This window comes from Haemorhous mexicanus, chromosome Z, assembly GCF_027477595.1.
Source record: "Haemorhous mexicanus isolate bHaeMex1 chromosome Z, bHaeMex1.pri, whole genome shotgun sequence".
In the NCBI taxonomy this organism is placed as follows: Eukaryota; Metazoa; Chordata; class Aves; order Passeriformes; family Fringillidae; genus Haemorhous; species Haemorhous mexicanus.
The window spans coordinates 19,800,130-20,040,659 of NC_082381.1; the positions used below are offsets into that span (position 1 = coordinate 19,800,130).

Consider the following 240,530-nt stretch of genomic DNA (forward strand, 5'->3'; position numbering starts at 1 on the left):
TTCGCGGGACGCGTCATCGGAGGTGGGCTCACCTCGCGCCCCGCTGCCGCCTCCGCGGCGGAGCCCCCCGCAACCGGACCTGGTGCTTTGCGAGGGCAAAGGGGATAACGAAATGAAGACTAAAAGGGGATACAAAAATGAAGAATAAAAGGAAAAAAAAACAAAACCAAAAAATCGCGCAGTCGCGGCTGCGTGGAGTGTTAGCGGCAGAGTTCTCGGCATCGCGCCCGTGCGCGGCGTGCGGAGCGGGGCCGCGGGTGACAGCGCGGGGGTCGCGGGTGACAGCGCGGGGGCCGCGGGTGACAGCGCGGGGCCGGCGGAGCGGGGCGGGGGCGGGACGGGCGCGGGGCCGCTTTCGGCGGCGCACGGCGGGGCGGGGCGGGGCGGCGGAAGCTGGCGGGCGCTTCCTGCGGGAGGGCGGGCGGATGCGGACACGGACACGGACGGGGACACGTGCGTAGCGATGGCGCGGGAGGGCGCGGGGCTCTTCGCCGCGTTCCGGGTGCTCGGTCGCTTCAGCGGGCACGTCCCGCATGTCCTGCGCTATCACGGCCGGCACCGCGAATTCTACCTGGCCGTCGCCGTCGGGCGCAGCGTCCACACCTACAATGTGAGTACGCGGCGTCCCGGTCGCCGCTCCTTCTTCCCGGCCTCCTTCCCGCTCCCACCGGCCGTGGGCCGTGCAGGGAGATCCGCCTCTTCCTCCCCTCCTCGTCCACCCTCGCCGCCGTGGTGCGGGTGCGTGTGTGGGGCTGCGGCGCCCTGGCGCCGCTCCTCTGCAGCCGGCGGTGACCGGGAAGGAGGGAGGGAAAGAGGGGGGCTGCCGGCTGAACAGGACGGGAATGAGCTCGTTCAGCCATGTGGGCAGCGCTAGCCGATGCGGCTCGTCCCATTCTTCGGGAGCGCCCAGGTACTGAAGCTTCTCCTGCATCACAAGATAAATCAAAGCCCACCCGCTCTGGTTTAGCGTTTGAGGGTTACGTTTTAGGGGCGGAGTGCAGTCAGATCCTATTAAAACTCCTGTATGGAAACGGATCACCATAGTTGACTTCAGCGAGATGAAAGCCTGTGATACGGACTCGGCTTTTTGCGGTGTAGAATTCTAAACCCCTTAAGGTTGGAAGGGACCTCTGGAGATCACCCAGACCAACCCGCCTGCCAAGGATGGGTCACCTAGAGCAGGTTACAGAGGAACATGTCTAGGTGGGTTTGGAATGGCTCAAAAGAGGGAGACTCCGTGACTTCCTGGGCTCAGTCAAAGCATTTTCACTGTACAAGAAACACTACACAGAACTGAGCTGAGTACAGTGAACACCGGAGTGCAGAGATCAGGGATCTTCCTGTGCTTCTGTGGCAACTTTTAGCGTTCACTCCTGTCAGTCTTCTTCACAGCCTTTGAAGTAGAGTAGTGATCATCACTGGGCAAAGATGGCTAGGTGTTTACAAATGAATCAAAATCTCTGTGAACAGAGATAAAATTAGAATACAGGGTGGTTGTAGTGAAAATAAGGTAGAAACAGAGATGATGTGGAAACAAAGGTACCCAAGCTCCTCAAGGTGTCTTAACATGTCCCTAAGTTTCCTGTGCATTAGGGTAAAATACATCAGGAAGCACAACATGCTGTTGGTAAGTAGTTGTCTTTTGGCAAATGTGTTGTCCTATTCCTTTTGACCTGCTGTTCTGTGTGTTTTTCAATAAACTGCTCTAAACAGACAATGTTCTAAACTGTGACGAGTAATCTTCCTGGTTTGTGAAGTATCAAATTCATTGTCTGATCTAAGTAATTTCCTAGAATCTTTAATTTGTTTATACCAAAATAATTGCAACAAATCTCTAAAAATGCCTTTTTAATGTTTTCATTCCAGGTGAAGAAGCTTGGTATTGTTGCTGTGAGTAAGTATTCATAAATTGTTAATTCCTCTTATTTTGTTGGAGTTTTTTTTAAACATGTCTGACATCTGCACTTCATTTTCAACTGAAAAAACAAGAAAATAAATAGTACTTACTAGTATTTACACAGAAGTATATTGAAAGGAGTCTCAGAAATCTAAAATACTAGTTTGGAAATAAGATTGCTGTTGAAACTGCAATTTAGTTTTCTTAGAGACATACTTTTTGAACCTTCTGTTCTTACCATCTTGTTCTTTCCGAAACACCTCTAAGATGTAAGGATTACACAGTGAATAAAGCTCAGTTATTAATTTATTGAATTAATTTCAGATCCCTTTTTTGTTGTTTTTGTAATTATTAGAAGACTCTCATAGGAGGGAAATAATTACATGAAGAAAACAGATGTGGATGCCTTCAGGAAGTGTTAGGAGTTGGTTGTACTGGTGGGTACAAAGGATATGAATTGATGGCTTGACATTCACTTGGCCTTTGGTGGCAGAGCACTCTGGGTGTCAGCAGCAGGGCCCACGTTCTTCAACACCATCCCCAGCAGCCAGGGTGATGAGGCAGCATGCACCCCTAGGATAAGCTTGCAGAGGATGCTGTTTTAGGAGGAGTAGCTGACATTCAGAATGGCAAAGTTTTGGTCCAGGGAGCTGCTGCAAAACATGAATCCTGGGCCAGCAGGAGCTTTGCCAAGTCCGGCGAGGACGAGTGCAGAATCCTGCTGCAGCTGGGACAGAGCAAGCTGGCACTGACTGGCTCACAGCATCCTGCTGGGGAGAAGCTGGAGCTGTGCTGTGCCAGGCTGAATGTGGACCAAAACCATGGTAACTGTGAGTAAGGCAGGCTGGGTATCAAACCTCATTAGGAGTGCATCCAGCAGATCAGGCAAAGCTGTTCTCCCCCCGCACCTCATGCTGGTGGGGCCGTGCCTGGACTGCAGCACCCTGTTAGTGTGTGTGGTTCTGTCCCTTCCACAGCTCCCCTTTCTCCTGCAGGAGACATGCTGAGGAGCAGGAGACGTCAGGGCCTACAGCAAGCAGTATGAAAAGAGACATTGGAGTAACTTAGTGCTGAGAAGGGCAAGATTCGGGGTGACCCAGGGGGTGCCTGAAGGGCAGGGGGATGGGGCTGGGTTTGTGCTGATGGTGGTAGTGGTAGACAGAGCAGAAAGGGGCAACACCCACAGATTGCAGCCCAAGAGGGTCACAGTGGAGGGTAGGAAAAATGTCCTGAAGAGGTAACTGTGGTACAGTGTAGACCTTGAGTGTTCAAGACTCAGCTGGGCACAGCTGTAGCTAACCCAGTCTAGTACTGGTGATAAACTTTGTGAGAAGCTGGTGGCATGTTGAACCAGTTGAATTCCAAAGCTCCTTTTCACTTGACACTTACACGATTCAGAGGGATGCACTCTGTCTTGAAAAGTAGGGGCTTTACTTCTGTGTACCACAAAGTTTTTACAGAGATGTTATATATGAAAAATACTTTCTAGTAATAGAGGATCTGTAGATTTGAGAATAAATATCACACAAACAGGACTAGATTTAGATCATCAGCCATACGTTTTTAAAGCTGTAAACACATTAACTTTGTTTTCATCTTGCAAAATCATAAAAATCTCACATATTCTGTTCTACAGTGGGCTACATCTTCTTACATATGTAATCATTAAGCTTTTTGAGAAATTAAGATGTTGACATACAAAATTGTGATTGAAAAAAGTGAATGCTGTGCCTCTGTTTTTATGGTGCTGTTGGTTTGTTGATGTGATGTTGTTGATGCTCTGAACTTTGTAACTTGGGTCTGCCTAAAAATGTCTTAGCCTAAGCAGCCTTGCATACAGCTCCTGGGGAGTGCCAGGTGTCTGTACCCTGCTTTGTACCTCTTTGTACCTCTATTTGTACCTGCTAACAATTCACAGTACAAAGCACCTTTGTGGGAAGGGCTGTGTGACCACGCTAGTTTGTATCATAGGTGCACTCCCACAGTGGTTTTTGACTTGGTGTTTCTCTGCAGAAGTGTAAAGTGCTTCAGTAATTTACATTTTTATATTTCCTTGGATTGAGAGTATAATTTTTTTTTTCCTTTTTCTACTATTTGGGACCACATCAGCAGTTTCTCAGTGTGGTCTGGAACTTTGATTCTTTTACCTTTTGGGCTAGTAAAGTAAATATCCCGATATTAGATGCTCTTTCTGAACCATTCATGAGGTAGGGGATCAGATGTATTCTTAGAGCATTAAATTTTCAGTGGGATCAGGAGATAGTGACCCACTCTTGCACCTAACTCCCAGACCTGCAGAATAACTTAACCTAATAGGTGTTGCTAATGTTGAGACTTTGATTTATCATCTGTTTTTTCAGCTCTCACAAAGCTAATGTGTACCTTTACTTACAGAGATAGTTCACCGATTTATTTTTAAGTGTTTTTCAAAATAACAACCTTAAGTTCTTCCAATCTTATCTTACTTATGATGTTGTTACTGGTGTAATGTTTTGTAGTAATATTTGCAAATTCAATATGAAGTTTGAACAGAGGGCTCTCTTTTTGGGTCACCACGCCAAAAAAATACACTGTCAAGCTTTCTCTCTTGCTAGGAACCTGAAACTTGTTTAAGTTTTCTTTTGTTTGGTCAACAGGTAACACTTTGCCAGAGGACATCACATGTTTGGCAGCAGATCGCATGCTGATATTTGCTTCATATGACAATATTCTCCATGCTTTTGCCAGGAACAAAGAGGTTTCTATTAATTTACTTATTACTCAGTCGTACAAAACAGTTGTGTAGTGTCTGTGGTATCAAGGCAGTTAATTTTCTATGAATGCCTATTTCTGTAGCTGTTTGGTACCTTCAGTTTTGGGGAAACAAGCTGTAAAATGAGGAGTTAAAAGCTTAAACTTGGAAGATTGTAAGAGTAAATTCTATAATGTTCAACTGTGTTTTGCATATTAATTAGAATAATTGAGTAGCTATTTAAAGATTTTAAAAATCATCAATTCACATAAGCTCAAATAATTGAAAATAAATGATTAAAAATACTTAGGTAGCATATTTTTTGCAAACTGTTTTAAATATCAGATACAATTATCTCTCTTGAATTACAAGTTGTGTGGCCTTTCTGTGAGTTTTATTTGAACTTGTTGCTGACATCTTTTAACTGTCCTCAGGTATTATGTTAACGTGATATTCTACCTTAACAGCTTATTAGAAGCATTTCTATTTTGAAATTATAGGTGGTTCATACCTATGAAGGCCACAAAGCAAGGATACACCTTCTACAGCCTTTTGGTGATCATGTCATCTCTGTGGATGTTGATAACGTTCTTATTGTTTGGAATATACAGTCAGAAGGTGAGATTTTATTTTTCTTGCTGCTTTGTAAAATAGCACTGTTAGACATTCTGTAATTTAAGAAGAAGTTTGTTTTTTTTTAAATGCACACATTCAGAAGCAATTTATTCTTAAAAAAAAGAAAATTCTTTAAAGATCATGCTACTTAGTTTGTGATCTGAAGTCCTAATCCTGCAGTAATGTTTCATGAATGGATACTCTACCATATGCAGAGGCTCAGTAAGATTCTGGGTAGATGTAAAAGAATGATTATGTGAAAACTACATTTTAGTGTTCCATTTTCTCGTAAAGGCTGTGATAGAGCAGCTTTGGCATTATTTCTAGTTCTTGTAATTTCTTGATACCTACCAGACTGGGTATGATTAAATTCTAATGAATATTCTTTTTGTGTGTGTCAGCATCTTCTCATGCTGTTGTTAAGTGCTTTGTGAAATTGTGCTTCAGTGCCCCAGACATGTTTCTTTAGAAAGAATCATTCTTTAGAAAGGTCATAGGTGTGACCAGTGTTACTCTCTGCGTGCTGGTTGTCCAAAGTGTCTGTAACCAGGCTTTAGAGATTTGGAGTTGCTATAACAAGCAAAAGGCATGCTAATCAGATGAGGTGTTTTGCTCAGGCAGGAACAGGAATCCCTCAGAAAGATATAAATCAGATAAAGATATGGTATTGCCAGTATTGTTGTACTGGGTAGACTTACAGGGAAAAAGTATACCTTCGAGCCAACAGATGTTTACATTGTAAAGAAGTTTAGCCTCTTCTGTTACACATTAGGTAATCCTTTAATGTAAGAAAAAACAGTTGCAGGATTTGAAGAGTCAAACATCTATCCTGATTTTTCATTTGCCAAGGGATGACACTTACACTTTTTCTTGCTGTTTTTGCAGAAGAGTATCTTCAGATAGATTTTGATAAAGCCACTTTTGCAGTTTCTGCACTTCTGCATCCCAGCACCTATCTGAATAAAATTCTTCTTGGGAGTGAACAAGGAACCTTGCAGCTATGGAACATAAGATCCAAGTAAGATTCTTGATACTTTGGCTGTGCTTCATGCTCCAAGTAGTTTGATAGACAACAAAAGATACTGTTAAGTGTGGAATCTTTTACTGACTCCTGGCACAGGTTTTCAATTGGTATGTTTCCAGGGACGAGGAATGCTGCTGCTCCCTGATTGCTGATGCCTTTCAGGTTGTGTGTTGTAAGAGTTATCTCCTTGCAAAATGTCAGGGGTTGTTCAGGAATTTTTTTTTTTTTTTAATTTCTTGGAATCATATAGCTTTAACATGAAAGCTTTTGAAATAATAGTAAAAACATGTTCAGGCCTCCTGCATCCCATCTTCCAAGCTTGACTTTTTTGGTTGTTGTGGGTCCAAGGAAGTGCTGGCAGGTAGAGTAGAGGTAGTTACTCGCATTTGAGCCTTAGATTCAGGTAAGAGATGCATAGGCATGCAGTTGTCTCTGAGCATGTCCCAGTAGATCATCATCCATAATGTCAGTATTTCATTCCTACCATGAGCAGCTGCTTTTCTAAATCATGAAAGTTGCAGCTACCTTGAGCTTCATTGCCTGTTAATGTTCACACTGCAAACACATGTTAAGTTAACTTGCATAAATCAGTGTTTCGTTCTCCTAACTCAGCTTGCCATGATATCACAGGTATTTCTTTTTTTCATACATTCATGGCATGTAGTTATGTCACTGTTGTGGTATTAATACACAACACTGCCTTTTCAATAAAATTTAGCCATAAGTTTCATTTTTAACTTACTTCTTAGTATCCTAGGCTTTTTTTTTTTTTTTGCCTTTTATCTGACTTATAAGAACAGAAAGCTGATGTACTTTTCTGTATAAGTACATATAAAGCAGCCGTTGTGTCATGGAAAATCACCAAGGGTTAATTGATTTATGGGTTTTTTATGTTTTCTTTACAGCAAACTCTTGTACTCGTTTCCAGGATGGGGCTTAGCAGTCACAACTCTTGAACAAGTTAGTATTTTTTGTTATCTTTTATTTTCATATGTAACTGGTGAACAGCTGGCAAAATATTGTTGTTTAAAATAACATCAGTAAAGGTGGTGTGTATTCTCCCAGGTAATTGTAGTAACCCTCTCTTGACTGAAGGTTTATTATCTGCTCTTCCTCTTTTCCTAGTTCTGTTGCATTTGGCATCTTATCTGTTTTGTGTTCTTCATATCTATAGTCTTCACTGAATGATGTCATGAAGTCACAGAGTTTTCAAGATGCTTGTGTATCATGAAGCTTCATGACGCTGGTAGTTTTTTTGCCAAATTTGTTTTGCTTCTCAGTTCGATGAAATATAGATTTTGTTGATTCAGTAAAAGATTTTGTAATGTATTTGCTATAATATTTTTAGATATAAAAGTAAGTTAAAACTTATCAGTAGCATTGATGACAGCTGGTGGGAATGGTCAGAGCTGTCCAGGATTAAACTCACGAAAGCTCTGTCTTTCACAGTAGTCCCAGCTTCTGGAAACAGAATTTTTTCATTTCTTGCAGGCTCCAGCAGTGGATGTTGTTGCTGTCGGCCTTGTATCTGGTCATATCATTGTACATAATATTAAGTTTGATGAAACTCTGATGAAATTTCAACAGGACTGGGGTCCCATCACAGCAATATCTTTTCGTACAGGTAAGTCCTAGTGTTTTTAGTGAAAATTTGTATGAAGGCACTAACTAATGAAATGGAGGAAAACAGTTTATGATAAAACATTTCAGAATCAAATTTGTGCTGAGAGTTTCAGTTTTCAAAGGCTGAAGGTATCAATAAGTGAGATCATGCATTTTCATCATGCTAGCTGTTTTACAGCATTTTCTTATGTTTCTATTGCATAGAAAGTGATATACAATATACTTGAAAATAAAAGTTTGTTGCCAGTGTGCCAAGAGCTAACACAGTACACAATTGTCAGAGGTATTGTAATCAGAACATCCTGCTTTAGTGTCCATACCTGCTGCTCAGCAGTGTCTTTTCCCCCCCCAGTGTTAGAATGTTAATAGTTGGGTGAATACTGAATGGATGTTTCTGGGAAATCTTGACTTGTATTCACAGCTTTTTGTTGCCTAACAAACATGTCCTAATTGTTAAAGCTAGTTGCTTTAATGTTGAGCCTGCCTACAGAGCTGTTGATACCGTATCTAATCTCTATTTGAATAATCCTGCAAATTTTAATAGAATATAGATAGAGTGCAGCAGACCCTGTTGAGGAGGAATGGTACTGGGGAAAATTGTGGAAAGACTTGTGAGAAGTAGAAAGAGAGCCTTTTGTGTCAGTACCTATTGTGTTTTCAAGCAAAATCTCTAGCTCTGATTGCTGGATTTAGAGATTTTATTAACTTTTCTGATATGAAAAAGTCGTATTTTTTTTAATCAGTGAGGTTTTTTTCTTTTCTGATAGGCATACTACAATATTTCTGTTAAAAACTATATTATTTCTAGCATCACCTTGAGATTTCTTTTTCCTTGTGGTTATAGACTTGTATAGCATCAGTTTTAAGATGGGCAAGACAGTAGGGATGAGCTGAATGTCAATAAGCCATCCTTTCAAACTTTTTTTTCTTTTTTTGAGCAGATGGACACCCAGTAATGGCAGCTGGTAGCCCAGTTGGACACATTGCTTTGTGGGATCTAGAGGAGAAGAAACTGATGTGTCAGATGCAAGATGCCCATTCCACAGCAATAGCTGGCATGACATTTGTCCCTGGAGAGCCACTTCTTATTACTAATGGTGCTGATAATGCTCTGCGGGTGAGTTACAATCTCTGCTGCTCTCTGAAACCAGTACAACAAAACTCAAGTTGCTGGTCTGAGTTGGACTGTAGTGGACTGTGTTTTAAAGATTTGCTGCTATGTTGTCATTGCTTAATTTACTGCTTTGTAGTACCCTTGAAGAACAAAGCTATGGACCCACATTTCCAGACCATACTTTATATCATAGTATTCTCTTAAATCTTGATCCATTTTGATAATGTTTTGGATCATAAGCAGTTGCTGCTGATAAAAGTCCCTTATGCTGCATGTCCTCTGGTGCCACTAGGCTTTGGTGGAGGGGCAGAATGAGCAGCAAAAACAAATAAGGTGATGTGATGGAAGCCTCAAAGTTTGAGGGTTAAGGCTGAAAGCCAGTGTGTGAAGTTGGCTGCACCAGCTCCCGGATAAACGCGTTCTGCTGGCAAGAGGTGCAATTATTGGCAAGGCATTGTTTATCAGCTGGGTTTTTTCTGCTTGCTTTGGGGTGCAGGTTTGGATTTTTGATGGGCCTGGTGGTACAGGTCGTGTACTGAGAAGCCGAATGGGACACAGTGCCCCACCAACAAAAATCAGATACCACGGGCAAAACGGAGAGCAAATTCTTAGTGCAGGTATGAATCTCCTTTCTTCTTCAGTCTGGTTGCTTGCTGTGATGGGGAAAACGTGCAGAGCTAAGTACCTTTGTTTTACTAATACACTAGATTATGTTTCAAGTGTTGTACAATGTGTTTATGAAACATAGTAAGTAGCTAACATAAGCAGCATAATTTATTACTGTAACAAAGTGTTTCACTAGGGTTTTCCTACTCTAGGAGGGAACTAGTGTTTCCCTAGAGTAACACATCAGCAAGCTGAAGAGTACTTGAAAGCAGAATAGCAAAGGAGCTACTCTTATCATCCATATTTATGTATTTGATGAATAAAAATGGTTTATATTTGATGAATAGAAATGGTTTTGTTATCTTCTGAGCAAGTATTAGCTGGTCAGAATGGAACCTGTAACGACTTGAAAAGTTTGTTTGTGGCAGGGGAAAAATAAGCAGCATAATGCATTTAGTAGCTAATTTTTAATAACTACTTTTTCCACTAGTTTGATCAAGCTTTGTGGCTTGCAGTGTCTTTGTAATATATTGTAGCGTACTTGTATCTGTAATATATATTTTCAAGGTTGTTTTTTACTGAGATATTAATCTAAAAGTGTAAAAATGCATAAGTGACTACCCTTCCCTATAAACCAGCATATTTAAAAAGTCCCCTTAGGAGAGGGAAGTGCTAGAACAGACCATGTTTCACCCCAGACCACTTAGGTGATAGGATGATAGAGACTTGCCACTTAGTCTCTAATTACTCTTAAGTAATTTTATGGGCTACTTTTGAAAGCCTTACACTACCTGTACTAAAATCTCCTGCTGGTCATCCAACTAGGGACTTGGATTCATTTAATGAGTTATTGTCTGTATTTCAGCTCACACCAGACAAACCACAACCTCAATCAAGTGTTGCTAAACAAATCTTCACATTTGCTTTTTTCAGTGGTGAGGGCACAAACACAACCTTTACAATGAAAAGGGACTTAAACTTTGAGATCTGATGTGTCTGTAGTGCAGAGAGGCTAGTGCTCTGCCCTCCTTTCTGAAACAGTGGCCAAACTTTGTGCAGCAGAAGTGAATTAGGGTTGCCTTTCATAGGCTACTGGTTTCCTTAGAAGAGGCATCTCCTCAAATTAACTTCGTAAGATTTCATTAATGTCATGAACATTACGGAGTCAGAGGAATTGAACATAGAAAAGATGTCTGTGAAGAGGGGTCATTCTCATAATGTGCAGGGCAGAGTTGTAGGAATGGGGTGTAGGCCACAGAAAATTAGGCTCCATTAGTTCTGCCACTTAGAGTGTATCTTCTATTTATTCTTGGACCAGAATTTTTAGTAAATACCTTATTACAGTGTTTGATGTTGCTGATTGCTTACCTTTTACTTTTCTTGCTCAAATAACTTATGAGAAAAGTTGATTTTTGCCTTTCACTGCTCTGTGCTAATACTTTCTTAGGTCAAGATGGAACATTGCAATCTTTTTCAACTGTGCATGAAAAATTCAATAAAAGTTTAGGACGTGGTAAGTATCTCAGTCAAAGTACAAACATGGGTGAAAAGAAGGCCAGAAAAGCATTTATGTAAACACTAGTCAGGCCTTATATTTGCTTCAACTGTTCTATAAAACCTAATCACCTCACCTTATTCTGCAAACTCAGTCCTTCCTGCAATAAGTGCACTCTCATATTTGGTTATACTTTAGAAGAGATTTCTGATCCTGGCAGTGTATGTTACTTCACTGTGCAAAATACTGTGCATGATTTTTTTATTAAAAATGTATAAAACAGTAGCTGACATTTCAGCCTATGTAATTGCAGCTTTTTACCCTGTTTCCATTCTGCTCAACTGACTAAATTATTGGCCAATTCATATTTCTTGGCTTGAGTTCTTTTGATTCAGTGTAGAGTTTGACTTAAACACAACTTGCACACCATGCCATTTTTAAGGAACACTTTCATTTGGGAGAGCAAGGATCAGAAAGATTAAAATAATTCTTTGTTTTAACTATTTGTCCATGTTGTGATATGTGTATATGACCTGTTTAAAAAGATGCTTAAAAATGAATTTGGGCATAAATTTGAAATTCAAGATTCTTTGGTTACTGAAAGGTCTGGGTGCTGTTTATTGCTTTATATAGTCATGTCTATAGGACCATGTTTTCAGCTGTGATGGGGGAACCTTTGCCTCAGGATTTCAGCACAAGATCCTGCAACAGATAGATTGAGTAGTGAATTCACAGCTGTGAATGTAAAGCGCTGGTGATTTGCTCAGCATTGTGTGAATTATAACAGAAACTATTAGTATTCTTAGCTCTGCAAACCTAGGGAACAGGGGTTTGTTAATTTAGGCCAAATGTTTCTCAATTTAAAAGGTGCTTTGCATTTTGTTAACAGTCCCTTTTAAACCATTATTCTTAGTTCTGGCTATGTGATTGAGACCCTTAATGTCTATTTTTAAGGTTCAATTAATAAAAAGAAATCAAAAAAGAAAGGCCTTAAGCTGGATACGATGGCACTTCCTCCAATTACAGCCTTTGCTTCAGGTGAGTGGTCTTTGACATAGGTTACAAATTAAATGGGATTATATTATCTTCATGAATTAATTTCAGTTTTTAACCCTCAAAACACTATTGTTTTGGAAACCCATGCCATATCTAGATTATTCTGTGTCCTTTCATGAGCTACTGAGTGACAGTTAAAAATTGCATTTGACTTGGTAGGGTGTTCCAGTATCTTAAAAAGAGCATTTTATGGCAGAACCAGCAGCTAGGTGGAGGATGATCTTTGTCAGCTGAGAAAGTCTTAGTCTTAGTTACACTTAGTTGATTTTGAGTCCTCAGTACACTTAATTTGAGTCATTTTTTAAAGCTGAATTTCAAGTAATCCGTTCATTTGTAATTCAGTATGCAAATAATGAATCTAACTTCTTTAGACAGAATTAAAACAATTATCTTTGCTTCATCAAAATGTGCTTCTTTGAATTAATGACCTCTTTTTCAGACTTGAAATCTCTTTTGTCAGAAGTGTAGGTATTTTCTCTTCTGAGGATGTTTTATTGTTTCCTATGTTGAAAGATCTTGATTTACAATTTTGTGGAGCCATTTAACTTCTGTGGTATAGACTGTCTCATTGCAAGTATGCGTGCGTATATTTTTAAGATTTATATTTATAATTAATTAATTTTAAAATTAATATTAGACCTGCCTGTATTTGAAGACTTAAAACCTTCACTTATTTAAGTAAATTTTAGAGTTGTTTCTTTGTTCTCTTTGTTCAGTTTAGTGAACCAGGTTGTATCTTGTTTTAATCTTTGAAGTTCTAGAAATACCTAGTTTCAAGCTCTCAATTTTTTAAAATTTCCAGGGAAAAAGAAGAAAATCAAACTTACTCATTATTTAGATCTCCATATATCATATCTGACTACAAAGTTTGGATAGTGAGCTTTTGATAAACAATTTTCCTGGAAACACAAAAGTAGTATTTTGCAATGTGAAGCAGATGTAGCTCTTAAACCAGACATTATCTGGTGGCTTCTGCTGCTTCAACAGCTGAAGAAAAAGTTAAGGACACTCAGCTGGAAATGTGTACAGATTGAGCAGTCTAAACCATTTAAACCAGTTTAAAACATTTACACTGAAATGTGCATTTCAAACTGCAGAGGTTAAAATGTGCAAGGACACAAAGCGTAACATACAAAACAAGGCTTGAGGTTTTGTTTTAACATTTTATTTACACTACACATGTACAGCTGTTTGCCCAGTGCTATCCCTGAGTAGTAGCCCTTTGAGTGTGCAACGAGAACACTAAATATGAACTGTTCTGTCTAAAGGTACTTCAAAATATCAAGGGAGCTGAAGTTTGACTTTAGAATTCCTGTTTCTGAAAGGACTCTGTGTTACCTTGCAGAGGTGGCCCATCAGAGTGACTGGGATGGTATTGTTGCCTGCCATCAGGGGTATATAACCTGTACAACCTGGAACTATCAGAAAACCTCCATGGGAGCTCACAAACTGAGGCCAGAAGAATTTAGCAAACACAAACCTATTGACATCTATGCAACAGTAAGTTTATCTAGGATAAGATTTCTTTAGATTCACACTGTGTGCTGTTTTGATTCCTGTTGGTACAGAAATAATGCTTAGAATGAAAAAGCATGGTCTAGATGTGTTTGAGTTGCTTGCAGAATGCTTTCTGCCAGCTCACTGTGTCCAGTGAGCTGGTTTGTAATGCTTATGGTCTTAGAAAACCCTTTTTCCTAAACATTCAGGTTAAATGCACTGCCTTTCTGGCTCAGAGAGGTGGTTGGTGTTTTTACCTTTAGTCTGTCACAGCAATGTAGAGTTGTCTCTATGCCTGTGCTGATTTACTTACTCTGAGAATGCAGATTGCTGAAGATTCTGGGCTCTTTTGGCATTACAGGGACGTGTATTTCCAGATTGTTTTACAACTTGAGCTGGACACAATTGTGTCAAACACACAGTGAAGGGGATACAAATGTTTGCTGAGGTTTACCAGGTTTTATAGGAGGAATTGCTGTGGCACACCTCATTTATTAGGGGCTCATGCAACTCCAGTGTCTTGTGATACACAGTTTTTTGACATTTTGTGTAGTAGTTAGGTGTTAGATAAATTAAATTGTAAATATCCAGTTTCCTTTTGACTGCTGGATTCTTTGCACTGTATCTTTCCAAAGACATCTAGACCATTGTTTCTTGGTTTCTTCCTATTTATACTCTCTGTGGCTCAGCCTAATTTGGGTGGGTATTGGTAACATGGGCATTGAAAGAGGCACAGTTGCCATGCTTACCTTTTGTCTTAGGGACAGAATTTGTGGCAATCCTTGTTACTTAATTTACAGTGCTGATACCTGTGGCTTCTGATTTCATTATCTTTCACAAACATGCATTACCATATTTATTACATGTGAGCTATTTGTTCATTTTAAGAGCTTGTCCCTCTGCTTTCTTGAGATGTAATTTGTTTGTTTTGTGCAGGTTTCCTCAAAAAAGGTGTTCGTCTTTTGTATTCCCAATGTGCTGTGTACTTCTAACAACTTAATTGACTAAAGAATGGTTTTCATACGTCCTTTGTGTTGTTGATTGATTTTTTTTTTTTTTATTCCCTTGAAAGGCAGTTGACATTACCTCGTGTGGTAACTTTGCTGTAATTGGGATGTCAGCTGGACAGGTAGATGTGTATAACATGCAGTCTGGCATTCACAGAGGGCATTATGGCAAAGAAACAGGTAAGAGCTCCTGAACTTCTAAAACACTGGCACTTAACAGAACAGCAGTCACCTCATGTTCTGTCGTCACTAAAATTCAGTGTAGGTTCTGAGCTGAATTTGGGATGCATTTCAGTTTTTCTAATTATGCTGCCCTGTCCTATCTTGCAGGACTTGAAGGACAGGATCCTTGATAATTTTAACAGCTCTGATGTTAACATATCCTTGGTTTTATTTGAAACAAAATTGTCGGTTCCCACAATGATTAGCACTTAAATGAGATGCTCTGGCCTCCACTCCTTTTGAGACAGTCACATTTCCAGTATTTGGCTTCTTGTTTTATAGGGTTCCATCTCCTACATAAATTTTCCCATCTGTTTTGTGCCCCCTGCTTAGAAGTGGAAGGAAAATTGAAGTCCTAAGCAAGTCCAGCTCTTTGCATATGGACATATGCATATTTTTAGTTACCCATCTGCAAATTTAGGACATAATGTGACTGTGCCCTGACATTTCCTTTTAGAGTTGCATAGATATATATTTCATACATATATATTTTATGTATATTCCATATATTCTCATACATGTTTTTTTGGCACTCATGGTCTGATTTTTTTTTGGTTTGTTTTTTTTTTTGGTTTTTTTTTTTTGTTTTAGAAGCAAGAAAAGAGTCCTGCTGAGCCCTTAAGATTACTGGATTTCTAAAAGCCATCTAGCTTAGCAAAAATGACGTGGTCTCTTTGTAAAATAGTTGGTTGAGAGTGGGATGAATTTTCTACTTTTGCTTACTGGCTAGTAGCCCTAGGTATAGATGAAGAAATAAAATTGATCCAAAACTAGAGGAGCTATGTCTTGTCTTTACACTGCAGTGTGAAGTAGCTTTGGAAAACTCCCAGACTTTGTGCCTGAACTGAAGCTGTAAATTTTGTCTGGAGTGGTAGTTCATCTTGAAGGCATCCCTTAAGTGATTCAAAAATCTCTGAAATCTCACAATCACAAAAAGTTCCCCAAACTGAAAGGAGAAATAAGAGCTAACACTCATCTTGAATTGCACTTCTTACTTGTATTCTAAGTGTTTACTTGAAGTCCTTGTGGCTTCTGTAGAGATAAAAAAACTTAGAATGCTGGAGCATCTTGTTAAGTGCCTTTCAAATTGTCATATGCTTGCTGATCATTCATTGTAGTCAGGCAAAGATGATCAAAATAGTGTTTGGCATTCAGCTGATTTCTGTGCTAGGTTTAAATTCTGAAATAATACTCTTTTTTCTCTCGATTTGCAGCACATGAAGGGGCCATTAGAGGGGTAGCTGTTGATGGATTGAACCAGCTTTTAATCACAGCTGGTAGTGAAGGATTAATTAAATTTTGGAAATTCAAAATGAAAGATCTCGTTTATTCCACTGAACTTTCTTCTTCTCCCAGTGGAATTCTGCTTCACAGAGACAGGTAAGAAACTGAAGTTATTTCATGTGTACAGTGTTGGGTGAACATGCTTATCTAGAATGACAACCAGTATTGTCATTAGAATATATTAGAATTTGTACTTCTAATGTACTTTGAAATACAACTGACTAGTAGACAGAGGATGACAGAACATTTTATTAGGCTGAAGGAATGTATGACTTGTTATTTTTATGATAAAAGATACCTGGAGCGATGTTAGGATGTTTTTATTTTTTTGTCTCTTGAGTATTCCCTCTCACGTGTGTTGATGTTTCTTGGCAGTGGTATTCTGGGAATTGCCCTTGATGACTTCACTATTAGTGTTTTGGATTTAGAAACCAGGAAGATTGTCAGGACATTCTCAGGACACCATGGACGGATTAATGACATGGTAATTGTTAACTCTTTTCTCCTGTAGCAGGTGCCATACACAGATACCTGACAGATTTTACAGCTGCTGGATTTCTCTGCATGTATTAAATAATTATGTTGCTCTGTGAACAGTAAAGCTGTAGTTCAGTTCCACAGCACTTTTAGCCACATTAGTTTGGAAATGTAAAGTGGTCAAATTGCCATCTATTTTTTAATGTGATTTGTGATTTAACTATAACTTTTAGCTATAACAACAAGCTGATTTGGAGGTCAAACAAAACAAAGCACAGGGAATAAGGAAAACTGCATTGAGGAGCAAAACTCAGCTGAAATACAAAGAAATTATATCAGCTGTAAAAATAAATGAGCATACTGAAAACATGTATTAGATGAGATTATGCAGCACATTGATAATTCCTTATTTACATCTTATGTAATAATTCATTGTAGTGTTCACTGGAATAGGTTTTAGTTTCAAATTTATTTATAAATGCTAATGAAATAGTATTTACTTGACTTACTCAACTTTATGGTTAGAAATAGGTTTCCACCATGAACATAAAAGTGAGGACTGAAGTGCTGTGACTGACAGTGAGATACATCATGTGTTTTACGTTTGAGCCTGTTCTTAAAAAGCTTCTGTTTTTGTTCTTTCTTCACTTCCAGTAGTGTTATTGTCAGTTTTGGCTTATGGCCATAGAATTTCACCTGGATTTAAGGGGCAGTTTGATCTGGGCAGAGCCTCCTGTGGGGACTGGCTTACTGGTTGTGCCATTAAATTGATTATTTTATTGTAGACTTTCAGTCCTGATGGTCGTTGGCTGATAACTTCATCAATGGACTGTTCCATTAAGACTTGGGACCTTCCCTCTGGATGGTAAGTCAATTTTAAAACATACAGCAGAAGAAATAATCCCCTTTCTAAAAAATGGCAGAAAGCTTTCTGGCTTGATTATCTGTCACCAGATGTGACGGTCAAAGTTGGGCATGATAAAACAATTCTGCCCACTATTTTAGTTGTGTTCAGTGGTAGCAATGCATGTCTTTTTCTGGGTCTGCAGAATAACACTGTCCTGAAGATCAGTTGATGACACCTGGAGTTTCCATGTACTGGGAATGAGTGCGAATTTGTTCTTTGTCTGGAAGCAGCACTGTAATCTAAAGGGCAAGAGATTGCTTAAGGTGAATTGCACTGTGATATGCTGAAGTGTCCACAGGGTCAAAGAATGGTTGGAGTTGGAAGCAAAGATCCAGTCCAACTATCTTGTTGTGGAAAGGAGCTTTTCTCACTAGATCAGGTTACTCAGAGCTCCAGCTTAGCCTTGAACACTTCCAGGACTGGGCCATGCACTGCTTGTTTATGCAATCTGTTCCAGTGCCTCAACCAGCCTCATAATAAGAAAATTCTGCCCTACATCAGATCTAAACCCATGGCCTTTCAGTTCAAAGCTGCTGCCCTTTGTTCTGTCACCACAGGTCCTGTTAAAAAGTCTCTCTGAGTCTTCCTTGTAAGCTCCTTTTAAGTATTGAAAGGCCACAAGGTTGTCTTCCCCTGAGCCTTCTGTTCTCCAGGGTGAAGAACACCACAGCTCTCTCATTTTCGTCATAGGAAATGTGTTCCAGGCCTTGAGTCATTTTCCTGGAGCTGCTCTAACTTCATGTGTCTTGTGCTGGGGGCCCCAGAGTTGGATGCAGTACTCCAGTTGGTTTTGTAAAGAGAAGCCTGTTTTCACTTACATTCATTTTAACAACACAACATGGCTTTACATCAGTTACACTTTTCATTTGTTTGTACTTGCAACTGCCAAAAATACTCTTTTGTGATCCGCCATGAGTAGACTTCTCCCAGAATAGAGTTTGGCTGAGAAGTAGGCAAGTACACACAAGAAGTTCAGGAGCCCAGGGAGAAAACAGGCTGAGAAGTAACTTCGCGTTCTGCCAGTGCATTCTTTCAGCAGCATATCAGATAGACTTTTTTTTTTTTCTCTTTTTTTAAATTTAAGGTAGTGCTGTGCAGTGTGCAGCTCTGGTGGTTGTGCCTGGAACTGAAAGGTTTCAGTTTGGTTGATTATTTTTGTTGACATGGTTTGGTAAATAATTTTGTGTGCTAATAATTTTGTGAAAGTTACCATTTTACTAAACCAGAAGTGCCTTGCATCTGACCAAACAATTGGCCTGTTCTTGCATGATAGAGGCACTAGTCTGAAATAGGACAGGATGGATATTACATGTCTTCTTTCCAATATAGATGGGAAGAAAATTAGCACTCTGGTCTTCATCTTTCTAACACTCTTTCCCTTGCAAAGTAATATGCCTACAGAAAATGGCAGCATTAACTAATATCAGTTTCTTCTGGTTTTCATTTCTTCAATAACCTAATACTTTATAATAAGAATATAATGTTTTTAAAAGCAGTCTGACAGTAGTTCTCTTTTACATGTAAAAAAAAATTAAATATTTTGTCTCTTGTCTCTGAAATTCAGGTCAAGCTGAAATCTAGGCAGGTAAATGGCAAACCCTGGTTTCAAATATAATTAGGTTAAATTATTTTTCCAGTGTATAAAGGCAAGGTTTTCCCATAACTATAGGCAGAGAAGTGTATTGCAATGGAGGAACAACTTTTAATAAGTGGCTTGATGCTTGCTTTACCTCTGTGGCTCATAAGTAGAGAAAACATTTAATGGACTGTGTGTTCTAAAGCCTCAGCTTTGATATTGTTCTTACAAAACTATGGGGAACATGTTTCTAGAATCCAACATTACAGAAATTACCAACTGACTTTAATGAATGGTCTGACATCTATTAACTGGACATCTGTTTTTGCTTGGAGTGGTGCTTAACTGTCCATACATCATGCCATGCAGGTCCTCCTAGTGAGTGTTTTTAACATAGGGCTCTTTTAAAAGCGGGAGAAAATGATGACTTTGTGTGCAGATAACTACAAGCAGGAGCCCAGGCATTATGCCTATATTTCTTTCTGCTGTGCAGTTTGCAGAGACAAATTGAGGAATCAGGGGTATGAGCTGACTGTTCATGGCTGAAGCAGTTGAGGAAAGTCAGCATAGGGGACCTGTTAAACGTGAGCTCATCATTCTGCTTTCCATTGCTGCAGTTTTGCAGTGGAGGCAGGAAGCATAAAGGCCTTCAGCCCCAAGGCAGGATTCATTTAGCTTTTTGTGTAAAAAAAACCAAGTGTGTCTTATTTCCTATAGTATATTGATCCCTCCTTCCCCCAAGCCAGTAATTTTAACCATGATTTAAATTCAGTAAGTAGAAAAACTTAATTTCTTGTTAAATTTGTTTTGGAGCTCTTTGTGGTTGATTTATTGAACAGAATTTCTCAGTTACAGGTAAGGATTGTCATAAAAAGATGGATTTGAAACTAAGAGAAAGTATCTAGGGTAAATTTTTCTTGCTATTGTGCACTGTGTACAAAATGTATCTGATAAAAGTTTGGGATTTATGGGTTTAGTGTTTATATATTTTATAGTGAGTGTGATGAATGATTTTTCTCTTACCTGAGATTTGCAGCATCTAAGAACATGCATAGGGAATAAAACACTTCAGGGGAAAAAGGCTTTTGTTTTTGACATGCTCTCTCAAACTAGCACAGGAGAGCTCAGTAGCTAAGAAAATACATGCCCACAAGATTTTCTGTTTTAAACTTCTGTGTTATGTCAATATTTTTTCTATGGCTAGTGAACAGCACAGGGCTGTAAAGCTGTAAACAAGAACAAAGTATTCACACTTTGTTCTTTTTGTTTCTCTTGGTGAACTGGTTGTCAAATAAAGTTTAAACTTAAAATTTAAAGTAACTGAAATTTGTACTTCAGCAAGAGACAAGCAATGCTGTCAACCTGGGCTTGAGTGGAAGTCTGCTAGAGAGTGCATCATCCAGAACTTAAATGTCTCATTGTTAAAATAGTCACATAATAACATGTTACTATGATGTTATTATAGTTGTATTTTAACTTTGTTTTTACATGGTATTTTTTCAATTTTCTGAAATCATGAAAAAAATTAACAAGGAGGGGTTAATCAGGCTGAAGATATGGTAATGCTAAAATTGTTGCAGATAATCAAACTTCACATTGTACAGTTCATATTTTATTTTAGAAGCATTATGTGCTAGTATTAACCAGGTGTACATGAAGTGTGCTGGGAGTGGGAATTGTCAGTCTGAGCAGCTGGAGCTAAATGGAAATTCAGAATTTATGGCCAGTAGAAGTTTTGTGTTAGGCATAAGGACTTGACTACTTCATCACATGTTCTCCAGGTGTAGATGTCCAAGGGGGCATCAGCTTTATCTGATTTTAGTGCATTTTGTAGAGAGAAGGGGTTTGAGCAGCACAGTGCTGTTCACTTGCTTCATTTATATAATATATTTGGATTTTTCTGCTACCCTGGTTTGTGTCCATACTTCTTGTGGCCTGCATGCATTCAGCTGTAATTCAGATGTGTGCAGATAAACAAGTTTATCTTGCTGATAATTTCTGTTTGTTGTTTTTTTTTTCCTCCATAGTCTCATAGATTGTTTTTTGGTAGACTCTGCAGCTGTGAGCCTTACTATGTCCCCTACAGGAGATTTTCTGGCTTCAGCACATGTGGATGATCTTGGAATTTATTTGTGGTGAGTATGTAATGTTTCTACTTAGAATTTAGGATGGGACAGAGTTCTTTTAATCACCTTTTTTGCAAATGGAGAATTACCCTGGGAAGTATCATCTCCAGTGTTTTGTGTTCTCTGGTTCTGATTAGGACAGGTGATCTGTATTGCTCTGATTCCTAAGTCAAGAAATTTCCCCAGTTACATTACTTATTCAGACAGTTTAAACTATCTCTTTTTTCTGAATGTTTCTTACTCTTAAGAGTTCCTGTTATGCCATTCGTAAAACTTTTCCTAGACTCCATTTCTCCCACTGCTTTGAAATGTCTTTGTTCAAATAGTGCTTCTTTCTGAAGTGCTTTTCTTGTCCTGCTGTACAGTGTTGTCTCAGACTTCTGGGCAGTATATGAAATTTGTGATTATTTCTCTTTATTAGTGACAAATAAGCACAGAAGTAAAGTGTGATTTTGTTCAGTTTCCTCCTGATACAGCTTTAAAGAAAATGACTGTTCAGGTTCAGTACTGAAATAACACGCTGTTAAAATGGCTTGGGTCTTTCTTCCGTTTAGTTGACAAATTATTTCAGGCTATATGTGTTGGCTGTAGTTTTGTCTCAAGAGTGTTCAGTTGTTAGGCCTTCCTTGTGAATAGCAACAGATGTTTTTACCTAGCCCTATTTTATATTGACAAAAAAAGCAATTTGCCATAATTATTTCTGTGCATGTTTCAAACCTGAAGAAAATTTGCTGAGAGTATTTCCCTAAAATCCTGTGAAAGCAGGATGAATCATTTGTATTTGCATAATGTGTTCAGCCTGGAGAAGGCTCTGGGAAGACTTTACAGCCCCTTCCAGTGCCTAAGGGGGCTCCAGGAGAGCTGGGGAGGGGCTTTGGACATGGGCCTAGAGTGACAGGAAAAGGGGGAATGCCTTCAAACTTAAGAAGCTAGATATACATTACAGATTGGAAAGAAATGCTGGATTGTGAGGGTGGTTGGAACACTGGCATGGGTAATTATTCTTTTTGGCCATCAGGACTAGGGCAGTCATTGCCCCTCTCCTGGGCACTGGTGAGGTCACACTTCTGTGTTTAGTTCTGGGCCCTCACTTCAAGGAGAACATTGAGGTCCTGCAGCCTATTATTATGTTCTTGGCAGTAATACTTGAACATTTATATTTCAGATATTCAGATGAGTCTATTGCCACACTTCATTTCCTGCTTATCTGGTAGATGAGGCGAGCTAATCTTGAATAGAGCCTGGTGAATTGCCATGCTGCAGCAGTACTAGACTGCAGTATAAATTATGTCTGGAGTACTTGTTCCCTTTCATCTGGAGATGGGTTTTACCATGCCTGTCTTATTTTTTCAGGTCAAACCGTTCTTTGTATTCCCTTGTGTCATTACGGCCCCTTCCTGCAGATTATGAGCCATCTTTGGTGACACTCCCCAGCACCTGCCCCATGCAAGGTAACCCTCAGGTGAAAGTGTATTTTGTTTTTCCCTTGCAGTTTGCTCCCCTGCTTGTATGCCGCAGATTCATTGTGAATATCTTGTTGGCAAGAGAATTGGGTTCAGCTGACCTGGCATGTGCCTCTGCCCAGTGAAAGAAGGGCCTAAGTGGAATTTTTTGCTAAATTAGTAGAAGTGATGGTGCATCAGAAGTCCTCTAGATGGAGATCTCGTCTGCCCAAGTTTGGCGTGCCTGCATTTGCATCTCCATCTGGAGGAGAAGCACACCTAGCTATTGGCCACTAGAACGTGCCTCATGGTGATGGCTGCTTTAGCAAGCACATGCTTGCTCTGCATACCTAAATGGGGGAGAAGGGAATTCATCCCAGAGCTTTGAATGTTTTTGTCCTGATTCCAGCTGAAAGCTTTAATCCACTTTGTGTCTTCAGCAAGTGTAAAGTTCCCGTTTAGATGCTGAGGGCTCTTAATGGGTTACATTCCTTTGGTGTTCAGGCCTGTCTATTAGATTCATTGCTTTAGCCAAGTAATATTTTACAAAAAAAAAAAAAAAAAAAAAAAAAGGGAAACTGGACATGTTTGGTCGAGATCAGACAGGAAATAAGGAGAAAATCAAGTGACTGATATTATAACTTTTCTTGCGGGATGTTGTGCTTTAATGTTGAGATTTTCTTCATCTTTATGTCCCACTCCAGTCATACCTATGAAGAGGTAGTGAATATGGAGCAAGGATCTAAATACAAGAATTTCACAGCTTTATAATGTAGAACTGAAATTACTGTGTATATATTTATTCAGAAAGAGCAACAGATTACTGTCAAAATTTTGTTTTCTTTAATAAATCTGTAAACTGCTTTTATATAACTTCAGTCAAAGTGCACAAATCTTATCAGTCATTAAAAATTTGTTTATTAAATTCTACATCTTAGCTATAATCTTTTAAAATTATTTAATACTTCATAAGGCTAATATAGATTGTCTCTGTAGCTTTTTAACTCAATGTTATGTTACCACCTATGTCTATAACTATTATGCATTTGTTATTCAAAAATTGCAAAAAAAAATGTGTTGGGATTGATTTTTTAAAAAAATGAATGTGGAGTATGAATGTTCATAAAAGATGTCTGTTTCTGCAAGATGTGGATGTGTCAGGAGATGAAGAGCCATGTGATGAAATGATAGAATATGTCTCACCTGAGCAATTGGGAGAGCAGCTGGTGACCCTTTCCTTGTTACCGGAATCAAGGTGGAAAAATCTCCTCAATCTTGATATTATCAAGGTACTGAAACTGCAAAAAATAGCATACATCCATATATTTGTCCTATTTATACAAAATGCATTACCTACTTTTGAAACCTGATCCTGCTTTTCAAGTGGTTTTCAAGATTTTGCATTAGAAGTCTATGTGGTGCTTTTCCCAGTTGCCGGGATTTGGGACAGGGGCTGTTTTTCTGCTGAATAGTAGCTTCATAATTAGTGGAAAAGGGTTTTACTTGTATATTTACTTTTCAGTTAGTCTTTAGGGTTTTCACAGTATTTTAAAAAGGAAACTCTTGACAAACAAATGTTCCCACATGGTCTTACTATGATGATAATGATTTTAATTCAAATATCTAATTAACAGAAAAAAAATAAACCAAGAGAGCCACCAAAGGTTCCAAAGTCAGCACCTTTCTTCATCCCAACACTTCCTGGTCTTATACCCCGATACATTCCACCAGAGGAGGAAAATGATACGCAGGTAAAAACAAGAATCAATGTAATTGTGTTCAGGTAGTGTATTTCAAAAGAAATCTCAAATGTTGGGTTAAATCGCTAGACTTTAAAGAATCAGTTTTAACTCACTGTATTATTGCTTTATTTATCAAAGTCTTATTTTCTCAATAGAAAAATAATGTAATTGAGTTGTCATAATGTGTTTGCATATTCATGGACACACTGCTGTGCTTTTGTGTTCTAGTCAAAGGTGGTAAACCTTGGAATACTGGCGCAGAAATCTGATTTCTACATTCATCTTGAAGAAGCCCTGAGCACCAATGAATGTAAGTTAATGAAATATTTCACTAAAAATGTTGATGCTGCTTTTATTTTGATACATATGTGATTTCTAGAGTCAGAATTGTTACAGATGTGAGAAAAAAAATACTCATAGTACAGTGTAACACCTAATACACAGATAACCACACTAGAACAAAGATCCATTGGTACTGCAGCTTGTCTGCAGCATGGAACCCAAATCTGGCTAAAACCCTTATGGAGAAAGAGGTTTGGGTTCCTAAGATCGTTCACCTGTTTTGAAAGCTGATGATATCACCCAGGAAAGGTGCTATGCATCATTTCTGGGGAAAGGAAGGAAAGAAGGAAGAGATTGATTTGGAATAGTCCTATTTGAAAGGAATAGTCTGGTGATTCACTGAAACATGAAAAGCATAATGTGCCTAGCAAGTTCTCCTTTCAAGGGTTACTTCATGTTAAGTGAGCTTAACGTGTCAATCCATTGCCCTATAATTTAAAGCTTAGGAAGAAATAAATGATACAAAAATAAGGTGTTGAATTTCTTTCAATATTCAGTTTATTTTGAAATTTAATCACCTAAACAACCTGCGGAATGCACCAGCTGTTTTTCACGTTTGTCTTGTGATGCTACAGAATCATTGAAACTCAGATTTTTTTTAAATGATGCTAATATAGCCGACTTGGAAATGTAAATGGACAGTAAACTACAAAGCAGTTTTGTGGGGAATTCTTCTACCCCTGCTTAAACTCTTTTAAAATGACCAGCTTACTCAAGCACAGTTAAAACGTTTTGTCTGCAGAACTTTATTATCTGTCACAAACAAGGTGTGTTCTTCTGCCTCACTTTTAGTATTTCGATTGACAGTGTTCTACTGAAGTGCCTCAGAGCCACTCAGAAGAGGTGAATGTTTAAAAACCTTGTGGAGCTGGTGCTGCCAGGGAGCAGGTGCACTCTGATGTACTTGGACATGTGGACCTGCCTCAGGCCACCTCTGCTGTATGGCAGGTGTGCCCCAGGGTCTGTGCCACAGCCACGATCCCAGAGCCTGGTGATCCTGGCTGCTGGTGGGGGGCATGGCTCTTGGCTGGCTAGATTACAGCCATCGTTCCTAAAAGTGACTGGACTGTGCAAATTGAAAGAATCCTGCTGGAAGCCATCCTGGCTTACTGTTGGGGTAGAAGCAGGGCTTCACACCTCAGGTTCGGTGGAAGATTGAGAGCACAGATTGAGCTGCAGCCTTCTCCATGTTGTACGTGTATCAACCTCACAACATGTTCCATGCTTCGTTTGTATAATGTCATTAAAAAAACTATTTAATGCGTCTGTTTAGTACTGGTAAAATCAGTTATATTCAAATTTAGTACTGGTAAAATCAGTTATATTCAAAACTGACTAATTGTCACTTGTGTATTGGCGTCGGGGCAGGAACAGGAGAGAGGCAGGATTGTAGAAAGGCAAAGAAAGCTTTATTCAGAAGAACTGCACAGTTTTTACAGAGTGGTACCACAGGTTCTTTTCTATTGGCTAACTAACAGAAACATCTTTCTCACGCACTGTCCTTGAGAGGAACAGAAAAATAAAGTAGAAAAACACCACCTGCAAATTGTTTATAGTCAACAGGTTATCACATCTTTCCAGCTCCCTAAAATTTCTCACAAGCCTCTGCGAGAAACGCTTGCTGTTTCTCTCTCTGTCCCATGGCAACCGGAACTAATGATTTTTTTAGGAATCAAATATTGATTTATACCACCTGAGGAATATTAACCTATGCCTAATACCATTAGTTACCATGAAGTTGGTCTTCTTAGCAACTTCTTAGCAAAAGAAACATCAATCCACATATGATTTAAAAGTGCTATAACTATCAGTTGCATTTTTACAACCAAACATGTTTTTGCTGCTTCCTTTTTAAAGCAAATAGATGGAATCCTCATAGGTCATCAGATAGGATGGTAGAAGTCCTGAGAAGGAACAACTATGAAGAGGAATAAAGTTTACAAATTGCATGTATTTCTGCTGTGAAAAAGATTTTCCCCTAGCACCCTCCATGCATTCACTTAAAAAATTTTGTTAGATGCACCAGAAGGTGTCTAGTTTTGCTTAAATGTCAGCTAGAGTAAAGATGCCTAGTAAAAGTAGTGATCTCCATCTTTCAGAGTATATTCACAGCTAACAGCTCAACATCTCAAGTATATACATTCTTTCTGTGAAATGACAATGTTATGTGGTTAATTAGAAATTTTGTTTAACTTAGAAGACATAAGTGGGGAAAAATTGAAACAAATACGAAGATGTTACTTGTATTTTTCAATTACAAAAAAAGTGAATCTGTACTTTTAGTATGTGGTGGGACAGTAAATTAAAGACAGGGAGACATTTTATTGAAAGCAAAAAAGTAAGAAAACAGTAAAAACTTGAAATTCATAGTGACTGCTTAAGAATTTCAGAATAAGCCTGTCTTGTGAAGGATCTGTTTTGCAGATTTTGCTGATAATGTGTCCCCCAATGTTCTAAAACAGATAAAGCTGCACTTGACTTACTGAAAAGCTTGGGACCATCTAATATTGAGGTGGAACTGCGGGGTTTGGCCCCTGAAGGTGGGGGCTCAATGGAGGTGATGCTGAGCTTTCTCAGAATGATTGGGATGATGCTGAACAAGAAGTACAACTTCGAACTCGCTCAGGCATACCTGGCACTATTTTTAAAGGTAACAGTTTTCTTATAAAATTTATGTTAGTCCTGTCTGAAATAACGGTTATGCTGTAAAAAGGTATAAATTGCCTGCTCGAATTATCTGAAGTGATTTTGGTTGAGAATGGTTTTAAAATGTCTAACTGAATAAATTGTATGATTTGGCAACTCATTTGGTGACAATCAAGAAAAACTTGCAAGAGAAAGGATGTTGTGAAGAGGGCCCTGCCAGACAGGTTTTGTTCTTGTATTCCTTACATAGAATTGGTTGTTTGGGGTTTTTTTTGTAACATTCCTAACTTCTTAGTGGTTGTTAGTTGTTAAGCTAAGGTATGCTATGTCTTAAATAAGCAAAGAATTTAATACACAATGGTTGGGAAATAAGTTAGACATCTTGTTGGATTTATCGCTAGGCTTTGCAAGCCTGACCTACTTTCCCTGTCAGTGGGCTGCCTTTCTTGTGTTACCTGTTGAGTATCACAGAGCTAATGAAACTATCCCAGAGTGTGTGTTAGTTAAAGTTACTCTGCTGAGGCACAGTAACAGTTGCTCCTAGAGACAGGGGTGCTGCAGAAGATTGAAACACTTCTGCTGCACAAGTGTTTTCAATACTCTGATATATTAAATAATGGGAAAGCAGTTAATAACAGTTGACTTGGAAAACGTGGTTATAGACATTCAGACACATGTAATACCAGGGCATCCACAGCTTCTCTGGGTAACATGTTCCAGTGCCTCACCACATTCACAGTAAAGAATTTTGTCTAGTATCCAGACTGAACCTGCTGTCTTTCAGACTAAAGCTCAGTATCAAGGCTCCTAGATATGTAAATTGTAGCTTGGAAAATAAATTTTCCATCCATTAAGTAGTTATAATTGCTGCAAGTTCAGAAGGTTTCTCTTATTTCTGTTTTAGCAAGGTTGCTGTTTGTTGCATAAGGAGACCTCATCATCTCTGCCACTATAGTGTGTGCTGGCATCATTCTTCTTGGTGTGTGCAACATGGATAATTAAAATAATCATCCTCATTGACCTTAGCACATCTGTCTAGCCTTTCTAGCCTAAAGAGGAATTTGTGATGCAGGTCAGAAAGTGGAGAAAGTTACCCTCTTGGGAAGTGTGTGATGAGAATAGATTCAGCAGCCTTGTCAGAAGATGATCTGGTAAAAATATAGCATATTTAAGACACTTTGCTGCCTTATCCCATCTAGAAAATGAAAAATGCCTTGTAAAGACTAGCAAAAGGGGAGCAGTATTAAATAGAGGAAATTAGTTGAAAGAAAAGAGTCCTTTCCCTATTTGGGACATTTCCTGAAAGCGAAGTATTGGAATTGGATGAGGAAAACAGTCTTTTAATTTTTTAATCTGTATTTGTTTCGCTAACTGCTTGTTTTCATTTTCAGTTACATCTTAAGATTCTCTCATTGGAGCCAAAACTCTTGGAAGAATTATCCATATTGTCAATGCAACTTGAGGAAACTTGGATTCACTTGCGGGCTCTCTTCAATCAGAGTCTGTGTGTTTTAACATACATGAAAAGTGCTTTGCTGTAAAATACTTCAGGGTTTTGTCTGCATAAGATTTCCCTCAGAGGAATAGTACAATTTATTACCAAAAATACTGGATTCCAAAAATCATACTGGGTCTTGGAATTGTAGAATCATGAAGGTTGGAAAAGACCTCCAAGACCATCCAGGTCCAGCATTCTGCTGGATTACCACCCTGTTCACTAAGCCATATCACTAAGTGCCAGACTACTCATTTTTTGGAATACTTCCAGGGATGGTGATTCCACCATCCTGTTCCAGTGCTTCTTCTGGTGCTGTATTTTATACATCTACATATGGCACAGTATTTTAGAACATGCATAGCTGCCTATTTTTGTTCACTTCAGTTGAAGAAAAAAATTGCTGTGTGCAGCTAAAGTATTTGTTGTGTTGGTCTGTGCTGCCAGTGGACAGACATTTGGGTTCAAGGCCCTGAGCAGCCTGGCCTTGTGGAAGCTGCCCCTGCCCATGGCACGGGGTTGAAAGTAGATGATCTCTCAAGTTCCTTCCAGCCCAAGCCATTCAGTGATTCTCTGATTCCATGGCTACATAAAACGTAGTTCACCATGAAGAAATGATTTGCGGGGGAAAGAAATAGAAGTGAGAATGTAACTTCCGTGCAGGAGGCCAAAAACTATATTGTTCTTAATAAAGTCATTGTTGATGCAAAAATAGAAGAAAAAGTCTGAATTGTTAACACTTTATAAGCAATAGTTTAAAGTAAATTAGTCTAAAAATTGTGTTCCTCTGCAATTATAGCACCTTTCTTATGATGGTTGTAAAAATCAGTTGTCTTCTCACTTTTGCAGACATTTATTTCTGAAGGCAAAGATTTCCAGCTATACTAGCAGTGATTGAACTTCAAAAAAAACCCTAAAAACCCAAGTACCAAACTGAACAAAAAACCCCAGATTTTTGGGAGGCCCAGTTTCATTTGAAAATTATTTCTTTTCTTGAGGAAAACAGAAAAGATTACTAGAAAAAAAAGCTTTGTTTTGAGGAATTTTTAATTAAATCAGATGGGTTTTTTTACAAATTGATATTTAGGTTTCAAACCATAATGTTTGGGCATTGTTTGGGACCCCATGAGTGAATTATCTTGAACTTTGTTGCTTGAGAGTACGTACTTCCAGCAGAAGAATTTCCTGAACAAGGCCTTTGCTTTTTTGTATTTCTCATGCTTAAGCCATGTACTCCTACCAACAGAGTAACTAATACAAATATCTGCCATTTTAATGAGTAAACTCAAAAGGAGGTTCATTGCATTTGATAGAAGACTGAAGCAATAGTGTGGATCAGCTGTACTGCATAGCTGGGGTTTTTTTTGGGTTTTTTTGGTTTTGTTTTTTTGGCGTTTTTTTTGGGTTTTTTTTTGTTTGTTTTTTTTTTTAATACCATCACATTAAACCCCTTTTGGTCATGTGTACTGGAACAAATTATCTGCAAACATAGAATCATACAAAAATAGAAAGGCTTGGGTTGCAAGGGACCTTAAAGATCATCAAATTCCAACCCCCTGCCATGGGCAGGAACACCTTTCACTAGGCCAAGTTGCTCAGAGCCCCTTCCAGCCTGAGTGGACACTTCCAGGGATGGGGCAACTACAGCTTCTCTTGGTCATGGTGTCTCACCATTGTCACGGGGAAAAATTTCCTGTTCATGTCCAATTTGAACCTACTGTCCTTGAGTCTAAAGCCATCATGTACACACGAGTTTTCTATGAAGTTTGCTACTGAGATTTAAGAAAATCCTTTGTACCACAGAATTATTAGTTTCTGGTGATTTGGTTCTTGGCAACCCATTGCTCCCAATTTTATTGGATTGATCTGAAGTTGTCCAAAATACCTTAAATGTCAGTGTAATATATAATGAACCTCTCAGCTTGCAGGTGTTACTGTAACTCCTTTAGAAGATCTTACAGAGTAATTTTCTGAATAAAGACACAATGTTCAAAGGTTGATAAGGCAGTATTTGCGGACCTGTCTCTGTGGAAGAAGGAAGAGTGGATGAAGAACTTTTATGTTGGATCAGAGGAAGGGTCTGTCAAGCCCACTGTTCTGTCTCCAGCTGGAGGAAGGAAGATTTGTAGTATATCAGTCTGGATGTGTATGAAGTGATTGTTTCTCAAGCATATCAGAGCACCTTTCAGCAGACAGCAATTAGATCTCTGTGACCCAGCTGTAGCCTGACAGTTGTGTTTAATGTTCTGTGACAGACCTTTTGTTCTCTGTGAGTTCATCTAATCTCTTTTAGAACCCATTTATCCTTCACAACATCCTGTAGTAATGGGGCCTACAATTTAATTAACGGGAGTAATGTATTTCTGTTTATATACTCCAGACCTTATATACTCCAATCTTCTAACATTGTATGCCTCTCCTTGAATGTGAGAAATATCAGTTGTGCTCTAGTCTTCATGCTTCACAGACTTAGCCTCAGAGCAGTGTTAAAAGTGTTTCTACTCATGGAAGACATACTTTATTTTGCTGTGTGCACATGTCTGCTTTTTCACTGACATCCAAGAACCCTTTCTGGGCACAGATGTTTAAATCTGTATGTACAAGATTTTTCTACAAAACCTGTAAGGATTGTAGGGTAGGGGGGCTTTTTTCCCCCTTCCATTTTCATGGTCTGCTTGATGTAGTCATAAGAAAAAACTCTGCCAAACAGGCTGTATTCTTAAAACAGAAACATCAGGATGATTTTTGTGGCAATGTATGTATAACACAGTTGGCATGATGTTTGCAGTCCTGTATGACCTCATTAAATGTGTTTAATGCAGCTTCTTATGCATATATGTGTTTGAAGCCCACCTGGAGCACTTCAATAACTTCCTTCAGAATATATAGTATTTAGATGTGAGTGATAGCTCACTTTCTTTATTCGTGTCTTTTTCTCAACAATTCTACTCATCACTGCTATTTCAGGGGTGTTTTACTATTACTAGAGCTGTAGAGTCTTCCACCAGTAGTTCTGATTGCTTCATGTTCTTGGTCTTTTATTTTGTCCTTTTTACCTCACATCGAAATTATGAACAACTTGCTGTTAATAAAAAGCTTCTTCAGAAATAAAAAGTAATTTCCTCCTGTTAGTGGATGAAAGTAGATATTTCACCTGCTATTTCCTGCATTATTCCTTTGCCTGAGACACAAAAGGACAGTATTTTGTGATATTAGTAAAAAATTGTTGATTACAAGTGGTAATACTCATGGAAACTGAATTTGATAGTTTGGGCTTTGTAGCCCATGAGAGCTCGCGTTAGCATGGTGCTTTTGTAATGGCATATGAAATAGGATGTGGAGAAGTGCTAGATGGATGAAGGGATAGTCATGTTAACTCTAGGTTTTCTTCCAAGCACAGCAGTTGCTGGGGATTTTACCACTCTTACACAATGCCAAGCCCATCCTAAGCTAGCTCTGAGTAGCAGCTAGCTGTTAAAGTTCTCTGTGTTACTGTGTGTGACACAGCACTCCTTCCAGCTTCCTCTCAAGCCTGTCCCCACCTCTGTTCCTGTGCTTCCTTTTCACCATGATTTTGCCAGCTCTTGGTTCCTGAGTGCAGCTGCTGCTCTTAGCAACTCTGTCACATAGCAGTCCTGTCAAGTTAGGTTCTCTGTACTTCCACTGTTTTCTTTTGACTGTTATTTTTTCCAGACATATTTGGTAGTCCTGGTTGTTTTAACTGGTAGTTGGACCTTGCTACCTGAATTTGCTACTGGGTGGATTCAGATGCTGCACAGTGAACGTTGCTCTTCTCTAAACCATAAGAAGCCTTCAATTTTAGTAGTCCTTGCTTTCCTTTCTCATTCAAGTAAAAACAGAGATATTATGAGGCATGCAAACATGAAGACAGAGTAGAAGGGTAGCAATGTTTACGTTGACTACATTGTTCAGAAGCCAACCTATACCTCTGACTTGAAGCCCTCCAACGTTTTGTACATTTCAAATTTAACTCTTACTTCTTCAAGAAAAATATAAGGAAGATCTATCTGTGCAAGTTGTCATACTGCAAGTGTAGTCCTAGAGTAAGGACACTGGAAGGTACTCATTTGCATTCTGTGAATTAGAAAAGGCAGGGTGTTTGTTGGCATATTTGAACTCTGTTAATGTGCTCTGTTTTAAACTCCTGTGAAGGAGTTTAGCATTGTTCAAGGATCACTATTATATAAGTACTCTACTGTGTTGTCTGATGTTTCCCTAGTATCGTATGTTAATCTTCTCACCACATCACCATTTGTATCTTAAGAGCTATTTGTTTTATGAAAAATAATCTTTTAATAAAAGAAAATACTGCCTCCCTGACTACCCAGTGTGTTAAAAGATGTGCTGGCTCTATGACTGTTGGATTATGAGTGTTTTAAAGGTCCTCACCCTGAAGGATCAGATCACCTTGGTGTTTTGCAGTTACCTGAAATCACCTATAGAATAAGGTGGAATAAAATACTTACAGAATCCTCACTCAGTTGCTATTTTTGTAGACACTGGAAATAAAAAGAAAACTCACCTACTTTACTTAGTCCAGAGGGTTTCTTCACCCTTTTCTATGTGCCTGTAGCCAAGCTGAGAGTTGCCTTACAGCTACACAGCTGAAGATCCATCACTTACTGTTTCTGAAGTTGCCCAATATTGATCTCAGAATAAGACATGAATTTTGCAACTCATCCATTAGCACTGCAAACACTTTTTGGGGGTTGTTCAGATTCACATGCCTCAAAAGGATTTTGTAAGTATAGCTCACTGAGAAACATAGCCATGACATTCTTTTCTTACAACCAGTGATGTTCCTGCTCCTCTGGAACTGTTCCATCTGTTTGGCACGGCTGGAACTGAAAAGTCACCAGCCTGTTGTAATGCAACATGTCCCTTCCTGTCCTGTGAAGGAAAGGTTAAAGCCCAGGTAAAAGATGTGTTTTCAGAGTGTGTCAGGTTACATATTTTGTTGAACATCAGGTTTTTTCACACAGGGCTGTGTTGTTCTTCACGTTTGTGATTAACCTTTATGTTTGCCCATTGGTTTGGGTTAAAGAAAAGGTGAGGGATGACTGCCCCGTTCTCTTTGAAGAATTACATTTCAACAGAATCAAGACAAATGTAAGCTATTTCAGCAGTGCTTACATCAGTGCTTAATTGAGATGGTTTATTCATGGTGCTAGAGTAAACAGCACCATCTGTACAGAAATCCCTGCAGCTCCCTTTGTGTTGGTGGGTGAGGATGACAACCCACTGATGCATATGGAAAGGGCAGAAATACTTGATACTTTTTTTTCCTTCAGTCTCCACAGGCAAAGCCTGCTTCCGTTTTCAGTGTGTACCAGCATCCTCTCTGAGGGAATTGCCAGCAATTGAGTTTGAAACTTTGGAGTGCAGAGCTCTGAAGTCACCTCATAACCAAGGGAGTGCACAGGACTTGGGCACACCTGCTGTCCCATGTGACAGCATTGGCATTGTGGAGGTCCCTGACAAGTGGGTTGAGGCTGTTGTGCCCATTTTTAACCGAGGTGAAGTGGAGGATGGGGGGAACTGTTGGTTCATCAAACTTCTCTCGTTCTCCAAAAGAATCATGGAGCATGTGCTTCATGTGCCCTTGGAATCCATCTCTAGTGCACAGAAGGAAAGATTAAGAGAGTCACAAGGGCAATTCCTGCTTGCCCAAGGTGTTTGCCGTATGGGATGAAATGGCTGGTTGGGTGCACAAAGGAAGAGCCACGAATTTAATGATCAAATTTAGTGCAATTACAGCAGTCTGTGATTACATTATCATAGTCTATTATGAAACACTGTAAATTGCTACTCTGAAAGTCAACAGGCACACTTTCAGTTAATATTTTGCAAATTATGGTGCTTGTTCATGGCAGTCTGTGCACCGTGTACCTTTTACACTGCGAGCTGACTTAAGCATCCTATTGGTTCTGCAGCACCAAGGTGTGAATTACTTTTGCAGTTATCCGTTATAATCAGCATTACAGAAATTAATTCAGTCACGTTCTAATTATGTCTAATGCATGATTATTTTGTTTAATATCCCATAGCAAAGAAGCTCAATAAATTAGATGCAGAATGTTGAATAATGCTAATGGTATTCAAGAGATCTGCACTGAGGCGTAGAAGAATTAGGCTGCTAAACGAGTTGAAAGTATTTCAAGTGAATGGCTGATAAAAATTTATTCTAGAGTTGGTATGTGCCACAACACAGTTGGCTGTTTTATAAGTTCTTGCCTTTTATCCACTGAGGTTTCAATTTTGTGTATCACCACAATATTGGGTCTCCTGCTGCAGCTATAGATCTTTCTTCTTTTTTGTCTTTCTTCTTCTTTTTTACAATAGCTTCTTTAGCCTATTTCATAACCATTTGGTAACACAATTTGTGTTTGAGCAAAGACTCTTCCTGGGGTACAAGATGCTTGCTCTGGGAATGGTGAAAGGTCCAAGAAACACTATTAAAAGAGACTGCAAAACCACACAGCCAGCTGAGGAAGAGACACAAAGTGCAGTTTTCTTAGTGTGAAGGTGGTACCTAGAAATGTATTTCTGGAACGAGACTCTGCTGCTTAGGCTTGGAGACAGCAAATTGTGCAAGAAACAGACTGTGATGTATCCTCAGGAGCTGAGTGCTTACTGCAATTAAATCTCGTTTCTCAGTCAGGAAAATGCATGATGCGATTTAAAGAATGTGTGCAATCAGAAGTAGGAAAGGTTGTCTGTCCTCAGGAAGAGAATGGGCCCCAGTACAATGGTACTTGACCCAGGAGAGAATGTCCTCTCTAGAGATGCTGTCCCCATTGCAGCATCTCTCAGAAATTAATGAAAAATTGCCTGAATATCACAGGAGTTACAACAACAACAACAACAAAACTGATTGGAGGAGAAAAGCACAGAGCATCATTTACACAAGAGGGCTTGTAGGTAATGAAGTAATACCAGTGTTCCTGCAGGGAAGCAAGGGGCTGATTGCTGAAAGCCAATAATGAGCAAAGACAAACATTCACATTTCTCCTCTTCCCTGCTTAGCTGTGGGAGCATTGAGGCTGTGCTGTAGAAGGTCTCTTTGCCCTTACAGTGCAAGATCTTACCTTTATGCCTCAGATGGTCCTAAAGCCCTTCTGCCTAGGCAGGGTCACAGGGTCCAAAAGTGCCCCAGCTGGCTAATGTTAAACTTTGAAGATATTTTCAATCCTGTGCAAGTTTCAATCCTGGCCTTCTTTGCAGGACCAAACAGAATGATGTCTTCACAAGCAGAAAGCCCAAACCTGGAATTCTGCCTTTCTGAAAACTGACTTGGTTTCTATATAAACTGGGATTCAAGTCTGTCTATTGTGATTGACAGTGTTGAGATCTTAAAGGGCAAGAGAAAGAAATGTAGTGGAAAAATACAAAGATATTGCCAAAGTACTAACTTGATAAAACTACGTGAAAAATGTACAGAATTTTTTCTCAAAAGAACCTAATTAGTGAGATGCACTGAATGTTTCTAGGGGTTGTCAAGACCTGAACAGATTTGTCTTTCTAAACAGAAGGTTAAGGTACAAATTATTTTTTCATAAAAATATCAGTTTCTGTGAGCTTGGCCAAATTTTAGACCTAATTTATAACTATTTAATAATCTCCTTTGTAAAGAAAGAAAGTACTGAAATTGTCAAAATTAAAGGAAAAAAATCGGTGAAATATCAGGAGAGAAATAATGACATAAATTTTAATCCTAAGGGATAATGATACTGAAAACATTATGTGCTTATGAAGGCTTACCATGTTAGATTCTCTGCTTCATGCTCATGAGAATGTTTTTTAACTGAGCCTAGTACCTGGTGTTTAAAGAATAGCTCTGGATTATATCATCCATATGTAAATGGACTGTTTTGACATAAGTGAGGAGGGGCTGTTCTTCATTTAATGCCTTTTCCTCTCATGCTCTAAGGAAAAGCTTTGAAAAGATGGACATTTTTTTCAAGCAGAACCATAGCACAGCTTAGATACTCATTCCTCAGCTTATTTATCATTTTGATATGTTGTAGATGGAAATCCCGGAGCCACAGATCACTACAGATGATAGCTTTAATCTTGACATAACCCATCCTTGTGACCCCAACTCCACTTAAGTCTCTGGACTAAGACAGATGGAACTCTGGGATCAGCAGGAGTTGGCCCTGTGACTTGTTACTCAACTTCAGCATGGATCATGAGCTCCTTGATAGGCCTGGACAGCCTAAACAGAGACAGAATGTACTGACTGAGGCATTAGATTAAGATGTTCCAAGAATAAGGTGAATTTAAACCCATTTTAATTGATCTATCAAGTGCTGTGGGCTCGTGCCCAGGAGTGGAGTGTCAGTGTTAAACTCAAAGATGAGGCTGGAGAAGGAACCAAAGCTGAACCAAGATGGTAGAATATTCTTGCCATCTCAGTGTGTTCCATCAGTAAAAGAATGGTTACAGCAGCCTCTCTGAAGTTCAGCTATATACACTGCTCCAGATTTGTATGTTACTCTGATTTAAACGCTTTTTAAAATGCTGGTTACACTTCTAAGAGAGAAGCTGTGGACTAGGTAACTATTAAGCTGTTTTAGCTGTCTGCTTTTAATAACTGTCAGTCCTAAGTGAACTGTCAATTAAAATGACAGATTCCTGTTAATTAGAGATATCTACAGTGAATCTCTAGTCAGTGACAAGAAACAGGCTTCTATGCTACAAGACAGCCTGCTGTAATACCAGGAAAACTATTTTTTATAATATGCCATAAATTAATTTTCTACTGTCTTTCCAAAATAAAATAGCATGTTGTTTTGGAAAGAGATTGGGATAAAAGCTTTAAACAAGACTTTTGTAAAACTTACAAAGACAAGATTGCTAATAAGTTCTTGAATTTTTCTTAATCATGATTGAGAATTACGTTCAGAAAATCTGAGTAACTGTTTGTATGTGCATTGGAGAACATTAAATGAAATAATTCACTGTCTTTAAATAGAAAAGGACAACTGGCAGTTTCAAATGATGTTCTAGCCTCTGTTGTTCTGTTGTAATTAGTCTACATTACCACAGACTTCACCTCCCACAAATACTAACCTCACTAGATATTGGAAACACATATTTGGAAAAGCGACAGACAAACGAAAACCATTTAAATTTGTTTTAAGTCAAATGAAATAAAAAGTTTCATGATTAAGAGAATTATGTAATTTTCCTCCTTTTCCAATCAGTCAAAAGACACTCATCAGATTTCCTCTTAGCTATGACTATTATTCCCCCCAAAACCAGAAAAGCATTTACTTGCATTAACTGATTAAGTTTCCAACTATGTTTGTCAATACTCTCTCAGTTTATATGAAATTATTCTTGCAGTATTCACCCCACTCCTGCCATATATCATCTACAGAAATTTGAAGAGCTGCATCAAATTCTGCAGACACATCTGGTCAATTCAGCATTTTCTTGTCTGTATTCCGCAGTTCCAAACAAGATTCTTTCTTTGCATTGTTTAGTTATGCTTTTCTCCTTTGACTAAAAGGGATGATGTCTTACTAAAAGAACAGGATTGTTACTCAGATTGTACAGAAATAAAGGAAAAATCTTATTTGTTCCTTTAATCTTTGTAATTTCCACTCTAGGATTCAAACTGTAACAATTATCCTTTGTTACAGACTGCTTCCATTCCTATTAGAGGCTGACTTGAATGGCAGGTCCTTCTTTTTCCATTATTATTTTGTTAGCAACCACTTTCTGAGGAGCTAACTCTCAGTCTAAGCCGCATCCACTCATTTTATGATGTCTGTAATAATTTCCACTTCCTCAATGGGAGGTTCAAAGACTAAAAGTGCTGGACTTGGATAAATTTAACTTGACAGCAATAGGCGTAAGTGTTGTTAGAACTGTGTGACTTGTAGGAAAACGGACCATCTGGAAAAAATGGGCCATCTACTGCCATGTAGAAATATCTGTATATTGTCATTTAGGAGTGTTACCCAAGGATTCAGCTCCCAGCTGTGGTTTCCAGTCCTAAAAAGCTTGGTGCTAGCTTGTTAGCTCTTGCTTTTCTCATGGTGCAGTCTTGATACACCTGTTGTTGCTAAATGTCCTTTAAGAAGTCAGCAGAATGACCAGAAACAGTACAGAGGATTTCCAACTCTTAGCTCCAGCTCTTGTCCTACCACTCAGTATTAGTCCTGTCGTGAGAAAACTGGAATGTAAGAAGAAAAGCAATGAAAGAAACGATATCTGCATTCATGGTAAGCTGGATTAGAGAGAAAACTATATTTTAGTTTCCATGGTGTGACCAACTGTATTTTTGTGGAGATTGCTGCTCAAGCCTTTTACCCAGGAATTGCTAATGGCTCAACCTCTCTTCTCCATCTCCAGCAAAATCCTTTGCTCATCTGCATTAGCTCCAAACAGCTCCAAACTTCTAGATTTGCAGGGAAAATAGAGTGATTTATTACCATTACACAGATAAGTTATCCACACAATCAAATGCTTAAACATTACTCTAACTCAACCCGAAACAATTTCTTCCTAGCAAAATAAAAGAACATTAAATGGTCAAGTCTGGCTCCTAATAAGACTGGATCATGTAATAGTGTTCATATTCATAATGAAGAGATAGAAATCACTGGTTTTTATTCTATCCAGAAATCCAATAAGAAATTGTTCTGTGAACCCAAAATACTTCACTCATGTGAGTCACTGTATTGTCATGTGAGTACTGATAAATCTAATTATAGTCTTATTGAAAATTTTATCTTGCTCCTTTCTCTCTACAAAGGTGAGTACCTGGATAGTCACAGTGACAGAGAAGAATGTGTTGTTGACCTTAGGCCATCTCATTCTTTCTACACTTGAACAATTCCAGAGATTCCCTGGGCAACTTATTTCAATGCCTGACCATTCTGCCAGTGCAAATTTTTTTCTGATATCAAGTCTGAACTTCCCCATGCACAACTTATGGCCATTTCTTCCAAGAAAATCTCCTGCTGTGTGTGTACTGCTGAAGGCTGGTGGGTTTGACTCACAGTAAGGCATTTGCACCATTCATTAGTTAATTACTGCATTGTTTGTGTATACATTTTGTAGCCCAAAAGTTCGGAACTCCGTGTGGTGACTGGCCATGGCCTAAGAGTTGCAAAGGGACTGAAGTTTGACATGGGGTTTGGAGGCCATCCAGTACATGTAGGATTGAAGTTAAATGCAGAAACTCAGGTGAAATGTTAAACCTTTCTGATACTGCCTTACACTACTGGATCCACAGAGAGTGAAGGTCAGGAAAACCAAGTACACCAAAAAGCCAGGCTGATGACAATGGCCTGCCTTCTTGCCTTCTTGTTGCTCTGTCCTGTACATCTCCAACCCTTCACTATACGAACATCAGGGCTATGATTCATGGGCTCTAAAGCAAACCAGGATCCCACAGCACAGGAAGGGAAGTCACTCTCTTACAACTCCATAAAAATACCTGAAAGGTGCTTGTGGGAGTTGGTCTCTTCTACCAAAAGTCCCCACAGATCATGAGATTTTCTTGAAAGAAAGTTTTCTGTGTTGATGAACTGAAAGGTTATTTAGAAAAATAACCTATAGGAAAAATCTCTTTAGTAAGATCATATTTTTATCTGACCTGCTGTTTTAAATTTTGCTTCATGCTGAAGTAAAAAATGTGAAACTTCTTTGTAACAACAAATGCAGCTTTGTTAGATCTGACCAAAGTGGCCAAAAAAGACAAGGAAAAGTGAAACACAGCAAGAATGTCTACTTTTGCTGAAACACTTTCTCAGTCTTTACCAAGTTGAAGTTAATGGACTACAGGAGGCAAACATGGTTTCTAGCTGTTTTGGGATTCAAACAACGGATTTGTCTTTCTAATTAATGAATCTGCCTGGCTTATTTTGAATCCATCTACATTTTTGGCATCAGCAGTACCCCATGGCAAATACTTTCAGAACTTAGAGCTGCTTCCTCTTGCTTATTTGAGGCAGGCTTCTACTCTATTTCCCTTAGTTCTGTCACTGAAAAATAGCACCAAAATGAATCCTTATCCAACCTGGGTTCCCTCCTCCCTTGCCCCCTCCTCCTGATTTTCTAGTTCTTCAGTATGGGTAAAATTAAAACAGAAGCAGTTGAAAATATGACCTCATATAAGGAAGGAATAATTTCTACCTATTCAGAGTAGGTATGGGTATGTATAAACACTGAACAGCTTAGGTACTCTTTTTCATGAAATTAAAAATATTTACAAGTACTTTATGTTTTGAATGCTTTCATGAAGAACCATGAAGACTGAGTATTTCTTGAGTTGTGTGCATCTTGGGATAACTGCAAACATCAGAGAGTAAGTTCTGCATCATCCTCTTAGTTAGCAAGCTAACTATTGACCTGGGAAGAAAACATAGGCAAACCTCCTGGAAACCTATTTTTTAAGAATATCTTTAAAAAACCAAGAGCAAAACAAAACCCACAAACAAACAAAAAAACATTAAAAATTCACACAGTAGCAAAGTGAAGGTAACTAACTTAAATTGTTGTTTTCAGGTACTTCATGAACTAACAATCACCACTTCTGGATTAAAAACTAAAGCTTATTCAGAGTGTATCAGCCTTTTATCAATAATATGCACTTGCTCGTCAAACTCCAAAATCTCAATTCCATTTCATTGCAGGGAAGCTGTTTCAAAACAACATTTTTTCCTTTTGAAATTTTATATTAAACAGAACTTTGGATGAGATCTGGGCACAGGAGGACAGGTCTTCAAGTTGTGCTGACCCTTTGAAATGCAGAGACTGTGCTTTTGCAGGTTCTTTTCAATATATGGAGCCATTAGCAGTAAATGAACAACCTCATTTGTGATGTCAGGACCAAAGCACTCTTTCTCTCCCTCATCTTACAGGGTGAACTGGCAGCTGGTGAAGTGTGTTTGGCTTTGGATTACCATTGTGAAGCATCTCTGTTGCAAAAGCATGACCTGGTGTTAAACACTTAAACAGGAAGAAAAAATGTTGAGAATATGAGTTGTTTATTGTGTTCTCTGATTTGCACGCACATTTAAATATCCATATAATTTAATGGGATCTCTTACATTGTTTGCAGACTCTGTAACTTCTCTGAGGTTCTGTACAAACTTTTAAAAGCATATTCAATGTTAATGTTCAAGTACTGTAAAGCGAATGCAGGGGACTGATAAATTATATGTGACATTTATTATGCTACATTCTGTGCTGACCCAGAGTTAATGGAAATTACAGAGTATTGTTTGCCTGTATTTGTTCCCATTAAGAGTACTTGTTCTCAGTGGCTCTTTGGGCTGCTCATCTTATCTATTTATCTGTTCAGTGGCCTGAGCTGCCTGAAGTCTTTCTAACTCCCATGATCAGTTCCACTTCTGTAAGGACACATACACAACAGGAATCACAGTGCAGGGAAAGATGTGTGCTCATGTCTTCACAAATAATGGGATGGGTGAAGGTATGGATGTTGAACGACTTGCATTTGGGTCTTAACATCTGTACTGACTTTGGGCAGCAGGTTTGCTCCAGAGCTCAGACAGTTTGCCTCCCGAGACAGACAAGTGGGTCTGCACAAGCCTGAACTTGGGGACTTTGGGGCAGAACAGGAGGTTCAAGGGGGGATATGGAGTAGGTGATTCGGGAAGGCTGTACCCCAGCCAAAGGGGAAAGGCAGAGGGCAACATGAGGCCGGGAGTTTGGGATGAAAGGAGGCTGCACCCTCTGAAACCCTGAGAGAGAAAACCCCGCGGCCGTGTGCCCCGGTGGACTCTCTCCCTTTATTCCAATTAAGGTGAAGGACTCCTCTGTCTCCTTTTTGGATATAAACCCTGGCGTTTGTGGATTTTCCTGACAAAATGAAGGAATAAAGCTGAAAAAAGGTAAAAGCTTGCAGTTAAGACAGGGGTTGCAGAAAAGCTGAGTTTTCTTTTGTTCCATGCAAAACAAGAACGGAAAGATGTCAGTTCTTTCCTCAGATCTGTCACCATCTCCCAATGCCTTAAATAAAACTGTAATGTATTCCTGAGTTACTTCATCAATAAACCAGTGCTCAGTGTGTCACTGTTACCAGGAATTCAAAGGTTTTTTTTTTTTTAATGAGTGAAACAAATATCTTTTTCAATATGCAAGTAATACTTAGGCACATAGAGGTTGTGGCGTCCTCTGTGCCCGAGTGTCATGTTGTGCTTATACGTGTCCTGTTAGAAGTTACATTTAGCTCTTGCAAAACCTTTCCAGCAGTTGGACTTCCATAACTGCCAGAATGATTGACTAGTTTGGATGCCTTCCAAGGCTCATCCTTCTCCCAGTAACCTAGATTGTTTAAGATCAAGTGTGTCAGAGACAAAAATATTTCCTAGCAGTGCCTGTTACACAAACTGGTGGAAAGAGCACTGGACATGACTCAAACCAGAGAAGAATATGGTTTGTTGCAAATTTGTATTGGCACTCTTGAACATGAGTGCCAAGTTTAGTCATATTAAGCCTGAACAATTTTCATGTCTGGCCTTCTGAATTATGGACAGGGAAATAATCTCCTGATGGCAGATGGTTAAAAGACTGCCATCTATCCCATGCATGTGGGAAGAGCATAAAAGAATGTTGAAATTCTACAAAGATTCTTCAACAAGGGAGTGTTGGTAGTCAACCCCTTCTATTGAATGGGGCATTTTTTATCCTTGTGGTGAGTGAGGTGTGTGAGGAGTGTGGTCCTGGACTCTGGATGGACTCAAAGGCAGAAATGAGTATTTTCGATGTTTGATGATGACTTGAAAAAACAAGTTCTTGAATATTTGCTCACAGCACTCTGTCCCTGGGCAGTGTCCTCACCTTTAGTACCTCCAGCCCAGAAGAGCCTCGGGGGAAAAATTCTTATATTTTGGTGGAGCCTGTTTAGGAGCAATTACTTAGTCCTGAAAATGTCCAGACATTCTTCCTCTGTGGTAAGCATCATCATGTTTTAATAATGATATTTTTATTACACTTTCTGGCTACGTGGAGGAATTGGATTTCTTCATAAAAGCAAATTACTTCACCATTGCTGAGATACTGTCTGAGAAGGGAAAGGGAAATCTGATGTAGACTTTAGTGGACCTGGACAACAGGCTTCATCTGTGATACTGAATGCATTCACTACAAAAGGAGATAACAGAGGGAGGAGAGGTGAGCACACTTCAGCAAGTGAAGGCACTTCAGGTTTATAAAACAAATGTTGAATATTTTTTTCTTAATTTTTGCAATCAAGATACTAATTTTTCCTTTTTTTTTTAAGACACAAATGATCTATATGCTGTCTGCATTATATTAGCTGATTAAAATCTGTCCAGTATATTTTTTAAACTGTAAGATTTTACTTTGTATCTTCAAATGAAGAGACTTCACCAGCTGCAAGGCAGCAAAGATATGTGGCCATGTTGCAGCCTCACTGTCCTCTGCCTTTATCTTTTTTAGGCTAGGAGACATTTTCAGCAACTCTGCTATCTCATGGTCTTAATTTTTTTTTTTTTTAAATTTCACATGGTAAATTATTTGATGCCTGCTGGGAATAAAAATCCACGCTAGCTAATGCTGTTACAGAAGCAGCATGTGTTATATTGGTAATAGCAATGATGTGAGCACTAACTGTGAGCACAACAGCTTTTCAGGAAGTTAAGAAGGCTTGAGATGCAAAAATGTAAATTCACTGAAAATTTACATATTTTAATGATAAAACATATGTGATAATTTAATCAGGAGATTCTGGGTGGAGGAATGGGGGGTGGGGGAAGCACATGTTGATAGCATCTCACTGGTGATACTCTCCTTATGCTGCCAGAAGGCAACAGATAATTTTGACCTACCATTTAATGAGAAAATGAGATGCCACTAGAGAATAATTTTGTAACTCACATGTATTCCTTATTATCCTTCTGCTTTCATCTGCCAGTTTGCATTCTGGTTATAAAATTTTTGGATATATTGTAAGGAATTTGAGAGCAAGTGAGTGCTGGCAAGTGGAACATACTCTTAGCCATTGGAAGTTGTCTGGAGCCACTGATGCCCAACAAGTTTAAATTTGGTCTGTCATAGTGTTTGTTTGGTTTCACAAATGAGGCCCCTGGTTAATATTTCCCTCCTACCCTATAGGTCATCACAGTAGTCTCAGCACCTGTGTCCACACACAACGTCTCCATCCTCCACCAAAAAAGTTGTCCTTCCCTCTGCCAGTGTTAATTGTTTTCTGTCACTTTCATTGGTCTGTTTCTCATGCCTCCTCAGTCAATTCCCAATTTGTACCTATTTATTCTGCAGAACAGTAGCCTCCTAAATTAAAATGTGGCCCAAATATTCTGCGTACACCACACTAAATTAGGCATTGTTGCACAGGGATCCTTATTTTCAATAGTAAAGTGTAGATGATTCACCCTTAGATGCAGCTCTTCTTTTGTCACCTGGTTATTCTTTTCATGGAAAAATCAAACCTCCCTGTACTTCCAAGTGTGTGAACTATGCTGATAGTTCATAGACGTATTTTAACACATTAGACTACTCTGAAATAATTAATTCTTGTCATGGGGAACATCTCACTAACAAACATACCATAAGGTGCAGACCCAGTCCCTGGAGTCTTTCTTCTTTGAAATTTGTATGAGCTCTTGCTGCTGCAATCCTGTTTAAATGTTGACAGTGCTTTCAGTTTAAAATCACAATTTTTAAAGAATTCAGTCTGCAAACACGTTTGTGGCAGAAAATTGTAGCACCTACAGATAACTTCTCATTTTCTTGGCTCTGGGGCTTAAAAAAAAATATGTATACACATATATGAACCTTTGCTGTTTCTTTCAGCTTAAGAAAACATGATAGAGACTGCTGGTTGGGAATGATGCTTTCTGTGGCCTATGAGAAAAGTTTGCAGTTTGTGTAGCTGCAATTTTAAACAACCTGCATTTTTCAGGAAGCTGGCAGGGAAGTTTAGATGGTCCAGTGGCATGGAACTAACACTGTTTCGTCAAAATTTAATTTTTTTTTGCTAATGGGGGCCACAACCTAAGCTTGTATTCCCCAATCCACTTAGACTTTTACTTGGTTCAGCAAGTTGTACACGTGGGCTTAATTTCCAGTAAAATCTATGACATGAATTGAAGCCCCTTTTTTACACCTCACTCAATAAAGAGGTTAGATGTAGAATAAGAGGCTCTTCCAGCGTGAGAATGCAGTGGGAGCTGGTGCTGAAAGGAGGAGAACCTGCCCTACTCTTGGTGTGGCACCTGCTGATTAGACAGCTGTAGTCAGCCAGGAGGAAGTGAAGCACCTGATTGCTTGCTCCTGCACTAAGGACTTTAAAAGACACATTTCTGGGATTAAGAGTTCATGACAAAGTTACCTGTGACCTCAGGGGAGGGGATCTGAGAGCCCAGAGTGCACTCCCAGAGCCCCGTGTATCGGGTCATGGTCCAAATTCACCAGAAACCAACTCTTGTTGTTTGGGCAGATCAGCACAGCCTCCTGTGCTGCCCTGGCCAGGCTGAAAGCAGATAAGCTTGTTTACAAGAGCTGGTCACATGTGTTGATGAGTCTAAACTTGACTTATGTGTACACAATCTACACATGTCACTTCGGTGTTAAGTCCATGGCAACCAATCCCACTGATGTGAGTGGGACCAGGCATTCAGCCTCCTGCTTGCCTGCCTTTAATTTGTCACAGGAACACGTTGAATATAGGATGTTTTAAAAGTTTAAAGTTGTTTAAAGCTCTTGGTCTCTGTTCTGTGATGCTCGTCTGGCTGTCATACCTTCATTCTGCTTTTCTCATTCGTAGCCTTTGGCAGAGTCTATTTCTAGATGCATCATTTTAGTAGAAAATTTATGCTGTTGCTGTGGGAGTGATTCTCTGGTTCAGTGGGAGAAAAAGAGAAGGGTTTTTCTCTGAAAATCTATCACTAGTTTAGTATCAGTGGTATAACCTGAATCCTTGAAAATAATATGCTGTGGTGAGTTGGTTTCTAGAGGAAAAGCACTCCCTTAGGTGATCTTAATTCAAGGGCTGGCCATGGTGTTTGGTGTCTTTTTAATTGACAGCAAAGTTTGGGCTGAAATTATTTGGGTTTATCAAGATCTAATAAAAATATTAGAATTCTGCAGAAGTCATTGTAGGAGTGTAAACCAGCATGTTTCTCTACAGAAATGTTGTGTTCTTGATCAAGTCACTGAGGATCCACCAATCCAAATTGAAACAGCAGGAAGATTAGATTCTGTAAAGGAAGCTGACATTAAATGCAACAATGCATTTAAAAACTTAATCTGAAAATTGCTTATTGACATGGTCAAGTTATGTACAGAATAAAGACAATACAGGTCTCAGTGACCTGCTTTTCACCAAGCCCGGCTTCATTGTTTGGTTTAAACATTTCATACACATCACAGGGCCTCTCTTATAAAAGTTCTGGGTTTGGTAGCTTAGGCAGAACTTTTAGGTTTGAGAAAAGCATCCTGTATAGAATTGAGTGACTAGCTGTAAAGTCAAGGTACCCTGAATTTCAATACTCTATTGGTCTAGTTTTTCTCCTCTAACAACAGGGTGAGGATGATTCATGTGGCCTCCGAGTTAATTTTATTGTTTTTCTAGAACCCCTATTCCATGCCTACAGGGTACTGTAGAAATTATTTTTGATGAAAAAAAAGTACACAATACATAAGGATACAGGCAGAAGTTATTTGGAATAGTTATGCCAGCAGTTACTGTGCCTGAAAAAGGTAAATATGGCTTGGCCAAATGTTGAACTTCTGTCTTCCTTTTATCTGCAAGTTTTTTTAACCAGGAAACTGTTTTCCCTGAGGCAGAGCAAAGGTGAGACTGCGGAAGATTTGTACAAGGAGAAATATACAAGTGAAATGTATAGAATGTGTAGAAGTGGCTCTCACTGATGTCAGAGGAACTCAGGCCTGTCTCTAATAGTTTCAAAGTTTGGCTCAAAAATATTGTACAGTTTTATGGACAGAGTAACAGAACAGAGACATAGATGACCCATGTAGTTTCCAAAGTATTTTATCAGTCTCCTACTTAATACCTGTAAGTCTATTGAGAAAAAAAATATTTGGGGATGTGGTATTTATGGTGATGCTGCAGCATCCACTTCACTCAGCTTTTCTCATGACTATTCTGTGGTTTTGTGACAAGGTGCTAAATTTGCTGCTCTACCCTTAAACTGTAGATGTCATCACTTCTGGAAAATCTTCACACCTTCAGAGCACTTACCCTCGTGCTTTTTATTACTTCCACTCATTTGAACTCATTTGAACATGACAGTGGTTGATGCAGGCTTTCTTGGTCTTTCTTGTCGTGACCTGCTAAATGAAATTTTTCTGGCTGATATCCCATCAGGAAAGAATTACCCAAGAAATGGCTGCAAGTTTTACCCAGAAGCATGGTGTGTTTTGCCATGTTAAGCTGCATGACTATGAAAAAATGTGAAGAGCTACAGCCAAGATAAATGTACCAAACAGATGGTTTGGTCACTTTCCTGACTTTTAGACTTTACATTGTTAGCAACTGAGGAGTTTGGGATTTTGGTTTTGTTTGGGTTTTTTCCTGTTTGTTTAGGTGGCCATTTTTTTTGTTTGTTGTTGTTGTCTGTGCTTCTCTGCCATAGAACTGGGGACTACCTTCTCCAAAGGAAAAAAAAAGAAGCTCAATAGGAATCCAGTGTACTCAGAGCTAGACTCGGCAAATAATTCCCCAAAAGTGAAGAAGAAATTAATTCATTTCGTTTGGAAGAAATAAAACGTTTTCTAAAGGCACTTTTGAAGTTAAATATTCCGCTTAAAAACTGATTTTTGTTGCTTTAAAAGTTCTATTGAAAAAGTTAACCCAATGTGAGTCTAATGAAGGATTTTGTTTACTTGAAATAAGTCGTTTGCCTTTTACTGTAAGACACAAAAATACTGATCGTAAGTTGTCTTCAATAGTTAGTGTGGGACTTAGCCAACCAACCAGAGAGTCTCCTGCAGATGAAACACACAAAGAAGTCTTCACTCTGGTGAGGAGCAAAGGGACTCTTGTTTCACTCATTTCAGATTGAACATAGGTCTTTCCAAATCAGTCAGAGAAACATAACGAGCTCTGCTAGTCCTCTTTTCACTCTGATAGCTCACATTTCCTTCCTCCTGTGAGTTAAGATGCTTATCTATGTAACTGCTGACATTTTGTACCAGTACCTGCTAAAAATCCTAGGGAAATATGAAAGTGGCAAGTAAAATGGAAGCAGTCTTGTGTGATTATTTTCTGGAAATGTTTTGTAGAAAAAGATCAGCTGGTAAACAGACAGACTTAGCATTATCAGTGCACTTTCATCTGGTGCTGTAAAAACTCCATCCTTTTCCAGATCGAGGTCAAACTATTGACCCTGAAGGTGGACTGGTGACAAACTTTCTCCAACATGTCTGACCAGATATTTCTTTCACTTTCAGTTGCTAATAGGCTTAGAGATTATTGGCATTGCATAAGTATAAACCAGTGTTTGTTTCTGATCTGTTATTAAAATCATACAAATAATTGTTCAGCCTTTAACTGGATTAAAAATAAAAAGGGTTCAAAAGCCCCTGTCCATTTGAACACTATTCTGATTGATGATCATTGCATTTGATTTGGTGAAGAATTTTTCACTAAAATCAATGTTCAATATTTCACTGACTGCATTTCAGTTCAGATTTTTTAAAAAATAAATCTATAATACTACTTAAGGAAATTAGGAGGTCCTTAAATATGTGTAAAATTTTACTGGCAACAAGAGGAATTTATGAGTCTTTTCAAAGTGATTTATTTGAGTCAGATGTTGCCAAGGCTTTTAGGTACACTTCATAAATCAGGCTTCTAAACAATGGTAAGAGTATTTACAGTACCAAACTACTGTGTGAAAAAATAAACAAGAGAAACTGTTTACATAAGTAATTAAACTCTTCTATATTTCGCTTTGCTTCAGATTTACTGAATTGGAGATTGCAAGGTGGGGTTTTGATGGAGAGGAAAGGGATGGAATCAATTCCAGCCTGTCCAAAGGCAGAGTTGCTGCTGGCTGAGTGAGAGCACCTCTGGGGTAGCATTGCTAAGAACAGGGGAAAAAACCCTGCACAACTGAGAAACTGAGACAGGAGTCCAAGGAGAGGAGGGAGGCTTTGTGAGACAAACAGCCCTACAAGCACCAAGGTCAGGGGAGAAGGAGGGCAGGAGCTGCTGCAGGCAGAAGCAGATTCCTGGGCAGCCCGTGGTGCAGCCCATGAGAGGCAGCTGTGCCCCTGCAGCCCTGGGAGATCCGTGGTGGAACCTGCTGCCCATTGAGACCTCACATTGGAGCAAGGGGATGTGCCCAAAAGAGGCTGTGATTCCATGGGAAGCCAGAGCTGGAGCAAGCTCCTGACAGGATTTCATGACAGCCTGGGGGCCCTGCACTGGGGCAGCGAGTTTCTGAAGGGTTGCACCCCAAGGAAGGGACTCAGAATGGAGCAGTTTGTGAAGAACTGCAGTCCATGGAAAGGACTTGTGCTGGAGAAGTTCATGAAGGGCTCTCTCACATGGGAAGGGACCCTATGCTGGAGCAGGGAAAGAGTGTGGGCAGTCCTGCCCCTGAGGAGGGAGGAGTGGCAGAGGCATGACATTACCTGACCACAGCCCCCACTTCTCATCCTCCTGCAGCACCTGTGGGGAGGAGATAGAGAAAAAATGGGCCAGAATTAAGAAGGGAGGAGCTGGAGGGAAGGTGCTTTAAATTGAATCTATTTTACCTCTGATGGCAACTGCTGAGTGACCTCTCCCTGCCTTTATCTTACCCCAAAAGCTTTTGCTTGTATTTTCTTTCCCTTGCCCCAACGAGGAAGGTGGCAATAGAGCAGCTTGGGCAGGCACCAGCCAGGGCCAGCCCACCACACTGGCTGAGGTCATAATGGAGCACACAGGTGGAGACTCTTCAATACCATCTCCACACATGGAATCCAACTCATCTTACTAGGAATTCTACCTGGATGCCTTGTATTCTACATTTAATCTTGTTCAGTTTTAGTTGAAATGCAGTAATTGAAGGGATGAGTATAGTAATAAAATAATACATTTGTTCAGTTTTCAAATGTGATCATCATTGTTAATTCCCACTATGGTAATTAATGAGGGGTACAAGATTTTAAAATTTTAGCCAAGCAAGAATTTAAACGAAGTGAAGTGCAGTTGATTTTCTTAAAGTGCAAATAAAACTCATATCTTGTGCTTGGAAATGCACAATTTTATTGGTGTAACCTGTTTGAATATATATGTGTAAAAAATAAAAAGCAGAAAAGAAATTGCAATGCTGTGATTTTAAATACTGACTTCTGTTTTGCCTGAATCCCCTTTGAGAGATTCGGATTTTTCTGTTTTACAAGATGTGGCATATCTTGTATGAAAGTATAATCTCATATGATCTTGAGTCATGAGTGAATTCATTAGGTATTTTCAATGTTTCCAAGTTTTTTATGAAAACTGCAGAAATTTTCTATGCTCTATGTACATATGCCTGCACTTCTATCAGTGTGTTTAATGATACTGAGTTGCTGAATAATTGGTAGGACCTTGCATTTCACCAGCAGCTTAGTGTTAGGTATGCCTGTGTACACCCCTTCATTACAGTAACTACTTTTGAACTGTCATAAATACCGAGTAAAAATCTTTATGTGGGTGCTATCAGAGAGCAGAGCTGCTGACAGTCTTCCTTTTACCGAATAGTATACTCCTCTTGTCCTTGAAAGTTAAATTAATTGCAGTGAATTTTCAGGAATCAAAATGGAAAACTCCAGGAATTATATGGAGAAAGTTGAGCACAGTGAGAAAAGTTTTATCCTGGAGCCCCAGGGCTTTTATATAAGAACTGTTGAAATGTGAAGCAGTTATTAGAGAGATTTTTGTCCGAGTGGAGGCAACCTCATGCAGGCCTGAAATAGGCACCACATTTAGTGGAGGCAAAGTGGGTTAAAATTTGTGTTTTCCTCCTCCTTTCTTCTACATTTCTCCACAGATAAGCTCATGAACATTACTTCCTGGGGCACAGATGCCCTACTCCCGTGCCTCTGGACAAACTGTGTCAGTGAAATATTGTTACAGGCAGAGGGCCCCATAAAAGAACAAAACCCCCAAAACACAGATATTCAGTCTAGAGGGGAATAAATCGAGTAATTATTCTCTGCAATACTCACACTCAGACATTTTCACTCCTTTGGAATTTCTGCATAAACATTTCCCGCATTTCCTGCAGTCTCATTTTGAGATCCCTCAACAAAAGCATCAGGTCTGTCTCTTGAAATTATTGCCTTCAAGGAGATCAAAGGCACAGTCTAGTGCTGGACCTAAACACAAAACTAAATAGTTAACCTTTACTTTTGAATTGGATGTTGTTCTGATACCTGGATATTTTTTCCAGAGTTAGATCTTTTCTAGAACCTCTTTAGCTAACACAGCAAGCCTGTTATCATCAATATCAGGCAGGGCACTCCAACAGATTAGATTGCAATTATGCATCCATATCTGGATGCTTAATCAGAAGGATGTACAAAACAATATCAACAAACTACAGCCATTTCCTGTCTCATAAAAGCTTCAGTTTTCCTGAATTTGCAGTACTGGAAGCAATCCAATCAGAAATCACTGAAGTAAATTAGAATAGCTATTTTTTTTCTCTTCTGTACCATGCCCTGGGTACAAACTGTTTGTGTTTCCCACTGTTGTCACTGGCACTCAAGCCACAAGAAAACCAGTCACAACCACACTACAGTTAACAGCCCTCTCAATTTATAGCCACTCAAATATGAGGCAAATGAGTGAAACAAAGAAGGTCTGTTCCATAATGGATTGCAGCAGACAGAATTGATAGCCTTAATTGTTTTTCGCAACACAGCAGGGTTTTATTTATTTTGTTTGGGGTAAGGGGAGGTCACAGAATCAGACAACTGGAAAGGAAAGATTACTAGCTGGTCTAGCTAGTAACTTAGCTGCCTTTTGGAACAGCAGTAGGGATACACCTTGAATCCTCTTTGATTTTAATGGTGGCTATCAAGTTCTTGAAAATGGATCAGCTAATGAACTCACTTTACTACTAGATAAGGTGTTGAGGTGCTGGCAATTGAGAGTTTGCTTTAGACCTGTAGTAAGAAACCTTGCCTTGCTGAATCTGCATGTATTTATATGGGAAAACCAAGCAGACAGCTTAGTCTGCCTCTTTCTGCTGGGCAATGTAACACAGAAGCACCTGCTGAATTTTTGACTGGGTTTTGCTCACAAATCAGCAAAAGGACATGCACAAGCACAGACTAACTTTTAAAACTGAGTGGCAGCTGTTCCCCTTCAAATTATTCCTTCATGTCTTCTTCAGCGCTGGGAAAAGCACACATCTTAGGAAACGGAAAAAAGGTGGTTTAAGTATGGGGTTTTTTTTATTTCCTCAATTCATTGCAAATCCACACAAGGTGCTAATGCTTAAATCTCCTTCTAACCTTCCTCCAAAATGACTGGTTTACCACTGAGTTGAGGGTGAACTCCAGCCTACCCTTTATATATAAATTCTCTTTCTATAAACCACCATTTCTTAGAAACTGCTAACTTTGCCTTCCTCTTACAGTCCTCATAAAATTTCCTGTATGCAGATTTCTTTTTCCAAATACCAAAACATGGATGGATTTTTCTTTCCTTTCTTGAGAGTGAAAGAAACAATATTAACATTGTCAGCTTTGATTTTAAGAGTGCTTGCCTGTGACTAGGACTCTTTTATATTTGTTTTCCTAATACGTTTTTCCAGCCTTCTGTAGAAAGGGTTGAAAATCTGTCATCTCCTTAAACCTGGCATAAATTTTGTATTCTTACTTGTACATTTTAGAGTTCACTGCATGATTTGCTTTTTTTGGGGGTGCAGGGGGTGGTGAGAGGAAGGTGTTCTTTTTCCCTGTGATGGAGGGAGTTTAAACTACATATTTAAACTCCTTAATTGCATTTGACAGGGAAGAGAAAATTTTGCCTTAGAAACAAGGAACACTATATCCTGGAGAAATTTCTCTAGCTGCTAATAATGGCAGAGGACTTCCAGCTGGATTTTGTTTGAGCAGGGATTAGAGAGGCAGCAACAGCTAAGTGAGAGCTGTGTGTAACTTCTGTGGGTCCTACCAGGTGACTTCTGGTTTATGAAGCTTGTCCTCAAGGGGTGGTTTATTTAGGTTTAATGACTCATAGACTTGTGGACCAGCTTTATTTTCTTTTGTGAACCAAGGCTGTTTGATCCTGCAAAATGAAAGGGAATGCTTCAAGTATCCTCCTACATTCTAGAAATCAAATGATTTATTGAATCACTTAAAGAGGGACAGGAAAGATAAGTGACTATGGTGCAAAGATAACTGTTCTGTGTGCCTTCCCACAATGACTATAAAATGACCCTATTGATACCCTCAGCCCACATGATGTGGTTCAGAGATGGGTGAATCACACTGTTTTCTAACAGTTTATCATCAGGCAATCACTTCTTTTATCCCCATTTACATGTCTGCTTTTCCCAGTCACTGGCAAAAAAAATCATCTTGACTTCAAAACCTGTGAGTAGGGTTTGAGGTAAAGGGCACGTTGTTACTCTCCTTCATCTCTAATGTCTCTCTGCAAAGGGTCAGTCTGTTCCTTCTCTTTGTTTTCTTGCATAAGGACACCTCCTCTCTAACATCACTGTTCTGCTGGCCTCTCCCAGAGCTGCACTCCTTCTCACCTGATTTAAACTCTTCATGTACACAGCTGATGAAAGAGTCCATCTTTACCCAGCAGCTCTCTAAGTCTTTAAGTAGACTTAGATGTACACATAAAATAGCCTGAAAGATGATAATAAATTAAGAGTCTGCGATGAACTTGTTCAAGACAAGTAATAAGTCTTCCTATACATAAATAAAAACAAGGAAATTGGCAGAAGTTTTTAGCATTCCCAGCTGACAGGCATCCATGGAAGCTTACATAGTGACTCAGAGGTACTGGAAGTTGAGTGGGAGATGAAAGATGTTACAGAAAATACAACCTAATGCAAGGCTTTGTATTCAGCAGGGAAAATCAATGACAGGGAAGGGAAGTGAAAGCTTTGGGGATTTGCCTTGATCTCAATTTCTTTGACTTGTATGTGACATGATTTGAGCTGAAGACTCATCTGCATTACAATTATAGCAGATAAGCATCTGGTCTAGCACAGGTGGAAATGCAGAATCCATACTGGATCATCTTTGTAAAGAAGGAAGTTCTAGTACATGAAAACCACTTTGAGAGAAATATTCCTTAATGGGGGCTATATCTGACAATTTGCTTTTCATAGATAACCTTTTCTGCAATAGCTGTGGACACCTGTGCCTTCAGCAAGAAGCTGCTGCAGGTTGGCCAGGGAGAAATACTGACCTAAGTTTCAGGGGACTAACATGGTGCTCTTTCAAATGATGCCCACAAACTGGAAGCTACTTATTCAAAACTCAGGACAGAATTTGGGTTTTTTGAGTTCCTACACAAAGCCTCACTGCTAGAATTGTATGAAAATTTCAGAAGTCAAGTTTAAAAAGTTCCTATCCAACATTTACCTTTTAATTTAGCCCTCTAAGGTATGTTCTGCTTATACCTCATGCAGTGATGTCTGTACAAAAGACAGGAGCATTCACAAAACAGGTCTACAGCAAGCAGGAGGGCAGAAAGATTACTGATCCCATACCTCCACCAAGACACCAGATAACATTCCTGCTTTGGGACTTAGATTTATGGGTGACATGCAAGAGGCAGAAAACTGGACATTTCTTGCATATATGCTTTGTTCATATAAACTGCTTCCTCCTTGACCTGTCGTTTTTGTTTGAGTTTGTAACCTGGCTTTGTTGCCTGGAAAATGATGGTCTTTGTCTCTCCATAATAAAATTTTGTACATAGTGTGTCACAAATTGGTAAATGAAGGTTTGTTAGTGTTTTAGTTTCATGTCCAATAAAATTGGTGCAAATCTTCACATGGTTAACATAGAGCTGAGTTGGTGATTGGAGCACTGCACATTTGAAATGCTGTCTTTGGTTTCCATGAGACTGAGAGGCATTTTTTTCCTGGTTAGGAACAGAGTGCAACCTGAAGACTTTCTTTAATTCCACATGGACATATTTGGATATCATGAAGGATGTGGACCTTCTGAAGAACAAGGTCCAGTCAGTTTTTGAGGACAAGATTGCTGGGCAATGCAGCTCACTTTTGACTCAGAGTTTCAAAGAAAGTAAAATGCCTTTTCTAGATATACCCCAGTAAAAAAAAAAAAAAAAAAAAAAAAAAAATCCACTGGTGCTATGTCATTTACCAAGGAGTAGCTGAAGGCTCATGGTAACTATATCCAGATCATTAGAGAAATGAACCTGATTGCAGGTACCTGGATAAATATAATGATACTAAAATAATTTCTTCAAAAACCCCACCAGAACAGAATTATTTGTGCCCTTTGGCTTGCAGAATACATTAGAAATTTGACTGAAAATACAATGTGGAAAAATATTGTCTTCTAAGTGTGCTGATTTGCCATTTTGTGTGTGTGTGTGATTGTCTTCATCAGTGACCATTTCTTCTCCCAGGAGATGCTGTTAACAAATAAGATGAAAAAGTGTCACCTATCAGCCAAAGATTTCTGAAGAAAAGCTCTGCATGCACCAGCAGAGGCAGAGCAAGCTGGGGGGTTGAAAGAGGACAGGAGCAGCAGTGAAAAGGCTGCCTGGTGCCCTGGTGCTGATATCAGTCCTGTGACTGGGTGCTCTGGGCGCGACTATCATCTCAAGGGAAATTTGGAGTTGCTGTCAAAACGTATTTGATGAAACTTGGTTTTCTAATCAGGACTTTGGGTTACTTTTTCCTGACTTCCAAATATAAATTTGAAAATGATAAAATCTCAGATTACAGTGGGATCTGCATTTTAATTTTATAATGGCAATAACTTGAGGCAAAAAGGTTGTATCTCTTTCCTATCTATTTCATTTATCTCTGATCCTTTCCCACTACTAACAAAGACTAGTTTAGGATATACTTCTTCTATTATCTGGTTACTCAGAGAGAGGCATTTCTTTCTTAAGATCGTTGAGAAATTAAGAAGTTCAGAATTAAGATTAATTGCCCCATCTGGTTACAGTAAGGAATTTATGGAACGGTAAGAGACAGACTGGTTTATGAGGGGAAACAAATCATTTTGGAAAACATCAATGCACCTGAATCAGCAAAACACTGAACAGGACACTGTGCTTTATTTGAGGAAGAAATATGGTGTTTTAAAAACAGGCCAGTGAATTGTGGTTGAAAATTAGAGGACAATACTTGGTCCCTTCTGCTGTGCAGGGTCGCACATGGTCCATTTTACCTCCTGCCTGTGCTGGCATGGCAGTGTGAGTGGGTGTAACGGCACAGAGAGGATGTGAGTGGGATTGATCTGGCACACTATGCATGCGAGGCACACACAACTGCTGCTGTTTTATTTTGCCACCACACCAACAGAAACGACCCTTCTATAGATGTTTCTGGCTAAGGATTCTGCAGTCAGGGATGTAGCATGCTTTAGTATAATTCACATGCATTTCATAACCTGCAGATTTCATAACCTGTTAGAGAGTGGCATTGCAGCAAAGCAATTTTCTTTCTCTATGGCTTCTTTTAGTTCTCTGGTGGGAAGAGAAGATGTGTTTGGGGATTTTTATATTATGTTCGAGAATTTGTCAGTCTCTTTCTTTCCCACTGCTGTTTGCCTTGCTCAGTCTCAGCCCCCACACCCTCCTCGCCAAATTCACGGCAGAATTCCTGAACTCCCGCTCGGAAACTGGCAAAACGCTGCGGCATGGCGGGCCGGCGCCCACCGCGCTACGGGCTGCGCATCCCGCCCGGCCCCGCCGCACACCGCCCGCCGATCGGGATGCGATTTCTCCTCCCGTGCGCTGTCCCCTCGCGGGGCCGTGTCCCGCTCCCGGTGCCGGTGGACTCGCGGCGCTCCCTCCGCCCGGGCCGGCCCCGAGGTCTCTCGCTGCAGGCGCGGATCCGCCGCTGGGCTCGGCGGGGCCGATGGAGCGAGGCGTGGGGGCGATGGAGGCGCATCCCCCCGCCCCAGCCCCGCCCCGGCTCCGCCGGGCTGGGCGCCCGCCGCCGCCTCTCCAGGGCGGCGCGGGGGGAAGGAGGAGGAGGGGAGAGGGAGGAGAGAGCGAGGGAGGGAAGGAAATAAGTAAGGAAGGAGAGAAAGAGGGAGGGAGGCGAGGTGTAGCCGCCGCCTTGTCGCTGTGCGTTCTGCAGCCGGCGCGGAGGAGAGGACAGCCCCCGGCAGGCGTCCCGGCATGCTGAAAGTCACCATGCCCTCCTCCTCCTCCTCATCATCCTCCTCGTCCTCCTCATCCTCCTCCTCTGGTTCCTCGGCCGCCAGCCGCCCCGGCTCCGCCGCGCCTGACTACTGGATCGATGGCTCCAATAAGGACACCCTGGCTCACTACTTCGAGCTGGAGTCCGAGCTGGGACGGTGAGGCGGGCCGGGCCGGGCCGGGCCGGGCCGGGCGGGCGGGGGGCGGCCGGGGCTGGGTGTCCCTGCCCGTGTCGCTATGGCCAGAGCGGCAAAACTTTGGCGTGCGTGAGCGGCAGCGGAAGACCGTGCGGCTTTCACCAGGGGCAGGCTTTCGAAGGAAAAATCCCAGCTCCCCGGGAGCCAAGCCGAGAAACCCCCGGGTGAAGGGAATGATTTTTGGGAGGAGGCATCCCCCTGCTCGGCGGACGCTGGCCCAAGCGGGCTGATTTTAGGCAGGGTACCCCTGTGCTGTCGGCTGAAGTGTGGGCATCACTTCGGGAGCGCCGAAACGCCGCCTCATTCGCGGCATCCCTTCACACCAGACCTTCCGCCGTTCTCTCCATTAGCGGAACCGTGTGCTGACAAAACTCCCACCCGAGACAGGATTCCCTGAACAGGCCTCTGCAAGCAGGGTCCTTCCCATCGGGGTGCAGTGTAGGCGAGGGAGCTGCTGCATCTTCATTCATTAATTTCTGCACTACTGCCCTGGTGATGGTCCTGCCCAGCAACTTAAAGGTCCCAAGTGTTCAGGTTCTTAAAAACTGAAGTCTGGTGTAAAAACGCTATATCTAACGTGGAAATTTTGCCCTCTTGATGCATTTGTTAGTTCATGTTGAATTTGCAGGTAGAAATTAATGTGCAAAAAAGTGGAAAATTACAGGCTCTTTGAAGTTCACAGTACATGACTTAAATGTGTAAGTCAGTAGGTAGCAAATAGCAATTGTTAGTTTTGCCAATGATAGAGCATTAAAACTCCTGAATAAATGTGGGAATTTTGCAGACAGTAACATGGTTGCCTTGGTAGAATACTTTTTCCAGAAAGGACATGCAATGAAAGTTATTGCTACAAAGCATACCTGTGCTTTCTGTACCTTAACTGATAGGGGCAGGAAAGGTGATAGAAACACAATATAGCATAATTCTTGACTCTCTGCCTAGGTCTTATGCATCCACTGCTACTTTTTCCCCCCACTATTGCTACTATTCCTGGCCAGATTTAATAGCTATAATTTTATGTATGCTTATCACATTTATGTTTGACTTCACTGTACCCCTGTGCAGAAGCATAAAAATATAAAGCAGGAAATTTTGCTGTGTTGGTTGTGTATCTAGAGTCAACAAAAAATGAAACCAAACAAAATGCAGCAGTTGATACCAACCCTGTCCCCTGGATTATTACTCTTCTCTGGGGTCTGTCTAGAATCCTCCCACCCTTTGTGATAATGACTGTGGGCTTTGCTTAAGTGCAATATGTGTTGGTGATGCATCTTGGGTTTGTTGCATAAGGAAGGGTTTTTAACGTGTGAAATCTCCAGATTTTGGTAGGAAGAGTTAATGCCTGTAAAAGTACTAGAGTAAGGACGAGATGCAATGGATTTTTCTAACTTGCAAGGTGAGAGAATAAATGCTGAAACACTAACAAAAGGTTTGAATATGGAAGATAACCACACCCAAGCAGTGTAGAGATGTGAACCATTAAGTCTGCTATGTTCCTGGGTAGAGCTAGGAAGCAAGATTTAAAACAAAACCAAAAACAATACAGGAGAAAACAACCATCTTAATCAAAGATTGAGAGGTAGAGAAGGGACAGAAGAACTTGTAGGGGTACATGCTTTGAGAGAAAATTTCTCTAATGTGTATGGCAATGGGCTGTGGGGTGTAGCAAGAGATAGGGGACCTGTTGCACGTGGTTAGAGAGGCCATTGCATCCAACAAATGCCTGAAACAACTCCACCAGTTCATGACAGAGCCAAGCCTTATCAAACAGCTGCAGAGTCCCAGTCTGGCCACTCCTGCTTTTGCTATCTGGAGCAAAGATCTTGGTCCTTATATCCCAAGGCCAGCTTTGAGATCTTTCCAGAGCCAGCATCCAGAGTGCTGGTGGTTGTCTCAGAACCCCTCTGATAGGTGTATCTTGGCAAATCTGTAAAGAAGATCCAACAATCCCTCTTGGTTCCCAAGTGTCATATAAAAGTGTATTGCTTTGTCTTGGTAACCCTCTCCACACTTTTTAGTTTTGGATATGGTTTTGAGTACGTCTACAAAAACAAAATTATTCATGGCTTAGTTAGGTTAGTGCTGGGGAAAATGTGTCAGGTGAGGCTGAATGATGTGGTTATGTGATCCCTTTAGATCCAGAAAATAAAGTAATATACTGTAATAACCAATGGAAAACATTGTCCTAAATTATCTTTAGCAAATACAGGGATTGAAAGACGTCTTTTGGCAGACTCCAAAGACCTGCATTTGGACAGCTGTGGCCAAATATGGGAATTTCCATTTGGAAGGAGTGCTCCTTGTGCAAAGTATATCTGACATATCCCTAAGACATCTTACTCTGTAGCTCTTGCTTGCATGACTAGCTAAGGAGTCATGGAAGAAGAGGGAGATGATCCTTTAGAAAGAATGATAAAGGGCCTTTAAGCTTAGGTGGGAGTCAACAGTTGTTTTTAAACAGTGGAGTTCCACAGGGATCAGTTCATGTGTCTGTGCTGCTCAACATGTTCGTAGGTGGAGGGGTTTAACAGAAATATTTGCTGGTCTTTGTAAATTGTCAAGGGTTTAAAGGTTGTGTTGCCTATGAAGAATTACAGAAAGAAACAACTTACTCTACTGTTGGGGCATTTAAATGGCAGATGAAGTTTAGTTTGGATAAATAAAATGGCATGGATGGAACATCTCCTTGGAGGTGCTCGTTGGCTGGTTTGTTTTTTTTTTTTTTTTTTTTTCTTTCATGCAGGCTCTTGAGGGTATCTGTCAAAAAAATGGAGTGTCCAGTCAAAACTCAATGACAGGAGGTAGAGCCACTTTAGCACAGTGTACTGGAAGTCCTGGCCATGGATATTATGGATGCTAAGGGGTTACATGGACTTAATGGGCAACTAGGCAAGTTTACATGCAGGAAATCCACTAAGACTGATGAAACCTGAAGATGCTAACTATTGAACTGTGAATTCTTGAGTTTTGAGGGTATTCTCGGGCAGTGTTGACAGGAGTTTGCTCTATTCTCACATTTTTCTTGAGGCATCTGTGTTTGGCCACTGTTGATACTCTGGGCTAAATAGGCCTTTATTCTCATTCTTTTATCCTGTTTTGATGTTCCACTGAAGCCCTGATTAGTTCACCTTCCTCTTAGTCCATTTTTTACAAGGGTTTTTTTGTATAAGTGGAGCTCAACATACTGTAAATATGAAAATTTGTGCTTTGCTTTAAAAAATGCCTTTCTATTACGGATTGCAATTGTTGATGTAGAGTTTGGAATTTTGTTCTGAGTGTATTTTATCTAAAAGCTTATTTTCCATACTCCCTTGGAAAAATATGTTGAAAATGTTGTACTCCAAACTTGTATATCCTTAAGGACTAAAACCTTTTGTTAGCCTTATATAACCCTTACTGTATCTTTTGGTACAGAGTTTCTGAATTCAGGGCTGGTCTAAATATGGTAGTAGAGTGAAGAGGAAATTCAGTAATGATTTTTTTGATACTCAGCAATATTACAAAAAATGGAAATTTTCTTTCTTGGAATTTTACTTGACAGGCAGCCTCTCTGCTTAACTAACTACACAACTGAGTGAACTATCTGAGTTGAGACTGTCTAATGTTACTATTGTAGGCAGAGTGCAAATCTATTAAATGGTCAAACGCAGATGAAAGTATTTCCGATCAAATCCTTCAGGCTTTCTTTCTTCCAAGGTTACCTTTTCCTGCCTGGGCAATCTTTCAGCTGTGTGATCCTTGCTGAAGACTGAGACTGAAAGGCTTTCAGTACTTGGCAACTTAGCTTGGACTGACAGTGTGAGCTGAATCATAGGTGGTTTATGTCCTTGAGTTTTTAGCACAGAGAAAGTTGAAATCTAATGTACGGTTTGAACTCAAGATTTCAGTGTGCAGAATGACATCTTACTCTGTCAATCCTTTTTATGAAAGCTGTCATCCTAATGTGTACTTTCGAAATGGCAGAAGTAGATGAAATCAGTTAACTTCTTTGTTAGCTGATTTAAGCTAGCAAAGCAAAAACTTCTTTGTCAAGCTGATAAAAGCATTATTTTATAGAAATGGATTGGTTTTGCACTTGATGCTTGGAAGTTCAAACAGTTTTTGCTTTGAAAGCTTGCCAATTATTTTACCCTCCATCCCTTCATTAAAAAAAAAAAAAAAAAGTTCCTTTTTCTGTTCATCTCAAGAGTAATTTGTTTTACAGACTCTTTGCCCTGTTTATTTTGAAAAATCATTTTCTCAGTGTGCTTTAGGGTGCATTTAAATTAGGTCTGTCCCTCCTTCGTAACACTCTTGCTCATTTGCTTGTGAATTTGTTTTTTTTGGTGGGCCTGAGGATTTTCCGAAGTGATGCAGGGATGCAGCTGACAGGCAGCACGTGTCTGTGGTGCTAGCTGTCTGACTGTGAGAGCGTGGGGTCCTTATAGGAATCATGATGAGAATTGTCTTTGGGCAGAAACTGCCCACGTAGACGTGCCTGTGCCACAAACTGTAACTTGCTTGTTACCCTCACACCTTCAGACAAGCAGGAAGCATTTTCCCTCGGACAGTTCCTGCCCATAGGGGAGGCTGTTGAAGAGGTGGGTCTGGGGCCTCTTTTGGGAACCTTCTGGTGGTTGGACCTTGCTTTGAGGTAGGAGGATAGGAGATAGAGTGGGCAGGGTGAAGTTTCTGACTTGGGTACCAGAAACCAGAACTTGCAGCGAATAGCCCAGGCTTTGACAACTAAAATTCTTTACTCAGTGCAGGGCGTGATTTTTTTCCCCCAGTTTTGTCTGGTTCAGTTCATCAACTGGTTGATTCAGAAGTAAAAAGCTGTGTTGAGAAAGCAGGGAAAGAAAATTTACTATTCCATAAACAATACCTGAAATGAATAGGTGATAAATTCTGTGTAAATTTGACTGCTTTCTCATACTTAAAAAAAGAGCTATTAATAGTGAAAAATTATTATAGAAAACAGTTATTTCTTGATTTTCAACTTTTTTTTCTGTCAGCCCCCATGCATTTGTGTCACTGGTTTAGATAATGTTTTCTAATTTGAAAAATTATTTTTCTAGTGGAGAAAATGAATAGCTCTTGAAGTAAGTACTCTTAAGAATACTGAAAAATTTTTTTACACAGATTGGTTTTAGGAGTGATAATCATATAATTTGTGTTAATACAATACTTGTCATGCTTGAAAAACATCCCATTGAACTGCTAGAGGTAAGATGTAACAAAGCCATTCTTTTAGCATATGACAGAAAGAATAATAGAACGTTATGGAAGGGATTGTCTACCAGGATCATCAAGTCCAAGTCTTGCTGAAGAGAGAAAATCTGAAATCAAATAAGTGTTTTCAAGAGCAATTCAAAGAGAGTGGTTGTGGAATAAGTCTGTGAGATTCTGGGTGGAGAGCAGATAAATTTACTGAAGTTCTGTGGTATCAGAAGCATATTAAGCACATTTGCACACTATCTTTTTGTGTGTGCAAATGTGCACACTGTTGTGTAAGGGATTGTTATGGACACAGTTTCATAGGCAGAATTCTTCCAGTAAGAGATGTTTAAATGCTTGCTCACATGGTAAATAGCCACGTTTAAAAAGACCACCAGTTATGAAAAAATCAGTGAAAAAATAATCAGCAGTTTGCAGCAGTCTGTGCTCCATCTGTGGAAGTTCAAGTGCTTGCTAGAAAGGGCTAACTATCCTCTTCAGTCGCTAAGATCGAAGAAGTTTTATTTTCCTGAATATTGTCTGAAAAGTTCAATAAGGAAATTTTAAAAAATACTCATTCCCAGGCCTTATTTTGTTTAAAGTGTAACAGATTGAGCCAGCTTTATTGCAGTAGATGAGAACAATTCTTCTGTAGTCTTCTGCTATCCACAGTATTGACTGGGCTTTGGGAAAGCAATCTTCTGACCTGCACGTTCTGTGGAAAAACCTGCAGAGGTTTGAATATTATTTTCATCTAAATATATGCAATATGAATGAGCCATTAGTAGGAGTTCAGATTGTATAACAATAAAGAACATGTACTTCCTTGTGCTTTGAAAATGAAGCAGAATTTAAACATAGAAACTTGCATATTTATTTGCTCCTTGCTTCTTTACTTAGGCATTCCTACCATACTTCCTCTGTTCACAAAAAGCAAGCCTTTATTATCTGAACAATCAGTAATTTCACAAGGAATATTCTTTTTCCAGTACAGAGATGATAATTCTGAAAAAGGTAAACCATTTAATTCCAAATGATTGTGCTGCTTTTTGTTCTTGGTTTGTCTAATGTCTTTTCTGGTATTTGTAATTTCTGTTCTTCTTCCATAAAAAAGAAAAAAAAAAGGGTAAGAATGACACATTTTACAACCATTCACTGATATACTGGAAATTGTCTTACATTTTGGTGTTAGTGATGCTTTATTTGGCCTTGCATTGTCAATGTCATTACTATCATAGTTTACTCTGTTAATACACATGGACAATTGGGACCCATCCATATTTGCATATGTTGCCCCATGAATAGATTGACGAGGTGTTATTTCACTCCTTAGAGTTTTACTCCAAAGTAATTCTAAATTAGGAGACCCTGTACCAATATGACTTTGCAGGTGACCACTCAATGTGTAGCAACCAAAGATTTTGAATTTGAATTTGATCTTCAGAGAACAAGAGGAGAGAATCCACCAAAGTGGATTTGGTTCAGACACGAGTAATGGCTTGAACAACACAGTGCTGTACATTATAAGTTTGCCTCCTTTCATTTATGTGTTATCTCTGCTAGAGATAAAGGACCATAAAATGTAATAGAGAAGGAAATGGGAGCCCTCCTGAGGAACAAAAATAATTATGAAACACACTGCCCTTTGACAGTTTACTATCTATATACCATGGCATTTTGTGGGGGATAACGTAAAAGCAAGTCTGAGAGTCATAATTCACAACCTGAAAAACAAAACACTAAATTTTATGCCCTTCAACAAATGTATAGTCCGTGTTCCAATGCATACCTTGCTGTGAGCATCCATATGCCACAGATAAGATGCCAGAACTCCAACTTTATCTCAGAACTGATGTCATCTCCACAGTCCTTTTCCCCAGACCCTCCTCACCAGAGACATGTGATGCATCTCTCCTCTGGCCTGTCTCCAGGCATTGTGAAGAAAAACCAAAAACAACTTGCTTGGATTTAAGGAACAGTTGTCAGTTCTAAAGCAGGATCATGTATGTGTTCCTCTCCATGCTTTTCCCCACAGTAATTTTTCCTTCTTGCAAATACTCATATTTTCCTCTCAGTTGAGATGATTATGAACACACCAACTTATTTTAACTTATTTTCAGTCTTTTGATCTTTAAAGTATATCCATGTCTACCAGGTTTGCTGCCTTTGGGTACTGATACTGCATCTTAATATAGACAATTTAGTGTGATTTCATTAGTGAAGACGACCCTGATTGCACCACAGACTTTACCAGAATGGAATGCAAGTAAAAAAATTTCAGCAAATGTCTTTTTTTTATCTTTTTGTATTGAGGTGACTGGGAGGGACAGTCAATCAGATCAGCTGCCACTGGTATTATCTTCAAGAACTTCTGAAATAATGTTCATATTGATTTTCTCTAAGTAGTCCTTGTTAACAGAGTTACACTGACAGTGCCAAAGGATGTGGTATGTGATTTTATTTTGTACTTAGCTGTAAAAAAATTAAACAGACCACGTTGAAATGATTGAAATTCTGTACCCTTCTATGAAATGCTGGACATAAATTGTGCAGTTTTCACTTGATAATAAGTTCTTTAGCTGTTATATTTATTGGTGATTAGTTGTTTGAATTTTATTCAAACTTGAGGACATATCTCTTTCAGATTCTCTCTAAATGCAAGGCAGTGTTTGCTGTTTTCTGATGTATTAGGTGTCCTGCACTAGCCTTGTGTCCTTGTGGATCAACAAGAGTATTTTAAGAACATGGTTTGGACCAGAAAAAATTCAATGCTTTTGACACACTTTGATTGCTTTATATTAATGAGGTTTTACTATATAGTTTTAGATTTTTGCTGAGAAAGTGGATGTTTTGGTAAGGCTTATAGAGCCCTGAGAGAGTCTGGCATGGATGAGTATAGATTTTTTTTTAATGTATTTTTTAAACCTATTGACATAATTTCTAGTTTAATGAACCACAGTTCTGATCTGATGTACAGTGCTTTACAGATGTTTGGGTTTTTGTCTTCCTGATGGAGAATGTGCTTGTCAGCTTCCTGTGTTGTGCAATACTGATTTGTTAAAACTGAATGCAACACGTCCTGAGAACTCCAGCACCATTATCATACTCTGTGCTCGGAGAGCTGTAGGATACATGTACATGAATGTTTTTAGCTGCCTGCTTTGAGCGATCCTTCTCTCTACATTCTCTTCAAATCCTCATGATTTTCTGGCTAACTAGCTTAGTAAAATTAAAAATGAAAGGGTTGAAAGCTGATTTTGTAGTGGGAAGCAACACTTACGAGGTGTAGGCACTGATGACCCCATAGGAAATGACCGATGACATTGCTTAATGACTTTAGGCTCCAAGTGACCACAGGAAGAAACCTGATGAAGGTGGGGTTTTCCCTCTCTCCCTCTCACCTGCCTGTGTTTTTCTGGGGATTCTTTGCAGCCTTTTCAAGGGAAGCTGCAAATGTTTGTGGAGCATGCTGTTCACTGATCTGCTAGCTAACTGTCAGAGGATTAACTTGAGTTGAAAGCAGAAGGCAAATTCTAGTCTTAAAAATGCTACTAGAACAAGTAACTGATAATATTGGAGCAGTGACAATGAAAAGGCAATAATAAATTAATTTGTTTGGTGCAAGGAGGAGGAAGACTGGTATCTTATTCTCCCTTCATAGCATTTTAATTCAAGAATGTCTTAACTGTAAACAAGAGCAAAGTTTAGTAGTTAAAATTAGCAACTGATGAATTCTTAGTAAGATCAGTAATCAGTTCCAAATGGGGTCAATATGTAGTGGAAAATCTGCAAGAAAGAGACCTTAAAATTCACGAGCAGGTTTTTTTTCTCAGTCTCCTAGGGGTGAAACCCATCTCCATCTCTTTATTACCTCCATAATAAATATGCACATAAATTTTTTTTTAAGTTTAAATTAAAATCCCATCTTTCTTCATAATTTATATTATAAGTCTTCAAAGGTAGGTGGAGCAGGAATAAAACTGAGTGAAAAAGGCAGTTTTATTCATACTATAAATGTTGTTCAGAGAATTTAATTGATTGGCAGTAGCATAAAGAGAATATTCTTTTCAGAGAATCATTAATTTCAAATGAGAAAAAAACCCCTTGGTCACATTCTCCTTAGCATAATGGTATCATTTTTGCCATTTGAATATTCAAGTTGTCTAGTTACAGTACACTAGCTCATGTTAATGCACAATGATTTCAAATGGTTTGGTCCATACTCGGCTATTTTTATTGTTCATGCTACACTTACATAGTAGAAGAAAAAACCAAAGTATTTTAACCTCTTCACATTTTTTTCCTGCATGACTTCAGAAAAGATGAAATGTCATTTGTGATGGAAAAATCATATTAGATGTATTTCCCTTGCAAATGACTGCCTAAATTAGGACTGGTGAAATTTATTCTTCACATAAATAGCCCTCCAAATCACTTTCTTTCTCTTGGCAGTCTCCATTCTGTGAACTGGTTATGTTTGCTATTTGTGAATTAACACAATAAAAATATACCAGATAGCCTGTTTAAGCAATTTGCCATGGTGTTTCTTATGAACCATGTGTCTTAACTGTATCAAATACCTAGCAATACCATTTTACTGTGTTTTGTTCTAAGTCACAGATAAGGTAGAATAATAATGATTAACAAGATACCTTAGTCACCCACAATGGCATGTGGCCATTAGCAGACCATATGTAATTCTTTAGAGCCATACCTGTTTAAGTTTGTTTTATCCACATATTCTTATCTTTGCAATAGTTAATTGCCATATTTGAGGACTCAGGAATTTTCATCCCATGATAAATTTCAATATTTTGGCATTTCTCTTTGAGTTAGAATGAGTAATTGAAGTACTTACACATTGTGGATAAGGGACAGTTTCATGCCATGGAATTATTCAATAATTCTGAATTAAAATTTACAAATCTTTTCACGTTTTGTGTTTTGTGTTCATTAAAGACATCCTTCACTCAAAGTAACCAGATTGCAAGTATGAAGTAAGTTAATATCTTGTGTGATGGTGCTTTATGAGAGTTCTGATTCAGGTCCTTCTTAACAGTTTTTGTCATCTGTCTTGGTTCTTGCTGGGACTGTGTTCTTCAAGCTACACAAAAGTGGTGCAGCTTTCATGTGATTTATTTTCCTGCTGGAACATGGAGAGGTTACAGAAGCTCTGTTTGTCTGCTGCCTCTGGTTACAAAATTCTCAGACTTTTCTAATAAGAACAATAAACATTATTGAATGGGATGACATGGGGTCACATTTGCCTTTTTTACAACTGCTGTCTTGGTGGCTTATAGCTGTCTGGTTGTTTGTTGCCCAAACGGTACGTTTTCCATTTTCCTTCTCTGTTTGCAATTGATGAGATTTTATAGTGGTGTTCTTGCTATTTGTCTGTACTTCGTGACCATGCAGTTAATGCAGCTAAATTTTATCCCTTTTCTCTTGATCCTACTCCCCAGGTAGTAAGTACAGGCTTTTTCTTCCTGTTATTATAGCTCTCTGATGCACTGCCAATGCCTCCCTGCCTTTATCATCAGCAAACTGAACCAGCATACTCCAAAGTTAATGCCAAAGGAGATAACTCAAATATTAAATAATGTGTTGAACCAGCCAAAGGCATAGTGCTCAAACATGCATGTCAGATAAAAGCAAAAAACACTGAAGTAATTATGCAATGTGTTTCTGGCAAGTTTTGATGAAGGTTAGATGCAAAGGCAAAGAGACCAAGACTGAGAAACAAAATCCTAAAAGCAACAGGCTAATAAAATTGTTCCCTTCTATACCGATATTTCCACTCCAACTGAAACTAAAACAAATTGGAATTCTTGCAGCATTGCCCATACCAAGGATGAATCTCTTTCATTTTCTTTTGGTGATTCCTAGCTCCATTAGCTAAGTGAGTCTATTCTCACCTTCCCTCTCCCCAGCTCCCAGTGCTTTCTCTAGAAAGAGAAAACACTCAAATGCACTCTCAGTCTTCTTTACGCAAAGAGGAAAAATTATTCTCCACGTATTTAATGGGCACAACTTCAGAAGCTGCAAAATTGGTCATTCTACACCTGTCTTCTTGTGATGGGTGCCAAATAATATAATTGGTGTGCTAGTCAGGAAATCTTGATGTTTCAGTAGATTAGGCTTTAATATGCAGATAGGTGTAATCCTCCTCCTGTTTTTGAAATGTGGATCAAGTGTGTATAAATTTATTGACTCCTGAATGTCAAAGGACTCATCTCCAGTCAATCTGTCAGACAAAACAGCGTATTTTTACGTGGCATTTGAAAATTATGTGGGTCTGTGAGTAATCTGGAACCTGATAGGTCCTAATTTTTTATCCATCCAGCGTAATAGTTGCAGTTGTGAAAAGTCACAGCAACATTGACATAAAATACTTGCCTTCCTAGGTATTATGAAAAATCTCTTTTAAATTTACTTGTAAACATTTCCTCTGAAAATATACTGTGGAGGAATTGGATTTCTTTACTCCCAGGTAGCTGTTTATGGTAGTTCTTCAACAGAGGACCACATCTGTGAGTTAGAATAATCCACTTAAATTTAAGGCCTCCTTACATGCAAGGGAGAAGAGAACCATCTTGACCATGGTTACAATAAACATATTAATTTAGAAGAAAGTCTGTAACCATCTGTACTTCTGTAACAGCCTTTTAAATATGAGCAAGGCAGACAAGAATTGTGCCTAAAATTGGTATGTGATAGTTTTGCAGAAGAGACTGTACGACATGGTTGTCCATATCACCAGGAGCTGTCTTGATGACTCAGGAGAGTTCTCAGTTATCTTCAGAATAACTGCATTGATTTTCAGTGTCCTCTTGTTGGCAGCAGTAAGTTCAGTATTGATCTGTTGACATCACCAAAGAATCAGCCAGATTCTCCTAGTCACATTCTTATCTCAAATTGAAATCAAAATGTCTTTGGGGGCCGATGTACTCTCCTACATCCTTAGTGCCTGGCTAGTGGAAAATGTGCCTAAACTGCAGTTGTTGCTCTCAGAGATGGGTATGCAGTGCACTGGGTATGTGTGTTTTAGTGCTTAAAGGAAACGTAAATTTGCCTTCCAGAAAGAATCAACTCTAATAATACCATGAATGTGCTTTTCCATTTTGCTAGTGAAGACATCTTGTTTGGAAACATTCAGTATTTGTTTCCAGAACTTTCAGCCTTTTCAGAGTCTACTGACTCATGCATATGTACATATATGTTTGCAATACAAGTTGGAATCAAGTAGTAATCCTAAGTCACTTGAGTCTTTGTAGTGTAAGAATGGTGGTGCTGGGTCAGATCAAAAGCCTGTTAGGGCTGATATCCTCTCTCCCAGCAGCAGTGAGAAGCACATGCCTAGAAGAGGAAGTGCAAGAACATCTATCCTTTGATGCTTGCCCAGAGCAGCCCTTCAGCCTCCAGAAATCTGAAGCTAATCTCAACCTTCAGCTCTGTTCCTCATACCAGAATGGTCATGTAAATTTGCATGCAGGGCTTTAGAGGTAACACAGAATCACAGAATGGATTGGCTTGGCAGAGACTTACTAAGATCATCCAGTCCAACCTCCCTGCTTAACAAAATTAGTTAGAGAAGGTTTCCCAGCAGTGTGTCTAGCAGAGCTTTGAATAGATGGAAATAAGCCCGGGGAGACATTCAGCCAGTGAAATTATACATGGGCTAAGACTTAGTACCTCTTACCTCTTAAGTTGGTGGGTTTGAGGTTGCCTTTTTTTTTTTCCCTTTAGCCAAGGACTTGATTTGTGTAATTTTTGACTATATATCAATATGTCTTTTATTGTGATAATAGGACAATTATGTTGTTTAATATAGGAAATTAGGATTTTAGGGAATTTTCTCTTCCATTTAATACCCCATAATTAATCTCAGAACACACCTCTTGCAGCTGGGCATAGACTTATTATGGAGAAGTTGGATTATAAAAAATTCCCAACCAGATATTTTCCCCTCATTTCTCATCTCAGCTCCCTGGGTAGCAGACACCAGCTCTGGTCAATTAGACTTGTTGATGACCTCTCTGCCCTGCGAAAATGAAAGTTTTATTCTTTCCCTCTTTTGTATCTCTTAACCAACTACTAATTCATTGGTGCTTTCTGTGGTTTCTTCAAGTACCTGTTTCGAGGGACCTTGTCAAGTGACTTCTGAAAACCCAAGTATCAAAATCAATCAAACCTCCTTTATATTCAAAATCTTGCTGAATCTTTCAGAGAAGTTCTGTGGTTTTAACACATAGCTTCTCTTTACAGAAGCCACATGAATTCTTCCCCAGGCTCATATAAGTGTCCATATATCCACAGTTCATATTCTTAGAGCTTTCAATGACTTCAGCCATATAGAGTACAGTACAGTCCTTCAGTTCCCTCTGATTAACATTTTTAAAAATTGCTGTCACATTTGTTCTGTATCAGTCTAAAATGGCTAAGTCAGTGTTGTACAAGAGTTTAGATATCACTTTAATTTAAGCTATCTCATCTATGAGTTCAAGTTAATCAATTAACTGGGTCTCATCCACTGCCCATAATGTGCTATTGGTCATTTTATCTGTTTTTCCCATGGTTTTTGCCTCTTCACTCTCTCTGTTTATGTGAGCTTTGAAGACCTTTCCTTTTTTTCAGCTATCTTCTGAGTAAAGAAAGAGTCTAACATTGGAAAACATCAGATTTGTCATAGGCTGTTCAGTAGACACAAAATCTTTACAGAATTAAAATTTTATAATGATGTTGCAGTCACTTTTCAGTGTATTGTGGCCATTCTGTGCTTGCTGAAGGGATCACCTTCAACACAGAATGTTTTCGATTTGCTGAAAAAACAGGTAGGATGTTACTCTCCTGTCATTTGATGCAAATGCCCATTAACAGGAGATCCTAGGGAAGAGTGAAGCTGCAGAAGCTGCTGCTCATCCTTGCAAGGTTTCATCCTACACCTTCCTTTTACCGTGCCTTAGCACAGTTTGGGTAAGGTGAAGGTGTTCCCTTATTCTCACTATTTTTTATGTTTGACCTCATGGTGTTAGCCCCTTTAAGTCCAGCAAAGGAGAAATGTGCATGACTAAATATAAGCAAAAATTTTGTTAAATTATTCTAAATCCCCATGCAGTGCTAAATCAGTTCATTTTTCTCTTTAATGAATTGTGCAATGGACAGACCATTTTGGGAAGCTGAGGGATAGAAGCTGAGTTCCGGCCTAATAGGCAGATAGAGAAAATTAGAAAATTTACTTTGTGTTATAGGCATATTTTGGTATAGAAATTCTGAATGAATGTTATGAGTCTTGCATCAAATTGGTGGTTTTCAGTGCTTCTGGAATATATTTATGTAACAATTTATTTTTTTTTATAGCTTGTAAGAGAAATACACGTGGCTGGAATAGGCTGGAAAATCTATTGTCCTAACTGGACAGTGAAATATGTGCCTAAATGACTGCCATTTAGCCTGACAAAGCTGTGTAAGGGTGTTTCAATATCTACTAATCAATAATCAGAATGATGGCTCTTGGCTGGTTAGTCCTTTCTGTCAGCTTCCATTGTCTCTGCAATCATCTGTGGCCTTACATTACAGCATCAGTTTTGTTGTAGGAAAACTCCCATTTTGTTTAACTGCTAGGAGGTGAAAGAATTTGACTGAAACTAATCATGCTTATCATTGTCCCTGAAGCAATAAGATGCTGTTGTGAATGCTCTATAATTCAAATGTGTGCACACATGTGTAGGTGCAACCTTGGATGGATGGGAAGGTAAGTGGCAAGCTTTTAATGTGTAGCAACTTTTGTGATTCCTTTTGATGTCAGGTGAATGGGAACCACCAAAGAGAGTGCACTGATGGAGATTAAATGAGTGGTAGGTATTTAGAAGTCTAATGTAACCTTTATTTTTTTGGAAGTGTTTGTTCCATCTTCTATCAGTGATGGACAACACAGCATTCTGAATTTATGTTAAAAAAATCTCTCCAAAGAGGGTTGAAAGCTGTTGGTCATAATAGTTCTTGAGGCCCAATAGAGATGATAAAATACCTACATCAAATAATGGAGGCCCAATAGAGATGATAAAATACCTACATCAAATAATGGAATTATTTAGGGTGGAAAACGACCTCAACCATAAATCCAATTCTGTGACATTCACCACCAAACCATGACCTCAAGAACCATGTCTCACTGTCTTTGAAACACTGTGGTTTTGACCATTTCCCCTTGGATTCTGGGGAATTCATTCTGCATCATGTCTCTGTCTTCAGCTCAGGGGCCGGGTACCCCCAGTTAGCTCATCGGGTGTGCTGCCAGTGCACCGTGGCTGCACAAGTTTCTTCTGAGCCTCATCGGGTGAAGTCTGGAACTGTGTTAAGCTCCAGCAGCTGTACAGAGCAGCCTTTCTCTTCTGTGCTTCCCCACACCTCAGATTCTCCAAGCATCCAAAGTTTCTGAGGCACTGTCAGCACCCCAGCTGGTGGTGTCCTTTCCCACAGAGGGATGTTTTAAATCTGCTCTTTCTTTCATGCTGACTCCACATCTCTTATTCTCAAATGGTCAAACTTCTGCCAACAGCTGCCATCCATTATTGCTTGCAAATGCCCTAGTTGTGGCTACAGGTTGCTTGTCAATTTTTCACTTTCTCCAGCTAAATTATTTTTGTGCATCTTCTTGGGGTGCACTTCTAATAACATCACAGGATAAAACTCCTCCTTTCTTCCCCTGTTGCCACACTGTGCTTCTCTGAGTAGTGGAAAGAGGAAAGCCAAGTGAGAATATTCTTCCTCGCTTTTAATTTTTCAAAGAAAATGCAGAATGCTGTTATCTCTGATTTGGCCTTTTCCACAGCCTTGATTTGTGTTAGAACTTTCTGGTGCTGAGAAGTAACAATGTTTAACCTGATCCCTCAGTCATTCAAAAATGAACATTTTCAGAGACTCTGAAAGAAGTGATATTCATCTCAAATGAACTGGCCTCAAAAAAATTGAAGAGCAGACTGGAGAATGAAATGAACATTATAATGCACAGAAACTGTTGATTTATTGTGGAGTCAGACTTCATTTAGGGCTCTGTCTTGAACTGGGAATCCTATGAGAATTTGCCGTGCCATGTTGAGATAGAGATATGTCATCCTGTCAATGATTTCCATTCAAACTCCAATACAAAATACATGCTTTGAGCATGCCTTTCCTTCATAAAATTCTCATGTGCCAGACTCTCTACTGAAGCAGTTTAAACTACCTTGAAAGATAAAATGAAGTATGAAAATTATCAGTTGGCCATGAAGACTTTTGCCTCTGGGTTTCTTAGGATTAGACTCTGACAGTGTTGGGATGACTAATGGGATGGGTGTTCACTGATTTTACACCAGCACCACCCCCAACTTTCCCCATTTCCAATTATGAGCCAAATCTACTACTGAAATCAGTGTTTTCTGACTTTCAAATCTGAAAAGCTGCAGAGAGGTCAGTGTTCTTTCATTGCCATACAGAGTGCTTTTCAGCTTAGACTGCTATTACAATCATTATGAAACAAAGCTGATTTGTTTTCCACCTAAAGTATATTTAACATAAAACCTGATTTCTTCAAAAATTACAAAAGGGAATCTTTCACTGTAGAGCACACTTTTTTGTTAACTTTTAAGAAATTTTGCCCATAATAGCATGAGCAAATCTTGGTACACAGCAAAAATAATGGAAAATATGCTTTCATATAACATAAATTTCCCTAAATTTTCATAAATTCAGCTTAAAAACTCTCTGCAGCCTGGATTTTTTTACTTTGCTGACTGATGGTGAGAAAGGAATTGTTAGTTAGAAAGCTGCCTTCAATTCATTCAAGTGATTGCTTGGGTAGGCACAGTTATTCTTGTTACATGCAGATACTTAAGTGGAAGTCAGAGTACTTGGAAAACAGGCTGCATCTGCCTACTGCTCTGCAGTAAATCCTTTGCTCACCACTTCTGCAAGTACGAATTTTGTTGTACCATCTGCATGCTTAAATGATGGTGAGAGATTCAGGAATGGTGACGCTTCTTCCTGTGTAGTGGTCCTATTGTTCTCTTCCTTCTACTTAGCAGATTTCGTGTAGAGGAATATTGTTTGCTTCTGCTGCTCAACACCAGGAGAGTTATATGGGGAGCCCGAGTCATGATGGTCCTGAAAGGTGCTTGGAGACTTATCAGGCACCTTTTTTGTCTGGATGAGCTCCTCTGTCCCCTTCAGCTATGGGCTCAGGAGCCCTGGGTGACTGAGGAAGCAGGGAGCTCAGTGGAAGGTGTTTTGCCCCTTCTCAGGAGTACTTTCTGTGTCCCTGCAGCTGTTCTGGCCCCACCATGCAGCCTGCACTCATAACCAAAAGAGAGTGGGTGATGGGTGTCTCTTCCACTTGGAACTTCATCCAGGGTGATGCTGTGCCTCACCTCGTGGGAATGATTGGGCTGGAAATGAGAATATACCATCACAAGTGGTACATAGGCCATTGCAAACTCACTTTTTTTTTTTTTTTCATTAATAGTCCAAAAGGCGCTTCTGAGTTTCAACCATTTTAGTTTTACCGAGACTGAAGTAGTTGCAGAACTAAAATTTCAGTAGTGCCAAGGATGAAAGATTCCTGTGCTCTACTTAAAAAGCTTCACCAGGTGACTTTTAATGAGCTAGTCAGTGGAGAGTTTCTGTGGTCTGCTGATGTTTTGCATAAGCTGGCAAAAAGAGAGGCTGGCATTGCCTCTGTCAGCACTGTTCTGTGGGTCTGACTGAGGCTGCCTGAGAACTTCACACATGCATTAACACACATCACCTGCCTCTGTATGCAATATCTACTCAGTTTTCACTACAAATAATTACTTTGATCAGCCAAGGCTGGGACTTCTTCAAGGCTCTTGAGTAAATCGGGGGATTTAAAAGCAATGAAAGTCCTCGTGTAGCCATACTGATAGAAAATCAGCAGCTTCAGGTAGAATCATGGAAGGCAAATCTGTTATGATAAAAGATAACAGGTTTTGGGGTTTTTCTGCTAATACATTAATTGTAATTTGTAATTACATTAACTTGAATAATTCCTTTTAAGGGAAACAACGATATGCATATCGGCATGCTCTGTGATAAAATATTGAAAGTCCAATACATCAGGGCTGGTTCATGCCATTCTTAATGTTATTGTTTAAGATGTTATGGCTTAAGGAGCTATTTAACATTGTACCTAGGTGTGGTTATCCTTCCTGTAGTTCTTCAGGCCTATAAGATCGGGCTACCTTACCATCTTAGGGTAGCTTTCAGTGCAAACAGTGTTCATATAGGTTTTATACGAAAAACTGCAAGATTTTAAAGGCAGCTCTGAAATGTGTAGTCCATTTCTCTCTGCTGCTTTTTATGCTATTATTTGGATTTCTTCCTAGAAGTTGTGCTTCATTGTTGAAAGTATTTCCACATGTTTCCATGAGGTACTTGCTTTGTGTGATTGCTGTCTCAGATCTTTATGGCATTGCCCCGCAGCTCTTTAGCAGTATTTTCTTGGAGTCACCAATGTATATTTACAGATACTTATGAGCAAAGCTGAAGTAATAAACTGTGTCATCAGACATGCATACAGGTCTGTTTGAAGGCAGGGTTTGTGCAGAACAAAAAGCATTTGGATTTCATCAAATGGAAATCATGACTGACTGCTCGAAGCTATGCTTTCTTTCATATAATTGAGGATCATGATTTTTTGCTAGTGTGTTAAATTCTTCTGTGTTGTGATTCCCCTAGCTCACCAGTCTTCTTTCACAAAAGCTTATAGCATGACCGCTATAAGCTCTGTTCTTTGAAAACACAAATAACCCATCTCTTCATCTTTAGGGAGAAAAGTCTTTCTTTTTACTTTATATTGAAGTCTTCAATTTTCTTTTCAGAATGATTTCAGACCTCATTATTAAACTATATCCAGCAGTCTTCTTTGCTACTCTTACAAAATGCTTGCATGAAAAGCAGCAAAAGCCCATTGCTCTACACTAGAAAGACTAAAAAATACAATTTCTAAAGAATGGAAAGCGATTGAGAGCACTCCAGAGTGACAGGACCAGCTCAAAGTACACTGGCATATAACATCAAGTGAAGCAGCAATTTGCAGGAAACTGTAGAGACAAAGGTAAATATATATATATATGTATATATGTATTATTATATATATAAATATATGTATATTTGTATGGAATAACAGAGGATGTGTTCAGCTGTCTCCAGACTTGCAAAGATTGACCTCTGTGTTGAATAGATCATGGGGATGTAGAAAGGCTTTATTGTATGAATTAACTTCATCTGGAGATTCCCTGAGGGAAGTATTTGTTTCTTCCAAGTTAGTTGGGGAGGGGTCTTTCTGACTAGTTATTTAGATTGTCCAGATCTGCTTTAATTCTTGTGTGCTCTCAAGCATACATTCCCACATTTGGAGTGTCTGCATTGAAAAAACCCACCAATTTTTGACTTGCTAAAGCAATCATGACCTGTCTATTAATGACCTCTTATGGAAATCCATGAAAGCACCGAGCAGCATCAGAGGAGCTGGCACAGGACTGTTGACACATCTGTCCATTTGAATAAACTGCAACTCCTTTTGACTCTCAGATCATTTATAGCTGCTATTTCAATGTGTTTACCCAGTGTTTCACTGACCCTGCAGTGTTTTGTCCTAGACTGTCTCCCTATTATTTCTGAGAAGGGTGTGTGGGACAATGTCATAAGCTGCATGGGGTGAGAGTGTTTGGCATCTGCTGCCTCCACTTGCAATGAGGCCTATTACAGGGGAGGAAAAAAATATATTTGATAATTAATTGCTCTTGAAAAATGAAACTTTCTTGTCAGTCATCTCATCATTCTCTGGTGCTGACAAATACTTTTCCTAAGGTTTTTTTTTTTGCCCCTGCTATTTCACCAGTGCTCATATTGTTTTTTCTTTTAGAGACAGTGGCAATTTGGCTTTCTTATAATTTTCTCAGTCTTCTAATAGTTTCTCACTCATTTCCCCTGAGTTAAAAAACAGCCACTTGTGGCTTTGAGATGTCTTCAGATCATGCTTTTAATATTCTAAGACACAACTAATGAAGTCAAGCAGTTTTGATAACATGTAATTTACCTCTCCCCAGTGTTAAGCTCTTACAGAGCTGTTAAATTCTTCTGCTTACCTGAAAAACTGACCCTTTAGTGGAAGACAGGGATTAAATTTGAGCCTTGCAGAGATTTTATGATTAGTTTTTTTTCACCTCTGTACCAAGTAGCTGGTTAACAATGCTCCTGGTCTTTCTTGTAACTCTCCCTTACCTTTGACCCTTCATATTTGGCCTTGTTTTTCAGAGATGTCCTGTGCAAACCTTTACTTTCTTTTACAATTGTCATTAGTGATATGACCAATTTTGTTTTGAAAAGGGGGGATGTCTGTTTTTGTTGTTTTTTCTGTTCTACTTTTTCCTCTATTGTGGTTGAGGGAAAGTTCTGTTTGCTATGTTGGTCTTTTATTATACTTACCTCTCCCAGACTTGCATTGGACTATTTTGCACTGCTGCTTGTTGCTGTGTTTTCTGCATACTTTCCTGGATGCTGCTGCCTTAAACTTACCTGTCTCTGATCCAGAATCCTGGTTCTGAGTGTCATTTCAAAACAGGAAATCCAATATTCAGTTAGTTATCTATGCACCCTGTACCCTATGACTAAATAACTGTTTCCTATGATTTTTTCAAAATCATTCATATTCAGTACTGAACAAATGTAATTTATAGAAAACTGTTTTTTCTATTGTACTTTCTTTTTTTATTTCCTTTTTTATTTTTATTTCCATTTCTCTTCATTCAAGCCATATCCTTAACCTCTCATACAGAATTTACCTCTGAAACGTTGCATGTAGTAGTATTTAAGGCAAATAGTACATATATGTAGCTGCCAAAGTTTTAGTACTGAATTATATGTGACATTGCTCATATTTATTATTTTCAAGAGAAAATAAAGCCATTCCCATGGAATATTGAAAAGGCTTTTGTTTAGTGATATACCCATCAGTACCTTCTCTTTGAAGCTGGAGAGTTGATTTTCTATAAATTGGCCTTCCAAACAGAGCTGTCAACTGCAAATAGAGTAAATATTTAGGTAAATATAGTCATTGTCAGTTACACTGGATTGTACATTAGTAGTTACATGGGATGTCTAGTGAAGAGTTACAGTGGGCTTTTTCCAGACAGAAGAAATGGACACTTTGTGGATATATTTACTCATAAATGGCAGAATACACCATTCACATATGTGGAGATTTCCCCCTTTTCTAAGAAGTCTGTTAGTAATTATTCTAAGTATGTTGTATACCTACATTAATTCATATGAATTTTCCAAATTTATTCAGGGAATTAGCTTCCATAAAAAGAAACTTATATTATATGACAATTATATTGAAGCATGAGACAGTCAAACACATTGTCAGCATCTTTTGCACAGAGCATGCTGTCAGTTTTGTTCAGACTTAACAGCTTTATGTTTCTTTTCCATAAGATATGGGTGCAGTTGTATTCCTCCTGTGAATGGGGAGATGCAGAGAGGTAATATGTTTTTGTGCCTACTAAGAAGATAATTCCTTGAGTAGTACAAGCTTAGTATTTTTCATTTCACAGGGAAGAATTCCAGGTCCTGTGAGATATCACAAATTCTTAATAATTCATATAACCAGCTGTTCTTGTTTCATCTGTGAAAGGCAAGAAAACCCAAGGGTGAAATGGTGCTAGCATCTACATCTGATAGCAACAAAACACTTTGGAAGAAAATCTTAAAACCTCAAAATCTGAGTAGCTGTAGCATTAGTTACATTAAAATATTACATTTTACCAGATGCTCCTGAGTATAAAACTGATAGTGCTTTTGTTTGTAATTCTGATCTTTCTAAAAAATAATTTAACTTGCCATTTATCTAAAAATCTGTCCATTTCAAGAATTGGGAGTCCTTTTTAGCTAAGCACCTCAATCCAGCTCCATAGGAGATTTCATGTTACAAGAGCCAAGTTCACACTTTCAGTATGAGACACAACTGAACCACTGGTGTTTTACAAGAACTGCTGAACCCTGCCATGACCCCAGCTTTTACTTCTAGGAATAACTGCTGACTGAGTGGGTCATAATAGAAACTTCATTTTTAGTTATATTGCATAGATCCTAACAACTGTCTGTCTCTTTTCAAATTGTGACCTCAGAGTAACCTTATTGTTTATTTTCAGTTGCAGTTTCATAAAACTAGTATGGTGTCTTGCGAGGTAATATCCCTCAAACTACATAGGTTTGTGTCCTTTTACCCAAGAAATTAACTTTAGTTAGGAATGCAAAAAAGTATATAATGGCACCAATGACTAGCTGAGGAAGTTGCCTTCTTCTCTTCCCTGTTATGTGGTCTGTGTTGGCCATTGCAATGATGGGGATGTCTCATGTGTGGAGTAAAGAGGAAGGTATAATGTACAGTGAAAAACACAGAGGCATGTTTATAAAAACAGATTAGGCTTTTCATAAAAAGTAGTTTTATAAAAGTATAGCACCAAGATGAAATGCACATTTTTAACATTTCAAGAGAATAGATAGTGAAGTGAAAGAGCTCATTCATTCAGATTATATATAAAAACTTGAGAGTAGTCACCAGGTGTCTGTCCAGTCTGTTGACATGAAAAGCACACAGTTGCACAATCCAGATTACCTTAATATATTTATCAGGACAACATATTCTTAAAACCAGTAATATTTATATTGAACAGTGTTCAAAATAGATCTGTCACTTGAAGATACCAAATTTTCTGATATTACAACAGCCCACTCAATGAGGGTCAATTTTAACTGTAAGGAGGAGACATATAGTATTTTAATATTAAAGTACACAAAAGGACAAACAGAAACACTTGAGAAAATACAGACAGCAAATACCTGATGTCATGAAAGTCATGTCTGCTCTCAGAATAGATTTCTTTCTTTGACCTGTTACACTGAACATATTTTTAGTTGGATTGTAGGTGTCCTCAGCTGATTCTTTCTTCACAATTCTTGAAATGCTGACTGAGGTCCTAAAAATGCATTTAGGACTGAGGTCCTAAAAATGCATGGAGAAGAATAACCCCCAGTTGGCAAAAGATTAATTAGAAATATGCTTAGAACCTGAGGCCATTCACATTCATGCTGTCCAAGTTGTCCAATTTTACTTTCAAAGAAATGTTGTACTTAAACTTAAAAGGGATGGATTAAGGGACTCTTTGAGGCCCTGAATGTTGCAGTGATACCAAGAAAACATTGTAGAAAATGCATCTCTTCCCTTTCTTTTTTCTGATCTGTTATGCAGCACTCATGGAGTTAAAGCTTTGGAGCAGACTCAAAAATACTTTTTTTTCTGCTTTTCTTTAAAACCTATTTTATTTATTAGACATTTATATAAGTGTACTTAACTGCACTAAATTTGCAACAAAAGGAAAATCAGATAGATTGTAGTTGTGAAAATTACTGGCTTGATGTGAACCACTACTCTTCACTTGAGAAAATTACACTTGAATTATACCTGAAGGCTGTACTGCCATTCAGTGGGACACGACAGGCTGAAGAATTAGGCAGAGAGAAACCTAATAAAGCTCAGCAGGGACAAGTGTAGGGTCCTGTACCTGTGGGGGGATAACTCCCAGTAGCAGCACAAGCTGAGGGCTCACCCACTGAAGAGCTGCTCTCCTGGGTAGGACATTGTGGTGCTGGTGGGTGACAAGTTGACCATGAGCTTGTCATGTGTGCCCTGGGGGCCAGGAGGGAAAGTGATATCCTGGGATGCTTCGGGAAGAGTGTGGCCAGCAGGTCAGGGAGGTTATCCTGCTCCCCTTCTTGCCCTGGTGAGGCACATCTGTGGTGCTGTGCTCATTTTTGGTTTCCATAGTTGAAGAAAGAGAAGGAGCTACTGAAGAGGGTCCAGTGGAGGCTGCAGACATGATGAGGGGTCTGGGGCATCTCTCTTATGAGGAGAGGTGGGATCTGGGTCTGTTTAGTCTGGAGAAGACTTAGAGGGGACCTCGCTAATGCAAATATATAGCTCCAGGATGGGTGCCAGGAGGATGGGGCCAGACTCCCTTAAGGGGTGCTCAGTGACAGGAAAAGGAGCAATGGCCATAAACTAAAACACAAGTTCCATCTCAACATGAGGAAGAACTTCTTCCCACTGAGGAAGGAAGAGCACTGGAAGAGCTGCCAGGGGAGATTGTGGAGTCTCCCCCTCTGAAGACATTCAAAACCCACCTGGGGCCATTTCTGTGTCCACTGCTATACCTTGGTAGGGGGTTGGACAAGGTGATCTCCAGAGATCCCTTTCAACCCTAACTATTCTGTGATTCTGTCACATTATGGAGATTTGGGGGATTTAAATGACAAAATTAGCTTACATTTTAGAGTGAAAGGCTTTGCAGATAGGACAATAGTATAAAAATAGAAATTTGCGAGAAAAGAGAACAAAAAGATGTGGCTCTGCTCAGAAGAGCAATACTGTGAATAGCGTTGTGTAGACAGATAAAAGATCTTTTTGTATTTTGTAAAGTCCTGGATGAAATCTCTGATTTTTATGAAAGAGAATTTATTTTTTCCTACTCCTTCTAATAGTGCTTGACCAACAATAATAATTCTTCAGTCTTAACTGAGGACTCAACTTGTGAAGGCTGAAAAGAGCTTGAAAACTGAAGTCAGTCATATAACTCTTACAGTTAAAATCAAGCATGTTTTTAAAAGCTGCTATAGGTCATGGTCACATAAAACAGTTCAGCAGAGGATGTTCAGATCAAACAGTATGAGCTCACTTTCCCTTCTGTTCACTCTTGCATTGCAAAGGAGATGTGTAGAAATCTGCCACACTTTCTTTGAGTCCATAGAAGAAACAACATGTCCAACATCAGCACCTGGATTTGTTGAGTAAAATGAAACTTTGCAGGATACGTGACCACAATTGCCTGCTGTGTTGTGCACTTGAGCTTAGTCTGTAAGGCATTGTAATGATTGATGAAATGAAATGAATTAGGCCTGCCTTTCCCACCAGTATATTGCAGTGCAAGTATTTGCATTTTACGGGGGGGGCAGATGTAGCTCAGGTGACTTGTGCACAGTTCCTCCAGATCATGGTGCCACTGAGGTTGCAAAGGATCAGACAGGGAAGTTTGTAGATCCCAGCCCTCTGCTGTGGATAAAGGTACTTTCAAGTAACTTAGAGCCTACTTTATTCCAGAAGTCAGTTATTTTTAATATCTAAAGAGTTTTGCAAAGATATCTTTTAAATACATGTCATTTGGAGCTTTTCAGCATGACTTGTGATTCTGCTGACATGAAATTTAACTGTTTGCTTCTATGCATGATTTTTTCCAAAGGAGAAAGGTAATTTCAATGATTTTTGAACTCAAATGCAAGATCTTTAAATAGGCAGGAAAATTTAAAAGTCAGAGTATCTGCAGATGTGTTTTCTTTCAGTAACTGGCATAAAGCTGCATGGAGGAGGAGTGGAGGCTTCGTAGCAGTAGAGGTCCAGAAAATGTGTGATATGAAACAGAGCAGCATTTACATACCTGTCATTCAGAAACCTTATAATTCCACCAAATTTGGATATGGAATCAAATTGAACTGCTGAGTTTGCCTACGTGTTTCTTATATTAAAAGCAGAGTGAGTAAGATATGTTGATAAAGCTTTCCTAATTCCAGTTAGGCAAAATCAGTTTCATCATTTTTAGAAGTGAGGCTCCCCTGCATAAAAAGACATGTCAGCAAATTGTATTTGAAGCAAAGTGTGAAATTAGTCACCCTTATTTCTACAGCATTGTGTGGTTATGTAACACTGTATATACATTTTGTAGCATATCTGTAACAGATGTGTTCTGAACTCCCCAGATGCTTTCCCCAAGGGCACTGTTTGAAGCATAATGACATTTGAACTTAAACTGTAGAAACAGAGATAGTGAATAATTACAGCTCTGTACAATCCAGGTAGCATTGTCTGCAGCATCGTTTTGTAAACCAGTTACTATTATTGCCAGAATAAACCAGAACTTTCATTGAAGTTTACATTCTTCAGATAGAGTCTTCACAAACTTCACTTATGTTAACAAGCAAACTTCCTATCCAAAGTCAAAATCACATCATGACAGCACTACAACACATAAGTAATTTACTGATGTTTGTCCTTTTGCCATCATTACAACAAAATTGTAAAAGCTACAACCATTTCCTTGCTTCAAGCTACATTTACCCTGAACATTTCTTTTTTTCATTCAGTGCTACGCAGTGTCATTGAATAACAACAGCAGCTTTGAAACAGCATCAGGGCAGCCATAATTAGCATGTCTGACCTACCAGCTCAGAGGAGAGAGGCAGAGATAAGTGGCTTCCGTTTGAGGCCAGCTTTGGGTTTGGGGTGACTCCGCTCTCTCCATCAGCTGTGGCGCTGGCCATGGTGCTGAGTGCTGGAGCCGCGATGGGACCGACCGGAGCGGGAGTGGAGGGTGTGGGAGCCTTCCGCTGGAGCAAAAGGCATAAATACTGCTAGAGAAGAAAGATAAAAGGGACTGGTGTTCCTAGCAGAGAAACTGGGAAATAAAGATTGCTGCATGTTTTATTTTCCTTGTAAGTAAGGATGGCACACGGCACTGCTGTGCTGAAGAGTTCAGGAAACGGAGAACTTTGTTAAACTTTTGGGTAATTGGCTGTAATTGAATGTAAACATTATTCTGATCAGAGTTATTAGCAGAATTGCTGCTATGATCATTTTAGCTATGAACTGTGTGGCTAGTTGTGGCAGAAAAATTTGGAGATTATCAGGAGTAGAAACAAAGGAGAAACTCCATGTCAAGCCTTGTTCTTGCTTTTAATTTAGAGTGAGAGAACAATTTTCCTACAGTTTGCTCAAGTTAAATAGTAGAATGGCATACCTAGGCCATTTTCTCTGTCAGCCTAGAAACATTTGAATTCCTGTTATGCTGAGCTGTTCTGTTTGTAAATCACTGTTGTCTTTATCCCTTTGCAATATTGGTGACAATTATGCCAATGATAAGCAATGCTTTTTTACTGCAACAGAACAGAAAATATTTCTACTGGTTTTTTCACCCTCCCAGCCTGAGAAAACTGATTTTAAAATTTAAGTTTCTGTATGGTGTGCTGCATTTGCAGAAGTCCCATCATGTTACAGCTGAACGTTCTTGATTGAAAAGACAAGTTTATATGTTTTGGAAGAACCAAACTCCTTCAGAAGTCTTCTGCATTTTCCGTGCCTGCTCCTATGTTCCCACACATTAATAAGTCAGCCAATGTCAAGTTGGTAGTCAACATTATTTTTTGACAGCCACCTTTGCAGCAGTCATATTTGGTGGAAATTCTTACCCTTTTAAGCTACTGCAAGCTGCTTTTTTGTTTTGCGAGAAGATGTGCATAATTAAGGCATTCTGCTTATCTTACTTTAGTTTTGGTAGTGCAGGTATTAAAAAGTATCTCCTTTATAAAATCAGAACACAATTTACAAGCTGCAATGAATTACTCATTTTCTTTGGCTGAAGTTTCGACAAGCAGGAAAAATCTTGGTGATACTGTCAAAACGAAAACCAGTTGCAGAAAGCTGATTTTTTAATGTTTCTATACTAGTAAGTTTTAGTTTTCAATCTGTTTAGTACAGCCTGAAGCCAGAAAGAATCCTTAAGCCCTCTAATGTTACATTTTGCCAAATCCCTGCAATTAAGTGTCATGGACACCTGCAGCTCTGGAGTCCTGTATTGAAGGCAGCCTTTGTTTTGTGGCAAGGGAATTATCATATTCCCAAAATCCAGTTGATAGTCTGTATTTCTCTAAGATCTAAGTCACCTGTTCAAGCTATCACTCTTTAAACAGTTCACAAACTTGACCAGTGTTTGAAATGTGGGAATCACAGGTAATAAGATCATATTCTTTCCTCCTGGGTTTCTCTAAGTGATGATTTTGAGTCCTTGCTGAGGTCAAGTAAATGCAGGGTGGGACATGGGAAAGCAGCATAAGAAACTATTTTTAATTAAATAATTAGCTTACTATTTTACATGTATACTTAGCTCACTATACTATTTTGATGAAAACTCAATTTATATTCTGTTGGAAAGATTTCCAAAATACCACCTACTTCTCCATTGGAGAAATGATTTAACATTTTCACTTGCAACAGAACATGCAAATGTACAAATTGAGTGGGTTTGCTTTCTATGGAAATAATAGACAAAGCATTTGTAACTAACTAGAAAAGATGAAGGTTCTTGTGGTATAAATAATGCCAGTTTTTCTGGTGTTTCTTGTGTGTGTGTTAGATATAACTAATAATTCTAATAACATTTCCAGGTTTTATCCATTATTTCTTTCCTGATCACACCAGATGTGTATTCTATCTACCTTTTAAACTCTCCTGAAGGTGTGGGAAGGGGAGGGTCCATTTTTTTTCCAAGTTTTTGTTTGTTTTTTAATGTATGAGTTTCTTTCTAGTCACACATTTTTATCTTCTCTTAGCATTTTTCTTTGAACTTGACAATGAACTTTTGCCTTTCTTATTTCTGCATAGAATGTTATTTTAATGGTTAAAGCTGAAGGTCTAATGGGTGGTCATGTTGCCCTTTTCTGCCTCCTTTTGCTGGCTTGTTTTCACTTTTAGAACATTTGCTGCTCAGTCTTACCTAGAAGTTTGTCAGCTTCTTCTGTTTGTCTTGTGACGCCAGACCTCTTGTTTGTCATGTAATCAATTGCTGTGGTGGTTTTCTATCTGAAATGAAATGACAGAAAAGGAATTTCTAATGTGATGTCAAAGAGAGGACTGAATCCACCATCCCTGAATTAATTTCAAAATTGCAACTTGTAGTGTGTTTAGGCAAAGAAATCTGAAAGGGAGGATGGGATGCCAACTGAGAAGCAGAGTTCCAGAATGGCCTCTCAGCTGTGCCACTCTTCCTTCTAACTTCACACACCATCTTGCATCTTAGATCCAAGGTCAGCTTGTGTGGGCTTGAGGCTAGGGACAAATTTTTCACATGTTCACATGTAATGGTGAGCAAACTGTAACAGGGCGTTCTCACACAAAGGGTAGCAGTGAGAGAATGGCCTTGGAGCTCTTCTTTGTCCCACTGGATCTCCTCACCTCTCCTCATAATCACTCGGAACTAACACTTTCAGTGCGCTCACTGGAATAAAATCTGCTTTCCTTCTCTGATGCTTACCTGATTTCAAACTTTGCTAATGTCCAAATGTTCTGTTTCCTCTGGCAGCAGAAAAGTCAGTTACAGTTTCCAGATCAAATATACTGGACACTGCCTGAATAAAAGCACTTTCTCTTCAGAAATACAGTTTTGTACATTGAACTAAGTCTCATTTTGCCTTTTGCTAGCAGTAAAAATGGGAAAATCATCCTAGAAGTGCGAAATACTTCAAGTACCCATAGAATAAAGACTAAATGCTTCTTGCTTTTGCATATGCAGAAGATGCAGAGAGGAAAATTGCAGAATGTTGACAGAGAAATTTGATCTTCAAAGTTTTTTATGTCATTCTAAAACAGTTATTTACAGTGTTTATATGGCAGAAGCTTTGTGATCTGACTGTCTGTATTGTAAACTAAGCAACAACTTTTATTGACAAGCTGGGACGGCTGTCAAGAGAGGAAATGAACTTCATTTCTTCCATCATAATTTCCATTTCTTCTATTTATACTGTGGGGAAGACATGGCCATGCCTGTGTCTACCTAATGTGTGACTCTGAAACTGAGGTAATTCCTGTTCTTTTTCAAGTGTACTTTGTATCTGAGACATCTTGAATTTGCCCCTTCCCTGAAAGTTTATTTTATTCATTCACTATGACATCTTGCAGTGTCATTTTCACTTAACACCCATCTATGCATTCAAATAGTTTTCATTATTTCCATTTTAGGATATCTATTCATCTTTCTCTAATCTGTCTTCTGAGACTTATCAGCAGCAAGGTTGATGTGACAACATCTCATGCCAGCATTTTTGTATTTGCATAAGGCTGAAAGAAAATCTGATGCAAGTTACTGGCTTGTATTAAAAGCCAAAGAATATGTGATTTGTTGATTTCCTCAGTGGTTTTAGTTGTCATTGTTTATTGCTATTTCTGTGTCTTCACAGTTACAGTAGGTGAATCAGAAATTAGGCAGTCAAATGTCAACTATCTTCCTTCTCAGACATTCTCACTGAATCAAATAATCTTGAGAGAAAGTTGAGTTACACCACATCCTAGTGGTGGGAAGTACCATACCCTCGACACTCTTATTTTTGTGACTACCTGACACCATACTTTTAATTAAAAACACATTTATGAAACGTAAACTTACTTTTTAATATTTTATTTTTACGATGATGACTTTGCACACTGTTGGCTTTTGCTGATTTTTTTAATGGCAGTTTAGATACTTGCAAAATATTTCTGTTTAGAGCTTCTCAACCTGCAGAATATGACAAAAAAACCCCATGACTTCCTGTATTGACTTGTTTTCTGCTGTATAGAACTATCAAGTTTATCTATGGATGCACCTCTTAGTTTTGTGAATATTGTGTCACAGGTATGTGATCTGATGCAGTGTTGGTTGACAACTTGACTACATAGTGAGTTAATAACATTTTAATCCTGACCAGGACCAGGCTTTCTGTGCCTAGCATAATTCCTAAGCTGAATCTATCTGATTGCTAAAATATGTGCTAGCTTTCTGTTATACTTCCACCACATGAGAAGATGCCAGGAAAAAAAATAATAGAATTGACCCTTTAAAACTACATGGGTGATATGAACTTGTGGAATATTGATGTGCAAAGAACACAAAATCAGTTATTCTATTTTTTCCATATACTATCATTAGTGACTGATGTGCAATCACACATTTTCCATGATCTTGTCTTGCTGGCAATGCTTCCCTAATGCAGCCCAAGATGACTTGTCCTTCATTCCATAAGCACCCTTATCTCCAAAGCCCCGTTAGGCTTTGCATCTTCCCTGGAATTATTGTTATTGTTGGTTTGGTTTGGGTTTTTTTTTTTTTTTTTGTTTTAGAATGTTTATTTCTCACTCATTTGAAATGGTTTCACTGCAGGTAAATAATCCACTGAACACTTGACTGAATCAGAATCCTCTATCTAGTCCTATTTAATAGCAGTTAGTTTTCTTGGGCAAGATAAATTGTCCAAGGATGAGACATTGTCACAGAGACATTGTCACACCTGAGCAATTAAATCTTGTAGAAATATACTCTCTAAGTGATTAAGAAAATTCAATTTAAAATGTAAAATTTAGCTTGAATGATAAATGAGAAAATGACAAGCTAGCATATTTTAAAGTCCATATCTCTATGGCAGAAAAGTAAGGGTCAAATACTATTAATCATTAGTTGTTACTGATTCTGGGAATGAGTTTAAAACTTGTTTTCAGGATCCATTATGGCAAGAAAATGTGATTGTTGCAGTTTGTTTTGTTACAGATGATTGTGCCACACATATTTGTAAGTTCAAGGAGAATTTTTGCCCAAACAAAAGCTTTGTGTAGCTACAGCTTTCCCTTTGTGGTGCACATGATGTGTTGCATGTTGAAAAACTCATGGAAAGTAAAGTAGGAATTCTGTTGGATCTTTAATTTAATGTGAAATGAGTGGCCACATGGAGGAACAGAGAAACAACCCTGCCAGTTAACAAAACAATAACAAGTATACATTTAAGCTGGTTCTGTCTTTTGTTGCTAGGTTTCTTAATAGGAATATAGGAATCTTGCTTCATTTAATCTAGTCTTGAATATTTCTTGGTGTCAAAATAAGATGTGACATGCCATTACAATTTCATAGTGCCTCTTAACAGTGAGTTGACTATTCTTCTAAGCATTTTATCACCCCCAAATCCAAATTTTTTCTCTTCTCTTCTCTTCTCTTCTCTTCTCTTCTCTTCTCTTCTCTTCTCTTCTCTTCTCTTCTCTTCTCTTCTCTTCTCTTCTCTTCTCTTCTCTTCTCTTCTCTTCTCTTCTCTTCTCTTCTCTTCTCTTCTCTTCTCTTCTCTTCTCTTCTCTTCTCTTCTCTTCTCTTCTCTTCTCTTCTCTTCTCTTCTCTTCTCTTCTCTTCTCTTCTCTTCTCTTCTCTTCTCTTCTCTTCTCTTCTCTTCTCTTCTCTTCTCTTCTCTTCTCTTCTCTTCTCTTCTCCTCTCCTCTCCTCTCCTCTCCTCTCCTCTCCTCTCCTCTCCTCTCCTCTCCTCTCCTCTCCTCTCCTCTCCTCTCCTCTCCTCTCCTCTCCTCTCCTCTCCTCTCCTCTCCTCTCCTCTCCTCTCCTCTCCTCTCCTCTCCTCTCCTCTCCTCTCCTCTCCTCTCCTCTCCTCTCCTCTCCTCTCCTCTCCTCTCCTCTCCTCTCCTCTCCTCTCCTCTCCTCTCCTCTCCTCTCCTCTCCTCTCCTCTCCTCTCCTCTCCTCTCCTCTCCTCTCCTCTCCTCTCCTCTCCTCTCCTCTCCTCTCCTCTCCTCTTCTCTTCACATTTTGGAGGAACTGGACAGAATTCTGTAGGATATTCAAGGTTTGCAGCTGTTGTATTGCAAATGAAAAGTAGCCAGAGAGTTTGGATGATGATATGTGCTTGTAGGACTTATTATCTGAACAGATTCATATTTTACATAAACGGAAAGTAAGAGTTTATATCTGAGCATGTCTGTATTGTGTTTTGTTTGCAAGCTCTGGTAGTATCCAAGATGCTTATACAGAGCTTATGTATCTGTGAAAAATATATGCTGCAATTCTTTTTAGTGATAAGAGAGACTCACTGTGGTTTCAGGGTGAACAGTGTCAATGTACTGTTCAAGTCTAGCAACCTGTGTAGGATAGATCATACAGTTTCACCAAATCTTTTCTTTGCTTGATGCAATAACTTGTTCTGGAACTGTGCAGTGTCTCCTAGAAAGATGGAAATAAAGTATTCTGCAATGGAATTGAATTCAAGCAAAGCAGAAGAACTTCTTTGAATTAGAATGAAAACTATTACATCAAGATGTGTTTTAAACAAATAAGCTTCATGCTTGGATAGAAATCCTTTCTGGTGTAATTATTTACTTTACCCTGGTGTGTACAGCCCAAGTCTAAGAATGTTAATGCTGCACAAAGCATGGTGTGACAGGAGTGATGTTTCCCTGACCACTGGACAGGCAGAACCCACATGGATCAAGCAGCCAATGTGGGGGTGGGTTTAGGCCATGAGCTCTGAAGACAGAAAGTCAGATGGGATATCCCAAGTGTGTCTCATGGAAAGAAAAATACCAGCAACAAAGCCACAACCACCAAAAAACCCCCAATCAACCAAAGCCAGTGGAGCCTGTGTATTAAATTCCAGAAGTTCTGTCTATCTGCTGGTCAGCAGTTGTTCTGTTCCTTTGTCTTTCCTGCTCTGTTGCTGCTCTTTCTGCTTTTGGTGCTTTATAACTGGACCATGGAATTTGAAAATTGAAAGTTTGGTGCTGCTTGTGTGAGATCTGCAGCAGGCACAACAAAGGCCATGGCTAGTAAGATGGGAGGCCCTGGGAAGGAGTTTGTGAAGCAGAGGAATGTTACAAGACAAGAACAGAATTTACAGAATCAAATGCCTCTTGTGGTGAAGCTGTGGCCCGTGTCTGTTTTCACTCTCTGAGTTTTGTTTGTCCTTAGTTGCAGCAGTGCACTGTGAGCAGCTGACCTGGCTGAGCTCATCTGGCCTTACAGCTCCAGGGGGAGAAGGTGCAGAAGGGACCAGGAGTGACTCCCAGCCACTTGTGTCACCTCATGTGGAGGTTCCCTTGGCCAATGGCAGGGTTAGCCTTCAGCACAAGGACCTCTGGCACCATCTTCAGCAGCTTCAATTCAAAGTTAAGGGGAAGCCTCTTGCAAAGCCTTCCTCCAGCTCCATCCTCCTCCTGCGTTCATGTCAGCAGGGACTCTCATTTCTGGAGCTATGAAGGTTAACAGGTCTGAGCTTACAGGCTGCAGGTTTGACTGGCTTCCCCACATTCCCTCCTGAAAAGCATTTAAGGACTTGGGAATTTTGCATGGTCACATCTTCTCCAGATCTTCCTTCAATATAAAGATAGAAGTTTTGACTTCCAGAGCTAAATGGAAGTTAGTTCTTTCTGCATCAAATACAAGACCAACTTCCAAACCTGATGCTTAGTCTTTCGTAAAACAGGTATCACCTATGTAGATATAAACAGGTATCACCTGATGTGGATATAAACTATATATTAAAAATTTGTTGTAGGAAAGAACAGATCCTCTCTTAGTTCAGCATTCTGTCTCTCATTTCTGTACCTCAAAACTCCACTTTTTTCTTTTACAGTCATGATTTTATAATATTTTCATGTAGGTCATTTTATGTTTTAAAATGCATTCAGCATTTCATACCATTTGTTTCTGCTGGAAGCTTGATCAAGACATAATTTCTCTAGTGATTGAATGTTCCTGATGGGATGAGTTGAGCTTGGCTGAGGGGCACATTCCCATCAGGGTGCTTTATCACACCCCCCCACACCTGTTCAGTTAATTAAAACATTGGGAAAAGTTTTGGGTCAGGATGGGGATAGGGAGGTCTCTTATTATTTACCATGACAGGCAAAACAAGATGATCTTGGGGCAATTGATTTTAATTAATGCCAAATAATATCAGACTAGGTTGGGGGCAAAAGAGAGCAAATCTAAAACCATTTTTCCCACACACGCATATCTTACCAGAGTCAGCTTGAAGGGTTGCAGTGAATTCACATCACTTTGTCCCTGATGCTTCTCCCTCCTGATGCTCTTTCCCTGCTCTGACATGGGGTCTGTCCCAAGGGAGTTTTTCCTTCCCAGCCTCCTCCAACATGGGTTATTCCCTTGGGCTGCAGTTCTTCACTAACTGCTCCAGTGTTGGTCCCTTTCCATGGAGTAAAGTCCTCCAGGAACAAGCTGATTAAAATAGTTTTTGGGTAGATGTCTCCTCCTGTGAAACAAAATGAAGAAAAAATATAAAGAAAGTTTTCATCAAAGCAAGACCAGCCAAACAAGAGCTTGACTATGTCTCAGTTGCTACTGTTTTATTGCTGGAAAAACACAAGGTGCTTGGAGAAATGTTTTGAATTTCCAAAATACAGACATATGGACAGCAAGGTCTGTGTCGCATATCAATAAAGAATCTTGAAACTTTATGTTTGAACCATTGGATTATAAACTCTTTTTGACAACATACATGCAATTAACAAAGCATACATAAATAATTTAAATCAAAATTTCAAGTGCCAGTAGTAAATAGTCGTTATGAAAATATTGCAAAATATAGGTGTAAAAAAGAGCTGTTACTGAAATGACTGGACCTAACATAATTGAAGGTGTGCTGTATTTCCAGTGAAAGAAAATTACTGCAAGGCACAGACTTTAGACAACAATAGAGGTCGTTCTTTTCTTTGTTAGATAGCGCTATTTAAAGGAAGAGACCCTGAAATAAATGACAGCTTTCTACCAATGCCAAGAAATTTAGTTTTCTCTGTTATTGACCTAGAAAAAGCTTTGACTATTACAGCACATAAATAAACAGAAATATTTGGCCTTTGCCTGAAAATACAGCAGAACTCAGGCATCACCTAATGAGTTGCTGCACAATTAGAATCTTTTCCCAGGCATAAGAAATGTAAGCAATCTAAATAAGGATCCATTCTACTGTTTATGAATTTATGGTGCTTGAAACAAAGTTAATGATTCATGTAATTCACTGAATTAATGAATTAACTCACCTTTTTTTTCATGACTCCTTGATGACATGAACAAGGAATTGTCATAATAAGTGAAATTCAGTACAGTAAAAGATGAGAGAGCCTCAGATATGTGGTTTAAAAAAAAAAAATCATTATGTATTGTCCTGGAATGTCAGTGCTGCATAGGAAGGGTGTTCATTTTAATTACTCCCTTAACAAGATTAATATAAAGTTATTTATTTTGGAGTCGCAGGATCCTTGTGACTAAAAATGATCAGAAACATATGCTTGGATTTAATGTAGAAATGCAGGGCCAAGTGCTGGATTCTCATTTTTCTCCTCTCAGCTGGCACAGTGAAGAGAAAAATGGAATATTTATGCCACAACTCATAAACTCATTAATTTATTTCTTACCATTTCAGCTACATTTTCCAATTGTTTTGCAATTCCTTGACTGAAGAAGAAATGTGGTGTGAGATTGGGGAGTTCATCCATCCAAATTTTTGTGGTGTTCTGCCAACACACAGAAGTTATGTCCCTGCTTGAATTTTACCTAAACCCCATATCTGTCTGGCTGAGACATGCACAGAATTTAGAACAGGGCAGATAAAAGGTTGCAGAGTCGAATCCCTCACCTAGTTAGTGCTGAGCAACATTAATTTAAAATGTGCTTTCTGATGGTCTGGCTTACTTCTGCTCTCTAATATAAGAGCACGGTTATAAAAGAAACTTTCTGAAATGGTAGCTGCTGTAATTCTATCTGACAGCTACCCTCTTCAGTCCTGATGATTTACTGAGGGAAGAAACATGCATTGCCATGGTTATCTTGAGGAATTTGGTAAGAAGCAGAAGTGTTCCCTGTACCAAAATCTTTTCTGTATCCTTTCTCACACATCGATTTAGTAACAAAGACTGGTTAAAAGAATATTTACACCTAAGAGAAAGTGGCTAGCAAAAGAGAATGTTGCTAAAAATACAGCGCTTTTCCCCTTCAAGTGGTATGTGGAGGGAACTGAGGAGTTGATTTGAGTCTGTGAATCCAGTTACAGAAAATAATCAAGTGGCTGGCAAAAGCAGAGCATAAACCCTCCAATAATAGTGGTCTCATGTATTAGTTGATTCATATATATCTGGTGAAATGATGTGTGAACTGAAAGTATTTTAAAGAATTCTTTGTATTTTTGTCCATGTCTCACTTGGAGAGAAGGGCATGTTGCTCAAGTAGAAACAGCTTTGTCTTGAAATACTTGTGGGATAACTACAGTTAAAAAAAAAGGAAGTAGATGGTTTGTCAGAAAGAAAATTGGGTCATACCCCTTTTCCAGAAAGGTGTTGCTCTTGGAAACACATGTGTAGGGGAAAACATTACAAATAGACATAGTTTTTTCTATATAAAGACCATATTTGTCATCACACTGCATTAATGAAGCAACTAGAAAAAGAAAATATCAGTGTTTTGTCTCTTTGTGATTCTCTGCTTACACAGAACTTTTAAATGTTTTAAAGTATTTTTTACATTGCTTTTCTGGAATGTATGGGGCTTTTTCTTCCTTTTTTAAAAGTACTCTTTTTCATGTCAGTGTTAGGTGCAGATGCTGGCTTTTCAGATATCAGCTATGACACTCTTACTGTAGCCACTGGTTCATTACATAACAAACTTCTTGAAATGACAACCTTAAAAAAAAAAAAGTGCATTTAATAGAAGGCTGCAATTTTGAATAACCCACAGAGTAAAAGGGGTGAACAAACTGGCACAGGTAGCTCTTTTCAAATCCAGCAGTAGGAGAAGGTGCAGTGTACTTTTCCTGCCACTCATCTCTGGATAAGCCATTCCTAGCACTCCTCAGGAGTTGTTTATTGGTTTGTTTTTCTTTGAAATAATAAGATTTGATGAGTAAATGGTTTTTTCCTAGCTGTTCCTGTATAGCCTGTTGTGTGCACCTAGGATTTGCCTGGGGCCGTGAGATGCCATCATGCCCTGAGTGATTGATAGCTGCTGTAAGATGTATTCTTTCATTACCAGAAAAACTGTAGCTGATCAAAAGCAGCAATAGTGGAGGCAGTTACATACTTATTTAGATGACATGCTGCAGGAGCACTTAAAACTACATGATATGGTTGACTTAAATAACCTCACATTTAGAGAACAGCAGTAGGCAGGTAAAGACACTGAAAGAAGGCAAAATGCACCTACTTAATCTATTGTGATAGTAAGAGATCAAGTGAAAATGGTGTATTTTTCCTTACATTTGTGCATAGGAGCGTAAGGGAATTTCAGTGCTTTTATAAGAGAAGATGATCTTGTGGGGGAAGATTGTAGGCAGCCTATTAATGGTGGATTTTTAGGGTGACTTTATGCATTCTTCTGTAAAAACTGGAGGTTTTTCAGCTTGCAGAATGAGTTTACTTTCATATGAAGAACAGACAGACAGATATTCTTTAAAGATGGTGGTTTTTCAGGGCTGAAATTTGAATACAGTGAGTTAGTCTCAGTAGCATCTGTCAGACCACAGATTGGTCAGTTACACAAGGTGTGTAAAAAGGGCACAGGCCTGTTTAGACCAGATTTTAGTGATACATGAGTTATGCCCACATCCAGGAACGAGGCTTGATAATTCAAGCTGCCACAGTTAAATTTTTTTTTAAATTTTTTTCCCCTCAATTCCTGAATCTGTAATATTTGAAATGTCATTAGGTGTGCCAAGTCTACACAGCTGTGTTTCATACTACTTTTTACGCTGCATTGAACCTTAAAAAATTGGCATCACATTTAATTATGTCCAACAAGTGTTGCATTTTCTCTGAGATACTCATGATCAAATTGAGGTGTAAAAAAAAAAAACAAAGTCTTAAACTGTTACGTATTCTTCACTGTATTTTATGCTTCTCTTTACTATTATTCATTGCCTAAGCTTGACTAATGCAGTTGTAAGTAATACAGTTCTCCTCAAACTTTCAGTTTCTCTCTTGCTCTTATGCTCTGCTGTGTGTTTTTGGGTTTGTTTTTTTTTTGGGTTTTTTTTTTATTTTTGGTCATTGCATGCTCTGTGTTCCCAAACTCTGAAACCATGAGCCTACATGCTTATTTTCTATTTGCTGCTGCTTCTATTCTGAATTTCTTTTTCTCACTTCCTCTCTTACTATGCAGCTCTTCTCTTTGGCTTGTCTGCTGACCCACTCTGCTCACTCCCACCACCTCCTCCTCTCACCACCTTATCTTCGTGTGCCTGTCTTCTCACTTCAGCATCCATTCCTCCTCAGCTTCCCTCAGTGTCTAGATATCTGCCTATCTCATCTCCAATAGCTAGATAAATATAGATACATGTATACATCCTTCTCCGTTTCTTCATCTAAGATGGCCTCTCTATTTTTTTTTCTCCCAAAGGTTTTTCTTCCCTGTGTTCTTTCTCCTTCTTCTTCAAGTGGTGGTGTGCTGTGGGGAACTTTGAGCATGCCCCATGACACAGTGCTGCTTTCTCAGAATGGTTTTGTCACACATGTTAGTCTGCACTGGTCTGGGGAGACATGGGGAGGCAGAGGATTAAGAGATCCATGAAATTTTCCTTTTGACTACATCAAGAGAGTTTCCAATGCTGTTCACTGACCAAGGCATGGAAGGGCTCTGGATCATGAGAGACAGGTATCATGGTGACCATTTTTTGCTGCTTTTGAGAGTCTTGAGAAGAGTTTGCCATGACCTGCATTCAGAAACTCGTTGCTCTGTGGGCTGCTATACTTAGAAAGGGTGGGAGCAATTTCCTCCATCAAAGACAGCTACCTTTATAGGTACCTATATAAAGCTGTGTTGGTGCTCAGAGTTAGAACTCTTCCAGGTCATGTTATACCCAGCCTATTCAAAATGCCCTTAGGGCAGCATGAACCATGTTCCAAAACTGCCAGTTGCTCTCCGTTATCTGCAAAGGGAATTCAGATAATTACCAGGGAGCTACACACTTGACATTTGATTAGCTGAGTTTTGCTCACTGTTTCTGTACAAATGGAAAGAAAAAAATTGTGTTGAGTCAGACAAGCAATTTGATGGTTCAGAAAATGTATTCAACACTCCTTTAGCATCACAAACTGTCAGACAAATGGGGAGGTAAAGCCAAAGTAGAGCAAGACTCTGCCAATGAGACATCTGATGAGTTGCTAATAAGGAAGAATTATTCAAAGTCCTGTGTTTTACCAAAAGCTGATGTAAATACAGTGCAGAGCTAAAATTAGCCAGAGGTGTTTAATACTTAATGTCTCAGGTCCTGGTCTTAACTTTGCAATATTACATATTTCCAAATTCCCTTGAACTGACATTGGAATTTTTACACTTTTTTTCCCTCTCTAAAAACAAATAGTTCCTTGGCATTGAGAATGCCCAAGGGAGCAAAAAATTTATCTGAAAAGAGCCAAGCTTGGTTTGAGGCTATTCTGTTGATGCTTGTGGAGGTTTTAACTGTTCTGTCAGAATACGTTGTGCTGGTTGCTGACACCTGAAATGCTTTGGCCAAATTCTTCCTGATTTTGTAACCTCTTCAATCACTTTAACTCAATACTAAGAAGAAGAAATGGTTCTTTTTAAGATTAATGTATGCTACAGAGGTATAGGTTTTAAAAAATCAGTAAGACTGACAATTTTGGAAATTGCCATTTGCTAAACATTTTCTAAGTAAAATGGTCTTTACAAGAAAATCTTAGGCATTTTCACCATGTGATCAGCTCATTTTACTGATGTAGTATCTGAAGATGGAACTAAAAGATGTCTGCTTTTTCCACAGTGTCAGTATATCTAGTAACAGATTATCTCCTCATGTAGTTTGCATTTTAGAGTATCATGGCTGAAATAATATTACACCTCTTACAGCTCTTATGGACTATGGTGTTTACTTTATTATATGAAAATTACTTGAAATAACTACAAGGTCTTTTTTTTTTTTTTTACCTCATGCATAAATTTATGCAACAGAGCCAGAGCAACAATTTTAATTATACAGTTGTGTAGCCCTGCTGCAGTGTTTGAGTAAATGGGAGTTGTTTCACATTACTGCTGTATACTGCCCATTTCTAGTACTTATAGTACAAAAATAGCCTTCCATCTTCATTATTAATAGCCCTTACAAATTTAATTTTTTGAGTATAAACGAAAAAAACCAAAACAAAACAACACCACAACAAACCTCTAAAACAAATGTTCAAAAGCAACCCAAACCAGATTAAAAAAAAAAAAAGAAAATTGCCAAAAGACTCTGAGCCTACTATAGGCAACCCTGTTGTAAATAACAGTATTTTCTGCAGCTCTGTAACTTAAGACATTCTGTTTAGCAGTGATCCATTTAATAGTGAACTTTCCAAGAAGGTCCCAGGTTGGAAGCCTGGTGCTGTGCCTTCTGCCTCCCTGGGGCTGCGACTGGTCCCTGCCAAGGTCCCCCCTCCTCTCCCGCTCCCCTCCCCTGGGAGCAGACCATGCTTCTCACATGAACTTTTCCCTCTCTTCAGGTGATGCCTCTTGGAGCAGCACTCCTGTCTCAGACTAATGGGATGCATCTTTCTGATCAGGGACCAAGGAAATTAGAAAGCCAGGATTCTTCTTCTTTTTTTTTTTTTTTTAGTAGTATCCTCATTTCTTTTACTTTACTAGAGGCAAGGGGTTTTCATTTATCACAGTCAGTGTTTTTTATTATCAATATTATCAAACAGACTACAATGCTATAAACCAGGCAGCAAAATAATTACCCTTAAATCTCCCTTTATAGGCTAGGCAATTACTGTTAACTCTTTGCAAATTAAATTCCATCTGATGGACAAATTATTACGTGCTGACTTTCTATTGCAGTTGAAAATTATTTCACATCTTTAAATTATAGTCAGGGAGATTATTTGCACAAATTGAGAGAAAACAAGCTACCTCTTCATTTTTTTAACACTGGCACTAGACCTTCCTGATAACAAGAAAATATATTGAATGCAGGGCTCCTCCATTAGGAAGAAAATGTGATGCCCTTACAAAATTTCTTAGGCCTTTTGGTGAGAGAAGGGGAATGAAGATGAAAACAGGGTGGTTTATTGTGTGATATGCTAAATGGGAAGTTTGCTGATGTTATGTTTTCTAAATATTTACAAAACTATTTTGAGCAGTAGATTAGCAATAGTTGTTAGTTTCAGGAGGAAGTTAAGCTAAGCCCATTTGCGGATACATTGAAATCAGACTCTTTTGCAGCTATAGGTTGCTGTAAAAAATAAATTTGAACGATGAAGTCTTCTGGGTCATATCTCACAAAGTCTGTGCTATTTCACAGAAATCAACAAGTGACCAAGTAAGTCTCATAACTAGGAATTACTTTTGCTGCCTACATTGCTGTAGCGTGACTGCAGTGAATGAGAACATTTAAGAAATGTCATGAGCCAATTGAGCCATGGTGTACCAATCCAGGATAACTTTTGTAATTACTTTCAATTTTATGTAACTGCATATAAAATATGTCATATAGATGGTGAAATCATTGCTGAAGTACAAGCTGGGACCTCATTAAGGTCCTGAATAGCCTTAGCAGTTTTATCAGAGACTGATTACTCTTACCATTTATCTTCACGGTGCTACAGCAAATATATCTTTCTTCAGATTTGAATGATTGGGAATTCCTCTGTAGAGATTTTAATTTTTCCTAAGGTCTCAGGGATACTCTGTTCGTCAGAGGGCACTTCAGCATCACTGTGCCATGCCCTTGCTTCCTGAGAGGGGTCTAGATTTGGGAATTTCAAACACTGGGCAAATACAAGTAAACGGTGTTGCTGTGGCATAGCTGATAATTCTGTTTTACCTTCCAGAGAATTAATACAACTGATTATAAACTTAATACAGAGCATTCTTTTATGCATTATATGTTTTGGGATTTTCAAAAGACTTTAATTCTGTGGCATAAAAAAATTATCACGGGTTGAGGAATAATCCATTAAGTATTGCAGTGCAAGATCCCATCCTCTGTAAAAAGAGACATTGTCCATTAGAAGTTCATGTATGCTTTCTATGAGACGGAAGTCTGCAGTAAATGCCAACGTCTGGGAAATCAAGCAGATTTCTAGAAACTATGATGATGGAAAAACACTATCCCTAAACAAAGCAAAGGGAGATTTCCTTTTCATTACCATTGGAGGGGAATAGCTCAGTATTTGAAAGTGCAAGAGAAATAAGGGGGAAAATGCACTTTGACCAGGAATATTGCACAGTTCTCTCACTTTCTTTCTTGTGGCCCACAATAGCATTTTTGTTCCTGTGTAGTCTGATAATGGCAATGCAAAATGCACTGATCTTTGCTATGCAGGATTGAAAAATCTCTGGCTAAAAATCATGCACCTAGATTTTAGAGTACTGCATTCGGTCCTTGTGTGTTTAGGAGGTGCTTTGCCCTCTGTGCTGCACTGAAGAATGGATTCAGCTCCTGGCAGTGTTTGGAGCTCATGGCTGAGTTGTCTGCTCTTGGGTCTGCTGCTGTGCAGTGCAGGGGACACGTGTGAATTCATGGGCAGTGAACCACTGTGGGGGAGCTCAGTGGGTCAGGAGTGGGTTCCCAAGCTGAGGCAAAATGGTGTCAGTTCGGCAAAGGGATAATGTCTGATTGGTACAAATAACATAGTGTGTCTTCCCTAATGTGACTGGCAAGTGGGATATTTGTAAATGTGCATCAGTTTTCCTGCTGATAAACACACTAGAAATATCCTAACTCCATCTGTCCTGTTTCCTTCCTTGGTTTTGAGAGGAGAGGGAGGATTAGCAGTAAATAATACGAATGTTGTTTGGAATCACGACATATGGGTGTATTTGGTGAGTGTGACTTCATATTTGTCCTCTTGAGAACTACCCTGTGACCACACCTGGGAGCTGTTTCATGGCCCAGATGAATCAACCAGAACAACATGGGTCTTTTGAGTCAGGGTGACCTTTTAAGAATTTCTTCTCTCTCTCTCTCCAGAGCTCACCATATGGCCAGAGTAGCTCAGCATTTCAGCAGCAACAGCAGCAGCTTCTGATTTCTCTGCCTGTATCCAGGCCCACCCTGCTGAAAGATGAGGAGAAGTTAGGAATTCTCACTGAAGTTGCAGCACATGTACATTTAAATACCTAGGGTTTACCTGTCAAGAAGGCCAACACGCCACTTCTTAAGAACTCTGTCTTGATTTCCCCAGAGAACAAAAAAATGAAAGACTAATGTCACACACTGAGAAATCAGTTGCTCATGTAAAAGATTCCTGACACAAAATGGCACAAACCCTATATTTTAAAATGAAGAGGTTTTGCCCTGGGGCAGTAATTCAGGAAATGTACTTAATTTTCTGCTATTGTGGCTCTTCACTGCAAAGCAACTCCCAAAGTAAACTTAGGTGGTAGTGAAGATATTTGTGAGGTCTGTGATCTTTGCCCTTTGGTAAAAGCTAAGAGGTACAAGAAGTACATATCTCCGTTCTTTTTAATTTCCCTCTTCTGTTTTTTATTGTTGTTTGGTTAGGGGCAGGGGGTTGGGGTTTTTTTGCCTGTGTGTGGTTTTTATTTCAAAGACGTAGTAATTCTGTATTAGAAAAAGGATGGCGCCAAAGGAAGGTGTATTTTCCTTTTTGCTTTTGGAGCAATGAAGGCAGAAATTTAAGACTTTTATTACTCCTCCTAACAGACATTATACTTCAGCACCCTGCAATTAGGACCCAGTCCTACTCCTTTGCTGCTGGCAAATTTGCCTTGTAGATAAATTTTGCATTTATGCTGCTATAGAAAGGCATACCAAAGAAAAGTGATGTAAAAAGCACTCTAATTAGCTAAATGCAGCCGTAAGGGTAAATCCAGGGATGTTGCAGTAAGTGCATTATAGCAGCATGTTATGCAGGTAACAGTTTTTTTTCCTAGGGGACTAATGGCTTTGAAGAATCCTCCTCAAAAATAAGAGTGTGGAAAAATGAAGCAATTAATTTTAAATATATTACCTGAAGCTTCTAAGTGGCTTGTAATGCCTATAATTAGCTTCATGTAAGAACAAGAATATATAACAGGTGGAAATATCTCAGTAGCATCTGCTTTGGTGTAAATTTATTGCTTATATGTGAATGACTAATAGATACAGATATACAGGCGTTACACAGTTTTTCTATAAGCTGGAATGACAGCTCTGCTTCTTTAAGTTTCTCTGAGTGTGCTTTGTTCTTTAGCTGACATATTTTTCTATGTTCTGCAGTCGTTGTCCACAAATACAGCTGCCTGACATCACCACATCCCACTTCTGACCTAAACTCTTTTTCGGACCTAGATTAGATATCCATAGTTAAAAGCCACTCTTCACTTTTTACATCCTGCTTCAACTTTCTTTCCTGCCTCTGCCTTTGAAAGGAGATACAGAGGGTTTCTGAGGGTCTCAAGCAGCAACAGAGTGCATTTGAGGCTGTAAAAATCTAGAGTGCTAAACTTATCCTTCACTGGGAAAATGGCTTGCAGGAATAGTGCTTGTATTGAGAACTTCCCTGTAAGTACTAGAAAAATATCTTACTACTTCTGATTTTCCTGTTTACTCTTTTCATTTGCCTAAAGTCATCCCCTAGAAAACAAAAAAAGTAGCCTTTTGGTCAGTGTTACTGTTTTCAGCGTGGTAAGCTGTTAGACATATTATCTCAATCTGTTTTCTTCTTCCAATACATGTTCAGCAGGGAAAGAAAGATGAGGGAAGTGGGTTTAAACCCTCATCAACACCAAAGCATGTCTGTTGTGCATGTTCCAGTGTCCTGTTTTTAGAATCAAACCACATGACTGTATGTGCAGTCCCTCAGATCTTGTGGAGATTGTGTTCATTGTTCTTGCTTCCTACAGCTAAATATCCTTTGTGCCTGAGTCAGTTTGTAGAAATAGTGTAGTTCCATCGGTCTGAATCACATTTTTTGTATAACCAGTGATAATGTAGACTGTTTAAAGTTGTAATATTTTACAGTCTAAGTCTGTAATATTTTAAATATGAGGTATTTTAGTTTATGTTCTGCCTACCTGGTTTATTAATTGGACCCAAATAGGACTGTGAGCATTGCTGAAATAGTGCACAATCTTCTCAAAATGCAGAAGTGCTAAGGGGAGAGCAACACAGATCGTGGGTAATAAGTTACAGAAATGCTGATAGCTCCAGTGGGTGAATGGAAAAACCAGAAAGCTGCAGGAGGAAAGGGACAGAATGGAACAGAGCCTACAGTGCCCTTGAGGCTACAGTCTGCACTGCGCACAAACCTTTGGATCCTTGAGAATTTATAGAAAATGCAATACAAAAAGCTCTCTCTAAAGGGCAAGGACAGTTTAGCCACAATCATTAATATTTTTTCAGCCATAGTCACCTGGCCTTTTGTCAAGACAGGACATTGTCCGACATAGACTGCTGTGACCCTTGTGCTTGCAACAGTTTCTGAAGTTTGTGAATGTATTCAAAGTTTAACAAGCATTAGTGTTGTTGCATTATTTCATTTAAAGCATTTGTTACCTAACAGAATTCACAAATTGTCATTGCCAACATGTTTGTTACTAAGTCAGTGTGATAAAAAATTTATTTTCAAAGGTTCAGATGGAGGAATAAGGAAAACATTTCTTCTGAATAAAAATGTGGATAAACTTCTCAGCAAAATAGTGAACCTCAATTTTTTTTTCAGAATGTATCAAATAATTCAAAATTATCTTATATTTTGCCCCCTTTTGGAGCCAAAGCTTTAGAGAGCCAAACATTACTAAAATTCTATATGGAATTGATATAGGGTAAAACTTTGTGCTATTTTGCCAGGTAAAAACATTATTAACGAGATATTTCTACAGAAAATATTGTTAAAGCATAACCAAGCATCTAGAGGGATGGTGATTGATCACCATGAGTCTTGTGCATCTGCAGTAAAATCTTCAAAAAAGAATTCTTTGATTTTGGATAAATTTTGCCAAATCAGACACAAGCTCAGAAACAGAATTTTGACACCTGTAAAGCTAAGTTTACAGGGTTGGACTTCACAGGAGATCTCATTAAGGGTGTTTGCTCTCCAAGCATCAAGAAAAGAAATTGTGGGAAGGGGTGACAGAAGTATATGATGCCTTTCACAACTTGGTTCTCACTCAGAGGAGAATGTTCTGCATGTCGATGTGACACCCAATCTGCAGGGCACAAGGGGGTGTGCAGGGACACAGAGTGGTTTGCAGGGACAAAGAGCAACGTGTGGGGACACAAAGTCATGTGCTGGGACACAGAGGAGTTTGCAGAAACACAAAATATTGTGCAGGGACACAAAGGAGCGTGCAGGGACACAGAGCAGTTTCCAGGGACACAGAGTAGAGTGCAGGAATACAAAGGGGTGTTCAGGGAAAAAAGTGATGTGTGCAGACAGAAAGGAGAGTGCAGAGATACAAAGGTGGTTGCAGGGACAAAAAAAAGAGATGTGGACACATAAAGTGGTGCTGAGGGACACAGAAGAACTTGCCTGTCTGACAACAGAAGACCTTTGAAGTTCCATGTCCAAATCTTCCTCCCTGCTGGTGCACCACAGCTCTTTTCCCAGGCTATGGCTGATGTGGATACTGGAGCTGTGCCTGCAGGGGACCTCTGCTGTGCAGGGCACACAGCAGCCACTTGCTGGCATGGACAGCTGATCTGCATGGCTGTCATCCACTTAGGGCTTACAAGAGCATGAACCAGCACATGGACGTAAACATGACTGCATGCTTTGTTTTAAGTCACTCTCTGAAAGTACACACAGAACCTTTCAAAAAACATCTTTTAACAATGTGAATATGTAAATCCTATACTGACTATGTCTTAAATACTGTCTAACTGCAATTCTATTTTACATTCCAGTGGAGTTTGAAAATGACAGCCTTCAGGTATGTCATTGGAGTACACTGTGCTTGAAGTTTCAGTATGATGGGAGAATATGAAGGTAATTTATTTTCAAACATCTAATACACCACTGTGCTGAGTTCATTATGTGGAGGAGTACAGACTGACACAGATTAGATTAGATTCATTTTCCCAGATTACAGATCAGCTCTGACAGCTAAAAAGCCTCAGTCCTTCAGGAATGGAAACAGCAGCCTTTCTCTAGTATCACCATTTAAACACTGGCTTGATCAGTGACTGGTGTAGAGAACTTAAAAGAAAAGATGAAAGATGTTCATGGACTAGAAGTTCTGGAATCTTCTCCTTGAAAACAACAATTTCATACTTTGGAAAAAGAGTTCCCTAATTTCAAGGATTGATTAGTGGTGCCACCTTCATGAAAACAATTCAGTGTATACTTGCCTGCAGATTTCTGTGATTAATTACCAAGATGGTCTGTGATCATGGTGTCATCGTCTGAGCCTGGCGAAATGCCTGTGCTTCCATGAGAATACCTCTTTTCCTGGTATCTACTGTGAGATGTGATCAGAGACAGAGCAGAGCAGGCTCCAACTTATGATTGAAAGGGAAAAAAATTTTATTAACCTAAAGCTACAGGGAAAAACACACAGAACACAGGATGAAAACCTTCCAAATTTCCTCCTCCTCCCCCCACCAAATTTCCTAATTCCGTTACCACCCTTTAGATCACCCGCTCTCAGTCCATCACCACCCTTTGGATAATCAATTCTGAATTCCTCGAGAAGAGAGGAGTCCCTCTTGCACCACAGACTTCACCCAGGAAACAGTCAAAACTTCTCGCATTTCCGTGTCACGTGTGGCACCGCCCGGAGAACATTTTGCCATCGTGACCTCTTCCTTCCATGTCCAGTGCTCTCACCACTGCACATGGACCAGAGCTGCTTCTAGGGTTTTTCCCTTTAAGGATGCTTTGTCCAGTTCCAAAAAAGAGCACAGTCCCTCTCCTTTTGGGACACCTGTCCCCCCCATGTTTCACCCCCTGGGGCTGAGGGGTCTTCATCCCAAGAAGGGTTAAAAGTCCCAGGCTCTGCCGGGTTGGTTCATGAACTCCCACGGCTGGCTGCCCTGCTGGGCACCCCCCTTCTCCTTCACTCCAGCCGCGCTATCACAAGCACAGTCTGCTCTCTCTCTCTCCCTCCGGGGTGGGGAATGGGGGATGGCTGCCCGAAGCCCTCGCAGTGCAATGCTCCTCCACCCTTCAGCCCAGGCCTGGCCTACCTCCCTCCGGCCACATGGCTCCCCTACCCCCTGCCCAGCTCCGAGCTGGACAGGGGAGGTCTGCTCTTGTCCCAGACCGGAACCCAAAAGGAACTTCCAGTGGGAGTTCACAGCTTTTAACCCCCTGTGTTCTCAGAGGCGTATCCATGCCCTCAGTGGACAAACCAGGTGCCAATATTAAAATCTGGACACCGATTGGCGTGACCACACCATCCCAAAAAAAAATAAAACTTTTCCCCTCAAACCACGACACATGGTTATTGAGAAGGGCTTCTTATCATCCTGTTAAAGATTTTGTAGGTTTAGCTGCCCTGCGAGCTGTCAAATTGTAGAATGGTGAAAATTGGAATTTCAGGAAAAGTAGAAAAGGCACCATGGAACAGAATATACAGCAGTAGCACTGAGAAGGGAGGAAGGTGAAGGTGCATTTTTGATTAAATTTACTATTGAACATATTTTAAAAATATGATGGAGGAAGAGGAAAAAGAAGAAAAAGTTAATTTCTTTAATCAATAGGGAATACTAGCAAATAAAACATTGTGTGGAAAAAGCTGGGATCTTTAAAATGTTAAAGGCCCAATTAGAGCAAGTTCAAGAATATTTGAGTCAGAGTGCTGATGTCACTGGTGAGTTGGTGATGTTCATCACAGAGTGCTGAAGAAGGAAACTTCTGGGAGGAATATCATAGTTTTCACCTGCAATCCTTCAGACTGACTATGGGCAGGGGAGTATTGACTTCTTGGAGTCCGTTGGACTGAAACACAGCAAGTATTTCCTACAACAAATGGGTTTTTTATCTAGTTCATTGCTCCAGGTGACAGCTGATGCAGGAAAGAAAGAGCTTCAGGTTTGGAAGTTGGTCTTGTATTTGATGCAGAAAGAACTGGGGGCTTCACTTAGGTCTGGAAGTCAAAACTTCTATCTTTATATTGAAGGAAGATGCAAAATTCCCAAATCCTTAAATGCTTATCAGGAGGGAAAGTGGGGAAGCCAGTCAAACCTGCAGCCTGTAAGCTCAGACCTGTTAACCTTCATAGCTCCAGAAATGAGAGTCCCTGCTGACATGAACGCAGGAGGAGGATGGAGCTGGAGGAAGGCTTTGCAAGAGGCTTCCCCTTAACTTTGAATTGAAGCTGCTGAAGATGGTGCCAGAGGTCCTTGTGCTGAAGGCTAACCCTGCCATTGGCCAAGGGAACCTCCACAAGAGGCGACACAAGTGGCTGGGAGTCACTCCTGGTCCCTTCTGCAGCTTCTCCCCCCGGAGCTGTAAGGCCAGATGAGCTCAGCCAGGTCAGCTGCTCACAGTGCACTGCTGCAACTAAGGACAAACAAAACTCAGGGAGTGAAAACAGACACGGGCCACAGCTTCACCACGAGAGGCATTTGATTCTGTAAATTCTGTTCTTCTTGTCTTGTAACATTCCTCTGCTTCACAAACTCCTTCCCAGGGCCTCCCATCTTACTAGCCATGGCCCTTGTTGTGCCTGCTGCACAACATCTCACACAAGCAGCACCAAACTTTCAATTTTCAAATTCCATGGTCCAGTTATAAAGCACCAAAAGCAGAAAGAGCAGCAACAGAGCAGGAAAGACAAAGGAACAGAACAACTGCTGACCAGCAGAAAGACAGAACTTCTGGAATTGAATACACAGGCTCCACTGGCTTTGGTTGATTGGGGGTTTTTTGGTGGTTGTGGCTTTGTTGCTGGTATTTTTCTTTCCATGAGACACACTTGGGATATCCCATCTGACTTTCTGTCTTCAGAGCTCATGGCCTAAACCCACCCCCACATTGGCTGCTTGATCCATGTGGGTTCTGCCTGTCCAGTGGACAGGGAAACATCACTCCTGTCACACCATGCTTTGTGCAGCATTAATATTCTTAGACTTGGGCTGTACACACCAGGGTAAAGTAAAAGCCACATAAATCATTACACCACAAAGGCACAACATTCCCATCCAAGCCTGAAGATAATATCATTAAAATATGTCCTAATGTAAGATTTTTCTTTCCAATTTCCATTTGATTTAATAATTTTCATTAATTAAAATTAATTTCCCCAAGGCAAGTCAGTTTTGTCCCTTGTTATAAACTGGTAAGGGATTTCTCTGTCCCCATCTCAGTCCTAAATCTTTTCTGTCAAGCTTCCCACCAGCTTCTCCCCAGTCCTGTTGGTGGACTGGAAGTGATGGAGCAATCTGGAGGGTACCTGGCAGCCAAGAACACCCCACTGCAATCCTGCATGGTGTGCATGTGTCTCTGAGAAGGAAGGTGTGGTGATCCCAGCTTCCTGTCTACTTTGTACCTGGCACCATGGGAGAGCCCCATGGTATCTGTGGGTTAGCTGAGGGCTGATGCAGCATTTTTCCTCTCTGCATGTGGAATAAATCTAGCATTTAAGGAAGACCTAGACCTACTTAGGTCTTTTCCAGCTACCAGAACTGAAGCTGCAAGAGCTGATCTTATAGTTTTGGAAGACAGGACCTGACTTGAAATCTCCCCTGTGCCTGCATTAAGTAATTTGGCTGCCAGGCCTGGCAGGATTGCAAACCCCTATCACTCTGATGTAAATAATCCTCACTGGCAAAACCTGTGCCAGAGTATATGCCTTCTTTACTTCTTCAAGGATTTTGTTCTGTTTTATAACTAATAACAGTGTCTCTCTGCTGCAGCTTTATCTTTCTTCTGTAGCTCTGTTAATGCAGCAAAATCACGACTAAGTGTTATGTCTGCAGGTAATTTTTATGGTAATGGCAAGCTGGGTTTTCTGACTGTGACAAAAGTACTAGAAGCAGAAGATTAAAAGTCCTCTCTATTATGGAAAATTAGCTATTTCAATTTATCTTTTGAGAATGTATTTAAATATGATCAGAATACACAAAATGTTAAAAAATGTGTTAACTTAGGGAGCATTGGCAAAATATTATGCATTCCTCCAAATTATTTTGCATTGCCTGGCTTTCAGTCTTGTAGCTTATCATAGAAATGTCTGTCCCACCAGGTTTAAAGAAGAAAACATACGTAGTAGCTAAATACAGCCTAAGAACTTTTGAATCTGACATATATTAAAATGTTCTCTGTTGTCTTGTGCCAAGGGATCCTGGGCTGGCACTGAACATAAACTTCTTGGCAAAAGTAATTTATTTCAGAGAAGACACTGCATATGAATTGATGATTCAGCACAACACAAACCTCCAAGAAGAAAACTGTGTAACTTACCAAAAAGAGGTCTATTAAGGGCGTACATGTGCATATGAGCTTTCAGAATCCAGAAAATGCCAGATGTAAACTTGCTGGTTGTAAAGTTTGTTCAAAGCTAGATTTAAATGTGCAGACACGAACAACCATTAATTTTTCCCTGTCTGATTTCAAACTATAACTTTCCTATGTACAGAGCAAGGTGTTAAAAGTCCATAACCTGCACCCTGCTTCCCTTCCCTCGACCAGGGGAACCAGAGACAACATGTCAGTATATTCATACTGCCACAGGTTGTTATTTAGTGTTAAGTCCAGTCTGCCTCCTGCATCTGGAGATTGTAATGAAGAGCAGTAATCAATGGTGTTGACACCTGCTCATAGTACAGACTGTTTAAAATACTTCCTGGTGAAGGAATATGTCACCAGGGAGAAAAAACAACAGGCAGGTAATTCTGCAGTGGCCTAGGAAGGAAGGCTTGTAACACAGAAGGTTTTACAAAGTTTTTACTGCTCAGCACTCTTTTCTCCTCACATGCACTCTTCATGAAGTTTAAATAAATAATGTTTATTCTTCATTAGTATATTTTAGGAGGAGGAGGGGGGGAAGGTGCTGTTTGGGAGATAGGGGATGAAATGATGGTTTAAATAAGACACATGTATTCCCAGGAGAGGTGAGTTCACTCAATAGTTTCAGTTGTCAGGCTTTGTGTGGGACTTAGGGAGGCCAGTCATGCCATATCTGTGCACAGTCTGGGACTGTGAGAAAACCCTTGAGGCTGCCAGCCCAAGGGTCTGGGGCTGCATCTTGCACACGTAGTGTTAGTACATGTGTTGGAAGATTTGCCTCACCATCTCCAAAGTTAAGTACTGAGGTCAAAATCATGCATGGCTTCCCCTGGCTGGCTCTTCCACCTTCTTTTCTTTGCTCTCATTTCACTAAACTGCTTAGACATTGGTAGCTAAGAACTCTCCAGTCCCTGAAAAGAGAACAACATTCTCAAGGAAAACTAAATTCCAAATAAAATATTCAAGATCAGTTTCTGGGTCTGTTGGACTTCATGTTGAAAGGTGAACTCCCGATGATTATAAATTCAGTTTCAGCCAAGTGTAAGTGACATGTTTTTTCTGACTTGGTAGGAAAAAATTTGGGTTTCCAACTGAGAACTGCCATGCTGTTTTAGAAATACATCTATTCCAATGTGTGGTCTGATCCAGCATATTAGAGGAGCTAAAGGAAAAAGAAGTAATGGTGAATGTATTTTCTATACATTTTTCTTACGCAGTGCTGCAGGAAGTGCTCAATCTTTGCCTCATAGCTGCATTTCAGCAATCATACCTGAAGTTTTGTTTAGGAACCCAAATTTCAGAACGGTGGGGTACTTCAAGGGAGCAATGTGCACAGAGTACAGCAGTAACCTCTGGAATTCAGTGTAGTTTGAGTTTTGCTTTTGTGCTTTTCAAATTGATGCTTGAGATAATGATTCTTGCTTGTAAGTTTGGGTCAGCTATTTCCACTCAGTGAAAGGCAGGGAAGCCAGACTCAGTGCTGGAGGTCTCTTTCTTGTTCTCAATATTTACCTAACAGCTAAACTCAAATTTAAGAAGCATTTGATGTGGGGAAAATTATCTAATGTTAATATGGATATGAAAGAATGCAGCTAATGTGGCACCTAACTGAATTTCTGCAGTTTAAAAAGGCACTACATCCAGGTGTAACAATGTGTTTAGCCTCTCTGCGGGATAGAGGTCTTTTTCTATAAATTTCCTGCAATAATTGAGGGAGGAGCTTCATTGGAAGGAAGCTAGAATATGCTGCAGAAGTCCCAGCAGGAATTATCAGCTGCTGGTCTAGTCACCACTGCAGGAGTGGCTTGAACTGCTGCATTTTAATTAGTGTTTCAGCAGCCAACCTACCCCATGTCTAAAGAATTATAGTTCTACAAGCTGCTATCTGTGGCTTTTACAGGTTCAAGAATATTAGCAAGTACTAGTTTGATTACAGGTTTTTTGGGTTTTTTTTTTAATGGTGTATGTCTTTGGTTGTGCTTATCTAAAGCTCCTTTCATCTGTTGAATGCAGTGAAGGCTGAATATAAAAAATATCTTTTTGGACTATTGCATTGCCTTTGGAGGCCAGCCTGAACAATTGCTGAAGAGTCATTTCACCTCAAGTATTAGAAAATCCACTCAGCAGCTAAAAGTTAAACAACCCCCAAAACCAAAACAAACAAACAAACAAACAAACAAACAAACAAAACCACCACCAAACCAAAACAACAAAAAACTGAAAAGGTATGGATGTTTTCATTCCAAAAATCAAACCAGCCAGAACTCTGGAACGCAATGGAATTAGATTTCCTTTTCAGAACCATGTCTATTTTTTCCACTAGCCTTTTCTTCATTAAAGATTTGGTTTATTCCTCATAGTGTGTGGGAATCCAAGGCTTTTTGCTGCTCCTAAATGATATATGTTTTGTGAAGTTTTCCATTCTGTTTACAAGTCATGAAATAATGAGGGAAAAAGGAGGGCTGCAGTGGCTTGCAATTGCCCACAAGCCCTGTATATGTAGATATTGATATTTAGAAAAAGCTTTGAGATTAGATTTGAATAATTTAAGAATTGTTTGTTAGATTACTGTAGAAAGAGTTTTTGTGATACTTCTACTTGAAATGCAAGTCGTGAGAATTTCCAAATTTATATTAGTTTAAGAGTGCATATTCCATGGTATTACTAATATTGCCTTCACTTTAAAAAAGTGAAGGCAATATTAGTAATACCATGGAATATGCACTCTTAAACTAATTTTAATTCCTCTCACTGTTAATAGATTTTCTCTTTTTCGTTTTGTTTTGTTTTTGAGCATTTTTGTTTTGGTTTTTTTTTTCTGTCCAGTCTTTTAACTTCAAACAGGATGTTTAATTTGGAAATCTGGGAATAGTAATTTCATTCCTATAAATCCATTTTGATCTTTTAGTGTATATCTAAGAAAAGGTAAATTAATGAGCTTTAACTTTATACTTCTGTAAACTATACAAAGAAATCAGTATTCTTTGTGGAAACCTATAATGGACTTTGATCTCTTGCTGCAGTTTTGGCAGCACAGATTTCCATGGCTTTGTACCAGGTACAGTTTTCTTGGGACCAACCATTCGTTCACATGTTTTTATTGGACAAACTTGATTGGGTAATTATTGCTTGACAGCATGAAGCACAAACTAATTTATTTTTTAAAAATCAATCCAGAACTTAAGGAATTTAATCCAAATTAAATTTACAGGAGATTACATTGAGGACTGTATTTGTAATGAGTTGATTCAAAGGCAATATAAAAACGAGGATGAGTGGGCATGGTGTGGAAATGCTGACCTACTTTTGAAAGATTGAATTTCCTTTTTACAGTGAAATTACTGCCAATGAATGTTATTTTATTTTAAAAGCTGTAGCTCGAGGAATTTACTTTTACTTTACTACCTGTGGCCAAATAAACATATGGCTGCATTTCATTTTGGTTGCCTTTCCTGTTTCAGAGGCAGAAGCTTTTTGTGGGTTTCAGGGAAGAAATGCTTTTTCCAAACTGGGTCAAATTCTGTCTTTTCTTGTTTTGTATTTTCTGTCTCTGCCAGGCTCCACTGCAGGATCCTGCAAATTCCATTTTCTCCTTTATGTGCAAATTCTGCTGATCACTTCCACCTCCTTAACACCCCTCCTGGGCGTCCCTGCCTTCCTTCCATCTGTGCTGACACCACTATTTTTGACTGCATCTATTTGAAGTGTGGCCATGTCTTTTCTCTCAGTCTTGCTGTCTGGAGTCCTTAGGACAGGCAGGGCACTGTGGTGCTGCTGCCCATCCTTTAAAACTGTGTCTTTCTGAAATCATTGGAAGCTCAGTAACACCTGAGAATAGTAAGAACAAAAAATAATCAAGAATGATCAACCAAGTGTATATTGAGAGGTGGATGGGGAGGGGCAGAAGGTTTTGCATATGTTAAGTATTTTAAAAGCATTTTTTAAAATCGTGTTAGACAACTGACATACAGAGGTCAGTTATTGAATTTGAGTCTATTTTGATGTATTTAGTGGCACACACTTACATTGGTTGACTAATGGGTGAGTGTATTTATCATGCCACTGAAGTATTTGTGCTTCAGGAAAACTATTTCTGTGCTAATACTGGGTGTGTGTGCCTCAGCTGTAATGCATTCCATGCACAGAACGTCATGAGCTTTCTTATGTGTTGTCATTGTCTTCATTGTAGGTGGCATCACAAAAGAAAGTGTTTTTGTTGTCCATTACGACCAAGCAGTAAAGATGTATAAATTATTTTCAGGGTTTTTTCTAACTTCAATACATATATGTGTATAAAGAAACATATTTTTGTAGTAAAGCGTCTTCACAATAAGTTGATCTCTTATTGTTGCTCTTCTTCTTTAGCATGATTACAGTTATAGCTGGACTTTTAAAAGTAAATCTTTAACAGAATCATTAAGCAGATTTCCAGATTGAAATACATGTGCAAGTAAAAGAGAATGGCAATATTTTCAACAATTCTAATTATTATTCTCTAACTTGGCCAACTGCATATTCCAAGAATATGCCTTTTTTTCTTTCCTTTACCTTTTTTTTCTTTTTTTCCCCTATTTTTCTTATTCCAGCCAACTTCAAATAATTTATGTTTTGAATTCAAGCAGACTGTTTCCAGGCAAAGGTGCAAAAAAACAGCAGCTAGATGCTCCTTTAAGCCTAATTTTGCTTAGAAGTAAATAAATGCACTCTTACAAACACAAATATATGTAATAAATATTGCATATAAATGTGTATGCATATATGCAAATACATATATATTTGTATATATTCACTAAATACAAAGAGGCAAAAGCTGACTGAATCAGTTCTAATTAGGCAAACACAATACAGTGAGTAATCTTGTGGAACATAGGAGACATGATTTCTGGTTTCTAGCCTGACTTGGTAATGGGTCACTTGTCAGTCATACTCTGCAATGCACTTCTGCAAGTGATTATCAGCTGTTTGCACTCAGGGCCCTCTCAGTTTCTCCCCTTTAAACTGGTAATGGGGTAGGATTAAACATTCTCTAGGTTTTTGTCTACTGCTTATTAAAAAGTGCCTTAACCACTGAGTATAGGTGATCTCTTGCTATAGCACAATTTACATTCATCATTCAGACAAAGCAAACACCCCTTGCAGAGAATGGGACATTGAGAGGCTCCAGGTCTGCCTGTCTGGCCATGAATTCCACGCCTGAGGGAAGTGGCATGTTGCCACAGGGATTCCTGGTTTCTGTATATTTGTGTATTCTGACAACATGTATCAATGAAGTTCTCAGTTGATGCAAATTCGAGAGGAGGTTCTGAGAAGCCGGATGATGGCAGTCAAAGTTTGATGTTGCAAAATCTTAGGGTAGGGGCAAGAGGTAACAATTAGCAGCTCTCTGTGTTTCAGCTTCACATGAGAGTCTTGCAGCTGAATCTTCCCACTGCTCTTTGGCGATGAAAGCTTGACTTGCTCCAGTTGGTGACCTTCCAAGTCACACAGTCACTCAGGAAAGCTGGATGTGCTGATTCAGCAGAAAGCTCCAGCAGGAAGCCAAAATAAGAAGCAAAGCAAACCACCTGGATTTACATGAGGCATTTCTGTTTGTGCATTTACATTAAGATCCATAGGCTGATTTCTGCTTGCACTACTCCTCCCTACTCACTTTTTTTTTTTTTTTTTTATTGTGAAGAAATGAAGATATCCTGTTACCAGCAAAGAAACAAGGAATCAGGTCCGTACTAGTAATAGCTCTCTGCTATTTAGCACCAGGCATGGTGTAAGCAGGTTGCCATCCTGTTCCTGATTTCCTGTACTGGTTTCTGCCATGGAAGAGGAGAGCAGAGCTGGTTGTTAGCTAATGTTAGGTGTTTTCTCCCCTGGCTGGTGAGAGCAAGTCTGTCGGAGCTGGGCAAAGCCATGTAAATCAGAAGCAAAATCTTTTTAAAGTGTTTCCAAGTCATGCAATACCTTGTCACCAGTTTTACACCAAATTAGGACTGCAGGGATATGCAGAAATCTGTACAATAGAGAACAATTTCCCAAGTAGCCCCTTTGCTTGTGTTTTGAATATTGACTAATGAGCTTGATATCAAACTGCTTGACTGGATTCTCTCTCTGGGCTGTCTTACATCTCTTTCAAGCGTTATGCTGCCTGTCTTCCAGGTTTGGGTACAGATCAAATGAACTGTAAAAGGTGGTGTGATGCTATCTACCCTTCCTGGTGGAGATGTCCATCTCGTTACTAAGACAGTTAAATAATCTGGGGTGTTCTAGTGGCTAGGCTCTTATTTACATGGAAGACTGCAAACTGGTGATGCAAATACTGACAGTAGCTTTACTGAGAGACAGAGACTGCCCTCCATTGCCACAGCAGCAGTGAACATCAAGAGATTTAAGCAGGAATGATCATCCATTTATTTGGATTAATAGCTGCTGCTAAATAGCTACTCTAATTCTGCTCTCACCCAAATACAATAATTTCTAGATAGTTTGTTGCCTACTTTGTGAGGACATATGTAAACTAATGAGTTTAATGTTTATACTGCACTCTGTGAATGTGAAGAAGGGTACAGCAATGATTTGCAGTTTACACACTGGCGTCCCCATTGTGATCCTGCAGTGGAGTACTGGAGATATAAACCTTATGACAGCACAATCTTTGAATTCTATCTACAGTTTTGTTGCGTTTAAAAGATGTGAAGGGTTTTTTTTAATGTGATATATTTTTTCTTCTTGCTAAATAGAGTCTTTGGAGACTTGGTAAGGAGAGGAGATCTAATTAAATTCATGTAATGATTCTGGGAGTCACTGAAGCTCTCAGTACTCCCACACATTTATCAATATACTTTTAAGAGAGACAAATCATTTTAGCATTTGAGATGAAGTGAAGATTAATTTATATGTGGTGCAGAGAAGCCCTCAGATGACTGAGCTGCATAACCCTTGCCACAGGTGACCTTTCCTTATGAAGAGGTCTTTCTGAAATAAATCTTCTCAATCAAATGCTGGTTCTTGTGCTCACTCATGAAATTATGAAAATAGGGATGTGCCTACTACTCAAAGCCTTGTATGGCACCTGTCTGGCCCATGCTGAGGAAGGAGACAAGCAGGGCACCCATGGCAGTTTTGTACAGCACCTAGAATAATGAACCTTGTGCCATAGCTTTGTTCCTATGGTCATGCGTGGCTATACCATTCTACTGTTTAAAAAAAAGCTGCTCCTGTCATGGTTATCTCTTGTAGACTCGCTGAGATTAGTTTCTCCTGGTTCAGAGGGATCTGCAGTGCAATTTGGCATCTGGTATGCATGAGAATTTGCTTACTGCAGAGCTGCTGTATGCACTTCTCCAGGCGTTTTTCAGGAGGTCATATATGAAAACTGCCGTCTCCTCTACCTTAAAAATATGCAGCTACTTAGAAGTGCTGAGTCTTGGAGTGGGTCTGAGGGAAGGAAGTTTCCAAAAATGCCTTAAGTTCAGTGACAGTGCTTCACTGCATCTATTTTGGGTAGAATACAAAGGTATCTGGATGGTTTGTTACCAGCATGAGCTTGCCAGAGGTTTCAACCTCTCTTTAAGTACTTCATAGAGCACAGGCCCTTCCTTGACAGCAACAAGTCGAGCATAGCAAGTTGAGCCTCCCTCTGGAGACCGTCTGCCCCAACTATGCACTCAGAGAAGTGCCTCCCATCCAGCAGAACCAAAATTTTATGAGTGCTCAGACTTTTCACATTCAAATAATTACACCTTGAAGGCAAACAGAAGATGTAAGCCCAGTCCACTTTTGCTGTGAACAAGTCCCACCAGTTTCCACTGAATTAACTTAAAGTGCTGCCTCCTCCATTTGGTGCCAAATTTGACTGTTTGGTCCAGTAGGCAAGGAGCAGCACAAAAATTTTCTCTTCTGTTTCATCATTGTTGTTATCAGCAATTAGTGAGAAGGCCCCCCAGTGTAACTTATTGTTGCAGATGTGTTGCCTTAACAAAGACAAGGTGGGGTCATTTGATTATCCAGGGAAACATCCAGGGATTGCCAGGAGACAGAAAAGGTGTAGCCAAGAAGGATTTTAAACTCTTGCAACTTCTGTTGGCTGAGTAACTGCTGAAGCTCTCTTGTTAAACACAGAGGGGTTTTGATACTTCTTGGGTTTTGGGAGGGAGGGTTTATTGCATCTGTGGGGAAAAGTGAGATAGTTTTGCCCAAAATGGGACGAGTAGAAAATGTAGGCAACTCTGTTTATTGACAGATTTGAAGAATTGTATGTACAACCCAACTATTCTTCCTTTTTTTTTTTTTTTTTATTATTTTAAATTTAGTGGGGCTACATCCATTGTCTACAGATGCAGGCAGAAAGGGACCCAGAAACCTTACGCCGTCAAAATGTTGAAGAAGACAGTAAGTCATTTTTGTTTTGTTTTGCTTTGCTTTGGAATATGTTTGGGATTTTCTCTGGGCTTTTTTTTTTTTTTTTTTTTGCTTTTTTTTTTTTTTTTTTTTTTTGTTGGGTTGTTTTGTGCAGTTTATTCATGTGGGGGAAATGTGCTAGATTTAGGATTATAAGCTGCTGAATTTGTGTTTTCCATGGGTGAGTTTTGGCTCCTCATCACTAAAACAGCTGTTAGAGGTAACAGTACTGTAGAGGGAATGCCTAATCCCCAGAAATCTGGCTTGTACCTTCAGCTGGTGTTGTCCATATACACTTGGATTTGACAAAAAACTTTAATAAAAAATATGTTTTTTTCTTTCATTAAAAAACCAAAAAAGGACACCTTGAAAAATTTAAATATCCAGTGATTTGTCTTTGATGTAATACATTGCTCAAAAAATGCTGTGACACAATTCATCTTTTTTCAGAAACTGATTAAAACACCAGCTCAAACCCAAGAAAAATTAAATATATTGTAGTGGGGTTTTTTGCCACTATGAAATTGCTAGAGAACCCGTTGAGGTGACAATTTATTTTTAGAACTCCATATATGTCACACTTATACTACAGCTATTTTTGTGTGTTCTGAAAAATAGATGGTGGAAAGCAAGAAGAGAGACTAAGAGAAGAAAGGCAAGTTATGGACTGAGAGACTTCATGCAGAAAGACACTGTGGGGCATGGGGTAGAGCAGTTCATATTCCTAGGATGGAAAGAGAAGTCTGAAAGAAAGCAAGCAAGCTGTGAGGCATGTACACGATATTTTTTCATTAATGGTTTTGATTCAGTTTATCCCAGTGTTAGAACATTCATTATTCCATAATGTTCAGAAACTTTCACATGTAGAAACATAAGGATGGGTGGGTAGGCACAACCATGTCCAAATGGTGGCTCCACTGGTGGTCTCAGTGCAAGATGTAATGAGTGGGTTTCACATGAGTAAAATGTTGGCATTAATTTGTCGTCTTTGAACGCGAGCCAAGGTTTAAACTGGCACAAAGATTCAGTTGTGTGTGCTGCTTTTGCATTTGCATCTGGTACGCTGGAAGAAGCAGAGCATGTGCATTGCTGCAGCTTGTGGTCTGCTGTTCCTATGGAAGGGCAGAGAATTTTTGAGGTTTCATCATTATGCCAGTGATTCTCATAATGATTTAGGAGTATACTGTCCTATAATTCTCATTCTGAAATACAATAGGAAGAACTACATTTCTTAAAAATATTTCTATGCCTTTTGATTTTTTTTGCTTTCATGGGAATTAATTCATGTTTACAATTGTCACATTTATGTATCTATGCTAGATCTATTTTTCCGTGAATGAAACTAGTCAGTTTAGATATTGGTAGACTTGCTGTAGCACAGGTTTGACCTTTTTTTTTTTTTTTTTTAATGGCACCTAAGGAAAGGACCATAGTTATGTAAGTTGTTTTTACATCAACAATAATATATAAGTTTCACTTAATGCAGCCTTGGTTATATTAGCAGTGTGGGTAAGCAGTTCACAGAGCTGAGCGTTCCCAGTGTAATTGATGCACTTTGGGATGTTTTGCTATGAAAACAAGTAATCCTTTAAGACAAACGAGCTTCTCTGTGTAAATGAGAGCATGGGAGACAATGCTTTAAGGATGTGCCACTGCTTGTGTCTGACCAATCCGGAAATGTAATTATTATCACAGAGACTGAACTACCCGAGTTAGAGTGTTCCTACAGCAGGAGGTCTGGTCTTTGCTCAGAGTGTCTCAGTATAAAAAGTAACCATGTGTGATCCAAGTAATGTACTAAAATGTTGATCAGCTTAAGTTTCCTGTTGCCTTTTTGAAAACAATTAGGAAAAACGATGGCAGTTCAATAGTGGAGGAAAGGGGATGGGAGGAAAAGAAGAGCCTGTGATTGTTTTTTGGTAGAGTCCCATTTCTTCAATTTCATTTGTAAAGGTACATAAGGGAGCTCTGAAGAGCATGTGGGTTGAAATTAGAAGACAAAGGAAGATGACAAAAGACTAAATACTCTTGATTTTTCCATTCAAACTGACTGTCTGAATGGAAATAGTCTGCTGCTTCAAACAAGACTGACTCTCTAAGGAAGAGGTCTGTAAAAACAAGGTGAGGGACAGGGATAGGGTGGTCCAGATTGCTCTGGAAGTGATGACAAGTGATGTGTGATTAGGAGGCTGGGGGCTGATGGGCAGCTCTGGATTTCTGAGTGATGATCACTGAAGTGCTGTAATTTGAAGTACAGCATTAGAAATTATTACTCTTGTCTCATGGGAACAGCTTTGGTAAGAACATAAGATCCTTTAGGATCAAAGGATCCTAAAGGATCCTATGGAAGGATCCTATTTATTCCACTAGGAACTGACTGCAAGAAACATAAAATAGCTATCAGTGTTCTTTTCATTTAAACAGATGAGTAATTTTTCATTTTGCATGATTAATACATTCTTATTGAAGAGCAAATAAGATTTTGGGCAAGACCTATCATCCAGTTCTGAGATACATGCTTGTACAGGGTTTTGAGTTCCTAGAGGTTCTGCAATCAATACATTTTTTGCCATCTTGTTTAATAAAATAGCAATAGATTATTTGCTAATTTTTGGGTGGTCTGGGGGATGTGGGTGGTTTCATCTGTGGTTTAGGAGTTTTTTATAAGGGTTAAACCATCAAAGAGTAACAGAACAAAACATTTATACAAACCTTTCTGTGTGATTAAAATAAAAGAAAGTGTTCATAATATTATATTTCTGTTGAAAGGTTTAATAATTCTTAACCATTAATACAAATTTTCTACTATTTCAAAGGGAGGAAGAAAAAAGGGTTTTTACTTCTTCAGAATTGTTGAAGCAGAATGCTTCTATTTTCTCTTGATTTTAGTTTTTGTCAAGTCCAAGTTTAGGACTAGTTTAAAATCCTTTAAATATGCTTATGGAGAATAAAATTTACTTAATTTTATTTGCTCAAAGAGCTCCTCTGGTTCTTACCCGTGAAGTGTCTTAATGTCAAAGTTGGGAAACTAAGAGGCAAGTTAGAACTTTAGCTTCTAGAGCTGCTAAAAGGCAACTGTCAGAAGGATTGAAGAGGTCCAAAGAAAAGTTGATTTTTGAATTAACAAGAGAGACACTCTCCAATAATGTATAAGAAATAAAATTTGTAATGGTTCTTAAGAGCTACCAAAAAATATGTTTAAAACCCAACATCTATGGGTCAGATGAATAAGCATGCAAAAATATTACCTGTGATTTCCTCATCTAACCTTTGTTCTTAGATCCTGGGCATAACTGAAATGTATTGCATGCTCATTTGCTATGTTTAGCAGGTCTTTTAAATTCCACACAGGTGGTAAATGTAAAGATATGAACCATGTCATTTCTTTTGGGGAAAATCTATTTTATGAAGCAAGAAAGAAGCAAAAGCAGACCACATAGCACTTCAGAAAAAGTCATCAAATGAGCAGAGTACCATGATGAACTTTTACACTCACAGTTCTAATATGAGATTGTTTTGCTTTTTACTATGCATTTTACCTCTCCTTGATGTCTCAGTGCAAGAGAAAAGTGAAGTATCTTTAGGATACACTTTACAAAAATTATTCTTACTGCTCTTCAACTGAGATTTTAAAATTATATGATATTTACAACCAGTCATTCTGGAGTGGTCATTGCTGCAAACAACATACAGTATGTGGATCATATTGGAAGAATGAAGTTCTCTAAGGAAGCAAACATATATATGTGGTATTTGTTATATGAAGTCTCTTATCTGCTTTTCCACCTTTTGGTGTGTTTTGAGGAAGCTAAGCAGCCTGGAGATTATCTCAGAATCTGGGTAGGTGAATGTCTTCCAAGAAATTAGATCCACCTCCACCTTAAATTTCCTACCTGAGTCTGGACAAGTTGCTGTAAAAATAGTGATGAGAACAGATGGACTCTGCTGCATGGTTTCTAAACTAAGACACCAAGTGCCTGCCTACATTGTAGGTCTACCAAGTGCTAACTACTGCAACTGAAGTAATTTTGGAGCTGCCACTGCAATAAAGCAACATGCTCTGCTGAAAGGACAATGGGATTCTGAGCTGGGTTGTCTGTAGCCTCAGTCCTGGCATGTTTCCTGTATTACTTTTGATTTCAACTTTTTAAACCAAAAAAATGAGATAATATTTTTTTATTTGCTTCTCAGCAATGCTTTGAATGATGCCTGGTTAATAATTCTCAGTTCTAATTGATATGTGCTGTCCCCTAAGCACAATTAAGTATTATGAAATATTAGACCATATCTGTCTCAGTCAATGAGACATACAAGTATAGAGATGGTTTTGGAAAATTTTCATTTTGATTTCCTTTTTTTTATGTGTGGGCATCCTCCCTCACACAGTTTGTGATGCTTAAATAATACTTCTGCCACACTTTTATAAAAATCAGTATATATGAAGCAGCATTCTTCCTGCAGACTGGTTGATATTCAAATTCAGACAAATGTTCAGGCCCATCAGTTTTTTCTCAGATCTGAAAAAGAGCAATAGCTTTCAAGCAATATATACTCTGGAAATAGGTGGGCTGGGATTAATAAAATTGTACAAATAAGTTAGACAATTTGAAGGCAACAGATACTTTATGTCTGTGGATCAGAAAGGAGAGTGAGCAGATGCAAAGGTAATAGGCTTCCCTTGTGGATAATTGGGGTTGGAAATCTGGAGTTAGGGTCTGAAGGAGATCAGAATGGTCTATAAGAAACATCTAAAATGTCTCAATTGCATTAATGTTTGCACATATACATATAGACACAACTCAGGAAGAGTACAACGATGTCACTGGTCATGTAAAGAAAAAATTAGAAAGGTGAAAGCTCAAATGGAATTAAATCTGGCCACTGCTGTGAAAGATAGTATAAAGTGTTTTTATAATGACATCAACAACAAAAATGGGGCCAGTGAAAATCTCCATCCTTGAGTGGATGCAGAGGCAAACACTGGAACCAAGGATGAGGAGAAGGCTCAGATGCCTTCTTCGCCTCAGTCCTCAACAGTAAGGCCTGTTTATCCTCAGGGAAGCAGCCCCAGCTGGCAGACAGGGACAGAGAGCAGCACAGACCCTGTGCAATCCAGGAGGAGGGAGGCAGTGACTGCTGAGCCACTGAGACACTCAAAGTCCATGGGACCAGGTGGGATTCATCCAAGGGTGCTGAGGGAGCTGGAGAAGGAGCTTGCCAAGCTGCTCTGCAGCACTGCTCATCAGTCCTATCTAACTGGGAAGGTCCCAGATGATTTGGAGGTTGGCTAATGTGATGTCCATCCACAAGAAGGGCAGGAAAACGGATGCAGGGATGTACAGGCCTGTGAGCCAGACCTCGGTACCAGGGAAGATGATGGAGAAGATCATCTTGGATGAGATCACATGTGTCATGGTCTGAGCCTGGTGAAATGCCAGTGCTTCCATGAGAAAACCTCTTTTCCTGGTATCTACTGTGAGATGTGATCAGAGACAGAGAAGAGCAGGCTCTAACTTATGATTGAAAGGAAAAAAACTTTATTAACATAAAACTACAGGGAAAAAACACACAGAACACGGGATGAAAACCTTCCAAATTTCCTCCTCCTCCTCCCCCCACCAAATTTCTTAATTCTGTTGCCACCCTTTGGATAATCAATTCTCAGTTCTTTGAGAAGAGAGGAGTCCCTCTTGCACCACAGACTTCACCCAGGAAACAGTCGAAACTTCTCGTGTTTCCGTGTCACGTGTGGCACCGCCCGGAGAACATTTTGCCATCGTGACCTCTTCCTTCCATGTCCAGTGCTCTCACCACTGCACATGGACCAGAGCTGCTTCTAGGGTTTTCCCTTTAAGGATGCTTTGTCCAGTTCCAAAAAAGAGCACAGTCCCTCTCCTTTTGGGACACCTGTCCCCCCCATGTTTCACCCCCTGGGGCTGAGGGGTCTCTCGAACAGAGATCATCTTCCTCTTCTTCTTCATCGAAGACGGAGGGCACCACCACAACCCTCCTCCACCCTTCGTCTCTGTTCACACACCTTCACATCACCGCACTCTCCTGGCTCTGAGCCATTGCCTCCCCCTAGAATGCAGTCTCTGTGTCACAGGAACTCAAGGGTTCTGTCCATAGCTATCCAAGAAAAGTCCAGCCAAAAGCCACTCCATCATCTCCTCCCACCTAGAATTCTTCTCAACTTTTTCTCAATCTCACCAACTCTAGGAGGAATCAGCATTTGCAAGGTTTCCATCGTCCCAAGAAGGGTTAAAAGTCCCAGGTTCTGCCGGTTTGGTTCATGAACTCCCACGGCTGGCTGCCCTGCTGGGCACCCCCCCCTTCTCCTTCACTCCAGCCGTGCTATCACAGGCACAGGCTGCTCTCTCTCTCTCTCCCTCCGGGGGGGGAATGGGGGATGGCTGCCCGAAGCCCTGGCAGTGCAGAGCTCCTCCACCCTTCGGCCCAGGCCTGGCCTACCTCCCTCCGGCCGCATGGCTCCCCTCCCCCCTGCCCAGCTAGGAGCTGGACAGGGGAGAGGTCTCCTTTGGTCCAGGGCCGGAACTCAAAAGGAACTTCCAGTGGGAGTTCACAGCTTTTAACCCCCTGTGTTCTCAGAGGCGTATCCATGCCCTCAATGGACAAACCAGGTGCCAATATTAAAATCTGGACACCGATTGGCGTGACCACACTATCCCAAAAAAACCATTTCCTCTCAAACCACGACAACATGGCAAATACAGGAGAGGGGATCAGGCACAGCCAGCAGGGGGTCAGGACTGGCAACATCCTGCCTGACCAGCCTGATCTCCTTTCATGAGCAGGTGACCTAAAGAGTGAATGCAGGAAAGGGGGTGTGAGTGTGGCTGTGTCTCCCTGGACTTCAGCAAAGCCTTTGGCACTGTCTGCCACAGCACTCTCCTGGAAAAACTGGCAGCCCACAGCTTGGACAGGAGCACTCTTGGCTGGGTTAGGAGCTGTTTGGATGGCCAGGCCCAGAGAATGGTGGTGAACAGTGCTGGATCCAGCTGGCCTCTGGTCACTGGTGGTGTCCCCAGGAACAGTGCTGGGCCCAGTTCTGTTTAATATCTTCACTGATGATCAGGATGAGGGGGTCACTTGCACCTTCCATAAAGTCATGGATGAGACTAAGTTAGATTAGAGTGTTGATCTGCTGGAGGGCAGGAGGGCTCTGCAGAGGGATCTGGACAGGCTGGATTGATAGGCCAAGGCCACTTTTATGAGGTTCAACAAGGCCAAGTGCTGCGTTCTGCCCCTGGGTTACAACCCCTTCAGCTCTACAGGCTGGGGGAAAGTGTCTGGAAAGCTCCTGGTGGAAAAGTACCTGGGGGAGCTGGTCAAGAGCAGCTGAAGATGAGGCAGCATGTGGCCAGGTGGCCAAGCAGGCCGAGGACATGGTGGCCTGTGTCAGCAGCAGTGGGGCAGCAGGAGCAGGGCACCCTGTGCTGGCGCTGGAGGGGCTGCGTCTCCAATCCTCTGTCCAGCTCTGGGTCCCTCACTGCAAGAGAGGTATTGAAGTGCCAGATAAGGGAACAGAGCTGGAGAAGGAGATTAAGGCCTTTGAGGAGCAGGTGAGGAATGTGGGTGTATTTGGCCTGGAGAAAAAGAGGCTCAGATGACCTTTCTCTCTAAAACGTCTGAATGGAGGTTGTAGTGGAATGAGGGTCATCCCCTTCTCCCAGGTAACAAGGGATGGGATGAAAGCAAATGGCCTCAAACTGCAGCTGGAGAGCTTCCAGTTGGACATCAGGAGGAATTTCTTCACAGAAGGGTGATTAGACATTGGAATGGGCTGCCCAGGGATATGGTGGAAGCACCATTCCTGGAGGTGTATTCTAGAAATGACAATGTGGCACTCAGTGCTCCTGTCTCTTTGACAAGGTGACAATTGGTCAAAGACATGATTTGATTATCCTGGAAGTCTTTTCATCCCAAGAGATTCTCTGATATATATATATATATATCTAAGTATGTATGTTTTCTAGACACACATAGACAAACACCTATATAAGTACCCTAGAAGATTATGTATTGATATGACATGGATTTAAAACTCTATGTATTCCCAACTTCACATGGAATATAGTTGGCTGGGTTTTTCATTTTCTGTTGCAGTGAATTGGTGGTATTAAGTGGTTATCAAGAGGTTCATGCAAATTATTTGGTTTGTCTCTCAAAGGAACACTGCTTTTGGTTGAGCCTTCTCAACTGATTAGGAAGACAAGCATCAGGGTGCAAGGAGAAGGGGAGGAATGGGTGGAAACTTGTGTATCACATTGGCATAACCAGAATTGGTAAATTGTTCCTATATTAACTTCAGGAGAAAATGATGTATGTAGGTGTAAAATTAAACCTTCTACTTATTGCCATGTGGTCCTATGTGATTTATATTTTAAGTGCCTCCTTCCTCCATATGCCTGTTTCTCTATAAACTTTATACAATTATATATACACACACACATATCTATGTGTATATATCTATATTTATATAGCTATCTATAGCTATATCTATCTATATTTATCCATATCTATATTTAATCTATCCACCTCCATTGGTGCAGTAGCTGTCAGTACTCACAGTGGACAGATAGTTATGAGTGATAAAGTTTAGCAGACAAAAAAGCAAGAGCCTGACATAATACACCTATTTGTGTGACATGCTAAGTCAGTATCCTTTTCTCTTCAGGTTAGAAATATGTGATATATATTCACAATTATATACTCATTTAAGGTCATTTTTTACCCACATTTTATTAATGTGTAATATTCTGATTTTTTTTTTCAAATTTTTCAAAAAAAGATAAAGAATTGTGTCACACATAACCCTACATGAAAAGTCAACTGCACACCACTGTACATCAGCACACAGTAAAAAGGACTATTTTTGTCCACCAGCTCACACATTGTCTTCAGTTATTTATTCACATACACACACACACACACACACACACACACCACAAGGACACTGCTTGGTAATTAAAGGGAAGCAGTCATTTCCTAACTACCACTTAATTACCACTCCACCTGCAGCACTACTGTTATTTTTCCTGGCTTTCTCATTTTTCTTCATCCATGTCATCATCTCATATGGATATACATATGCTGTTCACACTCTCATGTTTTTACTGGGAGATAAAAAAAAAAAAAGAGTCAAAATTACTTTGAATAAAGAAATAAGGCAGTAAAATGTTGAGTTTTCTACTGCTTATTTTCAGCTTTCCCTCATGCAAAGGGAGTCTGGCTTCCATTTTCTGATTCACTACAATCCAAAAGAAATTAGTTTTGAGTAGAAGTCTATCAAATTCATAGTGTCTAAAGTAGGACAAAGAAGTTCACTTAAATTCTCTTCAAAATAAGAGATAACTAAAGCATTTATTTTCTGCACTAAGTTACCAATAGAGTTGTGCTCTAGAAGCTGTGAAATCAAGCACCTGTCAATGAAAGTGGAAATTTAATTGAAAAATAAATTTGTTAGGTATTTTAGTCCTTGCAAAGAAACAAAAAAAAAAAAAAAACAAGCAAAAAAGAAAAGGTTGTGCCAGGACAATTTTTAGGAAAGGAAAAAAAAAATCCCTTTCTACTATTGCAGAAGCCTGCCCTATGTACATAAAGTAATTTAAAATCTGCCGTACATAGTAGTGCAGTTATTGTGTAAAAATCACTTAATATAGAATAGTATTTTTTTCTGTGACCATTTTGATTTAATTGCTGTGTTATTCCTAAGTCAGAACTTTGGTTAAGATTTTAAGAATTGACAGTATGTATTACATTTCTTTCTTCCTTACCTAATTTATAGGTACTCAGAAACGGTCATTTCTGGTCTTCACAGCTTATTTTTCAGAAATACGAAGATCATCTAATAAAAAGAGAAAAATATGAAGCTCAAGTCATTGTTATGCTGTTCAGGGAAGCCCAACTTACACTATATATTGCACTGTTGAACAAGTGTTTCTGAGTGATAATATCCTTTAGGTGATAAATTTGGTCAAAAAGCCCAAATCCCAAAAAATGACACATGTTTAGCTTTTAATTGCTTGACAGGAACTCTCTGAGAAATTATCTCAGCCACAGGTATTCTTCCACCAACCTATCCATGCACATTTTGCTCATTTCCTGTTGCAGTGATCTGTCTTCTCCATGGCTTTACCCACGCCTGGATGACCCCCATGCCTGGGGTGTACAGAAATACGGAGGGGTAAGATGGAGAGTAGGACCAGAAACTCTTACTCTGTGAGGCTGTGTCTAATGCCACACCACCCTACAAAGGGATGGCATTTCTGAACAGTGGTGCAGAGGTAAATATTAAGCTATCCTGAGATTATACCCCTCCTCTTTGGAAATCTTTAATTATTTGCAGTCTGCTAAAGAAATCTGGAGATGTGCCTTGATGGAGCAGCGGAGGCCAGGTTTCTGCATAAGTGGCAAGTCGGTGAAGCTTGTGCTGGGGCTCTCTGAAAGTGTTCCTCCTCTACATTTTAGGAACTTTTTGTTTTTAGATGTGTATGGTGTGATGCTATCATCACAGGTGTGACACCTTATTCTTTTGGGGGAGAGAGATTCTAAGCTGTAGAGTAATAAATTAAGAAAAACTCTATGCACTAAAATATGAAGTGAGCAGAAGATAGGAAATTCTAGTGCTTTCTCCAGTGCTAGCAGTTCAGGTGTTGGAATAAATCATGAACATTTGACTTAAAATGTGTCATCCTGTGCTTATTATTTGGAAACTGAGTTCTTTTTAGCCTCTCAGAGAGGCAAATCTAATTGAGATCTGTAGAAGAGAGGATTTATTTTACCAAGGATTCTGTAATCAGCATGTTCTTACTTGACAAACTGGCTTATTTCCAGATAAAATATATTCTTTTTGGCTGAGGTGGTCTTCATTTGTTCATGTCTTTTAAAAAAACATGTAGGGAGGAATGAAAAAACAAAGGTGGAAATTAGCACAGCAGCTGTATAAGCAGCACAATCTGAGGGCTCTGATACAGACACTTCTTTGAGAAATCAGGAAGGCAGCACCTTAGTCTGATTCCCTTGAGATGCATCACCTGACCAGAGGATCTCTCAAGACTAGAATTAAGGTTCAATACAAATTTCTAAGCCGAGTGTTGTGACAGTTTTCATCTGCAGCACTGGTGTGTGTGAGTGAGGCTTGTGACAAGTTTTTGTCAAACCAAACTTGCTCTCTAATCAAGTCACTGGAAAATGGCTTTCTTTAGAAAAAGCCCCAAACCAAACAACCCCAAAAGACCCATGCCCCTCCAACAAACAATACATCAGCTAAACCCAAACTCTGAATAAATAAATAAAACCTGATAACTTGTTTTCATACAAATGTGAAAAAACCATCCCACTTCCTTTGTTATTTTTCTCCCTTCATTTTATGCAGTCTTCAAATACTACTGCTCATTTCCAGAAAGCTATTCCATACACTTTGAATATATTTATAAAAAGCAGATGTTTTAAACTCCACCTGAGTATGTCTTCAGTAGATACAGCTGAAAAGAGCTGAAAGCATTTCCATAAGTAACAAGAAATAGCATTAATAAGATGATTATTTTGTATTTCAGTCCTGTGATATCCAAGTCTCTTTCTTTTACAATTTGTTGGAGACAATCCTGATTTCAAATTTGTGTTAGAATTTCAACTATTACATGATGTGCTAACTTGTGAGGGCTTCTAAGCAGAACTCTCACAAATATCAACCTGCAGAAATTTAGATTTTTTTGTCTGCAAGATACATCACACTCATATAGGTTTCATGTCTTTGTAAAGTGAAAAAAGAACAGCACTACAAGTAAAATAGCAGGATAATAATTGTAGGTTTCTGGATTGAGTAGTAAACACAGTAGATACAGGATTTGAATGTTAAAATATAAGAAACTGCAAAGTCAAAAGAACATAGGATTTGAATGTAAAAATGTAAGAAAATATGAATCAAAATAACTCCATGATATGGCTTTCAAGAATTTGTGAGAAAAGTCATAATTCCTCAAGATGAAAGCCCTAACTCCCAGAAATAAGAAGCCATAAATCTGTTAATCAGAAGTCCAGGAAAATTATTCACTTCACCGTTATAACTAATTTCAGTTATTCTTTTTGGACCATTACTGTGTTACAGCTGCACCACTTGGTGAGAACACACATTAGCCTTTCCATGTTTTATGGACGAGGACCACAGGAGAGAGGGCTGTAAAGTGTTTGTATCCAGACAGTTGGTACCACAGTTCATAGCACATCTACAACTACCCCCTGCACCCTTCACTTCACAGGTAAAATCTGTCCTCTCATCTCCACCCCTATGGGGTTTTCAGGGTTTACAGGCTTGGTTTTCGTTTCTTTTTTTTGTTTTCTTTTTTTTCCTTCTCTTTTTTTTTTTTTTTTTTTTCCTATATCAAAATTGCACCCAAATCACACAGTAGGCACCAGAGTTAGGTTTTAGGTCAAGTATGATTTACCAAATCTGTATGTGACTTCACTGGCCAAAAAGGGAAGACATAAAGTCTCCTGAAATTCAAAACCTGTTCTGGTTCAGGTTTACATAGCTTAAAATTGTCCCCTTTCAGCATCTCCTCCATTTACTCTTAAATTGTATGAAGCATCAGGGAGCACAGGATCAAATATTAAAGGCACCCTGTGGCTCTTTGTGCACTGAATTCATGGGTTGAGGTGACCTGTTGGGGAGGGAATCCACTGCATATTCCTTCTGCTCTCAGCCTGCTCAGTCACTTGTCCTTTTTTTCCCAACACAATTCATAGTTCTTGGCAGAGGAGGCAAGTTAACATGCTGCCATTAATGTAGGTGAGACATCCTCCACTGGGATTGGGGAGATGTAGGAACAAAAGCAGTCCTGTAAATTATAGTGTTATTTGTTGACACATAGTGCTAACAGGAGAATCTCAGCTCACAGCTCCTAATCTAAGAAGCAAGCTCTCTAAATTAGTTACAAAGGCTTGCTTTCACGTCTGCCTGCCTTTCTTAACCATCTCACCATTTCTACATGCTTCTCTGTATCATCTCCCAATTATATAAAATACTTCTCATTTTCAGTCCCTGAAAATCTTCTGCATGGGATTTCTTCCCTATTTTCCTTTTAGCCTCCACTGTTTTATTTAGTTACTCAGATTATAAAGTATATAACCCATAAATCTGAAGCACTTTTGGGGTCCATGTGTATGAGTCCTGTAAGCATAGAACTATAGGTTCTGGATACTATCAAGCAACACAGAAATTGCTCCAGGACTCCTTGTTATCAGTGTTTAGGGCTGATCTGCCTGAAAAATGGACTGGAATCCAGACATTGCAAGTCTCCTAGTACAGGGGTCATTTGAGCAGCAGGCTGAGAGATCCAGAATGGTTCAGACGAGGAAACGTGCATGACTTAAGTTGCACCTGACATTGTCATGCTTTTATCCCACCTGAAATATTTTTAATATAAATCAATCTCATTTGAGCTTCAGTGCCACCAGGGCTACCGTCACCATCTGTGCAACTGCTCATAAATGGAGTGGTGCAGCATGTAGCCCTTTAAAGGTTACTGTGAAGAAAATCAACTCCAGCCCAGACAAAACTGCTTCATTGATTACATGGAATTATTTGATATCTGTGATTGAGATTATAATATTAATGCTAGTCTTGATACACCAGACCTTCATTGGGTAGTAATGAACTCATGCAAGTTGGATTGAGAAAAGGATGGATAATAAGGGTAATAAGGACCAGTTTATTATTCATGTGAAATCTCTTAACTAGCAGCAAGGATTGCACTTGGCTAATTATATAAGCAGATATAATTTATTCCAGATCTTTATCATGCAGCTGAGGGCTCCTGAGAATTCAGAGTGATTTTAAGATAAAACATCAATGACAGGAAACATCCTATCACCAAGTAGCTCTCCACTTCTAATTTTTATGTGGCACTTTGTTTATTCAGAGGGATGGTGTTAATGTGGAGCCAAGATGTTTAATACTGGATGCATTACCCAGAATAAAAGCTGGATTAATAAATTTTCACTGAGAAGAGAGGAATTTTTGGATTTGTAACAGTTATAGCTGAAAAGCAAGAAGATGGCAAGTACAGATTTATAAATAGAACCATAAATGAATCTATTTTGACAAAAACAAAAGAAGTTACCTTTGATTTTACACATTGTTCTTGCATCTTAAAAGTGTCCTCCCCCACCCAGCTTTGGGAACAGTAACAATGGCAGTAGCACACTATAAATAGTGAATCGCTGAAGTGAGCAATTCATGAATACCTAATAGGCTTAAATTTGTTTGCATAAACTACTCAACAATTTTCTAACATATTTGCAGAAATCTGTGTGTTAATGAGACAGGGAAAGAGATAACAACCAAATTAGTCATATAGTTAGACCATAGCCTATAATGAGGCTTATTCTAATGAACTTGTTTTGTACTCTCATAAATAAATATAAACATAAATAAATATACAAAAATATGTTGTTGCAAATGGCCAGTGTTGTGCAAGCTGTAAGTGGCTCTGAACTCATCCATTCACCACCAAGTTAATGTGGGTGAGTAACAGAATCTGTTCACTGTGGATCCTGTGTCTTTGGGGAATGTTACCTGCATCTGGTCACATTTACTACTGAAACCATGTGTTTTAAGATGCAGGGCCTGTTAATCTGATATACCAGGGTGTGATTTACTGTACTGAAGTTTATACAGCCACATGAATTTTCTGTATCCATTTCCTTGCAAATGTACTGTGCTTTTCTTCAGAAACAGTAGAGTTTCTTTGATGGAACAGTTAACAGATTAGCAGTCCTATCCCATGAAGATAGATCAGTGTCTTTCAGCTTCTACAAATCCAGGTATTTGCAGGCAACACCTACCAGACATTTAATCACTGACAGGACAAATGCAGGCACATTGATGTAACCAGCCTTATTCCCATGCAGGTGTGTTCAGTCTGAGGAACATGCATCACTTGAAGGACTACAGCTGCAAATTAGAAGCATGGACATATGTGCAGAAAATAGTTGCTCTAGTAGGGAATAGTTTTTGGGGTTTTTTTCTTCATTAATAATACAGAACTACTTATGTAGGGTAAAAATAAAAATCCTCAGTAATCCTCTGTTGTTGTTTAACCCTAGCTGGCTCCTAAGCCCCATGGAGCTGCTCACTTGCTCATCCCCAACAGGATGGGGAGAAAATCAGAAGGGTAGAAGTGAGAAGACTCATGGGTTGAGATGCAGACAGTTTAATAGGCAAAGCAAAAGCTGTGCGCATAAGCAAAGCAAAGTAAGGAATTCATTCACTGTGTTGCTTGGTGAACAAGGAAAACGAGGCTCTATCACCGAGAACAGTGACTTGGGAAGACTCTGAATTATCCCCCCACCCCTTTGCTTCTTGTCCCCGAGCTTTATATCCTGAGCATGATGCTACAGAGTCTAGACTATCCCTTTGGTCTTCTGGAGTCACCTGTCCTGGCTCTGTCTCCTCCCAATTCCTTGTGTACCCCCAACCTTGTCCCTGGTGTGCTGGAATGAGAAGCAGAAAAGGCCTTGGCTCAGTGCAAGCCCTGCTCAGCAATAATAAAAGCATCCCTGAATTATCCACACTATATCTAGCACCAATTGAAGCCCAACCCTACGCTAGTCACCGTGAAGAAAATAAACTCTATCCCAGCCAAACCAGCACACCTGCACAGTGAAACTTCTGGGCTGACCTTAGGGAAGATACTACAGGGCTCTGCAGTTGCTGTTGTGCTTTACGGAGTTTTCTATTGTGCTCTGTAGGGGGCCCATGTTATGATTGAGTGCAGATAGAGCCAGAATAATCTGGCCAGCTTAAAATACAAAAAGATTATTTCAAACTGGTTTTGTTTTTAAGAAAATATTAGTCTGTTAGGAGTTCAAAGGTTGTTGCCGCACAAGAGAGAGCTGCAGACCTTGCTGAGAAGGTCAAGCAATGTCCCACCAAGAGCAGCTACTAAAACATAGGAGGAATTCTTTACTTGAGAAACTATTTTCATTCAAAAGAAGGTCATTCAATGAGCAAATCATTTAAAGCAGCTGTTAAATAAATGTCCTTGTTGGAACAATGATCTAGCCTTTCATTCAGAAGGGTCAACTTTTTAAAATTCTGCTTTTACATACTGTCCACTGCCATGCTGATTACTGAATTACATCAGAGTAATTCAGAGAAGTGGGCTGAGTCTCATGTAAGTCCCTATTTTCATTTATCCTGGAATCTTTCTGTCATACCACCTTTTGTACTCTCCATGATTCTTTATCACTAATGCTGAAGACTGGCATCTGTATCTTGTCTTGATACACAGATGAGATCAGATGATTTCAATACAATCCATTTTTATAAAGATGTAAAAACACATTCAGAAGTCTTCTTAAAGTGTTTTATCCTTGAAGTCTTGACTGACAAATTTTGTGAGAAGGTACTCTGTATAAACTGGGCAGAAACTGGAATTCCTGTCATTCAGGACATTCTGAAATTGAAAAGCAGGAGCTTAAACTGCATAGAAAATATTTTCTTTGAACCTTCTTCTTGTGAACATTTATTTAAATCTTTTTAAATCTTCTTTTTTTCCTTCAAATTTCTCAAGAGAACCTGGGTAGCCTATCACTCCGGTGTTTAGTTGTGCCAATTGGGAGCAGACCTTTGAGACTATCAGGGAATGACAGCTCTGCTTGTGTGTAGCCTATGTCTGTACAGATTTTCATATTTCAACTTAACTGTGAGAAGGCAAAATTAAGGCAAAATTATAAATGGTAATTAGGAATTGATGCTATAAAATATAGAAAGATTTAGGCTTCAGAGCAGTTTCTGTATGAGCAAATAAAACTTTTTTTTCTTGGAAGCACTTTTAATAGTGTAGTGTCAAGCTAATAATGCTTTGATCCCCCCTGTAAGTGGAGAGAAGCACACAGTCAGAGCCTGACCTGCTGGTTCAATAAAGAATTAATTGCTCATATTAGAGGTGTTCGTGTGAGTCAAGAAGTGGGATCTTAATTAAGGAGCTGTGCAGAGCTGGTGTGAACAGAATCCCTGAGGTGGGCAGTGCTGTGAAGCTCCTCAAGAGATGTTTTGCATTGATTTCTTCACAGCCATTGCCTGGGCACAGTGTTTTTACTGCACGGGGGTCACACCTGAGCAAATGTGTCCCTTTGCCTTCACAGTGCCCAGGGGAAGGAGAACAGCAGAGACTGAGCTTGCAGGATGAGGAATGTGCTCTTCCTCTTGCTCTCTACTAAGTTTGAGGGTACAGAGAACATCCATTGGTCACCTGTATTTAGGGTGGTACTATATTGCAAAGTTGCAGCTGGATTAATCTGTGTAAACTGGTGGTTCATTTTATCTTGTTTCATTTAATTCACAGAGAAACAACACTTTTACATCTAAGTGGATTTTAGCATTACTCCATCTCATCATCTTGGGGCATGGAAACATGGAAGACTCTCAGCTTTCATTAAGGAATTTTCCATTCCTATCTCTCATCAAAATAATTTGAAATTCAAAAATAAGAAGTATTCTGAATATAAATATAATGCTCTTTTTCTGCATGATCTGTATGAAATTTCAAAGACAAGGTAATTGCAGACACATATCTATAAACGACATAAATACCTAATTCTACTGAAGTGAAATAACTGGAGGGACAAATACCAGGAATAATCCAGGAATGATCACCCTTTTAATGTAAATGCTTTGTTATAAATTAAGGGAGCAGCATTCCTAGATTGCCTCTTGCTCCCAAGTTCAGGCTTTTAGATCTTTGCTGCTGCAGGTACTTTATCTAGTTAGATTAAAGCCAGCATGCGGGTGCTTATCTGTGCTACAGACACAGCTCCTGGTTTGCTTGTTAGAGTTTACTGAGGAGCAGTGGAAGCCACAGCACCAGGCAGTGGCAGTACAAGTGGCTGTACCTACAAGCAGTTCTTGCAGATTTGCTGCCTTTCAGCATTCCACAGGTAAGCTGAGGAAACACAAAGGTGCTGTGGGTTTTAATAATCACAGGCCATCTAACAGCTTTGTTTGGATGGTTTTTTGGCCGACGGCAGTGAAATCTTCAAGCTCAGGGTCAGCAGTGAGGGGGTGATAAATGACTGGATTGGGTTTACCTGTCAAATGACTTCTCTAATTGACGTGGGTGTTCCACAGCAGGTTGTTGCTCTGCAGGCCTGTCACAGCAAATGCCCTTTGATTACTTGCAATTTAAAGTTGGCAAATACAGAAAATAAAGCTTAGTAAAATTGCACCAGTGTTAAAATCACCTGACTAGGCATTTACACGACCTCGCATTACAGAAGTAATGTTTTTCACACAAAGTAATCACTTAAGTAGAAATCAAATTACACTGATGAAATATTTGACCAAAAGTGTACTCTAGTCCATTTAGCATAGATTAAAAGCAAAGAATAAAGGATAGAAAGAAAATTGCTCTATTAGTGGAACTGTGAAACCCCTGAAAGTTAACATTTGATTGTTTTTTCACTTCTCAAACAGACCAGTTCTGCTGATCCCATTATTCTTGGCTGTAATACAATACATATCTCACTGATGCTCCTGTGAGTAATGCTAATTTAAGGAAAGCTCGGATAGTTTTCAAGCCCTGAACTGCCTATTTAAATTGCATCCAAAGAGGGGGAGACAAAATGAAGAATTTTGCAACCTCATTTTTATCAGTTATTACATACATAAAAATCAGACTGCTGTATTTGATCTAGCCCAACATACTTAATTTGCCCAAACATTTGTGGTAATGTCATATTTTGATTAAATTATCCGAGTTTTAAAAACTGTTACTATAGCAACATACACTCTAGAGTGAGATGCCCGACTCTCATTCTAGCAAATAATTTCTGTCAGGAAATTATTTGATAGGATGATGATAGGAAAATTCAATACAAGCAGTTGAATTGCTGATATTCCTGCCCAAACTAAAAATAAGCCAGGTTTGGGCCTGATATCAGTAGGTACCTTTTTTTTTGGTAGGAGCTGAACAAGGTAAGTGTTGGCATGGCTCTATCTGTACTTAGCGTAGGAGAAGATAAGAAGATAGAAGTGATAAAATAGCCTGTCTGTAATGAAATGTCATGACTAAATATGTCCCTGTTTTTACTCTGAAACATTTCACATCACCTATACATGCCCATTTCTGTAGTAAACTCTTGCCTAATAGCCATTACATATAAAAATGTAACAGTCCTAAGTGTTTCTCTGCAGCATGTTTGCATTGAATCTTATATTCTTGACTTTTGAGCTACCTTTTCCTCATACCATCATCTGTGAAAGTGTGAATGTATACTGTTGTGTGTCAGGTCACAAACTTGATCACAGAGGAACTCACCTACAGTTTGAGACTAAATGTCTATGAGACCAAACACCTAAAACTGAGTCTTAGTCCATGTTTTGACTTAATTAGGTGAGTGGAAAGGTGAGAGGAGGCCTCTGTACTTTTCCACTTGTAACTTCTCAGTGCCCTCTTCTCAGTGCCAAAGGAAGTCCTCTTTAGATTTTGGGCAGCCTTTTCCATGCTTGCTCCCAGCTATGCTTGGTGTCCAAACATTTTCAGAACTGCAGGAAACAAACTGTGGGTTGTTCAGCCTATAGCAGTGCTTTTGGATAAGGTAAATTTTTCAGTCTAAGCTGCTCTGCTGGGAATATCACTGTCCATGCATAATTCTACATTAATTTTTCTGAGGTGCAAAGCGTGTGGCAACAGTCACAGTGTGTATTACTGTGTGAATCATCAAAAGCCCTTTGTTGCCCAGCAGTGACCTTTGGAGGCCTTTGCTGCATGTTTGCACTCCCTGAAGTAACCCAAAGTGATGCCAAGGAGATGTTAAAACTGAGCAAGACCACAGGCTGGTGCTAGCAGGGTTTTAGGAAAAGTTCAGGGGAACAAATCTTCAAACCTGCTGCTCAGTGTTTATGTAGCAGGTAAAGAAATTTGTTAACTGCATTTGGAGTAGAAAGAAAAAATATTTATAAAGCATGCATTGGTCTCAAGCTTAAAGGGTCCTAGGTTTGACCTCAGAGCAAGTGTTTATCCTAGAAGATTTTGTTATTGGCCATATTATTTACCTTCAATTAGATGTTCAGGTGATGGAATATTTAATTCCTCTTCAATGTTTGATTTCTTTTTCTTCTTACATGCACTGAATTTGTCCAAAGTTGGTTTTTCTTGCTTCATTTTGCTTCCTGGCAGAGGCACTAGAAGAGATTGAATGTCAGTAAGTTTCAAGAAAGCCCTGAGGACTCTAGTTCTCTACTCATTTACACTACTGTGGAATTACTAAGCTGGAATTGTCCCTGATTGACTCAAGGGGAGAATCAAATTCTGCTTATCCAGTAGTTCTGAATGTAATGGATACTTGGATCTTGTTGATGCTAGAAAAAAAAAAAATTACTGAGAAGTAGCTCTCTCCTTTCAGGTGATAAAAAGCCCCCATGTGTCTTCTTCACTAAGAATTTGAAGGTAATTTTATGTCCCCTTTAAGGGTTTATATATTATGACTGCCATTCTTTTCCCATCTGATGTAAAAAGCCAAAACCAAAACTTGACTTTGATTAAAAGCCTCCATGAAAAAAAAAAGCAGTGCAAGTTCCTCTCAGAATGTTCTGCTTGATGTCATGTATGTCATCAGCTTTGAACCACAGTGACTTGCTGACTCTTATTCATTTCAGAACAACCTGAGTCATCTATATAGGACTTCTCTAGGGTTTGGGAGAATATTTGCAAATCAGGTGATTGCCTCATAAGTGTATTAATTGCTGTAGAAACATAAAAGGATTCATAATTTGCTTACAAACATTTTCCATTCTTGCTTGCTTAAGCATTCTAGTTCCAGGAGAGTTGCAGTTTTCTTTCCTGAACAAAATACTCCCTAGCTCCACACTTCGTGTGAGAAATGACTGATGACATCCAAGAACATAAGTTGTGATTGTCGAAGACTGCAGTTTGAAAAGGGAAGGGGTAATCTTCTCAGAGGTTTAACCAATAATTTGAATTAATTCTGATCATTCTGTCAGAGATAGTTGAAGCAAATTGAGGTTAAACCTTGTGCCCTGTGGCTGGAGGTGTTTGGCCTTTGTACCACTTTTTTTCTCTCAGCAGTAATTTGCACTACTTTGATGAGCACATCCTTCATGCAGAAACCATTTCTGGCACAGCTGCTGGACAGTGTGCCAAAAGAAAACTAGCATAAACTCAACAAACATAAGTAGCAGTAGACAAGGTCAAAACTGGAGTAAAAATAGGAGTCTTCTCACCTTTTTCAGATATCTTTCCTATATTGTACTTCTTGTGTGACTCACATGTATATTTGTAATAATTTTGCTGGGTGGAAATTTCTCTGTTATAGTATCCATCTTGTGTCAATGGAAAATTTCTCTTTCCAGTGTGCTTGACTCTGTGTCTCACATTACCTTACTCTTCTGGGAGATCTAGAAGTGCTATCCATACATAGCATCCTGTGATTCATCCGGAAGCTTCTATGCTGAACATGGAAATAATTTTTTCCCTTTTCCCTCCCCACTTTTAACCAGGTGGACAAGAAAATTGTCCGCACCGAAATCGGAGTTCTCCTTCGCCTTTCGCATCCCAACATTGTAAGTTTAGCCAAGTTACTCCATGTTTGTTTCCTTGTTTTTAATACTCCTTCTGTTTGTGAAACACTGTTGTGTTTCACCTGTACAGACCTGAATTAAAGCTCTGGGTTTTCTTAGTGGGCATGCTAGCAGCATTTTTATGAACATCTGTTGAGTAATACTTCCATTTTAAGATAAAACAATGATGTTCTTACAGGGCTGAGTGAGAAACTCTGTGAAAGAAGTTCTGCAAATGAAAGTAGAAGTTGGTGTTTTCAGTCCTGGGAGACTTAAAGACCAAAAAGTCTTACTTTTTGGTTTCTCTGAGAGATTGGCAGATGACCTCTTAAACTCCTGTATTTCATAGAGATTACTGAGGTATGAGAATAACCAAAAGAGTAAAAAAAAAGAAAAAAAGCTAGCAAAAAACCTGGAAGAGAACCAGGTAACTCTCCCAGCTGTGTTCTGTGTTCTACCATTGACCTTCAGAACTGCTCTGCAAGAAGACAAATAAGCAAAAGAAATACTTTCTGTATTCTTTTACCAGATAAAACTGAAGGAGATATTTGAGACCCCTACAGAAATAAGTCTTGTTCTGGAACTCGTCACTGGTGGAGAACTATTTGACAGGTAAGTTACCTGTACATAACTCTTCCAGTGCCTTCCTTCCCCAAGGATGTTAGAGTTCAAATTTCTTCTCTGTATGTAAACCCTGTGTTAGTAATTACTGGAATTATTTTACCAGCATATGATTAATTCACATGAATAAATATCTGCAGCAAATATCCTAAAAGTGCCTTTGGAAATCTAACTACCATGAGACTTTTGGGGGAAAAAAAATGAGCTGAAAATGGTGGAATTAGCCAGTAAATGTTGAAGAAATGTGCTCAGCAGACACACAGCCTCAAGTGTGTTAGAGCAGACAAAAGTTGAGAAAAACTGACAAAATCTCCTTGAAAGGTCATCATAAAGCAGATTAGGTGGCAATCAGCCTGCCAGGAGGATAGTGTTATGTCAAATAAAAATTTTGTAAGCAGACTAACAGGAAAGGAATTCTCTTTGGTATTTACTGTGTTTATCAAACATCTGGTTTTGCTACAAAGGCTCTTCAAGACAGCTGTTGAGTTCTGAAGGTTTTGCTCATGAGGCTGCACACGCTTCTGAAGTGCATATGCATAAAGTGAGATGATTCTGTAATAGTGTTGGGATGATGTTTTATTGGTAGGGATTTGGGTTTTTTAAAGCAAGAGATGATAAGAAAAACATTTTAAACTGGCTTGAGTAAATGAATTTACTGACTGGTGTTAGTGATTTAAAGCTCATGTAAGGACAGGTTATTTGATAGTCCTTGTTCTGTAATTAAAGTTTAGTATCATAGAGGAATATTACAAAAATACACATCAAATACTCAATCTGAAAATATCTTCCACTTGAAAAAACAAAAGCATACTTGTTTTTTAATGCCATGATCATACCTTCAACATTGACAAGAACTGTTTCTGAACAACAACAACAAAAGCAACTGCTGCTGTGACATCCTAAGTTTGACAGAAAAAGAGTGATTACTCTCTCAATACTGAGGCAAAAGAATGTGGAGAGACATGCTGCAAGTTAAAGTACCAGTGAGACCCCAGTCCTGAGCTGGAGACGACCCCAGTCAAAGTGCCTTACCTTTCATGTAGCCCTTTATATATCCACATGGGTTTCAGGTTAGGTCATTCTCAGGAGGGCTGAATACTCTACAGGAGTCTTTCATGAAATCTTGCAAAGGCAAAACACAAAAAATCCAGTGAAGCAGTTGGTTCCTGAGCAGCAACCATCTGTGTCGTAGAAGAACTGAAGAGAAAAGATTTAATGGGATCCAGGATGGGGAACTGCATTATTTGATTAAACCAGGATTTAATATACTGAGAGTATCAACATTCTGTAAGCTATAGTCAGTAGTGACTATGGGATTTGAACTGTCAGATTGATCTTTTCAAAAAGATTGGATGCTTGATCCAATAGTTTGAACAGCTAGGACCAGTTGTCTGGCATTCTGACTAGAAGCAAATTCACTCAATAGAATTGCAGAGCCCCCTTGTGATGCTATAGATGAGCACCAATATTGTGGAAATCTGAACTCTGCATCCTCCTTTGCCCCATGTACAACAGAACTGGAAACTTTGTCAATACAGACCTCTGTGATTTGGAAAAAGACCTAACAAGCAATGAAACAAGAAACCATATTAAATTGTTTTCAGCTCTTAAGCTAGGAGTATTACTTCACTCTTCAACCTTAAACTAAAAATAATTAAGCAGAAATATGCAGCCAAGATGTTTCACACTAGTGACTCCAATTAAACACTAGCTGTTTCCCTTTTCTAAACTGGGCTCAAGGATTAACACTTGCATTGTCCTGCATAAGGGCTGTCCTCTGAGTTTTAGGGAGGATAAATTTAGCTTTCTGCCTTAGGGCAGATTCCCCTCTCATGCATAATCTTTTCAGTCCTTACATCTTTTTATCATGCATGAAGGAAATGTCCTGACTGACAGAGAGACCTTGTGCACGCCTTTTTCTGTGCTTGTATGATTCCCATCGCAGGAGATAATGACCTGGAATATCTCCTCCTGAGCAGAGGAGCTGCGTCAGGTGTGGAGGGACAGCTGTGACCAGGTTTGAGATCCACCCCATGGTTGTCCTCAAGGTGAGACTCTGTGTGGACAAGCAGGACCCCAGTATGGCCTGGCACCACCTCCAGGGTGTGGAGTTCCTCATGTGCCTTATTTGTAAACCACTGCCCATACACAGACAGCAAAGCAACTTTTCTACTCTGGAGGAGTTACTCTTATCCATCTTTCTAATCAGCTATTAGCAAATGACACAGCTGGGCCTGTTACACAAACAGTGCTGCTCTCCTGGCTGCAAACATCTTCATTGCTGCTGCTGCTAAATCTTGTCATATGCTGCTGCTTTTTATATCAACCATTTTATTGCTCCGGTTTTCTCCCATCCCAGATGTCCATTCTTCTCCTGAATAGTATTTGAGCTGCAGAAAAGTTCTTCCAAGTAAGCATCCCTCTTATCATGAAGATGACTTTACAAATACCCAAGATCCAATTAGTCTTCTACAATCCTATCAGCATTGTTGATGTGCTGCTGGTTTCATGCCATTCTAACTAAAAGTTCTGGATAATGAAATTATTCATTTCCTTCACCATATTTAACATTACTGTCAAATCATCCTCGTTATTGCTAAAATGAACTGTTATTATGACAATTTTTCAGTCGTGTTACCAAAAGGGAGATAAATTCAAATGAAGTATCAGTTTGACACCTGAGTTAACACAGTTCAAATCAGATTGATTTTCTGTATTTTTAAAAAGAAAACTGTTTCTCAGACTTCATAAATCACATTGTGGGTCATACCCTACATACCACTCCAAATACAAACTCAAAACTGGAGATGTTTGTGTAAATTAGATTATTTATTGCCAATGTACATGATGATTTTTGCCAACCCAACAAGTAAGGAGTGACAAAGATCTTGTGTCAAAGAAGACAAAGAGAGTGGCAGGCCAGTGGAAGAATTTATCAGGACAGGGGGAAAATGCAGCAGGTCTAAATTAACTAGTATTAAAGTTTACAGGGGCTGCATCTCCATCCTAGTGCTGGGACATACTTCTCACATTTGCTTGGCCCTCCTCTTTCATTCCTGCATGTCTAAAACAACCAGGCATGGTTGAAGAGCATTTAAACTGGCAGTGTTTTGACAGAGCCCCAAGGGACAATCTTCTGATAAGGCTCTGACTGTTCCAGCAATGGTAAGCCCAAAAGCACAATCTCGTATCTTGTCTTTTATGGGCTACCTTTTGTTCAAGTTGGGTTTTTTTGCATTCAAATTTTATTCATATCTATTGTCTTCCAATTGAATCACCAGTATATCTCTTTTTCAAATATGAATGTCAGTGAAAAAAATCAACTCTACTTTAATTTCTTTTAAGTCAGAATACCTGCAGATTGCTAAGAATAGTTTTTGTTTTTTCCACTTCAGATAAAAATGTCAATCCATATGTTCCTGTTTTTACTTTGGCATCTTGACCATAGGCTTTTCTGTTTCTTCTTTCATGTTATTATTAAGTGCACCAAACTATGTTTAAAAATAGCACTTGCAGCTGGCAGTCCCTTGACTCACTTCCATTTCAGGTTTCATGTAATTTTCTGTGAACTCTAGGTTCAAACTCATATTATCTTCTTTTATATAGTATACTTTAACAAAAATATTAATTGTAATATTTAATTAATATTAATTAAATATTATTGTTCTAAATAACTTGCCTTTTTAAGAAGTTTGGGAATGATTGCTTGTTATGGACAAAATATAGCAAAGCTTTCCCATGCTTTAGGAGCACCTTCTTGTTTGTGCTTTCGGAAATTAAAATTGCTAATGTCAAAAATATTCAAGAAATTATTCAGCCACTAAAGTAGGAGTCTTTTGTGAGCTAGTGTCAGAATAGTACCTTCTGTTTTCTTCAGTGCCCTGGTCTCATTATGTCATGACAGTCTGTCTGTCTTCTGAACAGGGGCTGGAGAAGTCCTTTGGATTCCCTGCTTCATGGGACCATGTTACAGACCCCTCACTCTAGACTGGCAAAAATAGAAAGAGGTTGTGACTTGACTAGAACAACTATGCCTGTTCTCTGAAGTTCGAGTCAAGACACAGAACTCTGATAAAAGTGCTCTTTGCTATCTTACTAGCTCATTAATGAAATGAAATTTCCAATGAAATTTGGTATTTTGTTAATGTAATTTAGTATTTTGTTCTCAAACAGAGTTACAGTAATGCCTTTACACCTCTTTTTGTGGTGGTCAGTGCCTGATTTTCTGTCACTCTGGAAACTGGGAAAGCCCTTTGTAAGTTGTACATATCAGTGCCTGTGAAGCTCTTTAGTTTATTAGACATTTTTAATATAGAAGGTTCTTGAGATGACAGCTCCTCTGACAGATGTATTCTCAGCTTTCTACCACAGCCTCAGCCTTGTGATATAGATATACATAGTCTGTATGGCAGACAAACTAGGTGAGTTAAATTAACCTGCTAAATTAATTAGAAAGTTGATTGAGGCTTAGCTGAATTCCTTGATTATTAACAAATTTTAACTTATTTGATTGAAATGCAGAGAGGTTTTGACAGCTGTAGAGGTTTATATACCTACAGACTACATAAATGTACTTTACGTGTATATGTATATACAGAAAGTCCCTGACTGACCCAAGTGTAATGGTGTGTCTTCTGTGCATTGATTCAACACCTCTCCTGAAATTATAAAGTCACTTAGGAAGTGTGTGCTTTGTACATTTTGGATTTAATTGCTTTTTTGCTATGGACATTATGACAAGAGTGTAAAGTGAAGTCAAAATGTTTTAAGAAGAAATATGGTTTTCCTAAATATTCAGAGCACTGAAATGCTTTTCCTAGATGATAATTTAGGAGATTTTTTAATCAAAGCCTGAAAAGCAAATATGTTTTAGGTAATGTACTTAGCTCAATGTTAACCTTTAGTCACAGTTGTAAGGATTGCGTCACAGACCTGTGCAGTATAAGAGGTGCAAAGGCTACAGAAGAAGGTCTGGAAGAGGTCTGAAATAATCCTGAACTGAATCATGACAATGTGAATGCTCCTGGGAATTGTGACATAGAGGAATATAAGCACAATCTGAGATATGCAAGCTGTGCCCAGTTCCAGCGTTTGATGGTCAGTTGTTCACTCTTGCTGGGAAGTAGATGATGTGCCAGAGTGAGCTCCAGGACAACATGTTTAAAATGCCATGGCAGCTACAGCTGCACTGGTTTGGTATGGAGGGGTGGAGTGGGCAGGTGGTCACCTGAACTTGGGTAGGATCTTTCTACCACACTTGGACATCCATGGTTTTGGCTTTTGTTTCTTAAATACCTCTGTAGTCTTATGTGTAAGCTATTCCAGTGACTCTCCAGGCTGATAGTTATATTCGGTGTCAATATTAGGAAAAACTTTGTTCTGTAAATTCAGCCAGTATTTGTTTGCCTTGTCTGCAGAAGCTAGAGAGTATGTGATTACTTTATTCTTTAAAGCAAACTTTATAGAAAGCTCTCATGCAGCAGAGTATTGTGAAAGACTCTATTTTCTTTGCCCCTTCAATCTTTTGTCCCCCATTATGTTTTCTATGTTTCAGTTACTGTCTATTCAAAGTCTTCCACATGCCCACATCTTTCCCATATCATGGGGCCCTTAGCTAGCCAGAGAAGCCCAATTTAAGCCTCAGCAGTTGTTATCAGGCAGCTTCATTGGTGCCTTCAGTGCTGCTCCTTTCCCCTCCCCAGGCCACTGCCTCTTTTGCAAGCTTTCAGGGATTCCTCTCTTCACCCCTCTCAGCAGGCAGGAGTTGTGACCTGCTTCAGTAACTCCATTTGCTGCATTGCCTCACACAGCCCCTTACACAGAAACTTTTGAGGGACGCTTGCAGCCAGTTCATGAGCACTGTGGCTTCACAACTTCTAGAAGCAAAGACTCTTATTTTTAAAAATATCTTCTGAGATCAAGCTCTTGAAAGGTGAACTTGTCTAATTCTGTGTAATTAAATTCTATAGTAATACTGAGTTGGAAGTAGAAAGTTAATATTATTATTATTAATTATTGATATAATTAAAATTACTATAGTAATACTACATTCTATAGTAATGCTGAGTTGGAAGTAGAAAGTTAAAGAGGTGGAAACAAATCCTAGTATGAGCTATGAGAAATATGTAATCTTTCTCTAAATTCTCCTGCGTGTCTCATTTATCAGGGAGTGAGTCTTGCTTGATAACAATGGAGGGAAAACAGTTTTCCTGAATGACTGCAGTGCTGAATTTCATTTCTAAATGCAGTTTTGAAGAAAAACTTCTAGTTTGTTTCACAGGGAATCAGATCCAAACCCAGGTCAGTATTTCCCATTATCTTTTCTCAGATGACAGACAGGCAGTTTGAGTCATTAGAGACAGTAACTAGTCTGCTCTGGAATATGAACATGGTTGTAGAATAAGGGAGATTCTGAATCAGAGCTACTTTAAAAAATACTTATTATTCCTCGATTTTGTAGTACGGAAAATGCGTACATATTTATGCAGGAAACCTTTTTTTTAACTAAACAAATGCCACTAGGAATTGCAATCACCTCAATACAGACAAGAACTAATAGATCTCTGAATCATTCATTGAGAAAGCATCCCTTGTGGAAACCATTTTGCTATTGAATAGAGTGATGTCATTTTCTTTTCCTGTTTCTGCTAGTTTTCAGTCTCCCTTTATCTTGTAGAAATCTTCTAATTTCATTTTAATTGAGTGCAAGATTTTGCATAAGAATTGAGGGGTTGCAGAAAAAAATCTCCATGACAGCCAAAGCATTTTAGATAAATGAACATTTATTATATAGAACCAAAAAAAAATTTTAAATGGTTAGGACATACTGGCACTGGAATAGAACTTGTATGTATCTCAGGCAGTGTCTTGCCTGAGACACTCGATGAAGTAGCATCTAACAGCTAAGATGTGGTTCAAGGGTTTGGGGTAAAAGCCAGCTAGAGGCAGAATCAAAATTACCCTAGAAAGAGTGATGGCTTTTTTTAATGTCACAGTAGTTATAAAAGATGGTGTGCAAGGCAAATACAGACAGTGCTTAAAGGAAGCAAAACAATGTTGGGAACTGATAAAGTATAATGATTTTTACTGTCCTAGATGGCCAAGTTTAGCAGGACTTTTGCAAGCCACATGATATGTTTCTAAATTCAGCTAATACTCAAATACTACCAACTCCACATTGTGGAGAAATAGTATTTATAGCAGCAACATTGAATAATTGCTAAATATTGCGAATTTTAGAGTAACTGTTTAGATTATTAGCATAAAACTAAGTGCATTTGTTAATATGAGTTAAGGCAGGAAAGCAACAGAGTTTATCAGCTCACATTTTAGGCAAGACTGGAGGATGGGTGGGGTGGCCCACGTGGGAGGGAAGCAGAGAAGAAAAGCTAAGAATAAGAGGACTAGTGCATGTAGAGAATGGGGGAGGAAAAAGTAAGTTTTTAAAATAGTAAGATTTCAAATTTTCTTGATCAGCAGGAGTCATGAGTACATGTTGAGTTTAAAAATGCAGGAATATTCATTGTACCAACACCAATTCCAATACTGATGAAAAATAAAAGAGAAAGGGGCTTTGGTCTCAGGGACAGCGATCTCAGCTGGAAATTTCATACATTGCCACAGTGAGAGGCATGGAGTAGTTCTCTCCAGGGGGCAAGGGTGTTCACTCTTCCTCATTTTTAGCTGCAAGCTGTCTCTATAACAGCAGCAGCAGCAGCAAGGGCTGACTGGGAATTTGAGGCACTGTCAGCCTTGCACAAAGAGGTGTGTGCTGCCACTGACTAGCCCAGTGTAGCATCCTCTGGCATTGGATGAGTACTCTCCTTGCTCCAGGTTCCTGGGTGGTTTTGATTTCTTTTTCTACCAGTGCAGCTGTGCAAGCTCAGTTTCTCTTGCTGGACTTGGAAATAGCTCACCCCCTGTTTTGTTACTCTTTGAAAAATCAAACCCCAAACTTAGTCCTTTCCTTTTCTGATGAAATGTTCACTTGTTTGTTCCTTTAGGAGACTGATTATTTTCACAAGCCTGATGTGCTTGTCATTAATCCCCAGAAATGTGTCCTAGCCAGGTGTAAAATTGTATATCAATATAATTTTAATACTCCTTTGAAAATTGATTTTAAAATGATGCATTGGGATTCCCCATCTCTTTCCTCCTTGATTTTCAGGTCCCATGTATTTAGCTTAGCTGGGCTGCACTCTTCCTTTTTTTCCCCTACCAGTAATAAAATTTCTGCAGAGCAGGTGTGGCCACCTCTTTATTGGGATGGCCCACTTCTTTCCATGGCTTCACACAGATACAGTGAATTAAAGCCCAGTAGCAGGAAGAATGCCCCAAAAGGAGTAAAATCCATTGCATGGTCTTCCCATATTGTACTGGAGGCTGAAGGGATGAAGTGAATTCTGGTAGGAGTTTATGTATCTACAGTTGTAGAGTCATGAAAACATGCAACATGGAAATACTATAAAAAAAAATTAGCAAGAGCTGCAATTTCATAGCACTGAGGCTGCACTGAAAACCATCTGCAAAACTAAAGAATTTTTACTGCAAGAAAACTTCTGTTCCTCACAAGGAATGGAAATGCTGCAAAGGCTAGTTGGAATCTGGCAAGGATTACCGCAAATTATTAAACGCTTGAACACATACATGTGTTTGATGATGGAAGTTGCCAAAATATCAACTATATGCCTCCCCAGAAACACATTATGCCATTTCCACATGCTTGCTGGGCAGTGTGATGCTGGGATGGTTTTCTCACTGCTAAACCTGTCATACCCCCATTACCTGGCAAGGCTCTTCCACCTCTGGGCAGCAGCAGCAGCTGAAAGAGCAAGGTAACACAGTCTTCTGTGTCTCAGCACCATGGGACTCAGGCTGTTCCTAAAGGACATCTCCATCTCTGCTGGCACTGGGAGAGGGTGGTGAGTAGGGGCTCTGGGAATTTTCCTGCTCCTCTGTATAGAAGGAGGCAGATTTGCCTCAAACATGTGCTTGGAAAGACCAGACTGAGTCAAGTGGTGCTTTGGGAGAGCTCTGGCTTGCTGTCCATCTCGTGGCCATTCTGCTGAATGTGTGTCTTGACATACAAAAGTGTAAACAATGGATCAGCATATTTCAATAAATGTGTGTGCATAACCATGAAAAAGAGATCCTACACAAACAGGCACTGCATTTTTGCTCAGTCTAGAATGTCTCTATTTTGAAGTTGAATCCTAAATTTTCTGGATGCTTGCAGCACAAAATTAAGTGTTTTTCCAAGCACTTTTTCAGGCTTCAAGCAGTTCCCTGCTGTCTTCCTCTCAGTTTTTCTCCCCAGCACCCTCTTGGCCTACCTGGCTCATTCATTTGCATATCAAAGAAAATACTTAATTAGTTCCTTATTGCTGCTGTTCCTATCTTTCTGTCCTCTCAACAAAGGCTTAATCTTCCTTCACCCATGATTTTGTCAAAGATCTTCCTGTAAACTAGGTATAAATAGTTGGGGTTTGCTTCAGTAATAGTGGAATAAGATATTTCTGCAGGTTTTTCTTCCCATTATAGCAAAAAGGCAATGAGTAATTGTTAATCTGCAACCTGAATTTGAAAAATCCTGTTAAAGAAGACTAATTGGTCTCAGGTAAGAGTCTTGCGGACACACCTACCATTTGTCTTATGTAAACTATCCTAGGGAGGATGCAAAAAATGAATATGCAGATGATCCCCAGCATTACTATACGACCTAAACTACAGGGTAATCTTCTTTCAGTACTCCTTCGTACTGCCTAATAACCAGGTTTTAGTTCTAAAGCAGAGTACCCTTAGAAATAAATTTTCATCTTTAGAAAGGGATATGTATTTTTAAATGTATTGCTGTCACGGAATATTAGGTTTTCTATTTGCTAGATTATTGTTAATTAAGAGTAAGGTTTCTAGTCTCAATAACTGAATTCTAGACTTCTGAAAAACTGGAAAGGTAACTCTGTATGACTCTGTATAATCTGTATTTGGCCAGTGCATATTATTCACCTGTAGCATTAGCAAATGGGTCCAGTGCAATGCATAGTATTTCTACAGTTGTTTCTTATTGCTTTCAAGAAATATGGGCCCACACATCATTATATTTATTTATTTTAAAGTGTAAATTACAAGGCTTCATCTATAAGGTCTTTGTGTTTTCTCTGCTGTGTGTTTAATATAAATAATGACAGCAGCATGCTATCCTTACCAGCATATATTCTCTAAGTCAGTGTGGACTCATTTTGAGGTCAAGAGGGCAGCCTTGAGTGTCTCTTTGATTTTTCCCTTGTTTCCAGTGGTCAGGTAATTAACACTGGCCAGGCATTTACAGGAAGCTCCTGTTTTCTTCGATTTTGATGAGTGGAAGAAAATACAGACTGCCTTTAAGGATGGGGTTTTTTTTTTCATTCCCCTGGTTTACATGTTTCAAAAAGATAGAAAAAAAACTGAGCTACCACACAGTAAATAGAGAATTTTTGGGGATTAAGGGAGAAATGTAAATTGAATTGCAACTGCATTACTTCATATATCTCTGATCTTATTCTGAGATATATTGGGAAAACAGAGTATTTTTAATACTGTTTAAGCCTTAGAACCTGCCTCATGCATTTCTGAAGGTGCACAAGGTTACCCTGCACCTGGTGAGCTCAGTGTGTGGGGCAGGGTGGATGATACAGACTGGCACATCTGGCTGATACTAAATACTTCATTTGAATTAGAAAGGAGAAAGAAGCAAAGCCAGTGTATTTGGGGCAATGAATGCAAGAGCATTAATGGGGCTCAGGTCTCACAATGTAATCTAACACAAAAGGACAATTCAGCCTGAAATGGCTAAGGAGTAATCTAGCCTTCAAGCATAATGTAGCATTTTGTGGCATAATTTTTAGGTTTTTGTAACCTCTTTCCTATACTTCAGGGTAAAAGCCTAATATAATGTCTCAGTGAGTAAGATTTTCTTTGTTTTCCCCTTATGGTGATAATTTCCAGTAAAACTCTCCTTAGTGGTGTAAACAGATGACCAAAATAGGAGAAGGGCTGAAGGCACAAAAAAAGCAAAGGTGTTAAAGCAGTGCATATGGCATGACAGCTAAAGGGTTGCCAAAAAAACCCAAAGAACTCAAACCAAACAAGCTTCTAGAAATAATCCTAGGCAAATGCAGCAAAGAAATAATGATGCAATAGAAGAGCTGTTTAAGGGGGATTACTTGCTGTTATTGCTGCCACATGAATAGTCTGAGTTCTCTGTGAGCACGAGTGTAAAGGTCAAGAATTGGCAGCTGATTGGGAATATCCCTGTGTAGACTGCTTCCCACAGTGCCATGCCTGTTGCCTTTGTGTCTGATGGAGTGCTATCCTTGCATTGTTTCTTACATCTAATTACTTGATGCTCTAATGAGTATAAAGTAATGTTTTTCATATGTAGTTACTCACACTTTTCCTGTCAGTTTTGTGAAGCTGTGAGGAGCTGCACTGATGGTAACCCAACATTAATCTGTTATTTCAGTGAAAGGAAGTGATAAAAAGTGCAGAGCAGGAGTAGTGGGGAGAAAGAAGGATAGCCTTCCTGCCACCAGCTGAGCCTTTTTATGGATTTTGGGGCATGAGGTCTTTCCAGTGATCTCAGACATTGCAGGTTCCTTGATGTTCTGCTTCATGGGGATTTTAGGAAATTGTTTTATAAAACCAGCTGTCTGATTGCTGAACATCATTTTATAAAATGTCTTGTAGGCATCACAGGTTCTGTTTCTAGACAATATCTGTTTATGTTTTTTTGGGTTTTGAAAAACTAATACACTATAAATATCAAGATTTCAGATCAAAAAATCTGACCTTTGAGGTAACTCTGAGGGGCAATTATTGTAGTTCACCAATACTATACTCACTTAAAAACATTAATAAAAAACTGTTGGGGGTCTTAAGTAAAGTATTAGGATATCTTAATGATAGATCCTTATTTTATTAACTGCTTTTACATTATTGCGCAAACCTGTGTCTATTGCTGGCTCTGTAAGAAAAAGTAGCTTTTCTGAAAGAAAAAAGTAGCTTTGGCTGTAAAAAACCTGTGTTTCCTCGCATATAGCATACCCAATTTTCTACTTATGGAAAAAAGATAGTTGTTCAGCCCATCACACTTGAGGAATGATTTGAAACTAGTAAAGTTTTACACCAACCTGTTCCCTTGAATAATTCAGATCTGTGTGTGTGCATCATAGTGCTTTTGTTTTATAACTTACTATCTTTCTAACTAACTAACTGGGGAAGAGGGGCTTAAGTTAAATATAAAAGTGGAAAACCAGTTCCTAAATGTTGAGTAGTTTTGTTTTCAGTTATTCAGATTCCTTGTATCAGAAAGTTTCAAAAACTTCAAGTTATATGTGTACATATATTATGAGCATTCTATCCACTTGATATCTTACCTCCTGTATTTCATTTAACTGGAAATCAAGGATAACTTCAATTGCAAAAGGGCTGTTTCTAGTGTCTTGGGGACAGTCCACTGCCCTGGTCATATTTAAATTTGATTGCTTGCTATCTCATTTTTGAAAAGAAGTATCTACCTTCACTGTTTAGTCACCTTGGTGCTTAATTGTGTTTCTTTTTTTCTGTAGGATTGTGGAAAAGGGGTACTACAGTGAAAGAGATGCTGCTGATGCTGTCAAACAAATCCTGGAGGCAGTTTCTGTGAGTATTACCTGGAATATCATGTTCACATCTTTCATCCATGGTGGCTCAATAAATACTTGTGTGTGAAAGAGGCAGTGTGCACAGGTTTCCTTTAACAATGAATTCCATACTGATAGTTTTTTAAGGTAACCAGTGACACTTTGAAGAATTGCACTTCAATCACAATGACAGCCCTGTTGAGAGAGAGCAGAATAATAATTGTTACCAGTAGCTTGTGCAGTTTCTAATGTACTTTCTTCCTCTTTATGTTTTGTGCTTTTCAAATATTGGATTTTTTAATATAATAATTTCACATTCTATTAGTTAGACAAAGACATACAGATTCTGGAAAAAGGCTTCTAATGTCTACATACAGTATTTCTGTACATTTCCTGTGCTTCTTAGTCACTTGTGGTTCTTCCATCTGATTTCACACCAGATGTTCTCCAAACCAGCAACCAGATGCTGGGAAAATACTTAAGAAATAAATTTGCCCAATGTCCAGTGTAAATGTTAGTACTGTTCACTTCCAGTACAGAAGAGAGGGGACCAAAGAAAAGAGAGGTGGTGATTACTGGCCTCTGCAGAAGGCATCCAGAGATGAGGAGATTAATGGTTACAGCAGTAATTCTGTTCATCAGAAGGAGCAGGGCAATCTGGGAATTTTGCCTGGGATGATAACAAAATACCTCAGTGTGAAAAGCCCCTATTGATATTATTAGTGGGAGCCTGTTCACACTAAATAGAATGTGAGAACTGGTGTTTACAACACTAACTGCACGTACTGCGAGGTCATGCATGTTCACTTCATGGTCCCCTCTGAATGATCTGATGTCTACTGTGTCACTCTCACCCAAAGAAATCTGAATTATGTATTTTACAGCACATCATAATGCACTTGTATAAACTTTTTAAATTGGCTCAGATTAGTATTTTATTACTAATTTTTTCTTTCTGTTGAAGTGGCCTAGTTAAGATGGCTCAACGTTATTTAACAATATATTACATGAAAATAATGAATAAGTTCTGCTGAAATATATTTCAGACAGTGTTTAAGCTCTTTAGTTTAAAGCCAGAAACAAAAGAAAAATCTTCAGCTTCTATGAGCTGTAATAACTTGGCTGAAATCGATGGAACAGTGATGTATGAAAATTAAAAAGCTGATTTTTATATAAGCAGTAATCAGGATTTCTGTGGTTCCCTGCAGTAGATCCCTAACAAGGATGAACTGTATTCACTTCTGCTCTTACAGCTGACACCAAACATCTAAACCAAAGCTGGAAAAGCTGTGGAAGTGGCAGTTCCCAGACTGGGATCTTTTTTGAAGTACTCTGATAGATTTGGGCTATAAACTTGACAGAATGGTGTTTGTGAGCAGGACAGGAGTTATTGTTAGAAACTGGAAAATGCTGCTGCAGCAGAATAATCTTTTCAAACTAAAAGGAAATATATCCATAGATCATTCTTAAAACCAAATATTTGTACAATTTGTACAATAGACAATGCCAGTGTGCCTTTTGGCACAACATAGGCTTTTTGAATGATGTGATTTTTATACATTGCTCTTTGAAAAAGCAGCATCCAGTCTTCCTTTTGCTGACCTCTCCTGAGCTAAATGTTTTATAAGGCCCCTGTTCAGGGCTGTTGCTATAGTCATGGATCTGTCCTTGCAGTGGGTCATTAAGGAGGAGGTATTCTGTCTTCATATAGCAAAGGTTTTTATGAGACACTTCTAAAGAATTTATTGAGAAGTGTAGAGTGGCATTTTAAAAGCACATAAGCATTTTTTTTCAATTTCCTTTGAAATTGTAAAAGCAAATGGACTAAATAACAGACTTATCAATAAAGATTAGTCAATCAATAAATTCTAGGTCTGTCTGGCTTTTGTAATACCTGAATACCTGCATGCCCAGCCCTAAATGGCTTACCAAGGAATAATCAAGCAACCAGAGTAGCACACAGAAGATTAATCCGAATCTTCATGCCACAAACCATCATAAATATATCAGACATCTGTAATCCCAGATCAGAGAAAATAAAAAAAAACAGTACTGTTGTGCAGACTTCCACATCAATTCTGTCTTTTTTTCATTATTTTCCTTTCTACTGTTTACATCTGATCTGGAGTTCCCAGCCAGTGACTGTATTTGCTCTTAGAGGAAACACATTACATTTTTTTCCTCTCTTCTGCATTTTTGCCTTTTCCATTATTCTTTAGTTGTTCTCCAAGCTGGGAGAAACTTTATTCACAAGATAAAAGGCTTATACTAAACCAGGTCAAACCAATATTCATCCCTTTAGCTCTTCTGCTGTGCTGTTCAAAACATGTGGAGAGGTTTTGTTGCTATCTGACAGCACAGGGAGATGAGATGGAATTTCATGATTCCATGAATGAGTTTCATTCCTAAAAAGGAGGTATTTGAAGACAGTCTTTCTTGAAACACTACTGTAATTTCTCTCCTCTCGTGGAATGAGTTACATCATGCAGTGTGGTCTTCTTGCACGCTTATTCTAGTAGAAGTTGTTGGTTTTTTGTTGTTTTTGTTTTGTTTTGGTTTGGTTTTTTTTTGTTTGGGGTTCTTGGGGGGTTTTTTTGTTTGTTTTGTAGTGAGGGAATTTCGGCATGCAGATGAGACCAGATCTTCACTGGGTATCTTGCAGAATGAGTTATTGGTGTTTTGGTATCCAAGTAGTCCTTGAAAGACTGGTCACAAAAGGAATATTGTACACTTCCTTAGGAGAAGAACACGCATTATTTTTTAGCTGGTTAAACTTTATTAAATTACACTGATTTTTTTTTAATTTGTACTTTTAAAATCTTATGTTTGTCACTAAAAATAATGCTGTTCCTTCTTACCTACTCTGCATTAGTGTAAAAGGAATACTTTCTGCTTGGGGGCTAAATTACTCTTTTCAATGTATTTAAATTTGAAATTAAGTATAAAGTTTAGATGCTGGTTACTAGTATACATATTATATGCAGTTTTGAACTCATCCATCAGTCTCTAAATTAATTTCCCATCAAATTTTACAGTAATTTGTTTTCTTAGATGGCCCATTAGCTTGTCTAGATAGGAATATTTTCCTGAAGTTGTATGTGGGACTCCCTCCATTTCTACTTTTTAATTTAAATTTTCTACCGCTTCAAGCTTCATTGTAGATCTGCACTTCTGTTCAGATCCTTGTCATCTCAGATTCACAGGGAGCATGCTGAACTGTCAGGTATGGTGGCAAAGCCTGAGGGCGCTTAAGCAGCTTGCAGGTTTGAGAGAGAAAATCTTGATTAAAGGTTTTTATTCATTTCAGGAAATTTTGACCTGTCCAGTAATGAACTCTATGTTAGTAGGTAAGAATCTGCTTACTGTGAACATGCAGCTGCAAGCACATTTACAACACCTGAGTTACTGGTGTGTCTGACAGAGCTTAGGCCAAATGAGCTAGACTTCTAAAGAGGATAAGACTCAAGAGAGTTGATTTAGATATTTGGGGGGTTTGGCATTCAAAGGAAAGTGTACAAGAGATAAAGACTCTGCAGAGGTTTCCTTTTTTTTTTTTTCTGTACAGTCATTGAGTTAGTTCTTGCTGGAGACAGAGACAATAAATGTATTTTAGTTTTAGCCACCAGCTACAAGGTGATCTTATTTGGGGTGTAATTGTCACAGGTTTCTAAAATTTTGAGCAAGGTGAATGTGTTACATTATCAATATATACTTAAAAAAGCCTAAAAAGGCACACCATAAAAAAGGATACGAATTGGGAAGAAAAACAGAGCTCAATTCTGTAGAAAATGAAGTCAAAATTAAGAGAAGAGAATGGCAGGGTTGCCTAGGCATTACAACAGAGGAAAAATACTTGTCTAATATAGTAGCAAAATTTGGGAATACTCTATGTAGGAAGAAAAATACTATGTTTGATTGAAGCTATTAAAGAACATTGACTTCCTCTCTTTAGAAGGTTTTGCAGAGGATGTTCTTTTCAATAGAAGAGGCATTTGTAGCCTTCAGGTTTCTACCCCTTCACTGATGAATCCTGAGTGTTTTCCATCATCCCTCCAGCTGTAGAGAGTGGCTTTCTGAGTCTGTTCCTGGCATAAGTGTTTTTATCCATAAGTAGGAAGTTAAGGAACAGCCACTGTTCAGATCTAAGATTACCCACCAACCCCTGCTTTTCTGATGGGGAAAGAAGGGGCAATGTAAAAGCCTTCCATCAAGTTTTCTGTATGTTTGCTTGAAAGTAGAACATCAGAAATGTGTAGGCTTAGGCCAGATTCAGTATGTCTTCAACTATGGGGTTGTTGCTGAAGACCAGTGCTTGATACTGCAAGACAAGGAATTTGCTAAGGATTATGATTTTGTACTGTAGTCTCTGCCATGTGGTCCACTTTGGCCACTCCCCTTTTACAGGCTCGTAGCCTCTTGAAGTAGCGTAGACACTACTTTGATAGTGGTTGTGTTAGACTGCAGAACAGAGAGATTCTAGCAATATTTCTAAAAAGAACTTCCATAATAAAACATGCCTCACACACACAATAAACCCTGTATACCAAGGCAGAGTTTCAGACAGAGGAGGAATGAAATAAGGGGAAAATCTGTTGTTTGTTTGCTTTGTATCTTATAATACAGTGAGGCAGGCAAGGACTGATGGTTGGATTGATATCAGGATGTGCTTTGCAGGTCAATTACATTCATTCTTCCCTGAACTGGGAGTACTGCCAGAGGCAGGGCTTGCAACTTAATGACTTGTATTAAGAAATAACAACATCTGTCCATCCTGTGGCATTGTTGTTGGGTTTTTATGAAATAAAAAATAATTTCTACTTGATCTAGTCTAGGCACAAAGTATTTCTTTCTTCAAGATTTGTTTCTGAGGCTTGAAGGTGAATGTTCTTGGAGAGGGATGGTTTAACACATCATGTACAGAGATGACTCCATGGAAGCTGAGAAATTTTCTTGGCCTCTTCTTCCATTTGGTGACAACGTTTTACCAAGGACTTGATCAGTGCCCTGGGAGACTGTTCTGTCATGCTGCTGTTGAAAACAAATAAGCAAGTAGGAAAACTGAGAAGTTGTGTAAGAAACTGATCGAAGTGGTGCCCCTGCCTAGGAGAGAAATGCATTTGTGTTTCTGATGTGCTGTCTCTGAAGCAATGTTCAGTAATGGTTCCATGCACAGGATAATCTGTTTAGAGGGTGAAGGCATTCTTAATGAGTCAGTTCATAATATTGCAAGCCTACATTTTATTGCTTCTCATGTTTTTTGTAGACAGATTTTAAACTATTTTTTCTTTTTATTGGGGAAGGTAACAGAGTGGGACTTGTTATCACACTAACCTGATTTATCAGTGCCTAGATTCAAAATTATTTTTTCAAAATCATTTTTTGAGATCCGTTTTCAGCTGAGTATGAAGTTCATCTTGCAGCACACATATTGAAGAAGAGTTACAGTCAAAAGAGCCCAGCAATGCTGTCATCAGCATTGAGGAAATGAGGGTATTGTATTTGCTATTATCACTAATAGGGGAAATGGAGTGAGCAGATTTACTGTATTACAGTTAATGTCCAGTGCAGCAAAAAGTCAGGGTTATATTTGCCTAATTGTTACTATTTTATTTTATGCTCTCATCTAAGTAAGCTGTCCTTCTCTTGTTTTGGAAACACATCACTACAATATTAATTTTGGGAAATATTTGGAAGTAACAATGAAAGTGACTAATTATCACTTTTTTTAACTCTCAGCACACAACAAATATAATGCCAAATGATGCTGTGTTTGAATCTGTAGCTGATACTTAGTCCAAGAGACTGACATTTCTAGGGAAATTGCTGTCTAAGAACTGACTGGGTACTCAAAGATTTGGCCTTTTCCCTGTTCATCTCAGGGAGATAGGCAATTTTTCTGCACCTTCATTTATAAGATGGATTGTTGAAAATATTGTGAGAAGACAGTGCTGACCCTGTCCAAAGGCTGAGTCTATCTGCCTCATTCACTGATTCTTGAGGCATTGTTTGGTGATGGCCTGGCCATCTCCATTAGAGGGAGAAATAGATCTTCACAGCTCTGTGAAGGTCTGAGTCTTCTCTTTAGACAGCCACACTTTGCTGTTCTGTATGTTAGCCAGCACAAAGTTAGCAATTAATAGGCACAAGCAAAGGAAAATGACTGCATTTATCTCAGACCTTAAACTGCTAATACTCCTTTTATTAAAATAACTCTTATTACATGTATTTTGCAAACTGTAATGCAGGGATAGGGCGCTCAAGTACCTGTTCCTGTGGGACACGCTGTACACTCTGCATCTCCAAAATATACATGCTGCTATATGAGCTTGGCAGGGCTCTGAAGGTTTCTGAGTTGGAGAAGCTCCTAAAGCATCCTGAGATCCTCACATACAGCGTAGAATCAGTAGAAAGTTTACCAGCTGGGAGCTGCAGAAAGAGTCAAGAAGAATTGTTGAAGACTAAGGAGGTATCAGGAATTGCCCTAGAGGAAATACCAAAGTACCAAAGAAAACCCCCCAGCTGTGCATGGAAAGATAGAGGAGAATTGTTAACTGACACTGCAGGAGTGCCACAGATAACTCTGCTCCTCATGCAAACTGTGCAACCTTGATAAAGTGATAGCAGTGTGGACACATATTGCAGTGTTTCACTAAGAACATCTGAAAGGCATCTGGTTAAATGTTACATTAAAAACAACCACCTTTATAGATGTCGCTGCTTTGTCCCCAAAAACATTTACTGAAGCTTAATGAAATCCTTTTATCAGACCTACAGGAGTGTGTTTTTCTGTATCCTATGCCACCTGTGCCTGTAAGACTAAGAAAGGACAGGCTTGCCTCCTTGTGTCTTGCTGCTCAAGCATCAGTAATGATGTTAAGGAATAATGAGACATTGATTTCAGGAGCAAATTACAAGGGAACCCGTGAAAATGAAAACAATTGCCAAAAAATTACTCAGTAGTATTATTTTAGCCTTATGCAATTTTGCACCTCCAATTTCATAGTACTAGACTGACTAAGATAGCAGCCTCTCAGCAGAACAAAATTGTATTTTTTTTATTAAGTTGTATGGAAACTTACCAGAACCCCCATGCCTGTGATTTGAAAAAAGGGTAAGATAATTTCTGGCCTTTTTGGGGGAGAATCCTGACATGCCAAGGAGTTGTCATAAACTCAGATTGACTGACACTGATCCCTTTTAAATAGGTTAACTAGAAATTAATCAGTCATTGTTTCAGTTCAGTGGATCTATTTCTCTGGCCTTGGTAGCCACATGAGTGAATCAAGACTCCTTATTTAATCTCGCAAGATGCCTACCTGATCTCCTGAAATGTCAGCAGCTGTGGATATTTTGGAACTTGTACTGAAACTGGTTTTCTCCTTTTTCATTTACTATTTCCTGATTATGTCTCTGAGTGACTGCTTTACATGATGTTGTCACATTTGTTTGCTGGCATGTGAAGAATGATTTCTGAAGCCTTTTACCTCCACTTTTATTGTTTCTATCAACAAATCCAGGGAATGCCTAGACTTTAAATTTCACACGCTCCTTTTTTTCAGTTGAGCTTTACACAAACTTCCACGTTGGAAGAGCCAAACCCTGGCAGAGGTGAATATTGAAGCCAATGCTTCTGGCAATCAGCACCACCCCACACTAACCACTTTATTAGATTTGAGTCCATGATTTTACTTTATGAGCTAGAAATAATGAGACCAGGTATTTATAAGAAGCAGGGTGTCTCCTTGGTTCAGGCTGTGGGGGAGCAGGCCTTTTTTAGGAGCTATGTTACATGGTGCCTGAATGAAGCACAGTCAATGGTAGTTTGATTTCTGGATATTGACAAATTTGACTGTTTGGTGAACAGTGCTGGATGTGAGGATTTTGTTTTATTTTCTGACACAAGTTCTTGTGCAATATAATGGATGGGAAGCACCTGGAGTGTTAGCAAACAGTATATTTCATAATTGAAATGTGCTTTTCCAAATACTCTGCTCAGCTGAGTCCATCTGATGAGCAGCAATAGCAGAAATTCAGCATGCTTTCAGGAAGTAAACACATGAATTTTTTATTTCTTATGTCTTAATGTTACTTTGTTTTACTATTGTGGTTTCCTGTCTATAAAATATTATCCTATTTTATAACTATTATCATTCTTTATGGCAATAAAATATAATAATTTTGAATTATATTTTAGTGAGCAAAATCTAACAACTGTAGAGCTAGGTATAATAATTTATCAGGCCTGCAATCCTTTTCCTTGCATCTGACTGTGCCTGCTTCACTGGGGTTCTTATATCTTTCTGTGTGACACAATGATGGATGTTTTTTATAAGGAACTTGGAAAGTCAAGCAATAAAATCTGTTAAAATTATGTCCTTCATTTAAAAAACAAGATTTAATCTAAAATTCCATAAAGGTTTGATAATATCTGGTATGGAACATTGTTGCCAACAAAAAATTCAACATGGTTTTCTGTGCATATACAACCACCCTGGAATAAGTCTGAGCTTGTGGTTGTCTGGAAGGATGAATAATTGAACAAACTCAGAAAATATAAATTTGACAGCCCGATGTCTCTCACAAATGAGAGTTCTTTCTTCCTGAGTTCTGAGAGGGTGCTTCATTAAAAAATGTCTTTACTCTGAGCACCACATAAGCATTCAGCTGTACATGGAATGTCTTGTCTTGTTGAGTTTTCCTTGATGACAGGACTAAAAAAAATCTCCTTTGCTCGCTGCTTAATTTTTTCTACCTAGTGAGAGATGTTTGGTAACATGTTCGTTTCTTGTAAAATGTATTTGAAATTATTCAATAGTCTGAAACATTATTAGTTGGAGGGAGCAGATTGACTCCCTACATCTTCTTACTAAGGGAAAAAAGGGTAGAAGACAAAAATAATGCAGCAGATGTCCTGAAGAGGAGATCTGTGCAATCAGGGTTTACCTCCCATATATTCATGTCAATCCTAGTTTTTCCTTCTGAAACTCTCCCTCTGACTTTGTTTCACATTGGAAATCCAAAGTAGGGAGGATCAACAAGCAGGAGTTTGTTCACAGCTGCAGGCAGACAAGGTACCACAGGCACCTCAGCTCCCTGCCCAGTGAGAACTGAGAGTTGCCTGCTGCAAAGACACCTTCTCCTCAGAGAGGGTCTTCCACCTCTCAGTGGCTGCCTCTTCTTTGGGTTTACAGGGCTCCCACCACCACGTGCAGGAGCAGAGGGAGGTTCCTGCCCTGCTCCTGCCTGTGCAGGTGCTGGTACAGAGGTGCACAGGGATCTGCCAGCATCCTTGCTTCCTGTGCAGGGACTGATGGAGGGTGCTGGGTGCTTTCCACATCTCCCATCCTCCAAATGGTGCAGTGGGGTAGTGCCATTTACTGTATACCCAGATTTGGTATATTTATTTTGTATATTAAGTATTCCTCTGTTCACATGCCTACCAGTAAATCAAACAGACAAACCTAAACCAGTTTTTTTTTTTAATAAGAACAATATCGTTTCAGACAAAAAACTCTTAACAAATCAGAGGTTATCTCATTATTTTGAAGGATTCATCTGGTGTTCTGTGAAAGCATAAATCCTTGCAATAATTTTGAATGAATGATTGTCTAGAAGGGCAAACCTCTCAAAAATTAAATTAATAAATCCACAAATAAAATTAGAAGCTTCCATCTCTAGTAAGCTTTGAAACCTCTGATCAGGTAGTGTGAATAAAAATCTGGTTACATGTAGAGAAACCAACTGAAATACAAATTCTGATATTCTTTGCTTTTAAATACCTGTGTGGTCACTGAAATTTGCAGCAAGGATAAGGTCCAGCATATCGCTTGAATATAAAATAACCATTTCCAGCCCTACATGTTTTTGCAATTGTTTCCATGTGAGACTACAGGATGGCTCCTGTGCTGTGCTGACTCTAGTGTTATCAGTGGAGGTGTTCCAGCTGCCACTTTCCTAAGCTTAATTTCAGAGTAGCAGTCTGCGAAGGATCCCCTCTTTAGTCAGGTGCAGACCTACTTCCTTCACAGACTTGCTGCATTTTCCCCATCTCTGCTAATCCTAAGGAAGAAGCAGACTGGAGCAGTTATGTCTGAGCAGATCTTGGAGCAGGTGTTTCAGGAATGCACAAAGTATTTTTATAGTTGCATCTTAGTGATAATGAAGAAATAACTGTTTAAATAACATGGGGGTAGAAGAAGAAGAATGACTGAAGAAATGAATGAAGAAATAACTGTTTAAATAACATAGGCGTACTTTCCAAACTATTGGATGAGATGAGTGATGTAATTGGGTTAACATTGCTGCAAGTGAATAGAAATTGGAATAGCCAACAAAGCATGTCTATTTTGCAGCTCTTTTTGAGGCTGTGACCAAGTATTCAGAGTTCAGGATCACACGCTGGGACTGTTCCATGGTGCACCTGTGCTCTATGGCTCACATCACACCTCAGGCCCTGGAGCTGATGGGCAGCAGCCCGACACTGGCAGGGTGGTCTCTAGTCCCACATCTCCATTATCACATAGATGTGCAAGCTCTGCCCCAGGCTGCAGAGCTCCCCATGCTCCAGCCTTTGGCAGATTCCCCAGAAAAAAAAGCCAGAGCTGGCCAGGTTTAGATTTGTAGCTCAGATGACACTGTCTCCCCCAGAAAGCCTTTAGAGTGTTGGAAGCAAAGGTCTATGAAATGATGTCACTCTTCAAGTTTGATGTACTCGATATGGGCATGTGGCTCATCGGGAGTAAATTATTCATCCCTTGCTGTATTACTATTTTACTTACTGCTCTTCCTGGACTTTATTTTCCACGACCTTTTCTCTTTATTATTTCTCAGAATTGTTTGCTTTCTGCATGAAATAGAGACCAATGTATCTAGATAATGAAAAGTCATGGACCAGCTCAGAGCTTTCTGTCAGTGTTCAATTTGATCGATATGCTTAAAATCACAGAGCTGATGTCTGCTGTCTAGGCAAAGAAAATTAAATTATTTAATATGGTAAGGCACTGCTAAGCAAAAGAAAAGAAGCAATTCACTAGGCTATTGTTTGCAAACACTAGCAATCTATCTTGGAGAGCTGAGTTTTTGTTTCAGAGCTGTGTCCAATGTGTTGTAAACTTGGCAAGGGCCTTTGATTGAAATCCTTTCATGCAGCTTTGGACATATAAGAAGGAATGACACCAGAAAAATAAGGTTGGTCATTAGGCTTCCCTGTTGGACCTCCCACCATAGCTGGGCTTTATGAAGGGATGTGATTAAGGGTTTGTTGTTGTTACCACAACAACAAACCCTTAATCACATCCCTTCATAAAGCCCAGCTAAAATGATCTCTGACACAGCTCCTATAAAAATTCTCATCTGCAGCCAGAAGTGATGAAAAGAGACTGGCAACCCTTCAAACAGGAGACCCCTAAGACCCCACAAGAGCCTACTCATCAAAAATGTTGAATGAAAAGCACTGTGTGCCCAGCAGGGGGTGTGGCCCTTCCGGCAGGGGCTGCAGACACGTCCATCACTGGCCTTCTTGACTCTGTTTCTTGTTCTGCTGCTGCAGCATGATCTTGGTTTGTTACCATTGCAGTGCTCAGGGGAGTCTACAGTTTCTTCTAAATAGAAAAAATAGTTTGTATTTTGTCAGTATTCTGACAAAGGAAGTTATCTTCTGGAGGGACAGGGAGATAGAATCCTTCACTACCCTTTTGGGGTTGTCAGAGACCACTGGGACCTTCTGTGTCACTCTTCCTGTAATCCTGTCTAGTAACAGCTGCATTCGTGCTTTTGGGTTGATCAATAAATGCAAAACAATGAAGGGTGGGAAGCCATAAATCCTCTCCGGTTCTTAAGTGTCTGGTCCCTTCCTGGCAGTAGAGAGTAGAAACCTGTCTATGGTGTTGGAGGTCAGGAATCTAGCTCTGAGCCCCTCCCTGGATGCAAAGTTTTCTGCTGAAACAAAATTGAATTCAGCTTTATGCCTGTTGCCCTTCCCTTCCAATGCAGGTGTAGGCACCTAAGGTTATTTAGATTTGTACAACAATTAATCACACAAGATCTGAGAATAAGCGGTCGCATCTGACATGCTGTACTTTCTTCATCTGCTATCAGTTTTGATTTACTCTGAATTACAAAGCTAAGCATGTAAAATTTCTCTCAAATACAAAAGAGTGAAATATTCAAGTAAGCTTTGTGCAGTATTTGGCAATGGAGGTAATTGTACCTAACTTTTCATGATAATTACATTAAGGGACTGCTATCTCTGTAATGGCATGGTCATATGGGACCTTACCAGAATGAGCAGCTGATTCCTCTAAGTTATTATTTACTAATGTACAGTAACCAGAGAATGTCAGAGAATGTGGTGAGGTAGTTCTGAAATCCTCTTTTCTTGATATCTGTGCCAGGAAAATATAATTGATATCCTTCCTAACTTAGGGGGAAGGTTATGTTTTGTAAAGTGAGAGATTTTTGCAGTTCTTTACTGATTTGCATGGGTTTTTTTCAGTTTCAGGAGGCTCAGTCTCTGTTTGATTTCTAGCCCTGGTGATATTTGCTTTGAATGGAGAGCCTCACCACTGAGAATCATTTAAGTGTCCATTTCAAGCAACAGAAGTTTTAAAGAGTCTGTTTCTTTAAATAAAGTAGTAAACATGATAGGCATTGCACTTAGGCAGAAAGGAATTTCTGAATGCCATTGCATTTCCATTCAGGACCATCATTGTGTTTCAACAATTTGGAAAGTCACTTTGAACTTGGCATGGACTTTCATCCTTGTGATCTATCATAAATCTTCATTTGCAGTGCTTCCTTTGCATTTTGTGTTAATTTTGGGGGTGTGTCTAAGCAGGGAAACATGGCTAACAAACAGTGGAATGTTCATTATAATAGGTAGAGTGTGCAGTTTAACAGGTAGGTGAACTTACCTGCAGATATTGTTGATAACACTAGTGCGTTTGTTCTGTTCTTGAGGAATCAGCACTTACTTTGAAAGTAAAGAACTTAGATTTTAATTAACTTAGAAAACTCTTTGGTGTGATTTAGTGGTGTAGCTGTGGTTTGTATTTCAAACAAGTTTGCTCAGAACAAAGCATTCTGAATGTTAGCAACTGCAGCCAACTAATAAAGAATTTTAGAAATAAATATTTAAAACACTGTTTGTTTGGCTTTTATTAAGCTTTCTTACCTGATTTCAACATAAGGAAGAATAGATTGTTAGGAAAAGGATGTGCTGTGAGATGCAACAGGGACACACTGGCATAAACCCAGCATCAAATCTGTATTAAAAAAAGCTGAGGCTATGCTGGGTTATACTTTCTGAGGCTGAAAAATACACCACTCTACAAAAAGGGTATGCACACCCTTGTTGCAAAAATGAGGTGTCACTAAGCAGATGCTCTACAGCTTCCCACTGCCCTCTTCTAGATCTGTCTGGGGTGGCTTTGTCCTCTCCAGAAAAAGTGTTCAGGCACTGGAAGCAGCAGCAATGCATACTGCCTAGCTTGGGACAGGGATGGTTACTTGGTGCCTCACTTGTGCCTTGTTGATTGATGGAAAAGGAGGAGAGAAACCTGTGTATTTCTGCCTTTAGCCACCATTGCAATAGCAGTTTTTTATCCAGGATTTGCCTTGAGAAGAAGGAGTTCTTAAAGCAAAGGAAATGGTGTCTTCAGATGTGGCCTGAAAATAATAAATAGTGGCCTTCAGCCATTTTCAAAAATACTCTTTTTCGACAAAATGAAAGCCTCTTTTTAGTATTTTTTTCTTTAGTGTTTTAGGATTCAGAATTTTGGCATTTCTCTTGAAAAGAAGTGGCTTGTCTTCAGGAAAGGACTGAGATGTCACAGAGTCACATATTTAAATGCTAACTACAGAGAAGTATATCCAGTCCCTAAGATGTGGCACGTACAGCCTCGGGTGTTGTGCCCTGATAGACTTTGGCTGAAGCAGGTAGAACTGCCCCAAAGACTGAAGCCCTTTAGACTACAGATTGCAGGCCAGGTCCTGTCTTGAATTTTAGAATCCTTTGGTATTGGCAAGTATTTTCCTTAAAAAGAAATCACACTTTTTCATGGGATTTTATTAACTCATTTTTGTGTTTAGTTCACAGTGAATAATCATACCTCCAGAATTAATCGTTCTTCATTTCATGCAGGCTAAGTGAAAAGAATATGGGAAGGGAAACTGCTCTGAACAGGGAACTAGAACCTTATATGCCCTTTCTCCAGCAAAATAAAAGCAAATAAAGCCTCAGCTGAAATAATTTTACTTCTCTTGTTCAGAGTTTTTTTTTTAATAAGAGGCATTCCAACAGAAAGCAGCTATAATGTCTCCTGGCGGTCACAGTATATATTATTGCATGACATTTCCCTTTGCTTTCATAATTCTGCCTGCCCTAACCACGTGGTGGGCAGCCAGCTGCCTGCTGCCTCCTTCTAGGATGATCACAGCTCACCAAACTGGGCCTTAAAGTCCTGGTCAAGGATGTTGTCCCTCAAGTTTAGTAGGGACTGACAAAACTTGCAGCTCCAGGTAGAAATGCACAGCTCCACATGGAGCTGATCTTACTAAACACACGTTCTTAATTTTGCACCAGAGCGTTACAGGTTAAATGCTCTTGCTTTCTTCTAAAGAAAATGTGCCTGGTTTGGTTCAGTGCCTGTACAATGTGCTGGTGTACATTTTTATGCATACACTCATCCATGTAAAGTGAAAGTCTGTAGCTTAATGTTGTCTGCTCTCAGTAGACACTGTAGTAGTTTTTTTTTGTGCTGAAAATACCAGCTTTTGCTCATAATTCACATGCATACTGTTACAATTCTATGATAAAATCTTCCAAAACCTGGGATGAGATAGCTTAAGTACAGTGACAGTTAAGATAATTAGGTTTGTCAAAGAGGTAGATGCAGTAAATTCTTTTTAATGGTGGAAAGTGTTGGCATTTTCATAAGTTTCATAACATTTTTGATCTATTCCTGCTAAATTGTGTGTTTGGCGGTGTGCTTGAGAGTTTCTGTTACCTCGTTTGGAAACAACGTTGGTTTGTATGAAACTGTTGTGACTTTTTATAATAATTTTTGTCTAAACACAGTTACTGTCATCTCTGCAAGTTCGAAAAAGCTGAATGATGACTGCAGCAGCTGAAGCCCCAAAGCTTCAGTTCACTGATTGAGCAGGGGAAGAAAGTACATCTTATACTGAAAACCGGGTGTGTATGACATAAAAGTATAGATTTTACCGTGATTAAATCCTCCATCTGTGGAGATCATCAATGCTGCACTGAAGCCTGTCTTGTTGACTCCATAGTTTGGAAAAAGCATCCCCAATTTCACAGGTGTGCTCACTTATGGACTCTTGGAAGGGTGCTCAAATCTGAAATTCAACCTTTTGTTTCCATTATCTCCATAAGTTCTAGGATTTTTGCTGTTGCCCTCACAGATATATCTTCTCACAGAGCTGTGATCATGAGACCACTCAGCTTTTTGCTGCTGCATTCCTGTTGGAAACCTCCTTTGTCCTCCATGATTAAGTAACAGCTATGAGTTTTCATTCCTCTTTCCATCTTGCCCATTCTTGTCTTGACAAACAGCACTTGTTTCCTCTCAGAGCCTACAACTATTGTTAAGCCAAATAAGCCCATATGTTTAATCTCTGCTCATAAGAACATGGACTTTGGGCTCAATAGATTTCTTACTGGGACGTCTGAACCTGATTGAAACCTGTTCTGGGAAAAGTCCAGTCTCATATTTCAGGCACCCATGCTCAAAGTAAAATAATTCAAAATTCTCTTGATGACTCAGATAGACCTTATCTTTGCATGTATTGGCTTATATATGTAAAATATTGCATCTCACTTTATTAATCTTCCTTTGCAAAATGAGAATTTTCATGTTCTTCAAAATTCACTTGTTTTTCAGTCCAGAAAACTCTCACTATATAAGTTAAATGTTACAGCATATAGTAGCATCATCAGCCTGTTTTGGCATCTGATCTAAACCAGAGTCTTGTGCAGCAGCACCTCTCTCCATGACAGTATCTCCCCTGCTGCATCCAAGGACTTCATTTGTCTGTTGCAAAAATGGCATCACTCCAGGAGTTCACCCTGTGCATCTGGGATGTGCTCATAGCACATCTTGTGGTGTATAAATACACCTAAGCATCTCTCTTCCCCTTGCCTTTCCAGCTGATATCTCCTCACCTGTGAGCCCAACAACTCTGTATAGGTGTCCAGTAGCAGGAATGATTACCACCCCTGAGGGAAGTTGGTATATTACATATTCCTGTGGACGTGCCAACACTGAATGCAGCTCATCTTTGGAGTGGTCCCAGGAAACTGGTTATATCTGCTGTGTGAGGAAAGCAGCAGAGCTGTGTGTACTACAGGACATGCTGCCAGGATGCTGGAAGGTGTATAAACATGGATAAAGGCTGCAGCTTCACACAGATCCTGCAGCATCTGGGTAAGAGAAGCAGTGCAAGGGGGTGTGAGAGACCTAATGAGAAGGATGTGGAAAGGCTAAAACAAGGAGTGTGATAATAGAGGAGGGGCAGACCTGCAAGTGAGCAAGAAGAGACCAGTAGCTTGGTTATTTAACTCTGTGGAATGAATAACTGAAGAGAGAAGAAATATAAGGTACCCTGAAACTAGTTTAAAAAAATAAAAAGAAAAGAGCAGCAACAGAAGAAAAGATGAGTTATAGGCAACCTATTAGCAGGATTAAGTGGGCTAAATTAAAGGATGGTAATTATCCAAAAATCAACGTAAGTAAATATTAAAAACTTAAACCCTAGAATGTACATAAACTGGAGACCTCATCATAGACAAGACTGTGTAGAAGCTCAGCCTGGTAGTCTGCAGTGCTATCTTTGGTGTTTGACAAAAGTCTCAGTGAAACATATGTTTGCCAATTTTATCTAGGCCTCACAGATTGAAAGATGTAACTTTCAGCAGTACCTTTCCTTTCCATCATTATTTCAGAGCTACAAGATCTCTCTGCACCACATTCCCTCTTGAACTGGAGCTAAGCAGCCCATTAAATCTTTCCCCTTTGACATGTCAGCAGCTTGACTTGTTCTTACCTGACAGAAGACATTCCTTATCTGAACTTCTTCCAGTGCATCACTGAGCAGACAGAAAAGTCATCTCCTCTTGCTTGTTTGCAGTGTTTTGTGTACTGGGGCTTTGGCTGAGCAGGGATCACTCTCAGTGTGACGCTCACCCTGGCAAGCACTAAGCTGAGATCAATACTTGAAGATGTAGTTGTCATTGCCAGTTCATCAATGAAATAAAGTACTCCCAGCTCATTGTTTCCTTTTGGCCTTCTTACTTTCAGCCTGTGTCCTCCTTCAGCCCAGCTGCACAAATGCTTGCAGCCAGCTCTTACCCAAGAAATAGGATTTATTGCATGGAGCCAGATTCCCTATGCATCGAATCCTATTTCTGCTAATTAGCACAACACACAGAAGCCACCAAAAACTACAGCTAAAAACCACTAAAAAAGCTGTATTTGGGGCTTGAGCCTGGCTCAATGACAGATGCCCGCCCAATCTGCTCTATCTCTCCCTTCCTCAGATGGGCAGGGGAGGAAAAAACACCAAAAAACTCATGAGTCAAGGGCAGGAAGAGATTGCTTAGCAACTTCCATCACAGGCAAAGCAGACTCAATTTCGGAAAATTAGTTTAATTTATTACCAATTAAATCACAGTGTGATAATGAGAAAATATTCTCCCTTCTCTCCCTGAAGTGCTGTTGCTGTGGTGAGGGAAGTTTTCCCCATCTTAAATACCTTATCCCATATTTGCTGCCCCTGTTGCTGATGGCCAGCTTTGGGTATATCTTGGAGCCAGCTGGAATTGGCTCCCCTGAATGGGGGAAAGCTTTTTGGCAGCTTCAGAAGCCACTCCTACAGTCCCCTTGCTCCCAAAACCTTGCCATGCAAACCCAGCACCTTTTAGTATAAACTGGAAAGAAAAAAAATAAAAATACCATATCACGTTGTTTTATAGCTGTACTTGCATCGCCTTAGAAGCAGTTCATGGTTTGACCCCCACACGCTCCTCCTGGAAGGCTGCCCTGAATACTTGCAACTTTCACAGTGAGGAGCCTTTTTTTCATTTCTGGCCTAAAAATATTCATAGCTACTTTCTGGTTGGGTTTTTTGTGCCAAGAATGGGTTAGCTTAAGGCTGTTCCTTCCACCCTGCCTGGTGTTGATTGATGTGTATTTGTAGAGGGTGGTCAAATCCTCCTTCAAACCTCTGCTTTGCATTGCTGAACAGGGCAAATTTGGCATTGTCTCATCAAACAACAGCCTCTCCAGTCCTTATTGATCCCTCATTCTCCAGAACAGGTTTCTCAATACCGAGTGCTTTCCTTGCTTTGTGCTCCTGTCTAGTTTGCACTCTCCTACTCATTGCTATTTCCATCAGTGCAACCATCAGCAAGACCAACTAGACACCAGAGGTAATGTCAGATGCTTGACTGAAATCCAGACAAATTCACATCTGTGATTGTTGCATGAAGTTTACAATCAAAACTTCCAAAGAAGAGGATTTCTTTCCCTCTAAACAGTCCACAGGTAGGATATTTTCTCCTTCAGCATTGGTGCTTATATTCACATTTGCCATTGAGCCTAGTCCAGGTGTGGTTTGATAAGAGGAGGTTCTGGGACAGGAGTGACTCCCCATGTTCTGAAATATGTTAAAATCAAAATTGATTTATCTTCTCTTAGCACTTTTTAATCTTATGGAATTGTTCAGCCGTAGACTGTGGAGGCTAAGGGGGTTCACGTTCCTCTTATGTAATTATACCATGCAAAACTGTGAAAGGCTTTGAATTTTTACTTTTGTGTTTCTTCATAATATTTCACACTTATAATCCAGGTCCTAGCAAGCCAGAAACCTCTGTGATTAAAAAAAAAAAAATCATAAATGATTGCATTATAGACATTGAGATGATGAAAGCCAGGGTGTTAAGAAAGGATATAATTTTCAGTCATCTCTTCACAGTTTTTCAGTCAGGTTTTTTTGTTGTTCTGATCAATAGGAATTTAGCTGTTTACTTGAATGAGGCCAAAATAGCTTTTTTCTGTTTATATGGATTTATGTTTAGATTCAGAGATGTGAGAGTAAAGGTTTTTCATCCTAGCTGGCATTCCTGTTTCTCATTACATGTTTTAGATTTATTTACTGATATTTTGAGTTTGAGTTTCTATACACAAATTTTTAATACAATCATTCCCTCAATTTGGAAGTTACTCTAGAACAATAAATACATTTTATATCTCATACTGATTGCTAGGCTAATCAATAAAAATCTAAATAAACAGGATTCTGTGGACCAGATTCTTAATTATCCTGTTGTGTCCTTTTAGTATGGGAATAAATTTAACTTCAATGTTAATCTGTAAGTCTCTTGTACTTAATACAAAACACAAACCTAGATTAAAATGCAAAATGAAAAATTTACTGCCACCCTATCTCCAGCCCTCAGAGCGCAGTGATGACATGTGACTGAGTGTTGGTCATTACATTTAATTCCACACTTTTAAACCAGAAGACCTCAACTCTTTGAAAGCCACAGCAGTGACTGTCTGCTGATCAAGGGTACAGGGATATCTGAATTATGGTGGTAGTGCAGTGCAAAACACAACACTAGCACACACACTGCAGCTTCTTTGAAGATAACAGAAACATTTACGCTGATTTCATGGGATTATTTGCCATTTGTCATGTGTGGCTGATCCTTTTTCTAGCTCTAAGTCTTAATTGAAAATTAGTAGTGGCCTGTAAGACAAATGCTTGAGAAGCTTTTGCACCCCAGGCTCCTCCAGTCTGACCCTGAGGCAAGTGCTGGAGGTGACAGCAGGTTTTAAGACATATTTTATCACTATTCACCCTGGAAAGCACTTGTATTATACAGGTTTGTCACTCACTTAGAGAAACAGCTCTGGAAGTTGCAGTCTGGGAAAGGCTTTGCATTGGGCATACAATCTGTCCACAAAGTCAAAGTACTAGGGTTTTCTTGTCAGTCCCACGGCTTTGAATAATATGTGATAGAGCACAACAATTCTGTTCATATTTGTAGGCATTTTTACAAGGATTTTCTGAATGCTGGGAAGAGTATGGCATACTAAGAGAAAATTAATTTTTGTAGTTTTTTATGGACATCTCCATTGTAATTGCAACATTTGGAATTAAGAGAGATCATGTAAAACCAGGAAAAATATTTGGAAACATGTTTCTGAAAATCTTTCAGTGATAAAAATACAATTTTAAATTAAATCTCTTTTTACATCTTCCAGTATTAGCAGGTCTCATAAGGGAAGATGTTTGTAGCCTTTTGGATGTTAAAACAAGAATTGTGTGATGTATTTTAAAAATTGGTAGCACTGCCTGAAGTTCTGAACTAGGGCAGCAAAACCACAGGGATGTTTCTTTGTTAGACAGAAATTAAACAACCCATTTTGATCTGTTCCTGCCCTTTCTTAAAAAGAGGAGCTGCTAGCAAATTCAGGTTTACAATTTGGCATTTCTCTGGGTGGCACGTGGTATTTCAGAATTCCAGGTGTCTGAACAATGAACATGGAGTGCCTTGAAGAAGTCGTGGTGATTCCCAGCAGAATGTGAAATTTTCTTCCACTTTCAAGAGAGTGCACAAACACGTAATATGCCTTTACAGAAAACTCATAATTATACTTGTGTGCAGTCTGAGAAAGCTTTTCAATAGAAGCAGTAACCTATGTATCAGAGTAACCACAGACTAACCTGACCTCTTCCTCTTACTAGCAGGTGAGAATTTTATATCTCCTTCCAGTTACATTCTTGCAGGAATAGCTAAATGGGTCTGATTTTTTTTAAATACCTGATTTCCTTACAGATATTGCTGGTATCTTGTAAAGTACAACAGAAATGTATGTTCCTAATGTCATCACTTGAAGAAAAATTCAGGCTTTAAAACCTAGAATGGAAATGGATCTTATAAATTTTCCCTGTTTGGGGATCCTAAGTAACTGTCCATGAAATTGTCTGGGTTTTTTTCACTGAGCCCCCATGATAGAGCATAATAGACTTCTTTTCTTGTATTAAGTGTAAAGTTTATGCTGCAAAACCATGAAAGTTGAGCATAGTTGGCAGGTCTAGTCTGCAAGGTGTACCTCGAGCAAGGAGATGCCTGAGGGATGGTGCTGCCAACAGAAATGATATTTTGTTTTCCTTCCTGATTTCAGAATAGGGGAGTGCATGTGTCACACTTCTGTGAGGCTGAGATCAGTCTAAGCTGGCCACACCACCACTGTGGTTTAATGTAATGGCACCTGGAAGACTGATGTTGGCTTTTGTATTGCACGGGCTGAGGGCTCACATCTAGGAAATGAATGAGTGGAGACTCTTCCATGCATGTACTCCTTGAGGGCTAAGCTGTTTAAAATCACATTTTGTAAAAAATCTGTAACAAAAGTAAAAGAAAGTTATTGGGGTTTTTTTAAAAATATGGTTTATGCAGCTTAAATGTGTGGTCATTATTAGGCTTAACAGGTGATGCCAATGCAGGCCAAACTTGACCATTCAAGGAAAGTATAACATAGCACAAAACAACATCTGTTTGTTATTTATGCATAAAGAAGAATTCAAATGCAGGATTATGAATATTCCATAGATAAGATGATGAATTAAAAATTACAGATTTTTTTAAAATGCATATTTTGGAATGACAGTTTCATGGATGGACAAGAGAAATTTCATCCTCTTTGGTCTATTACACTGAAATTTCACATTTGAAACAATTTAAGTCTGACTCTACCAAAACAGTCATTCACTGTCAGCAATGACTGCTGGCTTGTTAAAGACAATATCCATGCCATTAAGTTGTGCCAGTGCCAGCCTTCAAAAAAAAAGACCAGATTCAAATTGCCTGGTGGGAATACCCTTTCACTTGAGAAACAGGGTGTGGGTTTGATCAGCTCTAATTTACCCAGGACTTTTCCAAACATTTGAGCACTGTAGACAATTGAGTACTGGCATCCTGACATGGTTTAATTTTGTAGTGTACAGTACAGGCAGAACAAAATCTGTTTGTTCAAGAGCACATAACAAAGACTGTAACTTACTCATTTAAGATCTACATTACTTTATGAAATATCCCTCTTTAAAGAAGGAGAAAAATTAATCAAAATGAAATTTAGTGCTTTGATCAGAATCCAAAAAATCAATTTCTTGCAAGAAAACTAAAATATGTTGGTTCAGAATAAACAGATGTGCACCTCTGGCTAATTAGGGCATTGTATTATGGCCCTGTTACAGTATCCTAGAGCTGTGGCTTGTGAATCCCTGTGGTCAGTGAAACCTAATGCTGCCAGAAATAGTTTTCCATTAGCTAAATGTCTCTCTGACAATGAAAGTTACTGGGACCTGACCTAGCACCAGATATCATTAACAGCAGCTTTAGATCTAGTCTAGATTGGTTTTCATTTGTATGTTTTTCAGTTTCCCAGTGGCTAAACCAAAGACATTACTGCCTTGCAAGAACAATGCTTGCTTTTCAATAACATGCTCAGAATAAAGAATCTACGTAAGTTTTAAATTTGCTAGAATTGCAGTGATCTTGCTGAATTTTGTGTTCTCTATAGGGATAGCAGATTGATAAAAGTCTTTCTGTAGATTTATGCCATTGGCTAAAAGGTAGAAACTCAATTTTATGAAACTCCTCCCTGCTTTGTTTCAAATTTACTGTAGTTGCATTCCTTTTACAAAGACCCATTCATGTATTTGAAAAGCTTTTGAGAGTTTTTTGGTCAGTTGGTCTTAAAATAATTCTATCTCTTATGCTGTTTAAATATTTTTCAAGTCTTGAAGTTAATTAAAAACTCTTGCTTATTAGAGATTTGCTTGTTTCTTTGTTTATAAAGTGGCTGTGGTCAATAAAGTAAAAGATGGTGAAGACAGTGAGCACAGCAAAGTGGTAGAATACAAAGTGATTGTGATGCTTTTTGTCTTCTGACCTCTGAACAAACCATAAAACCTCAGCACACTGTGGAGCATTGGTTGTAGGAGCTTTGTTGAGTTAAATAAGTTGAGCAGAAAGGTTCTGTGAGCTGAATAAAACCATGGAGGAAATAGGTGCTCGTACCAAACCTCACACTGCGAGGTTTTAACTTTTGCTTTCAGAAGGGTGCTTGCTGTTTTGGGGGAGTTTAGCTCTCCTGGGTTTTTTCTGCACCTCCTGAAGGAGTGTACTGTACCTCAGCAGGTCTGACAGATTGAGTCACAGCTGTTCAGCTGTTCAGCTCTGCCCGCTGCAATTTTGTGGCATTACCCTGCATCTATTACAATGACTCTTTTGAATTTCACCATAAATGACTGAGTTTTCCGGAAACAAAATATGTTCTTCATCTTTTCCATATGAAACTGGAGACGGGCAGGCACTGGAAGGTGCCCTGTCTGTGTGGGGACTGCAGTGGGAAGATTTTCCTGCATAAGGGGTCTGGGCAATTGCAGGAGAAGATGCATCATCTTTGTTGTCTGTACCCTAGACATGCAGAACAAAAAAAAAAAAAAAAAACAAACAAAAACACCAACAAACCAACCAACCAAAAAAACCCACAAAACCCAAACAAACAACAACAACAAAAACCCCCCAAAACAACAAAAAAAAAAAAAAAAAAGAAAATTAGGCAGAGTGACTGTGTGAGCAACATGGTAAGTGTATGTTAATTCTTCTCTGAATTCTGCAGGTGGGCGGCTGTTCTGGGTGGATGTAGAGAAAAAGCCACTATATCAAAGCTCTTCTAGCTGCTCTGATGCTGTGGCCTACTTACAGCTTAAGAGGAGAATTTCATGCCACTGCAGACAGTTAGCTCTCTGCACAAAGCCCGCTCGTTTGGGAGTTGTGTGGGAAGGTGTGTGTGTTACCATCTCCTACATGTGTCGGATTGCACAGAAATCACTGTACATGATTTGCTGTCACCACACCTGGTGTAGTGTCATCATCCCTAAGGCTGTTTCACTCTTCTAAAAGCTGGAATGTTCAAAAAGATAAAAATGCTTCCAAATGTAAGAGAAAATTAATTGTGGGGAATGCAGTTGAAACTTTATATAACTCAACTGCTAATTTAAAACCTCCTTTCTGGCCTGTCTCAAAACTCTGAATATTATAGATCAGCAAAGAAAATAATGAGATTTGGATTTATTAATCTATGCTGATGCATTTCTTCATTCTTTTTCATAAAACAAAGATTTATTATCTGAAATTACAAATTAAATTAGTTGTGTTAGTGCATACTTATGCTAAGTTCAAAGGCAAATATTCTTCGTTCCACTAAAACAATGTTCAGTTAAATGAATCTGAATAGGTTAATGGATATTTTATGAAATTGTTTGGAAGTCAGTTTTTCAAGTAGCAAACATAATGGCATACTCCTATTTCCCAGAGCAACCAATAAAAGCAAGACGAGTGTAAAGAATCAGATTTCTGCAAGATGTTTGGAGGAGTTTCCATTATTTGTGGCCTTTCTAAGTCTCTGTTTTGTTGTTATCCAGACACTGAATTCCATAACTTGCTGAAATAATACATCCAGAAAATAAATTGATAGTGGTTTCATCTGTTGTGGTGATAAAGTGGTCCTCTGTTCATTCAGTCTCAAAACCAGTGTGACTGCCAGAAAGGAATGGTGGCAAAGAGGAGATAAGGATGTGTGTATAACTGTAACTTGATCTCACATTTTATTACTAAAGCCTTGCTGATGCCTGTTGAGATGGGTTCTGACATTACCATTGATGGTGGGTTTTTATTTGGTGACTTTTTTTTTTAAGCTCTTTAAGCAGGAATTCTAACATATACTTATGCAAGACCTCTTAAAACAATCCCTGTATATTCAAAATTATTTCTATTCTTGTGTTCTATTTTGTACAGAAAAAACTTAACCCTAAACAATGTTTTTACCATGTAAGCAACAGAGTTAGATAAATGCACTTTTCAATAATCAGCTCAAACAAAACTATCCAATTTCCAAAGCCAAAGCAATGGAATTTCAGGTCCTGTTCTGCATTTAAAGTTATGTGCTGCCTAAGGAATAAATGGAACAGGAACAGGCTGTCATATTACTGTACATTTTTTAAATAAAGTCTGACAAATTTGAAGTAGGGGAATTTTACATGGATTTCAGTGGTGACAGCACCATTTCAAAAACAAATTATTATGTGTCCCCATTTCCCTTTGCACTTGTCACTCTGACATCTGTGCAGCTTATATGCCTCAACATTTCAAAAATGTAGAAACTGAGATGCAGAAGAACTGCCTGGTTTGCCTTAGGGTAAGCTCCAGGTCACATACCATATCCTCTTATCAATCTGTAACTCCTGTGCTCTTGTTGGACCTGTGAATTGCAAACTGGCTAATACATGCATGAGATTGTAATAGTGAAGAGGTTCTCATTAACTATAACATTTTAGCTATCTCTTGATTCCCCCAAGCTGCATGTGTCTTGTTTTCTAAAGTCTGCACCAACATGGAATGTAGGATTCCAGGTACATTTTCAGTGATGCATTTTGAATGTTTCTCTGTACTCTGTAAAGTCTGTGCTGAGTGGTGATTTAAGACACCACAGAGATGGAGACTGGTTTTCCCAGTCTACCTATATAAGGTGAGTTCACTCACCTTCCTAGGACTAGAAAACAGGAATATTTTCTATCCCAATATCCCTCTGGTTTATTGAAAGTTTATTTAAGCTTCCTCTTAACTGATGCAAAATCAGCATCAATTAACCATGCCTTATTCAAACAGTATATGGCTGTAATCAAACCAAATTACTGTGCAGTAGCTTTCATTATGCAATGACACTCTTTTGTGCAGCTTTTGTGAGGGCCACAGAAAGAGCTTAATTACAAGTCTAGACATTCCTGAAAAGAGAGCAAAAAAAGTCCCTGATTTCAGCTCCTTATGCATGTAATGACTGCATTTATAGCAGAAGATGTCCAGTGCTGGCTTTGGTTCAAAACCCTACTGTCCTGGTTTTTTAATAAATTCAACATGCAAGTCCTAAATATATTCTATCCGGCAATGAAACTGGTGGAAATTTTCCTTTTGAAAACATGAGTGAATCTGGTATTCATGATCATGGCTGTCACATTATCAGCGTCCTGGACAGAAATTGCTGTAATGAAACCACTGCACACGCCACATCAGACAACAGACTTCTCCCCACTGCTAATGCACACAGAAATCTACCACCATCAGTCCTTGAATGAAGCTCAGGAAGAGCCCATCCTGGAATTAAACACTGACACATGTGGAAGCAGAGAACAGGTCCGGGTCTTCATGCCTGGGTTGGAATAACACCAGGAATTCAAAGGCTGAAGCCAGGAAGGCCAAGGCAGAAAATGAGAATGCATCTAGAATGAAACAAGAGGGGTAGCAAGCTCCCTCATCCCCATAAGGAGTGCTACAGGTGAAGGACACCAATTGAAAGTTGTCTAGAAGAAGGAAACACTGTTTCTTTTTTTTTTTCCCTGATAGTTTCCATAAATGTTGAGCAATACCCAGATGTCTAGCACATTTAATAACAGTGACTAAGCTGTAAAGAATGAGCCTACAGTAAGAAAAATTACTAAAAATTAGCTTCAGAGTGTATTCAAATAATTTAGATTTTTTTTAAAATTCTTTGCCCTAGTGACCTGCATGGTACAATCTTTAAAGAGCAAGCTTTTTAAGCCTAAAATAGATGTAATAGACAGCACTCACATCTGATGTTGGCTGAGCAGTGAAGCAGATTTATGCAGTACTCATTTCAGGAGGAGAAGGAAGGAATTAACTTCACTCCCCGCAGAAATCTGAAGTAAATAATGAAGAAAAGAATGTGGGGCACCTGGGGAATAACAAGGCACCAGCAAGGCAGGATTTTATTCAGATCAAGCCATGCCAAATCAATCTGACTTTTTCCCAAGAGACATTATTGGAGGGGGAGAAGCAGAGGGTATTGTACCTACTTGACATAAATAAACTTGACTCATCTGACAATTTTACAGTAAATTATTGAAATATTATCAAGGTTATGTGGTTTTAAGCTGGTTAGAGACTAGTTGTCTCTACTGAGAGAATGTGTATCCAAAGACCAAAAGTGGAAGTTCAGGAGAATCCTTGCCTGCTCTGCTTTTTAAGTGTTTTTTGTTGCTAACCTCATATGATGGAATAGAAGATCCACTTATAAAAATTCTGTACACCATAAAATTGGAGAAAGTTGCAAATATGTTGCAGAGTAGGATTAGGAATAAAATAACATTGCTAAAATTTAGTGTCCTTTTTGTTCAGTCAAGACAGTGGAAAAAAAGAGAAAGGACTTGAAGGTTACACTGGGTCAATAGGCAGACAGGAGTGGTATATGTTGGAAATAAATGGCAAATACATTTATTAATACATTTTATAAAGTTTGTCAGGTCACAACTACTGGAATGCATTTTTGCATTTTCAACACATTAGTGCATTCTTGACACAAGAATGACCACAAGTCTAGAAAAGACTGACCAAACAAAGTCCTGCAATCTTAGAGAGAAGAATAATTGTGTATACGGTAACAAGTATTCAAAAGGCTCTTGCAAAACAAGAGATAATCTACTTTCTGCCTCTTCCATACATAGGAAACAAAGCAATGGGCTTCATCTGCTCTTGTCAAAATCCAGGTGAGTGGCAGGGAAGTACTTTTTAAAAGTCAGGAAAGCACAGCCCTGTAATAAATTGCTTGGAGAAATTCTAAAGTTTCTAATAGCAGAGGTCTGCAGGAATAAATTGAACAAACAGCTGTTGTAGGTGTAATTGATGCTGCCAAGGAGCATAGAGAGGAATAGATCATTCAGGTTCATTACAGCCCTACTTTTCTACAGTTCTGTGTAATGGGTACCATAAATAAAATTAAGGGATAGGTCCAGAGTTTTTAGCAGTTTACATTTGTCCTTTTGTCATAAAATCTTTCAAGTTAGATAGATGCCTGAATTATTAAACAGCAAAACAAAGAACAAAAGAAACCTTCTTGCAGCAGAGTGAGATTTTTTGGAAAAAAAGCTTAAAAGGAAAGAAAAAAAAAAAAAAGCTTTTCTGTTGCAGTCATAGCTAAAGTCATGGAAGTTGCTCAGTCATGAATTCCTGTTGTGTACCCCAGGAGTAAGGGCCAAAATGAAGGCTGTCTTCATTTTAAGCAGGTCCTACAGAGAAGCACTTGTATATCAGACTCAGCATGACCTAGTGTCATGATGAGTCTGACCTCAAAGTTTATCAAAGAGTAAGAAGACTGTGCTACTCGATTTTGTTATAAAATTTTTCTCCCAGATTAACTGAGATGTCTTTGTGATTTTTTTATTGGCTGGCATTCTCTATTGAAAACCTGAAGGAAGTGAAAACTGAATATTTTAGCTACAGTGAGAGTACCACATCATGATCACATTTTAATGTGCATGTCCTGTTAAACTGTTCTGCAATGCTATGCATTTACAAACTCCACATCCAGCCACAGAAATAAAGTATTTCCCAAGTCTTATCCATATCTTTTATGTGGAAAAAGTGATGTAATTCAGTAATGCCTAGGTTTGTAAAGTGAGTTCTGGCATGATACCTGGGCCCAGATCCTCTCATTCAATCATATAACTTAGCCATTAAGAGACATAACATATAAATAGTAGAGCACCTGTCTTAGACTGGAAGTGTGCAATGCCCAACTCTGTGCTACAAACTGGGAAAGTCTTTGAAGTCATGCAAAGGAACATACCTTTTATTAAAATTGGTATATGAGAAATAAAGCGAGAGCAATCAAAATAAAGCACATATAAATTGAGATGTGTCATACAAAGTGGATTATGCTAATTTAACTAAATCTGCTTCTAAACCAAAATGCTTTAGCTCATACTGTTCATATTTCTACAAGACCAATTAGTATTCCTTCAATATCTGGAGCTCTAATGCTACATGGGGAGAATGAGACTAATGAAAATTTGGAAACAGGTCAGTCCCGGGGTATCTACTAACTAAGGGAGCAGTGCTAAAAAGGGACAGTGTTGCAAGGGGGTTGTGGAGCAGGAAATGCTCTCAGTGAGGGACAGGTGGCCCAGGCTGGAGGACAAGAGGTCACTGCATCTGCTAGAGACCTTTATTAACAAGGCTGTTTTGGGTGTAAACACCCTTTACAGAAGTCCAGCCAGCTGTCTATCACCTCAGAAGCCTAGGGATCCACAAGCTGAAACAATACTTCCATGAAGAATGCGGTATCCAAATCCATAAAACCACTAGGGGTTTTTTGTTGGGTTGGTTTGGGGTTTTTTTAATCCATGTTGCCCTTCTGTCTGATAGTTCTCAACAAAGCTATTGACCCTATTGACAATACTCAAAAAAATTTGATGTATTATGAAAATATAAGCTGCCAACAGTAGCTGTTAAACCCAGGACCTGGCAGCATGAGGTGTCCCTGGCCATTCACGTCTTGTCCCAGCCCAAAATGAAGACAAGCAAGAGGAACAAAGGATGACAGAAAAAAGAGCAGCAAGGACCGATTTTAGGATGTAACCATGGCAGGACTTGGGTGGGCTGCAGAGAGATGTCAGAGGAGTTACTATGTCTGGGTAGGAATTCTGGATTGGATGCTGGAAAGACAAGGGGAGGTGTGGGGAAGGAGTAGGTGCAGGTGTTGTGATGAGGGCACATGAGAAAGAGAGCTCAGATTATTGCAGCGACGATCTTTGAAAGGCATGAGGTTAAGTTATTGAGGCAATTTTCGTTTGTTGGGCACCCCAATGTGTAAGTTTTATGCAAATGGTGGGATGGACAGGGGAGAGAAATTTTCCTACTTAGGGTTTTGTAAGTTTGTAACAAAAAAAACCAGTTTACACTCCTAGTTCAATTAGTTAAAAAGTCATTCAGCCGCAGGGCACAGGAGTGGTTAACAGATGTTGTCAGTTATGGTTCTTGCTGTGTCTGAGAAGGAGCCCCACAAGCCAGTCTCATTTTATGACTTAAAAGGGAGGAAAAGTTGAACAGCTTCTCCTAAAGTTTTTCCCAAAATTCCCTCCCATAAAAATGTGTTTCTGGAAAGAGAAGAAAATTTCTATGTTTTCAGCCTCACAGCATAAAATGTTTTTAGGATTATGGGCACATGGTAAAAAGGACCTGCTAAAAGGCTGCAGACTTGGCTGGAACATTCCTCTGCACAAATTTGGTCAAGGATTTTTTGTGCAGATGAATTGGCAGTGTCTGTTTTCCATCAAGTGATCATGAAATGTTTGATCCTTCTCACTCCTGCAGTGGCAGCTAAACTGATTTTCAGCACATGAACACAGATCAGTTCAGACATCTTTTTCTGTCCACTCCAGTCTGATGGCTTTTGGTATCACCTCTGCCTGTCAAACACATCACTGCTGTGCTGTGGGAGCATCTTTGCTGCATTTATGTCTGGCATGATGAAGATATATTTTTATGGAGCGTGGACACAATTGTTTACAGGCATGCAGATGTGGCTGCATTAAATGATGTAGCAGTGTAATATCCATCAGTTTCCACATGTTGTTGGCTGTTTTTACCTTGGATAATTGATTAGTTACCTCACTGTGGAAAACCGATGGAACAAACACTTAAATTTCACTGTGAAGTAAGGTGAGTCTGTGGCTGATCTCTAAAAGCCACATCATGACAAATCCCGTGACTTTGGGATTGCAGAGAAAGTCAATAAAGATCACTTATTGCACTATGAGAAAAACACTTGTGGAAAGCACACAGTGTCACTAAAACAATGCCCAAGGACAGAGCAATGTATTCCTTCTTAATGTTATTTAACAACTGGCAATTTACAGGAACTAAAATTACAATGAGCTACAAAGTCAAGAATTTACCTCAGATGCTAACTCAAGTGTACATTATTATAGCTATGTGAATATTCAACCATTTGTCATTTCCTGCATATATATGCACAGAGACTGGGGTTTTTTGGTAGTAAAAACACAGCTGGGAGAGATGCTACTAAAATGCAGAACAGGAGACTTTTGAATTAGATAATGTGATTCCACCCTTCAGCAATTCTCTTCTAAGACTTTAGAGTTTTGTGTGAATATTTTATCAACAAGAAATACAGATTTTCTCTCACTGGTTTATCCATTCTGTCTATCAGTATATTGTATATTATACTTTTTCTATTTCTATCTGTAGCAGTATAAGTGGAAGCCATATGTTCTAGAATTTTTTCTTTCCATTAGTGCATGGCAGGAATTCAATAGTGAGTGGATTTGCATGTACTTTGGCAAGACAGATGGATTTTTGGAACTTTCCAACTGAGTAGTTTTAAAACTTGTAGGAAATCTGCACCAAGGGACCTCAAGCATTGTAGCTGACCGAGGACACCTACTGCATCCTTTCTACTCAAATATGTCCATGCAATTTTTTAATAATTACGTGACCATTTTCCTATCTCTGAGAATGTTACAATGTGCAGAAAATACCTTCCTCTGACCCAGACTTTGGCATCCCATAATTTATCAGATTGCTTCTTAGGAGCTACTGCTCTATTAAAATTCAAGGATACTTTCTGACGTGTTTTTGTTCCCAAATGAACATGATGTTATCTTTGCCTTCCCAAATTTTATTTTCCTATTCAGATTACAGTATGAATCCAAGGATCCTATGCTGATCAAATTTGCAGAAAAAAGAGCTGCTGAAAATTAGTGAAGTAATTCTTTGTCACACACAGAGAAAATATTAATCTGCTGCTACAGAGAATTAGAAAGACGTCAACTCATGCTTGACCATTCTTACTTATGTGCTTTGACTTTCTCTTTCTTAGTATCTGCATGCAAATGGGATTGTGCATCGAGACTTGAAGCCAGAAAATCTACTTTATGCAACACCAGCACCAGATGCACCATTAAAAATTGGTGAGCAGCATTAAATGTCTGCTTCCCTGATGCCTTTGCCTCAGAAGTATGTGCTAACTGATGTTTGGAGTATATGCATCTCACAGTCACCCTGTCCGAAGCCAGTGCTTAATGAACAGCATGTTGCTTCAGCAGCACAGATGTTAATGATGGTTTCAAAACCAATGCAAAATTAGATGCTTGCTTAGAGAATTCATTGCCAGAATTGTGCAGAACATGGCAGAGATTAAAGCACTGGGAACTAGAAGAATCATGAGAACAGCATAAAGGTCTGTGCACCTTTTTTTCTGTTAAACTAGTACTGTAAGAGGAAAGATACACTGGTGTGAAAATAAAAATGTGCAGATAAGTGGCAGAGAGCAAACTGAGCGAGACTGGCTTCTGTTTTGAGGGCAGGTGTGAGGGACATGCAGAGATCTTTGCAAAGAGCACAGGGAATCTCTCTGAAGCATGGTCAGCATCAAAGAGGGAGCCAGGAGGAGCAAGGCTCTCCTGATCAGGAATGTATTTTGCCCGTTCTGTTGTATATGGCAGACACTTCCAAAGGGTATGACCTCCAAAAATGTTGGACATGCCTAGTTTTTTGCTTGAGCAACAAGGAGCATCTGTACAACCCTTCTGAGTCTGAAAATACCACCTGGTGCTCACTTCGGAGTGAGCGTTTCCACGTTCATCAGGCTGGTGTTCGTAATGGTTTTCTGGAGCCAAATTTCCATGAAGTGGCCTCAAGCAAATCTGTATAAGTTTCTAGGAACATCTTGGTTCTCAGGGTGATGGTATCATACTTTATATCTTACCCTACTTCTAATTTTTCCTGGAAAGTCCCTAAACTTGATAACTTAATGCAACACCAGTGGCTTTGGTTTGATGTCCAGAGTGTGTAGGGCTTTTGAAACATTTCCTAAGTGCCATGATTCTACATCTTACTGGTAAGGTCATTGCCTTGTTTAAACTGAAATCCAATTTACAACGAGTGGCTGTGTTTATAAAAGTAAACTGTATTTCTAGTTAGATAAATTATAAGGCAAAAAGGAGAGCCATTTAGGAAAAAGAGACCTATTTTTATCCTGATCTTGAGTTAGAGTTAGAACATTCACTTTTCTATTTGGTCTAACAAAACAAAATCATGTCCTTTATTTTGCACTTTTAAGGCAAAGGTGGTTTTCATCACCTAAGAATAAGTCAATTTGAATAAGCTCAGTTTATTCTCAGTGAAAAAAAGAGTTGTGAACACTTCAATTTTTGTTATTTTTATGAAGGAGTCATGCAAGTACAGTGTGTATTCTCACAAAGGCCCTTGCTCTGTGAATAGTAATTCAGGATAGAACGTTGGAGAAAGCATGATCAATACTTCTTCTGTCACCAACTTTATGCCTCTAAAAGCCTTCTATCAAAATACTGCTGAGATTTTGTCTTGCAGAGACTACATACTTTGACCCTTGACTAAAAAAGCAACCCAAAATAGTTCAGATAATTTTATTGGATTACTCACAGAGTGGGAACTGAATATATACCTAAAATATATTTTTAAATCTCTGCTTGTATGCCCTTTGGCCTCTCACTGCACTGGCTTTGTGCAGTTTTCAGAATAAAATACAAGCTACATTTCTGTCAAGCAAGAGCCGGGAGTACTCGTTTGTACAGCAAATTTTGCCTCTGGATTGTAGCATGGGTAGATTCATTAAATCAATGCTTACCTATGGAAATGTCAATACCATTCATTTAATGTATAAATGTTTGTTTATTGCATATACAACATAAAAACCCACATTATTACAGGGAGTAAGAACATTAATATTCCCAAACCATCTTAACAGCTGACTTTGGACTTTCCAAGATTGTGGAAGATCATGTGACCATGAAGACAGTTTGTGGAACTCCAGGGTACTGTGGTATGTTGTTTTGTTACTTATATTTGCTTTTATGACTGTAGATTCAAAGGAAAGAGGACACTGCAGAAGATGGTGAGATCACTCTGTTACCTCGCAGAACAGCTGATAGTGCAATTCAGGTGACATTGTCACTGTCCATTACCTTGTATGACATTGCCTGCAAAGCTCACACACATGCCAAGTCTGCTTCAGAGCAGCACCTAATTCCAGTTATTTTCACAAAACTGTGTTTCACATATTAGCTGTTAATGTTCTGGTTGCCTTCTCTTGTGACAATTCTACTACCAATGCCACACATCCATAGTTAGTGCTTAGTGTTTTTATGCCCATCTTTGTATACTTTAAAAATAAGATAAGGTTTATTCCCATAGAAGAGCCCTCAGAGTTATGTCAACTTGGTAGGAAGGATTAAGGCTGAATATTTCTGCAGGAAAGAGAAGAAAGGATCTTTGTGCCTATAGTTAAGTGCCTATAGCAATCCTTGATTTACAATTCAAGTTAACTAACTGTGCAGAAGTCCTGGTGACCAGAAAACATTCAAGCATTACTTTCCAGCATTGGAGGAAACCCAGGAGAAATACTGTTTAAATGCCAGATTAAACTATGAATAATTGATGGTTCCGGGCTGCCAGCTCTCACATCCTGCCCACCCATCTATCAGCAGCTTCTCCAGAAAGGACACAGCAACAAAAACACGTACTGGAGTCTGAATACTTTCCATCAAGACTTGACAATCTATAGTCCTTGGGTTGTACAGATTGATGCAGAGGACTGAAGACTAGAAGGTGATCACAGAGAACTTAGTTTGCTGCAATGTTGTGCCTTCAGTGAACTTAACGAGAAATAAGTGATTTCTGAGAGTAGCACAAAAAATCAAGCCAGTGCAAAACAGTGATTCATGATCAGTCTGTTACAGGCAACATCTAAACACAAATGTGTCAGACAAATCCATTCACCAAAAAGCAAACTTCTGGAAATCTTAAAAAATACTAAAAGCCCTTCTGTTCATGGCTGTGCAAGTGTAGTGTGGGAAGGGGAAGAGATTGCATTGATGTTCGTAGGTACAGCCAGCCCACTGTGCTCCAGAAATGTGGCAGTCATCCCATGTGCATCACAGATCCAGTGGGACCAGGGTCCTCAAGCTGTGCCTGTCAAGCTGCTTAGGCAGACATTGACTCCTCTTTACTGCTGCAGAGCTGGAGTCCCCCAAAACTGCCTGGCCTTTCTGTCTGCTCCTCACAGCAGCAGAACCAACTGCCTGAAATAGTCTGTCTTTCCTTCCAATTAAAACAGAATATCAAAAATAAAGCCTAAATAAAGTGCCAAGTAAATAGACTCATAGAACCATTAAGGTTGGAAAAGACCTCCAAGATTGTTAAGTCCAACCTTTGACTGCACACCACCATGCTCACTAAGGGCCATGTCCAGCTGTTTCTTGAGCATCTCCAGGGATGAGGACTCTACCATCTCCCTTCGCAGCCTGTTTCAATGCTTAACCACCCTTTCTGTCAGAAAAATCCTGGCTAATGCCCAACCAAAACCTGCCCTAGAGAAGCTTGAGCCATTTTCTCTTAACCTATCTTTGTTATATGAGAGAGGAAGCCAACTCTCACCCCACTACAACCTCCACCCAGATAGTTGTAGAGACTCCCTGAGCCTCTAGGCTCTTCTCCAGGCTGAATACTCACACTTCCCTCATCTGCTCTTCTTTGGATTTATTCTCTATACCTTCACCAGTTTCTTTGCCCTTCTCTGGACAGGCTCCAGCTCCTCAAGGTCCTCCTGGTTGTAAGGGGCCCCAAAGTGGACACATCATTTGATGTGTGGCCTCACTGGTGCCCAGCACAGGGGAGATGGTCACTGCCCCACTGTTGCTGACACAGGCCAGGACGTCCTTGGCCTTCTTGGACACCTGGGTACAGCTGGCTCATGTACAGCCCCTGTCAACCAGCACGCCAAGGTCCTTTCCTGCTGAGCAGTTTTCCAGCTGCTCTGCCCCCAGCCTGTAGCACTGCAGGGTGTTGTTGTGGCCCAAGGCAAGGCTGACATTCAATCTCATTGAAACTCACACCATTGGCCATGTCTCATGGATCCAACCTGTCCACATCCCTCTGTACAGCTTTCCCAGTCCCCACTTGACGTGGTGTCCTCTGCACACTGACTGAGGATACCCTCAATCCCCTCATCCAGACCAGGATAAAGATGCAAAACCGGACCGGTCCCAGCGCTGAGCTCTGGGCAAGTCCCAGCCACCAGCTGGATGTAACTCCATTCATCACCATTCCCAGGGTCCAGATGTCCAGACAGTTTTTCACCCAGACACCATAGCTGTTCAAGCCACGAGCAAACAGTTTCTCCCGGAGAATGCCATGGGACACAGTGCCAAAGGCTTTACTAGAGTCCCCACAGACAACATCCACAGCCCTCCCCTCAATCACCAGGTGGATCACCTGCTCATGAAAGGAGATCAGGCTGGTCAGGCAGGATGTTGCCAGTCCTGACCACCTGCTGGCTGTGCCTGATCCCCTCTCCTGTATTTGCCATGTGATCTCATCCAAGATGATCTTCTCCATCATCTTCCCTGGTACCAAGGTCTGGCTCACAGGCCTGTACATCCCTGCATCCATTTTCCTGCCCTTCTTGTGGATGGACATCACATTAGCCAACCTCCAAATCATCTGGGACCTTCCCAGTCAGATAGGACTGATGATCAGTGCTGCAGAGCAGCTTGGCAAGCTCCTTCTCCAGCTCCCTCAGCACCCTTGGATGAATCCCACCTGGTCCCATGGACTTTGAGTGTCTCAGTGGCTCAGCAGTCACTGCCTCCCTCCTCCTGGATTGCACAGGGTCTGTGCTGCTCTCTGTCCCTGTCTGCCAGCTGGGGCTGCTTCCCTGAGGATAAACTGGCCTTACTGTTGAGGACTGAGGCAAAGAAGGCATCTGAGCCTTCTCCTCATCCTTGGTTCCAGTGTTTGCCTCTGCATCCACTCAAGGATGGAGATTTTCATTGGCCCCATTTTTGTTGTTGATGTCATTATAAAAACACTAGGTAAAATACTGAAGTTAAAGCAGCACTTTATTGGTCACATTGTAGCTCCAGTGCAGCTGTAGCTTTCTGTGGTTCCTTCCACAAACACAAAATACAATTTGAAACCAAAGTACACTTCTCATTTTATTCTGGCTCTGCTTGGACATGACTTCTCTTGTTTTGTATTCAGTGAAGGGAATCATTTGCCTAAGTAAGGGCTTAAATGGGCAGTCCTAATTTTTTATAAAAGACACAACTGTACATGGGCTTCAATTGATTTTGTGACTGTTATTTCTTCACTCAACTTTTGTGTTACTGACAAGTGTTTTGTCCTCTGCAGCACCAGAGATACTACGGGGATGTTCCTATGGCCCTGAGGTGGACATGTGGTCCCTGGGGATTATCACCTACATCCTGTAAGTGCAAACAGTGGTAGTGAGATGTTCACTTTTTAGCACCCACAGGATATCATTACACTATGAGCTGTGCCATTGGAAAGGACAGGATCCTGAACTTTAATTATTATATTCCTAACCTTACTGAAGTCAAATCCTAGAGGAACATGGCAAAACACTCAGTCTAAATATTTGACAACTATAACACTTCTTCCTGAACAGCAGCCAGACCTGTGCAGAATCATGCTACTGATGTGAACGAGTATAGAACAAAAGTTCCAAACACTTGTGTTTAAGTAGGCATTCGTGTCTAAGTCTTCTTGTGGTTAGTCATGATTCAATTGGTAAGAATTACAATGACTTTATTGTTTTGATTGAATCTTTCAAAGGAAGATTATTGAGAAGGAAAAATGCATATTATGTATTGACTCTCTTCTTTATGGGAGAATAATTATGAGACTTAATTTAGACCCTTGGCAATGACTAAGATGGCTTGTGTAGTATTATACAATACTTCTAGGATGCCTTTTATGGGAAGAAAATTACATTTTATGCATGTAACTTAAAGATATGGATGATTTTTAACATGTGGGCCATTATCCCTCCCCTACTACTTGCTCTGTCCAACAAGTACAGTGTTGAATAACACAGTTATTTTTATCTTTTGCAAAGAAAATATTATATTCTCTAGTGTTTATACTAAAAGTCCGTGTAAGGATATATAAACACTCTGATAGTAATATCAGAAAACATTCATCTTTTCTTCTGCACATAAGCCTCAAATAATTCAAAGGTCTTCTTTTGGGTACCTGTAAATAATAGGCTACAATATTCCAATTTGCCATTCTGTTATTTGCTCTTTTTAGATGTGTGTATCTTTGTGTCATGGTCTGGTTTAAGATCCAGACCCCGTGTGGAAGATCAAGTCTCAGATATTGCCTGCCAGGTTCTCATTTCTTGTCACTTCTAAGGTTTCCACTTGTGACAGAGAGATGTGAAACTTGTCAGCAAGACAGTCCCTAACAAGATTAAATTATGGCCTTTCCTAGTTACCCATGGGTAATTAAGTTATTGTGCTTCAAACTAAGAGCCTTTCTTAAGCAGAACAATTTTCACTATCTTTCAAGAGTAAGCAAGCTCCAACAAACTCCAACCAGTTTCTATCTAAATATCTGGCGTGGCATTTTCCATAGCCAGCTTCTCAGAACCTTCCAGCTGGTCAGAAGATGCCCCCAAGCCACACTAGACCTCTGCATGTGTGTAAATACAAGCACGTGAATTCCTGCCCTGGATGGGGCTGCCTGACTATAGATATTCTTCCATTTTTCCTCCTTCTAATCCTTTCCTACTCCCACCTCAAAATCCAATTTGATTTACAGGAACAAGATGTAAAATTACAGCTGGCTGTCTCTTCCATTTAGCTGTAACAGTACTCCACATTTAAAACTCTTCTATTATGTGTAAAGCTTTGTGGATCAATATGTCTGATGGATTAGAAACTGAGACAAGAAAGTTACATGTAAAATTACTAAACCATTAATCCTGGAGCCTAGAGGACAATATTGCATGTCTCAGTCTCATAGCGACTTTTTACTCATCTTTACTCAGTTCAGTAAAGGAAACCCACTTACATAGAGACAGAAAATCCCCAACATTCCTGCATGTCACCCCAAAATGGAGTGGATGTAAGAGTTAACAACCATGTTACAGAGGATCTGCATAAAACTGTATCTTGCCATTAATCAAAGTGGAATTACCATTTGATTAAAAAAAACCTGACACATTTTTTGACGGAAAAGTTTTTCCTGAGGCAAATTATATTAAGATCTATTGTTGGTAACTACCATAGTTCAAGGGAAGCCACATGTATAGGTTTAAAAGTCAAGGAGGAGCAGACTTTTTTGCATTCCTGGAGCAGGTAGAAATCCTTCTGCATGTTTGAGATGCAGACAGTGGTCAAAAAAATACAGTCTTTGCCTTTGTAGTTAAAATTGCATGGATTTAAATAAAGGTGTTATTTTACTAAGTTACTTAAAAGGACACAAGATCCCATCTGGTCATTTTTAGTTGTTTTTTAAGCTGTTTACATTGACTTTTCCTTTATTTGTAGGTAACTGATTTAAAGTGAATCACAATAATAAAATGTTATTTCAAAATAAAATAAAATCAAGAGCAGCCTCACTAGGTTTTGGACTGATTCAATTAATCTAATTTGAAATCCTAACTCTAGATTTACTCATCTATTTTGCCATGTAGCAAAAAAAAAAAAAAATAAACCAAAACAACTCTGTCTGCTGAAATGGATTTTTAAGTAGAAGCATATCTATTGAAATTGTTAGTAGGAAAACAATAGGTGATAGTAGTGAGTTACAGTGAAAACAGAAAGCTCACTTTGGAGGCTTCCAACATAGTCACAGCGAGTTTTAAGCAGGTTCTTACTGTCATTGGTTAGCCAGATCCAAAAGTCATTTTGGGCTGAGCCAGTGAGGGGAGCTGCTCAGGGGTGTTCCATGGGGACAGCAGGGACCTGCTGCCAACCCAGAAATGGTGATGGGAGAGGCAGCAAACAAGAGGGGAGCTGCAGAGGGGCTCTGCCTGGCCACCACCTACTGAAACACAAGGTTTGGAGGCTGGATCCTTGTGTTTTAATATACCTCTGCCAGACTTGGAAAAATAATGTGCCCAGAATGTGCTTGCAATAAGGTGTTTCTCCTCTTCAGCAGTGGAATGTGATGCAGCTGTTCCACCCACGGTTATGCACCACTCCCAAAACCACATTTCTTCTTTGAACCTCAGCCTCCTTTTTCAGAACAGTAAGCACATTGTGTTTAAAAATACAAAAAACTAGTTAAAATGTAAGGCTTTTCTAGATTTGTTGCTGTCTTGATTATTATGATCTGCTGTTGTTTTCCTCTCATCATCTTACTGCTTGTTGCATTTTCTGGAAGTCGAAGAGGAGATAGCCTTTCTCTGTTGAGCTCAGATCACATACTGGCTGAATAGGAAATTCACTTTAAAAAATCTGATTATGTGTGCAGGCATGATTAAAGCGCAGTGAAGCGATAAAAAAAGGACATTATACAAATGGAAACCACATCTATGAGTCTGCTTTCCCTGAGGCCAACAGTGTGGATCTCTGCTGGGATCTGTATTATTCAATACAGTTATAAATGTAGTCATTAGTGAGATCACAACACTTCTAGATTGTATGTAGGTTACCTAAGTAAAGATGAGGCCTGATCATGAAAACTTACCAAAGGTTTTACATATTGTAGCTGATAGGATGGAAAAATGTACAAGGATGAACACGTCTAAAAATCATTCTAAAGTGGATATATAAAAACTTAAACTTCATGTGAAAGATGGGCTTCCTCAAGCGAATTCCTATTCCTCTGGCAAGAGTTACAGGGATTCTGATAAATGCTCTATGACCCTATTTTAATAGTTCCAATTAAACACATGAAAATAGAAAAATTACAACTAGAAAAGCCTTTTCCAGGGCTTAAGGCTACTTATGACCACATTTCTCTCTGCCATGTAGAATTAGGAGTTCATGAGTACATCCAGGTCTGGTTTCCCAAAGCGGAACAGGAAAAATAGAAGAAAAAAAAAAAAAGTAGGGAAAAATCCGACCATGAACTGTTTCTAACAACCCAAGACTAATTAAACTTTGATTAATTAATTTTTTTTTTATCCTTTCAGACTCTGTGGCTTCGAACCATTTTATGATGAAAGGGGAGATCAGTATATGTTTAAGAGAATCCTGAGCTGTGAATATGACTTTGTGTCCCCCTGGTGGGATGATGTGTCTCTGAATGCCAAGGATTTAGTAAGTAAAGCAAAAATGAGACTGGGGTATTTAGTATTTCTGCCACTGAGAGAGAGTCCATTTCGGGGTGGGGGCAGAATAATTGGATAATTAATTGTTCATAATTGTTTCCTCTTGCCTTTGCTATATTATGGTGACGTTAATATCCCCTGTTAGTCCAGTGCTGTAATTTTGCACCCAGAACATGGATATTCAGGTCCTTCTGTGAAGCAAAACCATAGATTCTTGGCAGCTCTCACAGTGTTCATGTATGCCTGCCTTTCCTTCCAGCTCTGAAATGTTTCACCATTCATCTTTTCTGGGCAAACACCTTCAGGGGAATGTAGAAACAAGCCCTTCTTTTTGTGCAGTTTTCAAGCCTGCATTTTGGGGAAGAATATAAAAAGGAATGAAATTTTCCTCCCACTGCTTTTTCTGACATATTTTTTCTGCCCGTTGAAGTTTTTTTTTTTTTGGTAGGTGAGGAAAGACTGACTACTTTTAAATATGGTCCATTAGCAAAATGCAAGGGCTGGCATACTATCTGCACTCTATACTTTTATTACTGGATAAAGTAATTTGGATCCAGGAGACACTGATCTGCAAAGATAGGTATGCTTGAGTCTGACTTTTGTCAATAATAGCTTGCATAATTCAGTTATTTCATAAGCACTGAAAACACAAGTGCTCTGTTCCACATATACAAACTGTGTCACAAAATACTGTGTCATTGGTGTTAGTGAAGTACTTCAGGATATTTCAAATGGAAGGACTGTAGAAGTTCAAAGTACTTTTTTGATGTTTTATGAGATGTCAAGGTTTTCTAAGGCCAAAAAAAAAGATAATTTAATGCCAAATAAACAGCAGTCTGCAGATAAAGCTTTTGTCCAAACTGCTCCATACAGTTTTAGTAAAGTAAAGCTCAAACTTTTAGGTTTGAACATTGCATAGGAAATTGTAGATAACGATAATGACCATGATTCTCAAAACCCATGCTGTGGGCAGTTCAGTGTTCAGTTGAAGTGATTTGCTTAACTCAAGGTCTTCCTTGGAGACACAACCAATATTCACCACATTGCCTGTTCTGCATGCACTTCAGGGCAGCAACTTTGTTTAAAAGCTATTTGTAGGGAGATTTCAGAGAACCCTACCCCTGGGGACATAGGAGCAGTGGAGCTCTGTGCCATCACTTGCACTGCTCCAAGAGGGTCTGCAGTCAGGAGAGCTGGGTAAGTGTGGCTCTGCAGAGTGCCATCTGTGTACTTTGTTATTCCATCCTCACCTTTCTTCTTTTTTTAAAACTCTACATGTCCAGACATACAAAAAAAACTCATGGAATGTCACTTGACTGGACACACTTTGTATCCAGCAGGACCATCTCCAGTCCCAGGGGTATGTTTGCAGTGCCTGTTCCCAAAAACCATGGTGTTTGTAGAAGTCCAGGTTTTCTGGCTGTGGTGATAGAAAGAATGGTGTAAACAGCATTTGTTTCAGAGTGGTCTAAGACAGAAACACTTGTACAATGTTGGGGTTTTTTATGTGTACATGAGATTTTTCAGAGACAGAAAGAAAAATTTCCTTTGTGATATATATGACAGGGACTGCATGGTACAAGCCTGCTGGAGCTGCATGTGCATAATTTAAACCTTCTAATCCAGTTTAAAACTTGTCCAAATCGTAAAGTAGAGACACTGCTCAGAGACTTTTGGAATCTCTTAGGGTTTTTGTGACAAGTCAGACATGAAAGAGCCTATGATAGATACAGGTCAGCTGCATTGGTACATACCCTTAATATGTTGGTAACCAGTTGATACTTTCTCTTCTTTCTTCCCCCTTAGTGGCTGTCTTAATCAGATGTTATTATGGAGGACCAAGAAATGCCAGAAGCAAAATACTTGCAAAGATACAAATGAAAATTCTTTTTGGTTTCTTAGAATGACCCACCTGAGATGCTCTCCAAACAAAGGCCAGAGCCCCCAGATGCAAAACTAGGTAAATTTGAATGAAGAATAAGGTTGACAGTCTTTTGTATTTCTTGCTTGTGATGCAGGTTAAAAAGTTGATTGTTTTAGACCCCAAGAAACGCCTCACCACTCTACAGGCTTTGCAGCACCCATGGGTCACAGGGAAGGCAATAAACTTTGCACATATGGACAACGCACAAAAGAAACTTCAAGAATTCAATGCCCGGCGTAAACTTAAGGCAAGTCTCTGCTCATAGTCTCTGTTTTGGCTATGAAAGCATGCAATTAAATTAGTAGCCTTGCAGAAACCTTGCACATTTTTGAGGACAATATTCCATAGTGTTGTGGAAGCTTTTTATTTAAGATGTCTGATGAAGACTGAAGAAGTTTGAAGTTGATTCAGTCAATGACTAAAGCCAAAACAAATAAAAATGGGTGAAGGTGATTGAAAACTCTGTCTACACAGATAGGACTGCTGAGGATGCACACACCTTTCACAAAGTCCTTACCTTCCATCTTTTCTTCCCTTCTTCCTTTCTTGCATCTGTCCATCCATCTGTCCTGTATTGCTGGTGCATCCTTAGAATACTTACCAGAAAGAACAGCATAGTGAGTAATTTTTTTAATGAGCATCCATCAAGCTAGAAGAAAATTAGTCTATTAAAGCATATTTTGATCCCTAACCCACCCATACCTATCAATACAAAGCAGGAGGTTTAAGCCATCTGTCTGTATGAACTAGAGTCAGCATTTCAGATGTGTAGGTCCATAAAATATCCCCAGGATGCTCCTTTACCATCCAGTCTACGTATCTGCCATGGGAAATGTCTTTAGGTGCAACTAGAAGGCAACTGGTCACCTGACTGACATAATATCAGCAAACTTTCTCCTCTCCTAAACAGTTTTTTAGCTTTTAAAGATTTTCATCTGATCAGAAGATAATTCCTGGGATACCTCAGCACAGGAATTGTTAGCAACAGCTACAGTGAAGCTTCCCTTCAGCCCTGAAGTAGCCCTGGGGAATAAGAGTATAAAGCAACTGAACTGAGAGCTTTAGTAAATTCCATAGAAAAATCAGTTCACAAAAACCTGAGCCTTAACCTTGGCTTTGCTATTTTTTTTTAGTAGAGAACTGTAGCAGAGAATTTCTACAGGGCAAAGAAATTTGTTTTGTCATTTACAAAGTTCTCAAAGATTGTAGATATAATTCACATTGACATTTTGATTTTGTTTTTCTATATATTTTTACACCAGAGATATTTTTGAAGCTCATTTTATTTAGACCCCTACATAAATCAATTTATTCTTTTGTGATTACGAACTATCACTTTTTATGAGTTTATTTCTTTAGTGCTTCTCTGTTAAAGATTACAAAAATCTTCAATTGTTAAAGTTACCAAATCTACAGTTATTAAGAGGATTGATTGAAGTTAGCAGTTGTTGTAGAGTTAATAATTTTCCACAAATATACCTGTAAAAGAAACAATAAATTTTTTGACAATTAACTCCTGGTCAAAGAAGTAAAACCAAAGCAGACATCAAAGTAGTGAGTACACACTTTGGCTGTTGTTTTGTTAGTAAGAATGATATGTAATTATTTCCTCTTTCCCAGCATGAAAGCCCATGAGCAGACTTTCTTTATGTAAAGACAAATTTTAAGGAGTAACTCTAAAGGTCTCAGTTAGGATCTGCTTTCTCATAGGCTGTGTTGAATTTGTATCATAAACATCTAACACTGCTTGTGAGACTAAATTACATTGAAAGTGCTTTTAGACATTACAGTATCATTGAGTGTCTTGTCCTGTTTGTAATCTGTTTTCCGAAGTACTCTCACCACTAATGTGGATGTCTGTGATTTTTACTTTAAGTGGTCTACTCTCTCAAAATTCTTTCCTATTTCTTTGGTTTATGCCTTATAGTATTTCTTCATAATCTGTTGTAGCTGATTCTTTTTTATTGACAATGTTTATGTTATCTGCTTTTCATTAAAATCTTCCTTTTTTCCTTTTTATTTCTTTGTGGGAGTTTTTTGTTTGTTTCTTTTTTTTTTTTTTTTTTTTGTGTGTGTGTGTGTGTGTGTGTGTGTGAGAGATTACCTCTCCAAAGAATCCACAAAACTTGCTATGTTCTTCATCTCTTCCTGCAGACCCACTTTGATGTCTAAGCAAAAGGTGCCAAGTCAAAAGTAGCTTGAGCTGTCGCACACAGAAATTAGCATTTATTTTCCTCCCCTCTGTATGTCTGGGTTTTTTTCAGGCAATAAAACCGTTCAAGGCAAGGGCTAATATAACTGTCTTCATGTGTGTCTTCATTTTGTGGTATTTCATGTGATATGAAATCCTACTCCTAGTGTGTATTTTCATATGCCTATATTAAGAAGTTGCCCATCTGCTCTGCAACATCGCACTTGGAATATGCAACAGAGCAATAGCGATAAATATGAAATTTTCATGGAATAATCAGTGATAATGCTGGTTTTTATTATTATGACAGAAGATGATGACTTTCTTTTTTGCTGTCCAACTTCAGCACAGGATACCTGAAGTAATTTAAAAAAAAAAAAAAAAAAAAAAAAAAAACCCGCGGGTATAGCTGAAAAAAAAGTAAAAAGGTTGTGTTCATGTCACCCAACCCGTAACCTTGTGAAAGCAGCAATTTCAAACCTCAATCCAGTATTCCAGGTGGCCTTATAGATCCACCAAGGCCCGGGCAGGCATCCAAAGGTGGCACTCCCAGGAGGACGGAGCGCAGTTGCGGCTGTCGGGGCGGTGCTGCGTGCCCACAGGCCGCGTTCCCTAAGGAATGTTTGCTTGGTCCCCTCTCTCCCAGGCCGCAGTGAAAGCCGTGGTGGCCTCCACGCGCCTCGGCAGCGCCAGCAGCCACAGCGCGCACGAAGGCCCCAAGGCCGGGCCCGGCCGCCACAGCCAGCCCGCCGACAAACCCGCTCAGGAAGCGCCGGCAGCGGCGGCTCCAGAAGAAATGCCTTAGGTCGATGTCGCTCACTCGTGTCGGCGGAGATGTCATTTCATACACCAGCTACCTTGTCATCCAGCGAGAGAGATTAGCAAGCTTGGCCTCTCTGGTTCTGCTTCGGGGCGCCACAGGCCGCGCCTGACGATCCTACCTTCAGTGCATGTGACTGCTTATGAAAATAGTAAACTGTTCCATTAGGCATGTCATGGAAACAGTGTAATTCGCAGTAATATCGGCAGGTGAAAACATGGGGATTATTAACTACCTACCATAATGTGTATACTTCATCTATCTAGTGTTCCTTGGTGGCATTTGAAACAAAATGCTATTTTGTTTGGTTTTATGGAAGTAGGTGTCTTATCCATGTTGTGAGTTTCTTTGAACTGTTTCCTTCCAGGTTCGTAGTTCTTTCAGCAGACAAAATGGAAGGAAATACCAAACCAATGCTTTTAAAACTGATGTATGAAATAATGTTTTTTATCTGTAAAATTGAAAAAGTATTTGGGGATTTACATGCAAAAAACAAAAAAAATACCACAAAAAAACATTCCACTACTTCTGAGAAGAAATTGAAATGGTAGTTCCTCTGGGCATGAAACCATACATTGTTCAAGCTTGCATTGAGAATGCCTTATTCTGACTTTTCTTGTTTATATACAGTATTTTAATAACAACCAAAATTACTCTGCCATTTCATTCCACAGTAAAGTGTTAGCAAAACAGAACCACAGACTAAACAAGGATTAGAGTACATGCAAATTTCTGGCATACCATTATATTTATTCATTAAAATTCCAATCTGCAGATAGAAGACATTTTATAGGCCCTAGGGGAATAATCTGCATTTAAATAAGCTGTAAATGCTTGAAGGAAGCTATTTCACAATTACTGATTTTGCTTTGGGGAAACACTCTTATGCAAGGTCTGGGAGCAAGTAGTATAATCTAGTTGGTTCCTGGGTAGTTTAACCTCATGAGTGAGCAGTTTCCACTTGTAATTAGTCCACATTTTCCTAACAAAAGATGCCTCCTGTAAAGTGATCCACCAGCACGATCTTGCATCCACCCAGAGTTGTGTCATGAGTTAGCAGCTGTGTGCATCAATCAGCTTGCAAAAGTAGGGTCAGGCTCTTCAGCTATCTTGATGTTCTTGTTGAATGTGATTGATAGGAACTGAAAAACTAATGTGCATCAGTGTGTATGACCACTTACACTTGTTTGTTATCTATTTGACAGCATGTGACTATTGTACTGATATATTACAAAAATGGCAAAAAGAACCTGACGTACAAAAATGTCATTTGTGCTTGTTAAACTTTTTAATACTGATAGTTACCTAACATCCTAATACAATCATCATTCCTCTTTAGCTTTAATTGTTTTTATGTTGTTGTTAGGCCTTGCACAACTTGCCTTGAAAAAATATAACAGCTACTGAAAAAAACAAGACTTTAGTAAAACATTCAATAACTACATTTCCTGATGAAATTAAAGGGTAATACAATGTTATTCATATGGTAGATTTAATAAATAAAATGTGTCCTAAATTAATATATAAAAGAGGATTAAAGATCCTGTCTTTACTGGGTGAAAATGCATGCTAATGAATCTATTACATTTGAGATTTTTTTATCCATTTCTCAGAAGTCTCTGAATTTGTACAGAAAGTTTTGCTAACTAAGAAGGGTGGAAATGTAAAGTACATGCATCCATTCAGTTTTCAAAGAACACACTTTGAAGTCAGAAGAAACATCTGCTGGGGTCATAGCAGCTGTATGCAAGCCAACGTGACACTTTTACAGGTTTTTCCCTTGGAAACAAGTACAGCAAGATTAATAACTTTGGAGAAGATCATAGATCCACCTGTCTCACTTTTTACTTTCTGTCTTACCTCCTTTGAGGTCACTGAAGGAAAAAGGCAGTTGTCAGCTACTTTACTCCACCCTACTTCACTCATGGTGAAGTCATCCAAGTTCAGTCAGTAGGGAAATTTGATGGGAGAGGCTGGATTTCTGTACCATTTCTCCTTCATATGGGATAATTGCTTCAAACCTGCACAAGCGGAGTTAGCTGAGCAGTAACTGCACATATGTGAGAGCTTGAGCATGAATTCCTTCATCTGAGGCATAGTTTGTTGAGCAGAAAAGTGGTCCCAGCTGAATCCCAATGGTGTTTTTTGCTAAATTACACCACAGCATATCATAACTATGAACTGATGATATCTAAAAGGAGACCTCTCTTCAGAGGGAACTCAAGTTTTGTGTCTAAAGGCTCTGGGGCTTCAGTTGTTTTTGTTTTTATCATACTCAACATTAAGCAATCAGGATGTCTGTGCTGAGGCTGTGATTACCAGTACGTGACTTGACAAAGCACAGTGCCTAGCTGATGTATCTGGTGTATGGCAGCAGCTGGGTGTATGCACAGGAAGATGCAGGTGCTACCTGCATTGGCTTTGTCTGAAAAATCACATCCTGGTGGCATCTGCTGTAGTGCAGACTGGGATGTGCAACATCAGTGTCTTACTGTGGCTGAAAAATGTGAACACACTTGAAAACTACTGGGGATGGACCAGATGTTTCCAAATCTGTGTTTATAAGCTAAGTAGAAAGTTACTTGTGCTCTTTTCTATTGAAATCCTGAGCTTTAATTCTTTAGAATATTTAACATATTAACAAAGTTCTTTAAGTACAAAAGGGAAAACTTTCCAATATTTTTGAAATATTTGAACTTAGCAAAACTTTTCCTTTAAAATCAGACTGCAGCACTAGCCAATTGTAGGGTAATATTTCAGAGCTAAGATGATGATAAGATTGCTGTTAAGTGGCTAAGGAAGTCCTGCCTTTGAACCACAGCAGGGGTTTTCCCAGGTTCAGAAAGATCCCCTCCAAAACAACAGATTTCCTGTAATTCCAAACACATTTGCTTGCAATTTTGTGGATGACACAGTAGATTGCCAGACTGTGTAAGTCTGGTGCTGGTTTGCTGGCTAAGTTTGTACTTTAAAGTGTGCAAACTTGCTGCAAAGAGGCAGACAGACCGCAATCAAACTTCTGAATACACAATACCATCCAGGCAAAAGTTTTTGATACAGCAGGTTCTTCAGCAGAAGTGTACTAAGGGTACTATTTGTCCACACAAATGAGCAGGCTATTGGACACACAGAGTGATAAAAGCTGCCCAGCAATCCCTTTGCCTTGGTGAATACAGCAAAATGCTCTGAAACGCTGTGTGGTAGCAAAGCAGGATCAAAGCATCAACCAAAAGGTTTTTTGAAGTGGCTCAGACCAGCAGGGAGGCCCAGGCTGCAGGAGGCTGTGGCTCCACGCTTTCCAAATGAATCACCTTCTCCTACAACTCACACAGCAAATGGAACACAGAAACAGCTGGCAGCCATGGGAGCAGGGAAGACAACATCACATTTTCTGCTGTCCAGCCGCAGGAAAAGGGAAAATGATACTGGGAGTTGTTAGTGTCCAGCTCAGCAGAAGGAAAGCCATATCTCACAAACAGCAAATGCAGCAGGACTCTGGAAAATAAACCCTTGTCTCTAGATGAATGTCCCTCAGCTCTTGCACACGTGCTGGGCCATTTCTGGGGTTTTGAGAGCAGCATAATAAAGTGTGGGGTGGGGGACTCCCTGCAGATCCTTGCACATTGTCCTCCACATTGCCTGCTTACAGAATGGCAGACACAAGTGTCAGCACAGTGCCTTGACCCAAGGCTTATGCAGAGGCTTTTTCTCCTGGAAAAGAACTAATTTTTGTGTGGCTGACCAGCATTGTTGCTGATGAGGTTATGAGTGCACAACTTATGGAGGCATGGCATTCATGTATCAAAAAATATCAGAGGCTGACCAAGAAAGATGCAGAGTTAGACCTAGAGACCAGTGGTGGGGATATACAAGTCCTGAAGGTAACTAAGGTAGCAAAGAGACAGGCAGAACATCCTTAAAGTTACTTTATAAAACAATAACGACTCAAAGAATATCCTTTATTCCCTATCAGAGTTAATTCAGTTGGAACATAAACAGAGTTCATTCTTTTGTATAAAGAAATTTATATAAAATTCCCTGATAAGCCCCTGCACAATACCATGTTTTGTTGAACAAAAAAACATCAGCTGCATTGCAGAATAAGAAGAAAATAGGGAAGAAAAAGGGGAAAAATATGAGTGAAATATTTGCCTAGTGTAGACACAGAGCTCTAAAGCAAGGGTTGCAGAGGGTTACAAAGAGGATGACAGGACAGGAGCCGCTCTTTTATGAGGAAAGCCTGAGGGAGCTTGGCCCATTCAGTCTAAAGACTGAGAGGGGACCTCATTAATACATGGGAATACCTGAAAGAAGGGTGCCAAGAGAATGGACCAGGCTCTGCTCCACGGTGCCAAGCAATAGGACAAGAGGAAACAGGCAGAAACTGATGTCCAGGATGTTCCCCCTGAACATGAGAAAGAGCTTCTTTACTGTGCATGTGTCCACACACGGGGACAGATTGCCCAGAGAGGCTGTGAAGTCTCCCTCACTGGAGATATTCCAGAACCTAGACACAATCCTACGCAATGTGCTTTAGGAAACCTGGCTTTAGCAGAGAGTTGGGACCAGGTGACCATGCCAATGGTCACTTCTAGCCTTACCCATTCTGTGATTTTTTGATTTTATGATCTTAGGTCCAGAAGACGTATAAATTCTTACTGGCAAGGCTGCAGATTCTTTATATCTGGGTGGTAAAACTTCTGGCCAGAGTAATTCAGAAGATTGCTGGAGGGGCCGTGTAGAGCATTCCCTGGAGGGTGAATCCTCTAATTAATATAAGGATAGAACGATATACATGCACATAACTATAAATTCACCAAATACTTACATCCTCTTCTGCCCCTCCCAAGTGGAAAGGAGAACATGAATGCAGTTATTATTGGAAGGCATTCAAATATTGTGGGACTAGGCATAGTACAGAAGCAGGAATATAACGGAATACTTGAAGTGGCCCAATTCTGAATTTAGCAGTAAAATTATAGATTGAAATCTGAATATGTACATGAACACATCTGAATATTTATGAACACTTAAATATATAAATTTGTCAAATAAGAAGCAGAGACTGCTGAACATTCTGAGAACCAAGTCTGTATTAAAAGTTGCAGCAGTGGCAGTTTTAAGCCATCATTTGTCCCTTGCCAACATTGCTCAGCTGGACCTGAATGACTATAAGGGACTATAATGATTACCAGTCTGGCATACATAGATCACTGCTGGATGAAATTCAGTAATGCATATCAAGGTATGAAAGATAACAAATACACTGGTATGGAATTTTGCCCATCTCTGGCTCCTTCGAAGACACAGCTGGGAAAAAAATCATTTTAGTGCCTTCTTTTCATGTGCTCAGTACAGGGGTTGACAACACAAGCCCAGCATTTTGTGAGGATTTGGAGCTGCCCCAAACTGCACAGAAGCCCTGCCCAGTGATGCTCCAGCCACAGCACGTGTGACTGAGAATAGTCCGGCCCTTTATTTGTATATCCGGAAGATGTTTATTGGCCAAGGTATATTAAACAGCATGTGTTTGCCCCTGTCAAGTAGCACAGAGTTCTTCCTACAGGAAGATACATAAAGAGCAAAGCTTAAAAGAAAGAGATTTTTTTTTTTTCTTTTTCTGTTTGAAACTCTGGCTTCAGAGTTTGTGTTAACATTAATGGCTAAAGGGCTTATTGTTATTCTTTCCCTTTGTGCTTCATCTCATTTCTTCCTGGCCCAGGGGCACCCAGGAGCAGCTGTCAGCTGCCAGTCAGTGGGTAAAGAGCCACCTGACACCTGGCAGGTTTCAGTTTTCTGCCCTGAAAAATCTGCTGTTGCCCTTGGTGCCATCAGATGGTTTCACTCCTGCTCTTGTGCTTGCAGAAGAGTCTGGGTTTCATCAGTCAATACATGTATTTCTCTGTGAGCCACCCCTGGTGCCAGCTGGTACCCAGGGAGAGGTATTTCTGCTTTCCCTCTCCAGTTCCCAGACCCATGCTGTTTCCTGGCACCTTCAGATTCCTTTCTTAAGGACTTCTACCTGGCTGACAGAAATAGCTCAGTGGTGAGCAACAAATGCCAGACAGGCACAGAAAATAACTGAGCTTCTTGGGTTATTTTCCCAAAAAAAAAAAAAAATGAAGGCACCTGGGCTACTGTAGGCACAGTGTGACAGGCTCAGAGCAAAGAGGCACAAGAACAGCACCATGCCAGGTTCTGCTCCTCAGCACCAGGAAGCTCCTTTGCCAACAGCACCTATTTCCTTCTGTGGAAGACATTGTTTAGGTCCACCCAAAGAGACAAGTCAGGCCCAGGAATTATGAAAAATATGTGTTCTATGACCAGTTACCTTCTTAATATTGTTTACATAATATGAGTTGATAGACTTAAAATCATATTTTATGCAACATTGCCATTTACAGTGTTGGCACAAGAAGCTGCAAAGTCAGCTTGGAGCATGTTGTCCCATTTGTTACCTGGAACTGTAAATAATGATCTGCTTCGTAATACAAAACTCTGGAGCCAATCATTGTATCTTCATAAGTAGACAGAGGGAAAATCCATCAACAAGAAAAAAGGCTGTAATTCTTATCCCTGTGTTGGGTAGATCTGGGGTAGCTCTTCTAATTGAAATTATTATTTCAAATTAGTTGAAGCAGCTATTCTGGTCACTTGAAAGCTGAGGACAAACCATTGGGTTTGATTTACAGCATGTGATCTGTGCCAGTATGTTCTAGGAGCCACTGAGTCATATTTATTCACCCACAGAACTGTGCATAGGGGTCTGCACTATCCTATCAGCCCTCAGATCCCAAAAGATGATGATGTTACTTACAAATGTGAAATTGAACGAGCACAGCTACACAAATCCCCAAATAACACTGCACAATAACCACCCACAACAAACACACCAGAGAAGTCTGCTAAATAACACACCAAAAGGAGCTCCTTTTTAGCTTTGTGACAACAAAGGATAAAGTGAAAAGTGTCTATGTATGTACATTCTGAGGTCTCAAGTTTCTTGATTTCTGTTATTTTCCTGACATGACCACCAGCCATGTTTCTGGAAGTAGTGCAAACATATCTGTCCAATGACAGCCTCCTCCAGATGGAAAAACATCACCACTGACCCCACCCTTCATTTGTAAGACATTGAAGTTGTATTGTTTGTACTATTAATATAATACAAACAATACAACTTCCCCCAGTCGTCTCTCCTTCAGCTGGCCATGGGGGCCTGAAGTAGTCTTTTACAGAAAACTGAAGTTTGTCAAGAAACATATCATGAAATTAAGCAAATGGACTGTATGTATATTTAGAAAAAAATATCTTTGAGATATCTCCTAAACCCTGCTGCAGCAGTGTTCTCCCTGAGAAGTATTTTCCTCAGGAATGACAAGGACCCTGCAGAGCATCCAAGGCTGGTTCCATCATCAATGTGCTACCTCCAGTGTAGTGATAGGTGCCTTGTTTGCTCAAATCATTACCACCTTGGTTGCAGGGAGACAATAATTACAAACGAAGACACTTTTTACTGAAAGTAATTGGAAACAAGGACAGTTACAACTACTAACTGGCGAGAACTAACCCAAACAGTTTCTTTGTGCTGTTGAGCACAAGAACCACTTCCTTGTTCACATCACATCCTCATGAGATATCATGCTAACACTTCTGATTAAACAGCAGAAATTTTACTTAATGTTCCATAAAGGACATTGTTTTCAAGTCTGGTTGTTCTTTGGGGATTTTTGGCTTTAGTTTTTGGAATACACGGAGATGAGTGGCCTATGCTCATGAGAAAATTACCTCTGAAATGGTTGCTCAGGGAGAAGGAAAGATGGAGAGGTGAGGGTGAACCCTAGTCATAGAACTATAGAACCATCCAGGCTGGGAAAGACCTTTGGAAGAGATTGGTTGGGAAAGATCATGCAGTCCAACTGTTCACCCAGCACTGCCAAGTCCACCATGAACAGGATGTTCTTGCAGTGAAGCAGTGGTGTGGCTGTTCCAGCTTGTCAGGGAGCAGGAGAAGGGAAGATTCATTGAGGCTCTCTGGCCTGGGGGAAGAAGCCTGTTGGTCCCCAGGAGCTCTACCACCACACCCTTGCAAAACCAGGGGGTACCAAGCAGAGGCTGCCTGGCTGCTCCCCACCCACAGTAAGGAGCTCATCAGCCTAAACTGATTTTAACTGAAGTGTGATACATGAAGGGTGCATGTCTGGCTTGGCCCTGGTTTGGAGGCTCCTGGCTGGATGAGGACCATAAGGAGGGAATTTTGTGCTTTTGTTAATTCAAGAATAATGTATGCTGGACAGTTAGGGTATGTGCTGATGTTTCCAAGACAAACAGAAAAAATGGTGCCTTAGATTAATAACACAAAATATTTTATAAGCCTGTTACAGAAACTCGTTGATCTCAGAGCAGTGGAGGCTGGACTCCAACTAATAACAATGAAGTATGTTGTAAATATATATAGAAGACTCTCTCAAATCAGCTCCATGTCCTGTGTTTCTGACTCCTTATTTTACTGCTTAATGTGTAAGAAATCCTGTACTGTCAACACTGTTTTCTTATACTAGCAAAGATGTAAGCAACTAAACAGCAGTTTATAGTCTGCTTTTTTAACTTTACCCTTTTGCTTCTGATTAAGCCTGTTTGTGTAGTAAATTTTCTTGTGTTGTGCAAGTGAACCAGAGAGAAATTTGAGCCAGAAAAAAAAAAAAAAAAATTACTATTTTGTTATTTCCATGTATTGTGTGTGGGACCAATGTACCTCCTTGTGTGTTTGCATGGGAATGCTGATAAGCCATGAGAAAATGCTTCAGTGCTGGGATGTCTATTTTTAGTAACTGTCTTGCATGACTGATCTGATGCTAAATTAACTAGTAAATCTAGAAAAGGTTAGATCTATTATTTGCTGACAGCTAATGCTCAGTGTAGAGCAAGGAACAATAATCATCCATATAAAGAGGAGTCATCATGGGTATTAATTGGTTATGTTGAATTCCAGCCTGGCACAGCATTTCCCCTGCTCCTCTTTCCTCAAAAGTTAGCAGCGGAATAACAAAAAAAATCTGTTATTAGTGGTGGAGTACAAAACTAGGGGCTGTCCAGGCTTCCTCTGTGTCCCAGGGTGGGTTATGTGACATAGATGCTTGTGTCCCTTTTTGTTAATTACTTCCAGCAATTAGGAAATGACCACCTCCTTGTACACTCTAGTTCTGCTTCTCTTTTAACTGGGAAGTATTTTCCAAAGTCCCAAGTCTTTTTGTTGCAGTTAACAGTTTGCCTATCACAATGATTTGTTTTCTGCAAGCATTTCCAATGATTTGTTTTCTGTAACCTAATCCAAAGGTTATTAATGTGCTCCTTCATTCAGCATCCTCTTCTCTCAGAAGCACAAACAAATCCTTTACCCCAGAGGTCTTACACTCCTCTTCTTGCTGGAATGTGGATTTTCTGCCACTCTTTGTCTTGAGCTATGTTGTCAAAAGCTGCACATGATACCTGAAGGACTTTTTTTTTTTTATTATTTCTCTGCTCTGTTCCCACATCTGCACCCTCAGTGGTGTTCCCTCTTGCCTGGTACTGGTGCATCTTGCTATTCTTACCACCTACAACTTCTTAGTCTTGCAAACTGCTTGAATGCAAAGTTCCTTCATACCCTATTGTGGGAGATGATTTTACAGAAACAAAAATCATCCATCCTGGAGCAATGTAAGAAATAAATTATTATAAGCTGTACAAGACATTTTGCATGGCAACAGTGCTCCAGGAGACAAAAAAAAAAAAAAAAAAAAGAGTCTAATTTGGCACTTCCATGGATGTTGCTGAATCTTTTTCCAAGCTAATGCAAGGCATACATTCTTACTGCAGTTTCATGAAATCATCTTGGTCACACCTCCAGAACAGAATGGAAAAGGGCAGTGGAAAGACCAAAAGAAAGACAAGGGCAAGTATCGAGCTGGCTTCGAGCTCCCCCTGGAGCTCAAGGGTTGTTTGCTTTTGGCTGACCTCTTAAAAACAGCACATCAAACAGCTGAGTTGGAGCTCGTGATACAGCACAACATTACACTGGTTTTATAGTGAACTTGAGACAGATAAGGAAATGGGAAATGGGAAAGAACTAACAAGACAGAGGAACTTTTCATGAGTTAGGATAGCTGGGGAGTTAAGCATAATGATCCTGCCTCATAACTATCACATTTCTGCATTTCTGTTGATGTCTGGTGCAGTCTTCTTTTAAAAGTCCTGGGCTTTTGGAGTTAGATGTCCTTCTCAGCAGTTCAGGCACTTGTTTCCTTCAACATTGTACATATTGCAGAAATTATGTTTCAAATATCCAATGATGCAGGGGGTTTTGAGAAGTGATTCAGTATTTTTACATTAATGGTGAATTCTCCATACTTTCATTTGACATTAAAAAAAAGTGCATGAAGGGTCTCTCCCCTCTTCCTTACTTCTTTGGTACTTGTGGTGGCCATCAGATTTCCTCAATTTCATTTCCACTGAAGCTCTATTCCCATGGTGTGGGCTGGGAGGCACACAGCAGAACAGAAAGATGTTTTGCCCATGTTAAGCATATACAAAATTTTATTTTCATTTAGCTGATTGAAACAGAGAGACCATTAAATTCTGCAGATATGGGTGTGCACATACGGGCTGCACCCTTAATCCTGTATGCAGAAGAGAGGGTGGTTTCTGGAGACATGGCTTATGCTCCAGAGAAAAGGCCTGCTGTGGTTTCTTTCCTTCCCCCTTCAAATTGTGAGGAGCTTGAAATCCTGATCGGCACACCAAGGATGAGTTGTATGGCACCCAAATAACATGGGCTGACCAAACTCATGTTTGCTGCTGCTCAAATGCTCAGTGCTTGAGCATTGCCCTGCCTCCCCTGTGCACCCTGGAGCTGGAATTAGTGACACCAATGCCTCAGCAGCAATGTTCCCTGGAACCCAAATTGCAGGCTGAGACAGTCACGGAATCTTGGCATAATAATTCTCTCTCCAGGGTTATAAACTGCCTCAGAGAGGGGTCTCTGCTGGCAGGCAGGTCAGCAAGGCCCAGGTACAGAGCTCAGGAAGTGATTTCTACCCCGTGCATCCCAGGGCAGAGCTAAACTGGTCCAGTGAGGGCCTGAACCAGGTTAGTTTCTGGTTACACTTCAGGCAGTAACTGATCTTCTAAGAGTTCCACTTAGGTTACCTGTATCAAAGAAAAACTTCTGAGGATTACTAGCTTGTCCCAGTGTTTTGGCACACTGAAAGAAATGTTTTAAAGAAAGTAACTCCAGAGAAGGCAGTTCTGGGTAACGTGTTGGTATTTGAGGCTCCTTAATCCAGATGTGGCATCTCTTATCATGTGGGTCAGCTATGAAAAATGCACAAGTATCTCCTGCCATATGCTGTTACCATCTGCGTCTGCTTTCTCCCTGCTAGTGGCACAATTCCAAGGAAGGTTAACTCCATGATAAGCAGTCCCTACCTGAACTGTAAAACTGAGTCACCAGCACAGCACCAGCAATGAGGACTGGAAAAGGCAGAATGCGTTACAAAGTTTAAATTGTGGTTTAGGACTTCAGGATATATTATTTTCTAGAGAATATTTGGTGTAGGTTAAAAATCTCTCTCATCCTTCTATTATTTTTCACCAGAAAATGGGTTTGAATATCAATGTTTTAACAATTCTAATTAATTTCCTTAAGGATCATCCAAAGATCCCAAGTGGCCTCTATACCTATCCCTACCACACTTTGCAGAAAGTGACATGATACATGCCCTACAAGAATGCACTGTTTCTCAGACGCAACAGTCCCTTTTGTCAGCAACAAAGGAAGGCTACACCTCTATCTACTGAAGTCAAATGCTACAGAACTCCACTGCCTTAATGCCAGCTTTGCAAGAGAAACAAGGGAAGGCTCTAGAGAAGATAGGGATTTTCTTCATTTCTGTAGGTTTTAACTAAATACATGCCAATATAAATGTTGCAGCTTGTTTTATACACCTAATATACATCTATATACCTTCTGTCAGGTGCTATATGCTCATGTGTTTCAGATTAACTTAACATTTATGGTTAATAGATCACTTCTTAAACATACAAAAAGGTAAATAATACTAAGCCAAAATAATAAAGTTCTTCCACAACAATCATGGGGCCATCAAACACTCTTGCATATACATTTTTAGAACTGAAGCCTTGAGAAAATCCTACTTGTACATCTTTCAAGATATTTCAGCTGGGCATTTTTCATCAGTCTAAATCAAGTTTTTAAGTGGAGGCAGGCTTTATGGCTTTCAAATTTACTGAGACTAACTGGTATCATTAGAGATCACCATGCAGCTGAAGATGAACCACATCATCAGACATAACTCCCCAAAAAGGCTACTTATGGCTGCACACGTATTGAAGAAACTACATCACAAGCCTGTTGGATTCTATTATTTATTCTGCATTTGCACTCAAAATACAAATACAACTGCTTAAATGCTGAACACAGTAAGTTAAACCCACTGTTAAAACAGACTTTGACTTTCACAGGTACAACTTGAGTGGTTTCTCTAGAATTAGGGCTATTTTTACAACAGTGAACCTCCTAGGTTAAACAACCAGGCCACACCATCATGTTCTGGCTACTTATGATTACTGGAGGAATTACATATCCTGTGTCTTATAAGCACGTTTCATCATGTTTCACATTTACAAATTCATCAAATTTGAGGTCAGGGCCTGTGCACAGAATATATCTCTGAAGTACTAGTCCACCTCCCAGCCAGATTTGGTAGACTACTTCGACTACCTCTAAATTGAGCTTAACCCCAGCTCTGCATCTTCTGCACATCACAGGTAAGGTTTAATGCTGGAGGTTTTAGATGAAGAACAGAACTCAAACATGAAAATTCTCTTATCTCCAGTCAGGTTTCCCACACACCTACAAAGCACCTAGATAAAGTGCCAAAGTGTACAGTGTCACATTGCCCAAATCTCTAAAAAAAGTAAGTTTTTTTTTTAAATTATTAGCCATATAAAAATAATTTTGATGTGTCTATGTACATGCTATTTGTCTAGCAAAGCCAGATCTCTGCTATTCCTGGGCAATTTGTTCAGAAGTCGCCTCTAGATAACTATATTCCTAAGTGATAGAAATCTGTACTAAGTATTTACTTAGTTTCCCATATCTTCTGCATAAGCAAAACCCAGGTTCCTGCACTTTGTCCTTGGCACTGCTTTCCTGTTTTAACCCTTTTGGCTCCACCTAGATTGTCAAGTAACTCAGGGGGAGAATGCAACAGTGGGAGAAGAGGCTCTGATATTGTAGCTTTCTCAGTTCTGATGTACTCTGGTTAAAGAACAGTTCTTCCTCCCTCTCCATCTACAGCTATATAAAAATAATATAAATTTTAGGTTCAAATAAATACATTTGAAATTGGATATCTTTTTTCTAGTTCTGTATTAATCAGTAGCTGAAATTTTTATTAGAAGCATCAATATACAAAAATACACTAGCAATTTTCTTATTTTAGCTCAAGTTCTTCTTTCTTCAGCTGCTCTGTGCTTCACCAATTTGTCTCTACCAAAAAGAGAAAAAGCCATTTCACTGGATACTAAATATGGATAAATACTGTATATGTGTCAGAGCCACTAAAATGGGTGTTTGGAACAATTACTTTTCCCTGCCTGGTATTGTACTAACATCCCCCTGGTAAGTGTCTGGTGCTCCTTCTGACCCATTTCTCCAGCACTGAAGTACCTCTGTGCAGATTTAAACTGGGCACTATTTTTCTCTACGTACATCTGTATCACAACCCCTCCATTAATCAGTCCCAGCAGCTCTAAAAAGAGAAGACATGAATATGCAGATTCACTGCACATGTAATCTTTGTAACTGGGAAGAAAAAATAGGATACACTTCAAACAGTTTCCTCTACAATCATGTCATCATTCATCCCACAGAGCAGCACTGCCAGAGATTTCATAATTACCTCTGTACCAGTACTAGAAAGGAGAGGATTCTGGCAGCAATTCCTTGGTGTCCCTGGCAGTAGAAGATCACTTTGTGAGCTTGCAGTACTTTGGCAGACACAAGGAAGGTAGGAAAAAAATGGGAAGACTAATCGAGGGGTTTAAAGGGAAATGCAGAATACATAAAACCTAAAAAGGAATTAACATTTTCTGTCCATGAAGACCCAAAGGCTGTTTCATGCATTGTTTTTAACAGTCTTAAATAGTACTAAATACCTTAAAACATGAAGCAGGTAGAAGAAGCCCCCCACTATAGTTGGTATTATGTTTTTTCTACCTCTCTGATTGAGCAATGAGAAAGGAAAGTTCCTCACTATTCAGAGTTCAGTTACAGTGGCCAGTGTCAAAAAAGCCAATATTACAAATTCAGACTTTCATCTAAATTTTTGGTTTTTTGAGAGTCCATTACCTCTCCCTGGATTGTATGTATACAACTCCCCAATATCAGGGATCCAAGATACCTTTCCAAACTCCTACACACCTAAACTTGCAACTGTGAGCACTGGCAAAATATGGGGTTAAACTACAGTGTCACCTGAGCAAATGACACATACCAACATCAAAGGCTTAACATCAGATTTTAAACAGAATTCATGTTCCTAGCAGGGAGGGAGTCATTTTTTAAATGCTGCTGCTATGCATCTGTCAGAATCACAGATTCAGATTGCTGAATACCCTTGAAATTTGCATCTTAAAAAAAGACCCTGTATCCTTCAGCAGATCTCAGCAATTCTGCAGCTTGAACTTTAGCCTTCAGTTGCTCATGTTTCAAGAAGTTAATTTATTGCAAAGATCAATCTAGGAGAAGTAACACAGGGCACTCCACAGCACCAGAACACTGGCAAGTCTGTGCTGCTGTGGCTACAGCAACACCTATCTCTGAAGCAAATGAGTGGCTCTTTCTGCTGATTTTGTAATTCCAGGGTTTGCCGTTAAAGAAACATACATAGAAAGAAAACCCCCCAAAAGCCCATCCAAATGAAATCCCCACACACGGTATTACATACAAGTTTAAGTAAAAAACTCCTTAGAAGTACTGGGTATCACTGAAGATCCACTGGAGGTTTGCTATTTTGACAATTGTGTGATTAAAAGCCCACCAAAAAAACCTATGGAAAGACACCTGATGATCTAAATGAGCTTTGGATCAGCTGTAAGGGCATTTCTTTATGTACTGAGACTGTTATATACAACAGCAAATAAGTTACAGTTACAACATCAAAGAAATGCCAATAATGAACACTTATTTTTGCTCTCAAGTACAAATAGCTTTCTTATGAATAGTATCATTTAACAACTTAGCTATATAATATCCATATGATAAATCAAAGCAAATTTTAAAAACAAATTACAGATGCAGCTGAACAAACTTTAAAAAATAAATTAAAATTTAGGTAAATATAAATATATATATATATTATAAAATTACATCTTCAATGAGATGCTGCCTGTACAGCAACCTGCATCATCAAAATCCTGAGCAGCTGGCTCCCAAAACTGCTGGAGAGAGCTGAGCTCACACTGCATTTTTAGAGCCCACACACACATCTTGTGCTTTCTACTGAGGAAGCTGGCAGTTTAGAGATTCAGGCTATTCCTCACAAAGCTGCAGAGTGCTGAGCAGCAAAAAAGCATCTCACACAGTTCACTGGGAATGTATGCCAATTATTACATCAAAAAGCACTTGCTAAATTTGCTGATTTGCTTGGATCCTCAACACAAAGGTTTGGGTGTCATTCAGGAAGAGTGTTACCTCAATTTAGTAGGTAACCTATGATAAGCTAAACAACATAATCTGATTGCAAGGAATGCACTGGCTTTTAAGTCTCTGTTTGTCTATGCTTTGAGTGCCTTTTTGAGGTCAGAGTAGAAATTGGCCAGGGTACTAGACATGGCAGTGTCTACTGCAGACTGTGGTAGCATCCCTCGCAGTTCAGTCTGGATGTAGCCTGTCAAAAGACTGTGGCCAGGAGAGTCCTTGAGAGGGACGCAGAACCAACCGCAAGGGTGATTGAATCCACGGACAAAGTTTGGTCTCACCTCTCCATAGTCCAGGCTTATGCCTATCAAGGAAAATAAAACAAACGAACAAAAAGGGAAATTAAATTGAAAGAGGTTAAAAATAATTAATGTGCAGTAAATCTGTAATATATAAGCTTCTGGTTGGGGAATTTAGTAGTAGTGACAGGCACACTGAGTTTCTGGGTATTTTCATGCATGGAATTTGCTGTTCATCCAAACTCTGCGACAGGAGAGCACGATAAGCAAAAAATCAATGTTAAAAGAGGACATTCCTCCCATTTACAAGAAGCAAGTTGTTACTCAACCCACTTTGTTCTAACACCTGAGTTGAAGGACTCAACTTGTCTCTAACACTCCTGCCCCACAGCTGACATAAGTGAAACCTGGCAAAAAGGAATGGTTCATGGGTAAACGAGTAACATGCAAAATGTTAAAACACCTTGAATTTATTTGTTGAAGACCATCTTAGACCATTTTTCAAATGTTTACTACTACTAAATCTGAATCAAATCTTAAGCCAAGCAACTGTTGCAAAATAAGAATTTACAGAGGCAGGTGGTGGCTTACCACATGTTAGAAGCCCATCTTCATAACTTGTAGTGTAAGAGAAATCAACAAACTCCCTCGGTGCTATGATGTTCCAGAGCTGGCCAGCAGTTGTATAGCGCATCACACAGCAGTTCTTGTTGAGTGACAGAATTACAAGGACAAAAAAAAAAAAGTATCTTAGTATAATGAATGCAGGGAAACACAATGCTTGCAGGCAGCTAACGTCACAAAGGTCACAGCCTCTGTCAACTACACTGCAAATTCAGTGAGGTCTAAATGGCTGTGCCATTCTCAACCTAAAAGCTGGAAGTTTTAAGGACTTGTGGTCTGCAAGTGAGAGTTGTGAAAGCAGAGAATATCTGGCACCATCAAGATTTAAAAATCTAAAGAAAGAGAACTTTGGCATGCCTGACAACTGAAAGACACATGGCTCTTATGTCGCCAAAGAGCACTTGTGAAGTCAAAAGGGACCATGAACAAATGTCAAGAGGAATCTCTCGGTACTAAGATACTCTATCAAATACTTTAATCCACTAAGTGAAAAATAAAATGGAATGTGAACAATTCTTCAAAACAGGCTTTCTTATAATACAGTAGAGGCTGCATACATTTTATACAGACAAAATACTTTGTCATATAAATCTTCCTTCAGAGATAGAACAAATGACAATCCATGTTCAAGCCAGGCATCCAGATGTTGAATTCCTACTGCATTAGGAATGTCTGCATTAACCAAAGGAAGGCTACTAGCTGTTCTGGAACCAGCTTCAAACCTACCTTTCTTTTATCAAGTCCTGACCCTCATGAACTATCTTGTGTCTCAGCATAAAGTCATGCCACACAAGTCAGCCCTTCAGGAAGAGGGGGAGGTTGCAGCTTCCATATGTGTGGACTAATATTTTTGTTTGCTGTGGAACGGAAGAAAGCAAGCTGTATGAAATGGCTTTGGCATACACAGTATGACACTGTAGCCCTCTGTATGTGAATTTTATCAGAGGCTACCAGAGCTACCAGGTCCAAGAGAATTGTGACTGATTTCTTTATTTTTAGCATTATTGGAAAGATGAACTTCAAGCTTCAGAACAGGACTGTGCTGCTAGAGAGCCTGATCTGTGGTCACATGTATGCACAATGCCGATCATGCATGCAAAAAAGAAGGCTGAGAAAAGTTCGTATCTGTTGGAATTGCTCTGCTCTACATGAATGTTAAAGCCATGAATGTTAAATTCATGTATTCATCAATACACATTTCCCTCAAGAATCTAAACAAGTCTTCACCTCTTCAAATGTTTCCATGATGTCCATTGAAGTCATTAGGCTGTCCCAGTCCAGCCTGTAAGGTCCAGGCCGAATATGATCCACTATTCTGTTAGTAACATCTTCCAACACTCCTTGAGCTTTGTAGCTAGAAAAAGTAAGAAATTCTTTATATTCCACTAATTTTCAACAGTACACTTACATTAACACCTTGGTACCAGAAAGGACAGTCACTGGACAATTGCCTCAGAGAAACAGTAGATGAGAACACCTATGGGTCCATCTATTCTTCCCTACAAGAAATTTTGTTCTGAAAAACCATCTGAAAAATTGTCTTTTTTACACAGTTAGTATTTTATAATATTTTATAAATGGCAAATTCCTTCCATGGATAAAAATTATCCTGTTTATTTCTCCAACAACTGTAACAATTTGTCATTTTATCCTATTGCTTGGCTAGCAAGGGAGTTCACCACAGGTAAGTAAACCTAAAGTAAAAAGGAGATCAGGAATATAATGGAAAAAACATTTTTCATAAAGCAGAAGTAACAGGATGTTGGAGACTGAAATGATATGGTTTACGGCTTTAACAGTTTTATGAAGGACTTTTGCCTACTATAGCAAAACTGTGTAACAAAAGCTGCACAGAAGAACCCTCAACGGGCCTCCTGAGACCCTGGACTGTAAATTGATTTGAGATAAGATAAAGTGACTCAGGTCTAGGCTGAGGGAGAAAAACCCAGCACCTTTGGGGTGGAGGCCACAGATCCCAGGCTTATCTGCTATCAGGCTGGAAGAGACCCTCCCATCAAAAGGGCGAAGAGAAGACATTTTGGGTGTGTGGTGAAAAAGCCTCTGCTCAGAGGCAGTGAAAGCCCATCCTCTGCAGTGCACACCAGCTCAGCTGTGGGCCTCTTCTCCGCGGCAAAAGCCGTATCTAAGGGACACCCACATAAGGGACAGCTGTCATGGCCCATTAAAGGGCCCCCCTAAAGGGGTCCCCAGACCCTGCACCAGAGCTGCACATGATGCAAAATGATATAACAGATCCAGAGACATGCAAGGGACAGTGTCAAACTTGCCCCCCTCAGGGGAGGCACCTGGGCATTCCCACCTGCCCAAACCTGTATTAATCCATGGGATTCTATACTTTTGTATGGGGGACCCTCACCACCAAGACTACATTGAGGAGAGGAGGGGTAACATGTTTCTACTTAACCTACCTCTGTCACTCTCCCTGTGCCCCCAAACATACCTCCCTTTTTCTATTTCTTTGTTTTTCTTTCCCTCTTTTACTACTAAATAAAATGTATCAATTTTTCAGTATCAACATCTAGCCTTGTCTGGTTTTAATGAAGTTTTGGGGAATATCCAAAAGTTTTTGGGTTCATTCTGCTCTATTCACAGAGAGTGAGAGTTAGTTCTCTTTACTCCTCTGTGATTAGAGCAGATCATAACACAGGAGTAGAACCAAGCTAATGAGAAACTCTATTATGCTTTAGTGGCATACCATTACCAAATAAAATAATTTGGTACATGACATTACAGAACATTCATTTTTAATTAGCTATTTTAGTAGACACCAGAGATTTTGTTTTCTTGAGTTACTGGGCCTCCAAATCCTGAAGGGGAAGAATCCACCAGAATCATTGTTTTAAAAATATTTTCTGTTCATTACGATGTTCCTATTTATAGTAAATAATCAAGCAACAGATTCACCTCTTCACTTGTGCAGTTCACCCATATTCACTCATAATCAATCATCTGTATGGAGCCCATCTCAGATGTATGCTTGGAACAGGAAGACCACATGAATATGTCAGTGGCTTGCAGGTAGGTGTCTGGTAAGCTCTTCAAAGTGTCCTTTAGTTCTCCAGGTGCTTAAACAACCCAGGGATCTTCACCTGCACACAGCAGTCACTGCCCCCCTGGCAATGGCTCAATAACACAACCTGCTGGTGCCAGTGGGGCCATGGAACCCTTGGTGTCTGGGACCATCAGCTCTTGCACATTCAACAGGACTTAAATTACGTAGGGTGTATCAGTCTTTGAGATAATTTTAAACACTACCTTTTCACAGGACCTTTTATTTCTTCAGAGTGATGTTTTTTAGTAACTATTTCTCTACTTAACCCTACAGAAACCAACAGAACCCAGCGACAGAAACTCACACAGGGAGGGCCTTCATGTCACACAAACAACCCCACACAACCCTCTCACAACCCCACACTTGGTATTTTGAAGTTGCACAGTCACTGCAAGAGTCCAAGGACTAACTGAGCTGTCACCCAGTGATCCTTCAGAACTACTGAACCCAGGCTTGATTCTGACCTTTAAAGGACATCATCTAGGCAGATGCTGTTGCCACTTCAGCTAACGGGAGTCCTGTGGTGTGTTCCACAGACTTCACTGTTGTTCTAGACACCATGCAATGCTAAAGTATCAAACTGAAAAACTAGAAAGGAATAGTACAGCCACAATAGGTAACACATTTAGCTTCCCCTCTGGAGGATCTGTGTAGCTGAGGGCTGTAGAATTCACAGCCTTCATTTCTAAACTCTACAGAACACATCTGTGGAACATTAAAAATGTATCTCTTATGCAGACAAACTTACAGGTATCCATTGAATTCCTCTGATGGTTTACGCCACACGGTTGCATCTTTCTGAAAAAAAAAATAAGACACAAAGTTAATTGTCACTTGGATACAATTGCAAGAAGTCCAGAAAATGCTTCAATTTCCTTGAAGAAAAGCAGCCAACTTTATAATTAGCCATGGTTCACCTGGGCACCACTGCACAATTTTCTTCAGCTTTTTCAGATATCTTTTACTTGTAATTTTCTATTACTCCAAAAAAATCAGAAAATTTGCTTTCTCAGAGTGAAACGCTAGAAGTCTGTGCAGAAGGAGGGCTTGGCAGGCCAAGTCAGTTTACTGTGAAAACACACAGAATAATGGAACAACATTATCAGGGAAAGCCTTCCAATTGCAAGGCCACTGGAAAGCCAACAGCCGGATCTTACTCAGACAGGAAGACCACACCACTACTGCTTGCACTCCTGTAACACAGGCTGCAGAAATGTGCAGGAGGTGCAGGAGCAGGCAAGAAAGTTCAATTACCTTTCTCTCCTAGATGCCTGACTAGAAGAGTCTTGCAAGCACTAGTCTATTTATTTTAAAGTTATGCAGAGAAAATAGAGAAACCAGTATCTTCTGATTTTTAGGTAACTATCACATGGAACTCCATTCAGACAAAATGTCTGAATTTTGGTGTTGAAGAGTACCATATGGCACCACTTTATTTGGAATCACAATTACACAAGCACAAAGGACCAAATGTCCTAAAGAACAGTACTGTTAAGTACCATGTCCAGAATCATTTAAGGTATTTTGGAGCACAACACATCTCCTTGTGGTAGGTAAAGCTCTGAATTTATTTTACATGGCACAATATCAAAATGGAAAGAAGGGAGGGAGCAAAGAAAGGAGAGAGGAAGGAAAGGCTGGAGAGAGGGGTAAAATCTGAGGATTTGGAATGCAATGATGCAGGTAAGTTTTTAAAGGAATACAGTAGTACTTAATACAACAATACATTTAGTAGAGTAGGGGTGGTATAGGTGTATTGCAAGAGTGAAAGGCTTGGATGCAACATTCCTCCCTCTCCAGACAGCAAATTTTGGATGTAACATTCCTCCCTCTCCAGACAGCAAATTTTGCAAATAATAAGTTACATTTGGACCAGTTGCCTCTGTCTTATCAGTGTCTGCTCATGATGGAAGAAAAAATAAAAACACTACTCAAACCACTGTAACAAAAAGACAGAGATAGAAATTTACCACACTAGTCCTAGCATATTGCTACACTTTACTTTCTGTGGAGGACAGCGCTAAAAAGTATTCACCCAGCCTAGGAATGATGCACAAGGAAAGGCTATTTAGCTTGTTGAAGCACAACTCAAAAAACCCAGGCAGCTCAAAAGAAGAGGATGGCAAACTGCTTGGAGAAAGCAGGAACTGTACTCCCTTTCAGGGAAGGAAACTTAGGATATTGTGCAGTCTCTAAAGAAGAGAAAAGTGAAACAGTATGAGAGGAAGCCTTGAGAAATATCTCATTTCTTAAGAAGGAAGGAATTATCTCATTTCTAAGAGGAAGACATTTGAAACCTGAAGCATGATGAACTATTTATTGACAAGAGATTCCAGATGCCAGCAGGTTGCGTCTTATTTGCTGGAAGTACACGTGATCCTCTTGCAACACTACTAATTAGTGTTTAATGTAGTTATTAATGCTAACTACTTCACATCTTGTTCTAAGTCAAGCCTATAATCCTACACAGGTTCTCCCGTGAGAAATACCCCTGAAAATGGGTAGAAGAAATGACAGAGTATGCCTGAGAACGGGAAAAACACCTCCTGCCATCTAAAGATATTCTAGGGGGATGGTTTCACAGCGTCTGTCAGATTCAAGCCCTGCAGGGCGCGGCCAAATGTTTCTGAGCTGTGTGGCACAGCACAGCGGGCTCTTTCCGCCGCACCGGTGAGCCACAGCTTCCTGTGGAGCAGAACCGCCCAGAGCACTCACGGTTTTCTTCGCCACCCGCCACTCGCCGTCTCCGATGCTGTGGTACCGAACCAGCGTGTTCCGCAGCTTCGAGGCCAGGGGCGCGGGATTGGGCAGGGGATCCATTTGCTTCCCTCCTGCGCGAAGATGCCTAATCACACGGACACAGAGCAGAACTCGGCACGGAGTCAGGGATGCCAGCAACAGTGAGGATCTTCCGAACGGAGGATGCGGAAAATACCGCCGCGCGCAGACCCGCACATCCCCCAGAGGCGTTCAGGTGGTAGACAGCGGCTGCCAAGGGCGCAGGCCGAGGGTCAGGGGCTCAGGCCGAGGGCCAGCAGCCAGCAGCCAGCAGCCGGCACCCCAGCCCCGTCCCGGGATCGGCGGGAACGGATCTCCTCACGGCCGCGCCGCCCCCCCGGCTCCGCGCTCACCCGCGGCCGGCCCAACAGCGCGCGATACCGGCAGCCAATCAGAACGCGATCGCCCCGTCGGCTCAGCCAATGGTGGCGCGGTCCGCCGGGAGGGGGGGGGCGGGGGTACCGCCCCTTCACGTCACGCGACCTCGCGATGTGTCGCGACCGTGACGTCATGAGCCTGGGGCGGAGCCTTGGGCCGGATTGGGAATGGCGGGGGTGGTGTGAGGGAGGTCGGAGAGCGCGGCTCGCCCCCGGCCCTGGCATCTGCGGGGACAGCGCGGCTCTGCTGTTCACGTTATGCGTGTCTGGCTGTGTCGCTTTGTACTGATCGCAGAGAGTCACAGAATCACCTGAATTGAAAGGGACGCATCCGGATCATCGAGTCCCAGCTCCTGTCCTGCACAGGTCGCTTCAAGAGTCACAGAATGCCCGAGAGCATTGTCCAAACTCTTCTTGCACTCGGTCAGGCTGGTGCTGTGACCCCTGCCCTGGGGAGTCTGTTCCAGTGCCCAAACAGCCTCTGGGGCAAGAACTTTACCTGATATCCAGCCTAAACCCCCCCTGACACAACTTCAGGCCGTTCCCTTGGGTGCTGTCACTGTGCCCTCCAGAGAAGAGATCGGAAGACATCTGCCCCTCCTCTTCCCTTTCCAATGAGGAAGTTTCAGACCCCACTGAGGTCTCCCCTCAGTCTCCTCCATGCTGAACAGACCAAGGGCCCTCAGCCACTCCTCACAAGGCTTCTCCTCAAGGCCCTTCATCAGCTTTGTGTCCCTTCTTTGGACAGTCTCTAGTAGCTTTATATCCTTTTTACATTGTGGCCTCCCAAACTGCCCCCAGCACTGGAGGTGAGGCCACCCCAGCCCAGAGCAGAGTGGGACAATCCCCTTCCTTGCCAAGCTGGGGATGCTGTGCCTGATGCCCTCAGGACAGGGATGTCCCTCCTGGCTGCCAGGGCACTGTTGGCTCATGTTCAACTTGCCATTGACCAGGACCTCCAGGTCCCTTTCCACAGTGCTGCTCTCCAGCCTCTCATTCCCCAATCTTTCCATACATCCAGGGTCACCCCATGCCAGGTGCAGAGTCCAGCATGTTTCCTGGTTGGACTGCACGCAGTTGGTGATTGCCCAGCCCTTTGATTCATCGAGGTCTCTGCAAGGCCTCCCTGCCTTTGAGGGATCAACAGCTCTTCCTGTCTTGTATCATCTGCAAATTTGCTGAGTCTCCCTTCCAGTCCTGCGTGCGGGTTGTTGATGAAGATGTTGAAGAGCACAGGGCCGAGGATGGAGCCCTGCAGAGCCCTGCTAGTGACAGGTCACCAGTTTGATGTCACCCCAGTCACTGTAACCCTTTGTGCCTGACTGGTGAGCCAGCTGCTCGCTCATTATATGGCATGTTTATCCAGGTGTTCAAAAGATCAATTACATGTAAGTAGAATGGCCTTGTTAAGGTTTAGGACTCAATGTGCTTCATTGTCACGACTTGGGGGGAGGTTCTATGCTCAGACCTAGGGGGAGGTTGATAATGCCTAGAAGAAGAATGTACTGTTGCAAAATGTGGAAGATGTAAAAATTTTTTAAGATATGTTCTTTAATGTATTACCTTTTTATACTTTCAACAACAAGAAAGATTTAATTCCTGAAACAGAAGGCAGCCAACAAGCTCTAAGTGATGTCCAGGTGTTAGAGAAACAAGCTACTGTTTGGCAGAATTGCCTTATTAAGGTTTAGGGCTTGGCAGGCTTCAATGATCTCAGACCTATGGGAGGTTTGCAAAGCTTGGGGAGAAGGATGTACCACTGATGGTGGACACAAAAAATGCAGAATTTATAAGCCACAAGGATATCTGGCAGAATCCCCAAGAAAAGGAAGAAACTAATAAAGGAACTCAGCGATTTCACTGAATCAGCTATTATTGATTTCTCGATTTCTGGGCCTCAGGCTCCACCCTCCCTGGGGGCTCCCCTGTCCGGGGAGACCCTCATGGAGTGGTTTTCTGCCAGGAAAGAGACATGCACTGGACTTTTTCAGTCTTTAGGTTCCCATTTATTATTATCTTATCTAAAGTTTTGAACACTGTCCACACCAGGTTCAGCGTGCTGGAAAAACACCACAAAAATGGCTAACAATCTCTTGTTACAAGGTCTTTTAAGACTCAACTATCCAATTAAGAACTGACACCCAGATTATTTTCCCTTATAACCCAATAACTGATCCCAAAGAGCCTGCAATGCAGACTTTTCTGTCCAATTACAGAATACCAGCCAAACCCATGAAGAAGAAGGAAGAAGAAGCATGAAGAAGGAACTTGGGACGACATCCTGTGCTCTCCATCTTGCTTCCATCCACAACATACTAAAAATCCCAAAACCTAAATTTCTCACCCAACTGATACACCTACACTACTCTCTATAATCTATTTCACACTTTTGTGGATTCTAGTCTATCTTGAAATCTCGGACGCTTTCTTTCTCCATGAATGAGAGTCAAAGTCAATGCTCCACTGGGGGTCAGGCACCCCAGAGCAGACAGAGAAATATTCCTGGTGCCCTGGGTTTCCACAAGGTATGAGTGGGTAAAAAGTAATTCCAGCAGCAGGGGATGCAACCACTGACCCAAAAGAAAAGAAAGACTAAGCATGCAGACTAATTAACATAAGAAGGGAGTGACTTACTTAACCTATAGAAGATAGGCTACTGATTAATAAGAGAACTATGCAACTTTTAGCCAATGAATATTATTCATATTTTTGCTAAAATGTATGAATAGTAAAAAGTTCTGGGAGTCATGGTGCTGGCTTTGTGGATTTGCCACCAAGCCCCCATTGCTGCACAGGTCTGTAAATAAATCAGTTATCTCTGTTCTGTGCATGGATTGGCCTCCTGCACACCAGGTGCAAGAACAGATTTGGGAACAACAGAGCTTCTTTACAGTAGCCATATAAAGGTTTACACAGGGCTGCGGCTTTCCAGAGTCCTGTGTATTTGCTGTTCAGCTGGAGCATGTCCTATAAGTGCCAATGTGGTGGGCAGGAGTAGTGAAGGAAGATTTCCTGGGTCAACATCTCCAGGTGGCTGTTAGCTGTGGCTTTTGTCACAGCGCTGAAAGCGAAAACTTCATGTTTGTCCAGCCACAAAGAGCCTAAGGTGCTGCAGAGCATGGTGAGTGACACATGTGAGAAAGCCTAAGACTCTCCTCGTCCAGTCAGCTGCAGTGCTTGCAACACAACTCAGGAAGATGCTGAGGAAGTGTTGGAGTTTGGCTTTGCTCTATATAGCAGCAAGCAGACTGGATTCCTGTCCTAGGAAACGGCAGATCCTATGGCCAGCCCACAGCTGAAGCAAACTTCAAAAGCGTATAAGTGCTTGCTTCCTGCAGGCTTGCTCTGTTCACTGGGCATCATTCAGTCCAGCAAACACATTGGACAATGACCATGTAAAAAGTGAAACCTCTTGTAAAGACAGGAGATAAATTGATTAAAAAGCAGATGATTAGAGTAGGAGGTCAACAGATCTTCTTTGTTTGGTGATATGTTGTTTATTTTGACCAATGCTGGCTCCCAAAATAAGTGTTTTGAGCATGGTTTTCTTTTCAGTACAGGGCTTTACACCAGACCTTTTGGACTGTCCCTAGTCCCCTTTGCAATTTACAACTCTTGCTCATTTTTCCCTAATTGAAAATGGCTCTCTATAAAAAGGTCATGCTAGCACATACTAAACAAAAAATGATTATATTTTACATGCAATCCTTGAAATTTTACAAGTTGCAGAATCAAGAGATCAAGAGAGAAGTTTTGAGTTGAAAGCATAGTGACTATACAGGAACATGCTTCATTTATCTTACTTCAGATTGCTGTCATATTTCTCTGAGTGAAAAGGTGTACATTTGGCCAGTCCCTGGCTGCTTTCTCCACTCTTCCTTGCCCTGTTACACTCTTTGAAGTTCAGTGCTTTCACACCTTTGAGCATGACATTCCTTCCCCAGGGGCTGTTACTCGTTCAAACCACCAGTGTAAGTTTGTTCATTTTTTAAGAGGAAATTTCCTTTTCTTGAAGGGGGAATTGGTAAGTTTGCATTGGAAAATGCTGATTTTTAAATAAAACCTTATTTGTATGAATGTTTTATGTTTCCTTGGACTGGGTGGATTATAAAAGAAGATTTTTTGGGTTTTTTAAAGCTTCTCTGGGAACTCGTATATCAAGTTTCTCAAGTTTAGGAGATCTGTAATATTTCTGCAAAGTAGTCTTATAGACTATAGATACTCTGTATTCTCATATTTAACATTAATTTTATTATATGAGCCAGCAGGGTGCTTTCAGGACTTATAAACTGGTTCTTGCTCACAGTGAAGTATTTCCATACCTTCTGGTTTCCCAGCTGTGCAGAGCACAGTGTCAGTGAAGCATGTGAGATGTGATGCTAAATATCTTTCCTGTCTTACATTCCTTCATGAGTTACAGTAATACCTACAATGCCACCAGCTTGTGCCTATGTGAGAAAACTGCTGTGAGGACATGAATGTTAAATACTGCTAACAATACCAGAGCTGAGCTTTTGCTGCTCCTTCCTGCTGGTCTCTCTGGCCCATCTCTGCGCAGTAACTCCTGAACCACTCCCAAATTACACCACAGCTGTGTCATGCCTGAGGTATGCTGTATTCCTGTGGAAGAACATCTGTTCCCCTTGTTACATAACACCTTGCACGGGTGAATTTTGATTACCATAATGGGTGAGACCCACAAATACTGTCAAAAAGCCCAAAATACCTCTGTCCCCCAACTGGTAAGTAACTAGATAAAATAATTTTCTTTCTGGAAACATCTGCATTCACCTCCATGAAGAGGAGTGCTTAGAATGCTTAGAATGCCTGATATTTCATATTAGAAATCCTGTTGTTTGGAAAAGTGGGAGATTAAGTAATGGTATTTAATTTTAGTTTACCAGTGCCTGGCAATAGCTTTGATCACTGAAGGTGCTTCTCTGTACAATCTTGCCTGCTTTTCAGACACAAGGAACTGTAGACATTTAATCCTAATGTCTTGCAAGTCAGCAAAATGTCTGCAGTTTACCAAACATATTGGACCAAGTTTTGCTTTTGTAGAAAAGGGTATAGAACCACTAATACATAATGTGCTCACTCATACATGACACTCTGCACGCTGGTTCCAACCCAGAACAGTACCCAAAGTATTTGACTGGATGAAACCTTAACTCCAGCTTTTGGAAGAAGAGCGAATGGCACACAGTTACCTCATCAAAGTTTTTCTGACCAATTTTTTTCTCTTAAATTTAGATGTATTTAGTGCCCTTTCCAGATAAAAAAAAAAGATGTCCTTGATGTCCTTGGCAAGTATTATATCTAAAGCTCAGCAGGCTGCCATTAATAATAATGTATTTGATATTCTCAAAGTTAAATATAATCTGAACTTGTGTCACACAGAGGACTCTAAAAAACCCATCATATTTTGTCCTGCCAAGACTGATCTTTGCTGGTTGAGCTGGCTTTATCATATGGAGATACAGTATCTCCATTTAGAATTAAATTAATACAGCTCTTCAGAATCAAATCTGAATTTTGGAAATGAAAACCCAAATCCAAGATTCATGTTACCAGGCTTTCGGTTTTCTCACTTCTTTTTCCCAGGTAATCAATAGCTACAGATATGTTGAAAAGCTGGTATTTTTCTCCCAGTTTTCTGCCTTATTAGGAGCTTTTTTCTTTCTACAAGCATTAATCTAGACTTGAGCGATTCAAGGTGTCAGATAGTTCCACTGCAGAAGGGTGGAGGTAATGACATCCTTCATTCTTTGGGGCATCTACATCCCTTTGGCTGATGGGTTGGCAAGAGCCATTAGACAGCTTTGCAAGAATTATCACTGTTTCTTAGTAATGCTTAATACTTTTGAGGAAAAAGCAGCCTTTTCTTACTAGATTTTTTTAAACTATTTATTTTGTCATGAATAAGCTACAGTGTGCCAGGGGATGTGTAGCCCAATATATTGATTATGAGCCTGAGTCTGTTTTAGCAGTTATGAACTTATGAAAAGTAGCTACAAGGTCTGTGCCAATACATGTTCTGTAGTACAGTTCTGTTTGACATATCACTAATGAATTTTGGGTTTTTTTCTAGATTTGTAATTCTAGGAGAGTGATATGATTGGTTGATTGACCAATTGATCTCTTCCTAGAGCTGTGCTTGATTTGATCATGAGCAGTCTGTTTATCATTACCCTCTTCTGACTACTCAGTTTTTTAGCTGGTCATCGTGCTCAATGTTACCAGGACATTGCACTGAAAACTACACGAATCTGCTCACTGCTGCAGATCTGAGCAATTTCAAGCAGTGAAAAATACTCATAACTGACAATACAATTCAAAACATTGTTGGGTTTTTGGTTTTGGTTTGGGTTTTTCTTTCAGTATAAACTTAAGTTCCTTTTGACTGTGAAAGGTAGAAAGCCCTCCACATATGTCAGAGTTCTGCAAGCTTGGGGCCTTTGCACAGGCATCAGTTTTGTGGTAAAATCCAGACTTTTTAGACCCACACCTTCTGTGTTGCACAAAACACATGGCCTGTGTAGTCCTTTAAAGCTGTTCTTCAGTGCACACCCAGTGACTGGATGGTTGAAGCAGGCAGGGATCTCAGTGTCATCTGATCTGAATGAGTTTCCGTCAGCCCCTTTCTCCAGCCTGTCTGGGTCCCTCTGAATGGCACCACAACCCTCTGGTGTATTGCCCCCCCCCCCCCCACACCCCCATTTGGTGCCATCAGCAAATTTGTGGACGGTGCAGATGCCTGCCCCATAGTCCTGAGCATTAATGAAGGTGAAAGAGGTTCAGACCCAGTATTGACCCCTGGGTCACACTGCTCCAACCAGGCTTTGTGCCACTGACCATCACCTCCATCACTATCTGGTCATCCAGCTGGTGTGTCAACTTCTTTATGAGGATGTTGTGAGAAATCCTGCAATTGCTTTCCTTCTGCAGCTGACTTCTAAGATTTCCCCCCTCCACACACACCTTTCTAACTGCCCAGTTTATGTCCTCTGTCAATAAAATAAAAGTATCCAGGTTTGCAACTCAGGTATAAGTAGAACAGTTGAAAGTTAACTTAGAGAAAAACGTGCCCTGGAAAACCACAGTCTTGGAATGCACTGGAAAGAGCATTCTGTAAGTGGCACAGGAGAACTGATATTTAACTAAAACAATTTTGTTTTGAAACCTTTTACTGGCTCACCTGGAATTATAAGGTGCAGAAAATTTCTTGCTAAATCATAGACTAGCAAAAGTGTTTTGCACTTAACCACTCGTGGTGTATTCAGTCAGACTAGCATAGCATTTCAGCTGGCAGGACAACTGCTGGAGGAGTCTGACTTTCTAGAAAGTTCAGCCAATGAAATCTTGAGAGGCCAGCTCTTGCTAAAAACATGCACATGTAGTGTTCACCCACAAACTGTCACATGAGCCACTAAATTTAACTGATTATACATCTTTGGTAGGAGGCTCTTTCAAATGCAGCGTGGGCAAAATTTTTTTCATACAAATATGTCACAGGCATGAAGAAAACAAATACCTTTGTTTTTCTGTTGAGCAGTTAAAAAGTGAGCCACAATAAAAAACAAAACAAACTAACCAAACAAAAACACTTCTGAACTTTGTAGAAAATCTCTAATATTTTTCATGTCTGATCTTCAGCCATCTATTTAACTTTGGCTGGATTAGGGAAGCGTACAATGTGATGCCTTTCAATCATAGTGTGATAGAAAGCAAGTCTTTATTTTCTGCAGTTGGCTCACATAAAATGACAGAAATGGCATTGGGATTTCATGTTTGCTTAAAATGAGCTGTATTAAATCAGCTAGCTTGACCATTCCCTGTAAATGCCAGAAAATCCCAAAACACTACAGCTGGATTCTTAGCACTCATACATATTGCCAAATGCAACTTTCCAGATGGTGAGAAGTGTAACTAATAATATTGCATGTTTCACTTACATAGCCCTGGTGGGGTTTGCCTCAGTTTGTGAGTGAGCCAGACTAGAATTCAGCTCACTTCTCACATAATCTTTCAAACTAATGTATTTAACTAAGAAACAGGAATGCAATAAGAATTCACTGGCTTAGGCAGGTGTGGGTCAAGGGAACAGTCTGGAAGAGGGAATGGGCCATCACCCCTCTGGTGAGACCTGGGCAAGCTGCCACAATTTCCTTCCACGGTATCAAGCTGTTGCAGGAATTCATTGGACTGCAGATCCATGCTGTTGTAAGCTGCAGTGTTGTTTAGGGAAGAGGGGGTGATGGTCTGGAGCACAGCTTAGGCCAAATAGTATTCCAAAAGCAATCACTTCACAGAACAGCAATTGTACCTCTTTTTTTTTAAGTGCATTTTGCGGTTAAGCCACGAGATGGCAGGAAAACAAAATAAATATTATTTTATGAAGCAGCTGCACTTGAAAGTTACATCTAAAACCAGATGCTATCAAGAAGGGGGCAAATTTTCCTCAAGAAATTGTTGCTAAAGTCTTATAAAGTTTTAAAATATGTTAGATATCCCTTTAATTAATTCTATCTAACTGTGATTTACACTAAACCATCTTTCTCTTATCTTCTGTTTTATGTCTCTGGACAAATGTCTAATTTTTTGCCTGTGGGCAGGAAGTAAAAAAGTTAGAACTGCTTAGTTCAATTTTGGTTCCCAGTGTAATATGGTGTGTAACAAAATTAAATTCAGAATAAAATCTCTTTGTATCTGGAAGGAGAACATGATTTCCCTGAACAGTGACTAGTCCTTGATTTCTCTATCTTATATAGTATACCCTCTTATTCTACCCTTGCAAAAAAATAAAATCTACCTCCACATTATTTTCAAAGCAGACTGCAAAGCCACATAGGAGATTCAAATGATGAGTTGATTCTTCTTGATTTGAAGAGTAAAAGACATAGTGCCTTAAAATCATCTCTGTAGTCATCTGCCTCTGTCATCTGATATTAAGAAAAGTATTGTAACTTTTTCTATGAAAGAATTTCAAATGACTGGATTCTGTTCCTCTCCTGCCATATCCCATCAATGGAATTTTAAAGAGAGTGACTTCTGAAATATCTTAGTTCCTTTTTCAAAAGTGGTGGTCACAATGTCATTGTTAGTACTGCCTAATAGCAATAGTGCACCATAGCAGTAAAATGCAATAGTATCTGTAAGGGCAGTGTTCATGGAGTCTTACAAGCAATTCCCAGTTGTTGGATAGTCTTGTCCTGCAAACACTCTTAATGCTCTGTAATGCTGATTGCAAGCCAGAGAATATGTTGTCTATCATAGTTAATAATGTTTAGGGTGTCTTAAATGTTTTCCTGACTGTTGCAAGCTGAGAGTAGTAAAAGACCTATGTCCAATGACAGATGGAGTTTTAACCACTGGCCTTATCTGGGTTCCTGGATACACTTGTCTGTGGCCTCTCTGCAGTCATCTCATCATAGTGATCCAGGAAGCTGTTCACCAAAATGCCTTTATTATTTCTAAAAAAGTGGTTGAACTTGTTTTGGACCGGCTTCAATGACACCCTCAAGGTCTTTCTGTAGTTTCATCTGTTTGGGAACTTATTGCCTCTTTCCATCCCTACTGTTCTCATTTACTGCTTCTAACAGGGGTACCTTTTTCTTCTCCAAGAGGCAGCCCTAGGGATGCGCCAATGACAGAGCAGGTCTCTGCTGAGCTGGTCAAGGAGGGCACCATTCTGTAATAGCTGTGCTTTGGCCAAGGGTCAGAAGCACAGATTGTGGGCCATGAGGCAGTGTACAGAACTTTATCACTAAAAAGAAATGAAGAGTATTGCCAATGCCTTTGCCATGAAGTTAAACAGTCATAGTTCATTTGTGTATATGTAGTTGCCCTGCTAATAAAAGGAAAAAGTATAAGTGAAAAATTACTGTGTTGGTAACTCCTGGTTTATACATACAACACAGTTATTTGTGAGAACTACTGGTCCCACATTTTCTGGTATAAAATGGTGGTTTATGATAAATTCATAGCTGTCCCTATAGTGATTTTGATCCCTGGGAGACTCAGGCAGCAACCTCAAAGCAATGTTTTCTTTTAAAGCAGTCATTTCATTGTCTTTACTTTGAATTGTCCATTCTTGTGCTGCTATGAGAGGGTAATATCAATAAGGTGTAGCTGTTGGATATATGCCTGTTCTAACTCATTATCTCAGTCATGGTGAGGAATTCCCAATTTGAATAAGTACCAAAATTGACTTCTTTGTGTCAGTCATAAAATCTGCCAAGTTATAGGCTTGAAAGATTATTTCTCAAGTCATAGGCAGAAGATGACATTCAGGTTTAGGAAACCAGATCTTTTATTACAGCAATGAAAAAACAAAAATAGAAAGTTGTGATTACAGATCTTTGAAAGGTGGATATTGGCTCAAAGCAAGGGCTCTGTACTACACATTAAGATGCCATGATGTTGCACTTTGCCTGGGAGAACCATAGCAATAATTACCATTCTTTGTTTAGAAGGATAATGTTTATTGGGTTTTTAGAAATGTGCTGCACTGAAAACTTCTTGCCGCCTATCCATTGATTTATAACTTTGGGATTCTTGTTGCTACACAGTGTGTTGTGATTTCTGCAACAACACTTGGCTGTGTTTCCTTTTTTCTCCCTTCACCCAAAGCAAGACAACAGGATTAATGGAGCTGGTTCAGACAAACACTGAAGCTGAATTTACTCCTCGTGGTCTTACACCAGTAGCAGAGCTGTACCAGTCTCACTCTGCCCACTCAAGCTGCTCACAACTTCAGCTGCTGAAGTTTTGAGAAAATCATGGCAAAAAAAAAAAAAAAAAAAGGCAGAAGCAATGACAAGTAAACACCAGATCCACTTTTCCTGGGAATTTTTCTTTTAATTATTTAATTTTCCATGCCCCTTGGCAGCACAGTAGGCTTTTGTACTATTTTCTTATAAATATGTGCTGAAAGCCCCTATGGCCACACATTGCTCTGCTTTGGTGTTGCCCTGACATTAGTAGATCTGGAAACCATGTTCTGATGTATTTGCTGCTACACTGTTTATATTATTTTGTAAGTCAATTTGAATATATAAAATTTGCTGACCCTTTTACCATTTTAAGTGTACATAGGTATAGGGCTGCCATCATCACCAAAATATTTTGTGTGAGTCATGGTCATTGTCAAGAAAAACAAGACCTATTTTGATCTCTGTGATCTCCAAGCTTGATGGAAATGCTTAAGCTTAGTAATTGCCTTTTGTACCATATATTCTCTGAAATAACTGTTACCTTCTCTTCACAGAAATTATTTTGTAGCTGGATGTGGGTTTTTTTTTTTTTTTTTTTTTTTTTCTGAGTGGTGGCAGAACATTATGGCACACAGTCCTCCTAGATGACATTTTTTCTTAGAAAAGTACCCTTCTTATCATCCATATAAAATAGAAACTAGTTAGAATACTTCCAGGGTAACAACTTGGAGCTTTTAAGATATTAAAGTATGTTTGGCAATTTTTCAGTGAAGTAAGATACATTTATTGTGGATGTCTGAGGTATTTCCTTTCAGAAAATAACATTTGCAAATAAGCAGTTGCAAATAAGCCCTTTTGACTAATGAACAGAATATGACATCATTGTTTTAACACACATTCTATCTTAATCAGCTAATTATATGGACATAATGAATGCTTCAGTTTTCTCAGCCAGTCCAAAACAGACTTGATGTCTTGGATTATATCTTCATTCTGGTTATAAATGTAGTATTTGGAGTATTAAGTGAGTAGACTAACATAGGCAGCATTGTTCTGGTTGAGGATTGCAGTCACAGACAGGAAACCGAAGATATTTTTCAGATGTGACAGTGGCAGAAGGCTGAACCTGATTGTCTTAAAAGCCTTCTTTAACCCTATGACCTCTTGTTTTCTTAGCTTTGGTAAGAGCCAGTGGTGTGAATATAACAGTTCTTCCTCTGTACTGTGGAGGCATGTCATTGTCTTTTCAGATGATTCTTATTACAGTGTGCTCCAGGGTTTGATGTGTGAGGAGAATAACAGTATGGGCAACAAAATTCAGAGCACAGTTTAAAACTCGTTGTATGCAATTGTTGTCAGAATTTTTTTTCAATATGGAGGGACTCCTTGAGGAGTCCTTAGATGAGATAACGATGAGATAAAGATGACTAGTAGAACATTTTTAGGAAAGAATTAATTTCCTGGATGAGGAGCACCTTTGTATGAGGATGGGATCCTGACAGGTCACCACAAAAAAAAACCCAAAAAACCAAATTTCCCTTCCAAAAGAAACCCTAAAAACCCCAAAAAAACCAACCAAAACTTCTCTAGTGGCTAGGGTACTTTGCTAAGACATAGCAGAGAATTGATAGGAAAGTCTGTAAAGTACCAGGTTTATGCAGAGTCAAAACAAGGTTAGAGTTCAAGGAAACCATGCATGTAGCCAGGTAGAAGTAGGGGGCTGATGATTTGGGGAGGGTAGTTCAGCTGATAAAAGGACAAGGACATAATTCTGTTGGGTAGTAACAAAGACTGCACAACAGGGGCCAGAGAGGGACCGTGTGGTTTCAAATAACAGCAAAACTTTTAAGGGGCTTCAGTCACATCAACTGCCTGTGTGAACAGCTAGGAGGAACTTGAATAAAGCTCTATTAGAGTTCAAGGAGCTTTAATATGTTTGAAGGATGCTCTGACATAAGATTTTATGCAGTGCTCTGGAAATAAGAGGCTAAAATTGGGTCAAGAGAGCAATATTCTTCACAACACAGTATTTTAAATTGCAAGATGCATTAGAAGGCCTGAGTGACCTCTTCTCTGCATAAGTGGTTCAGGAAAATAAACTGTGGGTTAATGCATGTTTTTCATAGAAAATTTCTCTGCTGTATTTCTGTGTCAGAAAATGATCAGATAGATAGTCTAGAGAGAAGCAATTTACAATAGTTTGGTTTTCAATAAATTCAGATTAAAGTGGGAGGAAGTAGGTGGATTCATTGACTCTGCATATACCATAAATGTGGTATATGCAGAGGTATATGGATTCTTATATTCTCTTTTAATGATGCATCTTGCCCAGTGGCCCAGTATCATATAGCTTTAGTGGCTTCATCTTGCTATATCAGAGAATTTTAAAATTTGCCTATACAATTTTCTTTAATACAATCCAGAGGTGTATTTCTTTTTAATAAAATGAACTCATTTATTTTATTGGGAAAATAATTTTTATTGTAATTTATTTTTGGGGTAACATTGGATATTTTGTGCACTCAGTAGCAACTGACGAAGTTTTTGATTGGTGTTAAATAGTTTAAGGTAATAATTGTGGTTTGAATTTTCTATGACTGCAGCTGTGAAGTGATGGCAAAGAAAATAGGATAGTAATAACTCTCATGGATTTATTTCAAGTGAAAGTCAGCAAAACAATAACAATTCTAACAGTCTAAAACAAACAAACAAAACAACTTTCCTAGGAAACAACACCGAAAGTTTAATTTGTTAAAATGTATAACTGACACTTAGTGTTGGAAAACTTTTACAATGTTTTCTATACCTGGAGAATATTAACTTTTGTCATTTAGGTTAACATTAATCAAGAGCATGCCAAAAGCCTGCGCTGAAATGTGACTGTTTTCTTGAGAAACGGTTTGGAATTCTGGAAACTCTTCCTAATGGATACAGGATTTACATATTTCTTTCTTTATTTTAACAAAGTACAATAAGCATCAATAACATTCTAACTGTCCTGTATTGCTTCTTTGATTTTCACACATCTTCTCTCTGCATCTTCTCGATCGGGACAGCCTCCGGTTCCTTCTCTTTCCCCTTCTGCTCTTCCCTTCATCCCATAGCTTGTCTGCATGGAAGACCTGTGTTTGCTCAGAGAATCGCAGCATGTGCCGGGCGGAGAGGGCCAGCATCGGGATCATCGCGCCTCGAGGCAGGGCAGCGGCGGGGCAGCGGCCGGGCAGCAGCGGCGGCGGCGGCGGGCGGGCGGCAGCGGGGCGGCGGCGAGCAGGACACCGGCGGGGCAAGGGCAGCGGCAGCGGCGGCGGCGGCGGGGCAGCAGCGAGCTGAGGTAGTACTTAGGGCTCCAGGCTAGGGGCTGGGCGCTGCGGTGCAGTTCATAATTCCTTATATACAGCGTGGCCCCTCCCACAGTCCGATCGTCCGGGGGAATCATTGGGTGGTCTGGAGGAGTTCATCCTAGCGACGGAGCCTCCCCGCCGCCCCGAGGGGGGCTCGAAGGGGGTTGCTCGGGGAAGTCATCCTGGCGACAGAGCCTCTCTGACCTCCTCCTCCTGCCGATCCACGGGTGCTCGTTCTCTCTGGGCACGTGTCACTGACAAGGCATGTGTGGCTATTCTAGTACTTCTACATTTAACGTTAGTAAACCACATCTTTAAACAACAGTTCAGAACAAAATCCAAACAATTTGACACATATACATTTTAACATTAGTCTTTCCCCTCAAATGGGGAAAGAATCTTTTCCTGATACCCCGATGAAACTTCAGGCCATTCCTTCAGATCCTGTTGCGATGCCTTTTCCTAAGCCTCTGTGCATTACAGAGAAGAGATCAGATCCTCCTTTTTCCCTCAGGAGGAAGCTGCAGACTCCAAGTAGATCTCCCCTCAGTCTCCTCCAGACTGAACAGACCAAGGGCCCTCAGCCACTCCTCACAAGGCTTCTCCTCAAGGCCCTTCACCAGCTTTGTGTCCCTTCTTTGGACAGTCTCTAGTAGCTTTATATCCTTTTTACATTGTGGTCTCCCAAACTGCCCCCAGCACTGGAGGTGAGGCTGCCCCAGCCCAGAGCAGAGTGGGACAATCCCCTTCCTTGCCCAGCTGGGGATGCTGTGCCTGATGCCCCCAGGACAGGGATGTCCCTCCTGGCTGCCAGGGCACTGTTGGCTCATGTTCAACTTGCCATTGACCAGGACCTCCAGGTCCCTTTCCACGGTGCTGCTCTCCAGCCTCTCATTCCCGATCTCCAGCTATATTGTTTGGCAGCTGAATAAAACGAGCACCTCAGGGAGGTGAACAGGGCAAGTAGCTCTGAGCTAGGTTCTTGCTGATACCTCCAGATACTCATGAGAGCTTTGGTTACATAATCTCAGTTGTATTTTGAGAACCTGGGACAGGTCCCAGACACAAAGGGACTCAAGGGGGTCTGTGCATTCCGTGACTGTGTCTGGGATCTTAAAATGCTCCCTTGCTCACCCCGCAGTGGAGCACAGGGAGCCAGTGGCACATGGAAGGGCCTGGGAACACCCAGCCCTGGCTGCTCCCAAGAAGCCACCAGCCCCTCAGAGCCCACCTCAACACAGCCAGAGCAACACAGGAGCCCAAAGCCAGGTGGGAACTGTGCCCTGTCCAGGCTCTTCCCAGAACTCTCCCAGGGAACCCACCACCCTGTTTCATGGCTGTGACACCCGTTATAATAAAAACTCAAGGCTGGAGCAGCTTTAATACTGAGGGGGTTTCTGCTGAGAGGCATAGGATATGTTCAGGGGAGAACAATTTAGGATTGCAGAGGATTTATAATGGGCTGCTTTGGGAAATACCAAAGATGGGAAAGGAAAAGAATTTAGATGATTTGGGGACGAACAAGTGAAGGAAAACAGAGGGATAAGATGACAGAAAGGGCTGGTTGTTTCTCTAATAATTATGCTTGTCAATTATTATTACATGCCTTTGCCACGTGCCCAGTTAGCAGAATTTGACCTATCTTCTAATCATATAAATTACTAACTCTTTGTTTTTTCTCTGAGTTTGGGAGGAGTTCTCTCTTGGGGGCCCAGAGGAGTCCCAGCTGCTGGAGAGGTGTCAGGGTCTGGGGGTTTCCATGGCAAAGGCAGGTGCTGTGTCTGTGTGAGACCACAATGTGGCTGTCTCAGTGTTGTCTCTGTCTAAGGTCCTGTTCCTCGGGAGCTCCTACATTCAGTGCCAACAACTCGGGAGGCTGGGATCCAGCCTCCAGGGACAGCTGCTGGATCTACATCCTCACTGTCCTGCTCAGCCAGAGGAGGGAGTAGGATGTTGCTGGTTGTGCTGTGTTTATGTGAGTGCTCTGTGTGCCTGTGTCCACCGTGCGGCAGGCTGTGATTACCTGTGCACATGTCATGCATTTCTGTGCTCTGCATGCATTCCTCTGAGTTCTTGGTCATCTCCAGATTGGTTTTTTGTGTCATTTAAGGACAGCTCAAGCCATGTCAAACTAGAGAAATTTTGAAATTTCTAGCCTTGAAACTCTTGATTTCTGCAGAAAAGTGTCCAGCAACATGACAGATGGCAGTTTAAGTTAGTTACAGAGAAAGGGGTTTAGCATTTAAAGGCACCCAGCAAACTGAGTTTACTATCCCACATTATCTAGCCCTTGAATAATGAAATTCACACTTCACACAGGCCAGTAGATGAAATTATATATATTTATTTTAACAGGAAATATGGGGGGTTGATAAGTGAATTTTTAATTATCTTCTTTTCCCAGACCACCATTACTCTTTTCTTCAACTATTTCTTTTATGCTCATTTTATTTCTGGCATTTGTTTCATTTTGGTTTTTTCTTTGGCTTTAGGTTTATTGTGGTTTTGACAATTGTTTTTTTCCCTGGTGCTGCTTAATGGAAAAAAAAATATCATTACTTATTCACTGATATCCCACAATACTTTTGAATTTCTGTGTTTTGGTGGGGTTTGTTTAGGAAGTAGAAGTTGCTGTGGGAAAGATCCAGAATATTTGTGAGACTGATTTCAGCTCAAGATTAGAAGTCATGAAAAAAATGCAATATCAGTATGGATCTTTTCCTTAGATCTAATCACATGGATAGAAACATGTTTAGGTTTAACATTCTTAAACATTTGCATTCTTTTTGAAGTAGTCTAAGCAACCAGAACAGGAGACTGAAAATATAGAAGGTTATTTCACCACCTGCATAAATCCTATTATCTTTATGAGAAAGTAAAAAGAGGTGGGCAACTCATGCTACAAAGAAAATGTGCCATTTATGGCATAATGTTCCTTAAATTGCTAAAGCAGTAGAGTCTACTTCTGTAAATCATTTATAGTAGTATGTAAGACATCCATAATAATTTTCCGAGTTTCATAATACACTGCAAAGAACATAAGAATGTCTCTTTCAGTGGCCAAGGGCAGCTACCTGTAGAGGAATATAAAAAGTTAATCACAAATTAATTTTCACACATACCCTCTCTCACCTTTTGATCATTTGCAGAGATATATTTTTATAGGATTTCATTAAATTAATGACTGGCTATGGATTTTTCTCCTATGAATTTGCCTACTCACCTTTCAAACCTGTGTAAAATAATACTGTCCAAAAATTTGCCATATGCTGCAAGGAAAACCATCTCCTTTTGCTTGTTTTCAATCTGCCTTCTGTTACTTTTATGGGATGCCCTCCCCAGCTCTGGTGCTGGAACAGTGAACAGTTAATCCCTATTCAATATCTCTGTGTACTTGGGCTTTATTGACATCTGTTACGGACCTCATTCAGTTGTCTTTCTTTTTTCAGACTGAAGACTCCTCTCTTAGGAATCTTCACTGAAGAGTCTTCACGTAAATATTTGTTGTGCAGAAGGAATTATAGACATCTGGGCCATGTTCATTGCTTTTCTTTAGTCTTTTGCAGTTCTGTGTCCTCTCAGTCAGATGTGCATAAAATATGCCAGTGCCTCTG

The 240,530-nt window shown here is 39.6% G+C and overlaps 3 protein-coding genes across 3 annotated transcripts; 2 read left to right on the forward strand and 1 right to left on the reverse strand.

The window, feature by feature from the left end:
- Window positions 1-418: 418 nt before the first annotated feature.
- WDR36 (WD repeat domain 36) lies at window positions 419-33,265 on the forward strand. Its single transcript, XM_059873386.1, has 23 exons — window positions 419-610; window positions 1,867-1,894; window positions 4,534-4,634; window positions 5,129-5,246; window positions 6,129-6,261; window positions 7,173-7,227; window positions 7,759-7,891; window positions 8,832-9,007; window positions 9,501-9,621; window positions 11,058-11,123; window positions 12,060-12,143; window positions 13,507-13,661; window positions 14,731-14,845; window positions 16,102-16,267; window positions 16,547-16,655; window positions 17,434-17,513; window positions 21,159-21,266; window positions 22,611-22,708; window positions 23,846-23,988; window positions 24,334-24,450; window positions 24,670-24,751; window positions 27,246-27,433; window positions 28,821-33,265. The coding sequence occupies exons 1-23, from the start codon at window positions 464-466 to the stop codon at window positions 28,968-28,970; spliced, it is 2,673 nt and encodes an 890-aa protein (XP_059729369.1). The 5' UTR covers window positions 419-463; the 3' UTR covers window positions 28,971-33,265.
- Window positions 33,266-58,140: 24,875 nt separating this feature from the next.
- CAMK4 (calcium/calmodulin dependent protein kinase IV) lies at window positions 58,141-201,344 on the forward strand. Its single transcript, XM_059836559.1, has 11 exons — window positions 58,141-58,450; window positions 119,067-119,145; window positions 140,699-140,761; window positions 141,288-141,370; window positions 153,985-154,057; window positions 185,826-185,916; window positions 187,734-187,808; window positions 191,177-191,252; window positions 194,934-195,060; window positions 197,090-197,242; window positions 199,833-201,344. The coding sequence occupies exons 1-11, from the start codon at window positions 58,272-58,274 to the stop codon at window positions 199,989-199,991; spliced, it is 1,158 nt and encodes a 385-aa protein (XP_059692542.1). The 5' UTR covers window positions 58,141-58,271; the 3' UTR covers window positions 199,992-201,344.
- An 11,074-nt stretch (window positions 201,345-212,418) lies between these two features.
- STARD4 (StAR related lipid transfer domain containing 4) lies at window positions 212,419-222,555 on the reverse strand. Its single transcript, XM_059873271.1, has 5 exons — window positions 222,421-222,555; window positions 220,454-220,503; window positions 217,860-217,986; window positions 216,600-216,714; window positions 212,419-216,073 (listed from the first exon to the last, which is right to left on the reverse strand). The coding sequence occupies exons 1-5, from the start codon at window positions 222,523-222,525 to the stop codon at window positions 215,847-215,849; spliced, it is 624 nt and encodes a 207-aa protein (XP_059729254.1). The 5' UTR covers window positions 222,526-222,555; the 3' UTR covers window positions 212,419-215,846.
- Window positions 222,556-240,530: the final 17,975 nt, after the last annotated feature.

Excerpts from the sequence above, each read along its gene's own strand:
- WDR36 (XM_059873386.1), top strand. The coding sequence starts at position 464 with ATGGCGCGGGAGGGCGCGGGGCTCTTCGCCGCGTTCCGGGTGCTCGGT. Across the intron at positions 1,895-4,533 it reads GCTTGGTATTGTTGCTGTGA|GTAACACTTTGCCAGAGGAC; the intron begins GTAAGTATTCAT and ends TTTGGTCAACAG. Across the intron at positions 24,752-27,245 it reads AGCCCTGAGCACCAATGAAT|ATAAAGCTGCACTTGACTTA; the intron begins GTAAGTTAATGA and ends GTTCTAAAACAG.
- CAMK4 (XM_059836559.1), top strand. The coding sequence starts at position 58,272 with ATGCTGAAAGTCACCATGCCCTCCTCCTCCTCCTCATCATCCTCCTCG. Across the intron at positions 141,371-153,984 it reads GGTGGAGAACTATTTGACAG|GATTGTGGAAAAGGGGTACT; the intron begins GTAAGTTACCTG and ends TTTTTTCTGTAG. Across the intron at positions 195,061-197,089 it reads CTCTGAATGCCAAGGATTTA|GTTAAAAAGTTGATTGTTTT; the intron begins GTAAGTAAAGCA and ends CTTGTGATGCAG.
- STARD4 (XM_059873271.1), bottom strand. The coding sequence starts at position 222,525 with ATGGATCCCCTGCCCAATCCCGCGCCCCTGGCCTCGAAGCTGCGGAAC. Across the intron at positions 220,504-222,420 it reads GGCGGGTGGCGAAGAAAACC|AAAGATGCAACCGTGTGGCG; the intron begins GTGAGTGCTCTG and ends TTTTTTTTTCAG. Across the intron at positions 216,715-217,859 it reads TCATGGAAACATTTGAAGAG|AACTGCTGTGTGATGCGCTA; the intron begins GTGAAGACTTGT and ends TCACTCAACAAG.